The 288,358-nt window shown below is 39.2% G+C and overlaps 1 protein-coding gene, 1 long non-coding RNA gene and 1 pseudogene across 3 annotated transcripts; all 3 read left to right on the top strand.

The window, feature by feature from the left end:
* The first annotated feature begins 30,092 nt into the window (after positions 1 to 30,092).
* LOC114898544 lies at positions 30,093 to 31,106 on the top strand (annotated as a pseudogene).
* A 44,258-nt stretch (positions 31,107 to 75,364) lies between these two features.
* Positions 75,365 to 237,477, top strand: MAN1A2 (mannosidase alpha class 1A member 2). 2 transcript variants are annotated; one of them, XM_029228162.1, is made up of 14 exons: positions 111,823 to 111,828; positions 115,489 to 115,493; positions 126,152 to 126,407; positions 134,837 to 134,933; positions 152,292 to 152,410; positions 157,763 to 157,843; positions 174,080 to 174,174; positions 180,530 to 180,653; positions 184,069 to 184,162; positions 191,553 to 191,668; positions 195,511 to 195,730; positions 201,191 to 201,363; positions 204,762 to 204,877; positions 234,025 to 237,477. In XM_029228162.1, exons 3-14 carry the CDS (start codon positions 126,291 to 126,293, stop codon positions 234,155 to 234,157), a joined length of 1,485 nt encoding a protein of 494 aa, XP_029083995.1. In that variant the 5' UTR covers positions 111,823 to 111,828; positions 115,489 to 115,493; positions 126,152 to 126,290; the 3' UTR covers positions 234,158 to 237,477. The 2 variants fall into 2 exon arrangements, with proteins under 2 accessions (XP_029083994.1, XP_029083995.1); XM_029228161.1 differs by lacking the exons at positions 111,823 to 111,828; positions 115,489 to 115,493 and adding an exon at positions 75,365 to 76,365.
* Positions 237,478 to 272,154: 34,677 nt separating this feature from the next.
* On the top strand, positions 272,155 to 275,116 carry LOC114898289. The gene is made up of 3 exons (XR_003794320.1): positions 272,155 to 272,288; positions 272,745 to 272,851; positions 275,059 to 275,116. It is a non-coding gene; the product is annotated as an uncharacterized LOC114898289 (long non-coding RNA).
* Positions 275,117 to 288,358: the final 13,242 nt, after the last annotated feature.

Raw genomic sequence — 288,358 nt, 5'->3', positions numbered from 1 at the left:
AGTTATTTTGCTTAACACTGTCTGCGGAAACCACAGAGGTCACTGAAATTGTAAATAGCCCCCTATTGGGCAATAGGTAAGGCTATTTTCAAGATGCACTGTTCTGTGGACGCTACTGTCTTGAATATTTTATAAATTCCTGATGTATTTGAATATTGGGAAAATGCGTCTTATTCTATTTCCAGTTCTTTTCATGGACATGGAAGAAAATAGACCAAGAGGAAGGGTTTAATATTTATGAAGTACCTAGTATCCCTTTTTTTTTCTAGAAAATATATTCACCCTCCTTTTTTTCCAAATCCAATTCTCCTCTCAGCGCTACAAAAGAATTCATTGTTTACAGGAATTACAGGGAAGCATGCTGTAGCATAGTTCCAAGATGTGGTATTGTGTGGTTGTTCATTTGCCAGTTTTTTGGAGTCAGTCAGAATTGAGTTTCAGATCTTACCCAGCCACTTCCTAGATGTGGACTTGCGCAAATTACTGAAACTTTCCAAGCTTAGTTTCCCACAGCTATAAAATGAAGCTAATAGTAGTCTCTACCTCAGAAGACTGTTCCGAAAATCAAATGAGCTAATGGATGTAAAGCACTTAGAAGGATCTGATGCATATTAAGTGCTAAATTAATGGTAGCTATTGTTAAAATTTCCCTCCAAGTTAACTCTTTAAAAATCCACATCTTAAAAAATGGTTTTTCCTTCAAGTGAGGTATGCCTGTGTTGAGGATGTGCTTCAATTTCTGGAGAGAGAACACAGAAGAAGTAAATCATTCCCACTACTCTACATAGCTCATGTTGTAGGTGGGCTTCACCTAAAAGCCGTCTGGCTGAGTCATCACGGGGAAGGCCTCAGAAGACTCCCCAGGAGTTTCAGACCCAGACTGACCTTCAGGGTTTCCTGAGTTGGAGCAAAGTGACAAGAGCTTTATACTCACTACTGATCAGTCACTGGATGTGGGCCACCTGGACACAGGGGCTAACCTGGGTGGGGAGGCTCTCTGCAGGGGGGCAGCTGAAGGTCACCAGCCAACAGCATTGAAATGGAAGGGGCACCTGGTGGCAAATCCCAGTTTCCACTACAGCTCAGCTGTACTGTTTCTGTCTTTTATAAAAAAACTACATTTTTCTTCCAAAGAGCTCTCAGCACTTCACAGACTAGCATGTTTTTCTCACCCATTTGCAGAAAGCTCTTGAGAAGCGAGGAGCTCCCCGCCTTGCCCATGCCCAGTTTTCACATAAAGAAAAGTGAACATGGCAAGCCAGTAACACTGACAGGGCATCACACACAGGGCTCCTGCCATTCAGCCAGGGTTCTGCTACTGCATTATTGCTTGCTTCTTATTTTGCCACCATATCCGGGTGCTGTGAAGCCAAACCTGAATGTTGTTTTGGGTTTTGTTTCATGGCAATGATGACTTCACAAGGCTCTGCCCCATTTTAAGTGCATCATGACCTGTCTCAAGCATCTTGCACTCCCATACCTCAGTTCCAGGACTAGGATTAAGTGGGAATGGATGAGGATGTCTCAAACCTCTGCCACTCAAATGAGGCAAGGGAGCCTGAGGGAAACAGAACTTCTTGCCTGGACACCCAGGAGCCAGGCCTTCCTACACCTTAGCCCTCACCCTACTCCCTCAGCTATGTTAGGAACCTGTCCAGTTATCTCAAATCACAGTCAGCACAAGGGACAGCTTCCCAAGAGGGTCACTTACACAGTCCAGGGTGAATCCCAAGTGCACCCACTTGGGGAACAGTCTTGATGTTTGGACATTGTAGGAGATTTCTAAGTTGGCTGACAGATATGCAATTTCTGGCCCTAGAAAAATTGCAATTTCAGTATTCCTGGAGGAGTCACCAATATATCCTCTTTTTTTCCTACACAATAAGCATTTGAAACATACAGTGCATTAATTTCCCTTGGAGTTCAGCTGGTCCACAGGGCATTGTTTTTACCTCTTTTTGTACATCAGGAAAGGGGGACCTGGAGCCATCAGAGGTTCCCAGATTCTCTCTTCAGACAAACAGAAAGAGAGCAGGGGTGACTTATTTCAGACAAAAAGGATTCATGTCAAAAAGCATTAAATGAGTCAAAGGAAGGGGCCTCCCTGGTGGCGCAGTGGTTGAGAGTCTGCCTGCCGATGCAGGGGACACGGGTTCGTGCCCCAGTCCGGGAAGATCCCACATGCCGTGGAGCGGCTAGGCCCATGAGCCATGGCCGCTGAGCCTGCGCGTCCGGAGCCTGTGCTCCTCAACGGGACAGGCCACAACAGTGAGAGGCCCGCGAACCGCAAAAAAAAAAAATAAATAAAATAAAATCTATCTCTAAAAATGAAAAGTGAAAGGAAACAATCCTAACTTGTACCTAAATGGTGGCGTAACCACATGGAAAGAAACTAGTCAAAGTGACTTTAAGACATAGGAATTTAACTGTTTATCTCTAGTAGTATATGATCTAAGAACAAAACATTACATAAAAAATTTCAAACTATTTACAGTAATCAAATTATTAGCGGCAGCAATGGTGTTATTGTGTGTGCATTTTGGGATAAAGCAAATGAGTACTTACGGTACTGCATTAGTCTCCTAAGACAGCCATACCGACTGGGTGGCTTAACGGAAATTTATTTTCTCAAGGTTCTAGAGGCTAGTAGTCCAAAATCAAGGTGCCATTTAGGGTGGGTTCTGGCGAGGTCTCTCTTTCTGACTTGTAGACAGCTGTCATCTTGCTGTGTCCATGGTTTTTCCTCTGAGCACAGGCAGAGAAAGAGCTCTCTGTATCTCTTACTCTTCTTACAAGTGCCACTCTTATGACCTCATTTAACCTTAATTACCTCCCTAAAGGCCCTATCTCCAAATACAGTCTCATTGGGGTTAAGGCTTCAACATATCAATTTGGGAGGGACACAATTCAGTCCATAATAGGTATCCTTGAGAATTGAAATTTCTGATATGGGAGAAAGGGAATATGGATGTAAGATGAATAAGGCTAAATAAAAACTCCATAGTCCTGAATTCAAATGAAACTCTCAGTATCAGCCCATAATTTATTTTAATGAATAATTATTTATAATTGATATTAATTTTAATATAAATATGTTATAATTATATAATATATACAATATAACATATATTACATAAATATGTATACTACATCTATCCGTTGAAAAGACATAGAAACAAAGACCAATCCACTAACAATGAGACCCATAGTACCCCAGATTATAGCCTATAAATACCATTTCCCATTAAAATGAACCAGAGCTCCTTAGAGAATGTCTGATTCCGGGCTTGAGAAGGGAAATGTACAAGCTGGGCATAGAATATCTTGTCATCCAGGTAGCAGAGAAGTTATTAAAGTTATTTCAAAGGCCTCAGGAACTGACTTGAGTAGTCTTCTCCTAGACTAAGATGGGATAATTTGATCTAGAAATTGATTTTGACTACAGAATATCTGAGCCTGATTGCCCATTCTGACTAGCAATTTTATGAATCATCCGATGTGGCTTTAAGACAGTAATTTGACTGTGTATCTCTCATAGTATATACTCTAAGGACAAAAAAATTACAGAAAAATTCTTAATGATTTCCGCTTCAGCTTCAAAAAATCAGAATTGTTTTTGTTACTTGCAACTAAAGAAACCCAACAGATAGCCTGAGGAAAATTGCCTAGCACAAGGTAGGGCATAATAGATATTCAATAAATGTTGGCCTTCTTCCTAGGAGTCAAAAACCTACAATGACTTCTTTTCAGATGTTAAAATCTGTACAGGAAATTTCCTCTCTGTGCATGAGGGAAATTCTGCCTCTGTTCACACCCTCTGTAGCTCTCCCCAATTCCTCCAACTCAAGGCAAGAATATGTGTAAACTGATTTTCCATCCAAGGTTTTGATGCGGGAGGGTCACTATGTTGACCCGTCAGTACCCACACCCTGTTCTTTTGTACTTTCTACTTCCTATCTGTCTTTAATATGCAGCCATGAGATCTCTTACCTCTTCCTCAACATGGTGCTAGGAAGATAAGTGAATTTAGCACTCCTCTCTGGGCCTGGAGCTCTCTATCTACCAATATGCCTAAGATTTTGATTTGAAGAAGAGTAAAAGACCCCACATAGATTTTGAGGCTTAAGCCACGAACTCAAGCTCATCTTTTACCAGAAAACCCTGCATTGAGAACTATCAGGTGCTGGCTCAGCTATTGATTCTCATTTGCTGCTGTTCCTTGCTTTGCAGAGAACTCCCTTGGGAATCTAATGGCAAGAAGGAAGTCTGAAAGGGCAGAGCTCAGGTATTCCTGGGTTCCCTGGGTCAGGGGAGAAGAGAGGTAACACCATCAAGTAACACCAAAACCCCTCTCTCATTCTTACAGAGCCACTAAGAGGCAGGAAGCAGAAAGCACAAGAGAGAACAGAGCATGGGTGCTGACATTCAACACAGGACACTCAAGTTTGTAATTAAGGGCTCTGACAGCTGGGAATAGGGTAAACAGAAGGTGAGGAGGAAGCAGGTGGGAGGAGAAAGAAGGGGGAGTAAGAAAATAGTCTCCTTTATGTTCCCCACTCCATACTCCTTACCTCACTCCCCCCCACCATTAATTCCCACCCACACATCCAAGGAAGAGAGTGATAAAAAGGGTAATGAGGATGAGTCAAGTTCATAGGTATTTTATTGGCCCCATCATTCTCTCGAGTGTACATGCCTTAGGAATTTTTCTTTGGTACCCCTGTTGTGCTAGGAAGGCTTGTAGTAAGTGGCTTATGCTATCTCTGTTTCAGAGCTTTAGGAGAAACTTGTTTTGATCTCCTTTCCTTGACATGCTTTTCCTTGGATTCATCTTTTCTTGCCGTCAGAAAGCTAAAATATATAGAAACAGTACTGTTCTATACGAGTGACCGATTATGCTTTCTTCAGCTTACATTCTTTATTCTGCAGTGAAGTTGAGGCTTATAAGTCAAAACAAAGGAACTAACTTACTGTCCACCAGTTTATACAGAACTCACGGTATATATGAGTTTTTTAAACTAAGATCTGTTAAAAAGAAATCTGTTTCAACAGGTAACCGTGTACAATACCATGTGATGAAAATGAATTCAGACATATTAAATGATGACCTTGTTAAAAAAAAAAGTTAAAATATAGAAGCTCAAGGAAGAGGTATAAACGAAAGAAGTATAAACTGAGGGGAAAATGTGCCAAGAAGATCACTTGGCCTACTTTTAATATTGTATTTTGCCTTTAAATTAGGCAAGAAGAATCTTTTGGTGGTTACTCCTGGCTTCTCAATGGCCTAGAGTAGTGTTTGAGGCCTAAATACCCTAATAAAATGCATGCACTTGCCTGGCTCTGTCCTCTGAGCATGATATCTTCCTTGTGGATCCCATGGGCAAGGGCATAGCTCTGGCAAGAATGGATTTGGTTTTCAGAACCATGGGCCCAAGCCCAGCACTACCCCAAAAGCGTACCATGTCATCCAAAGCAAGCAGCACAGGTGGTGATAGATGTGCCATTCTAAGAAAGACCACTGTGGCTGATGCCTTGGCAGGTGACTCCTCTGATCTGAGCCCAGCTGAGCAGTGGCTGCTCATAGGGATCAGAGGGAGAAAACACACAGCTGTGAGGAGGACCTAGGGCCTGAGAATCGTTGCTGTGACCTCCAGGTCTGCTCTTTCCCTGGCTGTGCCTCCCTGTTTTCTGCTGTCTCAATCAGTCTCTTCCTGATGGATCTCCTGGTGCTCCCCAACTTTAAGGAAACCTATTCCCTATGGAAACTCTGAGAAATGCATCAAGGTGCAAGGTGATGGCCTCCAACAGCGGGACACATGCTCTGCCCATGATGTGGCTGAAATGGGAATGGATCACTCTGTTTGGGAGATGATCCTCTAGGACGGACTCCTGGACTGTTGCTGCCTTGTCTTAGGTTTGTTCCCAAGTCGCAGGTCCTCTGCTTCCCTCTTCTGGTCAATTGGAAGGACTCTTAATAGCCATTTATAGTTCAGGGAAAAGATTAATCTGTTGGTAACTAGTAATAAAACCAAATCATAATCTCCGAATAAACTTTGGACTTTCAACTCACAAAAAGCTACACCCAAGAATTGGGATAATTAAAGACAACATGATTGCAGTTCAAATACGGTCATGTTAGGCAGTCATGACATCTACTCTATTGAGTAGACCTAGAGGGAAGATGTGAGATCAGCAGTTCCCAAATGTGATGTGCAATGTGCATTTTTTCAAAAAGAGAAATGATCTGTGACCAAATAAGTTTGGAAAATCTTAGGGTAAAGAAAGTCACACAGGTTTCTGTACTAAAAAATTTCTCAGGGCCTTTAAATTAGAAATTGTGAATCCCTAAGGGAGATGGCACATACAGTTTTTGAATAATGACTCTCCTTCATTGAGGACCACTCCAAGGGCTAGTGTCCCATCGTGCAGATGACTCTAACATTGCAACACTAGACATTGAAGAGATGTACTAAGAAAGAGAGATCTCCCTCCACATTATAAAATGACAGGTATTATCTCACCCAAGCCAGTACCAGGACCAATAATACAAATGGCCACCAATACCTCACTAGTTAACATTAGGCTCAGTTTCAACCACCAAGCTCAGAGTTGGGAGGGACCCTAAGGTCCTAAATGTCTCTTGCAGCCTAATACCTTTATTTTGTAAATAAGGCTGGAGACTCAGAGAGCTATAAAGAAACTATAGTCTCAAAACCCAATGAAGAAATATAACCACAATATGCCTCTGTGGGAGTCCAGTACTCATGACCATTTTCCCCAGAGGAGCTATCCATTGCAAAGAGTACACATTTTGAAATCCTAGACCAGCAGGTAGAAAAAAAATGCTTAGTTCGAAAGAGTGTAAATCAGGCCATCCCCTTCACTGGAAAGATGAACACAAGACGTTGCAGCATTTGGCAAAACAAGACCAGACTTATTATTCATTTATAAACCCACAGAGGGCACTTTTATAAAAGTCATCATCCTCATTCATACATCAAATGGAAAGTCAGGAAATATAGTGTGTGTTAAACTGTATGTGTTAAACTGTAAAGTGCTTTGATGCTTTTTCGTAAACGTTAACACATTTGGGAGAGCATCACAGCCTTCTGTATTAGCTAAGACTATGCTGGTTGCTAGTGACAAGAACCAGATTGAACTAACTTATGCAGACTAAGAAGGAGTGAAGGGAATAACTTATTGGAAAGCTCTCATTCCAAAAGGAAGAGCTGGATGTGAGTGAAAGAGCCACCGGGATTCTCATTCTTTCTCTCTTACGTGCTTCTCTCTGTCAGTCAGTGTCACTCACTTCCTCTGTAGATGGGATCAGCCACCCCGTGGGGGTTATGGCTGTCATTGGCTCAGAGCCTCACAGGTCCCCCACCAGAAAGGAATGGACTCAAGTTCAAAAGTCCTTCAAAACAGAGAAGGGCTCTGATGGGCTTCACTTGTTGAGGTGTTTCTTTCTGAGACAAGGGATATAGGGTCTTAGGAGAGGCAGATAGCATGGTGGGTAAGAGGTCCAAATACTGACTCCTCTTCCCGCTAGCTATATAATCTTGGGAGAGTTCTTTAAGCTCTTTTACCTCAGTTTCCTTATCTGTAAAATGGTTTTAATAATAGTGTCTACTTTATTAAGTTTCATGTGATGATTAAAGGAGATGAAACATGTAGTAAAGAATATTATGTAGTACTTGCCACAGGGTAAGCGATCGATAATGATTAGCTATTATCATTACTGGTTTAGCTGGCAGGGTTAGGAAACCATGCTTAAATCACTCACTGTGGCAATTTAATGAAGAGATTAAAAGCGTAAACTCTGTGGTCTGATGATTTGGCTTCAAATTCCAACTCCCCCACTTACCAGCTATACTTTATGCAAGTTATTCAACTACTTTGTGCCTTTGGTTTCTTCATCTATAAAAAGAGGGGGAATAATGGTTCCTACCTTGTAAGGTGGTTTCAAGGAATAAATGGGATGATAAATGTCAATCGTTTGGCATCTGGCCTAGCACAGAGTAAGCATGCAGCAGAAGTTATCATTAGTGTTATCGTGAAGGCTGTGTAGGTGGTCTATGAAAAGATGACAGCTCTCATTTGAACCATGATATTAGGAGTATTTCAGCCATTCATTCAACGAGTATTTGCTGGGCTGCTTCTGCTGTGCTAGGTACTGTGCCAGATGTGGAGCTCAAGACGCTCAAGGCCTGGCCTCATGAGGCAAACATTCTAGCTAGGTCTTCAGAAGAGGCCTGTCACTCTGGCCAGGAAAAACAATAGGTGTCCACCACACCTACCAATTGTTAAGACTCCTAACTTCTCTGTCAATAGCCAGTCCTTCTGCCTTCTCAAAACATTGTCACCTTCACCATCATATCTTTCCATCTCCTTGTAAAGAGTACATCTTCCTATTCTTGATAGATAATTATCACTCTTATTTCTTGAATGTATGGGTGTACTGCATGTATAAATCCTATTATATATATACTTTTTTGGGGGTATTTTAAAGACCTGGTAGATCACTACTGTTGAGGGCTTGCCACCTTGATTAACCCTATATTTAGGGTATGTAGAACCAAGCATGCAGATGTTCAATGTCACCAAAAGAGAGCCGAATCCTCTAAAATCAGTGAATAAACCCTTACATCACACTGTATAAAGAAATCATTTCCAGGTAGATCACAGATCGACTGGGAAAAGCAAAACAATAAAGCTTCTAATAGATAATATAGGAGAATATCTTTATGAATTCTGTGTCAGGAAAAATTTCCTAAACAAGGCACCAAAGCACTTGCCAGTGGAAAAAAAAAAAAAAAAAAGAAAGTTGAAAAAGGTGACTACATTAAAATTAAGAACATCTGTTCATTAAAGCATCCTGCTGAAAGAGGGAAAAGACAAGCCTCAAAATGGGAACAACATTTTGCAATGAGTCTAACCAACAAGGAGTTCATATCCAGAATATATAAAGAATTCCTACAAATCTATAAATCAAAAAGAAAACAAAAATAAACAACACAATGAAAAATGAGCAGAAGATTTGAACAGGCTCTCCACAAAAGAGAAACCACATCAACCACATGCGCAAGAAAGATGCTCAACTTCATTAGCTGGCAGGGAAATGCACACTAAAACCACACTGATATACACTCACTACATAGCCATCACCAAGTGTTGCAAAGATATTGAACGTAAAGAACTCTGACACGCTGCTGGTGGAACTGTAAATTGGCATATTACCATGGAAAAGATTGACATCATCTAGTAAAACAGAAGATATGCATAATTTATGACCCAGCAATTCCCCTCTGAGGTATATGTTCCCATAAAACATATGCTTATGTGCACTAGTATACATATTTAAGAATGTTCATAACAGTACTGAATAATAGCTCCAAGCTGAAACCACCTAAATGTCTATCGAGAGTGGAATAAATAAAAATTATGGCATATTCATATTATGAAATGCTATAGAGTGAGAAACTGGGTTGGGGAATACAACTATATGGTGCATAGAAGATGAATCTTAAGGACATGATATCGAATGAAGACAGCCCAACAGTACAGGGCACATACTGTATGATATAATTTATATTAAAAATTTGTAAAGCAAGATTAAATAAATTTTAGGGACTTCCCTGGTGGCTCAGTGGTTAAGAATCCACCTGCCAATGCAGGGGACACGGGTTCGAGCTTGGGTGTGGGAAGATCCCACATGCTGTGGAGCAACTAAGCCCGTGCGCCACAGCTATTGAGCCTGTGCTCTAGAGCCATGAGCCACAACTACTGAGCCTGCGTGCCACAACTACTGAAGCCATGTGCCTAGAGCCTGTTCTCTGCAACAAGAGAAGTCAGCGCAATGAGAAGCCCGTGCTCCGCAACGAAGAGTAGCCCCTGCTCACTGCAACTAGAGAAAAGCCCCCGCGCAGCGACAAAGACCCAACGCAACCAAAAAAAAAAAAAGATTAAATAAATTTTAGGACAAACTATTAAAAAAATGTAAGGAAGTAAACGCTGTGAAAATCAAGAAAGTATTTACTTCTAGGGGGAGAAAGGGGTTATAATTAGGAAATGTTTTGGGGGTGTTAGCAACATTCTATATCTTGATACAGGTTACACAGGGATTTGTTTTACAAACTGTTAAATCATATTTTTATTTTTAAAACTCTTCTGTATGTTTGTTATATTACAATTACACGCACGAGTAAATATACTGCAGACATACTGAACAGAGATAGAAATTAATACAGCAGCATAAAGAATAGCACTGTTCAAGTTCAAAGTCACAGCTCTCTAAGAGGGGGCTGAAGGTCACCAGTTTAAGGATGATCACTATCCTAGAGCAAGCACTGATGCAACTTGCAGCTAAATGGGGCAAATGATGTCTTGCCCAACCACGTTACATATTCTACTGGTATAACTTATAGAAAGAGATTTAGTTATAGAGAAAATATACAGCAAACATTAAACCTATAGATTACAAATCATCAAGGCTAACAGCCTCCCAGAATCCCCATCTCAGAGTGGATGTGCAGCTCCATAAATTTACAGTTGGTGGAGGGGAACTCAAATGATGGATGGAGAGTGCCAGTCATCAGAGCCTCTGCTGCTGGGACACCCTCTACTCCTGGCATGCCACTTCTTTACTGGTCCCTAAGCAACTGACTGGCTTCCCAGCAGCAAAAGCTGCACCAGCAGGAACCGCAATCATTTCTGCCTTGCACCATCACCTTCCACACCCTTGTGATGCTGCCGTTTTGTATCCTCCAGGAGGGGGGAGGAGGAGGTTTTTTGGGTGGTTGGTTTGGTTTTCACTGGGAAGGCATAAGTTCCTATCATGATCATGCTCCCACATCTTCCCCATGATTTTTTGTCCATGGACTCTTCCTACATCACATTCCTACTGTCCTCACACTCTCTCAGTGCCAGAAGGAGGGCAGTTTCCAAAAGTTACTGGGCTTGTACTACTTTTAATCTTTATAATGACCTACAAGATTAATGCATTTTTATCCCCAGGTGGGTTAGTATCTCATTTTCACATCTCTGCTTCCTTGCCCCTACATGTCCAACAAATTTGAAAATCTCTATTTTTAATTCTCACTGAAATAATATCATAAAAATATTAAAGGTAATTTTGAAAGTAAATTTAACCTCTAATTTCATCATTCTAGGCCTTTTAAAATTTTTTCAAATTTTTGCTATGTATATAAATAATTATTCTAAATTAATCATAACATATATGCACATCTTTGTTTTGTTACATAACATCAGAAATATTTTTCTGGCACTCAAACAACATTAAATTTTCATTTGGGAATAATATTTAGTATTCTATTGAGAAGGTAAACAATAATTTACTGAACTGCGTCCATATTATTGGATATTTATTTTTCAGTTTTAACTGATATCATGTGCAATGATACATTTATTAAAGCTAAGTTTAAAATTTTACATTTAGAGATTGGTTCAAGATGGCAGAGTAGAAGGACATGCACTCACTCCCTCTTGTGAGAGCACCAGAATCACAACTAACTGCTGAACAATTGTTGACAGGAAGATATTGGAACTCACCAAAAAAGATACCCCACATCCAAAGACAAAGGAGAAGCCACAATGAAATGGTAGGAGGGGCACAATCACAATAAAATCAAATCCCATAACCGCTGGGTAGGTGACTCACAAACTGGAGAACACCTATACCACAGAAGTCCACCCACTGGAGTGAAGGTTCCCAACCTGGGGGTCCGGCAATGGTAGAAGGAATTCCTAGAGGATCAGACTGAAGGCTAGTGGGATTTGATTGCAGGACTTTGACAGGACTGCGGGAAACAGAGACTCCACTCTTGGAGGGCACACACAAAGTAGTGTGCACATCGGGACACAGGGGAAGGAGCAGTGACCCCAAAGGAGACTGAACCAGACCTACCTGCTAGTGTTGGAGGGTCTCCTGCAGAGGCAGGGGTGGCTGTGTCTCACCATGAGGACAAGGACACTGGCAGCAGAAGCTCTGGGAAGTACTCCTTGGTGTGAGCTCCACCAGAGTCTGCCATTAGCCCCACCAAAGAGCTGGGTAGGCTCCAGTGTTGGGTCGCCTCAGGACAAACAACCAACAGGGAGGGAACCCAGCCCCACCCATCAGCAGACAAGAGGATTAAAGCTTTACTGAACTCTGCCCAACAGAGCAACACCCAGCTCTACCCACCACCAGTCCCTCCCATCAGGAAACTTGCACAAGCCTCTTAGATAGCCTCATCCACCAGAGGGCAGACAGCAGAAGCAAAAAGAACTACAATCCTGCAGCCTGTGGAAGAAAAACCACATTCACAGAGAGATAGAAAGATGAAAAGGCAGAGGGCTATGTACCAGATGAAGGAACAAGATAAAACCCCAGAAAAACAACTAAATGAAGTGGAGATAGGAAACCTTCCAGAAAAGAAATCAGGATAATGATAGTGAAGAGATAGGAAACCTTCCAGAAAAGAAATCAGGATAATGATAGTGAAGATGATCCACGACCTCAGAAAAAGAATTCAGGCAAAGATCAAGAAGATGCAAGAAATGTTTAACAAAAACCTAGAAGAATTTAAGAACAAACACTTAGAAGAATTAAAGAACAAACAAAGAGAGATGAATAATACAATAACTGAAATGAAAAATACACTAGAAGGAATCAATAGCAGAATAACTGAGGCAGAATAACGTACAAGTGATCAGGAAGACAGAATGGTAGAATTCACTGTCACGGAACAGAATAAAGAAAAAAGAATGAAAAGAAATGAAGACAGCCTAAGAGACCTCTGGGACAACATTAAATGTACCAACATTCGCATTATCGGGGTCCCAGAAGGAGAAGAGAGAGAGAAAGGACCTGAGAAAATATTTGAAAAGATTATAGCCGAAAACTTCCCTAACATGGGAAAGGAAATAGCCACCCAAGTCCAGAAAGCACAGAGAGTCCCAGGCATGATAAACCCAAGGAGAAACACACTGAGACACACAGAAATCAAACTGACAAAAATTAAAGACAAGGAAAAATTATTGAAAGCAGCAAAGGAAAAAGGACAAATAACATAAAAGGGAACTCCCATAAGGTTAACAGCTGATTTCTCGGCAGAAACTCTACAAGCCAGAACGGAGTGGCATGATATATTTAAAGTGATGAAAGGGAAGAACCTACAACCAAGATTACTCTACCCGGCAAGGATCTCATTCAGATTCGATGGAGAAATCAAAAGCTTTACAGACAAGCAAAAGCTAAGAGACTTCAGTACCACCAAACCAGCTTTACAACAAATGCTAAAAGAACTTCTCTAGGCAGGAAACACAAGAGAAGGAAAGACCTACAATAACAAACACAAAACAATTAAGAAAATGGTAATAGGAACATACATATCAATAATTTGCTTAAACGTGAATAGACTAAATGCTCCAACCAAAAGACACAGGTTCGCTGAATGGATACAAAAACAAGACCCATATATATGCTGTCTACAAGAGACCCACTTCAGACCTAGGGACACATACAGACTGAAAATGAAGGGATAGAAGAAGATACTCCATGCAAATGGAAATCAAAAGAAAGCTGGAGTAGCAATACTCATATCAGATAAAATAGACTTTAAAACAAAGAATGTTACAACAGACAAGGAAGGACACTACATAATGATCAAGGGATCAATCCAAGAAGAAGATATAACAATTATAAATATATATGCACCCAACATAGGAGCAACTCAATACCTAAGGCAACTGCTAACAGCTATAAAAGAGGAGATTGACAGTAACACAATCATAGTGGGGAACTTTGACACCTCACTTACACCAGTGGAGAGATCATCCAAACAGAAAAGTAATAAGGAATAACAAGCTGCAAATGACACAATAGACCAGACAGATTTAATTGATATTTATAGGACATTCCATTCGAAAACAGAAGACTACACTTTCTTCTCAAGTGCACGTGGAACATTCTCCAGGACAGATCACATCTTGGGTCACAAATCAAGTCTCAGTAAATTTAAGAAAATTGAAATCATATCAAGCATCTTTTCTGACCACAACGCTATGAGATTAGAAATCAATTACAGGGAAAAGAACATAAAAAACACAAGCACATGGAGGCTAAACAATACGTTACTAAGTAACCAACAGATCACTGAAAAAAATCAATGAGGAAATCCAAAAATACCTAGAGACAAATGACAACAAAAACACAATGATCCAAAACCTATGGGATGCAGCAAAACCTGTTCTAAGGGGCAGTTTATAGCAATACAAGTCTACCTCAAGAAACAAGAAAAATCTCAAATAAACAATCTAACCTTATACCTAAAGGAACAAGAGAAAGAAGAACAAACAAAACCCAAAGTTAGAAGAAGGAAAGAAATCATAAAGATCAGGCAGAAATAAATGAAATAGAAACAAAGAAAACAATAGCAAAGATCAATAAAACTAAAAGCTGGTTCTTTGAGAAGATAAACAAAATTGATAAACCATTAGCCAGACTCACCAAGGAAAAGAGGGAGAGGACTCAAATCAATAAACTTAGAAATGAAAAAGGAGAAGTTACAACAGACACCGCAGAAATACAAAGCATCCTAAGAAACTACTGCAAGCAACTCCATGCCAACAAAATGGTCAACCTAGAAGACATGGACAAATTCTTAGAAAGGTAAAACCTTCCAAGACTGAACCAGGAGGAAATAGAAAATATGAACAGACCAATAACAAGCAGTGAAATTGAAACTGTGATTGAAAATCTTCCAACAAACAGAAGTCCAGGACCACATGGCTGTACAGGTGAATTCTATCAAACATTTATAGATATTTATAGCTAACACCCATCCTTCTCAAACTCATCCAAAAAATTGCAGAGGAAGAAACACTCCCAAACTCATTCTATGAGGCCACCATCACCCTGATACCAAAACCAGACAAAGATGCTATAAAAAAAGAAAAATACAGACCAATTTCACTGATGAATATAGATGTAAAAAACCTCAGCAAAATACTAGCAAACAGAATCCAACAACACATTAAAAGGATCATACACCATGATCAAGTGGGATTTATCCCAGGGATGCAAGGATTCTTCAATATACACAAATCAATCAATGTGATACACCATATTAACAAATTGAAGAATAAAAACCATATGATCATCTCAATAGATGCAGAAAAAGCTTTTGACAAAATTCAACACCCATTTATGATAAAAATTCTCCAGAAAGTGGGCATAGAGGGAACCTACCTCAACATAATAAAGGCCATATATGACAAACCCACAGCAAACATCATTCTCAATGGTGAAAACCTGAAAGTATTTCCTCTAAGATCAGGAACAAGACAAGGATGTCCACTGTCACCGCTATTATTCAACACAGTTTTGGAAGTCCTAGGCATGGCAATCAGAGAAGAAAAAGAAATAAATGGAATACAAATTGGAAAAGAAGAAGTAAAACTGTCACTGTTTGCAGATGACATGATACTATACATAGAGGATCCTAAAGGTGCCACCAGAAAACTACTAGAGCTAATCAATGAATTTGGTAAATTTGCAGGATACAAAATTAAGGCACAGAAATCTCTTGCATCCCTATACACTAATGATGAAAAATCTGAAAGAGCAATTAAGGAAACACTCCCATTTACCATTGCAAGAAAAAGAATAAAATACTTAGGAATAAACCTACCTAGGGAGACAAAAGAGCTGTATGCAGAAAACTATAAGACACTGATGAAAGAAATTAAAGATGATACCAACAGATGGAGAGATATACCATGTTCTTGGATTGGAAGAATCAATATTGTGAAAATGACTATACTACCCAAAGCCATCTACAGATTCAATGCAATCCCTATCAAATTACCAATGGCATTTTTTATGGAACTAGAACAAAAGATCTTAAAATTTATATGGATACACAAAAGACCCCGAATAGCCAAAGCAGTCTTGAGGGTGAAAAACTGGAGCTGGAGGAATCAGGCTCCCTGGATTCAGACTATACTACAAAGCTACAGTAATCAAGACAATATGGTACTGGCACAAAAACAGAAATATAGCTCAATGGAACAGGATAGAAAGCCCAGAGATAAACCCACACACCTATGGTCAATTAATCTATGACAAAGGAGGCAAGGATATACAATGGAGAAAAGACAGTCTCTTCAATAAGTTGTGCTGGGAAAACTGGACAGCTACATGCAAAAGAATGAAATTAGAACACTCCCTAACACCATACACAAAAATAAACTCAAAAAGGTTTAGAGACCTAAATGTAAGAGTGGACACTATAAAACTCAGAGAGGAAAACGTAGGAAGAACACTCTTTGACATAAATCACAGCAAGATCTTTTTTGATCCACCTCCTAGAGTAATGGAAATAAAAACAAAAATAAACAAATGGGACCTAATGAAACTTCAAAGCTTTTGCAAAACAAAGGAAACTACAGACAAGACGAAAAGACGACCCTCAGAATGGGAGAAAATATTTGCGAATGAATCAATGGACAAAGGATTAATCTCCAAAATATATAAACAGCTCATGCAGCTCAATATTAAAAAAAAAAAAACCCAATCCAAAAATGGGCAGAAGATCTAAATAGACATTTCTCCAAAGAAGACATGCAGATGGCCAAGAAGCACATGAAAAGCTGCTCAACATCACTAATTATTAGAGAAATGCAAATCAAAACTACAATGAGGTATCACCTCACACCGGTTAGAATGGGCATCATCAGAAAATCTACAAACAACAAATGCTGGAGAGGGTGCAGAGAGAAGGGAACCCTCTTGCACTGTTGGTGGGAATGTAAATTGATACAGCCACTATGGAGAACAGTATGGAGGTTCCTTAAAAAACTAAAAATGGAATTACCATATGACCCAGCAATCCCACTACTGGGCATATACCCAGAGAAAACCATAATTCAAAAAGACACATGCACCCCAATGTTCATTGCAGCACTATTTACAATAACCAGGTCATGAAAGCAACCTAAATGCCCATTGACAGATGAATGGATAAAGAAGATATGGTACATATATACAATGGAATATTACTCAGCCATAAAAAGGAATGAAATTGGGTCATTTGTGGAGACGTGGATGGATCTAGAGACTGTCATACAGAGTGAAGTAAGTCAGAAAGAGAAAAAAAATATCGTATATGAACGCATATATGTGAAATCTAGAAAAATGGTACAGATCAACTGGTTTGCAGGGCAGAAATAGAGGCACAGATGTAGAGAACAAACGTATGTACCTCAAGGGTGGAAAGTGATGGAGGGTGCTGTGATGAACTGGGAGATTGGGATTGCCATATATACACTAATATGTATAAAATGGATAACTAATAAGAACCTGCTGTATAAAAAAATAAAAATAAAATTCAAAAAAAGTTTTACATTTATGCCTGTTAAATTTAACTTCATTAGTTTTTGCCAATTACTACAACATATCAACAGATTTTTGAATTTTGACTTTCCTAAGGTACTGTGTGATTCATGGTTTTGATGTCATTAACTAAGGCATTGGAAATGACAGACCCAAGGACAAAAGCTTGAAGAGGTTTATGTGCCAAAAGGTATGCACTGGAATGTTCAAAATAGCATCATCCATGATATTTTCAAGCTGGTAACAGTCCAAATGTCCATTGGTTGTACAATGGACAAATTAGTTATGGTACACTTACAGATGGCATACTATACAGGAACAAACATGAATGAACTGCACTAGAGTGATTACTTGAATAAATCTTGCAAACACGGTGTTAAGTAGCCAGACACAAAAGAATACATACTCTATGTTTATAAAGTTAAAAACAGACAAAGCCGGGTTTGAGCCCTGGTCTGGGACGATCCCACGTGCCGCGGAGCAACTAAGCCCGTGAGCCACAACTACTGAAGCCTGCATGCCTAGAGACCATGCTCTGCAACAGGAGAAGCCACCGCAATGAGAAGCCCACGCACCGCAATGAAGAGTAGCCCACCCCCGCTCACCGCAACTAAGCAAGAGCAGTGGTAGGAAAACCAGGGGAGGAAGAAACTTTTCAGAGGAGAGAATGGCCAACAGGATCAAATGCCAGAGACAGAAAAGGGTAGATAGGGACCAAGAGGTCTCCATCGGGTGTAATAACTTGGTCAAAAATGACTTTGGTGAGAGTAGAATCAGTGGCATCCCCAGATCTGAGATGGGCTGTCTACAAGGTTTATCATCTAGGAAGATGGCAGAGTTTGGAGAAGAGAGGAAAAAATTAAATTAAGCTGGATGTCAAAGTATTCAGTGAAGGAAACATTCTATGAAGTGGTTGAGAGAGTCCTTTTATCATGAAGGTAGTTCTGCTTGAAACTGAAGAACAGACAACAGCTCTCTCCACTTGGCTGCCTAAGCTTTACCTCTTGCAGTCTGAATGGTTGTCTTTGTACCCAATTATCCCTGTGTCCTCGGGCAGTAGAGTACTCTCATCTCCCACTCTGTCTGACAACTTTCCCTGCCCCTTGTTTTGTCCAATAACTCTACATTCTGGCTATTCACAAGCTTTTCCTAAACTAAACATTTTCCTCCTCCAGCCCCAAACTTCAGATTCCTCTCGGACTTTCTGTTATATTCTAAAGCCAAATCCAGTTTCTCTCTCCTGGGGGAGATTAAGGTATTTTTTTTAAGGTATGTTTTATTGACTTATGAACATATCAACTACACAGCAGAAGTCTGAAGAGAGAGAAGCTGTCCCAGACTCATGGGAAAGTTGGGATTCTTGATTGGTCATTGAGGTCCTGACTCCAGACGTGCACTGTGTGCCCATAACCACCATGCTCAGAGGCTCCCGTGTTCATGGGACTTATCCTGTCACGTGAATAAAACGTGAATGGGTGGGTGCACAGAAGGAATGGGGATCAATGTTTTAGTCCTTTCCCCTAAGGCTCTGATTTTATCCTCCACCTTCTGAGCAAAAGAAGAACAATCCCCAAAACCACTTCTCACTTCCTCTTTTACTTGGTTACTGCGTTCTCTTTCCACTCCTCCTTTTGGGGTTCACTCCAGTAGATGGTACAAACTAGAATGAGAATTCAGTGAATCAGAGTGTGGGAAAAGCCTAGGACAATGTCTAACATGCCCCACGTGTTGGTTTCCTTTCTCCTGAAGTGGAAAATCTGGCCTTAGGTTCTGTCCAATCAGTTCCCATGGGCGTATCTTTCTAACTTTGGGGCTCATTCCAATAAATGTTTGACTTAATTAAAGAAGCATTTATAACCTGTCTATGAAACAGAAACAGAATCACGGACATGGACAATAGACTGGTGGTTGACAAGGGGGGAGGGAGGTGGGAGAGGGATGGAGTGGGAGTTTGGGGTTAGCAGATGCCAACTATTATATACAGAATAGATAAAACAACAAGGTCCTACTGTAGAGCACAGGGAACTATATTAATATCCTGTGATAAACCATAATGGAAAAGAAGATGAAAAAGAACATAGGTATAACTGAGTCACTTTGCTATACAGCAGTAATTAACACATTGTAAATTTTTTTTAAAAAGCAGCATTTATAAAGCACCTATTGTGTATACACAGCAACATGGGAAATATACAGAAGCAAGTATACTAGGCTGAATAATGTCCCCCAAAGATAACAGGAACCGCTAATATTACCTTATTTGGAAAAAGGGTCTTGGCAGATGTGGTTAAATTAAAGATCTTGAGAGGAGGAAATTATCTGCACTATCCGGGTGGATCCTAAATGCAATTACATGTATCTTTATATTAATACCTGTACATGCTTACACAGGGAGGATGAAGAAGGTTAGACACATACACACAGAGGATAAGGCAATGTGAAGATGTAGCAGAGAGATTTGAAGATACTGGTCTTGAAAACTGGATGATGCAACCGCAAGCCAAGGAACGCTGCCAACCACTGGAAGCTGGAAGAGGCAAGGAACAGATTCTTCCTGAGAGCCTGTGGAGGAAACACGGCCCTGCAAACACCTTGATTTTGGTCCAGTGCTACTTATTTCAGACTTCTGGCTCCAGAACTGTGAGAGAATAAATTTCTATTGCTTTAAGTCACCAAGTGTGTAATACTGTGTTACAGCAGCCACAGGAACTAATACATCTAATAACAGATTGGTAACAGCCCAACGATCTGGAACAGAGACAAGAATGGGGTGTGCTGATTTAAACACACACACAAATAAAACCAACAATACAGGGTGACAGGGTGAAATCTAATGTTGAAATGCATTAGTATCTTATGGTGTCGATGGCTTAGTTCCCGTGGAATCGCTGGTGGTTTTTCAATGCCTCTAACTCAGCACTAAAAGCTTACCTCACACATGACATCACTTGTAGTGACAAGAGCCAGCACAGGGCCAAGCAGAACTTCAAGCTTAACAAAGACAAGAGTTGTGTTGGGGCTCTGGGAAGGAAACCATTCTCAGAAATATTGCTGGGACTGGAACTCTTGTCAGGAGTGAACAGAAAAGGAGTAAAACTGACTTTTTGTTTGAAGTGCCCAGCTGGATAATGTGCAGGTTCAACGGCCTAGGGTAGAGCTGGAGGTTACCCAGCAACAGAGAGGCAAGTGGGCTCCGGTGGGGGTGACCTGGAGACTGAGGAATCCCACTGAATGCTGGCAGGTCGTAGCTCCCTAGTTAGCATCAGGGCCCTGAGGATAGTGATAATTTATTGCATCTTTAAAAGGTAAATATTATTTAATTGTAGAAAGGAAAGACTTGATTGAATTTCATTGGCACTATCAATAAGAACATGAGAAATGTTACCCTAGGTGATGAGAATGAATAAATCCTCTCAGCATCACCGACCAAGATGACCAACAGAGGTACCCATGGAGGTTTGTGGGTGGACACTCTCAAAAGGTTGGGGATACGTACTTCTCCCCCCTGACGCCTCTACCTCCCCTAAAGTATAATCCATTGTTAATACCATTAGCATCCATTCATCTTGTGATCCTTTGATTTGAGGATTTAGGACAAGGACTCTGGCTATTGAATTTTCCGCTTAGATGTTGGAAAAGGCAAAGTTCCATTCAGAACTCAGGAATGGTCCGTGGTACCTTCATAACGTACTTCAAGCAGTCCCAGATTGAGGTCCCTCTTAGCACAAGCCTTGTCTCCATGACAGCTTATTTCCTGTTGCCCTCTGCTATTGAGAGCAATGTGAGCTGTTCCAGTGACCAGTATATTATACCACCTCTGCTTGTGATTGCGTAGCCTGAATTAACCTTCCTGTGATTTAGAACCTGATGGGTCTGAATTTCATTATAGATATGACTTCCGCGCTCTTCTTCTCTGCTGCTTCACAGGCATTCACTTGGAGGGATGCTGTAATTACTATGTAGATTGCTTTCCTATCATTTGATTGAAACTTCAGGAAGAAGGAAGGTCATTATTGTAACTTCTTCAATTTCTCATTTTAGGAAATCTGGAAGCAGAGCCAGGTATAATTCAGAATAATTCAGCCCACTGAGCCACTCTCCTTGGAAAGCATAAATAGAGCACAGAAGTTAGTTCTGAAATGGATTGTAACCACGAGTCCGAGAAATTCTCAAAAGACCCATTTCTTGGAAATAAATTTGCCAAATAGAGCAGGATCCACAGCTGCTCTTTAAGGTCTGTATTCCCCAGGGACTGTGCTCACAACCCCACCTGCTTTGTCATCCAGCCAGGGGTGGCAAGTAGAGGGAGGCCTTTCTCTATCTCATGGCTGGTGTGATGGTGGGCACTGCGGAGGCGAGTTCATGGGTCACCCTGTGGTTCTCTTTAGAAAGACAGCTGCAGTTTGTGTCAGACCCACGAGGAGGAAAACATGCATTTCCAATGCACTGCCCATGTCCTTCTGTCCCCAAAGCCCACTCAGCGTCAGCCACTAACAGTAAGTCAAGTCTGTAGAAGGCAAGAGATTTGTCAGGCCAAATTCTCCACTGCAGCTTTTGGTCACAATACACTGAAGTGGGCATGGCACTGTGATTTCACTTCATTCTCCTCACCCAAGCAATATACCAAGGATGATATTAAGGACATTTACTGAAATATCAAGATAGAAAGAGATCAGAAAGAATTTAAATATCCAATAACAAAAACTGGTTAAATAGAGTGCATCTACGTAATGGGATACCATATAGCCAGTAAAAAAGAAAGAAGTTGGTTAACATACACTGATATTAAGTTACTTCAAAATACATTAAGTGGGGTTTCCCTGGTGGTGCAGTGGTTGAGAGTCCGCCTGCCGATGCAGGGGACACGGGTTTGTGCCCCCGTCCGGGAAGATCCCACATGCCGCGGAGCAGCTGGGCCCGTGAGCCATGGCCGCTGAGCCTGCGCGTCCGGAACCTGTACTCCGCAACGGGAGAGGCCACAGCAGTGAGAGGCCCGTGTACCGCAAAAAAAAAAAAAATACATTAAGTGAAAAGAGCAGGGTGCAGAAAGTATGTATAACAGGAATATTTTATGTAAATACTATACATCCGAGTACATTCATACAATTTTTTCTAGAATGTTCAAGAAAGTGTCAACACTGGTTTCTTTTGGTGAGATAGAGATTTTTACTTTTCTTTCTTTCTTTCTTTATTTTTTTTTGCGGTACGCGGGCCTCTCACTGTTGTGGCCTCTCCCGTTGCGGAGCACAGGCTCCGGACGCGCAGGCTCAGCAGCCATGGCTCACGGGCCCAGCTGCTCCGCGGCATGTGGGATCTTCCCGGACCGGGGCACGAACCCGTGTCCCATGCATCGGCAGGCAGACTCTGAACCACTGCGACACCAGGGAAGCCCTCTTTATATTTTTTAATACTAAGTGAATGTTGCTCTTAACTTTGTAACATTTTCCCCAAGTTTTCTTGGCCATCCTTCAGAGGATCTTCCCAGACTCTTCCTCTTGACTCCAGGGTGATCTTCTAGGGTTGTACATAAGCACCCAGCCCAGGGGACAAGTAGGGGCTGAAATTCAGCCTGAGGCGTCCTTGCCTGGCTGTGAATCCCGGCACCAGGTTGCGTATACACAGAGGCCCATCTTTTCCTAAGTCCCAACATGCTACCATACGGGCTGGTGGCAGCTCTGCACAGCTCTTCATTTTACCTTTCGCTGCTGGCAACTCTTTATTTGTAACATAGTTTGACTTGGTTATTGCTCCTAACCTGTCCCCCTCAACTTCAGCCCCTCCTTCACATCCTAGTCTCCTACCCCCTAGTCTAGGGCTCAGTCCAACTCCAGGCCCACCCACTGCTATGCCCAGCCCTGAACTCAAGCAGCATTCAGGGCTATAAAACTAGCTATGTACACAGAACTTTCTAGGGAGAAAGTTACCTCAAGCACAGGTGTGCCCAGGCACAGTGAGAATTGGGGGTCTGGAGCTCAGGTGGGACCGTGTGTGGCAGGCAGGTGTATGCATGTGAGGACAGCAGAAGAGCTTGGGAGTGGCAGAAACATGGCTGGGGCCATCTGCGGGCTTCGAGCAGCTTGGTTGGGTGGCCTCTTGACTCACCTGAAATAAAGTCAGGCGAACATATTCATGTTGCCCCAACTTCTGCATGTGACTGTGCCAACATTTATCACTCACAGAGAGTCAGCTCTTACCCACACCAATGGCAGTGAGCATTGGCACTAACCATTCAAAATGGCAGATGATCTCACAAAATTAGGGCTTTGGAGAGCTCTCCTTGGAATGTAATTGGTGATTCTTTTTAATGTAGATTTTATTCCAGCATAGATTTGCTTGAATTACAATTAACTTGTGTTCTCTGTTTCATATCTACTGAATATAGTAGGACTGAAGGAAGATAGAGCAAAACTACCAGAGATTAAATAAATTAACCAGAGATTAAAGATTTGTTTTGGATGATCGGCATGGAAGGGCTGAGTTCACTCTATTTAAAAACACAGTTAGGTTTCTCTCTCTGTTATAACATAGCAGCCTCTCTGCAAAACTAAATATTCAACCCAAGGCCAAAGAAGCATTTCTTCAAAATGTTTTCTTATCTTTTCTTTTTTTTTTTTTCCGGTACGCGGGCCTCTCACTGTTGTGGCCTCTCCCTTTGCGGAGCACAGGCTCCGGACGCGCAGGCTCAGTGGCCATGGCTCACGGGCCCAGCCGCTCCGCGGCATGTGGGATCCTCCCGGACCAGGGCACAAACCCGTGTCCCCTTCATCGGCAGGCGGACTCTCAACCACTGCGCCACCAGGGAAGCCCTGTTTTCTTTAATAAAATTCTTTTGTGTGTGTGGTATTAGCAAATTTGATTTAGAAAGCATCCAAAACCTTCTCTTATTTTAGTAGTAGTCACTTGAATCTCTAATAAGTCAGCTTCAATCCACTTTCTCTGGTCTAATCTTCAGAGGGAAGCATCGCTAGCTTATGAACTTTTAGGATGTTGGCACTAGATACCACTAAGTAAGGCTTGCTGCATTGTCATAACTACAAACATAAACGGAACTTCACATTTTGCCTGTAGATTTTCAGGCTTAAGGTATCAGGAGAATGGGGTTTTCCAATACATTGATTACGTGCTGTGTGTGTGTGTGTACTCATCTTTTGTGATAGTTATACCTGATAGAGAATATGGGCACATTTTATCAGGTAACATATCCACAGACCAATACTGTTCCTTACACGACAGAATTAAATTCACATATTAATGAATGGGACTGTCGATATGACCCGTCCTCTAAAAAGTATAAAATAGATCATTGCTTTCTACAATTATCAGAGTACTGAGAAGCAGTAAGTTTTCCTTCTTTCTCTTTCATATTTTCATGGGGTCTCTACTGCTCCACACCCAGCAGTCTATTTACTACAAGTGACCCCAGAGTTTATAACTCGGGAAGGGGTAAGCAGTGTCAGCCTAGCCCATATACAGGCTCGTGACTCAAATACAAGCAGCTTGGGGCTCACCAGATGAGTTTGTCAGGAGAGAAATGTCAATTTGAGCAGATGTGTTTTCTGTTTTTATAATACAGCTTAGAGAAATGGAATGGTTGTCATAGTGTAGGAGTTTTAGCGAGAGTTTTAAATTCAATAGAGAAGGAACCAAGAGGCACATAAACAAGAAAGGAATGAGAAAGGCATTGCAGAATTTAGCAAGAAACTGATGCTTCCCCCTCATCCTTTACTGAAAAGATTTTTAAGAAGCAGTGATAATAGCTCCAATTGCTACCAGCAAATGCCATGCAGAGGCAACCAGAGTTGTTTTTTTGATTAGAGGAGCCTGGCTTGTAACCAGCTTACTGTTTCATGCTTGAGAGTAAGAATGGCCAAGTCATGTTTGTCTGGGTTTACAGGCAGAATTGGCCACTTACTGGCTAGGTGACCTTGGACAAGAGGTCCATTTCCTTACCTATAAAACGGGGTTAATAATAGCACCTATCTAATAAGGTGTCTAAGAGGATTATGGCTAATAATACATGTAAAGGGTTTTGCATAGCACCTAAACACATAGAAAGTGCTCAACAGAAATTTACTCATCAATATTCGTAAGTATTTGAAGACAGTATGTTCTCTTAAGTAGGCTAATCCACCCTGAATCTTTTTCAACAAATGCTCTCTTCGTAGGATATATACAAGTAAATGTCAATCAAGCCCAGGTGAAATGATCATAAATTCCAAATTAGTGGTGGCTTACATAAATGTGGTGTCGCTGTTTTCCATTATCTGTGTTAATACTTCCCTCCATTTGTATAGCTAATTGAGAGCTGAATGTAGTCTCCATAAAATGTTAGCGCTGTAATGCCCAAGTGGAACTTATTTAAGGAACAATTATGGCTAGAAAATGGTCTGTAAAAATAGCTCCCGTCCTTGCATCACATTGCTTGTTCCCAGCGGTGCCTTCAAGCCTTTCTGACAAACAGGCCTGCCCTCCTGCAGACCCAGGAGTTTATTCTGCTTCACACGCCCCAACAAAACTGTCAGCTGAGGTCTAATTGCAGAACCTTCATTACCAGGGATGATTGATACTATAAAAAGAACCCAGCTGAATTTTTCACATCCTGCTGGGTGAGCACAAGGGCGGCTCTCCTGTTCCTGTGCCCCGCCCCCCCACCCGACCCCCACCAGCAGTTATCCTTGGTACCTGTGTGGTCTGGTCTCTGCAGGAAGCTCCTAGCAGTTGACAGATGTTACCTCCCTTCTGCTCGGATCCTCCCTCCGCAGTAGGCGGGCTGATGACCATGATAGATAGGGCTGGCCTTCCTTCACAGCTGCAGACAGGATCTTCATTTCTTAACCTCCCCACTTAAGTATCTTGCTTAAGGTCACCCGGAAGTGTGAGACCAGAGGAAGATGAGACATTTCTCCTGTCCCCGTAGGCCTTTGTGACAATGTATGGGTGACTCTATCTGTAAATCAGCCTTTTCCAGTTACATTCTTTCTGTTAGTCCATCAACAAGCATGTGTAAACCTCCTACTCAGTGTTCAGTACTGAGTTAATGACAGTGAAGGGAGATATTCAGAAGCAAGAGGACACTAAGGAATTTAAAACCTAGTTGGAAGGCAGAATTAGGCAGGACTGCTCCCGCTTCTATAGCTAATAACTTTAAGAAGAGAGTGATTTATGCAAATTTTATATGAAGCTTACGAAAAACCATTTTTCCATCTGTGTGTGTGTTTGTGTGTGTGTGTCTGAGAGAGAGAGAGAGTGGGAGGGAGAGAGAGGACAGAGCACATCTATCTGTATATCTCGAAACAGAAAGACAGAAAAAGAAACGTCTGGAAAGATGTTCACCAAATAAGTTAGGTTGCATCTCTAAGACCTGCGTAGCAAAATGCCTGAGAGCGTAGTCTCTGAAGACACAAGGTACATTTACATCCCAATTCTGCCACTGAGTGTGTTACCTTGTCCGTGTTATATTTAGCCACTCTGAGTTTCAGTTTTCTTAAAGCGGGATAGTAATTGTTGTATCTCATAGGGTTCTCATCAGGATTAACTAGAACATTGTGTAGTGCCAGGCACCTGGCATTTAAATATAAGTGCTCAATAAATGTAACTGTTTACAGTGATAAGCTATTGAAAGAGAAGAGGATGGGAGGGGAAGCCTCAGAAAAGGCAAGACTTGAACGGGTCTCTGGAGAACAATAAAGATTTGGCTAGCTAGAAGGGAAGGCTGGCAGTGGGGAGGCGGGTGTTTTCAGGGTTAGGGAAACATTCTGAGCAAAGGCAGAGGCAGGAAGGAGCCTTATTTGTTCTCCAAGAAAGAGAAGGCTTGTGGGAAGTGAGAAACAAGGTTGCATAAGAAGGGGACCCGAGGGCCTCAGGGATTTTGGGTGTTGTCCAATAGGGAAAATAAAGCTCTTGAATGTATTCGAGCCACAAAGAATCTCATCAGTTTAGTGTCAGAAAATCACCCTGTCATTGAGATGAAAAAGTGAAGTTAGAAGAGGAATAGAGGCAAGATGGTGTGATTTTTAATTTTCCTTACTCCCCCCAACAAAAATAGGGATGACCCCTAAGATAGCAAAATAGACAAGAAGAAAGCTACCAGACTGGAAGGCAGCAGAGGGAAGACAGTTCTAAGAGCCAGAAAGCCTAGAGATTACTATTAAGTACTCACCTTCACAAGGAGGGGATTTCATAAAGGTGTAAGTTTGACAGACCCAGCTGAGATTGTAAGGGGGGCTTTCAGTCTCCAAACGGTGGTATAGTTGGCATGTGGCCAACACCCCTTGAGAGGAAGGGTCAAAGTGAAGAACACTTTTCTACAAGATTTCAAAAGAGAAGTGCTCTGAATGGATCATTGCCCGCCCCAACATTACTGAGAGACAGGAAAATAAAATGTCAGGCCAGCAGAGGGTTGGTGCATTAATGTTATGTGAGTCTAGAAGCCTCGTGTGAGAAGGAGGGAATGGATGGCCATGGGAGCAAAGGTTAGACCAAGGTGTCCCTTCCTCCTGCCTTCCTGTCAAGTAAGTAAAACTCTTGATAAAAACAAAGAAACAAATAAACAAACAGAAACAGTGCCAAGGACAGAAGTATGGGGACTCAGACTATGCGGACAAGATCGTCTTATGAGGAGGCAGCAATGGGAGATGGTCAAACCCAGACTCCGATCTATTGATTCTCTTCCCTGGGGGGCCATCTCTGTCCTCCTTTAAATCAGCAGGAATGACACAAATAAGAGGCTGAGTTGAGGCTTCTCTTCACTAAGGGCACATAAACAGCCAAATAGCTGACACCTAGAAGGCAAAATGAAATTGCAGAGAAAAGTACCCTGATAGCTGAGGAATGCAGCCATTAATAAAAGAAAGATAATAAACTGAATTATTCATACTAGATGATAGGCAGATTTTAAAAATTGAAATAGGTATAATATATACAATCAAAGAGGGACAAATAGTATATTAACATGAATATAACAATTTTTTAAAAGATCAAGTAAAAATACTAGGTAGGAAAAATATAACAGTTTAATTAAGGAATTCAAAGAGACAAAAAACAGAATGGATACAAACAAATTTGAACCAGTGAACAAAAGATCAGGTTGAGGAACTATCTCACAAGGCATCAAGAAGAAATAAAGTGAGGAAAAATAAACTAGAAAAGGTAAGAATAATGAAAGCAAAAAGTAGGGATTTTAACAGGAGTTCCTGAAGGAAAGAAAAAAGTAAACAGAGGGAGATGTGGTAGACTGTAGCACTATGCGTTCCCCAATGAACCATACCTCTCACAATGTAGAGTTAGGCCCCCCTCTCACACTGATGCTGAACTTGATCATGGGCTTTACTTTGACCAATGGGATATCAATAAAGCAAGTAGAGATGTAAGTACCTATGCTGGGTGTGATCACGTGAATTACCCTGATTACTCTGACAAATGTAACATCAGTAAACTTGAAGCAAGCAGAGACTTAAGAAGCAGTTGTGTACACTGTCCTGACCATGTGAGGCAGCCTAGTCTAGCCTCCTTGAGGATGAAAGACCCCATGATGAGACATGCCTAGTCATCCCAGCTGTCCAGAGCAGCCTAGTTCCCTGGATTGCCTTCAGCTGAAAGCAGACACAGGAGTTCGCCCCGTGAAACCAATAGAACCTCCCAGACGACTCAGAACCTTAAGAAATCATTGTTGTTCTTTTAAGCCACTACGTTTTGGGGTAATTTATTATGCATGCAGCAATAGATAATTCATACAGGAGGTATAGCTAAATAATGACCAAAAATTCCCAGGGTAAAAGATTTTAGACTGAAATAAAAAATATTTGAGACTGAAAGGTTGATACAGTGCAAAAAGATAAGAAAAAAAATTACCTAATATTTATAGTGGAATGTAATAACTTCACATTCCAAAAGGCAATTCTAAGAGCATGTAGAAAGAGAATATATATCTTACAAAACAGCATGAATTCACTTGACATTAGATATCTAAATTGTGACCCTGAAATCAAGAAGTCAATGGAGTATTCTTTCCAAGGAGAAAAAAAGGACTTCTAACATAGAATTAAACTATCCCATTTAAACATGAGGATTCAATAAAGATATTCTTAGGTAAACAAGGCTCCAGGAACTTTAACACACAAGACACACTCCTAAAAATATTCCTGGACCAAAAACTAATGAATTAAGTTAACAACTCAAAAAGTTAAATATAATAAATAAAAACAAATATATTTAAACAAATATATATAATATATAAATATATATAATGAAGAAAAAAATCTTTTATTTGAAAAGATTTATAAGGTAGACAAACTTCTGGCAAGAGTAATGAGAAAAAAAAGTGAGATGATAAAATAAATAAAACAGAATAATAAGGAAAAAATACCTAAAGACACATCAAGGATCTTAAACATAATCAGAGTGTCATGAAGATCTATATGCTAATAAATTTGACAACATAGATGAAATGGCAGTTGGGGGACGCCTCAGGCAAAATTATTGAGGCAAGAAGAAATAGAAAATTGGGGGCAGCGGCAGAATAGGCCGGGGCAAGTCGCACTCGCTGCCTTCTACCCTGAAGAGAGACGCGGGGGGAGGCGGGTGTGGAGAGCGGCTCTGCGCTCTCCGCATCGCTCCACTCGCGCCCCAGTGTAATGAGGGTCACCCCCTCCCCCCAGCCGGCCCGGGATGGGGTGCGGGGCACGGTTGATGCTGGCCCAGGATGGATCAGACCTGTGAACTACCTAGAAGAAATTGTCTGCTGCCCTTTTCCAATCCAGTGAATTTAGATGCCTCTGAAGACAAGGACAGCCCTTTCGGTAATGGTGAATCCAATTATTCTGAGCCACTTAATAGATGTACTATGCAGTTACGTACTGCCAGTGAAAAATCCCCAAATGCTTATGGACAAGATTCTCCATCTTGTTACATTCCACTGCGGAGACTACGGGATTTGGCCTCCGTGATCAATGCAGAGTATTTAAATGGGTCTGCTGATGGATCAGAATCCTTTCAGACCCTGAAAAAAGTGATTCAAGAGCTCAGTCGCCAATTGTTTGCACTTCCCTGAGTCCTGGTGGTCCAACAGCACTTGCTATGAAACAGGAACCCTCTTGTAATAACTCCTCTGAACTCCAGGTAAAAGTAACAAAGACTATCAAGAATGGCTTTCTGCGCTTTGAGAATTTTACTTGTCTGCATGATGCACATGTAGATTCTGAAATGGACCCAGAACAGCCAGGCACAGAGGATGAGAGTATAGAGGAGATCTTTGAGGAAACTCAGACCAATGCCACCTGCAATTATGAGCCTAAATCAGAGAATGGTGTAGACGTGGCCAGGGGAAATGAACAAGACAGCACACCAGGCAGTAGACACGGTGCAGTCAAATCACCATTCTTGCCATTAGCTCCTCAAACTGAAACACAGAAAAGTAAGCAAAGAAATGAAGTGGACGGCAGCAATGAAAAAGCAGCCCTTCTCCCAGCCCCCCTTTCACTAGGAGATACAACCATAGAAGATGGTTGAGATACCATAGAGATACCATAGAAGAGCAATTAAACTCAATAAATTTATCTTTTCGGGATGATCCAGACTCCAGTACCAGTACATTAGGAAACATGCTAGAATTACCTGGAACTTCATCATCATCTACTTCACAGGAATTGCCATTTGTAAAAGCAGTTTTTGGTACAACTTAAATATATACATAAATGTATATATACAGGCAACTTAAAGGGAAGCTATAAAAACCAATTATAACTAATTGGTTTTTGGTTGTTTATCAGTTCACAGATGAAAGCCTACTGCTAATGATAAGCTCTTTGGGGAAATTTTACTTTGATTTAAAAAATTTTCCTCTATTGTATGAGTTTGGTTCTTTTTTGATTCTTCCCAGTTAACTCTCCATTGAGGACTGGCTAAGAGTTAAACTTTTAAGGGCATTTGATTGAGTTCAGATTTAAATGTTCAAGATGGAGGTATACATTTGTTTAGCTTTTTCTTTTTTAAGTGGGCTCGGCTTTGGTTTGCCGGTATTACGGGTACAGGTGAACCAGTTAATTACTTGGAGTCCTGTTTCTGCGTAAGGCATGGCTTATATTTTTAGTTGATGGGGTGACTTTTTGCTGCAGGTTGAAATGCATTTTGGGTAAACATTCAGAGTAGCTAAGATGAGAAGGCCTTCTTGGACATCAGTCAGAATTTAAATTAGGCTAATTTTCCTGAACTACCTATTGTACAGAATCCTATGCTTCAGGTAACTGCCACCATCAGAGTAGGCTCTTGAACCTTTCCTAGTTTTAAATTTTGAAGTGTATATAAATGTGTGGTATGGGTGTATGTGTATAGAAATGGAAAAAGATGTAATTTGAGTTACTCAATAGTGCTACATACTACTGTTAGATTGTGGTAAATGATAAAGTTTTTTAAAAGTTTGATCTTATGCAGAATTTTTTGACTATTCCTAGTTGGCTAAATGATCAGTTAACTTTTCTTAGCCTCAGGTTAATCACCTTTAAAATCTGATTGTTTTAACTTGATTGTTACAAGATTCCTTTCAGCTTTAAATATTTGATTCTGATTTTGTTTCTGTCCAGACACATTGTCATGGTCACCTGTAATGTCACGAAAGAGGATACCATTTCCTCCCAACATACCTCTGAAATATTATGTAAAGATTTAATCAGAGAAAATTTTATGGTGTGTGTTGATAGTTTTGAGTGCATTAAACATTCATTTTACTGTAAAAAAGGAAAAGAAGAAATAGAAAATTGGAATCAAACACTATAAATTAAAAGTCGTCAAAAGCTCTCTACCTAAACACACACATACACACACACACACACACACACACACACACACACACAAGTAAATTTTACCAAACTTTCAAGGAATGAATAGTCACTATCATCAAAGATGTTCCAGAAAAATTTTAAAGGTTAAAAACTCCCTAACTCATTTTATGAAGCATATAGGAACCAGGTTCCAAAACTGGATAAGAAATACAACAAAGCATCTTCTATACCAGTAAGATCCAGCTGAAAAAATAATATAAGATACTATTTACAATAGCCAAAAAGCAATAAGGGAATCTAAGAATTAACCTAAGAAAAAAGAACTTCACCAAGAAAAAATTTAAACTCTATTAAATAACAAATGAATTTGCATAAATGAAAAGATATGCCATGTTCATGGATGGGAAAATGCAAAATTATAAAGAAGTAATTCTCCCCCAAAACTATGTATCTAATATAATCTCAGTAGTACTTTCAAAATATTTTAAGATACTAAATGTTATATAGAATAAAGGTCTATAAGTAGTAAAGCAATTTTGAAAATAATGAATAAATGGCAAGAGGAAAGCATGAGAGGAGAGAAGTAGGAGAGGCCTCACTATATCAGATATTAAGTTTATAATATAAAGCTGTAACAACACTATCAACAGATGAATGGATAAAGATGATGTTGTATATATACATACAATGGAATATTAGCCATAAAAAAGAATGAAATAATGCCATTTGCAGCAACATGGATGGCCCTAGAGATTATCATACTAAGTGAAGTAGTCAGACAAAGACAAATATGATATGATATCACTTATATGTGGAATCTAAAAAAATGATACAAATGAACTTATTTACCCAACAGAAGCAGACTCACAGACATAGAAAACAAACTTAAGGTTACCAAAGAGGGAAGCAGGGGAGGGATAAATTGGGAGTTTGGGATTAACAGATACACACTACTATATATAAAATAGATAAGCAACAAGGACCTGCTGTATGGCACAGGGAACTATATTCAATATATTGTAACAACCCATAATGGAAAAGGATCTGAAAAAGAATAGATATATATGTGTGTGTGTGTGTGTGTGTGTGTGTATATATATATATATATATATATATATATATATATATATATATATTTAGTTATATATATAACTGAATCACTTTGCTGTATACCTGAAACTATCACAACATTGTAAATCAACTATACATCAATAAAAATAATAAAAAATAAAGCTGTAACAATAAATATATTGATACACTGAAAAACAAAACTCAGTGAAGGTAGACTGGAAACAGTGGGATCAGTTACAATCTTGGATGATTACAAAAGTGCAGGCAAAGAATGATGAGGCTTGGCATTATCCTGGTGGAAGAGCAGTGGGAACAGCACAGCAGGGGTGGCTATGAGGTATATGTCATAAAAATGTCAGGAGGGATTTCTGACTGGATGGATATGGGGGTTAAGGAAAAGAGAAGATCGGGTTGTGTGACAGGAGTTGAGCCTGGCTAGATAGACCAGGCATAGACTGTGTAGATCCTTTATAGGAAGTTAATCTCAGAAAGGTTAAGTTTAGGGGCAGCAGAGAGAATGATGAACCAGAATAGAGGGAGAACAGTTAGGCTAACTGGAGAAACACCCATTAAACTGTTTCAACAGTCAGGTTGAAGGACTGAACTAAGACAGTGGGAATTGGGAGGGGTAGGGGGAATTCGAGACAGGAGATATTTAAAATGTTGAATCTGAGTGACTTGGTAGATTAGCTGAAAGTGGATGGTGAGGGAAGGGGGTGGTTCAAGGAAACTGAGTTGTCTAGCTTTGTTAGGAGGTAAGTGGCAGCAGCATTAACCAAGATAGGAAATTCGAGGCGCACTGTTTTTGCTAGAAATTAATCTAATTTTGAACATGTAAGTATGGATGCTTCCAATTACACAGGTCCAGTGGGTAATTAGAAATGTAGGTTAGGGCTAAGGACATAGAATTGAGAACCACCAGAGTTTGGGAATGTAACTGAAGCCATGGATATGCCTAAGATTTCACAGAAAATCAATATAGAAGGTAAATGTCAGGTGGTCGAGTTCTCCAGGAGTCTGTGGTCTAAAGGCAGAAATTAGTTCTGCCTTTCAGAGGTGCAGGGAATGCTGGGAAAAGTGAGAGTCACATTTGGCGACTGTCAGATAACATCTGCTCTCTGTGGTGTGTTTTCCTCACTGACTGACAATCAGACACAAAAAATATATGCAACACATCAAACAGACAAATCCACTCTGCATGGATCTGCCTAAATATTTAGACACAGCCAGGAAGTGACAGAAATTATTAAGAAATTGAACTTCCAATCACTAAAGGTGATCAGTGAAAGAGAAAACATCTCTCGTTCCATCTCGACTGATGATCTCATTCATCATCGGACCAGTGGTTGATTTGTCACATCGAGAATGGGGAAAGGACAGTTCAACAAATGTGGAAGGTTCTCTATTTAACTGATTGTTTATACCTCATCCCTTAATTCTCCTTTGGTGAATTTTCTTCTTATGACGTCCCAACACGAAAGGGTAGACTGAGGAAGTGAGCAAAGGGCAGGGCATAGGTAGGGTTAAAAGGATACTAAATTTGGCATCAGAAGATTGAGCTCAAGTTCCAGCTCCGCTGGTTCCTACGTGTGAGACCCAGGCTCCCCGAGCCTGTTCTTATCTACGACGTAAGAATATTAATTCTTGACATACCTACCTCACAGGGCACATGAGAGTCAAGAGCTAATGGATGACAATTTTCGAATTGCATTCTTCTGGGTTCCAGGCTTCCTCAGTGGTCCCTCAGAAGCCACAACTCCAGGGCGGAGGGAGGGGAGGAATTATCCACATGGGCAGGGCTCTGATGTCTTCTGGTCTGGCTACACCACAGCAGCTCCACTTTTATCTGCTTTATATCATGAGGTGCCAAAGGAGATTTTGTTTGAGACTATGTATCTACTGCTAAAAACATCCTTGAAACTCACTCATACATATGAAAGGTCCACACATAAACATGAACTATTATCATTAGAGTGGAAATTCACTGCCCTGGATAAATGTTGGATGAAAAAGAACATGTATCTGAAATTAGCTTTTTGGATTATCTGTGCTCTGCAATTCTGGTATCCTCTCTTGAACTTCATTATCAGATAATTAAGAGTTCCCTGTGTGTGAATTTTTATTATAATAATTATAACTTGGCTCCTAGTACTACCCTGAATTACATCTCCTATAACAACCCTGACTTATTTATCTTGATTACATCTGTGGATGGGGTGCTGAGCAGCTGGGCGAGGACTGTTACCATCTTCCATTTTCCTGGTTTAATCACGATTCCCCTTCCTGCAGCCCAGGAACTGTTAGGAAGAGGCAGGGTCCCAACCTTTCCCCACTGCAGAGACACCATTCATGAGAGCAAACTGCCCCCCTCTGCCCAGAGTTCCTGCGAGAGAACTCAATTTCCCTCCAGGTTTCGGCACATTATTGCACACCATTATACAAGGCACTATCACAAGGGAGGGTACCAAGGTTGAGAAGCGGAGCTTAGGTTTTCTGCAGGCAGATCATTAATGACTTCCCTCTGGTGTGTCTTAATAGGACTCCCAGGAGCTCAGGCTCTGAATGGTCTGTAGTGCTGATCTGCTGAGGAAAGGGAAATGGGTTAACAAAGGAAAAATTTCAGAGCTGCTCTAGTTTTCAAAAGAGCGGCATAAATCCTGATCGGGTTAGTGACCATGGAAGCCGGAGGTAGTTAATTATTATTCATGGGTAAGAATATCAAGTTACCCATAAGTCCCTCCTTTTCAGCAATAACATCCAAGAAACGCCAGTCAGAAATAAAGGGAACATTTAATTTAAGAAAGCTCTTAAATTCTTAATTATCTTAGCCTCTGAAGACGGCAGGCCTTTCAATCAACATCTCTCGAGGCAGTAGCTTTTGTAGTCAACTTTTTAAAAAATCTGCTTCCACCTCCTCAGGGATGTGTCACACAGCAGCTTGTTCTCTTCAAGTGTTGCTTTCTCTAATGCCACCCGGACATCCAGCCAGGACACCAGGAGGAAGCATTGCAGGTTTTTTTCCATTTCTTCTCAACCAGAGAAAAGGGAGGATTGGAATAGTGTTTCCTAAAGTCATATTCAAGGCCTAGGTGGCCTCTGTCACAGTAGGAAAATGACAAAGTTTTGGGTCTCTAAATGGGAAGCAAGGAGATCTTATGGAGGCTGAAGGGAAATTCCAGAATCCTTCACTGGCCCCAAGCTGGAGTAGGAAAGAGACACAGAGCCCTGTTGGCCCCTAGAAGAGCCATAGGATCCCAGCTCCCATCAGCTTGTTTCATAGAGGTGAGAACAATGATAACTAAAGGGTAGGGAGCAAAGAATATGGTCTACATGTCGGAATTCACTTGGGAACTTCCAGAACCTTACCAGGAACCGCTGATTTCTTCCTCAGATAACAGAAGAACACAGGAATTGCCATATGAGCCCCAAACATGATCCACCCAGCCTAGAAGTTGCTTTATCATGAAAACTCCAGAGGTATATTAGGGGAAGACATGCTGGCCCCAAAGCCTCAAATCCCAAATGTTTTCAGTGTCCAGCATGAGCATCTCTAAGAGCAAAGTCTCCATAATTCAGAAGAGCTCTTCTGCAGTGTGGGCCGAGGAGAAGAAAAGGAAGCGGGGAAGAAAACCAGTCTTTGGGGAAAATCTATTTTGTACAAGGCTCTCTGATAGGTGTCTTTACACTGAGCACCTTTAAGGCTCCCAATAACCTTATGAATTAGGTATTACTAATCCCAATGTTTTAAATGAGGAAACTGAGAATTGGAAAGGTCAGGCGCTGTGTCCAAGGTCACATCAGTAATACAGGGTAGAACGGAGTTTCTCTCTCTCATCCATTTCATTCAATTAACTAACTGCTAAATCCTATTGGTTCTGCTGCTTAACTGAGTCTCAGATCAGTCTCTGGTCTGACTGACCGGTCTTATTACTATGAGTCTAGTTCAGTCTGGACCATTGCAATGACCACTTAACTGGTCTCCCTACTTGTCTCAATACCCCTGTCCCCACCTCTGCCTGTCCCCCTGTCCCCACCTCTAGGCTCCCACGTCACCCTCCACTAGCCATACTTTCCCTTCTAAAATACAGAGCTGATCCTATTACTCTATGCTTAGAAACCTTCCATGACTCTGACATCTACATGATAAAGACCAAACTCCTTTGTGTGACTTACGAGGCCCTCCATGGCCCAATCCTGCAAGCTCCTCCAGTCTCTTCTCTGGCCACACCTATTCTAACCTTAGACTCCACATATGTTAAATTCTCTTGCAATTCTCCAACATGCTGTTTCATGTCATGGTACGTGTCCCTGAACTAGGATACCCTTACCACCTACCCTAGACTGTCTTGGTAAAGTATATTTTCTCCTTTAAGTGCCAATTCGGAACATCACCTCCTTTGTGAAGCCCTGATACTCACAGGCTTAGATGCTCTTCCTCCAGGGCAGTAATTTATAAACAGGTCCTTTACAACAGTGATGACATTATATCATAATTGGCTTTTTAAGTATATGTCTGTATCCTCACTAGACTGAGCTTTTTGTGGACAGGGATTGTGTCTCTTCATCCATTTATCTCTTGTATTTAACAGTGTCTTGCCCCGAGTAGGCACTAAATAAGAACTTGTCAAATAAAATGAATTGATTGATTAATGAGGGGAATTTTTAAAAACTCAGAGTGAAAAAAATGAATAGATGAAATTAAAAAAAACAGGTTATCTGACTCAAAGCTGCACTATAAAGGGATTTTGAATCCTTACTAAAATGTTAGATTTCTTTTGTAAACACAGAAGGAACAAGAAAAATAACTATAGAATAAACTTGATATGTAAAATTTGAATTTAAAATAGACAAGGTAATATTATTATTCATTTCAATTTGCAAAGAGTATACACAGAACTGTGATAAATTATATCATGTAATATTTCATAGTTTTCAAAGGATATTTATATAGTCTGCTTCATTTGAACTTAATGGCAACCCATGGGGTAAAACAGAGGAGGTATTTACTAGCACCATTTTTCATGTGAGGAAACTAAGGATCAAAGAAGAACTAAGGACACACCCAAAGTCATACAGAGGCAGGGAGAGAACAGAACCCAAGAATTCTGAATGCAAGTTTAGAATTCCTCCCTCCCTACGGGTGACCTCTGATAGCAGGCTTCGATCATTTGACTGACAGTGAAAATGTACTATGATTTTCTAGTTTCCTGTTCTGACAGACTTCTTTAATCCCTTTCAGACAATACGCAGTTGGGTCCCATGCCCCCTCAAGACCCAAGGCAGGTAAATTCCTTCAGGGTCAAGATTCTACTCCCTTAATCTTCCTAGCAAACAATTGGCACTGTGATTGATTCGGTGGTCTCGTTGTCTCAAGCTTTAGAGTCACCTTTCTGAAGACTGTGGCCAGAGAGGGTATAGGCAGGGCAAGGACAGAGCAAGGGTGGGAACAGAGAGCAGAGATGTAGTGCAGGGATATAGAAGGAGGCAGACAGACCTAGGGCGTACAAATTCTGCCTCTACCTACTCACTTTTCCACATAGATGTCCAGTTATTCCAGCATCATCCAGCGAGAACACTTTTCTTTCCTCATTGGACTATTAATAGTGCCTTTGACTGTATAAATGGTCTATTCTTGGGTACTCTAGTTGGTTCTATTGATTTATTTTTCTTTCCTAATAGTACTCTGTCTTGATAGTATAACTTTACTGTAAGTATTGAAGCCAGTGTAAGTCCTTAAACGTTGTTCTTTTTTTTTCTGCAATTCTTTGGGCAATCTTTGTATATAGATGTGAGAGTTTGAGAATTTCTACAAAAAATCTTGGTGGTATTATGATTGGAATTGCTCTGAATTGATAGATCAATATGGGGAGAATTGACACCTTAACAATATTGAGTCTTCCAATCTTTAAACATGGTACAGCTATCGATTTTTTTAGGTCCTTTAAAATTTCTCTTTTGTAGTTTCCAGTGCAGAAATCTGACACATCTTTTGTTAAATTTACTCCTAAGTATTATATGTTTTTGCTCTTATCGAAAATGGAGTTAGAGGTTTTTAATTTTTTTCATTTTTCAGTTCTACCTACTGAGAGCAAATGTGAATTTACCTTGGGGTTAATAAAGCTTAAGCCTCAGAGTTCTCCCTTGCGAAGATCCTTTGCAAGATCTTTGGAAGTACCCTAGCAGTTTTATAATCATAATTTTGTATTGTTTTTCTTAAATAGGGCCCTTTCTTAAATTGTAAAAAATTCAGACCACACAAACTTAGATTCGTCCCTTGTATGACGGTAATGTCCTTGACTTCTCTTAGAGCCTCAGTCCTCTTATCTGTAACGTTGGGATAATGATACCTAACTCCTAGGATTATATTTCTTTATTGTGGTAAATGACATATAACACAATTTACAATTTAAACCACTTTAAAGTGTACAGTCCAGTGGCATTTAAGTACACAATGTTGTACAACCATTACCACTATCTGTTTCCAAGAATTTTTCATTACCCCAAAAGGAAACTCTGTATCCATTAAGCAATCACTCCCCATTCTTCCCTCCTCCTAGCCTCTGGCAACCACCAATCAGTTTTCCGTCTCTGTGGGTTTGCCTGGCTTCTTTCACTTAACATAATGTTTTCAAGGTTTCTCCATGTTGTAGCACGTATCAGTATTTTGTTCCTTTTTATGGCTGAGTGATATTCCATTGCAACATACCACATTTTGTTTCACTGTCCATCTGTTTATATACATTTGGGTTGTTTCCGCCTTTTGGCTACTATGAATAGTGTTGCTATGAACATTGGTGTATAAATTTTTGTTTAAGTACCTGTTCCCAATTTTGGGGGTATATACCCAGGAGTGGAATTGCTGGGTCATATGGTAATTCCGAGTTTAACTTGTTGAGGAAACACCAAACTGCTTTCCCTTGTAGGGTTGTTTTCAGGATCAAATTAACCAACACATTTGTACAGCTTTTAGTATAGTGCCTGGCACATAGGGCTCAATAAATCACTGCTGAAAGATAAAATTCAAATTGTTCACAAGTTATCGGCAATAGAGTACATCTGCTGTAAAATATGTTATGTGTTGGAGGGAACAATTAGTCGCTGCTCTTCATCTTTTTGTGTGGAGGGGCTGCCATTAGAATAACATTCCAAGCCTTTGTTCCATCCCTTTTCTTACCCCTTCCAGGAAAAGAGGAGTGACTCTCTATCTGGCAGACCAAACAGGGCGTGCTAATGTCAGCCCATTTCACTCTTCCCTAAGGATCTACATGCTTGTAGGGAGCAGGTACTCAGTCTCCCGTACTCTGCCATAAGTTTTAAGGGGCAGGCCCCTGTAACAGAGGTCTGAGGCTGTTCAATTCTAAGGCTGCCATAGCAGGGTGGTGGGTAAACTTAATCTGGGTCATAGTACCAGCAAGCACACTTGCTAACAGACCTAAGCACCTTCTCCAAACACCTTCCTCATGTGTAATAAAGATTTTATTGTTGACTACTCAATCATAAAAAAGAATGAAATAATGCCATTTGCAGCAACAGGATGAACCTAGAGATTATCACACTAAGTGAAGTAAGTCAGACAGAGAAAGACAAATATGATACCACTTATCTGTGGAATCTAAAAACAATGATACAAATGAACTTATTTACAAAACAGAAATAGACTCACAGATATAGTAAACAAACTTGTGGTTATCAAAGGGGGAAGGGGGGGAGGAGGGATAAATTAGGAGTTTGGGATTAGCAGATACAAACTACGATCTATAAAATAGATAAACAACAAGGGCCTACTATATAGCACAGGTAACTATATTCAATATCCTGTAATAAACCATAATGGAAAAGAATATGAAAAAGAATGTATATGTATAGCTGAATTACTTTGCTGTGCACCAGAAACCAACACAACATTGTGAATCAACTATACTTCAATGAAATAAAGAAAGATTTAATTTTTGATTTACATTTGCCTGACCCCCGTGTGTCTCACACAATTGGTTCTGACAGTGGAAAGGATAAGGATATTACATACTGCTCCCCCTGCCAAAAAAAACCTGAACATATCCAGAAAAATTAACAAGCCTATTTCTAATTCCCATGTTCTTCTACCTCAAATATAAGTAGGTTAAAAGACAAACTTTAAATTGAGATCAAATATAATGAGTGATTATTTGTGTTTTCTAGAGAGTTTTTTATTCTTTGATCTTGGAAAATTTGGAATTAAAATAGAAAGGCTTTGGACTATTGTGTGGTATTGTTATAGTAAACCTTGAGATAGAAAATGCTTTGCTTGCAATTCTTCATTGTGGAGAGACTTCATTTCAGAATCCCCATATTCTTAAATTAACAACCTTGAGATGATATTTGTTTTCATTTTTGCACTTAATAGGGCATAACATCACATTCATTCTTTTTTCTCCTGGGGTGAGTGTAGAACTGATAAGCAGTGAATGTTTTCTTTTTAATTCAATTCAATAAACATTTATTGAGCACCTGCTATGTGCCAGACACTGTGCCAGGCATTCTGAGGGAGGCCAAGATGAGTAACCTTCAGTTTCATATGCAAGGAGCTTTTAGTCTGGTGGCAGATGAAGGAAGATACTTACATAATCAAACACATGGTAAAATTTAGCTGATCTGGCTTTAATTGGGTTTCAGCCATTTGGTTTAGATGATTAAAATCAAATATGTGTCACCAAAGGAAATTGGATTCAAAATTCTTATTTTATTACCTATTCCCATGTTGGTTATCCTCCCTTCTGTCAGGCTAAATTCCTCTCTCCCTTTGGAAAATGACGTGTTTCCTATAGCTGCAAACATATCATGAACCATTCAACAAACAGTTTATTTTATCATTATGAACCATCCTTCAAGTAGCTTAATTGTTTAGTTTTTGCTGCTATTTCTCAAGTAGGTAGCAGGAAACATCAGGCTGATGAATGAACAAACTAATGAATAAATAGAATCCTGAACTAAGGCTCAAAAACCATGAATTTTAATTTCATCTCAGCTGTATCCCATACAAAATTCCTTTCTCCAAAGCCACTTCCCAGCTCACACTGTCTAAGTTCACACGACACGTAGATTTAAAGGAGTAGAAAACAAAGTTATCCAGGGCGTCTATATCTAGGCAAACCTAGGTATGAACATATCCTGAAGGACAAATATAGGTACAGTCAAGGCCCAAATGAGAAGCAGCTGTAGCTAAATGATTTAGGATGGGGCTTTGAAGGCAGACTGCTCAGGCTTGAACCTTGGCTCTTTTACCTATTAGCTGTGTGATCTTGGGAAGGTAAGGTGACTTGATTTTTTCATCTGTAAAATAAGGGTAATCACAGTGTCTGCTTAATAGATTTGCTGTGGGGAATAAAAGTGAGTTAATATTTGTATGCATGTGGACTGGGCCCTGGCACATGCTAAGGACCCAGGCATATCAGCTTAAACACAGTCATGTGTGGAGGGATGAAAACACAGTCACAGAAGGAGGGATGAAAACAGAGCCCCCAAAGGACATGAAGAGGGCAGAATGAAGTGGAATGAAGTGAAACAAAAGAATGGGCAGAATGAAGGGAAAGTTATAAGACGGAAAATAATATGAGGCAAATGCACAGCTCAGAGTGAGGTGATGATCCCATTGCAGAGTGGAGAAAGAAAGGAATGATGCCCTCCTGCTTCCTGTTCTATGTGATCTTGTGCAACTCACCTGACTTCCCTGCACCTCACACTTTTTCTCTGCGAAACAGATGGGAGGAAGTAGAGTATAGTGGTTAAATACCAGCATCACCACTGACCAGCTGTGTGACCTTGGGCAAGCCACTTAACCTCTCTGGGCCTTAGTTTCAACTGTTCCATGGGGATACTAATAGTTCTTACCTTGTAGGTACTATGGGATCGGGAAGTGTGTATTTAACTTGAGGTCTCAGGATATGTTTGTATATAAAGGCATTTTATAAACTTTGAAGGAACCCACCCCAATAAATACTAGGAATTATTATGGCCTTCAAATTTATTTACCATTTTTCATTTTGAGAGCACTATGGCCTAAATATTTTCTTTCTCTCATCATCCAACTGATTTTTGAAACTAATTGAGAATCTCAGTCAGTTAGAGAGATTTCATAGCTTCTATCTCTCCTGTCTGTGGACTGATTTCCTAGCTAATTCTCTCCCTCTGGATAGCTATAAAAGCAAGAAGTACTGCCAGGACAGCTCTTATCAAAATATTTTAGCACTTCTGCATCTGGTCCTGGCCATAAAATAGAAGTGAAGAAACACTTATGTAAAGCTTTCAGAGCTGTGAAGGAAAAAGAGAGCTCTTATTTTATTGGCTCTGGTTTGTATATCTCCAGGACAGGAAGGAAAAAAATAACTTAAAGATTTAAAGCAAAAAGGCATTCAGTGAAAGAAACTTAAAGATATGACATGAGCACCAGCAACTAAGATAAACAAGAGAGGAAAAAAGAGTGAATGTTGTTGAGTGAATTATCTTTCCCCTGGGCTCTGTTCAGCTTTGTGTACCAAGTAAACTAATGAGCTGGGCCTGTGGGAGAACTCAACGATCCATATGCTAACAAATCAGCTTTCCACACAATCCTTCCCACCCTTGCCCAACTGCTGCGCTGGCGGCTCACATCCATACCAGCCAGTCTCCCGGGCCCCAAACCTCTTCCTCCTATTTTCTTTTGCAGCTCAATTCTTTCTCTCCTAGCCCTTCTCATGATCAAATAGGAAGTGGGTAAGACAGCATTCATTTAATATTTTTGGAGCATCTACCATGTTCCAGACACTGAGCCAGGATCCGGGGTATGAAGATGAATAAGACAAAGCCCTGCACTCAAAGAGTTCCGTGAGTGATGGGAGAGACAAGTGCAATGCCCGTTGCAAGAACTAGCCCGGGGAGGGGGGGGATGTCCTGGGGGCACAGTTGGGATGTTATCACTCTCTCTGAAGGCCTTGGAAAGACAAAAGCTTTCACTTGACATTTCTCATAACAATTGTCTTAGATAGTCCTCATATCCATTATGGGGAGGTACTGTTTTTATCACTTTATACATTAGAGAACCAAGGCTCAATGTAATTAGGTAACTTGCTCAAGGTCACAAGTGACTGAATCTAAACATGACAGCAAGGCCTCTGTTCTTTCCAGTAACCTTATGTTGTTGGCATCAGACAGGATGATAATGCTGGTGAGACTCAGAGGAAAGGAGAACGGAAGGAAATCCTAGGTGAAATTGTGGGTAACACGTGGCAGAGAGGGAAGGCAATTGCACAAAACAGGGAAGAGTGAACAGGAGATTATATGAAGAAAGAGAGAGAAAAATGATGGTGTGCTGAAGCCTGCTCTTACCGACTCTCACATTCAGAAATTTTTCTAGCTGGGTTGCCATACCTTTGGTAGTTTAATCTCCCATAGTGGGAGGATCTGTAGAACAGAAATTGCCAAGTGTTACAAATCAGCTCTTTTTTTTCCCCAAAGAAAAAAAAGCACACCATTAGGAGGAAGCCATGAGAGAAAGAGTGAATGGTCATTGGAGAATTTACATGTACATGTCTTTGGCGGGGAAACTGAAGTCTCAAGTGATACACATCCCAACTGTTCACATACCTCTGTTTCTAGTGATAAAGAAGAGAAAGCATGGAGAGTGTGTGTAAATGTTAACAGACTTTGCTTTCCCCTCTTTAACACACTGCAACAGTCAGAATTATTTGGATTGTGACGGAAACCAAATTCAAACTACCTTGAGCAAAAAAGGGACATTTATTTGATGAGGCCCTCCAACCAGGAAGCCCAGGAAGGAGATGGCCTCTGGGATCCCTGAGAGTTAGGAAGTGTGTCAGTTGCCAGCTCTAGATCTTTTTCTCCCCCTCCATTTTCAGCTTTGTTCTGCATGTTCACCTAATTCTTTCCAATTACAGAGGGGGGTTCTATGCTGAGGAGGTGAGAGTAGGAGAAATCTAGAGTGGAAGAAGGAGGGACTGGTCACAGATATTGTCAAGCTGACATCACCCCTGCTTGGTGACCCCAGAGGATGGAGACAGTTTTTCCCATCCAGCATCCGACTCTGTTGGGAACAACTGTGATAGTCCTGGCTTAAGTCAGATACCCATGTCTGGGCCAGTCACTGTGGCCAGAGGAACGGGAGCCTGATTGGCTAGACCTAGGTAATGTGTGCATACCTGAGGCCAGAGAGAGTAAGGTTCTGTTTAGTAGACATACCTGGTTTGGGGTAGGTCATGTGGCTGCAGTTACCAGAAGAGATGGGAAAGGTTAGTTAAGTGGACCAAATAAAAATATGTCCCCTCTACCTGCTAATCTTATTTTCATAAACATTAGCATTTTGGATCTTTAGAGTACTTAAATGAGGCCCATATGCCACTTGGGGCAAGGACACAATCATTTGACTTCAGGATTATTTCTCTATCAAAGTTGATTTCCAGCTACACTTAGAACAAAACTCAAAATCTCGTATAAAATATGGCGACCTGCCTACATCTGCATCTCTAACCTTCTTAACCATCACCCCAGAGCCACCCCGATCTCTTCTTCATTTACGTCCCTCCAGTTACACGGGCTTTCTTCTGTTTCTAGAGAAAGTCAAGTTCATTCCCATCTCCCAGATTTCTAAGTGTTGTTCTTTCTGCCAAAAATGCTCATCCCCTATGGCTGGCCCTTTCTCAGACCTCATCTCAAATAGCACCTTTCAGAAGGACTTAACTATCATAGGTAAACTAGCTTTCCCCCCAACTCTAAACAATTTCTGCCTCTATTCTGTCTTATTTCACTTGCATCTATCACCACATCACAATTTCTTTTTCATTGATGATTTGTTTCCTTGTTAAGTGACTGTCTCTCTCTACTAGAACGTAAGCTTAATCAGAGCAGGAACCATGTTTGTCTTATTCACTGTTATGTCCCCCTGCCCTGGCACAGTTCTTCATACAGAATAGTGCTAAATAAATACCTGTGGAATGAGAAAATGAATGAAGTTGCATGTATTATGCTACTCTAACCAGCAGAATGAACTTAGGGCAAGAAAAGAGGTTCAGGCTTTGTGTGGTGTTAACTCAGTTTCCTTGATATAATCCCCTCCCATCCCCTGTCTTTTATCCTTATTTCTGCTCCACTTAAACTGCTCAATAGTAAAAGATGCTCACTTTCTGACCAAATCTAATGATGTCTCTTTGATTCATTTCATCTTGATCTTTCTGCTGCCTTTGGCACCATTGCCCAACGACTTACTTGATTTTTGTCTTTCTAATTTCAAGTTCCACAACTTGATGCTACTTTTCCTTCTACTCCTACATCTTGTGCCCTTCCTCGTCCCTCCTTTGCTGGATCCAAGTCTTCCCATTAATCCTGGACAGGCATCAAATCTCAGTCTGTTTTATTTGCATATTTATCATGTGAACACAGTTCGGTCCAAAAGAAACGTCCAGAAGCCAAAAGATTTACAGGAACCAAAGCTCAGTCAACCAAGTAAGAGCAGGAACCAGAATTCACCAGTGTTGTCGACATGAGCCTATAACAATTCTTCCAGGAACTTTAGTGTCGAAATCGTTTATATACTGACTAGAATAGATTTAGGAGCATTACTAGGAGAATATCAATCTAGTCACACAGTCTGATGTCAGAAGATATGACCTTAACACAAAGAAAAAAAAATCAGAGATGAGGACAAATATTTATGCCTAAAGTTCTACATCACAGTCTTATTGATAATAAGAAAACACTTGTAAGAAAAGCCAGTATTCAAAAAAAGGGGGAAAAAATAAAGATGTCTTTAAAATCAGATTTTTCAAAACATTTAATACATGGGAAAATAATCATGTTATATTACTGAGTGAAAATGGAGGACACAAAAAATTTAAATATGCATATACACATATATTTGGTATATGTATGTATACATCTATAGCTATAGATATAGATAGAGAAAACAAAGAAGGGTAGATTTATTTATGGGTGATTTTCAATTATGTTATTATATGTTTTTATACTTTTAAAATATTTTCTAAACTGTCTACAATAAGCAAGTATGATTTTATGATGCCATTAATTTTTAAAAGAACAAATGACTACTTTTCTGTAAATACCTTTATATATTTTTTGCATATATGATATATTTCACAATGTAATTTTTAAAAACTTGACTTTGGATCATTTGTGAGAACTGTTTCTTTCTTTTTTTTAGTTGTTTTTTTTTTTTTTGCGGTACGCGGGCCTCTCACTGCTGTGGCCTCTCCCGTTGCGGAGCACAGGCTCCGGACGCTCAGGCTCAGCGGCCGTGGCTCACGGGCCCAGCCGCTCCGCGGCACGCGGGATCCTCCCGGACCGGGGCACGAACCCGCGTCCTTTTCATCGGCAGGCGGACTCTCAACCACTGTGCCACCAGGGAAGCCCCCTTTTTAAAGTTTTTTTAAAAAATGAAATATACATAAAGTTCTGCAGGACTATGCCCAACACACAAGTCAGGGGGTTGTCAGTCCTCATATAAACAGGGCAGAGTAGCTATAACTACACTAAGGCACATGCATCAGATGTCCAGGGTGTAAGGAGGAAGTGGCAGGAGGAAATACAGAATGAACTTCCTAAGTTTCTGTCAGTGAAGCTTGGTCTTGTTTAACTAATGAAGGAACTTGTTGGACAATAGTGGTTTCCTGAGTTTTGTAGGCAAGCTTCATGATGAGAAAACAACTGAAATTACAGATGATGGGATGGATATTTAAAAGCCGAAAAGAGCTGATACGTAGAGAACGAGATGCTGATTCATAAGTTGAAATGCATAATTTAATTATTAGAGATAATCAGTAAATCTATATCCATTAATGGAATAAAATACAAATTACATAGCACAACTCAGTGCTTACAAGCTATGAGGCTAATTCAAAACAATAAAGAACAGCTGCTTAGTTAATTGACCATTTCCATTTTTATTAATTGAAGAACTCTATGGAGATCATTTAAATTGAAAAGAACTGTATTTGGTGGATAATACATTTAACCATTCCAGATACTTTCTTCAGTGAAATATTTATTTTCATTCTGTTATCAGATTATTTTTATTGTTGGGACTTTTCATGTTAAAAGCCCGAGCAGTACACAGCACCTCTGGGCCTCATTTTCTCATCAGAAAAATAAGGGTGTTGTAACGCTGGTTCTGATACTTCATTCCATGGCAGTGGGGCTACAGGACTTCACAAAGGCTTTACCCCGTTTCATGGAAGTGGCTGCTACGTAAAAGTGTGATTATCATCTGTATCTTTGGAGTTCCAATTTTTCTTAATCAAGCAGCCTTAGTGATCTTATTGATAAGCAAATATTGTACACTTGAACTTATGAAATAAATTTACTCTGATGTTCTAAAATTGTTTTATTTATTGGGTAGAGTTCCACATAAGATTCTGTTGGGGAACAACATGGCTTTACTGTTTTAACAACAACAAAAATTTGAAAACTTATGAGCTAGAGGAGCTCAGAGCTGTGCTCAGCTTAGACTCTGAGATTATATACAAGCAGCATCCCAACCTTCTGATCTCAAAAAGTATCAGATCTAGGCCTTGCTCTAACCTGGCTCATCACCTTGAACTAATACCCTTGCAGGACCAGGGTCCATTCCCTACACTACTTTTCACTTTAGAAAAATCACTCAAACAATCTAATGGTCTCTTTGCACTTTTAAAACTGTCACACAAGGGAAGAAGTTCATGTTATATCATTAGATAAAAAAAGCAGGCTACAAAGAAATATTAATACTTCCTTCCCACTTAATATAAATATATAGCTGAATCTAGGTAGATAAATGCTAGATAAATATAGGTAATATTATTTTTTACAGATCTTGCAACGCAACATCACTATTCAAAGCACTTTGTGTATATTAACTCATGTTTTGCCCTCACTCTGAGGTGAATCATATTACTATTACTACCTTCATTTTATGGATGAGGAAACTGACATACAGCAACTAATTACATTACCTACCCAAGGTTATACAAACGCATAGAAAGAAATTTCTGAAAGTATTTGTTCTAAAAATTGTAAGACTGGGGGTAATGTTTGCACTTTTGCCTGTGTATAATTTCTAAAAAAGAATTTGTATTACTTATGTAACCAAAGGAGAGGATGTCAGAGTTCCCATGCCCATTTTTCCTGGAGAAGCTCTCATGTGGAGTCTGAGTGATGGAAGAGGAACCCCTGGGATCACAGACCCTGCTCTATTTGGGAATGGGGCAATGATCCATTAGGATCTGCAGACAGCCCTTTGTTCTGCGTAATACAGGATGGTAGCAATTTTTATTTAGTTGGCAGGAAGTGGTTACGCTAAAATGTCCTTGGAGAGAAAACTTGCTCGTACAGGATGGCTCCCTTTTACTAAGAGTGAGTCTTCAGCCTGCCCTACCAGGCTGTCAGCGTCAGCCCCAGATAAGACAGGCTTGCAGAAATTATGTCTTCATCTACTTGGCTGCACGAGAATCGGGGATCTGGCGCCAGCTTGCGCCAGAATTGTGTTGAACTGCTTATTTTTAAATTGTACTTATCTGCTTTAAGTCTCTGTGTTTAATTTCTCCAATGAGACCGTGAACTCTTGGACGCCAGTGATGCTCTGGGACCTTATTTTTCCCAGAATGCATTGAGCAAAGAAGGTGTTTGATGAATGGTAGTTGAATGAAACAGAAGCATATATATATATTTACATGTGTATGTAGATTTTGGCAATTTGGAATATTTATTTTCTGTGTTAAACTAATGGGCAGCACATTGGTAAGTAAATTCATCACTTCAAGGTAATACCCTTTTAAAAAAAGACCACTTGGAAATGAGTTCTCTGACTGGGTTATGCCAGGTCACACTGTGGTGCTGTCAGCTACCTTAGAGGACCCAACTGCAAAGGTGGACCCCTCTGACGCATGCTCAATCACCAAAAAACAGAAGGGTCTTCTCCTCTTCCCGCCCTCTTCTTCCCTTCCCCTTTCTGAGTAATTCAGTCCTAAAGCCATCATACAGGGCAAAACAATGTAGACATCAGATGGGTGGCCTACTGTTGGGTGTCAGAACTCAAGTAGGGTGAGAAGGTAGCTATTCAGGGAAAGGAGCAGCCAGCATACTGGGGAGTTGATCAAATAAATAAATAGATTAAAATTAATGAGGGCCAAGTTTCTCACTGTCATATAAGAGACTTAAAAATAAAGTAAAGGAGAAAGAGAATAAGCACTGTGGTGTTGAAGTGATATCAGAGGTATCAGCGTAAGCTCATAGATTTCAGTAAATATATATAGATATGGAAATCAATTCAAATGTGTATATTCATATACATATATGTGTGTGTATATACTTATATACATACCTATTCCTTACCTAAATATTTCTCTGACTTTTTTATATTTTCAATTCCACATTTGCTTTGTCTGGGATTTATTTTTGAGTACAGTGTGAGATGGAGTGCCACATTTTTTTTGACCACATAACCAGCCAATTTCATCAACACTATTTATTGAATAATTCATCTTTCCTCATTGATCTGAGACACTTCCATTTCTATATTTTATGTTGACTGTAAACATCTCAGAAAAGCAACACTGATCGTCTCATTAATGACGGAGGAATGCTGATACAGCTCTACTACTGACATCTTCTTGGGTATCAGTGGCCTATTTCCAACTGAGTGTCTAGAAGACATCCTTAAATTCAACACTTCCCAGACTAAACTGACCCTGTTTGTCCTCTTGTATTCCTGACGTTACCTAACTGCCTGGCAGACTCTCAACTATCTCTGACCGTGCACTCCCCTCTCACTTTTTGTCTCTTCCTCCTTTTCCTTTCCTCAGCAACTCTCAAGTTCAGATCATCAGCACTTCTCTCCTGAGCTATTACAACAGTTTCTAAATGTTTACCGCTTCTAAGTCATCCTTTGCACTGATTTCTGAATAACGAATACAAATAATGAACAAGTAAAACACAATATTAATAATAATGTGATCCTGTCCCTATAACATGGCAACTCAAAAACCTTCAGTTTTGTGCACTGTCTTAATTAAACACCACAGTGGAACACTCAAAGCTGCTGTGATTGACATACCAGACACTCTTTCTTCTACCTGACTTGCACTCTCATTACTCATACTAAACTCTGGTCCTGGAATATGCCAAACACTTATCCCATTTTGTGTTGTTTCTTTTTCTCCCCCAGCCTGGAAAATCAAATCTCTTTAAAAAAAATCTATTCTCTTTTCAGGTCCGGCTTAAACACAGCCCTCTTCTGTGAAGTATTTCCCTAATCCTCCAGTTGAAATTCACTACTTCCCACTTGCCTCCAAAGCACTTTGTTTATGCTTATGTGATACTGCACATTTCTTTATGCCTCATAGGTAAGTACTATACACCTTAGTTTTCAGATACAGATTGTAACCCCTGAAGGCAGGACCACATTTTTGTCACCTCTGACCTCTGCTTATAGCTAACAGTTTTAGCCCACTTCCTTTGGCAACTTGCTAATTGCACTACCTCCCTTCCTTCCTCCGTTCCTTCCCTCCTTCCTTCAATACTGATTTAATAAGTGTTAATTTCACACAAAGCACTATTCTAGCACTGGGGATACTGTGATTAACAAGACAAAGTTCTTGTCCTCATGGAACTTGCATTACACAAGGATTTGTATTTTATCCAACCATGACCCTATAACATAGGGGCTATTATTCTCCCCCTTTAAATTATTCCTCAAGAATGGCCACGTACTTGGCAAGTGGCAGAACTGAAATTCAAACACAGGTCTGTGTGGTACCACTTGCCACTAGCACCATAACTTGATGAAATATTTGGGAAACCAAAAAGGTACCTCAAGAGGATTAAATAAGATACCTCTTTAGGCACTGACCAGAGAGGAAAACAATTATGTGTCACTGTTGAAAAAGCCATGACCCCCTTTGCCATCTCTACATGCTCAGGAAGTAAAGAGAAACTGAATTTTACACCCAAATTGGATCCTTGTTCTGAGGGCCCACATCACTTTACTGCAGAAAATTGAACAGAAAGAAATTCCCATTTATCTAAATACATACTTGACACTTAAAATCTTCATAAGAACGCTTCAAGGTAGATAGTGTTGTCTTAATTTTTATAGGTGAGGAAATAGACCAAGGAGGGAGCATTTAAACAACGGTCCACAGTCACATAACTGTTTCTGGCGTTATGTTTTAAATAAAACTTTTATAAGTAAGTATATATATAGAGCTTGTATAAATTGAATCATATTTAAAATGTACATGGAAAAGTTTGCGATTTTAAGGACTTCTTTAAAAGGAACATTATTCAATAAATGGTAACTGGATTTACTGATTTGCCAAAATAAGTTCCAGATGGATCAAAGATATACATGTAAAACACGAAATCACAGACATCCTATAAGAACACATGGATGCATATTTTTGTGCTTCTAGAATGGGCAAGACTTTAGAAAATATAACACAAAACCCAGAAGTTGTAAAGGAAAGACTGATAAATTTGATTACATAAAAATTAGAGTTTTATATAGCAAACTTCATTCCCTTAAAAAGAAGGCAAAACGTAGACCTCATCAAAGAACTACATAGGGGTTTGGAGCCCAAACCTGCTACTAATACAGGACTGCATGGCCTGGCATGTCTTCTGTACATCAGTCTTGCTTGACAACCTCAAGTGATAGTAGACAGACAATAAAACAGGACTAGAGTCAGTATTCTACATCCTGAACTATTTGTTTCCTCCCAGTCGCAAGTTGCAACTAACTCACAATTTACTACTTGGGGGACCTTAATGTAGGAAAGTATATGATGTGCTGTCTGAGGCTTTGAAAATGGAAAGAATAAATGTGAAAGTGAAAGATGTGGCCTGTTTGACAGTCAAGGCTGATTTGATGGATCTGAGTGACCAGATCCCTAGAGCTCCTTGTCACTCCTTCCTGAAGATGGGTCTCAGTCATAGAAGAGGGAAGAAAAGCAAGAATGAAAAAGCAGGTGAAGTCTATTTGATTCCTGGTGGAACTGGATTTTCTGCACAAGGTACTACTTTGATATTGTTTAAAATTGAAGTATAGTTGATTTACAAAGTTGTATTAGTTTTAGGTGTACAGCAAAGTGGTTCAGTTATATATATGTATATGTACATATATATGTATATATTCTTTTTCAGATTCTTTTCCATTAAAGGTTATTACAAGATATCGAGTGTAGTTCCCTGTGCTATACTGTAGGTCCTTGTGGGTTATCTATTCTATATATAGTAGTGTGTATATGTTAATCCCAAACTCCCAATTTATCCCTCCGCCTCCTTCCCCTTTGGTAACCGTAAGTTTGTTTTCTGTGTCTGTGAGTCTATTTCTGTTTATAAGTTCATCTGTACCATTTTTTTAGATTCCACATAAGTGATAACATATGATATTTTTAAAAGATATCTTGTTGAAGGGAAGCTGTAACTGAATTTGTGACTTTCCTTAGGAAAATTATGGAATTTATTAATTTAGAAAACTTTAGGAACTCAGAGGTTTATAGGGGAGTTTCTGTGTGTTTGTGTCCATTTGTATCGGCAAAATGCATATCCTCTATTAAGCTGTTTCTTCAGCATGACAAACCTGAGCTTACTGGGGATGAGCAGTAGACTTTTTTGGTATAGCTATGCTTTTATTCTTCATCATCATTGAAGTTATTTTCTAATGAGACTTTTAGAATCATGCTGAAGCTTTATGATAGGAAGATAGCTGTTTAGGGAGGCCATTGACCCATCCCAGTCTAGTCACTTTTCTTTGTGACAAAACCTCAGTGTTTGTGGTGTGTGTGTGTGTGTGTGTGTGTAAGAGAGTTTGAAGAGCAGCACGATCAAAGAGCACAATAACACTTTGGGGCTCGGGCAGCTTTGTAATGGTATATCCTTCACTGGGTGTTACCCTGGGAAGCTGGCTGAGGGAATCTTCTCCTTCCCACTTCAGAAAAGATTACTGAGCTGTCACAGAACCCTGAGAATGAGACACAAGACGAGGAGGAGACCAGAGTAAGGTGGATCATCACACCTGGAACCTTGAATAAGAAGGCAAGGGAGAGAGATTCTCTCTCTCCAAGCACGCATTATCAAGGTGGGCAGAGTCTGAGCACCAGCTTCATTAGTAAGCCAGAGAGCATGTGTACAAACACTCACAGGAATTAATGGAAACTGCTAAAGAATGAAAACCAGGGAAGACTGGACTTAGGGCAAATCAGCTAGGAGAGAGGCTGAGGGCAGGAAGAGTGTGCTCTGAGTCACTGCAGTTTGGGTATAAATGTCCATGAAGCCTCACAGGTTGACGAAGTCTGCATATTGTTACATTTTAGGGTTCCTTCCAGGGTTTTATGAATCCTAATGCTGTACACGCATATAACAAGGACTAATTGTTCCTTCTAAGACCTAGAGTGAATTGGGATTTGGAAATGGCAGCGATACTGCAGGAGGCCTAAATAGGTGTGGGTCTCAGTTTGTTTGTGAGTGCCAGTGAGTAGTGAGGAAGTTGAAATTACAAACACCTGACAGTCTTCTTGAAAGACCCTGGAAAAGCATAAAGTGCTTGGCAAGTTTTTCGGAAAGGAAGAGAAAGAAAATGCAGCCTTGCTAGAGCTTAATTATTTTGCATCCCTTAGAGAGATAAGTATTAGAAAGTAGTCTTTTAGCCCTGTCCTCTCTACCTTGAATACTGAGTTTCTGTAGAGACTGAATTTCTTCCTGGATCAAGACAGGCAGTAAATGTCAGATATGACCAGAGTCCTCGGATAAAAGATCACCCAATGGATTTAAAACCTAAGCAGGTTACCTGCTGCCATACGCACATATAAGCTCATGTTCTGGGACAGACAGGGGTAGAATCCATGGGAGGTGGGGGTGGGTGGAGGCAAAATGATGTGGTGTGTTCCTCAAGAGTATTACTACGGCATTGGGGGAAAAAAACATTACACTGCGGCTAGGGAAAACCACTTAGACACTGCAAAAATGGCAGGTGTCAGAAGTGAAATAGTAACAGCACCAAACACAGCTATGACAATAGCTCACATTTACTACTTACTTACTAAGTGTCAGGCATTGTGCGAAGCACTTTACAAGCATTACCTCATTTAGGAAATTGAGGAACGTTAACGGAGAGCGTTAGAAGCTTGACATTTGAGGTTATAGATATCCTAAGTCATGTGCTATTTCAGTAAGACTACCTGATGTTTGAGAAGTCTTGAGCAGGTATTTGGAAGTGTTATCAACTGTAGAGTTACACAGGCAAAATTGCTAAATCATTAGTGAGCCAGAAAAGACCAAAAAAGCTTACTTATTAAAATTGGAGACCCTATGATGGTAATGAAGAAGGTATAGATCAAGCTCTGTGTGAACAAGTAATTATTGGGGCTGCCTTGAGCAGAATATGTCAATCAAAACTCTGACTGGCAGTCTAAGAACAGGTTCCTAATTCCCTCCAGCTGCCAAGACTAAGGACAGGAAGCAAGGGGTCACCCAAACCAACTGGGACAGCCACTGAACTACCAGGAAGGTGAAGTCCTGACTAGATCTAGGGCTTCTGAGAAGACCTATAGGAGGCCTCTTGCCAGTCACAAGGCTCAGTCTTCCAAGAAATAACGTGGGGAGCAGTGCTCAGAAAACTGCAAAACAAAAGTGCCCTTTAGGGTGTCCCTGGTGGTGCGGTGGTTGAGAATCTGCCTGCCAATGCAGGGGACACGGGTTCGAGCCCTGGTCTGGGAAGATCCCACATGTCGCGGAGCAACTAAGCCCGTGCACCACAGCTACTGAGCCTGCGTGCCTGGAGCCTGTGCTCCACAACAAGAGAAGGCCGCGACAGTGAGAGGCCCGTGCACTGCGATGAAGAGTGGCCCCCACTCGCCGCAACTAGATAAAGCCCTCGCACAGAAACGAAGACCCAACACAGCCAAAAATAAATAAATTAATTAATTAAAAAAAAAAGTGCCCTTTAATGGGTTATTGGTGTAGGGAACGACGCTACACGCAAGAACACTGACCAGGTAGAAAACCCATCTTTAGTATTCACAAGGTAAAAGCATCACAGAGAGTCAGACCCAGCAAAGTGGCTAAGATATGAATTGGTCCTACCCCTCACAATAGCAGTCACTAGGCGTGCAGAGATTCAAGGGTATCAGAGTGGATGCAAAAGGAACAAGGGGGATTTGATGTCAAGTGGTGTGGAACAGCGGATCACAAGCAGTTATGACCTCTCAATCACTCCACGACCTATACCCGACTCGCCTCCTTTTACGAGAATTGGGTGGATTAGGATTATGTGGTTTTAGCATAAAGGTTTGACTTTACCCTCTTTGGAACTGTGAGTGCAAGGCTTGAATTTTTCTGAAGGAAAGGAAGAGGTAGGTGTGGGTGGCAGTGTCTCTGTGCCTAAAAGAAGGTGGGACAAGGAACATCCGCATGGACTCAAACCTGCTCCGGTTTGTTCAGAGGGCTTGCTCCACACTGGGCAGCAGGCTGGAACAGAGATCCAGAAGTTTTCCCCAACCCCTGCAGACTGAAGCCTACCGAGACAGACTCAGGAGGAGCGAAAGGCCTCTGCTCTTGAGGATGTTTCAACTGGTTCCCCAAGAATAAATTGAGAAATCTTAGAGAGTTTCGCTGCTGGGTGAAAAGTGAGGTTGAGGAGAATGTTACCCCATAAGAACAAAATTTTTCTTTCTATAAATGGGACTGAGTGGTCTTCAGGGAAAACAGCATAAAAGAGAGCAGCATGAACCTTTTCCCTTTAGAGAAAAGTTTGCAAAGATTGCATTACTTGGGATTAGTGAGATCATCTTGAAGAATTCTAAAGAAATGTCAAAGTCTTGAAGTCCTATGGCCTATATTCTTCCTCATGGCAGAAGAGGGAAGATGGGGTTAAAAAAAAAACCTATAGATTGTAGCAGACCACTGTCCAGAATACTTGCCCTAGACTGCCTACTGGAACATCAGTGATTTTCAGTGTCTATTTGAAGAGAAGCTTGTCAAAACCCTATGACTGAAGGGACCTAAAAGAGACCATGACATAATCGGTGTATAATTTCAATTGGAGAAATTCGGAAGTAGAATGACTTGCATCTAGACCTGGATGTTATTAACAAGGATGCTTTGAAAACTAACATATAATACCATAAAGCAATAAGAAAATAACAAATGTTTATGGAGTGATTCTAGGCTATTGTCTCCGGAACTTTAGCCATTCCCACGCTACCACCCTCAACATTTTTTGCCATCTCTTTGTGCTTAACTTCACTTAATGTGTTTCTTTAAACCAATATGCACTTTAAACTTACATATACTCTTTTAAAGAAGAGACTTTATAACATGACTGTAAAAAAAAAAAAGAAAACACTTGCCGTAAATAGGAGGTAACAATAAAAACAAGTACTTATGTAATAGAAACCAAAACAATGCAAACGAAACACCTCCAGCTAGATACTACTGCATGCCAGAGGCTCTCAGCCTGAGGCCTGCTCTCTCTTTCTAAAGGGTAAAAAAATAAATAAATAAATACACAGAGGAAAAAATAAATAAATAAATAAATTCTATCTTTAAAAAAAAGGGAGGTTAGGAAGTGATAGCTGTACAAGGACCAAATGGAAACTTTTCCCTTGAAGTAATCAGCAGGACTGAGAGAGCATTGGAAAGGGAATAACTTTCTCATTGTGTGATTCAATGTCATTTAATGTCAGCATCTGGGTACTACTGATAATCCTCTCCCGTGCCACTTAAGCCCAAATCACAGTTTGTGTGCTGTGTACTTTGGGAAACGCAGTTCTTGACCCTCCCAAGATGATGTAAACCTCATCCACCTTGAATGCAGTGGAAATACAGTGGGGAATCAGAGAAAGAAGGTATAAAAAAGTCTAGAAAACAGATTAGGAAAATTATGAAGCAGAAACAAAGCAGGAGCAAAAAATGAACAAGCATAAGGCAAAATGTAAAAGAAGTTGAGGGGATAAACTTATTTGAATGTAAACAAAGACGACTAACAAAAGGAAGAAGCAAAGCTCTTTTAAGACTGAAAGTGGCTACCAAGTGACATCACATCCAACCAACATCCAACCAAGATAAGCATGAGCAGAAATTATCCAAATAAGCATATGGACTAACTCTGTAGGCCATATTAACTGTCATTCATTGCCCTCTTTTCTTGAGGGGGAGTCGAGATGCTGTGGGCGAGATGGGCTACAGACCCTTCTGACTGCCCACTGGTTTGTTTTTTGTTTTTTGGCCACGCTGCATGACTTGTGGGAACTTAGTTCCCCGACCAGGGATTGAACCTGGGCCCCAGGGGTAAAAGCACTAGCCTAGCCACTGGACCGCCAGGGAATTCCCTCCCCACTGTTACATCACCACAGGGGGGAACTAGCTGGCTCAAGTAACAGGATGGACTGGCAAGTCAGGTTATTTCAGCTACTTCAAAACAAACACATTCTTCATCCCTCTTCCTCTCTTTCCCCCTCCCCCTGGGGAAAAACGGGGATTTGCCCAGCCAAATCTTACCTCTCAGATAGCTGTTTTGCATGTGGAATGTGAGTTGCTCATCACTTAATTTGTTTTTCTAGAAGGTAATAAAATATAATTTATAACTGGTAGGCTCAGTGGCCAGAGAGAGTAATAAAACTCCAAACCCAATGCATTGGTATTCAATACCCTTAGCCATTCCACTATATAATCTAGTTTACGGCACAGCAAAGATGGGTCACCTGGGGCTCCTATAGTTGACATTTATGCCTCGGAAAATAATTTCTAATGATTGGCGCAGGGTAAATAAATAGAAGACCAATAAACCTCAAGGTAAAAGATATTTTTGTATCATATCAGAAGCTACATGTATGCTAACTAACATAAAATTGTGTTTTGTTGCTTTAAAAATTCCACCATCTGGGTTATAACAGTGATTCAACATAATAACCATAAATATGTAATAATATGCTTAATATATACATAATATAAGAAGACGTAAATATATATACGTATTTTTTGAAAGCTTCAAAATGGTGTTTCTCAAATACTGTTCCAAATGTGATTTTCTGAATTTTCAAAGTTCCTTCCAATTTTGGTTCGTCCTCGCATTGACAGAATGAAGCAGAATGATAAGACTTCCTAGATTTTAATGTAAAATTAAAAAAATAATAGTTTACACTTGTGTAGTGCACTGCAGTCTATAGAGTGTATTCCCTACTGATCTTCACCATGATCCTGTGAGGTAGGTAGACTGTACAGGGGAGTTGACCTGTCCAGCAGGGTTGAGTGACTTAAGCCCACACAGCCAGTAAATGAAGCTGACATTCAAAATGAGCATGGGTTGGGGCAGGTGCATTGCCAGGGGAGGAGAAGCTGTCTGTCTCCTCAGAGACCTCACGGGTGTCCTTACTCCACTGAGTCAGCAAGTTGCAAGATCTGTCCTTAGCTTGTCAATGTCCCAGAATTTTGCTCTCAAAGTCAACTGAAGCACCTGGACCAAACCCAGAAGGGACCAAAGTCTACACCAAAAGGCTGGTCTAATTATTGTGAGAAACGTTACCACCATGTGAACCAAATAGCATGCAGGTGCTGGCGCACTGCAGTACCCTCTGCCTGTGGCAAATCATGTGGGATGACAAACTGCAATCATGGGGTTCAGTGATGGGTGTGAAGGGAGGGGAGGATGTTGAGAAACAGGCAAGGAGAAACATGTACTCACACAATGTGCCCATCCTGATTTCTAATTCCATTATTACCAGTATTTATTATCATCAACTGTCCCATTCTAGAAGGGAGGAAATTTAGACACAAAAACTTTAATTAGCTTCCCCAAAGTCACACAACTAGTATGAGAGACAGGATTCAAACCCAGGTCTATCTGCGTTCAAGACTCTTGAGCCTTCTAGAAGGGAATGTGGTAGTGATGATAAGGATGGTGGTGATGGTGGCAGAGCAGACGAGAAAGGAGAGGAGGTGAGGGAAGAATGAGAAAGGAGGAGAGGGGGAGGAAAACAGGGAGATGGGGGAGAGGCAGTAGGGAGAGGAGGAAGAGCGAGCGAGTGAGTGAGAGAATCAAGAAAAAAAGGAAGAGGGCTTCCCTGGTGGTGCAGTGGTTGGGAGTCCACCTGCCGATGCAGGGGACGCGGGTTCGTGCCCTGGTCCAGGAAGATACCACATGCCGCGGAGCGGCTAGGCCCGTGAGCCATGGCCGCTGGGCCTGTGCGTCCGGAGCCTGTGCTCCGCAACGGGAGAGGCCACAACAGTGAGAGGCCCGCGTACCGCAAAAAAAAAAAAAAAAAAAAAAAGGAAGAGGAAGAAAAAGAGGCAGAGGGGAAAGTGAGGGAGGGCCAGGATATAGCCTCTAATTGAAGTAAATCTCAACATTTTCAGGGACACCTTACCGTAACCCAAGTGTGAGCAATCAGCAGGACAGGATCTAGAGAGTACAGCTCTGCTCCATTTGGGGAGTAGGGCTGTTCTTCCGGGGGCAGAGGTAGGTGAGGGAGTCAGGGGGAGAGCCAGGCAAGCATTGCAGCATGCAGTGCCAGGGTGCACTTCCTCCCATTTGGAGAGGAGACTGGACTAATCAACCATTTGGGGATTTGTAGAACGACCGATTACAAGAAGCAAATTGTAGCCCATATCCCGTAGAAGTAATTTCACTGTAACACTAGACCGCTAATTTGGGATCCTGGCCTCACTGTTTATCTTCTACATTAAATATCTTAACCACTTAAACTCTCTGAACCTCAGTTTTCCCATCTGTAAAATGGAGCTAAAACTACTTGCCTGACTTTCCTTATTGTACCTAGCATTTCAGAAGCAATTACCAAGTGCGAGCACTATGCTCAGTGTTCTCTCGACAGGCACCACTGTTTTTAGTACTTAGAACAAGCTTGTGATTCATAAAATAAATTACGATTTACTTGTTTTATAAATGATAAAGGCTTAGCGAGGCTAAGTATCTTGACTGAGGTAGGATTACTGTAGCTTTGTTATAAAAATCTCAAAGATTTAGCCTAAAAGTTCTTTGATTCAAAGAGTAACTTAAAAAAAATTCTAGTCCATGAGACCACTGGAACCTCATGAGGAGTAAAGCATTTGTTTGATTTCACTTCTAGGTACTGCCTCTCCAGATGGTGTTCTCACACTGGAGCCGAAGCACCTGCTCTGAATTACGGCAGATAGAAGTGGGAAAAGAATTTCTCCTAGAGCAGGTTGAGGCCTACAAGCTTACAGGGAGTAGGTCTCTCTATGAGTAAAACCCCCGTGTTAAGGGTCAGGTTGATTTCCTTTAAGTCTAGGCTCCTCGAATGGTAGCATCAGTGAATTTTTTAGTAGGACTCTTCATACAAAGTGGAAGACATTTAAATGATACCCTTCAAGTTGTAGCCCTCTCTAGAGGTGCCCTTTGATAGTGGAGAATGTCTGCCAGACAAGAAGTGGCTCAGGATTTGGATTTAAAGAGTTCAAAAAAAACTTCTTGAAATTACTTTTTAAAGAATGACATCAATACCCTATTACAACATATAATTTGAAGGCCAGTAATAGGGAACACATCCCTTCTCCTTTTGTAATTTTATAGGTTCCACATTATTTTTTAGAGGTTTAAATATATCATCTCTTCAGGACCCTGTAGATTTTAATTATCAAAGCAGCTACATCCGTTTTTATACCAAAAGCAGAGTGACCTTATTTTATAATGGAAACAAAGCCCAAAGCTTGGTCCCAGCAGCAGGCAGTTAATAGGTCATTCCATAAAGATTTATATATACTTGGTGGACAGAGAAGAATTTCAAGTAGGGTAAGTCAAACTTACAGACTCACTTATCTTTAATCACTTTAGGCAAGTTAAGATTTACTTCAATTAGAGGCTTACAGCCTGGCTAAATGAGGTTTGTTTTTATGAGGACGCCCCAAAACACTGCCATTAAACAATTTAGGGAAGAGTAAATTCAGCAACTAATTTTAGTATACCTGCAGGGGAAACAAAAACAACAACCACATTTTCTTTCGTTTTAGGATGGAGGTAGCTTCACTGTGGGTTAGAGAAACAGGCAGTATTTCATAATTGCATTTAGATTCCTGCCATAAGAAAATACTCCTCCAAAGTGAAAGCAAAAACTTGGACAGAAATAGTTGGAGGGAGGTATGTGTGTAGGAGAGGATGAGGGCACTCTTTTATTATCTTTTGGATTCAGCAATAGTAATATCATCTATCTTTCTCACTTTAATGGTGTGAAATTCTGGAGAAAAAAAAATCTGCATTTCAAATCCTCAGTCTCCGCATCCCTATTCCCACACCTGCTATCCTCTTCCCTCAACAAAAAAAATCTGTCGCCAGTGCCTTTGCTATGACCCTTTCTTGTGTGGATTCTCTCTGGAATAACAGCTAAATCAGGAAAGGCCTTGGCCACAGCTCATTGCATTGGTGACCACCTTGAGGCCAGCTAGGGATAGACAGTCTCAGACTCTGGCCAGTTGCCACAGATGCAATTGCTTTGAAAAGCAGGTTCTCGTCACCACTAACCTCATGCAGAAAAATGAAAATGGGAAACGCGGTGATATTCTATTCAGTTTCCTCCTGCTCATTCTAGGAAATAGAACCAAGGCAACGTAGGATTGGACTGAAACGAGGTTTTTCTTAGCAAAGAAACATTCCACATGCAGAATCAGTACAAAATGTGGTTTAGAGAGTATTCTCAAAACTATTAAAGGACGATTCTTCATCTTCCTATCAGTGAGGGTGGGGGTAAGGTGCGGTGGGAGGTGGGGTGGGTCATAAATGGTTGACACAGAGACTAAGCCACATTATTCTTGTTTGTGAAAAGAGCATTCAAATGCATATAAGCTTTACAAATTATAATGTGGTCATAACAGATAGAAGTATCCTTTAAACATGTTTTGGATGAGATATGAGGAAACGAGGTTGTTATGATGTTTTGAAATCTCTTAATTAAGACTATTAGAATTTTCTGCAAAATAGGATATCATTCATCTGCCGTGTGAAGCCCAGAGCACCTATGCTCTGGGGGAGGGAGATCAGGAGTGGCTGGGCCTCAAAGTGAGAAAGACACTCAGTACAAGTGGAATGGGAGTGACAGCTTGCTACCAACTACAGTCCACATCATGTCCCTGACTCAGTGAATACATGTCCCTAATAACCTGCCTTATTCCTGGCTCTCTTTCTCCCTCAAAGCTCATGCTGTTGGTTAATCGTCTCTGTCATCTGCCTGAGTGGCTGTGTCCCCTCGGTGGGGGGAGCCTGCTGAGGACTGCATGCCTAAATAAATAGGCAGAGAGAGGAGTTACACCGGTGGAATCCTGCCATGAAATCACAGCATTCCCTTCACCATGGGAAGGGCAAGGGCCAGCCTCCCTACAGTTCAGATGTTATGCGAACTAGCAGTAAATATCACCCAGAATCGTCAGACTGAGAGAGATGCTGCTAAGCTCAGGGACCGGAAGAGCTCCGCCTCAGGAAACTGGACACCAGAATGAAATGGGAAACCAGGATGGGGACCAGACCTGCCCACCCAGTGGGGGAGAAGGTTAGCATCTGTTTTGTTTTGTTTTTTGACCTTGCTACGTGGCGTGCAGGATCTTAGTTCTCTGAGGGGTCAAACCCATGCCCCCTGCAGTGGAAGTGTGGAGTCTCAACTACTGGACCGCCAGGGAAATCCCAAGGCTAGCGTCTGACAAGGCGGTTCAGTGCAGTGGTTATGAGTCCAGGCTGTGGGGTCTGATAGTCTGGTTCCTACTAACCAACTGATCTTGGGCACATTTCTAAACCTTTACAGTTTCAACAGCAACCTTGAGTTCCTTAACTCTAACAAGGAAATAACTATGTTCCGAGAATTACAAGAGATGTACGCATTGTCTGTAGTAAGCACTCATTAAATGCTAGATATCATTATCATCAAAGGCAAAACAGATTTGCAATGCATGTAAGTCAAACCGTTATACCATACACCTTAAACTTCTACCGTGTTGCATGTCAATTATATCTCAATAAAAATGGGGAAAAACTGAATAAATAAATAATAATACATTATTAAAAAAAAAACAGACACGGATTTTTTCAAATGGCATCTGATGTGTGATTGGTGGTTCTTTTGTCCCTGACCCTGGGTTCTTGAATGGGGAAAAGGGGCACGTTTAGCTGGGCTTTAAGTTATGTCTTTTACTTCAGTTCTGAAAATGTTGACTTTGCGTTGGATTAATTTCTGTGCAGAGGAGCTGGTATGAAAGTAGGCCAAGCTCTCAGTTAGCCATTTTTCCTGTATGTGCTACCTGGTCTCTACAAGTTGTCTAATCAATATTAATGAGTCAGAATTCATAAATGTCTACCTGAGAGAATGGCAGAGCAGTAACCTCTGACCTTTCATCCTGTCTCCCCTGTTTTCTGGGGTTTTGATAGTGACAATTATGGTCGTAACATCCATTTTTATTAAATAAGGAAAGACAAAATCAGGAAAATGAGTCTTGGGTGCACTTGGCGGTGCTGCTTTTCTAAACGTGTATTAACCATTAATATTAACTTTGTTCTGGGCACTGTGCCAGCTGTTTTCCTCATGCTCTATCCTTTAGTCATTGCAAGAACCTACGAGGAAGTAATCTTTACAACTTTCCTGAGGATCAGAGAAGTCAAGTAGCCTGCTCCAAGTTTCACAGTGGCAGGTGGCAGAGTCCTAATCCATCAATAGCTAGATCTAACTATCTATTCGCTCCTCAGATATTTTGGAGTGCTTGCTGTATAAATTCTGGAAGATAAGCCATGAGTCCATTCTCCAGCAGTATATAGAATAAAACCATTGGAAGGCAACCTTTTGGATAAATCTACCACCCCCCCACCCCCCACCAGTGCTTTTGACTCATTTCCCCCTACACCTGCACCAAAGAATAGGATGTCTGTAACGCTTGTACCTTCAGAGAAGCGATAACTGCCTGAACCCTGGCTCTCCAGAAGTGGAGTGGCTGCCTGCAGGTGTATATGTTTTTCACCCAGGCTGGAATCCTGGCTCCTCCTCAGGGAGCTCCAGAAATCCTCAGCCTAAGGTCGATGGCAGGGACAACGTGGAAGCTTTCTGTTCTGGAGAAGCGTCTTAAGGTTCATTACATCACCACATCCTGCCCCAGGAGATTCTCACTTAGTGGCTCAGGGAAGGGACAAGGCCTTGCAAATTTAAAAAAAACCCCAAAACATAAAAACAACAACAACAAAAACACCTCCATAGGTGATTATGATCTACAGCTAGAAGTGAGAACCCCTGGAATTGGTTAATCAGATGGGAGTCATTAATCTCTCTGGTTAACAGAAAAAGGTAAAGAACGCCTGACACCAGTGATGGTGGGGGTGATGATAATAAATAAATTAGTTGAATGGATGAATAAATGAATGCCTCAGTGTAACTTTGGGATTTAAATGCTCCCAGACTATTTGGTATTTCATTAGAAATAAACATTTCCCTGCCTTTGTTGTGCCACAGTCATGTCAAGAGGCCCAGCTCTTTTGTGGAAAGTTACAACTTGGGTCCTCTGTGTCCCTTACCCATCATTGACTTGCAGCTCTGTGCCCCTTGGTCCATCTTCCCTCCAGGTTTTATTCATATTGCTTCTCGGTGTTCTTTTTTCTATATTTATGCAGTGCTTCATTTGATTGCTTACTTTGGGGTTAGTGGTTGCTCCCCAGCTCTGCTTTTATCTGTATAAGGAATTTCTGCTTCTTCTGTTACATCAGCCTAAATGAACCTGATACCCAGAAGAGGCTGTGACTATCATTTTCCCCACTGCCTATAAGAATCCCTGGTAGAGAAGTTAAGTCAGGAGAGAAGTTCAGTTTAGATGCAGAGAACAACTTTGTAAGAAAGAGCAAGACAGCCCGTTTGAGGGGTCTTCATTTCCCCCAGTTCATAAAAATAAGGGGACACTGTGGATATTTTGCTTATAAACAAGAGAAAGCACTAAAGACCTTTCCAAGTTTCTTGTTATTATTGATATATTAACATAATGATTAACATTGCTACTGTGAAAATGATACAATTAGTTTTTTTTTTTCTGCTGGGTGCTAATCCCATCTTCAAATCTTGATGTAGCTGCAGAGGTAGTAGTAATTTCTGTGTAGTGTGTGTAAATCTTCAGCATTATTCACATCTACTGGCACATCAATTCCTTCCTTCCTTCCTTCCTTGCATATATATTTCCAGGAAGCACAAAGATTTGAAGAAAAAAACTACCACCAACACAAAAACAAAAATGAAAACCCCCTTCAACTTTAATACATATCTGGCTCAACTAGAAATATAAAGAACTATAATTTTATTGATGTTGCCTAAATTTTTTCATGCTGTTTAAAACTAACATGTTACTATAATTTTGAAAAACATCAGAAAAATGTAATGCATCCGTTCTTTCAACTTCTGTTATAGGGAAGAACCCTACAACATCTTGATAGTGGAATCTCTGAGTTTAGCATTTCTGCATCAAGACAGAGATGTCTATATAGCATGATGGTAACCAAATCAGGTTTTAGGTAGGGTGATACAGCAACTGGCCCTAAAGGAGAAGAGCCCTCTTCACTATTTTGCTTGCACTGCCCTTGAATACAGAGGACTGCAATTGAAGGAGCAATGTTGTCTGAAGTGAACTTGAACATAATGGTTCATAATAAACAGCAGACTCCATGTATGAAATTTAGTGCAATATTAGCCCTCAAATAAGTGTTAACTTTAAAAATCAGACACAAAAAGAGTTTTGTCTTTTCAAAACACATCCTGGCCATCACTTGAGAGGCAGTGCTAGAGCCACACATCTCACTGTGGCTCCATTCCTACCAGAAACCTTTTAGTCTGCAGACTCCCAAACAGATTTCCCTTTAAGGCTTCAAAGGGTTTCTTGGCTGTTCAAGTAGTCCTGTTTCTGTATTATAGGCTCAAACTTCACTCCATGCATTAGAATATTAAATTGAAATTGCACAGCATGTTTGGAACTTTGAACCTCATTTGCATTTTGGAATGGCTGTAAAATAAATACAAAGCTTAAAATTATAATTGGAAATCTGTAAGTTCTTTAAACTGTTTTCATGCTTGAAGCTACTGAATAAAGTGTCTTTGGAAAAATAGCTCCTAATTTCCAGCATTTGTAAGTAACCTCAGTTTGGTTGTATAATTGGACACCCCTCCCAACTTCGGTCAATGCAGAGTCATTGTTCTCTGAAAGATAAACACACATTGTAAACTTGGAATTAGTTTAAGGTAATTAATAACAACCAGGAAAAGAAAGGGAGTTATGTGCCATGAAATCTATGACTCTGAAAATTCACAGGTCAACAGATTGGATTTCCTTGTTCTTAAGACCAGCTGTGCACTAAGGAAAGTCATGAGTACTTTATTACTGTAGTAGTTAGGCAAATAGTTATGTCTGAAAATCCATTATGTACAGAAAAGTATGAAAATCTACAATAAAAATAATCATAAAGGACTATTATTATTATATGGAAAATTATTATTTAGAATATACACACATTTTTCTGATATTGTTAAAGTGTAATTTTCCCCCAGATGATTGAAACATTCCCTAAGCACCAATAGTTTAAAACAGAATACTTTTTGGTAGACGTCTTTTTGGCTCCGGACGCGCAGGTTCAGCAGCCACGGCTCACAGGCCCAGCCGCTCTGCGGCATGTGGGATCCTCCTGGACCAGGGCACGAACCCGCGTCCCCTGCATCGGCAGGTGGACTCTCAACCACTGCGCCACCAGGGAAACCCTGATAAACATCTTTTAAAATTGATTTACATATTCCTTGTACATTGAATATAATTTAACTTTTTAATGAACCAGTTTGAATGTCAAAATTGAGGGGTTGAGAGTTAAGTGGTATCACCAGAAACAAGGAAACAATATCTCTACCTTTCCCTACCTCCACCCACACCCTGCTCCCCCCAACCTCCAGCAAAACCCTGCTCTTCCTCCTCATTGCTATGCATCAAGTCTTGTAGGGCACAGATATGGAGGCTATCTTTGATTCCCTCCCCTGCCATTCGATCAACAAGTTATCTGAATGTCCCTTGAAATGCCCACTCTTTTCCTTCACCAATGACCCTACTATAGTTCAGGTCATTAATATCTCTTAGCTAGAGGGAAGGAAGAGTTTTCTAAATGGTCTTCTTGTCTTTATGTGGTCTGACCACCCTGAAGTCCATTCTCCATTTTCTAGCCAGAGTGATCCTTATAAAAAAGGACATCTGATCTAATCATTACTTTGTTTAGAACCCTTTAATGGCTTCCTATTACTCTCAGAATAAAACCCAACTCCTTAACGTGGCCTTCTTAGAGGCCCTTCATGGTTCAGTCCTTATTACCTCTGTTTTTTTTTTTTTTTTGTTCTTCTTGATCTAGTCATGTCTGATAGATTGTTAAAATCTCTCACTCAGAGAATGAGTTTGTCAGTTTCTCTTTGTAATTTTTCTTTCTGTAATTGAAAGCTATGTTATTAGGTACATTTGACTTTTGGTACTGACCCTCTTTATTTTTATTAATACATTTGGTTTAAAAGAATTTTTTTGGTCTGATATTAATAATGCTTCATTGACTTTCTTTTTGACAGCGTTTTGATAATTTCTTTTTTATCCCTTTATATCCAATATTTCTGTGGTTTAGTTTTGTTTTTTGCTAGCATTACATAACTGAATATTATTTTAAACCAGTCTGATAATCTGTCTTTTAGTAACTAATTTAAATCTGTTTAGTTATTGTGCTTGCTGATATTAGAATTTAATTCTACTATTCTATTTAATTTGTGTGTTTTGTTTGACGCCTTTTTCTTCTCTTTTCTCCTTTCCTGCCTTCTATTGAAGGATCAGTTTTTCCATATCAAATATCCTCATCCCTTGCTACTCTTTTCTCTCTGAATGTTTAGAAGCTCTAGATCAGTTTTTTATTAATATAAAATATCTTATAGACAAAGTATTCAGACACAGTTATTTATATTCCTCTTCCAAACATGACAAAGACCTTAGCATGTTTTAACTACCCACTGTAACCATTTCTTTCCTTTTCTTTTAAACACTAAAGTAGCTATTATTATTTTTTATTGAAATATAGTTGATTTACAATATTGTGTTAGTTTCAGGCATACAGCAAAGTGATTCAGTTATATATATATGTATTTTTTCAGATTATTTTCCATTATAGGTTGTTATAAGATATTGAACATGGTTCCCTGTGTTATATAGTAAATCCTTGTTGCTTATCTATTTTATGTATGGTAGCTTGTATCTGTTAATCCCATACTCCTTAAGTAGCTATTTTTAATTCTACCATCACATTTTGTTAATTTCTTCCCTCACTAGTATCTTTTGTATCTTATGCTTTCCCTCTGGGCTTAATTTTCTCATTGGGGGAAGTACATTCTTTAATAGTTCTTCTGGTGTAGGTCTGTGGGTGGAAAACTCCCTTGCCTTTTATGATCGAAAATGTCTTTGTTTTGCCCTTTCCCTGAAATGGCAGTTTATCTGGAAATCAAATTCTTGGTTGATAGTGTTCCATTCAATACTTGGAGAAAACTCAATTGTTTTCTTGTTTCTGTGGTTGCTTTTGAGAACTCTAGTTATAGTTCCTTTGTAAATAATCAGTGGTTTCCCTTTGGTGACTTGAGATTTTATCTTTATCCGTATTACTCTGTTGTTTCACTATAGTGAGAAAAGTGTTCCTTTACTCTTATTTACCTTGCTCAGTACATATGGTGTTCTGATGTTTTGATTAGAAAATCTTCAGTCATTTCTTTCTTCTTTTTTAAAGTATAGCTTATCCACTCTTCCCTTCAGTTTTTCCTTCTGGAACTCCTATGAGACATATGTTGAAGCCACTCAATATAACCCCATGAATCTGAATTATTTTTCACATTTTGAAATCTCTTTATTTTTCTATATTATGTTCTGGGTGAATTCTTCTGAGTGAATTCTTCTATACTATGTTCTGGGCGAATTACTTTTTCTCTTCAACTTTGGCCAGCTCCAGGGTTAACCCCATGTATTGACTTTTTAAAAAATTTCAATGACCAGATTTTTATTTTCAAGATTTCTATCAGTTTTTTGCCATATTTACCTTATTTACCTGTTCTTTATTCAGCTTATCTGTTTCCTAATTTCTTTTCTTTTTAAAATGAGTGCTATGCCTTCATTTATCACTTTGAGAATGCAAAAATATTAATTAAAAAAATCTTTGTTACACAGTACCATAGAGTTAATTTTATCTGGAGTAAGTTCATATTCTGAGTGTTCATTTTGTTGGCAATCTTTCTTAGTATTAGACATCTGAATGTCTTTGGAATTTGCTGGTCAGGATCATTTTGAGTGGAAAGGTTCTATTTGTTTTTTTCTGTCTTATTTTAATTTAGTGTGCTTTTTTTTTTTTCCCCTCTCACCCTCTTTGTGCTCACCCCTCCAGGCTTAGTGATTTTTTTTTTTTTTCTCTTTTGCGGTACGCGGGCCTCTCACTGTTGTGGCCTCTCCCGTGGCGGAGCACAGGCTCCGGACGCACAGGCTCAGCGGCCATGGCTCATGGGCCCAGCCGCTCCGCGGCATGTGGGATCTTCCCGGACCGGGGCACGAACCTGCGTCCCCTGCATCGGCAGGCGGACTCTCAACCACTGCGCCACCAGGGAAGCCCATGTTCAATCCTTTCAATTTTAGGTCTTCTCCCCACTCTTGTTCCTGGCCCAAGCCTGTTGGTGGCCTGAAAGAGTGGGCTCCTTCTGGTTCCCGATCCTTTACACTTGTGAAACTACTGGTGCTTCACATACTACAGGCAGCCACAGCACCTCCATGCAAAGACACGCTGTGTATTAGTCAAGACTTTACATTGCAAGCCACAGAAACTAATTCTGACTGCAAAAGAAATTTATAGGCTTGTGTAACTGAGAGGTTCAAAGGATGAACTAGCCTTAGATATGGCTGGGTTCAGAGCAGAAGCAGATTTACTATGAGCCCAGGCAAGCTGAAGCTTCTGGCTTCCTCATTGCTTGGCCCTGTCTTAGGCACTGGGAGAGAGTAATGTGTTTCCATAGTCATATGTTTTTCTGAAATTTAAAAATTTCACTTTCCCCCTTCAAGAGTATTGGGGGTTTAGGGCCAGGCAAGCGATTTATTGGAAGAGTAAAGCAGGGAAGTTTCTGGATAAGTGGGAAGAACAAACAGTTGTGGATGCCTGTGCATGTTCTGCTCCCTATGTTGGAACACCACCCTTCTTTCCTGCTGGTTAATTAAAGGCTCAGCTCAGGTGGCACTTGATCTAGGAACCTTCCTTGACACATGCCCAATCTCCCTCCCCTCACTCTGGTGCCCTTTCAGTGAACACATGGGCCCCTGGGGCTTTAGTTTAACAGCATTCTTCCCTGTCAGGTAATTGTCAGTGCTCATTTACCACCCCACACAAGACTTTGAGTTCACTAAGATAGGGATTCTGACTTCTCCAAACTTCTAGCACCTAGTAGAGGCTGTATCACACAGTACCCTTCAACAAATGTGTCTTTTATAAGCAAATGAGCCTTAAATACTTTGGCTCAGAGAGACAGGTGAGGATTTTTGGCTCTCATGACTTACCATGGAGCTAAAGTGAGAGTTTCATAACATTGAACTTAGGTTATCCCTGACCTGTAGGAAAAAAGCTTTATAGAAGAATGCAAGAGTGGAAAGAGCAGGGCCAAAGCTTGGTTATTTTTCTACACATTTAGTGGTCATGTCTTTGGGATATTTGGGAACCAGTTGAAACTAAGAAGGAACAAGTCATGTAAGTAAATCAAAAGCCTCTTTTTGCATACCAGCTGTATTTTTTTTCTCTAGCATATGACTTCAGTTTCACTTAAAACAGAACTAGATGGTGTGTGTGTGTGTGTGTGTGTGTAATAGGTGTTAAATTGTTTCGATAATAGAAAAGTTAACGTATGATTGAACAAATACAAATAACTTTTGCATTGTAATACATAAGTGTATCCCAGTAATGGCCCTATAAATCTGAAATATGTCGGGGTAGATTTTGTTTTGTTAGGAATTGAACAATTCCTATTTCCTAAAATATTAATTAATTTACATGGATTTATAAAAGGGAAATTACCACTTTATCTGCCACTTTGGAATCTTGTCTATACCGTTGATCAAAGCACAGCTACTCCTTGAAAATGAAATATTCTCTTTGTACTGTCTAGAATGAGATACGTCCCTATTACACGTATATATGAAAAAAATATGTATATTTCATGTACTTTCTGATTTCTGTTGATTGTCCTCAGACGTGTTCATCTTGATACAACTGAGTCCACCTATTTGAAATCTGACCTTAACTTTCTCAAGTATCACTTCATTTAAAAATTATTTAATTATAAAAGTAACACAAACAGAACACATGGGGAAAAACTATATGTAATACCAACATCTTAACACAACAGCTATAATCTTTTTCAAATTTCAACTTGCTTTTAAAAACCAACAAAACAATACTCTTTTTTTTTTTTTTTTTTTGCGGTACGCGGGCCTCCTACTGTTGTGGCCTCTCCCGTTGCGGAGCACAGGCTCCTGACTCGCAGGCTCAGCGGCCATCGCTCACGGGCCCAGCCGCTCCACGACATGTGGGATCTTCCCGGACCAGGCCACAAACCCGTGTCCCCTGCATCGGCAGGCGGACTCTCAACCACTGCGCCACCATGGAAGCCCCTAATACTAATTCTTTTAAAACTCATTTGAGAGGGCCCTAGTCTCTAGAAGAGAATACACACACACACACACACACACTTTTTGATGCTTGTGTAGGATTAAAATAACTGATAGCATCATCAAGGGCCTTAGAATTGCAGACTGCATTTGGACATCTGCAATAACCTCTAATTTAAATAATATTTTTACTCTCCTGAAGGAAAAATGAATTTTGCAAAACAGGCAAGGGCAAGAAAGAGGAAAGGACACAGATAAGTCTTCTCCACTGGTTATGAGGTTGAGCCTGCTTAAGTCATGCTTGTCAACTAGGTTAAGGCAGGTTTCATGATCGATATTTCTGTGGTTAACGATTTGGTGTCAACCTAGATAACATTTACCTTTCAAGGCTTATGTAACTTGCTATTTCATTCAGATGTCAATATTTATTTCCCCTCACCTTTCCATGGAAATTAATGACTTCAGTAGTTGGAAACCCAAGTGTTTCTCTTCCTTTGGCTTACAGAGAGGCTCAGCATTAGAAACTTATTCATAAAATTGGCACACTTATAAAGACACATTGGGAAGGCAGGGAATTCCTTATACCTACTTTTCACAAGTGTCCAACAAAAATTTCATTTTGGACTGGGCTGCCAGCCTGACTGGGTGAGAGGTGGCACCTAACATTTTTATCTCTTTACTTGGTGAATCAATGACAATGACTTCTTTGGCATATGGTAGATAGTGAGATATGCAGAGCTTCTGGAAATACTGCAGACCGGAATTGTACTTCGAATTGTGCCAGTGAAGATGAGGATTTTTGCTTGATTTTTAACTAAGGCTGACCTTTTGTCCCTGCCGCTGAAGGGACTGCTCTCCAACTCCCAGTCATCACTAAGGATATGTAGAGGCACTGACATCTTAGTATCAAACAAGTGAGAATATTTGTGTATTACATAGAAATTTTTTGGACTTAATCACAACATGGTTCTTAAGATTATGGATAACAGAATCAACTCAGGGTGCTTTTAAGCCTGAATTTAAACAACATTGTTGTCTTTTTGGATTTTAGCACCTTCTCGTTCATACTTATTATGTCTTTTATGGGAGGAGTGGTGGTGAGAAGTGTGATGATGGGAGAACGTCTTCCAGAAACTGAACCACGAGGAAGCTGTTGTCCTGTAGGGTCATATGGGCTGCTGTCAGAGACACCTCAGCCAGGAAACCTAACCTGAAGGTCGCCATTTTATTCTTAACACAGAGCCTGGCACACGGTTGCTGCTCAGTAGAGATGACTCGAGCTTCGGGTGCCCAACGACGTGCACATGGGCTGTAAGGAAGAAGTTGGAGACTCAGTCATTGAGCCCTAGGGACCAATGGTCCATAATTGAAGACACGATCTCCACAAAGCAATATTAAACGTTAACCTTGGCCGTCAGATCCCTTTAGTTCTAGCAACCCTTGGATTGCAGCGAAGCCTTCGGGACCTGAGCCTCCCCGCCCTCCCCGCCCCCAACCTCCCAAACGCCGGGTCAGTCCCACGAACTGGCAATGCCGAAGCCTGGCACCGGTGAAGTTATCAGTGAAACGCGAACGGTCGACCTTCTCCCATCACGTGCCCAGACGCCGGCTGCAGGACGCTTCCGGGGGTCGCGCAGCCGACGGGCGGGAGGGCGGGCGCTGGAGCCCGCAGCAGCAGCGCGAGGCCTGAGCGCGGGCCGGGCCGGGTGGGGCGGGGAAGGGGCGGCGGCGGCGGCGGCGGCGGCGAGGCTGGGAGCGTGCGCGCGCACCTCACACTCCGCCGCTCGGGGACGCCCACTCGCGAGTTGGGGCCGGAGGCAGGCCCGAGCCATCCGCCCCACCCCCGCACGCCGGCTCCCCTCAGGAGTGTGCCCAACGGGTGTCGGTAGTTGGCTGCTCCGCGCCCTCCCGGCCTAGGGAGCCACGGGACGAGGACCGGGCCGCAGCCCCGCACCGCGTGGAAGCGCTGCCTCTCCCGCAGCCGTCGCCGCCACCACCAGTGCGAGCGGCTGCGAGCGACCGGAGGTTGCGCTGCGGAGGCCCCCACGGCGGCCAGGCAGTCCCCCACGGCGGCCAGGGAGGAAGGAGACGCAGCTGACCTCTGCCCGCCCAAGGCGCGACTGCTCTCGCGAGCCCGGGGCCGCCGCCGCCGCCCCCGGGCTGAGCGAGGAATGAGCAGGCGCCTGCCCCGGGTTCTCGGACAGGAGGGCCGCGGCTTTGCTTCTTCCCACGCCGCGGGGTCGCGGAGGCTCGGTCGCCGCGGCCGGGCACGGCGGGGTCAGAAGCGGCCTCGCTCTGGGAGCCGGCGCCTGGGTTAACTTAACCCGCTGCCGAGAGGAGGAGGAGGAGCCGAGCGGGGGCGGCCGCAGCGCCTCCCCTCCCCCCGCTCACGCCGGGGCTTCTCAGTGGCCGCGGAGGAGGAAGTTCCGCTCCCTGACAGATCCGAGCGGTAGCGACAGCGGCCGCGGCTGGGAGGGCGCAGGTATTTTGGACGCGGATGCCCTTCGCGCCAGCCGTCGAGGGAGCAGCGTCGGAGCCCGGGGACAGCGTCGGGAGGCGCGGGCGTCTGAGCCCTCCTTCCTGCTTTTCGCCCAGCGCCGCTGCTTCGGTTTCCCGGCGAGGCGGGTGACCCTCCTCCCGGTTGACTGACTTCCGAGGAGCCCCTTGTTTTCCACCACTGAGGTTCAGAGATTCTGCAATCGAAGCATCCGAGGAGCTCAAGTGAACCTTCTACAGCTCCTTGGATCACGTCAGGCTCCCTTTTGGGGCGGGAAACCACGTTGGAGCATCTCCCGGAGGTTCAGGAATGGAAGAACCCACCTTGCATCCTCAGTGTGGTGTTGCTTGTCTGATCTACCCTTAGGAATGAAGAGGAGACTTGTAATCACCCGGTGAGGTACTGAGAGCCAGATGGCAAAGAAAGTATCACAGGACTTAAACTAATGATCGTTTGGGGGCCACACTCATTTCTGCATGTAATTGGTTGAGCGTGAAAGAGGTACCCTATTGAAACGCACAGCAGTCCTTTGAGAGGAGGAAAATTGAGTTTCCCCATTTTTGCCAGGATTCTGAAGACTGTTCAATGTATCGTACATTTGATGTAAGATGAGAACTTTATAAAATATTCTGCCCAAGAGCGTAAACGATGACTACCCCAGCGCTGCTACCCCTCTCTGGACGGAGGATACCACCTCTGAACCTGGGGCCGCCTTCCTTCCCGCATCACAGGGCTACCTTGAGACTTTCTGAGAAGTTTATCCTCCTACTTATTCTAAGTGCCTTCATCACCCTGTGTTTTGGGGCATTCTTCTTCCTTCCAGACTCTTCAAAACACAAACGTTTTGATCTGGGTTTGGAAGATGTGTTAATTCCTCATGTAGATGCCGGCAAAGGGGCTAAAAACCCTGGAGTCTTCCTGATCCATGGACCAGATGAACATAGACACAGGTTTGTTTATTTCAGAAGTTCTGGTATTAACATTTGGCAGAGCAAGGTATGGTTTATTGCATCAAATCTGTCATTTTTTTGGCAGTAAAATGTAACTTTCCCTGAGTCGTGAGAGTTGTATTTTTACACAACTAGTTAAATAGAATCATAAACTGGAAGGACACCTAGAGCCCCATCCAAAGTCCAGCTCCTTCCTTTTATGTAGGAGGAGTGCTTGTGCTCAGGGTTGTTGTGTCTGATGTGAACAATTGGGAATGGAGGTATGAAGACTTAACCTGAAGAAATAGTGACATATGCTGCGCCTTCATTTATTAAGAATGTGTTGCATTCAATCATTGTGCCACCCTGTGAAATAGATCCATGGAATCCTGACATCTTCTCTGGGTTTGTTCTCTCCCAAAGGGCTCTCATCTCTGGCTGGTAGTTAAAGCTTAGTAGTGAATCTTAGCTTTTTAGAAAGACAAACACAGGCACAATAGATGTGTTTTGGTGCTCTGTGTGGAGTCAGTTAAGTTAAAGAGATCACTGAATCTTAAGTCACTCACTTTGTGACTCTTGTAGACAAGGTTTGGTTATGTTTTAAAATTTAATTTTGCTGTTTTTTTTTTTTCCCTAAATGTGAAAGATGGAGTGTATCGAATAACTCTTAGAATTTGCTTGATTAAAGGGTTCACATTCTTTAAAGTCAGTAAATCCGAAGTGAGCTCTTGGGAGAATATGGGCAAATTAGTATAAAAATGGGAGCTCTAGTTACAGTCTCTTTAAATCATTTATGTAATTTGTATCAAAAGAATCTGGGAAAGTAGTTTGCTTTCTTCAAACCTGAAGTATATATATTTTTTTAACCTGCTAAACCTTTCTCCTTTTTTCTCTATTTCTTAAAATAATTTTTGAGCATGTAAAAAAATCATGTTTTAGTTCTGTTCTCAACTGATGCTGTAAGTTTTCATCATGCACGAGGTTTTTGAAAAAGCTTGTGTTCAAATGTTATCCTAAGTTAAATACTTTAGAAAAATGCACTGTTGTAATGAGAGCTGGTTTTTCCTTTTTCTCAGTCTAGTTAATTTGTTCTTTGCTTGCTGTTTCTTTGACTTTGGGCTGAACCTTATGGAGTAATTACTTCTAAAATTGTTTCATATCATTCGTCTGTAACCAAATTAATTTGAAATTTTTGCCATCATTTTCAACTTCTGTACTCTTTTCATCTGTTTCTTTTATTTTGCCCTTTGCTCTTTGTGACTTCAAGAAAAATCTGATATAATCTGTGAAATAACATTGCTGAAAAATTAACACTGAAAGTACTGTTTTCCTTGAAAACCTTATTTCCCATGTTATTTATAATGATAAGTATTTTTTTTATAAAAAGATGTTAAGACTGACTTCAGAGCTCTTTGAAGTCATGAATTAACTTTATTTAACTCTTATAAGTTGTCTGTCATATACTTAACAATTTACTTTATATTTTGTGTGGTCTAAAGGTTAAAAAATATGGCACTTTCTAGTTTAAAAACATTCACATAGAAAAATTCTTCATTAAGTGGAATTTAAATTTCAAATTTGAATGAAAATACAGATATGTCCATTTTTTTCACATTAAAAAAATCTGCTTAAATCTCTTAAAACAAGAATTCTAAAATTTATATAGCCCTTGAATACATATGCTTCTGTTTCGCTGTACAAGACTGTTGGATACTGTTGGATCCCGGAGTTTGGAGTGAGAGATTGGTTATTGAGTTTTCTTAACAAGGGATGGTGAGTGAGCCAGATTCTGGGTTTTGGGTAGTAAGAGTCTGGATACATGTGAGAACTTACTCAAATCTATTTGGTTCCTGAGTTTTGGAAGGCAAGAATTCAGATAGAGTTCAGGTATTGAGGGATCCCTGTATTAACTTTGTGTATATTTTATGTGGTTATGTCAGTTTATTTTTTTTAAACATCTTCATTGGAGTATAATTGTTTTACAATGGTGTGTTAGTTTCTGCTGTATAAAAAAGTGAATCAGCTATACATATACGTAGAACCCCATATCTCCTCCCTCTTGCGTCTCCCTCCCTCCCTGCCTATCCCACTCCTCTAGGTGGACATGAAGCACCAGGCTGATCTCCCTGTGCTATGTGGCTGCTTCCCACTAGCTATCTATTTTACATTTGGTAGTGTATATATGTCCATGCCACTCTCTCACTTCGTCCCAGCTTACCTTTCTCCCTCCCGTGTCCTCTAGTCCATTCTCTTATGTCTGCGTCTTTATTCCTGTCCTGCTCCTAGGTTCTTCCGAACCATTTTTTTTTTTTAGATGCCATATATATGTGTTAGCATACAGTATTTGTTTTTCTTTTTCTGATTCACTTCACTCTGTACGACAGTCTCTAGGTCCATCCATCTCACTACAAATAACTCAGCTTCGTTTCTTTTTATGGCTGAGTAATATTCCATTGTACGTATGTGCCACATCTTCTTTATCCATTCATCTGTCGATGGACACTTAGGTTGCTTCCATGTCCTGGCTATTGTAAATAGAGCTGCAATGAACACTGTGGTACATGACTCTTTGAATTATGGTTTTCTCAGGGTATATGCCCAGTAGTGGGATTGCTGGGTTGTATGGTAGTTCTATTTTTAGTTTTTTAAGGAACCTCCATACTGTTTTCCATAGTGGCTGTATCAATTTACATTCCCACCAACAGTGCAAGAGGGTTCTCTTTTCTCCACACCATCTCCAGCATTTACTGTTTGTAGATTTTTTGATGATGGCCATTCTGACCGGTGTGAGGTGATACCTTACTGTAGTTTTGATTTGCATTTCTCTAATGATTAGTGATGTTAAACATCCTTTCATGTGTTTGTTGGCAATCTGTATATCTTCTTTGGAGAAATGTCTGTTTAGGTCTTCTGTCACTTTTGAATTGGGTTGTTTGTTTTTTTGATATTGAGCTGCATGAACTGCTTGCATATTTTGGAGATGAATCCTTTGTCAGTTGCTTCGTTTGCAAATATTTCCTCCCATTCTGAGGGTTATCTTTTGGTCTTGTTTATGGTTTCCTTTGCTGTGCAAAAGCTTTGAAGTTTCATTAGGTCCCATTTGTTTATTTTTGTTTTTATTTCCGTTTCTCCAGGAGGTGGGTCAAAAAGGATCTTGCTGTGATTTATGTCAAAGAGTGTTCTTTCTATGTTTTCCTTTAAGAGTTTTATAGTGTATGGCCTTACATTTAGGTCATTAATCCATTTTGAGTTTACTTTTATGTATGGTGTTCGGGAGTTTTCTAACTTCATTCTTTTACATGTAGCTGTCCAGTTTTCCCAGCACCACTTATTGAAGAGGCCATCTTTTCTCCATTGTATATTCTTGCCTCCTTTATCAAAGATAAGGTGACCACAGGTGCGTGGGTTTATCTCTGGGCTTTCTATCCTGTTCCATTGATCTATATTTCTGTTTTTGTGCCAGGACCATACTGTCTTGATTACTGTAGCTTTGTAGTACAGTTTGAAGTTGGGGAGCCTGATAACACCAGCTCCGTTTTACTTTCTCAAGATTGCTTTGGCTATTCGGGGTCTTTTGTGTTTCTATACAAATTGTGAAATTTTTTTGTTCTACTTCTGTGAAAAAATGCCATTGGTAGTTTGATAGGAATTGCATTGAATGTGTAGATTGCTTTGGGTAGTATAGTCATTTTCACAATGTTGAGTCTTCCAATACAAGAACATGGTATATCTCTCCATCTGTTGGTATCATCTTTAATTTCTTTCATCAGTGTCTTATAGTTTTCTGCATACAGGTCTTTTGTCTCCTTAGGTAGGTTTATTCCTAGGTATTTTATTCTTTTTATTGCAATGGTAAATGGGAGTATTTTCTTAATTTCTCTTTCAGATTTTTCATCATTAGTGTATAGGAATGCAAGAAATTTCTGTGCATTAATTTTGTATCCTGCTACATTACCAAATTTATTGATTAGCTCTAGTAGTTTTCTGGTAGCATCTTTAGGATTCTCTATGTATAGTATCATGTCATCTGCAAACTGTGACAGTTTTACTTCTTTTCCAAATTGGATTCCTTTTATATGTTTTTCTTCTCTGATTGCTTTGGCTAAAACTTCCAAGACTGTGTTGAATAATAGTGGTGAGCATGGGCAACCTTGTCTTGTTCCTGATCTTATTGGAAATGGTTTCAGTTTTTCACCATTGAGAATGATGTTGGCTGTGGGTTTGTCGTATATGGCCTTTATTATGTTGAGGTAGGTTCCCTCTATGCCTACTTTCTGGAGGGTTTTTATCATAAGTGGGTGTTGAATTTTGTCAGAAGATTTTTCTGCATTTATTGAGATGGTCATATGGTTTTTCTTCTTCAGTTTGTTAATATGGTTTATCACATTGATTGATTTGCATATATTGAAGAATCCTTGCATTCCTGGAATAAACCCCACTTGATCATGGTGTATGATCCTTTTAATGTGCTGTTGGATTCTGTTTGCTAGTATTTTGTTGAGGATTTTTGCATCTGTGTTCATCAGTGATGTTGGCCTGTAGTTTTTTCTTTTTTTGTGACATCTTTGTCTGGTTTTGATATCAGGGTGATGGTGGCCTCGTAGAATGAGTTTGGGAGTGTTCCTCCCTCTGCTGTATTTTGGAAGAGTTTGAGAAGGATGGATGTTAGCTCTTCTCTAAATGTTTGATAAAGTTTGCCTGTGAATCCATCTGGTCCTGGGCTTTTGTTCGTTGGAAGATTTTTAATCACAGTTTCAATTGCAGTGCTTGTGATTGGTCTGTTTATATTTTCTGTTTCTTCCTGGTTCAGTCGCAGAAGGTTGTGCTTTTCTAAGAATTTGTCCATTTCTTCCAGGTTGTCCATTTTATTCACATATAGTTGCTTGCAGTAATCTCTCATGATCCTTTATATTTCTGTGGTGTCAGTTGTTACTTCTCCTTTTTCATTTCTAATTCTATTGATTTGAGTCTTCTCATTTTTTTTCTTGATGATTCTGGCTAATGGTTTATCAATTTTGTTTATCTTCTCAAAGAACCAGCTTTTAGTTTTATTCATCTTTGCTGTCGTTTCCTTCATTTCTTTTTCATTTATTTCTGATCTGATCTTTATGATTTCTTTCCTTCTGCTAACTTTGAGGTTTTTTTTTTTTTTTTGCTGTATGCGGGCCTCTCACTGTTGTGGCCTCTCCCGTTGCGGAGTACAGGCTCCGGACACACAGGCTCAGCAGCCATGGCTCATGGGCCCAGCCTCTCCGCGGCATGTGGGATCTTCCCGGACCAGGGCACGAACCCGTGTCCCCTGCATCGGCAGGCCGACTCTCAACCACTGTGCTACCAGGGGAGCCCTTTTGAGGTTTTTTTGTTTTTTTTCCTCTAATTGCTTTAGGTGTAAGGTTAGGTTATTTGAGATGTTTCTTGTTTCTTGAGGTAGGATTGTATTGCTATAAACTTCCTTCTTAGAACTGCTTTTGCTGCATCCCATAGGTTTTGGGTCGTCATGTTTTCATTGTCATTTGTTTCTAGGTATTTTTTTATTTCCTCTTAGATTTCTTTGGTGATCTCTTGGTTATTTAGTAGTGTATTGTTTAACCTCCCTGTGTTTGTATTTTTTACAGATTTTTTCTTGTAATTGATATCTAGTGTCATAGGACTGTGGTCAGAAAAGATACTTGATACAATTTCAATTTTCTTAAATTTACCAAGGCTTGATTTGTGTCCCAAGGTATGATCTATTCTGGGGAATGTTCCATGAGCACTTGAGAAAAATGTGTGTTCTGTTGTTTTTGGCTGGAATGTCCTATAAATATCAACTAAGTCCATTTTGTTTAATGTATCATTTAAAGCTTGTGTTTCCTTATTTATTTTCATTTTGGATGATCTGCCCATTGGTGAAAGTGGGGTGTTAAAGTCCCCTACTATGATTGTGTTACTGTCGATTTCCCCTTTTATGGCTGTTAGCATTTGCCTTATGTATTGAGGTGCTCCTATGTTGGGTGCATAAATATTTACAATTGTTGTATCTTCTTCTTGGATTGATCCCTTGATCATTATGTAGTGTCTTTTTTTGTCTCTTGTAATTGTTTTTATTTTAAAGTCTATTTTGTCAGATATGAGAATTGCTACGCCAGCTTTCTTTTGGTTTCCATTTGCATGGAATATCTTTTTCCATCCCCTCACTTTCAGTCTGCATGTGTCCCTAGGTCTGAAGTGGGTCTCTTGTAGACAGCATATATATGGGTCTTGTTTTTGTATGCATTCAGCCAGTCTGTGTATTTTGGTGGGAGCATTTAATCCATTTACAGTTAAGGTAGTTATCAATATGTATGTTCCTATTACCATTTTCTTAATTGGTTTGGGTTTGTTATTGCAGGTCTTTTCCTCCTCTTGTGTTTCCTGCCTAGAGAAGTTCCTTTAGCATTTGTTGTAAAGCTGGTTTGGTGGTGCTGAATTCTCTTAGCTTTCGCTTGTCTGTAAAGGTTTTAGTTTCTCCATGAAATCTGAATGGGATCCTTGCTGGGTAGAGTAATCTTGGTTGTAGGTTTTTCCCTTTCATCCCTTTAAATATATCCTGCCACTCCCTTCTGGCTTGCGGAGTTTCTGCTGAAAGATCAGCTGTTAACCTTATGGGGATTCCCTTGTATGTTATTTGTTGCTTTTCCCTTGCTGCTTTTAATATTTTTTCTTTGAATTTAGATTTTGATAGTTTGATTAATATGTTTCTTGACATGTTTCTCCTTGGATTTATCCTGTATGGGACTCTCTGTGCTTCCTGGACTTGATTGACTATTTCCCTTCCCATTTTAGGGATGTTTTCAACTACAAACTCTTCAAATATTTTCTCAGTTCTTTTCTTTTTCTCTTCTTTTTATGAGACCCTATAATTCATATGTTGGTGCATGTACTGTTGTCCCAGAGGTCTCTGAGACTGTCCTTAGTTCTTTTCATTCTGTTTTTTTCATTCTGCTCTGTGGTAGTTATTTCCACTATTTTACCTTCCAGATCACTTATCCTTTCTTCTGCCTCAGTTATTCTCGATTGATTTCTATTTTTTATTTATTTATTTATTTTTTTGCTGTACGCGGGCCTCTCACTGTTGCGGCCCCTCCCGTTGCGGAGCACAGGCCCTGGACGCGCATGCTCAGCGGCCATGGCTCATGGGCCCAGCCGCTCCACGGCATGTGGGATCTTCCCGGACTGGGACATGAACCCGTGTCCCCTGCATTGGCAGGTGGACTCTCAACCTGTGCGCCACCAGGGAAGCCCTCGATTGATTTCTTCTAGAGAATTTTTAGTTTCATTTATTGTGCTGTTCATCATTGTTTGTGTGCTCTTTAGTTCTAGGTCCTTGTTAAACATTTCTTGTATTTTCTCTGTTCTATTTCCAAGATTTTGGATCATCTTTACTATCATTACTCTGAATTCTTTTTCAGGTAAACTGCCTGTTTCTTCTTCATTTGTTTGGTCTGTTGGGTTTTTACCTTGCTCTTTTCATCCGCTGCATATTTCTGTGTCTTTTCCTTTTGCTTAACTTACTGTGTTTGGGGTGTCCTTTTTTCAGGCAGCAGGTTCGTAGTTCCCGTTGTTTTTGCTATCTGCCCCCAGTGGGTAAGGTTGGTTCAGTGGGTTGTGTAGGCTTCCTGGTGGAGGGGACTGGTGCCTGTGTTCTGGTGGATGAGGCTGGATCTTGTCTTTGTGGTGGGCAGGACCACATCCAGTGGTGTGTTTTGCGGTGTCTGTGAACTTATTACGATTTTAGGCAGCGTCTGTGCTAATGGGTGGGATTGTGTTCCTGTCTTGCTAATCGTTTGGCATAGGGGGTCCAGCATTGTAGCTTGCTGGTCGTTGAGTAGAGCTGCGTCAGCATTGAGATAGAGATCTCTGGTAGAGCTTTCGCCATTTGATACTCTGTGGGGCTGGGAGTTCTCTGGTGGACCAGTGTCCTGAACTTGGGTCTCCCACCTCAGAGGCTCAGGCCTGACACCTGGCCGGAGCACCAAGACCCTGTCAGCCACACAGCTCAGAAGAAAGGGGAGGGAAAAAATTAAATTAAAAAAAATTAATAAAATAAAGTTATTAAAATAAGAAATATTATTTAAAATAAAACAGTAATTAAAAAAAAGAAGAGAGCAACCAAAGCAAAAAATAAAACCACCAACGTTAGCAAGCACTAAAAACTGTACTAAAAAAAGAAAAAAAATAAAGGAGAGAATCCTAGAACACATGGTAAAAGCAAAGCTATACAGACAAAATCACACGAAGAAGCATACACATACACATTCACAAAAAGAGATAAAGGATAAAAATATATATAAAAAAGAAAAAGAGAGCAACGAAATCAATAAACAAATCTACCAATGATAATAAGCTCTAAATACTAAACTAAGATAAACATAAAGCCAGAAACAAATTAGTTGCCAAAAGCAAACCCGAAGTCTACAGTTGCTCCCAAAGTCCACCTTCTCAATTTGGGTTGATTCGTTGTCTATTCAGGTATTCCACAGCTGCAGGGTACATCAAGTTGATTGTGGAGATTTAATCTGCTGCTCCTGAGGCTGCTGCGAGAAATTTCCCTTTCTCTTCTTTGTTCGCCCGGCTCCTGAGGTTCAGCTTTGGATCTGGCCGCACCTCTGCATGTAGTTCGCCTGAGGGCGTCTGTTCCCACCCAGACAGGATGAGGTTAAAGTAGCAGCTGATTCGGGGGCTCTGGCTCAGTCAGGCGGGGGGAGGGGTACAGGCTGGGGTGAGCCTGCGGCGCCAGAGGCTGGCGTGACCTTGCAGCAGCCTGAGGCGTGCCGTGTGTTCTCCTGGGGAAGTTGTCCCTGCATCACGGGACCCTGGCAGTGGCGGGCTGCACAGGCTCCCCGGAGGGGATGTGTGGATAGTGACCTGTGCCTGTACACGGGCTTCTTGGTGGCTGCAGCAGCAGCGTTAGTGTTTCATGCCTGTCTCTGGAGTCAGTGCTGATAGTTGTGGCTCGCGCCTGTCTCTGGAACTCGTTTAGGCGGTGCTCTGAATCCCCTCTCCTCGCGCACCCCAAAACGATGGTTTCTTGCTTCTTAGGCAGGTCCAGACTTTTTCCCGGACTCTGTCCAGGCTAGCTGTGGTGCACTAGCCCCCTTCAGGCTGTGTTCACGCCGCCAACCCCAGTCCTCTCCCTGGGATCTGACCTCCGAATCCCGAGCCTCAGCTCCCAGCCCTCACCCGCCCCAGCGGGTGAGCAGACAAGCCTCTCAGGCTGGTGAGCCCTGGTTGGCACTGATCCTGTGTGCGGGAATCTCTCCGCTTTGCTCTCTGCACCCCTGTTGCTGCGCTCTTCTCCGTGGTTCTGAAGGCCCCCCCGCCCCACGCCCACCTCCCGTCTTTGCTAGTGAAGGGGCTTCCTAGTGTGTGGAAACTTTTTCTCCTTCACAGCTGCCTCCCAGAGGTGCAGGTCCCTATTCTTTTGCCTCTGTTTTTCCTTTTTTCTTTTGCCCTATCCAGGTACGTGGGGAGTTTCTTGCCTTTTGGGAGTTCTGAGGTCTTTTTCCAGCGCTCAGTAGGTGTTCTATGGGAGTTGTTCCACATGTAGATGTATTTTTGATATATTTGTGTGGAGGAAGGTGATCTTCAAGTCTTACTTCTCCGCCATCTTGAAGGTCCCCCCCTCAGTTTATTTTTATATCGATTGTCACCGTATCTGAAAACACAGTCTGTAGTCATAAGAACTCTTCTAATTTGATCAATGAAATACATTTCAAATTAGAGATCATTCCAATAATAAGACTACAATGTAAAACATTAATATATAAACATTAACATATTTAAAAATAATTCGGAAAGATAGCATTTTAACAGGTATAGTTGGTACTAAGATCATGCTTATTTTGGATGTGGGTCAAAGAACCATCTTTCTTAATTTGGAAAATAAAACTTGATGATTTAATTTTATATGTGTGGAGAGGAGTGCAGGTTAGAGGGATGAGGAACCTTACTTTAACGGAGAAGTAATGAAAAATAAATCATGGCCATTATTTCTTTCTTACAGTATTTAACAGATACTTGTTGAATTGGCTTTTCTTAATTAGTGTAGTTAGGTGCTTAAGCTCTGGAGTCAGACTGCGTGGATTCGTACCCTAGTTTGTCACTGATTAGATGTGTGATTTTGAGCACATTTTTAAACTCTATGCATAAGTTGCTTCCTTTGGATGATAGTGGCATCACTTTATAGATTGTTACATTGAATGAGATAGTACACGTGAAGTGCTCAACATAGCTCTTAGCATTTAGTAAATGCTCAATAAATATTAGTTATTATTATCATTAATTATAGTTTTAATTGAATATTTTAATTCTGAGTCTACTTACCTTAAAATATTGTACATGTTCCTGAAAAGTTGGGTAGAGATTAATTAATATTTTAAAAGTACACCAGACCCTTATTGTCTAAAGGAATATTTTATAACCAAACTATTTAGCAACAAATGTGTATTGCATGTCTGCTGTGTATCAGGCCCAACTTTTATGGAGCTTCGCATCTTGGGGGAGGGGTGAGAGGGGATGACAGGCATTAAATAAACAAATTTATTTTTTAGGTGTGATGAGTGTTATGAAGGTGTACCCAGTGTTATCAGAGCACATAATGTGTTTTAGCCTGTGGAGTGGGGGTCGCGGGGACAGGCAGTGGGAGTAGGGAAGGCTTCTTGAGGAAACAACTGCTGAGAAGCTTACAAGTAGGAGATTGCTAGGTCAGGTAGAGTTGTGGGAAAAAAAAGTGGTCAAAGCAGAGGACACAACATGTGTGAGAGCCCTAAGTAGTACTGTCGTTGAACCCAAGTTATGTGCCTGCTGCGCAGTGAGGCCAAACAAACCAAAACGTCAGAGTTTGGAGTGGAGAAAGGTTTATTGCAAGGGCCAATCAAGGAGAATCGTGACTCATGCTCAAAAGACCCGAGCTCCCCAAAAATTTTGGGGGAAGAGTTTTTATAGGCAAAATTTCAGGGGAGAGCTGCAGGGTGTGTGACCTACTTCTGACTGGTTGGTGGTGAGGTAACAGGGTGGTATTCTAGGAATTTCAATCATCAGCCTTCTGGTTCCAACGAGTCAGAGGTCCACATGCTTGTGCTTAGCCTGAAAATACCACCCTCCACCTGGATGCGGGCCCTAGTTTCTGTAGAAGAACTCAGAGATATGTATGAGATTGTTATGCACAGCCCTGAGGAAGAACTAGGCCCCTGCCCCGTCACTGCACTATTGTTTCTTTCTGCTGTTCCCTCATTCCCCTAATTAGTAACTGAATCTGCCCTGTGGAACTTAGGAAAGGTCTTGGAGGTGGAAAGCCTTTTTCCTACAAACAAGAAACCAGAAGCAGAAAGGGTTTTGTGCCCTGGAGGCCCCCACGGGGTCCTGCTCGGTTTCAGTATCATTGAGGCTCTGAGAAATATTCAGTTTCAGTATGGCTGGTGTAGAGATTAGTGGTGTGTGGTTAGGTGAAGAGACTAGATGACAGGTCAGATTTGGCCTCCTTATTGATTGGAAAGTTTTGGATGAGTTGCCAGCATTGACATATCAGGAAAATTTCACACAAAAGTCTGGATTTCTGGCTTCTCTTGAAAAATGAGAGGATATAACAACATCCAAGTCTGTATTTTCAGATGGCAACGCTCAGCTGGATCCAGGCAGCTGCTACTCCCTCTAGTGGGGCATGGACTCTTCATTTTATGCCACTCAATTAAGTTGCCCGATAAGTAAATTTAATGAATCAATGTTTAACCTGGTTGTTGTTGAGTTTGGAATCCCTAGGCAGGATCCTGGAGAGTTTTTAGTCAAGTATTTTGATCTTTATGTTAAGTACTATGGGAAGGCATTGAAGAGTTTTCATTAAAGCAAGGGAATGTCATAATCATTTAATATTTTTTAAAAATTTAAATAATTACTTTGGTTGCAGTGTAAACAGTGGATTGGAGAGGAACAGGAGGAAATGTAGTGAAATCAGTTAGGAGAGCCTAGGTCACAGAGGATACTGGCTTAGACCAGAGTGATGAAAGTGGAGAAGGAGAGAAATTAGTGGAGAAAAGTAGTTGATTCAAGAGATGTTAATCTATTAAGTTTCACAGAAGTTGGTGGTTGATTGAATATGGGGGCTGAGGTAGGAGGAGGAGGTAGTCCCAGTTTCTGGCTGACATGATTATGGATTACTAAGAAATATACACTGTATTTTTTAAAAAAATATTTATTTTATTTATTTACCTTATTTTTTTTGGCAGCGTTGGGTCTTAGTTGCAGCACACGGGATCTTTTTGTTGAGGCACGTGGGATCTTTTCGTTATGGCTCGCGGTCTGCTCGGGTTTCTCTCTAGTTGTGACATGTGGGTTTTCTCTCTCTAGTTGCGACGCGCAGGCTCCAGAGTGTGGGCTCTGTAGTTTGCGGCATGTGGGCTGTCTCGTTGAGGCGCGCGAGCCAACAGTTGTAGCACACAGGCTTAGTTGCCCCATGGCATGTGGGATCTTAGTTCCCCAACCAGGGCTCGAACCCATGTCCCCTGCATTGGCAGGCGGATTCTTTACCACTGGACCATCAGGAAAGTCCCAGAAATATCTGCTATATTTAACTAATACTTTAATTTATGTAATTGTTACTACATGAATTTAAGATAAAGTATTTTCATGAGAAAACCTGTATGTTTCCTTCTGTTAAGTGGTTCATAAATAATCCAGAGTTTTCAAACAATATATATCTTCCAGATGATGACATAAAATGTATAGTTTGATGTTCATGACAGTCATGTTTATTAGCATCTGTGATTTTGAAGTAACCAAAACAGGTATTGGTTATAGTATACATGAATATTGTTATAAATATACAGTGATACACATAAAGTATCATGTTCATAATTTGTGTACATAATAGACTTATCTAATAAGAATTTTATTTTTTTCTTCCTGAAACAGGCCTGATAGTAACCCTTTATTCACAATAGTTTTATACATATATATATAAAATACATGCGTACAATATATTGTCAGCGTGTTATTTACATTTTCCTATTTCTGTGCCTACATTTAGTTTTCATTTATTACATTCATTTTATTTAAACCTTTCTAATTTGTAAAATGTAACTATTATACAAAAATACATAAAAGAATAATCCACACTATAATAGATAGTATTTATATATAAATACTCATGCAACCACCTCCCAGATTGAGAAAACAAACATTGTCAGCACCCCAAAAGCCTCCAGATCATCACTTCCCAAACCATCCCTCAGTATTTCCTGGCCCCATTCGTGTGTTTGACTTTTATGGTAATTACAACCGTGTGTTTCCCTACGGTTTTACCACTAGGTAAACATCACTAAACAATATAGCTAAGATTTTCCTGCTTTAACTTTTACGTAAGTATATAAATGATGTATGTACTGTGTCTTGCCTTTTTTTGTGTGAAGGGGCCCAATATTATCTTGCTAAGATTCCATCATGTTGAAGTTTGTGGTGGTAGTTTATTTTCATCACTATGTAGCATTCTATTATATGAAAATATTACAGTTTACTTAATTCAGTCTCTTATTAATGGCCATTTGTGTTATTTTAAGTTGAGGATAATATAAACAATGTTTTATAATAAGAATTTCATTAATTTTCACTTTGAAATTGACATTTGCTTTATATATTGGCATTATATAAATGGGCTTTGTGGTTTTGTTTTGTTTTTAAAATATTTAGTTGAACTGCCAGTAAGTTTCATCCTCCAGTCAGGATTTTGCAAGTATGAATTGAATACTTGCGGGTTGGGTGTATGTTAACTTCTGATAGTTTCCTCAGACGTAAAGAGCATAGGCTTTGGAGTTAGAAAGACTTAAAGTTGCATCTTGGTTCTACTAACTAGCTGTGTGACATTTTACTAGACATAATCACTCTAAACCTGTGCTGGATATATGGTAGTCACTAATGTCATGTGGCTTTTGAACTTGACACCAGATTGTAGCACGCTTTGGTGAGAGTTTCTCAAGTTTTTCATGTCATGATTTGTATTTTTTGCTTGATTCATTTTTGCTTTCTGTTGCAAGAGTAGAGATTTTATATCTCACTATTGTGATTTTAGCTTTCTTATCATCTTTCCTCATTTCATCTCTCTTCCATGCCTCCCCCACCCCCACCCCCACCCTCATCCTGTTCTTTACTTAGGGCTTACTGCTCCTGTTTTAGGGAGGTCACACATTTTATCCTCTAAGTCTGTGGGGCTTTCCTTTGTTCTACTTGCATATTGATCTACTTGCATATTGAGTGAATACCCTTTTCAATTCCATAGTTGGAGTACAAATTGATTTGTATAGCTCTCAGTCTGTTTTCCTCTGTTCTAATATCTTTAAGTCGTTTCAACTGTGGCGCTAGAATAGATTTCACAATTCCGAGTACAATTGGCATCATGGACAACTACTGAGATTCTTCTTGTTCTGCTTCATACCACTTAGAATACAGTTTTTTATTCTACTTCCCCCATCCTCCAGGAGTTGTTCTCTGACATAGACTAGCTAATTAAATAATAAGGAAACAATTGGGAAGAGACTGTGGGGAAAGGAAAGTTGAACAGTGCTCTGACTATATAAAGGTTTCTGTCCCATTTTATCATTGGGTCTCTGAGATAAGTTACAGTTGGGGTTGTGTAGTAGTTTGGATATTTTTTGTTTCATGAGTTAAATATGGTTATAAGTTACTGAAGAATTCTTCCAGATTCTGACATGATGGCTCTTATTTCTTTGATAGTCTGAGTTTTTATTATTTTCTGCATCTTTCATAAGTATTAATAGTAATTTGGTAGAAGCTGTGTTTTGGGCCTGCTCATCAGATGAAATTTTGTATACCCTTATTTAAAGTCTAATTTTGATCCTAAGCAAAGTGATAGTGACTTTGCTTTTATTAGTTCAGCATTATAAAATCACTGTTATAAAATCAGAATGTTTTTCATTCTTCTCAGAAATGAATAAAGTATTAGTATGGTGTGGTTAAATTGCAGAATGCCAAGGTATGTCCTGATTTTCGTGTTGGTCAGGAAGTGTTGGAAATTGCAGGAGATGACATACTGTTCAGTGCCCCAGAAGTTGAATGCTAATAGGTAAACATTATTTATTGGATGAAGTTAAATGTTTTAAGGAAATAAAATTTGTTCAAACATATTGATGGTTTATTTGCTTTAAAGCTATAATAGCCTTTCCAAAATTTCTCTTGGGTTTCATAGCAAGTGTTCTAGGGCTGTGAAATGTTTATTTTTATTTATTAATATTTCTTTTGACTTTTCTTCCTATTAAAGTATCAAACATACAATCTCAGAATATTCCTTCTATATTACTAATGTAGACTTATGTAGATTATGAAGCCTCTGTAATATGTAGTCTAAGATTAGGTTTCATTTTTTATCATCATTTAGTATTATAAATCTGTGCTTGAATTACCTTGACTTGCTTTTAATCTTATTTAATAATAGTGTTCTTTGATCTACAGCAGTCTTGTTAATATTAATTTACCCATTAACAGCTGAGATTGCCCACATCCACAGATAGATTTATTCCCTTACTTTCCCTGCCTTTACGTAGTCTTTTTCCCATGTACTTTTATCTTTCTCATGTATTGTCTGTGACTGCATATTTATAATCATCTGCTTACTTATCTGTTGTTCCCAGTAGAACATGGGCTCTTTGAGGACAAATGACTGTTCTTTTAATTATTTTTGTATTTCCAATGCTTGAGGTACATTTGACCCTTAATGAAAGTATATATTTTTTTATTTTAAATTGAAGTATAGTTGATTTATAGTGTTGTGTTAGTTTCTGGTATACAGCAAAGTGATTCAGTTATATATACATATGTTCTTCATCTAATTTTCTGTTGTGGTTTATTGCAGGATATATAACACAGGTCCCTGTGTTATACAGTAGGACTGTGTTGTTTATCTACTTTACATATAGTAGTTTGTATCTGCTAATCCCAAACTCCTTATTTATCCCTCCCTCACCCCCTTTCCACTTTGGTAACCATGTTTATTTTCTATGTCTGTGAATCTGTTTCTGTTTCGTAAATAAGTTCATCTGTGTTGTATTTTAGGTTCCACATATAAGTGGTATCATACGATATTTGTCTTTCTCTTTCTGACTTTATTTGGTATGATAATCTCTAGGTTCATCCATGTTGCTGCAAATGGCATTATTTCACTGTTTTTATGGTTGAGTAAATACTCCATTGTGTAAATATACCACACCTTCTTTATCCATTCATCTTTTGATGGACATTTAGGTTGTTTCCATGTCTTGGCTATTGTAAATAGTGCTGCCATGAGTATGGGGGTGCATGTATCTTTTCAAATTAGAGTTTTGTCAGGTTCTATTGCCAGGAGTGGGATTGCTGAATCATATGGCAGCTCTGTTTTTAAGCTCTATTTTTTAAGGAACCTCCATACTGTTTTTCATAGTGGCTGCACCAATTTATATTCCCACCAGCAGGGTAGGAAGGGTCCCTTTTCTCCACACCCTCTCCATCCTTTGTTATTTGTAGACCTTTTAATGATGGCCATTCTGACCAGTATGAGGTGGTACCTCATTGTAGTTTTGATTTACATTTCTCTAATAATTAGTGATATTGAGCATTTTTTCATATGCCTGTTGGCCATTTGTATGTCTTCTTTGGAGAAATGTCTGTTTAGGTAATCTACCCATTTTTTGATTGGGTTCTTTGTTTTTTTGTTACTGAGTTGTATGAGCTGTTTGTATATTTTGGAAATTAAGCCTTTGTCAGTCGCATCATGTGCAAATATTTTCTCCTAGTCCGTAGGTTGTCTTTTGTTTTGTTGGAGGTTTCCTTAGTTGTGCAAAAGCTTATAAGTTTGATTGGGTCCCATTTGTTTATTTTTGCTTTTATTTCTGTTCCTTGGGAGACTGCCTTAAGAAAACATTGGTATGATTTATGTCAGAGAATGTTTTGCCTGTGTTCTCTTGTAGGAGTTTTATGGAGTCATGTTTTATATTTGTCTTTAAGCTATTTTGAGTTTATTTTTGTGTATGGTGTGAGGGTGTGTTCTAACATTGATTGGCATGCGGCTGTCCAGCTTTCCCAACACTACTTGCTGAAGAGGCTGTCTTCTCCATTGTATATTCTTGCCTCCTTTGTTGCAAATTAATTGACCGTAGGTGTGTGGGTTTATTTCTGGGCTTTCTATTCTGTACGATTGATCCATATGTCTGTTTTTGTGCCAGTACCATGTTGTTTTGTTTTTCCTTTTTGACCGTGCTGCATGGCTTGTGTATTTCCCCAACCAGGGATTGAACCTGGGCCCTGGCAGTGAAAGCACCAAGTCCTAACCACTGGACCACCAGGGAATTCCCAATACCATGCTGTTTTGATTGCTGTAGCTTTGTAGTATTGTCTGAAGTTTGGGAGGGTTATGCCTCGAGCTTTGTTATTTTTCCTGCAGGATTGCTTTGGCAATTCTGGGTCTTTTATGGTTCCATATAGATTTTAGAATTATTTGTTCTAGTTCTGTGAAAAATATCATGGGTAATTTGACAGGGATCATAGTAACTCTGTAGATTGCTTTAGGTAGTATGGCCATTTTAACAGTATTAATTCTTCTAATCCAAAAGCATGGGGTATTTTTCCATTTCTTTGAATCATCTTCAGTTTCCTTTATCAGTGTTTTATAGTTCTCAGCATATAAGTCTCTTATCTCCTTGGTCAGGTTTATTCCTAAGTATTTTTTTTTTTTTGATGCGATTTTAAAAGGGATTGGATTTTTAACTTTCCCTTTATGATATTTCATTGTGAGCATAAATGCAACCGATTTCTGTATGTTAATCTTGTATCCTCCTCCCTTGCTGAATTTGTTTATCAGTTCTAGTAGATTTTTGTGGAGTCTTTAGGATTTTCTATATATAGTAGCATGTCATCTGCATATAATGTCAATTTTACCTCTTCTCTTCCAATTTGGATACCCTTTATTTCTTTTTACTGTCTGATTGCTGTGGCTAGGATTTCTAATACTATGTTGAATATAAGTGGTGAACACAGGCATTCTTGTCTTATTCTGGATTTTAGCAGGAAGACTTTCAGCTTTTCACCATTGAGTATTATGTTAACTGTAGGCTTGTCATAAATAGCTTTTATTATGTTGAGATATGTTCCCTCTCTACTCACTTTGGTAAGAGCTTTTATCATGATTGGATGTTGAATTTTATTAAATGCTTTTTCTGTGTGTATTGAGATGATCATGTGATTTTTGTCTTTTCTTTTGTTGATGTGGTGTATCACATTGATTGATTTGCATATGTTGAACCATCCGTGTGAGTCTGGGATGAATCCAACTTGATTGTGGTGTATGATCTTTCTTATGTCTTGTTGGATTTGGTTTGCTAATATTTTGTGGAAAATTTTTGCATCTCTATTCATCAGAGATATTGGCCTTTAGTTTTCTTTTTTGGTATTGTCTTTGTCTGGTTTAGGTAACAGGGTGATGGTGGCTTCATAGAATGACTTTGGGAGTGTTCCCTCCTCTTCAGTCTTTTGGAAGAGTTTAAGAAGGATCAGTATAAGTTCTTCTTTGTATGTTTGGTAGAATTCCCCATTGAAGCCATCTGGAAAAGTATATATCTTGAATAAACGATGTCCATGGCAAGGTGACAAATTCCACAAGAGAAGATATAAACAAAATGCTAGGAGGCATTGAGAGATAAGATGCAAAAGTAGGACGAATGATGTCTTAAAGTGAGAAGGATACAGTCTTTAATAAAGGCTCTTTATTAAAAATAATTTTAAAAACTCAGGAATTATTCATATTTGCCCTTTCTAGAAAAAACTTTTTCATACACATGTATCTAAGGTATTTTGCATGTCCTCACATTGAATTTTTCCTTCTTTAGGAAAAAAAATAACAGTAGAGAGTATGTGATGAGTGTTTTCACATGTTTAACCTTTAGTCTTTACATCAGACCTGTAAGTTAGGTATTACTAATCTTATTTTTACAAGTATGAACACTTTAAAATCTAGATCATGCCATAGTTGGAAAGTTGGCACCACAGAAGCTAAGCATCTACTTAAAATCTGTAGTATGTGGTAAACATTAATTTAATTGATTAACTGGGCAAATGTTATGTTTACTATTGTTTGAAGGTTATAAAAATATTTAACTTATGGTTTAGGCTGACTACATATTCTTGGCTAGGAAAATGTTTGCTACTTTCTTTTTCCATAATTGTGCAAATTCTGTCAGAAAACTTTGTTTTGATTGTCATTAAATTTTTGCTGGATTTTTTTCCCTTTTAGAACATGGTTGTAATGAAGCATGGATGGAGATTTATTTACAGATTGGCTTTTAGGATTTATTATAAAGCAACATCCACTTTAAAAGGCATTGATTCCAATGATTTATCTTGGAATTTTATGTAGTCCAGAAGGAAGGCATCATTGTATATTTAAAAGGGCATTGGGCTCAGTGTTAAGAGATAGGGGCTCTAGTTTCAGTGTTGTCCTTACTTGCTGGATGCATTTCATCAAGCTATTCAACTTCCTTTGTGCCTTATTTATGAAATGAAGGAATTGAATGAACCTTTAAAGATTCCTTCCAGCTCATGCATATGAAATACCAGTAATTTTATGAAGTGGGGACTGAAGAATGTGTAGTAATTTAGTTCAAGGCATTACAGATACTTTGAAAATAAAGTGCATACTAAATAGGAATTAGTGTCATTTCTATATATAAAAATTAAGATTAAAAAATCATTTTATAAATGACTAATTTATATCATATTATGATTATTTATATAATGAAATGTGTACCAATTTAAAGAGTAAATGACTGAAATGCTGTTTTTATACATTCTTATTTCTCATAAGTTTAAAAGTATAACTTACTGGACATATTTTATACCAGCCTGAAAGTAATAGGTATATTTACAAAAGTATTTCCAGGTGTCATTTTTGAGCTCAGTTAACAATTACATCTCTCATATAAAACTTTAGGATAGATTCTATGGAAAAACAAGAGTGCTTGAGTAATTCAGGCCTCAGACCCTGTGAAGGCTCTTATTACCCCGATGCCAAATTTTCTTTAAGATTATAATTTCCTAACCTCAGTATTGAAAGATGCCATGTTCTTTTGTTCTCCATATCTTAATAAGAGCTTTAGAGATAAGTTATATAAATAGTTTTAAAAAAAAGGATGTGAAGTAATCTGGAGACTACAAAAAACAATGTGTGTATTGTTTTTCCTTTTACATTTTTGACATTTACATATTTATAATATCAACCTCTGTTACTTGTGTAGATCTCTTGGTCTCTCCTTAGTGATATCACATTCACTTATTAAGAAAGTGTTTTTGAGTATGATGTACCAAGCATTATACTAAGTATTGGGGTTATTGGAGAATATTACAGAGGATTAATTTTCAGTTGGACACTACTGAGAAAGTTAAACCTTAGATTCAGATCTTAACATTGTCTTAAAGCATATAGTATTATCTTTGGAGTCAGATTCTGAGGGTCTTAGAGATGTCTTTTCACCTAGGTGAGGCTCAAGTATATATATTTAGTTCTTTGGTAATTTTTGAGAGTTCAGATAAGTTGTTACCTTACCTTTCTTCCTTTCTTTTTTTCCTAATATGCATTTATGTCATTAATTTATGCATTTCTGACGTATGGACAGGGTTATCAGGAAGTGAGATGCAATGTTCTGAAGCTTTCTTTAATAAGGAGCCAGACCCTGGCATCTAAAAGATGATGTCAATCATTGTGCTAAATTGAGATTTGGTACAATTATATGTATTTGTGTATCTAAAACTATTTATGTTTAGCTCTATAGGGTTATATTGTAAGTTTATTTATAAAATTACATGTGTGTACATGACTTCTTTAATTACTTTGCAGTAAGGTGGCATCTGATATAAAGTTTATATCTTTTTGGTGTGTATAATAAATGTGAATTATTTTTTCTGTTAATTTGTGATGCCATTAATAAACATTTACCTTTTCATGACCTAGATTTTTTTCCTCTACTTCAAAAGATTGGTTATATCTAGGGTGCAGTGAACATTGATTGGATGGCTCCTCTTGCACTTTTACTGTTGGTGTAAGTGTAAATTAATAGAATTTTTGTGATGAACAATTTAGTAATCAACTATTTTAGTAAATATCAACTACTTTAAAGTACATATTCTTTAATTTAGAAATTCTTCTAAGAACTTATTCTTGGAAAATCTTTACATCATTGCACAAAGAGATGTTTAAGAATGTCCCCTGAAGCTATAACATGATATATTGTGAATGATCCAAATGTCTGTTATCAGAGAATTGGTTAAATAAAAGATAATATATCCCAGATTATAGAGAGTTCTTTTTTTCTTTAAACCCCCATGGATCCTTCCAATTACTCCCTAAAATAACACACTATTTTAATAGTTTTATAATAGTGTACAATAGTATGTTTTGATAGCTGGTGTAAGTCCTCTTTATCATTATTTTTTTTTAAAGTTATAAGCATACATAAAAGTCTTAACAGCTGATATTGTCACTGTATCCACTATTTTAAATCTTAACATTTTTCTATTTTAGCTGAAGATTACCCTTCTTGAGGTAAACCTCTAGCCTGAGTTTGACATTGTCTTTCTCAGTACATGGTTTTGTACTTCTACTACATATATATCAATATAAATTATATATACCAATAAATATAAAAATATATAATTGTATTGTTCTGCACGTTCTTAAACATTGTATATCTCATTCAGCAAGTTTTTTTTTAATTCAACATTTTAAAAATGATTTATGTATATTAACATATCAGGCTCTGGCTTAGTTATTTTATTCACTTACATATTCTATTGTATGATTAAACTTCAAATTATTTATATATGCCCCTGTTGATAGATTTTGTTTTTTAGGTTAATTCCATATTTTTTGCTGCAAAAACATTCTTGTACATGTGTTCTTGGGCACATGTGTTTTTTCTTCAAGGTAAAAGCTTAGCAATAGAATTATTGAGTTGTAAAGTATATGCATCATTGTCTCCATAGTTTGTTGCTAAGTTAGTCTCTAAAGGGGTACCAGTTTACACTCCCGTTTGCATCTTTGCAAACCATGGCATTGTTAAATTTTAAAAATCTTTAGCAATCTGATGCCAATTTTAGTTTTTAGTTCTCTGATTACTAGTGAGGTGGAATATTTTTTATTTATTGGTTGTTTGGGTTTCCTCATCTTTGAGTTGCTTGTTCATTTTTTTTGCCAATTTTTGTTGAGATTGTTTTTCTTATTCATTTGTAGGAATTATCTGTACATTCTAGATGAATTCTTCATTAGTTATATGCATTACACATATCTTCTTGCAATGGTCTCTTTAGTTTTATAGAGGTTTAAGTGTGATTGAAGTTCATTATATTTTCCTTTATGGTATTTTGGTTTTTGGATTTTTACATAGGGAATGCTTTTATACCCTGAAGTTACAGTCTTCGATATTTTCAATTTTGGTGGTTTTAAAGTTTTGTTTTTCACATCTAGGGATTTAATCTACTTGGTTTTGATTTTTGTGTATGATGAGGTAGGGACTGAATTTATGTTTATCCATATGGGTGTCCACTTTGTCCCTGTGCTACTTACTGAAGAGTCTTTCCTTTCCTATGGGTGTGTAATGCCATTTCTGCCATATAACAGTTTTTCATATTTCCATAGGTTTGTTTCTGGATTCTCTATGTTCTTTTGTATATTTGTTGAACTAGCATAACATACTGTTTTAATAATGGTAAGCATAGGGGCTTCCCTGGTGGCGCAGTGGTTAAGAATCCGCCTGCCAGTGCAGGGGACATGGCTTCGAGCCCTGGTCCGGGAAGATCCCACATGCTGTGGAGCAACTAAGCCCGTGTGCCACAACTACTGAGCCTGCGCTCTAGAGCCCACAAGGCACCACTACTGAGGCCCGCAATCCACAATTACTGAAGCCTGCGCGCCTAGAGCCCATGCTCCGCAACAAGAGAAGCCATTGCAATGAGGAGCCTGCGCATTGCAGGAAAGAGTAGCCCCTGCTTGCCACAACTAGAGAAAGCCCACGCACAGCAACGAAGACCCAACACAGGCAATAAATACATAAATAAATAAGTAGAATAAATCTTAAAAAAAAATAAGTGTAGCTTTAGAAAGTCTTGATATTAGGAATTGCTTTGGACTGAATGTCTGTGTCCTCCCCAAATTCTTTTGTTGAAATCCTGGTCTCCAATATGATGGTATTAGGAGATGGGGCCTTTGGGAAGTAATTAGGTCATGAGGATTAAACCCTCATGAATGGGATTAATGCCCTTATAAAAAGACACAAGAGAGCTTGTTTTCTCTCTCTCTGCTCTTACTACCATTTGAGAAGTTGGCAGTCTGCAGCCTGGAAGAGGATTCTCACCAGAACCTGACCATGTTGGCACACTGATCTTGGACTTCCAGCCTTCAGGAACTGTGAGAAATAAATTGTTGTGGTTTATAAGCCACTCAGTCTATAGTACTTTGTTATAGCAGCACAAACTGACTAAGACAGGTAGGGTGGGTTCTACCTCATTCTTTAAAATTGTGTTTGCCTTCTTGATTCTAAGCTGTTCCACAAGTATTTAGTTTTTTAATTGAGGTAAATTTTGCAAAACATAAAATTAACCGTTTTAAAGTGAACAATTTAGTGGCATTTAATACATTTCACAGTGTTGTGCAGCCACCACCTCTGTCTAGTTCCAGAACATTTTCATATCCCAAAAGGTTACTCTAAACCCATTAAGGAGTTACTCCCCATTCCTTCCTCTCCACCATTCCCTGGCAAACCACCAATCTGCTTTCTGTTTCTAAGGATTTACTTATTCTGGTAAGTATTATTACCTATGTGGTAAGTATTTCACATAAATGGAATCATGCTATGTAAGACCTTTTGTATCTAGCTTTTGCTTTTTTCACTTAGCATGATGTTTTTGAGACTCAGCCACACTGTAGCATGTATCAGTTCTTCATTCCTTATCTGTTATAGGTCTCTGCAGATATTCTGTTTCTTCTTGAGTCAGTTTTGGTAATTTGTGCCATTCTAGGATTGTATCTGGTTTATCCAGGTTATCTAATTTGTTGGTGTACAGTTGTTAATAGTACTCTCTTTTATTTATTTATTTTTATTTTTTTAAAGATTTAAGTTTTTAAAATATATTTTTGGCTGCATTGGGTCTTCGTTGCTAAGCGCGGGCTTTCTCTAGTTGTGGCAGGCGGGGGCTGCTCTTAGTTGCAGTGCACGGACTTCTCCTTGTGGTGGCTTCTCTTGTTGCAGAGCAAGGGCTCTAGGCACGAGGGCTTCAGTAGTTGGTGGCTCATGGGCTCTAGAGCGCAGGTTCAGTAGTTGTGGTGCACGGGCTTAGTTGCTCCGTGGCATGTGGGATCCTCCCAGACGAGGGATCGAACCTGTGTCCCCTGAACTGGCAGGTGGACTCCTAATCACTGCGCCACCTATAGTACTCTGTTTTAATCTTTTTTATTTTCGTAAAGTTGGTAGTGAGGTCCCCATTTTTATTTCTGATTTTATTTGCTTCCCTTTTTTTGCTTTGTCATTTAGCTAAAGTTTTGTCAAATTTGTTGATCTTTTCAAAGAACCATCATCTGTCTCTTCTTTTAAATTATTCTCTATTTTGTTTATTCTTATCTTTATTGTTTTTTCCTTTTGCTAGCTTTGGGTTTAGTTTGCTCTTGTTCTTTTAGCTACTTAGATGTAAAGTTACATTACTAATTTGATACCTTCTTTTTAAACGGAGGTATTTACTGCTATGAATTTCCCTCTGAGCACTGCTTTTGTTGCATTCCATAATTCTTGGTATGTTGTGATTTTGTTTTCATTCTTCTTGTATTTCCTAATTTGCCACGTGATTTCTTTTTTGACCCATTGTTTGTTTAAGAGTGTGTTGTTTAATTTCTACATATTTTGAATTTTTATTTTTTTCTGCTATTGATTTCTAATTTCATTTTATTGTAATCAGTGATACTTTGTATGATTTAATCTCATTACATTTATTGATAATTAATTTGTGCCCTAATAATGGGCTATCTTAGAGAACATTGCATGTGCATTTGAGAAGAATGTGGATTCTACTGTTGTTGGGTAGAGTGTTCTATACATGCTTTTTAGGTCTAGTGGGTTTTTATATTGTTCAAGTCTTCTCTTTCCATATTACTCTTCTGTCTATTTAAAGTGGGGTTATTGAAATTGGGGTATTGAAATCTCCAACTATTATTGTGGAATTGTCTGTTTTATTCCTACATTCCTATCAGTGCTTGCTTCATATGTTTTGGAGTTCTGTTGTTTAGTGTATATATTAAAAAAAATTTTTTTTTTATTGGGGTATAGTTGCTTTACAATATTGTGTTAATTTCTGCTGTACAGCAAAGTGAATCAGCAATACATATACATATATCCCCTCCTTTTTGGATTTCCTTCCAATTTAAGTCACCACAGAGCACTGAGTAGAGTTCCCTGAGCTACACAGCAGGTTCTCATTAGTTATCCGTTTTATACATAGTAGTGTATATACTACTCCCAGTTCGCCCCACCCCCCTCCCCCCTTGGTGTCCATACATTTGTTCTCTATGTCTGTGTGTTTATTTCTGCTTTGCAAATAGGTTCATCTGTGCCATTTTTCTAGATTCCACATATATGCATTAATACATGGTATTTGTTTTTCTCTTTCTGACTTACTTCACTCCATATGACAGTCTCTAGGTCTATCCACATCTCTGCAGATGGCACAATTTTGTTCCTTCTCATGGCTGAGTAATATTCTATTGTATATATGTACCACATCTTTATCCATTCCTTTGTTAATGGACGTTTTGGTTGCTTCCATGTCCTGGCTATTGTAAATAGTGCTGTAGTGAACATTGGGGTGCATATATCTTTTGGAATTATGGTTTTCTCTGGGTATATACCCAGGAGTGGGATTGCTGGGTCATATGATAATTCTATTTTTAGTTTTTTAAGGAACCTCCATACTGTTCTCCATAGTGGCTATATCAATTTACATTCCCACCAACAGTGCAAGAGGGTTCCCTTTTCTCCACACCCTCTCTAGCATTTACTATTTGTAGATTTTTTGATGGCCATTCTGATCAGTGTAGTTTTGATTTGTATTTCTCTAATAATTAGTGATGTTGAGAATCTCTTCATGTGCCTGTTGGTCATCTGTATGTCTTCTTTGGAGAAATGTCTATTTAGGTCTTCTGACTATTTTTTGATTGTGTTGTTTGTTTTTTTGGTATTGAGCTGCATGAGCTGTTTGTATATTTTGGAGCTTAATCCCTTGTCAGTTGGTTCATTTGCAAATATTTTCTCCCATTATGAGGGCTGTCTTTTCGTCTTGTTTATGGTTTCCTTTGCTGCGCAGAAGCTTTTAAGTTTCTTTAGGTCTTATTTATTTATTTTTGTTTTTACTTTCATTACTCTAGGAGGTGGGTCAAAAAACATCTTGCTGTGGTTTATGTCAAAGAGTGCTCTGCCTGTGTTTTCCTCTTAAGAGTTTTATAGTGTCCAGCTTTACATTTAGGTCTTTAATCCACTTCAAGTTTATTTTTGTGTATGGTGTTAGGGATTGTCCTAATTTCATACTTTTACATGTAGCTGTCCAGTTTTCCTAGCACCACTTATTGAAGAGGCTGTCTTTTCTCCATTGTATATTATTGCCTCGTTTGTCATAGATTAGGTGACCATAGGTGTGTGGGTGTATCTCTGGGCTTTTTATCCTGTTCCACTGATCTATATTTCTGGTTTTGTGCCAGTACCATACTGTCTTGATTACTGTAGCTTTGTAACATAGTCTGATGTCAGGGAGCAGGATTCTTCCAGCTCCATTTTTCTTATTCAAGATTGCTCCGGCTATTCAGGGTCTTTAGTGTTTCCATACAGATTGTAAAATTTTTCTTCTCTAATTCTGTGAAGAATGCCATTGGTCATTTGATAAGGATTGCACTGAATCTGTAGATTGCTTTGGGTAGTATAGTCATTTTCACAGTATTGGTTCTTCCACTCCAAGAAAATGGTATATCTCTCCACCTGTTTGTGTCATCTTTGATTTCTTTCATTGGAATCTCATAGTTTTCTGAGTACAGATCTTTTACCTCCTTAGGTAGGTTTATTCCTAGGTATTTTATTCTTTTTGTTGTAGTGGTAAATGGAATTGTTTCCTTAATTTCTTTTTCTGATCTTTTTTTGTTAGTGTATAGGAATGCAAGAGATTTCTGTGCATTAATTTTGTATCCTGCAGCTTTACCAAATTCATTGATTAGCTCTAGTAGTTTTCTGGTGGCATCTTTAGGATTTTCTACATATAGTATCATGTCATCTGCAAACAGTGACAGTTTTACTTCTTCTTCTCCAATTTGTATTCCTTTTATTTCTTTTTCTTCTCTGATTGCTGTGGATAGGACTTCCAAAACTCTGTTGAATAAGAGTGGCAAGAGTGTACATCCTTGTCTTGTTCCTGATTTTAGAGGAAATGCTTTCAGTTTTTCACCATTGAGAATGATGTTTGCTGTGGGTTTGTCATATATGGCCTTTATTATGTTGAGGTATGTTCCCTCTGTGCCCACTTTCTGGAGAGTTTTTATCATAAATGTGTGTTGAATTTTTGTCAAAAGCTTTTTCTGCATCTATTGAGATGATCATATGGTTTTTATTCTTCAGTGTGTTAATATGGTGTCTCACATCGACTGATTTGTGTATATTGAAGAATCCTTGCATCCTTTGGATAAATCCCACTTGATTATAGTGTGTGACCCTTTTAATGTGTTGTTGGATTCTGTTTGCTAGTATTGCGTTAAGGATTTTTGCGTCTGTGTTCATCAGTGATATTGCTCTGTAATTTTCCTTTTTATGTGATATCTTTGTTTGATTTTGGTATCAAAGTGATGGTGGCCTTGTAGAAGGAGCTTGGGAGTGCTCATCCCTCTAATTTTTCCAAGAGTTTGAGGAAGTATCGTGTTACCTCTTCTCTAAATGATAGAATTCGCCTTTGAAGCCACCTGGTCCTGGACTTCGGTTTTTTGGAAGGTTTTTAATCACAATGTCAATTTCACTACTTGTGATTGGTCTGTTTATATTTTTTATTTCTTCCTGGTTCAGTCTTGGAAGGTTGTACCTTTCTAAGAATTTGTCCATTTTTTCCAGGTTGTCCATTTTATTGGCATATAGCTGCTTGTAGTAACATCTTATGATCCTTTGTATTTCTGCAGTTTCAGTTGTAATCTCCCCTTCTTCATTTCTAATTTTATTGATTTGAGTCCTCTCCCTTTTTTATGAGTCTGGCTAAAGGTTTATCGATTTTGTTTATCTTTTCAAAGAACCAGCTTTTAGTTTCATTGATCTTTGCTATTGTTTTCTTCGTTTCTGTTTCATTATTTCTGCACTGATTTTTGTGATTTCTTTTTTTCTACTAACGTTGGATTTTGTGTGTTTTTCTTTTTCGAGTTGCTTTAGGTGTAAGGTTAGGTTGTTTATTTGAGATTTTTCTTGTTCCTTGAGGTATGATTGTATTGCTATAAACTTCCCTCTTAGAACTGCTTTTGCTGCATCCCATAGGTTTTGGGTCATCGTGTTTTCATTGTCATTTGTTTTTTGGTACTTTTTGATTTTCTCTGATTCCTTTAGTGATCTCTTGGTTATTTAGTAGCATATTGTTTAGCCTCCATGTCTTTGTGTTTTTTTACTGTTTTTTTTTTTCCTGTAATCGATTTCTAATCTCAGCATTGTGGTCAGAAAAGATGCTTGATACCATTTCAGTTTTTTTACGTTTACCAAGGCTTGATTTGTGACCCAAGATGTGATCTCTCCTGGAGAATGTTCTGTGTGCACTTGAGAAGAAAGTGTATTCGGCTGCTTTTGGATGGAATGTCCTATGAATATCAGTTAAGTCTGTCTGGTCTAATGTGTCATTTAAAGCTTGTGTTTCCTTATTAATTTTCTGTCTGGGTTATCTGTCCTTTGGTGTAAGTAGGGTGTTAAAGTCCCCCACTATTATTGTGTTACTGTCGATTTCCCCTTTTATGGTTGTTAGCCATTGCCTTATGTATTGAGTTGCTCCTGTGTTGGGTGCATAAATATTTACAGTTGTTACATCTTCTTGGATTGATCCCTCAGTCAGTATGTAGTGTCCTTTCTTTTCTCTTATAATAGTCTTTGTTTTAAAGTTTATTTTGTTTGATATGATTATTGCTACTCCAGCTTTCTTTTACTTCCATTTGCATGGAATATGTTTTTCCACCCTGTCACTTTCAGTCTGTATGTGTCCTCATGTTTGAAGTAGGTCTCTTGTAGACAGCATATATATCAGTCTTGTGTTCGTATCCATTCCGCCAGTCTATGTCTTTTGGCTGAAGCACTTCATCCATTTACATTTAAGGTAATTATTGATATGTATGTTCCTATTACCGTTTTTAAAAATTGTTTTGGATTTGTTTTTTTTGTGTTTCCCCCCTAGAAAAGTTCCTTTAGCATTTGTTCTAAAGCTGGTTTGGTGGTGCTGAATACTTTTAACTTTTGCTTGTCTGTAAAGCTTTTGATTTTGCCATCGAATCTGAATGCTATCTTTGCTGGGTGGATTAATCTTGGTTGTAGGTTTTTCCCTTTCACCACTTTAAATATATCCTGCCACTCCCTTCTGGCCTGCAGACATTTTGCTGAAAAATCAGCAGATAACCTTATGGGGATTCCCTTGTGCTTTTCCTTTGCTTCTTTTAATAGTTTTTCTTTGAATTTAATTTTTGTTAGTTTGATTAATATGTGTCTTGTCGTGTTTTTCCTTGGGTTTATCCTGTATGGGCCTCTGCATTTCTTGGACTTGGGTGGCTATTTCCTTTACCATGTTAGGGAAATTTTTGACTATAATCTCTTCAAATATTTTCTCAGACCTTACCTCTTTCTCTTCTTCTTCAGGGCCCCCTATAATTTGAATGTTGGTGCCTTTAATGTTGTCCCAGAGGTCTCTGAGACTGTCCTCATTTCTTTTCATTCTTTTTTCTTTATTCTGTTCCTCAGCAGTTATTTCAGCCATTCTATCTTGCAGCTCACTTATTCGTTCTTCTGGCTCATTTTTTCTGCTATTGATTCCTTCTAGTGTATTTCTCATTTCATTTATTGTGTTGTTCATCACTGTTTGTTAGTTCTTCAGTTCTTCTATGTTCCTTAAAACATTTCTTGTATTTTCTCGATTCTTGCTTCCATTGTATTTCCAAGATTTTGTATTTACTATCATTACTCTGATTTCTTTTTCAGGTAAATTGCCCAGTCCCTCTTCATTTATTTGGCCTTGTAGGTTTTTACCTTGCTCCTTCATCTGTTTCATGTTTCTCTGTCGTCTTATTCTTGTTGATGGGTGGGGCTGTGTTCCTTTCTTGCTGATTGTTTGGCCTGAGGCGTCTAGCACTGGAGCTTGTGGGCAGTTGAGTGGAGCTGGGTCTTGGTGCTGAGATGAGGACCCTGGGAGAGCTCACAGCAATTAATATTCCCTTGGGCCTGAAGTGTTCTGGTAGTCCAGTGGCTCGGATTTGGGGCTCCCACCACACAGGGGCTCAGGCCCGACCTCTGGCCTGGGAACGAAGACCCTGCAAGCTGCAAGAAAAAAAAACAGCCAAACAAAGCCCAAGGCAAATAATAAAAACAAAACCGAGCAAACAAAAAGAAAAACAAGCACACACACACAAAAGAAAACAAACAGACAAATAAAACCCAAGATAAGTAACAAAAACAAATCCAAACAAACAAAAAACGAATCAACAAGCAAACAACAACATCAAAAGAGACAACATGGAAAGCAGGAAACAAGAAGACACCCAAACAAACAAGAGAGCCCCAAAACGAATACCAATAATAAAAATTAAAACTAACTTAAACAGAAGACAAAAAACAAAACAAGATAAAAAAAAAAACAGAATAAAAGAAAAGCTGCTGTTTCATTGCACTGTTGCTTCCAGCACATGGTTGGCAAATGCTGCGTTCAGTCAGGTTACAGGCTGGCAGAACAGAGTCTTTTGCACAGCAGGCAACCTTTCAATTACTGTTTCCTGATATTATATTCTTCTTGTGTGCCATCACTTGCTCATCTCTATTTTGCCAATGCTTGAAAAATAGCTGATGCTTCTTAAATGTCTTGGAAAGGATGTCATAGAGACTTGAGGTGTAGGTCTGCCTCCTCAGTTCATGGCTGGCCAGTTAGCTGTGCCTTCCCTATTCTCAGTTTGTCAAGTCAGAGAGTCTGGATAAGATAGTAAATGCACAAAATAATCCATCTTTCTCTCAGTATATATATTTCTATACTGTTGTGTCTTCTTGATGACTGGCCTCCATAAGTATCTTAGAATTAGGTATCAAGATTTGATCCTTCTACTTTCCAGTCTCCCTTTGGTATTGCCTGTTGGTTGAACCTAATAGGAAACCAGCTGACAAAAGGGAGAGGGGTAGTTTACAAAGTCTAAGACCCAGCATCAAGAAGGAGAGCACAGAAGAGTGAATTTGGAATTGAGGATTTGGGTTTACTTACTGATGCTACCTGGCTTCCTTGTTTTTAGTGTGTGGACTTTATTTAGGTCTAGATGAACAGTCAGTGAAGCAGTCTATGAAGGGCCGCTTTATAGAATTGGAGTTGAATAGCTAGCACCTCACCTCAGGCAAATTTTTTTTTCCCCCCTCCCTCCCCAGCCTCAGGCAAAATTTAATGCCTGTTGGGATCGGCCTTTTCTCTGGAGAGCCTTGCAGTTTCCTTCAGGTGGTGGTTTTGAACTGGGTAGATGATCAAAAGGACCTCTCCCCAGGAGCAACTGAGGTGGGTTCTCTCAGCTTGTGCTAGAAGTTATGGAAGTTACAGCAGTTCTCAACTCAGGTGAATAGCCTTGCAGGAGAGCAGGCTGTATAGGTTAGACCCTTGCTAGGTCACAGGTCTCTTCCCAGATTCCTGAAAAATACCTTCTATATGAGTGAGTAGTAGTAAATAATAATTATGGGCTGGTTGACTACCTTCTTGCATTTTATCTTGTTCTCATGCCATTTTCAAAATAACTTGGAGTTTTAAACATGTAGGTGAGACTTCTCTATTTTTCAGTGGTATTGATGGGTCAGAATTTTCCATTGTACATTGGTTTAATTGCCTTAGCAAGAATTGAGAGGGAATGAGTCAAAGCTATGTGCTTAAGTCATAGTCCCAGAATACCTCTTCCATTTACATTAAAAAGAATTATAGGAGAGGAATCTTGGATACAAATAGTAGAAACCAACTGTAACGCATGCAGAAAAAGGTATTTATTGGAAGGATATTGGCTTTCAGAATTGACCTAAAGTCTGGAGAACTAAGTTGAGTGTAGTCAAGCATTAAAGGAAGTCACATATGCAGAACTGTAGTGAAGGTTAAGGAACAGTTAGTGTACCACTGTCAGTACTGCTGGTCTCTGAACACTAGTTATGGCTTTGCTACCTCTGCATGGAATTCCTTTCCTGAGTGATTTGTAAAATTGAGTTCTCGTTTCTTTATATCACTTACCCTGGATCTGTAGTCCCGGCCAGAGCATATGATTGCCTAAGTGTAGTCATAGGCGCTTGCCTTGCTGTTAGGTGATAGAAAGATAGAAAGATCTTGAATCTTCTGGCTTCTGTAGGAAGGGAAGGAATTTTGCTACCAATATACTGGTGAATTCCTGAATTTAAGTAGGGAATAACATGTAAACAGCTTAAGAAACATAAAGTAAACTGAAAAGAACCCTAAGTTTTATTACAGTGACTTGTTTTATAGTTAGGGATGAATTTCTTATCTGCATTGTGCTATTTAGAGATGTAGATATAAATAGTCTTTCTGGACTCTACCTTTTCAGACCTTCTGTGCAGGGGTTTAAAACAGGAGCCGGTAATGCTCCCCTTCAAGGATTCTTGGAAACATGGGGGCATTTTTTGGTTGTCACGAGGGGAAAGGTGGCTCTATTGGTATTTAGTGTATGGGGGCCAAGAATGCTAACCATTCCATAGTGTCCTGGTGGTTGCACACAAAAAAGGTTTGAATTGTCTTGCCCCAAATGTCCATATTGCCTTTGAGAAATACTAGGTTATATGGATTATTTTAATGAAGGGCTAAAAATTATTAGTGGCTTCCTTTGCTGCATTCTCTTATACTGTAACTTGAGCATTATTTCTTGCTTCTTTGCTTTGCTTCTTGGTCCATTTCCTTACTTCAGGGGGCTTAATTCCTTAAAAAATTTTTTTAAATCTGGCTGTAACACTGTATAAAAAATTAACTCAAAGTGGGTCAGAGACATAATGTAAGAGCTAAAACTATAAAACCCTTAAAAGTTAAGGGAAAAGCTTCATGACATTGGATTTGGCAATGATTACTTGGATATGACATCAGCAGCACAGGCAACAAAAGGAAAAAGTACATAAGTTGGACTTTATTAAAATTAAAAATTGTTGTGCCACTGTTAGTTTGTGGGCCGCAGGGCTTGAGCTGAGTGTCAGGGGCTGTCTTAGTCTGCTCAGACTGCCATAACAGAATACCATAGACAGGATGGCTTAAATAACAACTTTCTACAGTTTTGGAGCCTGGGAAGTCCAAAATCAAGGCCCAGCAAGATTTGGTTTCTGGTGAATACCCTCTTCCTGGCTTGCCGGTGGCTGCCTTCTTGCTGTGCCCTCAAATTGCTTTTCCTTTGTGCTTGTGGTGGTGTGGGAGGGCGGCAGAGAAAGATCTATTTCTATCTTCCTCTTTTTATAAAGCCACTACCCATCATGAGGGTCTCACCCTTATGACCTAATCTAACCCTAATCACTTCCTAAAGGCCCATCTCCAAATACTATGTTGGGGGTTAGAGTTTCAACATATGAATTTCTAGGGACACAAACATTTTGTTAGTATGAATTTTGAAGGACATGTTTAGTTTAAGAGATAGTGTCTTAGGGAGAAAACAAATAAACCTAGGTAGACCACAGAAACAAAATGTTAGTTTGAAGGGGGTCAGTTTGTCAGAGAAGGAGGGTGTGAGCCAATAAGACGAAAATTAGAGAAAGAAGAAGAAAATAAAGGTTCAAAACCAGAAAATGGGAAGGCAGAGCTTAGAGAAATTCCCTGGAACAAGGAGAGGTGGCTTCAGCATTTGTTGTTGAGTCTCACTGCCTTAGGTGTAGGCAGAGGTTACTTGGTAAGGATACTTAAATTGAAATAGCTGCTTTGGGCCAGGAGCTGCACTGAAGCCTGAGTGGATAATACTTTATTCCATAAGCAAATAATGAATAACTTAACAAAACCATTTTATAAAGAATATTTTAAATAAACTCTTTTTGTGTCTTGACAGATGACCTGTAGTGATGTTATTTTGTACTGATGATTTTTTATAATCAGTAGTCTAATGCATTAGTGTTGTCTTTGGCATCTCTGCATTTAATGGTAACTTTTTGATGATCATAAATGATTTGGGGGGAGAGGATCTTGATTATAATCAGAAAACCATTCAACTTTCATCCTTTATACTTTTTTAGTCAATCAGAGGGACTACTTAAAATACCAAATTACCTTCTAAGACCAAAAAACAGTGAAAGTCTTATAAAATATTGAAGCTGAAAGGAAGAAGGTGGGGAGGAGTTAGTATGCATGATAATTTCCTTTTCCTTTGAACTTTATACCCATTTTCAGTCCTGATTCATTGCAGAAAGGCCAGGCTTTGTTTTATATAGAATGTGCATACTGGGGTAGTGATTTTACTGTTTTTTTTATTATGTATTTTTAAACTCCAGCAAAACAACTTGAAGGTCTTATAAAGTTTATGATGAGTTTTTACATATATTGTTTAGTTATCTGTGTGTCTGCATTTCCCTATGCTGAGATTTTTTTAAAAATTGAAGTATAGTTGATTTACAATATTGTGTTAGTTACAGGTGTACAGCAAAGTGATTCAGAAACATACACATGCATATTTCAGGTTCTTTTCCATTGTAGGTTATTACAAGATGTTGAATATAGTTCTTTGTGCTATATAGTAAATCCTTGTCTATTATCTATTTTATATATAGTAGTGTGTATCTGTTAATCCCACACTCCTAATTTATCTCCCCCCATTCACTTTGGTAATCATAAGTTTGTTTTCTATGACTGGATGTGCTTAGATTTTAATCTCAGGCTATAGGTGATACCTGAGTGTGGAGAGAAGTGAATTGACAAAATGTGTTTTTGTTTTGTTTTTTTTGCCTTGAAAATATATTATAAAAATTGGCTTGGTTAAAAAAAATACATGAGAGAAACAACAATCAAAATGATCACATGAAGGAAACAGAAACTTGTTATACAGCATTATATTTATTTTGGGGGTTGAAATAGTATGGTCAACATAGATGATCAGCTTGAAATAATATAGGGTCTGAGATACATAAAGAGAATTAAGGTGGTTCTCCATGTGATCATTCATTCATCAAATATTTATTGAGTACTGTGTTTTACAGTAAGGATTAACATAGAGTAAGACAATGCTCTAAACTCAAAGAGCTTAAGAAGCTCACAGGAAAATAATAAATATGAAAATTTATAAGATTTATAAATAAAGGACTAAGGGAAGAGTGACCTCAGCATCATGGCTGCATCAGACATACATCATCCCTCCTCACCACCCCCCAACAAAATTCTGGCATCCATTCACGTACAAAAATGCCTTTATGGGTACTGTGGTACCCAACACCATACACCAAGGGACCCAGGAAGAGTCTCACCCATCCATGCATTGGATAATAGACAGACCTTGGTCCCAGCTGTGGACCATGCAGCTGTGAACCAGCTCCAGCCTTTCTTGGCTGTGGTCTGGAACCTCTGGAGTTAGACAATCTGACTTAGACAATCATCCATGGATTAGAGAGCCTTAGTGGACATCTGGATTTCCAGAGGGGAAGTTCTAACACTCTGTTAGAGCAAAAAAAAAAAAGAAAAAGAAAAAGAAAAAAGAGTTTGGATTCATTGGAGTGGGTGAAAGGAACAGCTTGACTTTACCTGAATCACGCTTCCCCCAGTATGGCACAGCTTAGGGCCAAGAGAGCCTATTTCAACCTGTGGTTTCTCCCTCTGGGGAAAGGGAGAGCAGGTGAGTGAGCAACCAGCTTCCCTAGTTGTGCAGGATGCTGTCAAAGAGGCTCATTTCTCTCAGCCTATCCAGAGTGTTAAATTGTGAGCTCTATGACGGGGGGTGGGAAAAGAGTGGGATAGTGCAGATAGGACTCTTGGAGAACATTAAAGGGACGTGGATCCTATTAAGTGCTTCATGGACTCCATCAAGAAGCCTGCCCATGAGTTGCTGGGGAAGCCTCACCTGTGGATTCCTCCAACTGGCCCATGGGCATCCCTAGCATCCCACATGCATCATTCACATACCCTCCCACTCTGCAGCCAGCTCTCTGTGTTCCTGAAGGTAGTGGTGAGAGCAAGCTTTGGAATTCTCCAATCTGTGTGCCAGGGAGAGAACACAAACTTGAACCGTAGTGCCACCTTTGGCAAGACAAAAGAGAGGCTGTCAGCACTCGGTCTGGTGCATTGCAGGATTGAGAGAAAGCATACAAGCTTAAGAATTCTGCCACAAGAGGGAACAAGAAGCATGGATCAAGTGTATCCATAGAAGGTCTGAGAAAGCCCCAGAATCTCTAACAGGGCTGATGGAAGATATTTCTCCCCAGAAGGCAGTTAGTAAAGTCTGGAGGAGCTAACTGATATTTCAAATGTGAAGACAGCAACACAAAATTCTAAGGAACATGAAAAACCAAGGAAACATGACACCACCGAAGGATCACAGACTTTTAGTAACTGAACTCAACGACATGATGAAGAATTAAAAAATAGCTGTATTGGGGCTTCCCTCGTGGCACATTGGTTGAGAGTCCACCTGCCGATGCAGGGCACACGGGTTCGTGCCCCTGTCCGGGAGGATCCCACATGCCGTGGAGCGGCTGGGCCCATGAGCCATGGCTGCTGGGCCTGTGCGTCCGGAGCCTGTGCTCTGCAATGGGAGAGGCCGCAACAGTGAGAGGCCGCAACAGTGAGAGGCCCGCGTACCGCAAAACCAAACCAAAACAAAACAAAAAAAATAGCTGTTTTAAGGAAACTTCAGAAAATACAGACAATTCAACAAAATCAAGAACACAATACAAACAAAATGTGAAGTTTAACAAAGAGCTAGAAATCATCAAAAAGAACCAAACAGAAATTCTGGAGCTGAAGAATTTAATAAATGAAAAGAAAAAGAAAAAATGAAGTGGAGGGCATAAACAGTAGAATGAACCAAGCAGAATAAAGAATCTGTGAAAGAGAAGACAGGAACTTTGAAATTATAGTCAGAGGAAAGCAAATAAGAAATAATGAAAAAGAGTTAAGAAAGCCTATGTGATCTAGGGGATGTGTTCAAAACCAATTAATGAATTTTAATATTCCAGAAGAAGTGAGGGAGAAGGGGAAAGAAAGCAGAAAGCTTATTTAATGAAATAGTGATTGGGGAGAGATTTGGATATTCAAGTTCGTGAACCTCACAGATCACCAAACAAACCAAACCTAAGGAGATCTTCTCTAAGACATATTACAATAAAACTGCCAAAAGTCAAAGACAAAGAGAAACTGGAAATCTATAACAGGAGGAAAGCTTGGAAATTCACAAATATGTTGAAATTAACAACACATTCTTGAACAATCAGTGGGTTAAAGAAGAAATACAAAGAGAAATTTAAAAAATATCTAGAAACAAATGAAAATGGAAACACAACATACCAAAACCTATGGGATTCTGTAAAAGCAGTTCTAGCATGGAAGATCTAGCAAAAAGCAGTTCTAGCAATGTAGTTTTCTACATTAAGAAAAAAGAGCACTCTTAAATAAACAACCTAACTTTATACGTCAAGGGACTAAGAAAAAGAACAAACTAAGTTCAAAGTTAGCAGAAAGAAGGAAATATCAAAGATCAGAGCAGAAATAGAGAACAGAAGAACAATAGAAAAGTAGAAAAGATCAACAAAACTAAGAGCTGTTTTTTTTTTTTTTTAAATAAACAAAATTGACAAATCTTTAGCTAGGCTAAGAAAAAAGAGAACTCAAAATCAGAAATGAAAGCGGAGACATTGCAACCGATACTGCAGAGATACAGAGGATCATAAAGGAGTACTGTGAGCAGTTATACACTAACAAATTGGATAATCTATAAGATATGGACACATTCCTGGAAACATAAAACTTACCAAGTCTGAATCATGAAGAAAGAGAAAATCTGAACAGTTCAATAATGAGTAAGGTGATTGAATCAGTAATAAAAAACCTCCCAATAAGAAAAAGCCCAGGACCAGATGGTTTCACGTATGAACTCTAGCAAACAGTTAAGAATGAATTAAGGCCAGTCCTTCTCAAACTCTTCAAAAAGTTTAAGAGGAGACAATAATCCTAAACTCATTTAATGAGGCAAGCATTACCCTGATATCAAAGCCAGATAAGGATACTAAAAGTAAAGAAAACTATAGGGTATCTGATGAATATAGGTGCAGAAATTCTCAAGAAAGCATTAGCAAACAGAATTCAACATCACATTAAAAGGATCATACACCATGATGAAGCAGGATTTATCCCTGGGTTGCAAGAATGCCTCAAATACACCAATCAACATGTTAATAGAATGAAGCATAAGAAATCATATGATCATCTTTGTAGATGCAGAAAAAGCATTTGACAAAATACAACATCCTTTTATGGTAACTCAGTAAGTTGGATATAGAAGAAACATACCTCAACTTAAAGGCCGTATATAATAAAATAACAGCCAACATCATACTAAGTGGTGAAAGGTTGAGAGCTTTTTCTCTAAAATCACAAACAAGACAGGTACGCGCACTTTGACCATTCCTATTCAACATAGTACTGACAGTTGTAGCCAGAGCAGTGAGGCAAGATAAAGAAATAAAAGACATCCAAATTGGAAAGGAAGAAGTAAAATGTCTTTGTTTGCAGATAGACTCCACCAAAAAACTGTTAAACTAATAAATGAATTCAGTAAAGTTGCAGGGTGTAAAATCAACATATAGAAATCTGTTATGTTTTTTTTTTTGTTTTTGTTTTTTTGCGGTACGCGGGCCTCTCACTGTTGTGGCCTCTCCTGTTGTGGAGCACAGGCTCCGGACGCGCAGGCTCAGTGGCCATGGCTCACAGGCCTAGCCGCTCTGCGGCATGGGGATCTTCCCGGACTGGGGCACGAACCGTGTCCCCTGCATGGGCAGGTGGACTCTCAACCACTGTGCCACGAGGGAAGCCCCTGTTATGTTTTTATACAGCAACAACAAAACTATTTGAAAAAGAAATAAAGCAGTCACATTCACAAGTAGCATCAAAGACAATAAGATGTTTAGGAATAAATTTAACCAAGGAGGTATAAAATATGTACACTGAAAGCAATAAGACTTTGATGAAGGAAGTTGGAGAAGATGCAAATAAATGGAAGATATCCCATGTTCTTGGATTGGAAGAATTAATATTGTTAAAATTTCCATACACCCCCCAAACCATCTATAGATTCAGTGCAACCTCTATCAAAATTCCAATGGCATTTTCCACAAAACTAGAAAAAACAATTCTGAAATTAGTATGGAACCACAAAAGATCTTGAATAAACACAGCAATCCTGAGGAAGAATAACAAAGCTAGATGCATCACACTTCTTGCTTCAAACTATACTACCAGGCTATACTAATTAAAACAATATGGTCCTGACATAAAAATAGATACATAGACCAGTGGAACAGAATTGAGAGCCCAGCTAATATTTGACAAGGGAGCCAAGAATGTTCAGTGCGGAAAGAATAGTGTCTTCAATAAATGGTGTTGGGAAAACACTATTTCTGTTTTTTTTTTTTTGTACACGGGCCTCTCACTGCTGTGGCCTCTCCCGTCATGGAGCACAGGCTCCGGGTGCGCAGGCTCAGTGGCCATGGCTCATGGGACCAGCTGCTCCGCGGCATGTGGGATCTTCCCGGACTGGGGCACGAACCCGTGTCCCCTGCATTGGCAGGTGGACTCCCAACCACTGTGCCACCAGGGAAGCCCCCATTTCTGTTTTTTCTTAATTTATTATTTTTTTTGTCTGGTTCTGATATCAGAGTAATGTTGCCCTTATGAGGTGAGTTGAAAGTATTCCCTCTTCAATTTTCTGAGTTTCTGTAAAACTGATACTAATTCTTCCCTAAATATTTGGTAGAATTCACCAGTGAAACCGTCTGAACTGGAATTTTCTTTGTGGAAAAGTTTTTGACTACACATTCTGTTTCTTTAATAGATATAGGCTATTTAGTTAATCTAGGTCTTCTTAAATTTACTTGAGTAATTTTTTATTTCTAACAAGGTGTATAAATTGTTGAAATTTTGGTGTAACGTTGTTAGTGATACTCATTTACTATCATTTTAATATTTGTAGGATTGTGGTTATGCTTCTTTCATTGTGTTATTGTGATTTGTGGCTTTTCTCCCCCTCCCCCTCTTATTAGTATTGTCAGAATTAATCAATTTTTTTAATCTCAAAGAACCAGCTTTTTTATTGCTTTTTCTCAATCTTCTGTTTTCTATTTTTTCACTTCTATCTTTATTATTTCCTTTATTCTGCTTATTTTAGGTTTAATTTTCTCTTTTTCTGTTTTCTTAGGTTAGAACTTGAGGTCCTTCATGTGAGATCTTTTTTTCTTTCCTAATATAGATTGGTTAATACTATGACTTTCCTTCTAACCGTTCTTTTTTTTTTTTTTTTTTTTACGGTATGCGGGCCTCTCACTGTTGTGGCCTCTCCCATTGTGGAGCACAGGCTCCGGACGCGCAGGCTCAGTGCCCATGGCTCACGGGCCCAGCCGCTCCGCGGCATGTGGGATCTTCCCGGACTGGGGCACAAACCCGTGTCCCCTGCATCGGCAGGCGGACTCTCAACCACTGTGCCACCAGGGAAGCCCCTGCTCCCGCTTTTTAATAAACATCTTTATTGAAGTTTTCTTTACATACCATAAAATTCACCCATATAACTGAACAGTTAGGTTGGAGCATTAGCTGCCTCCAGTAGGTTGATGATTTCCAAATCCAAGTCTTCAGACCTGGACGTCTTAACCTGTGTGCTTTGCTGACCTTTTAAACTTAGTGTGTCTAAAAACCGTACTTAATAATTCTTTCTTACTCTTTCCCTTTATTCCAAGTCACCTGTCCTCTAGGCTCTGTCTAGTTAATGGTACTCCTCTCTATTTAGTCACTATAGTGAAAACCTATCATCCTTAACTTCTTTTCCCTTTCATGTTTAATCATTTACCTAAACTTACTGTTCTTGACTTTCTAAGGTCGCTGATATTTGGTCCTTCTCCATATCTACGCTAGATGGATTTTATTAGTTTTTGGTCATTTTTTGCCTGGGTGGCTGCTATGATCACCTAACTCCCTTTCGTACTGCCAACCTTGTATCTCCCTTTCTACCTCCTCTCCCAGGTCCATCCTGAGGAGGTGTTTTTCTGAAGATTTAAGTACAGGTATGCCATTTTCAATTAGAAGTACTTTAATGGTTTGCTTTTGTCCTCAGGTTGCAACACAAGCTCTGTTCATGATTGAGCTTTTGTCTTCCTTATTATGCCCAGTCTATTCTATGCTACTGCACCCTTCTCCACCCTGCATACTATACCCTAGCGGCCATACCAACTTATTTCCTAACTGGTGTATTGTATCGCGTCTTCCATATCTTTGTACACTATTCCTTCTCTACTTAGTATGCCCTTATTTTCTTGATCTTCCTGGCAAACTCGTTTTTTTCTTTTTTTTTTCCTTTTAATTTCTATTTGAAGATCATGCCTTTCTAATGCTCTTTCCTATGTAAATCTGTTTTCAGGTTGTACTCGTGTGCATATTAGAATATGCCTATGCTGTTAGACATCTCTTCTATCTAACCTATGGTCCCCTGGTACCTCACCTGTAGTTATTTACTTCCTCTGCTGTGATCTTCCTGTTTGGTGCTTATTTTGTTTACATATTTATTAAATTGTGAACTCCTGTGGGCAAATAATGTGTCTTATTTTTCTTATATTCCCTGCCTCTAGCTCAATGCCACTCACATTTGGTAAATATTTGTTGATTATCATTGAGTTAGGCTGAAGTTACTTCAGTGACTGATAACTAACCTGAAATTACCATTAATTCAAACTAAAATCCCCTAAAACCCAAGTTAGATTAATCTGTAACAGCTCTTTATGTAAATAAAATCTGTTAATAGCCACATAAATGACCTGTATCTAACTAAATTTAAGATGGAGACAGTGAGTTTGTGTTGATGGTTCATCAACTGCTTTATTAAAGTGGGAACACTAAAGAAGTTGGTGTTTTGTGGGAGCTACATGACCAGAGTAATTGGATTTGGTGTAGAAGCTGAGGGTCAGTGAATTTCTCTGTGCTTCACCTTGAATTGCTTTCATCCTCTTTCAGGTAGCTGACAATTACTCATATTGAGAAACAGTTGGACTTTTCTATTAACATGTTTTCTTAAGAATGGGATTCACTCTTACAGAATTTGTGAGCCCAAGTGTGATAGAATTTGTGTTGTTTGGTTCTTAACTATAAATCAGTACACCAGAAGAATACATGATTTTGCTTAAAAGGGTAACATTCAGAAAGGTCTTTGTTATTTATATGACAGTGTTATTCTGTGCAAATGGGATATATTAATTTGCTATTGCAAATCATCTTAGACTGTATTTGTGAACAACTCCCTTATAATGGTTGATACCTCTTGGTTACTTTGAGTTTAAAGAGTTACTCATGACATTGAAGGAGTGACATTTCTCTTTGGAAGGGCTTAATTCCTTTAGGCACTTGCCACTGAGCTCTGTAGAATACTGTTATTTGAGTATTTTCTGTACTGGTTGCTCACTCTCCTATAGTTGTTTCCTAAAACCATTCTTGGCCTATACTTGTACATAAGTAGCTATTTACATAACTGTTTCAACTATTTTTGTTGTGCTTTCCTGGATCCTCTGAAATATCTTTAGGGTGTTATTAAAATTTAGGGTGTTTGAAAGGTTATTTAGTATCTAACATTGTTATTAAAAACAAGGACCATTGTATGGGCATTGTCTTTTATCTTTTAAAAGATAGAATTACATTGCTGATTTATTCAGCACTTTTTAAAAAGTCACTTCATAGGGGCTTTGGTGAGTTTTCATAGAATTTGGAGATTAGTAAGAGTCAATTTAGTAAAATTCCCTTATAATGGTTGAGGGTAGTTAATATATGCCAAAGTCTTTAAGGGCTCTCATGTTTCTTAAATCTAGGTCAAAGAACAGGGCCTGGAAATCTTAGCAATGAAATAATGGATGTGAATGAAAGCTGATGTAAAAAGTGTTTCTATCAATATGAGGAAAGAATGTTATCAAAGGAAGTTTAAATGCTTGGAGTCTAGAAAGATGAGACCCAATGAGTAGGAAGAGAAGGAAATTACTGAGTACCTTCTGTCTGTTAGATAGTTTCTTTCCCTTCCTTGTTGTACTTTTATTTATAATAATTTGTAGATTCTTTGGATTTTCTATATAAAAAGCATGTTATCTGTCATAGAAGGCATTATTTTTTGGAACTTTAATTTTTTTCTTATATTTTAATCTTACTTTTGTCTCTTGTTTTACTTTGCTGACTAGAAGTACAATCAAACAGAAGTGTGATAGTGAGGATCCTTATTTGTTTCTCTCATTTTGAAGGAAATGCTTCTAAAGTTTCACTATGAAGAATGATATTTGCTGTAGGTATTGGAAGATATCTTTTATTAGATTGAAGTTCTCTTTTTCTCCTTTGCTGTAGAGTTTTAAGAATGGGTGTTGAGGGCTTCCCTGGTGGCGCAGTGGTTGAGAGTCCGCCTGCCGATGCAGGGGACACGGGTTCGTGCCCCGGTCCGGGAAGATCCCACATGCCACGGAGCGGCTGGGCCCGTGAGCCATGGCCGCTGAGCCTGTACGTCCGGATCCTGTGCTCTGCAACGGGAGAGGCCACAACAGTGCGAGGCCCGCGTACTGCAAAAAAAAAAAAAAAAAAAATGGGTGTTGAATTTTGTCACTTTTCTGTTTTTACTTTGTACAATTTTTCTTTAATAATAGGTAGATTACGTGGATAGAATTTTCTGATGTTAAACTATTCTCACTTCTGGGATAAGTCCAATTAGTTATGATGAATTTTTTTTCTATTTTTTAAATGTTACTGATAACTTTGCTAATATTAAAAAAAAAAATCTGTGTTCATGAATGAGCTTAGCCTGTGATTGTCCTTTTTCCATGGTAATCATTCAGTTCTGTTTTGGGCATGTTAAATTAGAGGGGTTTGGCAAGTGTCTTACATGATATTAGAAATTTGGATCTGGAGTACTTAGTAACGTGGAAAAGGCTGACTATAAATATTTTGATATAATAGTTGAGAAAATACAGCTGGATGATGTTGAATAGGAAGGTATATAGAGTAAGAACAGAAGTGAGGATGGAATACATTTTGGGGGTTCATCGATGATGGTAAAGCCAATAATTAGAGGCTTGTTGGAAAGGCAGGTGTGAGAAACAGGGAATTTAAAGGAAGGAAAAACTTAGCTATCAGTTTTTAACTGTGGTGGGTAGAAGAGATGTGAGGTTAGAGAAAGTGGAAACAGCAAATGTAGTACTCTGAAAAAGTATGGTGGTAAAAGGAAGGAGGGGGGACACCAGTGAAGGTGGAACTGGAGGCAGTTTTGAAGGAAGTTTTTATTTAATTTTTTAAGGGTGGATGAGACTTCATGTTTGTAGGTGAAGAGTAAAACTCTAGTAAAGAAGGATGTAGTGAATATAAAAGGGAAATGTATATTCACCTAAATCTTTGCCAAACAAGATTTCAATGTAATTTTATCTGTTCTTCTGTAATCTAGGGTTGTATTTGTCTTTCAGAATGTTTCCAAACATGATTTATTTAAACACTCTAATTGGAGAAGGAAATCTATTACTTGGTTAGTTTATTTCTGGCAGATCAGCCCTTAGATACTAACGAGAGTCTCAGGGAAAGAGGACATCTAGGGTGGAGAGTGGCTCAGTAAAGACTAGGTCATTCACCAGCCATAAAAATCACAAAATAATAGTGGCTTAAGCTGAAGCAAAGTAGAAGCCTGTTTCTGATCTATAGGGCAGTTTCTATTAGGGAAGCTGAAAAATAGAATTTTTATTTTGCAGGAGCATATGCTTAGCTAAAAATTGATGGCTCTAAGACTAAGGAGGAAGGGAGCAAGATATTGAGAGAATGGTATCAGTGTCTACACAGTAGAGACAATCTCTTAAATAAAATTCATCTTTTGTGTGAAAGGCAGTATTTGCATAGTTTAAGAAGTCAAAATACACGTGTTTGTACCTAGGCTCTCTACTTACTAGCTCTGTGACCCTGAGCAAATTCCTTTTTCTCTTTGTGCTTTAGTGTTTTCCTAATAAGATGGAGAACAGTGTTAAATATAAGGTGCCTCATAAATTGGTATGAGGATTAAATAAGATAATCTAAGTAGTTGACTAAGTCTGTGCCTGGTATATCTAACCCAAAAACAATTATTAGTTTTGTCATTTGCCTCTGATTTTCAAGGATCAAGGGTGTGTGGAAGGAAAAAACAAAAACAAAACAAAACGAGACAACAACAACAACTAAAAAAAAACCCAAACCTAATATTACTTATGGGATATCAAAAAGTGATTTAACTATTACACATACGATATAATTGAAAAAGTAATTTCAAATCTCATGAGAACCTGTAGATTTAAGATTAGATTTTTTTTTGGAAGCCTTGGATGGTACCCAGAGTTAGCCAGACTGCAAAGTTTGAGGGCACAGTCCTCCACAAGACCACCCTTACTTCGGATACCACCTGAAATTTCAGGGGACTCCCAAAGCCACCCTCAGGTTTGATAATTTGCTAGGACTCACAAAACTCACTGAAAGTTATCACACTCATGAAAGGATTATAGATTACAGAGAAAGGATGGAGTTTAAAATCAGCCAAGGGAAAGAAGCACATAGGATAAATTCCAGGAAGGTTCCAAATGTGGAGCTTTTGGTGTCCTCTTCTTTTAAAGTCAGGACATTACTCTCCCAGCATCAATGTGTGACAGTATGTGTTGCCACCCACCTAAGCTCACATGAGCTTTGGCGTCCAGAGTTTTCAAGGCATGATTAATTGATTTCCCATGTAGTTGAACTCAGTCTCCCTGTTGGCTCATACTTTGTGACCCAAAACCCTTACCCTAAGTGGTATTGTTGGATTTTTTTAGCATGGCCAGCCCCCACCCTAGGACTATTGGATGTGGCCAACCCCATCCTAAAATCTGGTGTGGCCAGCACCCACCATAAACAAGGACACTTCTATGAAGTTTGACAGATTACCTCCCAGAAGCTGAGGACAAGGCCAGACTTCTCTTTGGGCAAGGCCAAATTCTTTACTACATAGAAAGATATAAGGCACTGATGAAAAGCAAGAGACATTTGCAAATGGAAGTTCAACATGATTATCTGTTGAAGATATCAAAGTTAAAAAAAAATCTTAAAAACACATAAGTAAAACAAAGATCATTCAGGTGAAAATAAACATCCAGAACATTTGATCCAGCTGGTGTAATTTAAAATCTAGAAATTTGGGCACTAAAGCAAAATTTGAGGAGCTCCTTGAAAAGAGATCAAAATAAAAATTTGAGATATATAGGGGAAAAAATGAGAAAGAAAACTCATGGTGCTACTAAATGATTATTGTGGAAAGATGTTCTTAAGGAAGAAAGGAAAAGCAGGAATAAAGTGCATTTGTGGGGATTACTGCATTCACTTGTATTTTGAAACAGAGATTGGAGGATTTGATATAATTAATGGTTTATGTTTGTATAGAAAATTACAGTTTTGTTAAATACTTGTACTTACCTTGGATAAGTGTAGCCAAGTGTATTAGGAGAGTATTATTTGTTTTCCTATTTTTATTGAAGAAAGTACTGATGTTAGAGGTTTTTGAGTGATTTGTGCCAGGTTGCTGGGTGAGTTTGGAGCAGAGCTGGAACTGGAATCCTTGTCTCCTAACTTTTTGCTTAAGTACTTCTACTTCAAGTACTTTTTTCCCAACTACAAAATGATTCTTCTTGGATCTATTCTCTAGGCCTAGGCACAATGTTTTCTGTTGGTAAGGAGGGGGAGGGGGATTGGAAGGCAATTGGGTGGTACCTGCCTGTATTTACTTTGGTTATCTTATCTAAGACTTTATTCAGCACCTGTCTCCTGCTGCTGCCCTCATCTGCCTGAGTCTCCTGAATAGATCAGCCCAGGATTACCCTTGGATGCAGACTGGGGCCAACCTTGGCTCCTCTGTGCCATACTTTTTTCATATCCAGTCTGTCTGCAGGCCCTATGGACTTTTTCTTGCTACCCGAATGACCTTGTTTGTCCCTGACTCTCTGCTCTGCTGTGATTCCTCCTCTTTTCTCTGTTTTCCTCATCAGCCCCTTTTCACAGCAAGGTATCCAATTTTCTTTTTCTCTAAACATTTAACATTTTATTTTAAATACTAGGCTGTGAATTGATTTTTTTCTCTCTTGATATACAGTTCTGTGGTTTTCAGCACATGTTCACATTTGTGTAACCACTGAAATAGGATATATAACAATGCTATAATCCAGAAAAACTGTCCTGTATTATTCTCTTATAGTTAACCTCTCCCCTTATCCATAACTTGTGTCATCCACTAATATAGTCATCATCCTTCTATTTTTGTCTTTTTGAGAATGTCAAGTAAAATGTAACTTTTGAGACTGTCTCCTTTCACTGACATAATACCTTTGAAATGCATTCAAGTTGTGTTTACAAATAGTTTCTTTTTATTGCTGAGTAGTATTCCCATAGTGTGGCTATACCACAGTATAAACAGTGGTTTACTTAACCATTTACTTGTTGAAAGACATAAGGGTTGCTTCCAGTTTTTGCCTGTTATGAGTAAAGCTGCTATAAACATTTTTGTATAGGATCCCCCCCCAGTTTTTGAAATTGTGGTAAAATATGCATAACATAAAATTTACCATCTTAACTATTTTTACTTGTACAGTGCAATGGTATTAAATACATTTATATTGTTGTGCAACCGTCACCACTATCCATCTCCAGAACTCTTTTCATCTTGCTAAACTGAAACTCTGCACCCATTTAACAATAACTTCCTATTTTTTCTTTTCCCCCAGCCTCTTGCAACCACCATTCTACTTTCTGTCTCCATGATTTTGACTACCCTAAGAATCTCATATAATTGGAATCATATAGTATTTGTCTTTTTGTAACTGGCTTGTGTATAGGTTTTTGTGTGAATATAAGCCTTAATTTCTCTGGGATAAATGTCCAGGGCAATCGCAGGATTCTGTGATAGTTACGTTTAGTTTTTAAAGAAACTGCTAAACTTTTCCAAAGTAGCTGTACTGTTTTACAATCTCACCAGCAATGTTGTAAGTCCAGAGTTTGAATTCAATTTCTAGAGAGGTAACTTTGGTGACCCCCTTAGAGTAGTCATCACTGGATGATTTGGAAAATAGTAACTACCACTCCTGTATTCATTCACGTGGATTGGGGTGGAGGTGGAGAAAAGATTCAGCGCTGGGTAGAAACCCAGTAGGTATCTACTGCAGTAGTGGTTTCCAAACCTGTATGCACACCAGAATCATCAAAGGAGCTCTTAATAATACAAATTCATGGGTCTCATACAGACCTGCTAAATTGGAATCTGTGTTTTTAACAAGGGTTCAAGAGAATTTTAAGTGGTCATGCTCACATCAGTTGGACCATTGTGTTGTAAGATCGATGGAATTTCCAAAATTTTAGAAGTGTATGATGTATATTTAACAAATAAAAAATTTCCCATCCTCTTATCTTTCCTGCTTCTCTCTCTTTCTTTGACCCTATGTTTATATTTTGTCCCCTCTTCACATCAGTTTATGAAATGCTCTTATTTATTTATTTACTTAAGCTTTTTTCTTTATTTTTAATTGAAGTGTAGTTGATTTACAATGTTGTGTTAGTTTCTGGTTTACAGCAAAGTGATTCACTTATACATATATATATTCTTCATATTGTTTTCCATTACGGTTTATTATAGGATATTGAATATAGTCCCTGTGCTATACTGTAGGACCTTGTTGTTTATTATTTGGTCCCCTCTTGATACTTACTTCTATTTTTTATTTTCTCTCCCCCATCTAGTTTTTCACTGGTCTCTCTTTTCTCTCTCTCTCTCTTTTTTTTTTCCTCATGTGTCTACACACATGAGGTTATTGATTGCTATTTTCTGTTTTTACTTGGCCCTTAAATTGTAACTTTCTAGGTTCCCTTTTTCTCCACTGTGTGAGGTGGTTGCTCTTCAGCATCTAGAGCTCATTTTCTTTCTCATACTAAGATATATTTATCCTCTTCTTCAGGCAGGTAGATCCAAGTCTCTCTCACAGATCGATCATTTTTTTTTTTTTTTTTTTTTTGCGGTACACGGACCTCTCACTGCTGCGGCCTCTCCTGTTGCGGAGCACAGGCTCCGGACGCGCAGGCCCAGCGGCCATGGCTCACGGGCCCAGCCACTCCGCGGCATGTGGGACCCTCCCAGACCGGGGCACGAACCCGTGTCCCCTGCATCGGCAGGCAGACCCCCAATCACTGCGCCACCAGGGAAGCCCATGGATCATTCTTTTTAACGGCAGGAGCAGAAAACAACTATCAGGGTTTGGTGGAGGAAACTTTAAGTTTTATGTTTATTTTTCTCCTCTTCTTATAGGGAAGAAGAAGAACGTTTGAGAAATAAAATTCGAGCTGATCACGAGAAGGCCCTGGAAGAAGCAAAAGAAAAATTAAAAAAGTCAAGAGAGGAAATCCGAGCAGAAATACAGACAGAGAAAAATAAGGTAGTCCAAGAAATGAAGACAAAAGAGAAAAAGCCACTGCCAGCAGTTCCTATACCAAACCTTATAGGAACACATGGTGGAGACCCAGAAGATAATGACCTAAGAGAGAAAAGGGAAAAAATTAAAGAGGTAATAAGCTGAGATTTGTGATACGGGGTGTTATGGATATGGATATGTCTGTCTATCTATCTATCTATCTATCTATATCGGGCTGGCCAAAGGTTCCTTTGGTTTTTAAGGAAAAAAAAAAGACACATTTTTCATTTTCACCAAGAACTTTATTGAACAACGTATTCACCATTTTGTTCCACTACCTTCTGCCATTTTTCAGGCAACTTCATAATTCCATCTTCCCAAAGCTTTTTATCTTTTTGAGCAAAGAACTGTTCTAGGTGCCTTTTACAGTCTTACAGGGAATTGAAAATTTTTCCATTAAGAGAATTGTGTAAAGACTTAAATACATGGAAATCGGAAGGTGCGATGTCTGGTGAATACAGCGGATGAATCAGAACTTCCCAGCCAAGCTGTAACAGTTTTTGCCTGGTCATCAAAGAAGCATGTGGTCTTGGGTTATCCTGATTGAAGACTATGCATTTTCTGTTGACTAATTCTGGATGCTTTTCGTCGAGTGCTGCTTTCAGTTGGTCAAACTGGGAGCAGTACTTGTTGGAATTAATCGTTTGGTTTTCCGGAGGGAGCTCATAATAGAGGACTCTCTTCGAATCCCACCATATACACAACATCACATTCTTTGGATGAAGACCGGCCTTTGGTGTGGTTGGTGGTGGTTCATTTTGCTTGTCCCGTGATCTCTTCCATTCCACGTTACTGTACAGTATCCACTTTTCATCGCCCATCACAATTTGTTTTCAAAACAGAACATTTTCATTATGTTTAAGTAGAGAATTACTATGCGGAAATATGGTCAAGAAGTTTTATTTTTGCTTAACTTATGTGGAACCCAGACATCAAAGTGATGAACATGACCAAGCTGGTGCAAATGATTTTCAATGCCTGATTTGGATATTTTGAGTATGTCGGCTATCTCCTGTGTGGTATAACATTGATTGTTCTCAATGTCTCGATTTAATTGCCATTAACTTCAACTGGTCTACCTGACCATGGAGCATCATCCAGCGAGAAATCTCCATGAAACTTCACAAACCACTTTTGACATGTTTGGTCAGTCACAGCACCTTCTCCATACACTGCACAAATCTTTTTTTGTGTTTCAGTTGCGTTTTTACTTTTCTTGAAATAATAAAGCATAATATGCCCCAAATGTTGCTTTATTTCTTCCATCTTCAATATTAAAATGGCTGCACAAAAATTCACCAGTTTTGGTTTGTTTTTTTAATGCACACTGATATGAGGTCTGTCACAATACAATCTAATAAAATTGTTTGGAATGAAGTTAAAGACAACTAAGCGCTACTAGAGCCATCTTACAGAAAAAACTGAATGAATCTTTTGGCCACCCAACCCAATATCTATCTGTATTTGTACCATCTATGGTGTCATACTTTGATCTTGTTTGTTTTGAGGTCAAAATTGTAGTTCAGTTTGCAAGTTGGCAGTAAGAGCTAAAACTCTCTTAATATCGATTATAATTATAGAATACTTAAAATTTTTGATGTAATGTTTGGATAGTTACATTACTCACCCTGTGTTCAGAGATCTTTTGATGTTCAGTATTTTATAAATAATGTAGAGTATATCCTAACAATTTATCATTTAATAAGAAATTTCTTAAGTGTTTAGTTACTCGGAACTCTGCTAGATATTATGTAAATCTTCTCATAAACATGTTTCTGAAGAGTTAGCATTATGTCTGCCATGTTTCAAGGAACCCGTTGTGATACCACTTAACTATACTGCAGATTAAGAACACATCCTTCCAAAGAGTCTCAATGGATTGAAGAGTAGGGAAGGATTGATTTCAACTTTTTTGAAATTTCTTTTGGTCTCAGAAGTCTGTCAATTTGTTATTCTAGGAGTTATTTGGAGATAAAGAGAGTACCAGAGGGAGAGGAAATCTAGTGAATATTTTAGTAGAACTTTGTTAATTAGAACTCCTAATTCTGGGTGGAGTTTGTAGTTGTACTGCTTATGAAGAAAAAGACTTCGTTAGAGTGTAATAGCATCAACAATATTTCAAATCTATTGTTCATCATAAAATAAGACAATAAGTTTAGTTCAAATAGATATCTATTTGGATATATTCTAGTAATGAATATGGAAGATTTGCCGGTATTTTAAGCGTGGCCTTATGAATTGGTATAAAATATGTCCTCTGATTTTACCTCACCTTTGGATTCTGTGTTTTATACTCAGGCTGCTTGAGGCACTTTCTTTGGACAGTGTTGAGGACTTTGATACATTTCTTTTCAGATGCCTGACCTTTTTTTTAGATGTCATTAGAATTTATTGAAATACTGTCTGATATACATAATAATTCAGATAGGTAACAGTGTGTGTTGAGAGGACCCAAGACCACCCACAGGCTCGGTGATTCACTGGGAGTACTCACAGAACTTAGCAAAACTGTTGCATTCATGGTTTTGGTGTATTCAGCTGAAAATGTATAGATTAAAATCAATAGAAAAGGCACATAGAACGAAGTCCAGTAGAGACCAGGTACAAACTCCTAGTTGTCCTCTCCCAGTGGAATGATACGGGCAGCGCTTAATTCTTCCAGAAATGATTTGTGGCAATGTGCACAATGTATTGCCAGCCAAGGAAGTTCACCCCAGCCTTGGTGTCCAGATTGTTTATCAAGAGTTCATTATGTAGGGTTGGCTAATGTTATTTCTTCAGCCCCTCCAGAGGTCATGCTGATACCGTGTGGTTCAAGGTCCCCACTGTAAATCACGTTTTAGCATGAACTATCTGACATGGCCCAAGACTTCAGGTAAACAAAGATACTCTTAACAGGCAGGATAATAAAGGTTTAGAGGTTATTTTCCAGGAGCCTGGTACAGGCCAGACCTTTTTTGAGGATGTGCAGGGTTTGGACAACTCAGACCTGCTAAGTGAATCCTATAGAGCATACAATATTATCCAGGGTTCTTGTAAATTAACATAAAACATATTAAGAATCCCTGTGTAGGCTCCTGTTAAACATTATGGTAACTGACTTAGTAAGCAGAGAAAGTTGGAATCTAAGCCTGTAGGGGAAGAAGCTAACAAGAGGCAAGGTGATGTGAATACCTGCAGAATATCTGAAAGTATCAAGAATTAGAAACACCATTTACCTCTGAAGGCAGGGGTATAAAATAGAGTGGGAAAAGGATTATTTGAAAGTTTTTAAAGGAGCTCTTAACCCTTAGATCCCTAATTCTCTAGCCTAAGCATCCTAGTTGCTGTCCTCCCTTCCCCAAAAGAAGACCAAAAGTTTACTTTTGGATGGATGAATTAGGGAAGATCTAGATTTTGGGAATACCAAGTATGGCTGAGGGGAAAGGGCAGAGGTCATTCTAAAAAGTGAAGCGGCCATAAAAAGAAAAACGAAATTGAGTTATTTGTAGTGAGGTGGATGGACCTAGAATCTGACATACAAAGTGAAGTAAGTCAGAAAGAGAAAAACAAATACCGTATGCTAACACATATATATGGAATCTAACAACAACAACAACAAAAGTGGTCATGAAGAGCCTAGAGGCAAGACGGGAGTAAAGACACAGACCTACTAGAGAATGGACTTGAGGTTACAGGGAAGGGGAAGGGTAAGCTGGGACAAAGTGAGAGAGTGGCATGGACATATATACACTACCAAACGTAAAATAGGTAACTAGTGGGAAGCAGCCGCATAGCACAGGGAGATCAGCTCGGTGCTTTATGACCACCTAGAGGGGTGGGATAGGGAGGGTGGGAGGGAGACGCAAGAGGGAAGAGATATGGGGACATATGTATACGTATAACTGATTCACTTTGTTATAAAGCAGAAACTAACACACCATTGTAAAGCAATTATACTCCAATAAAGATGTTTAAAAAAAAAAAAGTGAAGCGAGTAGTGGGGATGGAGGGAATTAAGTGAAAAATGGATTCTGAATATTGAGACAACTTTATCCTGCTCAACTCTTTGAATTCTGGCAGCCAGGTGTATTTTCAATTAGCAGGAAAATGAAGGACTTCTGTCTGGAGAGACTTGACTGGCCCAAGAGGAAAGACCTAGTCTATTTCTCAGTGAAACACCCCTGGGTTTCATCTGAGCTCCCTAAGATGAGGCTCAGTCAATAAGTCTTGCCTCTTCACTGACAGCCTTTGATTGTCTTGTAAGTGCTTCACTCATATGTGAAGAGCAAACCACGGATCACCAGACATGTAAGGAAAGTTTCTCACATGAGACAAATGGAAGAAAGGAATTTAGAGGATACAGAAGCCATACAGGGAGCAGAATACATATATCAAAAAGGAATATCTTTAGGATGCCAAAAAATTAAATTCATGAAATGAGAATAAGTTATAAAAAGGAACATTTACAGAATAAGGAAGAGTTCTTAGAAATTAAAGATATTGATACATTAAAAAATTCAGTAGAAGAGTTGGAAGATAAAATTGAGCAAATCTCTTGGAAGGACAAAAGATTAAGGAAACAAGAAAAATGATAAGATCAATCTGGAACATCTAACAAGTGATTAATTAGGAGTTTTGGAAAAAGAACAGGGAAAATAGAGGGGAAGAAGTCAAAGAAACAATTCAAAGACTCCTACTGAAATTTTAGAAAAAGAGGCATAAAAAACAGATCCTAAAAGTTTACAGAGAAAAAAATAGTTTCACCCAAAAGATTTGGATTGTACATAATGGCACATTAGATTCCTCAACAATAATATTAGAAAGTGGAAGAGAATGGAGCTAAGGCTTAGGAAGAATTATGTATTCAGCCAAATTATGAATCAAATCTGAGGGTAAAGATATTTTTAGATGTTTTCTCAGATTGCTACTGCAAAATATGCTTCAGCATAAAAATAGGAAGATGAACGATTTTGGAAACAGGATCTGTCACTAGAGAGAGAAAGGAAGGTCAGTCTCAGGACTGTGAAAAAGGGGATCAGATGATGGCTGTGCTTCAGGTTGAGAGAATGGAAGTCCAGGTTAGAGTTAGGAGGATAGAGAGCCTCAGGAAGGATTTATCAGAGAATAAAATGGAACTAATGGTTTATCTGATGTGTTTAATTATATTGAGACAAATTTTGAAACTCAAGTATAATTTGGAAGTAAATTAATAATTGTTACATTTAAAACTACATCAACAAAAATACCCACCAAACTTCAGACCAGTAGTTAACATCAGGGAAAACAAAAGTTGAACAAAATAATACAGTAATTGTAAGAAAAACATGTTGTTAACTACATTGGAAGGATGTGAGCCAGGGAATATATGTGGGGAAGTTTATGTGGAGGTGAGCTGATAGTGTATACGAAAGCTAAATTATCTTAACTATAGGGGAATATAGTAAATAGCTAAAACTTTTTTTAAAATCAAGAAATAGCAGTAAAAAATGTACTTAGAAATACAGTGGTAAATAGAAAAGCAGGTCAAAGAGTTTAAGTGATTGGCTCAGGAAAGTGGAAGGAAAGGAAAGTGGGGAAGATAGGACAGGCTATTAGATTTTTTTAAAAATTCAACTTTATTGAGACATAATTTATGTACAATAAAATGTATTTATTTTAAGAGTATAGCTTGATGAGTTTTGACAGATGTATATACTTGAGTAACAACAGTGTCGATCAAGCTGTGAATAGGTCCATAATCTCAGAATGGTTTATTTGTGCCCCTCTTCAGTCTACCCCATTCCTTGGCCCCAGGCAACTGCTGGTCCGCTTTTAATCATTATAGATTAGATTTGTCTTTTCTAGAGTTTCAGTGAAATGGAGTCATAAGGTATGTGATATTTTGTTTCTGGGCTTTGGCTCAGCATGTTTTTGAGATTCATCTATGTATATTACAATAAAGGTAATTTTTTTTTCTTCGTAGTATTCCATTGTATGGCTATACGATGATTTGTTTTATTCATTCACCTGTTGAACATTTGTTCAACCTTTGGTCCAGTTTTTGGCTATTATGAATAAAGTTGCTATGTACATTTGTGTACAAGTCTTTTTGTGGACATATGTTTGTTTTAGTTTGACATTTCAGTCTGTGATCTGTTGTGAGTTATTTTTTTTTTTGTTTATTGTGTGAAGTAAAGGTTGTGCTTCATTTTCTCCCCATAGGGCTTTTTAGTGTTCCAGAATTATTTGTTGAAAATATTATCCTTTCTTGATTGAATTACCTTGGCACTTTTGTTCAAAATCAATTGATAAAATCAACAGATGTTGAGTCTCTTTCTGGACTCATATCTGTTTCATTAATCTATATTCCTGTCCTTAATGAGAGTACGACACTGTTGATTGACTTTTATAGTTAAGTTTTGAAATCAGTTAAGTCCTCCAACTTTGTTCTTTTAAAAATAGTTTTGGCCATTCTAAGTCCTTTGACTTTATTGAATTAGCTTTTCTGTGAAAATAAAAGGTTGCTGGGATTTTGATTGGGTTTTCATTGAATCTGTAGATGATTTGGGAAGAATTGTCATCTTAACAGTATTGACTTTTTCATTCCCTGAGCATATCTGTCCACTTATTTAGGTTTTCTTTAATTTACCTCAGCAGTGTTTTGTAGTTCTTAGTGTATAGTTCTTGCACATGTTCTATTTCATGTTTTTTGATGCTAGTATAAATGGAATTGTTTTTGAATTTCCATTTCATGTTCATTACTAGCATATAGAAATATAATTTATTTTAGTTTGCAGAACGTGTATCTTATTTACTGAAGTCATCTTCTAGTTTTAGTGGCTTTTTATTTTAAGATTGCTTAGGATTTCCCTTGTACATAGTCATGTCGTCTGTGAATAGAGGTACTTTTCCTTTTTCCTTTTTGATTTTTATGCCTATTATTTCTTCTTCTTATTGCCATGGCTAGGACTTTCAGTACATTGTTGAAAAGAAGTGATGAGAATAGATGTACTTGATTTGTTCTCAACTTTAGGAGTAGGGTCTTTTACCATTAAGTATGATGTTAGCTGTAGGTTTTTTTTGAAGATGCCCTTAATTAAGTTGAGGATGTTGCCTTGTAGTTGTAGTTTACTGAAAGTTTTTTTCATGAATTGGTGTTGAATTTTGTCAAATGTTTTCTCTACATCTAAAAAGATGCTTGTATGATTTTTTTCTTTTTATTCCGTTAACATGGTGAATTATAGTGATGTGTTTTTGAATGTTAAATTAGACTTATATTCCTGGGTTAAACTGCACTTGGTCATTGTGTAGTATCCTCTTTATATATTGTCACTTTTTGTTAAGGAATTGTTAAGGAATTTTGAGATATGTTGGTTTTTAATTCCCTTGTAATGTCTTTGCCTAGTTTTGGTGTCTGAGTAATGCTGGCTGCAAAAAACAAGTTGATAAATGTTTTAATGAATATTATGTTTGATATACCACAGGCTACTATTACATAATTCAACTAATATATAATTAAATACTCTGCTGTTGTGTAGCTTAGTACTCCCTGGCTTGTAAGAAACTCAGTTCAAACTAATTGATATAAAAATATTTTTTAGCTTAGGGGCTCTGAACTAGAGCTTCAAGTTTGGCTGAATCCAAGTCTGTAGATGTTATTGTCAATAATATGCATGTCTCTTTCTGTTTTCTTTTTTTATTTAGTTTCTACATGTTGGGAGAGAGACCCCATCAGCTCCAGGATTATATATTACATAGATCTTGAGATTGCAAAATGAGAGTCCCTCTGTCTGCTGGTGTCTATAACAATATGTATGAAAGGACTTGATTGCCTTTACTTGAGTCACATGTACTCAATCACTTTGTGTAGGTCAGGAGTTGGCAAACTACAACCTGCTGGCCAAATTCTGATTGCTGCCTATTTTTTAAAAATACAGTTTAATTGGAACCCAGTCATGCTCATTTGTTTATGTATTGTCTAGGGCTGCTTTTATTTTTTTAAAATACAGTTTAATTAGAACCCAGTCATGCCCATTTGTTTATGTATTGTCTAGGGCTGCTTTAAACTTGCTTGCAATAGCCAAGTTTAGTAGTTGCTATACATACTTACGGACTGCAGAGCCTAAAATATTTACTTTATAGGAAGAGTTTGCTGATCTTTGGTCTAAAGGTTATGGATACTCTAGCTAGGCTGTGTTAATTGGTTGTGGAATCAGAGCCGCTTTTTGACAGCTTTGTCATAATCACAGTGAGGGAAGGAGAGCTGTTTCCAAAAGGATTGGCAGTTCCTAAAAGGAAAGAATGCCAAATAGACACCTTTCTCCCCAATAAAAACAGTTTTTCTATTACAACTCATTTTTTGTTCTGTTGTATAGACTTAAGGTAAACATGATTATGTGTGTTTTCACACTGATACAGGTGTTAATAGAATAATATACTAAAGTAGGAGATACAGGAGAATGTGTAAGGATATAGTAATAGAATCTCTAAATTATGTGAAATATAAAGATAACAGTCTGTGAAAAATATAAATTGATGGGTTATAATTTTTCCTTTCTCAGATGATGAAACATGCATGGGATAATTACAGGATATATGGATGGGGACATAATGAACTGAGACCTATTGCAAGGAAAGGACACTCCACTAATATATTTGGTAAGTTTACTTTTTTAAAAAAATTTTATTTATTTTTTTATACAGCAGGTTCTCATTAGTTACCCATTTTATACACATCAGTGTATATATGTCAATCCCAATCTCCCAATTCATCACACCACCACCCCGCCCCCGCCACTTTCCCCACTTGGTGTCCATACGTTTGTTCTCTACATCTGTGTCTCAATTGCTGCCCTGCAAACCGGTTCATCTGTACCATTTTTCTAGGTTCCATATACATGCATTAGTATACGGTATTTGTTTCTCTCTTTCTGACTTACTTCACTCTGTATGACAGTTTCTAGATCTATCCACGTCTCTACAGATGACCCAATTTCATTCCTCTTTATGCCTGAGTAATATTCCATTCTATATATATGCCACATCTTCTTTATCCATTCGTCTGTCAGTGGGCATTTAGGTTGCTTCCATGTACTAGCTGTTGTACATAGTGCTGCAGTGAACATTGGGGTGCACGTGTCTTTTTGAATTATGGTTTTCTCTGGGTATATGCTCAGTAGTGGGATTGCTGGGTCATATGGTAATTCTGTTTTTAGTTTTTTAAGGAACCTCCATACTGTTCTCCATAGTGGCTGTATCAATTTATATTCCCACCAACAGTGCAAGAGGGCTTCCTTTTCTCCACACCCTCTCCAGCATTTGTTGTTTGTAGATTTTCTGATGATGCCCATTATAACTGGTGTGAGGTGATACCTCATTGTAGTTTTGATTTGCATTTCTCTAATAATTAGTGATGTTGAGCGGCTTTTCATGTGCTTCTTGGCCATCTGCATGCCTTCTTCGGAGAAATGTCTATTTAGGTCTTCTGCCTATCTTTGAATTGGGTTGTTTGTCTTTTCAATATTGAGCTGCATGAGCTGTTTGTATATTTTGGAGATTAATCCTTTGTCCATTGATTCGTTTGCAAATATTTTCCCCCATTCTGAGGGTTGTCTTTTCATCTTGTTTGTAGTTTCCTTTGCTTTGCAAAAGCTTTGAAGTTTCATTAGGTCCCATTTGTTTATTTTTGTTTTTATTTCCATTACTCTAGGAGGTGGATCAAAAAAGATCTTGCTGTGATTTATGTCAAAGAGTGTTCTTCCTATGTTTTCCTCTAAGAGTTTTATAGTGTCAGGTCTTACATTTAGGTCTCTAATCCATTTTGAGTTTATTTTTGTGTATGGTGTTAGGGAGTGTTCTAATGTCATTCTTTTGCATGTAGCTGTCCAGTTCTCCCAGCACCACTTATTGAAAAGGCTGTCTTTTCTCCATTGTATATCCTTGCCTCCTTTGTCATAGATTAGTTGACCATAGGTGCGTGGGTTTATCTCTGAGCTTTCTATCCTGTTCCATTGATCTATATTTCTGTTTTTGTGCCAGTACCATATTGTCTTGATTACTGTAGCTTTGTAGTATAGTCTGAAGTCTGGAAGCCTGTTTCCTCCAGCTCCATTTTCTTCCCTCAAGACTGCTTTGGCTATTCGGGGTCTTTTGTGTCTCCATACAAATTTTAAGATTTTTTGTTCTAGTTCTATAAAAAAATGCCATTGGTAATTGGATAGGGATTGAATTGAATCTGTAGATTGCTTTGGGTAGTGTAGTCATTTTCACAATGTTGATTCTTCCAATCCAAGAATATGGTATATCTCTGCATCTGTTTGTTTCATCTTTAATTTCTTTCATCAGTGTCTTATAGTTTTCTGCATACAGGTGTTTTGTCTCCCTAGGTAGGTTTACTTCTAGGTATTTTATTCTTTTTGTTGTAATTGTAAATGGGAGTGTTTCCTTAATTTCTCTTTCAGATTTTTCATCATTATTGTATAGGAATGCAAGAGATTTCTGTGCATTAATTTTGTATCCTGCAACTTTACCAAATTCATTGATTAGCTCTAGTAGTTTTCTGGTGGCATCCTTAGGATTCTCTGCAAACAGTGACAGTTTTGCTTCTTCTTTTCCAATTTGTCATGTCATCTGCAAACAGTGACAGTTTTACTTCTTCTTTTCCAATTGTATTCCTTTTATTTCTTTTTCTTCTCTGATTGCTGTGGCTAGGACTTCGAAAACTATGTTGACTAATAGTGGTGAGAGAGGACATCTTTGTCCTGTTCCTGATCTTAGAGGAAATGCTTTCAGTTTTTCACCATTGAGAATGATATTTGCTGTGGTTTTGTCATAATGGCCTTTATTATGTTGAGATAGGTTCCCTCTATGCTCAGTTTCTGGAGAGTTTTTATCATAAATGGGTGTTGAATTTTGTCAGAAGCTTTTTCTGCACCTATTGAGATGATCATATAGTTTTTCTGCTTCAGTTTGTTAATATGGTGTATCACATTGATTGATTTGCATACATGGAAGAATCCTTGCATTCCTGGAATAAATTTCACTTGATCATGGAGTATGATCCTTTTAACGTGTTGTTGGATTCTGTTTACTAGTGTTTGTCGAGGATTTTGGCATCTATATTCATCAGTGATATTGGTCTGTAATTTTCTTTTTTTTTTTTAGCATCTTTGTCTGGTTTTGGTATCAGGGTGTTGGTGGCCTCATAGAATGAGTTTGGGAGTGTTCCTCCCTCTGCTATTTTTTGGAAAAGTTTGAGGAGGATGGGTGTTCCCTCGTCTATAAATGTTTGATAGAATTTACCTGTGAAGCCATGTGGTCTTGGACTTTTGTTTGTTGGAAGACTTTTAATCGCAGTTTGAATTTCATTAGTTGTTATTGGTCTGTTCATATTTTCTATTTCTTCCTGGTTCAGTCTTGGAAGGTTATACCTTTCTAAGAATTTGTCCTTTTCTTCCAGGTTGTCCATTTTATTGGCATACAGTTGCTTGTAGTAGTCTCTTAGGATGCTTCGTATTTCTGTGGTGTCTGTTGTAACTTCTCCTTTTTCATTTCTAATTTTATTGATTTGAGTCCTCTCCCTCTTTTTCTTGATGAGTCTGGCTAACGGTTTATCAATTTTGTTTGTCTTCTCAAAGAACCAGCTTTTAGTTTTATTGATCTTTGCTCTTGTTTTCTTTGTTTCTATTTCATTTATTTCTGCTCTGATCTTTATGATTTCTTTCCTTCTGCTAACTTTGGGTTTTGTTTGTTCTTCTTTCTCTAGTTCCTTTAGGTATAAGCTTAGATTGTTTATTTGAGATTTTTCTTCTTTCTTGCGGTAGGCTTGTATTGCTATAAACTTCCCTCTTAGAACTGCTTTTGCTGCATCCCATAGGTTTTGGATCATCGTGTTTTCATTGTCATTTGTCTCTAGGTATTTTTTGATTTCCTCTTTGATTTCTTCAGTGATCCGTTGGTTATTTAGTAATGTATTGTTTAACCTCCAGGTGTTTGTGTTTTTTATGTTTTTTTCCCTGTAATTGATTTCTAATCTCATAGCATTGTGGTCAGAAAAGATGCTTGATATGATTTCAATTTTCTTAAATTTACTGAGCCTTGATTTGTGACCCAAGATGTGATCTATCCTGGAGAAGGTTCCATATGCACTTGAGAAGAAAGTGTTATCTGCTGTTTTTGGATGGAATGTCCTATAAATATCAATTAAATCTATCTAGTCTATTGTGTAATTTAAAGCTTGTGTTTCCTTATTAATTTTCTGTTTGGATGATGTGTCCATTGGTGTAAGTGAGGTTTTAAATTCCCCCACTATTGTGTTACTGTTGATTTCCTCTTTTATAGCTGTTAGCAGTTGCCTTAGGTCTTGAGGTGCTCCTATGTTGGTTGCATATATATTTATAATTCTCATATCTTCTTCTTGGATTGATCCTTGATCATTATGTAGTGTCCTTCCTTGTCTCTTGTAACATTCTTTATTTTAAAGTCTATTTTATCTGATATGAGTATTGCTACTCCAGCTTTCTTTTGAATTCCATTTGCATGGAATATCTTTTTCCATCCCCTCACTTTTAGTCTGTATGTGTCCCTAGGTCTGAAGTGGGTCCTTTGTAGACAGTATATATAAGGGTCTTGTTTTTGTATCCATTCAGTGAGTCTGTGTCTTTTGGCTGGAGCATTTAATCCATTGACGTTTAGGGTAATTATCGATATGTATGTTCCTCTTACCATTTTCTTAATTGTTTTGGGTTTGTTATTGTAGGTCTTTCCTTCTCTTTGTGTTTCCTGCCTAGAGAAGTTCCTTTAGCATTTGTTGTATAGCTGGTTTGGTGGTGCTGAATTCAGTTAGCTTTTGCTTGTCTGTAAAGCTTTTGATTTCTCCATCGAATCTGAATGAGATCCTTGCCGGGTAGAGTCATCTTGGTTGTAGGTTCTTCCCTTTCATCACTTTAAATATGTCCTGCCACTCCCTTCTGGCTTGTAGAGTTTCTGCCGAGAAATCAGCTGTTGACCTTATTGGGGTTCCCTTGTATGTTATTTGTCCTTTTTCCCTTGCTGCTTTCAATAATTTTCCATTATCTTTAATTTTTGTCAGTTTGATTACTATGTGTCACGGCATGTTTCTCCTTGGGTTTATCCTATATGAGACTTGCTGTACTTCCTGGACTTGGGTGGCTATTTCCTTTCCCATGTTTGGGAAGTTTTCAACTATAATCTCTTCAAATATTTTCTTGGGTCCTTTCTCTCTCTCTTCTCCTTCTGGGACCCCTATAATGCAAATGTTGTTGTGTTTAGTGTTGTCCCAGAGGTCTTTTAGGCTGTCTTCGTTTCTTTTCATTCTTTTTTCTTTATTCTGTTCCTCAGTAGTGAATTCCACCATTCTGTCTTCCAGGTCACTTATCCGTTCTTCTGCCTCAGTTATTCTGCTATTGATTCCTTCTAGTGTATTTTTCATTTCGGTTACTATATTGTTTATCTCTGTTTGTTTGTTCTTTAATTCTTCTACGTCTTTGTTAAACATTTCTGGCATCTTCTTGATCTTTGCCTACATTCTTTTTCCGAGGTCGTGGACTTTCTTCACTGTCATTATTCTGAATTCTTTTTCTGGAAGGTTGCCTATCTCCACTTCATTTAGTTGTTTTTCTGGGGTTTTATCTTGTTCCTTCATCTGGTACATAGCCCTCTGCCTTTTCATCTTGTCTATCTTTCTGTGAATGTGGTTTTTGTTCCACCAGCTGCAGGATTGTAGTTCTTCTTGCTTCTGCTGTCTGCCCTCTGGTGGATGAGGCTGTCTAAGAGGATTGTCCAAGTTTCCTGATGGGAGGGACTGGTGGTGGGTAGAGCTGGCTGTTGCTCTCTTGTTTACTTTTTCTAATTACTGTTTTCATTTTCTACCTTCATTTTAAAAGTAGGATCTAACTTTTTAGGTACTTTCTAAAACCTGAGTACTGTAGTCCCCTCTTATCTAAGGTTTTGTTTTCCCTCTGCAAAACCTTATCTAAGGTTTTGTTTCAATAGTAAACTTTGGTGTGAAAATATTAAATGGAAAATTGCAGAAATAATTCATAAATTTTAAGTTGTGTGTCTTTCTGAGTAGCGTGATGAATCTTGCACCATCCTGCTCCCTCCAGGCTAGGGTGTGAACCATCCCTTTGTCCTGCTTGTTAGTTACTTATTAGCCCTGTGGATTATGAGATCAGCCGTGGAGATGTTGCAGTTCTTCTGTTCACGTGACCCTTATTTTACTTAATAATAGCCCCAAACCACAAGAGTAGTGATGCCAGCAATTTGGATTTGCTAAAGAGAAGCTGTAAGTGCTTCTTTTAAGTCAGGTGTCCCCAACCCCTGGGCTGAATACCAGTACTGGTCTGTGGCCTGTTAGGGACCAGGCCGCACAGCAGGAGTGAGTGGTGGGCAAGCGAGTGAAGCTTCATCTGCCGCTCCCCATTGCTCACATTACTGCCTGAACCATCCCCCCCTCACCTGCCGCTCCCCATGGAAGAATTGTCTTCCATGAAACTGGTCCCTGGTGCTAAAAAGGTTGGGGACCGCTGCTTTAAGTGAAAAGATGAAAGTTCTTGACTTAATAAGGAAAGGAAAAAAAAATCGTTTGCTGATGGATCTAAGGTAAGCACGAATATTTTATTTGTGAAATTGTGAGGAAGGAAATACTGTGCTAGTTTTGCTGTTATACCTTAAACTGTACAAGTTATGGCCACAGTGCAATAAGTGCTTAGTTAAGATGGAGAAGGCATTAAATTTGTACAATAATATCTTTTAAGGAAGAGAGAGAGAAAGAGACCACATTCACATGACTTTTGTTACAGTAAATTATTATAATTGTTCTGTTTTATTATTAGTTACTGTTGTTAATCTCATACTGTGCCTCATTTATAAATTAAACTTTAACATACGTGTGTGTGTATAGGAGAAAAAACATAGTATATATAGAGTTCAGTACTATGCAGGCTTTCAAGCATCCACTGGACATCTTGGGATGAATTCCCTGTGGATGAGGGGGAACTGTTGTATTTCTGTGGAACTATAATTTGAAGCAACATGTATTTTTTGGCAAGTTTCAGTCAAGATTTAGTTATAGTTGCTTTTGAAAACACAGATGTGATAGATTTTCTATTTACATACAGATGTTTTAGTCATTTATTTGAGTATTTTGAAGCTTTTTCTGCATTGTTTTACTTTAAGCAAGGTAGGTACCAATTTGTAATTTTTTATCTTCAACACAATACCAATTGTGATACTTGTACATTTTAGAGGAGGAGAAAAAGGATGGGAAATTCCAGTAGTGCTATCTATGTATGTTAAAAAAAAAAAAAAAAGTAACATGGCCAAGGTGACTCATTCGGTAAATTGAGTGAATTATATTTTACATTCATTGTTCCAAGGGAAAAATTAACAGTGTGTGTGTCTGGATGGAGGTCTGGGGAAGAGGTTTTTTTTTTGGCTGCGTTGGGTCTTCTTTGCTGTGCACAGTCTTTCTCTGGTTGCGGCGAGCAGTGGCTACTCTTTGTTGCAGTGTGGGGGCTTCTCTTGTTGTGGAGCACGGGCTCTAGGCGTGTGGGCTTCAGTAGTTGAAGTATGCAGGCTTAGTAGTTGTGGCACGCAGGCTCTAGGGTGTGTGGGCTTCAATAGTTGTGGTGCGTGGGCTTGGTAGTTATGGCTTGTTGGCTCTAGAGCTCAGGCTCAGTAGTTGTGGTGTACAGGCTTAGTTGCTCTGTGGCATGTGGAATCTTCCCGGACCAGGGATTGAACCTGTGTCCCCTGCATTGGCAGGTGGATTCTTAACCACTGCGCCACCAGGGAAGCCCCTGGGGAAGAGCTTTGTTTAACTTGGATTTGCTCTTTCTACCTCTCTTGAGTTCAGTTCTCTTGTTAAACTTATCAGTTGAAAAGAGTAAGTTAACTTACTTAACTTTTACTTAATCCAAGGATAAGTCTTGAGAATTACCAAGTTGTTCTTTATAGTCTTCACTTCTTTCCCCCATTTTAGATGCTTCTTGATGTGATGGATATCTTTTAAATAACAGTAGGTGAAAGCAAGAAAATATTAATGGGGCAGAAAGCACATATATTAGTCATATGCAGGGCAATCATCTTTAGTAATTGTAATGCAACACCACAGTAATCCAAATAACATTTTTAAAAAATGTGACTCTGGAAGAATTTTTCTAGCACTATGATTTCTCTTATAATTTGTTTGATGCTTGATTGTTTTCTGTCAAAAAAGAAAATGACTGAAAAGATCATTTCTCCTGGGTTTGAGAGATGTTGGGATGGAGGAATAATGGAAAAAAATTTTCCTTTAGGTAATCAAAGACACCAGAGGTCTCATATATGACATTTAATTTAGCGGCTGTCACTTAATGAAATAGAGTTTTTTTCTTCAGCAGAGGTTATAGAGTGATCTGAAGAGTTCCTGTTCCTTTGTGGATGCCACATGAGACATTAATGGACTAAAAGTCATTATATTTAGTGATTAATTAAAATTAGATCCTCTCTGCAAGTAACCATCCCTTTATATTAAACTCAGTGGTAAACTCTGAGCCCTTTTAAAAAATTGGAATATGAACATGTATCAAACATGAGTTGGATGTTAATTTTCTGCTTGGTTTTTTAAACCTTATTTCTCAGAACATCTAATGTAGTAACACTTATCAGATAGATCGTCCTAGGCAAGGTAGTAGGTAGATAATATACATTTATTTTATTTAATCATTGCAATAACTGTGTAAGGAAAGACTGTTTGCTGAATTTAAACCCAGGTAACTTCTTAAAATTTTATTCCTTATAAGTCAATATAAATCATTTCTTTTAGGGAGCAAAAGGAATGTTTCTTAAATGAATGTGATTCTGTTAAAATCGTAATGAGTAAGTTTTGACTTAATGTTTTTCTTTTTAAAAATAATTGCATTTATTTTTTTAGGAAAGGTGGTTTTAAGTTGTGGCACTTTTGTCAGACTTCTTCAGAAGTGACCTTTGTAGACCACTATTTAGTTAGGCTGTTAAATGATGACCAGGGCAGTGGCAGCTTCAGATTATTGTCAGGTGAGTTATTGTCAGCTGCTCATTAGGATCATTAAGCTGATTTACTGGGTAAACAAAGTTATTTGTGAGGTCATAGAAATTAAAGGAGCTTAAAGATGGAAAGGGTGACTTTACAAAATGAGCCTTTTAACTCATTAAAAGTGCAGAAGCAATATTTTGTCAGTTTTGGTCCACCATTTCTGAGGGATCATCTTGTAATGAGTAGCAATTAAGTATTTTCCAATAAAAAGTTGTACCTTTTTATTGAGTCATGAGGTCAGTTATTTGCTTTAGAGATTCTGTGATTGGGTTTCTGAATAAACTGTATTTTCCTTTGGAACAATAGTCACATACACGTTATTAGTAGCAACATCTGTAGTATTTATACAATGCATATTGTGGTGGACTGAGCCTTGTCCCCCATCAATTCACATGTTGAAGCTCTACTTTCCAATGTGACTGTATTTGGAGATAGAGCCTTTAAGAGGTAATTAAGATTGAACGAGGGGCCCTAATCAGATAGGGCTGGTACCCTTAAAAGAAGAGGAAGAAACACCCAAGTTCTCTCTCCCCCTGCACATGCACCAAGGAAAGGCCATGTGGGTATGATATAGTGAGAAGGTGGACATCTGCAAGCCAAGAGGAAGGTGCTCCTCTAAAAACTGGAAGCATGATCTTGGTCTTCAAACCTCCAGCACTGTGAGAAAATAAATTTTTGTTGTTTAAGCATCCTAGTCGTTGGTGTTTTGTTATGGCAGCCTGAGCAGACTAATAAACGTGCTGTATGCCAAGGACTGATTTAAGTGATTTATGTGCACTAGGAGACAGGTACTATTATTATTGTTCCCATTTTACAGATGAGGAAACTGAAGCACAGTTAGGGTTAACTAACTTATTCAAGGTTGCACAGCTAGTAAATAATGTAGCCAGAATTTGGTTACAGGCAGCTTAGTGCTAAGGTTCATGCTTCTAATTGATATTTTGTTCTGCTTCAGTAAACTTTAAAGATAGAAGAAAATTAATACCCGCACATGGGAAAAATCCATTATGACAAAATTACAGTGAAATGGTAGAAAAGTGAAAATGCAATCTGTATTATTTTCAGTAGTCAAAATTAGTTGCTTATACTTTTAGAAAAACTTTTGAGTGGTTACATTTTTTTCTCAGCCAAATAAGCTAAGTGGGAATGGATCCTTTATTGTTTATTTTGTCTTATATTTTTAGACATGTAGTTAGTTTATTAAAGGATTAATAAAAAAGAGTTTGACTCTGTTTCCTACTTGCTCTGTTCCTTTTCTGCATCTCATATTCTTGCTAGTGAGTATGATTTGAGATTTTTTTTAAAAAATCTGTTTTTAATCTTTTTATTTAAATAGAAGAAGTCTAAGGGAGGAGTCATAGTTCTGAGTGTCTCATTTGACCTCCCAAATCAGTATGCCTTTACAGAATCAGAATCTTAAGAGTTGGGAGGAACTTTAAAAGTCTAGTCTATTACTATAGGAACATATAGGCAGGTATTGAACTCTTACAATATTCTAGATTATAAGGAAAACAATTTAAAATGTGTTCATTTCCTGTCTCTTAGCCTTGACTATTAAAACATTCTTTTATATGGTAACTGAAATCATATTGCTCTGACTTTTGTCTAGTTTGTCCTTGGCATCAGAGGATTCTTTATGTACAGATAACAGAAGATCCATTTCAAAATGGCTTAAACTAAAAAAGAAATTTAATCGGCTCAATGTTGTTCTAGAGTGGATCTGGTACCAGCTAAGCTTTTTTCTTTATCTCTTTCCTCTATTTTCCTCTTTGTGTTTGTATCTTCAGGCTGGCTTCATAGAGGGATGGCTGCAGCAACTTGAAGCTTCATATCTTCCTACTAACACATCTATAGAAAAGAGAACACTGTAGAGAAGACAGCGCTTGGTTTTCTCAGAAACCACCTTGTTTCTTGTTTATCTGGGTCTTGTGTCCAGCCTTGACCTGAAAGCTATACCCAGAGGGTTGGGATAGATTCCTTTGGTTTTGCCTAGTTAGGGCTCAGCCCTGGAGCTTGTGAGTGGGAAGAAGAAAATGTTGATGGACATAAGTTATCACTGGTAATAACTTTTCCAGCAGTGATTAATAGTCACAATTAATTATTTTTAGTTAGATATCCTGGAGAATTGAAAGATTTTTGTTAGGAATAGATTTTTTTGCATTTAAAAGAATTTTGATTTGGAACAGAATGTTACTTGATCTTACAATGCTTTTTGAAGTGCACCTTTTATTTTCAGTGTATGTGTGTATGTATAAATTCTTCTTGATATTTATAACTTGCTAATGAATTCTAATATTTTGAGGATTTTGCATTCATATTTTGGGAAGGATATTGTTTTGTATTTTTCTTGAACTATTGTCTTGTTTCAGTATCAGTGTAATTTTGGCCTAATAAAATGAGTTTGGAAGTGTTCTCTGCTCTTCATTTTTCTGGAAAAGATTGTGTACTGTTGGTTTTATATTTTTCTCAAGTTTTTGATATAATTTGCCAGTGAAACCATCTGCATCTGGAGCTTCTTTTTCTGGGAGGTTTTTTTTTTGCAGTACGCGGGCCTCTCACTGTTGTGGCCTCTCCCATTGCGGAGCACAGGCTCCGGACGCGCAGGCTCAGTGGCCATGGCTCACGGGCCTAGCCGCTCCGCGGCATGTGGGATCTTCCCGGACCGGGGCACGAACCCATGTCCCCTCCATCGGCAGGCGGACTCTCAACCACTGCGCCACCAGGGAAGCCCTCTGGGAGGTTTTTAAACTACAACTTCAGTTTATTTCACATCCTCTATAAGGGCCATTCGGTTTATCTGTTTTACCTTGGGTTAGTTTTGGTAGTTGATGATTTTGAGGAATTGGTCTATTTCATCTAAGCTACTGATTTTGTGTGCATAGAGTTGTTTGGAGTATTATCTTGTTACCTTTTGAATATCTGTGGCAGCTGTAGTTATAACCCTCTTTCATTCCTAATACTGGTAATTTTTCTTTGTTTGTCCTGCTAGAAGTTTATCAAATTTATTGATATTTTCAAAGAAGCAACTTTTGGTTTCATTGATCTTCTGTATATTTTCTTTATGTTTTCAATTCTTTGATTTCTGCTCTTCGTTATTTCCACTCTTCTGCATGATTTGGGTTTCTTTTGTTCTTGCTTTTCTAGTTTCTTGAAATAGAAGCCTAGATTATAGGTTCATAATCCCCTTTTCCAGTGTAAGCATTTAGTGCCATAAATTTTCTGCCAAGTGGTGCTTTAGCTGCATCTGAAAGATTTTGATGTGCTGTGTTTTCATTTTTATTCAATTCAGTATGTTTTAAAACTTCCCTTGAGTAAGTTGTTTAATTGCTAAATGCTTAGAGATTTTTCTTTTCTCTTTCTGTGACTGATTTCTAATTTAGTTCCATTATGGTCAAAGAATATACTTTGTGCGATTATAATTCTTCTAAATTATTTAAGGTTTACTTTTTGACCCAGAATATGGCCTGTCTTGGTGAATGTTCCATTGGTGCTTGAAAAGAATGTTTATGTATGTAGTGACTGTTATTGGGTGTAGAATGTTCTGCTAATGTCAGTTAGATCTCATTGGTTTATGGGGTTGTTCAGGCTTCTTCTGTTCTTGCTGATTTTCTATCTAGTAGTTCTGTCAATTACTGAGAGAGGGGTGTTGAAGTTCCCAACTGAAATATTGGATTTCTTTCTTACTCCTTTCAATTCTGTCAGCTTTTGCTTTATATATTTTGAGGTACTCTTGTTAGGTGCTTACACATTTAGGATAATTATATCTCCTTGGTAGGACCACCAAAGCCCTAATACCCAAACCAAACAATGATATTACAATAAAAGGGAACTATCGACCAATGTTCCTCATGAACATGGACACAAAAATCTTTGACCAAATTAGATTTATCTTAGTAAATGTAATTCAGCAATATGTAAAAAGAATAATACCTCATGACCAAGTGGGGTTTATCCAAGGAATGTGTGGTTGGTTTAACATTTGGAAATTAGTCTATATAACTGAAGATATTAAGGGACGAAAAGAGGAAAATGTTGTGAGCATCTCAGATGCTGAAAAATCATTTAACAATACTCAATATCTATCCATAATAAAAACTCTCAGCAAACTTGGACTGGAAGGGAACTTTTTTAGCCTGATAAAGAGTATTAAAACACACCCACTCACCCACACACACAAGAAAATTCTAGGGAATCTACCAAACAACAATAAAAAAGTACTAGAATGAAAACAAATTTAGTAATGAGGCCATATGATACAAGTTTGATATACAAAATAAATTACATTTCTAGATACTAGCAATAAACAGTTGTAAGTACAATTTTAAAATAATACCATTTGCAGTAGCATAAAAATATGAAGTGTATGTGGATGAATTTAACAAACTATGTGCAAAGTCTGTACACTGAAAACTGTGATTATTGAAAGAAATTTAAAAGGACTTAAAGGAGAGAGATGCCTGTATGAGTTGGAATACTCAGTATTGTTGTTAGTTCTCTTGAAATCCATATTTAGATTTAAAGCAATCTAAGTAAAAATGACCTTTCCACATAAATTGATAGGCTGATTCTAAAATCTGTATGAAAACACAAAGTATGTACAATAATAAAAATAATTTTTAAAAAAGAACAAAGTTGAAGGATTTACACTACTTGATTCTACGATTTACTGTAAATCTTCAGTAATGAGGACAGTATGGTTTTAGCATAAAGATAGACATAGAGATCACTGGAAAAGAATAGAAATAGAACTGCACATACATTTTTAATTGATTTTCAACAAGGGTCCTTTCAGTGGGTTATAGGTAAGTCTTTCTAATAAGTGGTGTTGGGTCAGTTATATATTCATGTAGAAAAATAAAAACCTTAACTCTTCAACATTGTATAGAAAAATGAACTTGAAATGAATCATAGATCTAAACATAAAAACTTAAAGTATAAAACTTCCAGTAAAAAATATTTGAGGGCTTCCCTGGTGGCGCAGTGGTTGAGAGTCCGCCTGCCGATGCAGGGGACACGGGTTCGTGCCCCGGTCCGGGAAGATCCCACATGCCGCGGAGTGGCTGGGCCCGTGAGCCATGGCCGCTGAGCCTGCGCGTCTGGAGCCTGTGCTCCGCAACGGGAGAGGCCACAACAGTGAGAGGCCCGTGTAACGCAAAAAAAAAAAAAAAAAAAAAATTTGAGAAAATCTTTGTGACCTTGAGGTGAGCAAAGAACTTTTAGAATACAAAAGGAATAAACCATTAAGGAAAAAAAAATTGCTAAATTGGAGTTCATGAAAATAAAAAATTTCTGCTTTCCAGAAGACATTAAGGAAATGAAAAAGCAAGCCCCAGAATTGGAGAAAATATCTGTGATACATGTATAAGGATGTATTCAGAATATATAAATAATTCACCAATAATTCACCAAAGAAAGTAAATGAGTAGCCAATAAGCACATCAGTCACCAGGGAAATTAAAATTCAAACCACAATGCAAAATCCTGCATACCCAGTAGAATGAATAAAATTAAAAAGACCAACAATGTCAAATACTGAGAAGGATGATGGAACAACTAGACCTCTCATACATTGCTGCTGGGAGTATACAGTGGTACACTCTGGAGAGCAGTTTGTCAGTCTCTCATAAACACAAACTTACTATACCCCCCAGCAAGCCTGTTCCTAAATATTTCCAGGATGCTCATGAGTGAGATCAGATAATAGTTTTATTTTTCTTACTAAATTATATTTTTGCATCAGTGGTATGCAGAATTCATTAAGTTGAATTTTAAGCTTTCTTTTCCTATGTTCTATCAAAATTTATGTCAAAGTTATCATCCTTAAAATTAAAGTAGAATTTATTCTATGAAACTTCTAGAGTGTGATACTTTTATAGTGTGTAGCTCTTTGAAAATTTCTCAATTTCCTGTTTCTTGGTCTGCTTATCTAGATTTTCTATTTCCTTTTTCATAAGTCAAAATAATACCTATTTTCTTAGAAAATTGTCAACTCCACTCATTTTCAAATTTATTGGGATGATACGGCTAAATTAGGCTTTTTTAAAAATAGTTTTCTTAATTTCCTTTGTATCTGCCTTTTAATATACTCTCAATTCCTTTTTTTGTGTTTTTATATTCACATGACTACTTTTAAAAAATCAGTTGGTCCTAGATTTATTGTATAGTTCTTTTCATAGAACCATCTCTTGAATTTATTATTTTGACAGTTTTCTTTATTCCTAATTCATTTATTTCGTTAGCTTTTCTGATTCTTCTACTTCGTTGCTCAAGTTTATCATTCTTTTTCTTATTTTCTTAGTAGAACATTTTCATTTGTTCTCATTAAATAGTATACAATTTTTAAGTTATGAGTTTTTCTCAGAGAACTGGTTCAGTTGACTCCTATGTTCTTGTAATAAATCTTTATTAATGCTTTATATATTCTTTTGTGTCATATTTTAATTCTTATTTGACCCAAGTGTAGTTTTAGACCCTTTAATGTTTTCCAGTTGAAACCTTGAGTTGTCTAGATAAGCACTCACAGTGATAGCCAGTAATTTCAGTTTTGCCTTTTTCTTCGTTGTGCTGTTTAGCTCGTGGCACAAACCTCTCCTTGTGGAACCAACTAGAATTGGTATAAATATGTGGGTCAGGCCTTTTTCCATTTCAGAGTAGTCAGCACCTTAGAGGAGCATGCACTTATAGAGCTAAATAAATAACTAGAGAACTGAGCATAACTACCTATAAAAATTGAAATAAGAACAAAAACAGGGACTCCTAAGGATTTAAAATAAGGATGATATTGTGGACAAAATACAAAAATAAAAAGAGGTACATATTTAATTCAGATGATTATGCAAGAGATAGGGATATATGGGTGACTAAATGGCTTGATAAAATTTTTATTATCTTAATTAAAAGCTGAGGAACAAGAAAAGAAAAGGGAAAGTATGTCTGTAATAACCCAGCTAATATCAACATGAAGGGAACTGAGTGGAGAGAAGACCAAGGGATTTATCAGAGTGTGGTGTAGTACGTGTTTTATTAGTGGGAAGATATACTTCTTGATAAGTTGAAGAAATTATTAGGAGCACATGAATAAGAAAATGTGATGTAGGTTGAGGACAGTCATTATAAGAACAAATTTGTATAGCCTTAAACCATCACAAGAAAACACTATTTATTTAGGAGAAAAAGGAACGGAATTAAAAAGGAAAGAAAAGAAGGAATACTAAATGGAAAATGTGAACCTAAGTAGTGTCGAATGCTGACTCCTAAAATATCACCAAGATAACTTGTTGATAAGACAAAGCTGAGTTTAATGCTTACCATGGTAAGGGAGATCACTACCTCACCAGAGCCATAGTAAGCCTGTCAGACGAGGAAGGACAAAGTTGAGATATATATTGAGATTTTAAGTCTTGTTTAACAAGGGCCTTTCAGTTGGAGAGTTATGGTTGATTATGGCTTGGTTATGATTAGGTAAGGATCATGATATAATAGTTTTGGATTGGTGAGTGGAGAATTTGGAGGTAAGAGGTTTAGAGTTTTAGAGTGTTAACCATCATTTGATACTTTCTGTTAAAGAGTTGATGGATCTTTCAAGAAGTTCCTGGAATCAACAATAACTTATTTTGCAGCTTCTCTCTTTCTGAGCAAGAGTTTTCTGGAACAGTAAACTCATGTTGATGAAGACAGTGTAACAGTAAAGTCATGTTAATGTAGACAATAAGCTGTGTGGGTGATTTTCATTCTCAGAAGGTAGAAATAATAGTTGAATTCCTGGGGTTAGGGAGGACCCAGCTGCTCCATGTTATTTGTTCTTTTACTACACTACTAGATTTGTCTTGCCAGTATCTTATTCAGGATATTTGCAGTTATATTCATTAGTAGGATTGGCCTGTTCTGTTTTCTTGTGTTTACAGTATCTGTTTTTGGTATCAGTTAGGCTAGCTTTGTTGAATTAGTTCCTCCCTCCCTGAAACATTTTCTTTTAAGATCAAGATGATCTCTTTCTTGAAGATGGGTAGATCTTACTATTTTGATTTTCTCTACTCACATTTTATTTTATGACTTCTTTTTAAATATGTTCTACCTGCTTTTTGATTGTTAAGGACTATTATAGTTTATATTCCATCACGGTTTTATAGCCTTGTTATACTTTTATTATTATTTTAAGTATATTTTTTGACCTTCCTATGAATTTGTACCAAAAGAGCATGGTTCCTGGTTGTCTTATGACTTAGCTTATCATCTTGAACCACCATCCCCATTTCTTAAATTAATCCTCTTTATTTTTTTCCCCCAATCTATCTCAGTTAAGTAGATAGATCTCATTTTCTGACCAGGAAGAAAATTAAGGAGAATTATAATTTTAGTTTTCCTTTATCTTCCTATTAGTTATCAATGTGTCATCTTTAGGAAAATGTTTTAAACAATGTATATTATCTATTCTTATGGAAAAGTGAACCATGTTGAGTATTTTTTTCATCCTTATATTTCTACTTTGATTTACTTTTTTAAAAAACAATTTATTTATTTATTTATTTATATTTTTGGCTGCATTGGATCTTCGTTGCTGTGTGGGGCTTTCTCTAGTTGCAGCGAGTGGGGGCTACTCTTGGTTGTGGTGTATGGGCTTCTCATTGCTGTGGCTTCTCTTGTTGCAGAGCACAGGCTTTAGGCTCATAGGTTTCAGTAGTTGTGGCACACGGGCCCAGTAGTTGTGGCTAACGGACTCTAGAGTGCAGGCTCAGTAGTTGTGGCGCACAGGCTTAGTTGCTCCACGGCATGTGGAATCTTCCCAGACCAGGGCTTGAACCCGTGTCCCCTGCATTGGCAGGCAGATTCTTAACCACTATGCCACCAGGGAAGTCCTGATTTACTTTTTAACTATAAAAAATTAAAATAGACCTTGTATGAAGGGCATCTTTTTAATGACATTTTCCCCCCATATATAGGAAGTTCACAAATGGGTGCTACTATAGTAGATGCTTTGGATACCCTTTATATTATGGGACTTCATGATGAATTCCGAGATGGGCAAAAATGGATCGAAAACAACCTTGATTTCAGCGTGGTGAGTATACAATTCATAATTTATTCCATTGACTATGAAAAGACACTGTAACAATAGTTTTGAGTGTTATACTAGCAGTTTAAGGAAATCCTAAGTCCCCCTTCTTCTTTTGCGATTGTCAGTTGTTCAATTTTTGCGTAAAATAAACACCCTTTCTCACCATTTCCCTTTTCCTTTTCTTACCCTTATCATTTAAGGTAATGTGTTGCATGTGTTAAGGCAAGAGTTAGGGAGAAAAAGCACATTGAATTAGAAACATCAGGAAACCATAAATTACTTTATAAATATTAAGTGTTTTATTATTTTTTAAAGAAATAATGATTGGCACAGTTTTTTAAACATTTTTTAAAAAATCTATTTTATTTTTTAAATTGAAGTATAGTTGATTTACAGTGTTGTGGATTTGGCACAGTTTTGAAGCGCCTTCATAGTTAGGTACATGCTCATCCTTCCAGCATTTTGGCATAGTTGTTAAGTAGTGCTGCTTAGGTTTGAAGCCCAGCACAGTCACAATTCTAGTGATATTTGGGAAACCTACCTATAAGTAAGTGCTACTTATTCTTTCTAAACCTGTCATAAAATTGCTATCCTATTGCAATATTGTGAGGATTATTTGAAATAATCTGGTACATATTCAGTGTTCAGTAAATGTTAGCAGTTATTTTCTTTGTTACCAGTCTTCACCTAAAAGATGTGTGGACTATTTTGTCATATTCATTTTCATCTTTCATGATATTTTTACTTGCTGTTCCTTCTGACTGTAGTGAGAAGCCACTCCTTATCTGTTTTTCTCTTTGGCAAACTCTGTATCATTCAAACTCTGTATCATTAGCCTTTCCTGATGGTAATTAGACAAAAACTGATTACTTTCTTTTATATTATTTTAGCATTTTGGACATAGCTCAGAACAGTTTTTATTATCAGGTTTAGATTTGGCTGTGAATGACAGAAAATCTAGTATAAAATAGCTTAAGCAAGATACATGTTCATTTCTCTTTCATGCAAGTCAAGTACAAAGATAAACAGTTTAGGGCTGGTTTGGGTAGCTCCTCGATGACCAAGGACCTAGGATCCTTTGTCTTATTATTCTGTCAACTTCAGTATAAAGCTTCAACCTCATGGTACAAGATGATTCCTCAAGATAGGGTAGATAAACCTTCCAGTGGCATAAAGGAGGAAGGGGTAGAGAAAAGATATGTGACTGCTCAGAAGTTGGTTACCCCATTTTTGCTTGTGTATTATTGAGTGAATCTAACTCATGTGGCCCCACCTTACTGTAAAAGGGGATTGAGAAATGCAGGGCTTTTTCCCCTGTATAGTTATGTAGCTCTTAGAGATTATGTACTTCAAGGTCATGAAGATATATTCTTGTATTTAATTCTAAATGTTCTAAAGTTCTGCTTTTGCATTTAGGTTTTTAGTCCTTACATAGTTGAGTTTGTGGGTAGGTTAAGATAGGTAACTATCAATTGATCCTAGCACATTTATTTCTCTCCTATTTATACATGCCACATTAGTCATGTATTATATTACTCTATTCTTTTCTACTGGCTTTTCTCTTTATCCCTACATCAATATTTTAGTAGTCTAAATATTTATTATATTCTTAACTAGTTTTATAAGAAAAGCTTAATATCTATAGCTGAATCTTGATATCTGATCTTATTCTACTAGGAAATTATCTTAGCAATTCTCAGTTCTTCTTTTAAGCTCTGGAAAAACTGTGTTGAAATTTTGCTGAGGATTGCATTCAATTTATAGATTAATTTGGCGAGAATTGGCATTTGTGAATCTCAAATACTCCTGTTTGTTAATATGGCAGCTTTATTATGCCTCATAATTTGTTGGTATATCATTGTGTCAGTTGGCTCAATCAAGAACCAGAACTGTACAGTTTTTTAAATTAGAGAATTTAGTGTTTAGAATTGTTAACCAAGTAATGGGGCACTGAAAAGACAGAAAGGGGACACTGTGGTATTACAAGAGGTAGTAACTACAATAAATGGCTGCTGTGCCTGGAACTGTGAGAACAGTGGGGAGAGGTTGAGATCATTAAAATTTACTAGCTTGGGACTCTGTTTTTGATACCTTAGGAGTTCTTAAAAGGGGCTTCTCAGACCTGGGGCTCAGACCTCTGAGGAGGGGGTACCTAGTTAGAGCTTGGTATCTCTAAAGGGCACAAGGAGGCTGATTTGGGGAATGTGTCTCTGGCAGGGGAACTGTAACCTGGAACCACCTACCACTGCCAGGGTGAAGAACCATGGCTGGTTTGACACTGTCAGAAACTAGAAGTAGACTGGAAGGAATAAGTTCGTTTTTCTTCCTTCAGCTTTGCATGACCTTTGTAGAACCTTCTATCATCAGCAGGGCTTATAAGGAAGCCAGATGCATTTGAAGAGTTCTAGTTTCAGTATACTGAAGTAGAGTGTAGAAGGATGGATTTGAAGCTGAGAAAAAATAGCTTAATAATCAGCACAGTCATTTTCCATTCTTTCACTTTTACCCTTTCTGTGTCATACGTTTTAGCTCTATATTTTACATATAGTGCGTATTTAGATTTTGTTATTTTTGCCCAGTCTTGGAGTCTTTTAACTGTTAAGCTTGAAATATTTACATTTAGTATAACATATTTTTAGAGTTGAATCTTCAATCATTGTTTTGCTACCTATATCATTATTATACTTCTCATTTGCCTTTATTTTCTGTCTATCTTATTTGGATTAAATTACTTCATGTCTCTTTTTCCCTCTACTAGTTTGACTTTATACTTTCCATTTCCATTCATTTTGGGGTTACCCTTAAAATTTTAATAGGTATACTTACCAAAGTTTAAAATTAATAATTTTCTCTATCCTTCTTCTGAAAAACATAAGGATCTTAGAATGCTTTAATTTAGCTCATCTCCCTCTTGTCTTATGTGTAATTGTTGTCTAGTTGGTCCCAACTTGTATTTGAAACTTCCAAATTAAGTAATGAATAAATAAATAAATATATTTATTGAGTGCCTTCTCTGTGACAGACACTGTTCTAAATCTGTGGATACAGGAATTAACAAAACAGAGTCTTATCTCTAGTTTATACTAGTTTCTATTCTAGTTTGAGGAGAAAAGCAGTAAATACATATTCAAGATATATTGAATATAGCACGTCAGATAGTGATAAGTGCTTACTCTTAAAGAAGAGTAAGTAGGATTGGCGTAAGTGGTGGTGAGGGGTTGCTATTTTATATCCATTGGATATTGAAGGTGACGTTTCTGAGAAGAGACCCAAGGGAAGCCGTGTGGATATGAGAGATCCAAGCTTTCTCCTAATAGATATTATAGCTGAGTATAGGATTAGAGGTTGATGACTATTTTCTCTTAACCTTTTAAAGATACAGTTCTATTGTCTTCCTGTTTCTGTTATGCTATTGAAAAGTATGCTATCAGTTTAATATTTAAAAGGTAATCTGTCTTTTTTCCCCTTGTTTTGACATTTTCTTTTTTTTGCTTTGTTGTTCTGTAATTCCATTACCGTTCTGTATTTAGACTATTCCTTAAAGGACTCATGTTTTATCAGTCTGAGGACTTTTGTTTTCATCAATTTAGAAAGATTCTCAGTCATTTCTCCTGTGAATAATGCCTCTCCCTCAGTCTCTCCCTTCTCTCCCTCTAGAAACTTTTCTTATCTTCTGTTTCTTGTGAGGGAAGGTATGAATTTTACACATGAGAATTATATAATATTCAGATGATAATAAGTGTTAACTGGGGAAATAGTACAGAGTAAGGAATATTAGTGATGAGGAATTACTTCACAATTTTATATTGTGTGGTCAGAAAAACTTTCTAAGTGAAATTTGCTCAGAGATCTGCAGGTAAAGTATAAAGACTGACACAGAAGTGAGTTTGACAGTTCTCAAACAGCAGGTAGACCCGCTGGGTAATAAAAAAGTGAGTCAGAGGGACATTGGTAGGAGATGATGTCAGAGAGGTTGTGGGGAATCAGATTATGTTGGGTCTAGTAAGTCATTTTACTGAGTGTAACCAGAAGTCATTGTAAGGTTTTGCACAGAGTAGTAACCTATGCTAACTTTAGATTTAAAAGGTTCACCACTGTAACTATATGGTGCTGAATAAGTAGAGTGCTGAGAAGAGGGTAAGGATGGTATTATTGTTCTAGGGAGTGGAGAGAGGCCCTCTCTCCCTCTTTTCCTTCCTCTCTATATTTAGTGAATGTCTACTATGTACCCTGCAGTATGCTATATATTGGGAATATATGAAGTAGTATAAACCACTTTGCTTTTGAGGATGGGGTAGGATAACAGTTATGTTATTAAAAAATTACATTATATTGTGAAAATTCTATATTAGAGAATTATTCTTGTGTTAGCAAATGATGTCTTCTGCCTATGAATGTTGGAAAGACTTCAGGGTAATATATATTTCCTTTTAATTTTTACTTAAAAATTAATTATGAGTGTTATTTTTCTGTTAGTCAGTTTTGTATATTCTGTGGATTCTTTGGTTTTTTTCTTTGCCACTTCTAATTTCTTTCCATGCATTAGAATGTTCTTCAGCAATATCTTTATCCATATCTAAATACAAACCTATAGACTCTATGTGGTAGGGTTATTAATACTGCTATACTTGTGGCAAATTTCGTTCCGTTTGTCGTTTGCCTTTTAATTTTGTTCATGATTTTTTTTCTTATAGGTAATTTTCATTATGGGGAAATTCAAGTCCTTCTATCATCATTTGTTATCAATGCTATCGATTTTATGCTTACAAAGTACCTGCTTTCTCAAGGAAGTATAGATATATTGTCACATTTTTTCTACTTTTTTATTTCAGTTTTTACCTAGGAGTCAGTTTTTTCAACATTATTAATTGAAAAATCTATCATCTTGCCATTATATTTTGGTACCTCCTTTAACATTGATTAAGTTACATATACTAGAAAAACATTTAAAATTCATGAGGAGAGATAGAAGTAAAAATGGACGTTATAGTGTAGTGATTAGAACAGAAAGGGACCAGTAGAGAGAACACTTCCAAAATTCAAGAAGTAGAGGCTTTCATGAGGGAGAATAGTCAATAGCATCAAATATCTTGATAATTTCACAATAATATGTTAGGCACATGAAAATGGCCCATTGGTTATGGCAATTAGGAAGCTGTGCTGACAGCAGTAGAGGAGTTTCAGTAACATTAACAAATGGGAGGTGAGATTGCAGTTGCATGAGAAACGAAGACATAGAAAGTGGAAAAAAACATTCTCCCCAGCATGTTTGTGAGAAACATATGAAGGATTGAAGATATTTTGAAACCTTTACAGCTTTATGTATATGTGAATATTTTCAATATGTTTTCACAGAATTCAGAGGTGTCTGTGTTTGAAGTCAACATTCGATTTATTGGAGGCCTACTTGCAGCATATTACCTTTCAGGAGAGGAGGTGAGCAAAATCAAGTGATACGTTGTTTGGGGGGAAAGGGTTGTGAATGGAATTTAGTAAAATGAAAGATTTCATGTCGTCTTTTTATTTTTTTTATGAATTTATTTTATTTATTTTTATTTTGGCTGTGTTGGGTCTTCGTTGCTGCGCACAGGCTTTCTCTAGTTGCATTGAGCAGGGGCTCCTCTTCGTTGCTGTGCGCGGGCTCCCCATTGTGGTGGCTTCTCTTGTTGCGGAGCATGGGCTCTAGGCGTGCGGGCTTCAGTAGTTGCAGCACTTGGGCTCAGTAGTTGTGACTTGCGAGCTCTAGAGCGCAGGCTCAGTAGCTGTGGCGCACAGGCTTAGTTGCTCCATGGCATGTAGGATCTTCCCGGACAAGGGCTCGAACCCGTGTCCCCTGCATTGGCAGGCGGATTCTTAACCACTGTGCCACCAGGGAAGCCCCATGTCATCTTTTTAAATTGTCCAGTATTGGACTAATCTACAGGTTTGCTGAAATAACTAGATCTTCAGGTAGAGCTCTGTTTCTTGGGAATAATGATTTTTCCATTTTGAGAATCTCAGTGAAACAAATTCATCACAGATCCTAGCACTATATACACTATGTCTCCTCTGTAAGAGTTATCCTTCCCCAGGATTTACCATTGCAATTAATTACATGGTTGAAACAAAAGTAGAAAATATATTAATAAGATTAGAATTAAGGAATGAATCAGTAAGAATGAATATGGATCCTCCTAAGTCCAAAAATTAATTAATATAACTGCCTATTTAGAAATTGAATGCAATTTATTGCTGTAAATTAAGACAAAACAAAACAACAGCTCTGAATTCTCTTTTATGGAAGTCTTGGTGTAATACACACAGACACGCTTGAGACTTACGGTGATGGGGAAGTGGGTGTAGGAAATTGCTTTTTACTACTCAGATGGGTTAAAGAGTGGGCTTGGAGAGTGCGAGAAAGAGAAGCTAAAGGAAGAGGTTATAGTCATTTCTGTTTTGTTTTCTGAGAAACTTCTTGGCACATAGATTTAATTGATTTGTTGGCCTAAATGATTGTAAGATAGCTTTGTAAATTTAAGAAAACTCACTTTTTATTATACGTATTGTAAAGATGGATTTTTATATTGTCTTCAGTTTTTATTTTTTGTGTTTAACTTTAAAGTGGTCATTTTTAGGATTGTTTTTCCCCTTATGGCTTCTAGATTTTGGTCTTTAGAAAGCCTTCCCTATGGCTGTATCATTATAAAACAAATATTTCTACTTTTCTTCTGGATTTTTGTGATTTTATATGCTTATATTTAATTATTTCATCTATCTTTGTGTGCTTTTGTGTGTAAAGAGTGAGATACCCATGTACAACTTTTTCTGTAGAAGAAATATGTTTGAAGATGATGGTATTTAATATATAATATTAGATAAATAACACTTATCTTAATATATGATTTTACTGTCAACCTTTACTATGTAATTTGATTATACCTCCAACCTATGTTTCAATTGTCAGAACACTTCAGTTCCCATTTAATAAAATAAAAGGTTTATACTCTGGCAAAGAGGTTTTCAAACTTCAGTGTGTTTCAGGGTCACATAGCGTGCTTTATAAAAATGAAGATTCCAAGCCCTGCTCACAGGACTGAAATTCAGTTGGTTTGAGGTGGAAACCATTATTTATGGTTTTAATAAAGTACTCCGTGTTAAAGGTGATTTTGGAAATGCTGATTCTATACTTTGAGAAACTCTGACCTAGCTTACATGAATAAAATCATTGTAAATTAATTGATAGGATTTTTTGGTCAGGTTTATTGATGTATTATTATATAGAGTAAAATTCACCCACTTTAGTGTATACTTCTTTGAGTTTTGAGAATGCATACAATCTAGTAAGCACCAGCACAAGTAAGATATAGAAGAATTCTATCATCCCAGAAAATTCCCTTCTACCATTTTATAGTTACCCCGCATGCTACCACCAGCCTCTGGTAATGACTGATCTGTTTTCTGTTCATACAGTAAGGAGTACTGGCTTCTTTCATGTAGCACAATGCATTTGAGATTTATTCATGTATTTAGTAATTCATTCCTTTTTACTGCTGTATGGTATTCCATTGTGTGGCTCTAACAGTTTATCCATTCACCAATGGATTGGTTTTTAGTTTTGGAGATTCTGAATAAAGCTGCTATAAATATTTGTATTAGGATTCTGTGGGATCATAAATTTTTATTTCTCTTGGGTAACTGTCTAGAAGTGGGATTGCTGGATCAAATGGTAAGTAAACTTTGGAAGAACTCCCCAGACTTTTTCAAATAGTTGCCTTCCATCATGACCAGTAATTGGTATTGAGAGTTTCTTTATTATTTTTAGCTATTCTAATAGGTGTGTATTAGTATCTCATTGTGGTTTTAGTTTACTTTTCTCTAATGACAAACTATGTTGAGCACCTTTTCATGTGCTTATTTGCCATTCATATATCTTCTTTAATTGTTCACTCTTTGGCCATCAAATTTTTTTTGTTTTCTCATTATTGAATGTTGAGAGTTTTTTGTATATTCTGTATATTCTGGACATAGGACTTTTATAACCTATGTGCAAATATTTTCTCTCTGTCTTTGGCTTTTCAGTGACTTAACAGTATCTTTTGAAGGACTGATGTTGTTACATCTTGAAGTAGTCCAGTTTATCAGTTTCATCTTTTATGGTTCATGTGTTTGGCATTTTATTTACAAAGTGTTGCCTAATCCAAGGTCACAAAGATTTTCTCTTGTTTTCTTCTAAATATATTATAGTTTTACTTTACTATACTTTTAAATCTATAATCCATTTTGAGTTAAATTCTATGTGCTGTGAGGTAGAGGTTGAGATTCATTTCTTGCCATATGGATATCCAAAAATTCTAGCACCATTCGTTGAAAAGACTAGTCTTTCTCTATTTAATTGACTTTGCACCTTTGTTGAAAGCAATTGACCATATATGAAATCAACTGACCAAATGTGGGTATATTTCTAGACTCTGTTGTTGATCTGTGTATCCATCCTTTTGCTATTACCACATTGTGTTCATAATTATGGCTTTATGGAATTGAAATCATGGTCTTTATGGTCTCATAATCAGGTTATGTGTGAGTCCTCCAACTTTGTTCCCCTTGAAAATTGTTTTGGCTATTCTAGTTTTATTTTCTATATAAATTATAGAATCAGTTTCCTGATTTCTACAAAATATCTTACTGGGATTTTGATTAGGATTATATTAAGTCTATCAGGAAGTTTAGGGAAAATTGATATCTTCCAATCCATGAACATAGCATATCTCTTCCTTTATTTAGTTCTTTAATTTTGTTCATTGATGTTTCTAGTTTTTACAGATCTTATACATATTTTGATGGATCTGTACCTATTTCATATTTTTTGATGCTATTAAAAGTGGTACTGTACTGGTGGCGCAGTGGTTGAGAGTCCGCCTGCCGATGCAGGGGACACGGGTTTGTGCCCCAGTCCGGGAAGATCCCACATGCCATAGAGTGGCTAAGCCTGTGAGCCATGGCCGCTGAGCCTGCGCATCCAGAGCCTGTGCTCTGCAACGGGAGAGGCCACAACAGTGAGAGGCCTGCGTACTGCCAAAAAAAAAAAAAAAAAAAAAAGTGGTAAAATGTACATAACATAAAATAATAGCATTCACATTGTTGTGCACTATGCAGTTGATTTTTATATTGACCTTGTGGCCTGAGATTATCATAAATTTACTAGTTAATTCTAGTCACTTTTAAATGGATTTTAATAGATTCTTTGGGAATTTCTTTGTAACTAATCATGTCGTCAGTGAACAGAGATGTTTTATTTCTCTATATAGAGAACAGTTTTATTTGTATAGTTCTTTTATTTCTTTTTCTTGCCTTATCACATTGCCCAGAACCTTCACTAAATACAGAGTTAAATGGGAGTGGTGAGAGTGGCATTCTTGCCTGGTTCTTGATATTAGGGGAAGAGCATTTAGTTTTTCACCATTAAGCATAATGTTAGACATAAGGTTTTATTTTTTGTTGTTTGTTTGTTTTTGTAGATGCCCTTTATCATCTTGAAGAAGTTCCCTGCTATTCCTATTTGCTGAGGTTTTTAAAATCATGAATGGATGTTGAATGTTGTCAAATGTTTTTATGGCATTTAATTAGATGATTATATGGTGTTTCTTCTTTATCTGTTGATAATGTGAATTATGCTGGTTGATTTTTGACCATGAAACCAACCTTGCATTTTTGGGAAGAAACCCCACTTGGTCATGGTGTATTATCCTTTTTAAATATTGCTGGGATTGATTTGATAATGTATTGTTGAGAATTTTTTTGTATCTGTGTTCATATGGGATATTGATCTACAGTTTTAATATCTTTTTGTGTATGTGTGTTTTGTAGAAGAGTAATACTGACCTTGTAAAATGAGTTTGGAAGTGTTTCTTCTTTTTTTCCATTGGAGAAGTTTGTGTATAATTGGTATTATTTCTTCCTTAAATGTTTGGTAGAATTTCCCAGTGAAGCCACATGGGGTTGGAGTTTTTTGTTTTTGTTTTTCCCACTAAGTTTTAAAATGTATGTATTCAATTTCTTTGGTAGATATAACACTGTTCAGGTTATTTATTCATGAGTGGCTTTTGTAGTTTGTGTGGCTTTTGTTGTTTGTGTATTTCAGGGAATTTGTTTCCTCTGAATTGTGGACATAAAGTTGTTTGTATTACTTTGTTATTATCCTTTTTATATCTGTAGGGTCTTTAGTAATGTTCCCCATCTCATCTTCTCTTTTGTTGTCAGTCTGGCTACAAGTGTATTAATATTTTTATTTCAAAGAACTAGATTTTGTTTCATTGAGTTTTCTCTATTTTTGTGTATTCAGTTTTATTAATTTTTTGCTTTTATCTTTACTTACTTCTTGCTTTGGGGTTAAGTTGCACCTCTCTCCCCATTTCTTTTCCTGTTTTTTTCCAGTTCCTTATGGTTGGAGCTTGTTAGTTCATTAATATGACACCTTCTCTTATTTTATTTTATTGATTTATTTTTATCTTATTTTTTACTGAAGTATAGTTGACTTAACAATATTCTATTAGTTTCAGATGTATACATAGTAATACAGTATTTTCATAGCATATACTCCATACAGAGTTATTTTAAGATATTGACTGTATTCCCTGTGCTGTACATTACATCTTTGTAACTTATTTTTTCCCAGTAGTTTGTAAGCATTAATATCATAGATTTGCTTCTCAGTCTTTCTTTAACTGCATCCTATGAATTTTGATATGTTATGTTTTTATTTTCCTTTAATTCAAAATATTTTCTGATTTCTCTTCTTCCTTTTTGATTGCTGAGTTATTTAGAAGTATGCTGTTTAATTTCCAAATATTTGAGGATTTTCCAGATAGCATTCTGTTATTGGTTTCTAGTTTAATTGTTTAATTGGCAGTGAATAATGAGCAAATTTATTGAATTTTTTGATATTTGTTTCATGGGCTAGAATATGGTCTATCAAAAAGAATGTATGCTTGAAAATATGTGTATTCTGCCGTGGTTGGGTTAAAATGTCAATTAGGTCAAGCTAGATGATAGTGTTGCTTGATCTTCTGTAGTTTTACTAATTTTCTGTCTACTTGTTCTGTCAAATACTAAGTTGAGGAGTCTTGAAGCCTCCAACTATAATTATGGATTTGTCTGTTTCTCCTTTCAGTCCTATCAGTTTTTACTTTATGTATTTTGGAGATCTCTTCTTAGGTGTGTACATATTTAGGATTGTTATGTCTTCTTGGTGAATTTGGTTTTTTATTGTTTTAAAATTTTTCTCTTTATCTCTGTTCATATTCTCTGTTCTTTAGTTTGTCTGATACTGTTATAGTCACTCTGGCTTTCTTTCAGGTGGTATCGCATGGTATATCTTTTAATGTATGTGATCTACTTTTGAGCCTGTTGAAGGCTTTTTTCTTTTTTAATTGGGGTATAATTGCTTTACAGTGTTGTGTTAGTTTCTGCTGTACAGCAAAGTGAATCAGTTATATGTATACATATATCCCCTTTTTTGGATTTCCTTCCCATTTAGGTCACCACAGAACATTGAGTAGAGTTCCCTGTGCTATATAGCAGGTTCTCATTAGTTATCTGTTTTATACATAGTAGTGTATATATGTCAATCCCAATCTCCCAGTTCATCCCACCCCATTCCCCCCTTGGTGTCCATACGTTTGTTCTCAATGTCTGTGTCTCTATTTTTGCCTTGCAAACAGGTTCATTTGTACCATTTTTCTAGATTCCATATATGCGTTGATATACGATATTTGTTTTCCTCTGACTTCACTCTGTATGACAGTCTCTCGGTCCATCCTCATCTCTACAAATGATGCAATTTCATTCTTTTTTATGGCTGAGTAATATTCCATTTAATATATGTACTACATCTTCTTTATCCATTCATCTGGCGATGGACATTTATTTAGGTTGCTTCCATGACCTGGCTGTTGTAAATAGTGCTGCAGTGAACATTGGGGTGCATGTGTCTTTTTGAATTATGGTTTTCTCAGGGTATATTCCCAGTAGTGGGATTGCTGGATCATTGTTGAAGGCATTTTGCATCTCTGTTTTACCTTGATTTTTAAAGTTATTATTTCTAATACTTCATTTGACCTTTACAGTTTTCATTTCTCTGCTAAAATTCCTCATTGTCTTCATGTATGTTTTCCACCTTATCCATTAGGTCTTTTATAATAGTAATTATAGTCATTTAAAATTCTTTATGATTATTTCAACTTCATTAAGTCTGATTTGTCACTTGCTTTGTCTGTAGAAAGTGGATTAATTTTTCTTGCTTTCTTAAGTATTTAATAATTTTTTATTTAATGCAAAATATCATGTATGGATGAGACAGTAAAGACAGAGTTTAATAATATTTATGCCTGGAATAGCATGACTGTGCTATTAGTGTTAGGAGCTCAGTCAGTTTAGTCTGAGTTGAACCAGGTTTGGGTTTTTTATTGCTAAGGTTACCTACAAAGTACCACTGGCTTCAAATTCCTCTAACACTACCTTGTAATTAGAGTGGGCCTGTTTTGCAGGCAAGTTTTTCTTAATGCTCTTGCTCCACTGTCCACTTTAGGCATTCCCTGTATGCCTGTGCCTCAGAGAGGGTCTGCCTCTACACCCTGTTTCTCTCCCAGCCATGAACTCCTGTTACTTGCTACTCCATGCTTCCTAATATTTACCAGGTTAAACATTATATGATGTCTTTGAGATAGAGTATTTTTTTCTTACTTTCATGCCTGACTATGTAGAGGAAATACTAAATTGTTTGTGTATAGTTGACTAATTTGCATACCAAAAAGCATATGATTCAAAATTACCTATGAACAGCTTATGAAAGAGAAGTGTCAGCCTCTGCCATTTCATTAGGCTCCTTATCTGTAGGTTGAAGCAAAATGTTGAAATTTTGGTTGCTGTTGTAATAGGAAAACACTAAAATGCTGAAAAAGTATACGTTACCAGTATTTCCATTTTTGCAGTTTTAACTCCTCAGACTTCAGGGAGAAACATTGTGAAGTGGAGGGAAGCACAAGTACTTTGGAGCTAGAGGTTTGAGGCTCTGTTCTGCCTCTGCCTCCGTTTCATAAAAATATTTGTCAAGCTATTTACCTTCTGTAATTTAAGTTTCCTCATTTATAAAAGAACGAGAGTTCACCTGAGAGTTGTTGGGGGGATTAAATTATGTGAAGGTGCCTGACAATATCACCTGACTCAATAGATACTACTTTACTTTTCTTTCCTCTTCCTTTGACTTTTTTCCCGTGTGGTAAGTATACTGTTTGTAACAGCTGGGAAATCCTTCTACTTATTTAAAAATAGATAAGTTAATTTCTTAGGATAGAGTCTACTAAAAGGTAGAGAGAACGTTTTACTTTTCTGACTTTCTCATACAATCAGATTTCACTGACCATTTTACTTTCGTACTTGATTGTTTTACATTGAAAGCTCTGATCCATATCTATTCCAGGAAACCAAAAATAAATCCCTGAAATCTGCTAAAAATAAATAAAACACTGACTATAAGATTATTCTAATACTGGATAGCCAATAAATTCCTATGTCTCACATAAGACAGAAAATTAACTATAATTTATAACATGGCAAAGCACCTTATATTTAGATAGAGTGTAACTAGAATAAACATTTTACATGCATTCAGTGTTCTGGTATGGGGAACCAAATGAGGGTTATATGCCATCCTAACACAGCGTTCCTCTGTCCTGTGATTTATTAATATTATAAATGTGAATCTTTATAATATTTTCTCAGAACAAGGTTATTTATTTTAAATATTCACAAGTTTAAAAATATTGATGATTTATTATGTTTACTTGAGCCTCAGATATATGACATTTCTTTTACAGTATTTTCTCATTTTTTAACGGCTATCAAAGTGGCATCCCTTCCTGAGTAAGATAACAATGTAATTTATGTGGATAAATGCATCTGAAATCTGTCAGATAAAATAGAGAAATGGTTATGTAGAGTTTAATACGTTTCACAGAATATAAACACAAAATAAAAGAAACAACAAAAGCAAACTTTTTCTTTACTAAAACACAATTGTGTACTTCATTGCCAGTAGGTAAGATCGTTTCTGAGTAAGTTCAGGGATATTTTCTTTTTTACTTTTGGCTGCATTGGATCTTCGTTGCTCCGCATGGGCTTTTTCTAGTTGTGGCGAACGGGAGCTACTCTTTGTTGCAGTGCGCGACCATCTCATTGCAGTGGCTTCTCTTGTTGCGGAGCACGGGCTCTAGGCATGTGGGCTTCAGTAGTTGTGGCGTGTGGGCTCAGTAGTTGTGGTGCACGGGCTTAGTTGCTCCACGGCATGTGGGATCCTCCTGGATCAGGGATCGAACCCATGTCCCCTGCATTGGCAGGCAGATTCCTATCCAGTGCGCCACCAGGCGAGTCCCAGGGGTATTTTCTAAGGCAAATAGAGTGTGCCTTTTTTGCCCTAAAGTTCTGAATAAAAAAAGAGAAATGTTACAGTGTTAATTTTTCCTGATTTAAATATTAGCCATTATTGTCCTTATTGAACTAATTTTCATTATATTTTTGCTTCAGAAGTTACTGCAATTTCCATTGACCTCTGCATTTTCTGTAGATGTGTTCGTAATTGGATAAAACATTCCACTAAGCTTTGCTGACCTAGATACCATTTTAAATGTACTCTCCAACATTTCGTCTTAAATATGTGAGTTCATCTACATATTTGTATACATTCATACATGTTTAAAGTCACAGTACTAATACAAATTCACAGTTGATTATGATTATGACTACTGGTTTGATCAGAAGTTAGAGTTTACCACATGATCATCCCAGTAGATGCAGAAAAAGCATTTGATAAAATTCAACATCCATTCATGATAAAAACTCTCACCAAAATGAGTATAGAGGGAACATATCTCTACATAATAAAAGCCATTTATGACAAAGCCACAGTCAACATAATTCTCAATGGCAAAAAGCTGAAAGCCTTCCTGCTAAATGCTGGAACAAGACAAGGATGCCCACTCTCACCACTTCTATTCAACATAGTATTGGAAGTCCTAGCCACAGCAGTCAGACAAGAAAAAGAAACAAAAGGTATCCAATTGGAAGGAAAGAGGTAAAATTGTCATTATATGCAGGTGACATGATACTCTATAGAGAACCCTAAAGTATCCACACAAAAACTATTATAACTAATAAATGAATTCAGCAAGGTAACAGGATACAAGATTAATATACAGAAATCTGTTGCATTTCTTTACACTAACAGTGAAATATCAGAAAGAGAAGGTAAAAAAATCCTGTTTAAAATCATGTCAGAAGACAGTTTAGGGCTACCACAGGTGCTAGAAATTTAGGGGTAAAATCCAAGACAGGAGAGAGCCACAGGAGAAGCCCCAAATTCGCATGCATGAAACTGTGTATTTAGACCACTTTGTTTTATTTCCCTGTGTTTATCAAGCTATACCATAATTTTCTGCCTGAAATAGACTCTCACCCTTCCACATTCTCTGCCTGGTAAAGAACTTAAAGCTTCAAAGTTTGTTTATTTTAAGCAACTCTACTGAATGAAGTTAATTTATATACAATAAAATGTACCCACTTTAAATGTGTAGTATCTAATTAAATACATTTAAATTTTAACACATGTTTGATATGCTGTTGGAGAGAATACAAACAATACAGACTTTTTGGAAAATTATTTCGATTGTGTCAAGTAAGCATTTAAAATTTAAAATTCTCTGACCCACTAATGCACTTCTAGGAATGTATTATCTAAAAGTAACAATGGGGATACATAAGGTATACTCAGAAGGATTTTTTTCATTGCATTAGTGTTTGTAGTATCCAATGTTTGAAAACATGTAGTAGGCCAGTGTTTGCAAAGACCTGAATATTCATCTGGGGGCATGGTTAAATAAATTGATACATCTACTACTATAGAATATTGTACAACTATGAACATAAGTTTGATATATTTCAACCAGTAAACATAGGCTTGATATATTTAGTAATGAAAGCAAGTTATAGACCAATAGCTTGTGTGTGTGTGTGTGTGTGTGTGTGTGTTTCCATTCATCCAGTCAGTTAGCCATTGCAGTATTTGGGGCAAATAATAATAGCAGCTTGGACTAAGATGGGTTGTAGAGATGAGAGAGATAAATGATATCAAGGAAGATAAATTCAAAAGGATTGGGTGATATTTTGCAGGGGGAAATGAGGCAGAAGGAGGAGTTGGTCCCGCCTCCAGTTTTCTGGGTTTTGGTACTAGACCGATGGTGGGGCAGTTACTAGATATTGAAAACTTTAAGAATACTGGATTGGGAGGGGAATCTCATCAGTTTGTTTCTGGTGTTTTGAATTTGAGGGGATTTTGCTATATTTAAGTAGAAATAAGTAGTAGACAGATGTAATGGATCTGGTACTCACTGGAGAGGTGTTGACTGGTGATATAAATTTGGGAGTCAGTTGCTTTGCTGATAACAGGCACACATGAACTTGCTCAGGGAGACAATTTAGAAAAGGAAGAGGAGACCTAGAATCAACCCTCAAGAAGCACCACATTAAAGGTCAAGTATGAGGAGGATGAGTCAATGAAGGAGGCAGGGAGATTGTAGTATTATTAAATACAAGGGAAGTATTTTAAGGAGGAACTGGTCAATAATGTCTGAAAATGCTCTTTGCTCAAATGTGTGGCTAATCCTTAGCAAGATCCCTTTAAGTAAAATGATGGGAGCAGAAACTAGGTTGAAATAGGTGGAGTAGTGAGTGGTAGGAGAGGAAACGGATACAGTAAATTAGGCAGTTTTGCAAAAATTGGAAAGGTACTTATGATACTACGTTAGTAGCAGGAAATGAAAAAAAAAGCACAGTATAAAATATGTCTATGTCTGTATCTGTATTTATATCTAATATAGTGAAATAGTAAAGCAAGTACATGAACTTGAGCTGCACTGCCTGGGTTTAAATTCAGACTTACCACTGTATGACCTTGGGCAAGTTAACTTCTCTGTTTTATACCTCAGTTTCAACCCTGTAAAATGGGAGTAACAATAGTACTTACCTCATTGGGTTGTTGTGGGGATGAAATGGATTAATATATATGCTTGCCATTATCATCATCATCAACCCAACATTTTTGTAGAATATTGTAAAGAGGCCTTAAAACTTTTACATGTTAACATTGAATATCTCAGGGAGATGGGGTTGGTATGGAGGAGAGAGAAGATAATTTACTTGTTTACTTTAAATCTCTGTACACTTTGTTTTGCGGTACGCGGGCCTCTCACTGTCGTGGCCTCTCGCGTTGCGGAGCACAGGCTCCGGACGCGCAGGCCTAGCGGCCATGGCTCACGGGCCCAGCCGCTCTGCGGCATGTGGGATCTTCCCTGACCGGGGCACGAACCCGTGTCACCTGCATTGGCAGGCGGACTCTCAACCACTGCGCCACCAGGGAAGCCCCACTTTGGCTTCTTAAATCAATTCATTCAGCACTTGTTGAGCATGTTGAATACATTAGGCACTCTTTTAGGTCCTAAGAATACAACAGTGAATACAAGAAAAAAATTCCTGTTCAACCGTGGCTTACATTCTGCTGTGAGGGTAAAAGGCAATAAACAAAGTATATATGGGAGAGAGAGTGTGTGTATACATACACTTACATACACATATATACACTGTTAGTGATAAGTGCTCAGGAGAAAAATAAAGCATGGAAAGGGATAAGGGGTTTTTAATTTCAAATAGGATGATCAGGGAGTGCATGTGAAGATAACATTTGTGTAAAGAGCTGCAGGTGATACGAGAGAGCCTTGAGGATTTCGTTTGTAAGAGCATTTAGTTGAAAGGAACAGCAAATGAAAGTTAAAGTTAGTGAAGAAAAAGCATAACTGGCATTCTCAGAGAATAATAAAAGAGGTTAGTGGGGCTGAAGAAGGTTACTGGAGCGGGGAGAAAGGGAGTGAGGCCACAGAAGTAATAGATTTATTTGGAAAAAACATATTCTGTAGCCTTTTAAAGAGCTGTGGCTTTTACTCTGAATGAGGTGGGAAGTCATTTGAGTGTTACGAACTCTTGACTTCTATTTTACATTCTAACTCTACTAGGTTGAAAACAGATTTTTACTTTAGTAAATACTCCAATTAGAAAAGAACAACTAAAAGTGTACATGGATTCTAATATCACTTCCCTCCTCAAGAATCTACAGTGCTTCTGTGTTATCTGTTGTGTTACCCTAAGTTTCATTGCTTATGTTTTAAAGCTCTTCATAGTCTTGCCACATTTTACCTGTTTAATCCCATTTCCTCCAATTCTTCCAGACCTAGGTAATTCTTCTAGTCCTAATTTTTCTAAACCTAGGACCAGTTTTAGCATAGTTCCGTTACTTACAATTTGTTCTGGTAAAAATAACTGGGAGATTTTACATCATGGACAATGAATACATAAAAGTTTTTTTTCTATAAATAAATATCTTGGAAATCTTCATTTAAGTGTTGTTGAAGCTCTTAAACATGTAAATAATTGATTCACTTTCATCATCTCATTAGTCAAGAGTCCCAGTTGCAGAAAACAATCTGTTTTATCTAGTGATTTATTAGAAGGTACTGGCCAGCTAACAGAATCTTTGGGAAGGCCATGAAATCAGATATTTTTGTTATATAGCTTGGAAACATGCAGGCAGGAGAAATGCTCAAGCATACCATGTGGCTTTCATGGTATGATCCAACTCCATTCCCTCTGTTGCCCACATGTTATCTTTGAAGCTAGGCACCAGTCACTGGAACTTCTGTCAGAGCTACCACAGAAGAATCAGACATTGTCACCACTGTGCTTGAAAGATCACTGCTTCAGATCATTTACTTCTTCCTTCCAAACATTGCATATTTATGTATACTCAGCAATGCCTAGGCCTTGTCTCGAGCTTTAGCTGGAGTGGAGTCTGGAAAATGTTATGCATAGTTATCCATCCTCTGCAATGTATGAAGGTATGCTTGAAAGATTTGAGTGAGTGTTGAGTATCTACCACATTCATAATAAAAAAAATGAAAATAAAAACGACAATGGAGTATCCTTTTTCAATTATCAGACTAGCAGCAATCAAAAGTTTGACAACTTTTATGTTAACAAAAATACAGGGAAACAGCTGGTCATAAATTCTGGTAGAAATATAAATTTGTGAAATGTGTAGAGAACAAATTGGCATTAACTATTAAAATTACAAATAAATGTACCCATAGATTCAGTAATTCCACTCTTGGAATTTATCATACAGAGTCACATAGTTTGGAAACATACGTCTAGCAATAGGAGACTGACTAAATAAATTACAGTATGATCTATACAGGGGAAATTCTGCAGCCACTAAAGAGAAGGATGTGGAATGATTTGGAAAGATCTCCAAGGTACAATAAATGAAAGAAGCAAGTTGAGCCTAGAGTATATGATATTCTGTGTTTGAAAGACAAAGACAAAGACATGTGTGTATAAACTGTAATAGAATTTCTATTTCTGAGAAATGGAAAATGAGGATTTGATGTGACATGCTAGGAGCCATGTATACCATAGAACTGATTTAGCACAAAATATTTACTAGACATTTGAGGAATCAATAGCTGTTTGCATTGTATCAATAGAAGGAACTGTGTGGTCAAGGAATAGGAATGGAAAAGGGACTTAGGTTTTACTTTGATACTTTTTGGATTTTATATTATTTGCCTGCATTGCATACTAACTAATTTGTTTTAAATTAGCTACTGCTGTTGTCTGCCAAACTATGTTTCTGCAAATAAGGAGTGTAAGGCTGTGGTATATTTATCATTAAAGATTTTGTATATTCCTGAATAAATTAAGAATTCTATATAAGGAATTTTTTCTCAATGACATAAGGGTGGTGTTTTTTTGCATCGTGTAGTATAATTGGTTACTATATATGTTAACTGACATAAGAAGTTGAAAATTAGAAAATGTGTCACTAATTACTTCTGGAAGTGAAATGAGAATGCTTTCTGTTTAGAAAAAGCTTATGTTTATAAGTTAATTTACTATTTTGAATATTAGTTTTATATGTAAAAGATGTGTAATATGTGATTAACAAATACATAGCATTAATATTAGTTCTTAGATAAGAACTTAGTCCCTTTGTCCTCATGGTAAAGCATGAGGTAAAGAAGCAATACTCCTTACTGTATAATGTAATTTCTCTTTACTAACATATAAATGTTAATACAGAGAGAACTGAGTTTTCCATTTGCTTTTCTGAGTTAATGGAATGAATATGAGAAAATTATTAAAACTTTTACCTTTTTACATTTTTTTTACATTGTTACATTTTTCACTGGTATTTTTGTGTTAAAGTAAGTATTCAAGGAAATGGTAAATTGTAGATATATGAGAATATCTAATTAAAAGTTCTGCTGAGCTTTTCCTTATTTAAGGAACCTTGAAAAATATCTTAACATCATATTGCTTTTCTACTTGCACATACTCCTCTCTAATTTATACCCCCAATAATGTTGGTATGCTTTGTTAATATAATGTCACTTTAGAACTTTGGTCTAGTCCTGGCTTTCAACTACTTACTTATTTGAAAAATCTAATAATATTTTAACAAAAATACTTGACTGCAATGAAAAGATGGAACCTTAAATGTCCAATGAATTTGAAATTAATTTGAGAGAGGACAGATTTGGGGCATATAGAAGAACACGCCACTTTTCCTAGTAGGATATTATGACCTAATCTCAGTTTTGAGTCTCTATTAAGTCAGTAGTCTTCAAAATGAGGTACACAAATCTGTTGGTATATGCTAAGAATATTAGAAATCTTATTATATACGTCTTGGTAATAGTACATGGTTTTGAAAGTTTGAGAGCCATTGATATTTAGGCCATTTATTGGTTTTTTTGTTTGTTTGTTTATTTTTTGCGGTACGCGGGCCTCTCACTGTTGTGGCCTCTCCCGTTGCGGAGCACAGGCTCCGGACGCGCAGGCTCAGCGGCCATGGCTTACAGGCCCAGCCACTCTGCGGCATGTGGGATCTTCCCGGACCGGGGCATGAACCCGTGTCCCCTGCATCGGCAGGCAGACTCCCAACCACTGCACCACCAGGGAAGCCCAATTTATTGTTTTTTGTACCAAAAAAAGCAGCAGCTGGGACCAAGGGGTGAAGCATTTATAACTCATAAAATAAACTTGGAATGTGAACATAAACATTTTCTTTTCTTTTAATAAATGTGGCTGAACCTTAATGGAGAATGTTGAGGTATTAACAAGCTTATGGTAATTCAAGGGCATTTATCCAAATTGGGTTGCATCTCTTTCTTTTGTTTTAATATTTGTACTAAGCTTGTATACCATGGATGAAGATTTCATAGCCTAGTGTTTTCTCTCAGATTTTTTTCCCAGTTGAAAATAAAGATAATATCAACACCAAAACCATGTCCTTCCCTTTCAATTAATTGCAGTTTCTGGCCATTTCACGTTGGGTAGCTTTTTCCTCAGTATCCATCCACTTTACAACCATTTTCTCTGATTGCTGTATGCTCTGTGGTACCAAAAGAGATGCCATTTATTTCCCTCGTACTTTCATGTATCCAGTACATTGTGGTGTGCATCCTATAAGAGACCAGGAAATATTATTGACAACAGTAATTTCATAATTTATGAATGTTCATGTTTTTATCTCAGATATTCAAGATTAAAGCAGTCCAATTGGCTGAGAAACTCCTTCCTGCCTTTAACACACCTACGGGGATTCCTTGGGCAATGGTGAATCTGAAAAGGTAAATTCTATTTTTATGTGGTTATTCCTGTTCTAAAGAAATTAGATTAACTGATTTTTTGACCCTTTAAAAAGGTATTAGAAATTTCTAATGATCAGCCCCCACCGTACTTTTTAAGACTTAAACTGTTTTTCTCTTCATATGTACAGAAGCAAACTGTTTTTCTCTTCATATGTACAGAAGCATATTTCTTTAAAACATTGTCTGATTTTTAAAATATGTTCTTTACTTTGAAACAGTTCGCTTGCCGTAACTGTATTCCAGTTTCTACTGCTTGTTTCTCTAAGTCTAGATTTCTGTCTCTTACAAAATAGTTGGTTCTTTATGATTTGCTTATTCATTTCCATTTAGTGCTGTAATGGATTCAAAGTGCTTTCCCTCTTTTGTTTTATGTACACGGCATGTTGATCTTCTTCTAAGTCAAAATGGAACACAGTATACCTTAAAATCAGGACTTCCTATTGCTGAATGTCTTACTGATGATAAAGGAAGACATAATTCCTGACGTTGACTATAGGGTCCTTTTTATGGTATTTACACTGTTGAAGTTCAAAGTGAGGCATGATTCTGTGACAGCTTTATTTGGGAAAACTAATCTGTTTTAGTCATTTCTAATGGAGAACTTTATAAAGTTTTAATTTTCACTGAGAAATCAGTATTTAATACTGAACATGACATCTAGCTTTACTATTCTTTGATGTCATGCAATATATATAATGTAAACTCCCTGTTTGTGAGGAAAAAGCTAGCTAGAGTTCCAGACCAACCTCCACAAAAGGATGTGGTCACATACCTGTTCTCTGTCCTTAGTTTCATGATAGGTTTTCTGATGTTTCCTTCAGTAGCATTGTCAGAGTCATATATAACTTTCTTAGATAATAAGAATTTTAACTTAATTAGCTTACAACTTAAGTCTGAGATGAAGAAAGACTGCAGGATGTTATTATTATTATTATTTGTCTATATAGAAAATAACGGAAAAATCCAGCATTGCGGAACTTCAAACTTAGATTGAGATGAAAATAGAAGGGTTTTCAAGGACCATGTCTTGAACATAAGTTTAATTTTCATGTTGTTTCTTTGTATATATTCATACACATACGTATTTTACTTGGGTTTACCGACCACAGATGTAATTATTTACCTATTTTTTAAAGGTTTTTGTTTTTGATTGAGTTCTACATGTGTCTCACAAACAGACTTTCTTCCAATTTTGCTGTCTGAAAGCCAACTCATGTTAATAATTTAACATTATTTATCTCCTACAATATGATATGCAGCATATAGAAGCACAAACATAGATACCGGTGGAGCTTTTAAAATTTTTTATGGTTTGTTTGGATACTTGCTTTTCTACTTCTTATTTTTCTCACTCAACAAAATCTCATGGAAATACTCTTCCAGGTAATGCCACAGAAGTTTAAATCAATCTCTGTGATGACTACCTAGTGGAATATAGGATGTATTATAACACATAGGTTATACCATAATTTGTTTAATCATTCCATATCAGTGGTATTTGTTTATTTCCATTATTTTGCTACTGTAAACATTGTTACAATGGCATCCTGTTATATGTGTCCTTGTGTAGTGGGGAATTTTCTCTGAAAATGATTCTTAGGAATGTGATTGCTGTATCAAAGGGCATATGTCTCTTTTATCTTTGTGGGATAGATTCCCAAGTGTGGAATTGCTGGATCAAAGCATATATGTATTTTTAAATTTAGTAGTTACTCCGCAGATGTTTTCCAAAAGGCTGTAGGTCATCATATTTCCATCAACAGTGTGTGAGAGTACCAAAATGTCTACAAGTATATGTTCTGTTTCATTTTCAAGAGACTGATGGCTATAAAGTGTTACTGTTGTTATTTTCATTTGTATTTTCTGCTTAGTGAATTTGAGCATCTTTTCATAAATTTGTTGGACATCTAGATTTGTTTTTTGTGAATTGTCTGTTCCTAGCGTTGATTGGATTGTTTGTCTTTTTCTAGTTAGTTTATAAAAGAGCCTTGTAGATTATAGAATTATTTCTTTTTTCCCTGTTCTACTACTTGTTTGTTATCTTTAGTTATAATAATTTTTCATTCCTAAGTCTTAGATGTTTATATATTCAAATATATCTTTTATAACTTCGGGGTTTTCAGTCTTGGTTAAAAAGATTGTCTTCACCTATATATTATAGTCTTCTGGATTTCCATAAAATGTTTTTATAATACTGCTTTTTTAAAAAAAATCATCAAATATGATGTTGGCTGTAGATTTTTTAATCAATTGCCTTTATCAGATTGAGGAAGTTTTTTTCTCTAGGTAAACTGTTAAAATAACTTAGAATAAAATTATTCAAAAACTCATTAGATAACTATTCTTACTAGGCTCTTTGTGAGGTGTTTTCACAATCTTAAATGTCATTTAATTTCCTAACAACCATGTGAACTAGGTATCATGAATTCTCACATTATGGATAAGGAAACTGAGTCTCACAGAAAGCAAATATCTTTTTTTTTATTGTGGTAAAAGTCACATAATAAAAAACATAACTATTTTAACCATATTTAACTATATAGTTCAGTGGCACTAAGTACATTCATATTGTGCAACTCTCTCTATCATCCATCTCCCGAATTTTTCACCTTCCTAAACTGAAACTCTGTCCCTCTTAAACACTAACTCCCCATTCCCCCTCCCCAATCCCCACCCCCCGCCCCTGACATCTACCAGTGTACTTTCTGACTCTATGAATTTGACTATTCTAGGTACCTCATATAAGTGGAATCAAACAGTATTTGTCTGCACCTAATGTATATTGGAATGCATTTTTAAGGTTAACTTAATATATGTCCTGCAAACATGGTACCTTCTTTTTTATTCTTCCCCTGCGCTATACAGTAGGTACTCACCAGCCATCTACTTCATACATAGTAGTGTACATACGTCGGTCCCAATCTCCCAGTCCATCCCACCCTCCCCCACTTGGTGTCCATACATTTGTTCTCTACATCTGTGTCTCTGTTTCTGCTTTGCAAATAGGTTCATTTTTCTCAATTACACATATGTGCGTTAATATATGATACTTGTTTTTCTCTTTCTGACTTACTTCACTCTGTATGACAGTCTCTAGGTCCATCCATGTCTCTGCCAATGGCACAATTTTGTTCCTTTTTAAGGCTAATATTCCATTGTATATGTGCCATATCTTCTTTATCCATTCATCTGTTGATGGACACTTAGGTTGCTCCCATGTCCTGGCTGTTGTAAATAGTGCTGCAATGAACACTGGGGTGCATGTAACTTTTGGAATTATGGTTTTCTCTAGGTATATGCCCAGGAGTGGGACTCCTGGGTCAGAGAAGGCAAATATCTTGCTCAAGGTCCTACAGTTAATTAATGGCAGGGCTAGGAGCCTATGTGCTACATCAGTAGTTAAGATTATTATCCTTATCTTCTACATCTATTTCAGCTCCTCTACCAAATCATGTATTACTTACTCTATTCTGCTTACACTTTAGTGGTAATTATAAGATATGGTTCTTGTGTCTAAAAAAAGCTCATAATTATTCCATACTTGTCATTTGACTTACCTAATTTAATATTTATCTAGGTGATACAGAGTTTAAAAAGTCAGCTAGTGCTAAAAGATAGAAAACCAATAACATCAATCCTTCTATGAGAGAGTTATATTTTTTACTTCCTCCTAAAAGTAGAAAAGACCTTAGAGAATGGTTTAGAGTTCTAGTAGGAATAACCTGTGAACTCTGCTACTTGAATAATTAATCTAGACTTCCAGTTCCAGCCATGGAGTAGCTTATATCAGGTTAACTCTCCCACGGAAAACAGTCATAAAAGGTCAGCAAGATGGTTTGAAGGGATTAGAGAGCAACTAACTAAGGGAGGACACAAGGGGCTGTGATCCTAAGAGAAGGTCATCTCCGTAGAAACACTGGCTTTACCCCCTGAGGGCATATTCTTAATTATGGTGCAGGGCAATTGAAGCCAAGCCTAATGTAGCGGGTCATTTAGGGCAAAGAAGACTATGGTCAGGTCTTGGAGCTGCCAGAATGGCTGAGATACGAGGGACAGTGTCTCAAGACAGGAAGGAATTGCAGAGGAAAAGCCCCAAAATTTATGTACAAATTTTCCTCAAATTGTTGGCTGATTCTATACCTGCCCATGCAGGGGGACTCAAAAGAACTAGATAACAGCATTTGGAAGCTAATTTAACAGCTACATGGTACTGGCGAGACAGAGGTTAGTGTTTAAGCCTGCCAAGGTGGAGGGCCCTGTGAGGCTGTCTGTAAAATAAAAAGTGAAAAATCTTGTTTAGAATTTAGTATTTTGAGACGTTTAAATGCACTATGAATGAAACTTTCATTTACATGGAAATGGGATTTTGTGTTTATACTTGACTTTGCTATAATCCATTCGCCATGCTGACACCTAGGTAATCTTTCTAAATGGTATGCTTTATTCTTTAAATATTATGTTACATTCCTTAAAATTCTCCATGATGTTCCATCATACTTAAAATAAAAAAAGCTTTAAATTTCACCATAGCCTACAGAATTGCTGCACAGTCTGGATTTTACCTAGCTTTCTAACCTCATTCTGTATCATTCACTTCCCCTTCCTGAACTCCAGCCACACTAGCCAACTTTTTCCTCAGGGCCATTGCGTTTGCTATTTCCTCTGCTGGGAATTCTCTTTTTCCGTATCTGTTCATCACTAGCTCCTTCTCGTCATTCAGGTCTCAGTTTAAATTGTGTCATTTTAGAAACTCTTTGAACATTATGCATAAAGTCTTCGAACTCATTTTCCATCGCTAGTACTCAGTATTCTATCACTCTATTTAATTTTCTTCATAACAATTATCACTATTAAAATGGTCTTACTTATTATGGGAACAGGAATGTTATATGTCAGGTTCACTACTATATGTCCCAGATAATAGTAGGCACTTAATATTTGTGAAATGAATGACTGTCCTACATAGTTACTGCATCCATATTTCTTCCTTGATTCTCATGTCTGGCTTCAAAAAAATACATTACTGGCATTTGCCTATCATAATTTCAAAAACAATATAAAAATAGCACCAAAAAATTAACGAACTTTCAGCAAGGTAATGATATACCCTGATATCTATTTTAATGTTTTCTCAACACATAAGTAAAACATATCAAATTGAATTGCCAGTATACAAGTAGATATAAAGGGGAAAGTTTAACAAGTACATGGTACTGGGAAGACAGAGGTTAGTGTTTAAAGCTTCCAAGGTGAAGGGCCCTTGATAAACACCCCAGGCTTTCTGCTGAGATCCCAGAGGGCCACTTCCTAGAGGGAGAGGTAAAACTGAAATAGACTACCCTTAACAAAGCCTAAAACCAAGGTAATCAGCCTATACTCAACCTATGTTTGAGAGGAAACTTAACCTTCTGAGAAAGAAGATAACATCCAAAAAGTCTACAGTTTTTCATTTATATAGTTTGGCTTCCAAAAAAATTTATAAGGCAGGCTAAAAAAAAAAGAAAAAAAAAAAGAAGATATCCTAGACATATATCTGCACAAATGAAATGTACACAAGATTATTCACTATAAAAGTTTTCATAATAGCAAAATATTAGAAATTTGCCAAAGGACCACCATAGAGGATTGATTAAATAAGTTATGTCTATTCATATAACATAGTAGTTTTCATACAGGCACTATGAGCATTTGAGGCAGGACAGTTCTTTATCAGGATACTGTCATGTTACATCTTTGGCCCCAGCACAGTAACTGTAAGTTGCACCTTCAAGGTTTGAAACAACTCAGAATGCTCTCACACATTTTCATATGCCTCTGGGGTGAGACATTTCAATTGAAAATCATTAATGTCATGGAATTCTGTGCATCTATTAAAAAAATAAAATGAGAAAGTTGTTTAGGAACTGATATGGAATGCCTACTGAGGTGCATCTTAATAGCAAGATCCGACATACAGAGCAGTAAGTATACTTTGCTATGTTTTGTTTAAGAAAGGAGGAAAATAAGAATATATATTTGGATTGCTTATATATGCATAGAAATTTCTGTACTTATACATAAGCTAATGAATGATTATATTTGGAGCCTGTAAGGGGAAGAGAGATGAGAATGGGGTGAAATATATTTAATGTGTACTTTTCTACATTGTTTTGATTTTTAGAACATGTGGATATTCTATTAACAATAATTTAAAAATAATAAAATTTTAGATATAAGTAATCTATTGTTTGAGATAATAATTTCTAAGAGATATATTTGAAATTTATGTATTCATTAAAAAAAGTGTTTCATTTTTTTCCCAATCCTGTCTCCTTTTACCTTTTCTTTCATTCAGTGGAGTAGGGCGAAACTGGGGCTGGGCATCTGCAGGTAGCAGCATTCTTGCTGAATTTGGTACACTGCATATGGAGTTTGTCCACCTCAGCTACCTGACAGGAAACCCGATTTACTACAAAAAGGTTAGTTTTCTTGCCTTCTTTTCTTTGTTATAAAAGAATCCTTTAGGATTCTACCCCAAAGATTTGATTAAAGCTTAGGAAATGTTTGCCTTTTTAAAAATTATGTAAAGAAATGTCCCTTCTATTTAGAACATATTTAACATATTTACTGTTATTTGAGAAGGTATAACCACTAGTAAGTTTTTTTAAAATTCCATTACTATCTCTATTTAGCATTGTGCTGAAGTTTCTAGTCAGCATGGCAAGATGAGACAAACAAAATGAACAAAAAGGTAAAGAATTGAAAAGGAAGAAAGAAAACAGTAACTGTTCACAGATTAGATGATTACCTAAAATATTAAGACAATCTACATATAAATTATTAGAAATAAGAGCTTAATTTATATTTTGAATAAAAGGTCAATATAAATATTAAAAATCAGTAGAATTTCTCTGTACCAGGTACAGCAGGCAAGAAAGTATCATTTATAAAAACGTATCTTATGTGGTAGGATAAAAGTATAAGTTTCCCACAAATAAATCTAACAAAAGATAAACAAAGTTCAAAACTATTAAGTGACATTAAAGATGACCTAAATAAATCGAGAGATGTATTATGTTCATGTATAGGAAAACAATATCATAAAAATTTCAGTCATCTCCAGATTGATCTATAGCATCAATTCAATGCCAATCAATTCCCCACTGCCTTTTTTTTTTTTAATGGAACTTGACTATACACTTCTAGCATTTAAATAGAAGAGAAACATTCAAAATATTCCTGAAGAAAAACATGTTGGGTGGGTTTGTATTACCCAGTTATCAACACTAACAGTATAGTGTTGGTGTATAGAGACAGGTAAGACTGATGAACAGAATAGATAGCCCTTAAACAGACCCACATATTTGTGGAAATGTTGTAACAGCGGTAGCATTGTAGATTGTAACAATTCTAGGAGCATTAAAGGTTTAAATTTAAAAGACAAAATCTAATAAAGTTGAAAATACAAATACTCTATAACCCAGCAATTCCACTCTTTGATATGTACATTTATATCATATACATAAAAACATTGTTTATATTAGCAATTTATATGATAAGATTTAATACAGCAGTGAAAATAAATTAATTATGGTCACATTCATCAATCAAAAGAGTATAATACAACTTTCATAAAGTTTAAAGAAGCAGAGCTGATTCAAAAGTGATTTTAATAGAATCAGGATGGTGATGAACATAAAATTCAGAGCTGTGATGATATCTAGGACAAGGGCAGTGGTATGTGAATGGGTAGCAGTAAACAGAACAGCAAAGGTTATATAGTGTTGTATTTCTTAAATTGAGGTGTGAGTAGAATCTATATATATTCCTTTCTGTGTATGAAATATTTCATCAACTGAGAAGAATTTTCAGTTAAAGATAGCAAAATGGAGCCAGATCACAGAATTTTCCCTTTCCTGATTAAATGAACAATAACAGTGAAAATAATAAAGACCAGCAAAAATTCATCAATAACAATGTAAGAAGGAAAGGCTGTAGCCTCATGTCATAAACATGTGATGGCAAAAAAAAAAAAAAAAAAAGAAAGCTAATAGAGCAGTTCTCTAGAATAAGTGGTACATCTTGAGGTACAAAACCAAATCCTCATTAGCAGCAATGAGAACAGGATCACAGACCGATGGTGGATGCTTCTTTGGACCCCACTAAATATGATGTGTTGAGAAGCTAGAAAAACAGAATTCAGTTAGGAATCTCACTGACAAGCTGTATTTGTGCCCATACACTTTGGTGAGGGAAGAGAACGAATGACAGATTCTCTATTATGCATAGTGCTGCATTGCTAGTTTCAGTTGCCTGAGGAGAAGCAAAGGCTTAAAAAAACACATTCACATTTGGACTCTACTTATCCTTTTATGTCACAACTCATGTGAATTGCTGGTTCAGGAAAAATAGTAATGAGTAAGTCATCAAAAAAGAACATGTATAGAATTTATACAAAAATATTACCAGAAAAAAAAAAGAAGGAAAAAATGTGAAAAATGAATGATGGCCAAAAAATGCTTATCAGAAAATAGCAATTGAAGACCTGGACCAAACATCACCATGAGAGAGAAGATAATGAAGCGCTCATCTCTGTGAAACAAGAATATAAGATGTGATATCATTAATAAAGTGTAAGAAAAAATTAAGTTATCGTCAAAATGAAGGGCAAAATGGAAGCAATACAAAGAAAGCATTCAAAATACGGTAAGAGACTTAGAAGACAAAATTGAGACAGGCTAGTAAAAGTATGGAAATGAAAAGATAGATAAAAAGATTTAGAAAGGAAATAATAGATGTAGAAGAGAAGCAGAGAGGATTCAATGTATGCATAATTTTCAGGAGTCAAAAGAACGCTAATTTTTTCGTCTTTCATAACAACATCATCCTGAACTGACTAAACCTGGTTCATGGAATTATTCAGATTGAGATTGTTGTACATAGAGTTGGTCTCAAACATGAAAGAACACAGGTAATAAGCATCCCTGAGCCCATTCCTGAAACTGCGTGATGACAGATTCCAGCTGAGTGAAAGATGATTGGGAACTTTGTGTTAAAAGGATTAATGTTATAATGCTCAAGTCCAGAAAATAGTGAAGTACATATAAGGTCCTGTGAAAAAGAAAATGTTTCCCCAAGTCATTTATATCAATTAAGTTATCCTTCAGATGAGAAGATAACATTCTCAAATAAGAATATAAGAAATGGTATACCTTTGTGCTTTTTTTTTTTTTTTAAGCACTTAAAAAATCCATCATCCAATCTAGAGATGAATCAAAACAAAGTCCCTGGGAAAGTCTCTAGCTTCTTAATATGTTTCATGATTTTTCCCCCCTTAACTTCAGGATGTCTTTTAGGAATTGGAAGCTTAGGAATTTTAGAAATATAGGGATATCTATTATGGGATCAATATTTAAAGTTCAGCAATTTAGTTTTACTTTATTTACTTTTTCATCTATTAACTTCAGCGTGGTTTCATACTTTTTTATTACAAATGTCCTATTATGATTATATTTCTATGAAATTATTTCTGATTTTATGTTTAGTTATGCATACATTGAATATGTCTGGAATGATGTTTATCACCAATGTTTCTGATGGCTATTTCTGGATAGTACAATGTTGGAATTTAAATTGGTTTCCGTCTGTGCTCTTTTCTTTGTATTTTTATTTGTTGACTTTTAAATAATGCTCATATTTCATCTTATAAAAATAATGAGTCATTAGAAGCCTTTCCTTACCGTCTTTCCCCCGCCGCCCCCACACACACACAAGATTGGGGGTGGGATGGCAGTGTAGGCTCTGAGTGAGGAGAAAAACAAAGCCCAGATTAATATAAAACCTTAATGATTTTATTTTCAATAATTGCATTCTTAATTTCATTTTGCTTATTAGGTCATGCACATTCGGAAACTACTTCAGAAAATGGATCGTCCAAATGGTCTTTATCCAAATTATTTGAATCCACGAACAGGTCGCTGGGGTCAGTGTAAGTATTTCTATTACAACTGAGGCTTTGTTGAAAGATTGAAACTTGTGCTTGATGTATTGATAAATATACTACATGTAGCGTTAGAAACCTCAGTTTATAACCCTGTGATCTGCTAGTGCTGTTACCTTTGGCAAGTTTCTAATCTCTTGTAGCTTCAGGTTTTCTACTTGTAAAATGGAAACATGAATTTCCCCTCTCACAAGAGTATTTTATTTCGGGTATGTGTAAGTACTTTGCTAAAATATAGTGTGGCATTTGCGCAGGGTTGTACTTTTAAGCCCTTATTTGTAAACTCTGTCTTCATGTAAATAAGAGCATTGCTTGATATAAGTATGTAGTAGCGGAATATGAAGAACAGTTGAGCACGTCAAATGACTAGAAAATGGGGTGATTGCTCTTGGACAGGCCATGTCTGGTCATTCATTTTAAAAGAAGGTATCAGTGTCTGTTATTCACCAGGCTCTTGAATGAGACTGGAGATAGGGAAAGAATATATAGGACTTGGTCTGAATTCAGGCAACTCTCAGGCTAGCAGGCAGGGTAGGCAGACACACTTAGAAGTAGTTGAAATATAATGTGATAGATGTATTGATAGTAGAGGAATGTACCAATTATTAGGTGAGACTGTGGTAGAAGTGATTTCCTGTCTCAGGAGACAGTGTTTTGTTTGGGGAGGGGGTGATTTTCTTATTAGAGTTTTAGAATTGATCTTTGAAGGAATTGATTTTTTAAAAACAATAAATAATAAATGTTTTCTGTTCATGAAAAAAACAAAACACAAATGGACAATATACAGATGTTCATATTTAATCCTAAAAGTGGTGCTAATGAGGACGATACGTGGAGACAACGTAGTGTAACAGTACACTCTTTCTGTACAGACTGGTGCTACTTTACTAGAATGTACAAAAGACTGCCACCTGTAGTACCATATTTGTAGCATCTCCAGAGACTGGTCATCAGAGACCTTTGTCCCTCTGTCTTCCCACTTCACCAAGTCCCTAATCAAATCAATGAAGCTTTTAAACAGAAGACACTGTTCTTTATCTATTAAATCTATAAAGGAAGTGGACACATCCCTGTATCCAGTGTTTCAAAAAGTATTAGGGCTTCCCTGGTGGCGCAGTGGTTGAGAATCTGCCTGCTAATGCAGGAGACACGGGTTCGAGCCCTGGTCTGGGAGGATCCCACATGCCGCAGAGCAACTAGGCCCATGAGCCACAACTACCGAGCCTGTGCGTCTGGAGCCTGTGCTCCGCAACAAGAGAGGCAGCGATAGTGAGAGGCCCGCGCACCACGATGAAGAGTGGCCCCCACTTGCCACAACTAGAGAAAGCCCTTGCACAGAAACAAAGACCTAATACAGCAAAAATAAATTAATAAACTCCTATCCCCAATATCTTCTTAAAAAAAAAAGTATTAAAATTTGTATGACCTTTGAACTAGTGACTCATTTCTAAGCATTTATTCCGAGGAAATTTTCAGATATATAGATAGATAGATAGATAGATAGATAGATATACACAAACGCACACACACACACCCAGCACATATATATGTATATATAGAGAGGGTAATTTACAATTTTGGAGTTATTTATAATAGGGATAATTTGGAAACATTCTAAAGCACTCCATAGAAAGTCCAATGGAACTTTCTATGATGATGAAAATGTTCTATTTCTGTCCTGTCTAATATAGTAGTGGTTATTAGCATGTGGTTATCGAGCACTGGAAATGTTAGTATGGTTGTGGAACTGCATTTTAAATCTTATTTACTTTAAATTAATTTAAATTTAATTAGATATTTGTGACTACAGCCTACCACATTGGACAGTGCAGTTTTTAAACATCCTATGAAAGAAATTTGGTTAAATTATAATCCCTCCAGATCTGATATACAATATAGTCATTAAAAGTTATGTTATAGAATACTTGACATAGGTAAATATGAAATATCTAGAAAGATATTGAGAAAAAGAGAGAAAACAAATACCACAAGGATAGAAACCAAAGTGTTACCTGTGGTTTTTTACTGAATGTTTGTTTTGTTTACCCCTATTAATCTAAATTTGATAATGGACATGTATTACTTTTGAAGTAAGATTAAAAACATTTTTAAATAAGAAGATGCTATTTTCCACACCAAAATCTTAGAATACTGGAAAAAATAAATCACTGTTTGAGAATTGCCAGCCTTTGAAATGACCAGCAGTGTCTCACTGATGGCATCTTAATTATTAAAGTTATAACTCTTTCTCTTCATCATATGGTGTTGTGAAAACTAGATAGCCACATGAAAAAGAATGAAGTTGGGCCCTTACCTTTATTAGATACAAAACTTAACTCACAATGCACCCAAGACCCTAAATTTAAGGACCAAAACTATAAAACTCTTAGAAGAGGGACAAATCTTCATGACCTTGGATTTGGGAGTGACTTCTTCAAAAGCATAGGCAACAATAGAAAAAATAGATCAATTGGATTTCATTAAAATTAGAAACTTTTGTGTATCAAAGGATATTGTCATGAGATTGAAAGACAACCCACAGAACAAGAGTTTATTTGCAAATAAATGAGAGTTAATATTTGCAAATCATATATCTGATAAGGGCTTAATATCCAGAATATATAAAGACCTTCTAAAACTCAACAGCAAAAAGACCAGACACTCAATTAAAAAATGGGTAAAGGACTTGAATAGATATTTCTCCAAAGAAAATATTCAAATGGAAAATAAACACATGAAAAAAATGCTCAGCATCGTTAGTTATTAGGGGAATGCAATTAAAAGCATAATGAGATGTTGCTTCACACCTACCAGGATGACTGTAATCAAAAGGACAGATAATGAGTGTTGGTGAGGATGTGTGGATAAATTGGAACCCTCTCACACCACTAGTGGGAATGTAAAATGGTGTAGCCACTGTGAAAAACAGTTTGGTGTTTCACAATAAGTTGAACATAGAATTCCACATGATCCAGCAGTTCAACTCCTAGGTATCTACCCAAAAGATTTGAAAGCAAGGACTCAAACAGATACTTGTATGCCAGTGTTCACAGCAACATTATTTGCAATACCCAAATGTAGAAGCAACCAAAGTGTCCAAGAGATGGATAAACAAAATGTGGTATATACATTCAATGGAATATTATTTAGCTATAAAAAGGAATAAAGTTCTGATACAACATCGATGAACCTTGAAAATATTATGCTAAAATGAAAAACGCCAGTTGCAAAAGGACAAATATTGTATAATTCCAGTTACATCAGATATCTAGAGTAGTCAAATTTACAGAGACAGAAAGTGGATTGGAGGTTACCAGGGGCTTGGGTGGGAGGAGAATGGAGAGTTATTGCTTAATAGGTACAGAGTTTCTATTTGGGGTGATGAAAAGGTTTTGGAAGTAATGACAGTGTTTGTACCACATTATGAATGTAATTAATGCCACTGAATAGTACACTTAAAAATGGTAAAAATAGTAATGTTCATGTTATATGTATATATTTTACCACAATAAAAAACTGCAGTGAAATACAATTCTTTCATTCATACTTGTTTTTTCCCACAAAACAAATCCAGATGACTTCTTTAGAGTATGTCCACTCTCAGCATTTATTAATTTTGAGAATGTTATAAAAAGAGCTATTCGCTGGTTGTTTTGACAAGAGGTCTTTAAACTTCTGGGGGAGCTATCCTGATATCCCTTTAGCAGCTGCAGTCCTTTTAAATTGTCCAATTTATTCCTTTTAGTATTTTTGTATATTTCGTATCAGTTTCTGAAAAGTGTATCAAATTCCATTATTATCTTTGAGCAGTATACATCTGTCATAACTATAAATAGTCTGCAAAACAAACAGTGAATTGAACTGAAATTTAACAATTCAGCTTTGGCTAACTGTATTATAATTAGAGTAATGATAATGTCTGTGACATGAACACAGCAATCACAGAGAATAGTTATGGTAATTACCTTCAGGAAAAGTACTTGGCAACAGATATAAAAGAATATAGTAAGCAACCTAGATTTAAAGGCACATCATTAATATCTTTTTTTTTACTCTATTTTTTCACTAGTTTTCTAAGTACAATACTTAGCCTATGCCGTTTAATGACTTAAGTGAAGAAAATATAGGAAATTTATCATTACTGATTCACTAAATTTTATACTACTGATTTAAAAACTGTGAAAGAAAAGCAAGAATGGGTATAATATTTGGAGTTAGAAGACTAATCCAGGCTTTCCTGCTTAATAATTTAGATAAGTTATTTAACCTCATGCCTTTGTTTCTTCATCTGTTCTAATTGTACTTATTTTAATAAGACAGTTGTGTGGGTCATATTTATGAGATAATAAATATATTTGAAAATGCTTCATAAACTATAACACATGATACAAATATTTTTATTCTAGAATTTCTTGTAAGAACACTTCAAGAATTAACTTCTTAGAAACCTGCCGTTAACTTCATGACATGCTAAGACAGATAATATGAACCATTGGTATTTAGTAATACTTTATAATATGTTATCAATTTCTGAATTTCAAAAGGACCTTGGAGTGACATGGTTCATCAGATTTGACATCTAGGCAGGCATGGTTCAGTGGTTCAAATAAGAAAGTCAGACTGCTGGGTGATAAATTCCGTAGTTGACCAAGGATTGCAGGCATCTGCTGTGTATTTATTTATTAAGCATATAAACTTCCACTGGAACAAGAGTCTAGAAGAGCTGGAGAGAGCCTGTCAGGCAGGACTGAGACTACATCCTATAACCTAAGTAACCTGTAACTAAATCTGTAATCCCTAGCAATAATTAACATATCTAAAAATCATTTCCCCTAAACCGTGATGCCAAAGACTTTTGCCTTTTCCATCTTTTTCTCGTTATTTCACCTACTTTAATTCTGTTATGTTTTCTTTTCCTGCTCATTTATTAATCCTTAGATCTACGACATATCCAGAAATATATGTTTGAGACCAAAGTTGAGACCAAATATATGTTTGAGACCATGCTCCTAAGTACCATCTGTGTCCTTTGATCATTTCATACATTCTCTCTGAGTAAACTCCATTATGGCTCAAATACATTTTTATAAATCCCAATTTTATGACTCCCAAAGTTATACCCCCAACTTATCTCTCTCTGGATTTCCACATGTTTGTTATCTCCATTTAGCTATCCAGCTAGTCCCTCAAATTCAGCATGCCCAAGATTCACACTCCTTCCACTTTAAGCCATTTCCCCCTCTAGTATTCCCAGTTTTAGTGAAGAGCACCACTGTTCACTCATTTGCCCCAGCAAGAAATCTAGACATCATCCATGATTTCTCTTTCTCCATTCTTTCAGTAAACACCTGATAGATATCAAACCAAAAGAGTGTGGTAGAGTCAAGAAAAATTAGATTATTTTAAGATGTTAATAATAAGAGGTAGTTTCAGTTGAAGGGTAGAAGTTGATAAACCAAGAGGGGGATTCCTGGAAAGGAAGCAGAAGTGGTTAGTGTCCAGAGCTAGATGGAGTGCATAGAGTAGAGAAGGAACATTTCTTCCTCTTTAACAGGCAAAGGGAATAGATAAATTGATAGATGGGGTATAGGAAGTTGAAAGATACATTTTTGGGGTGAATGATCTGTATTTTTTATGTGAATTTGAAGGCTTGGTTGTCTGCTGAGAGTAAGGAAGAAGGTAGAGCTGTAGAGGCCTTTTGAAGAAGAGATTTCAAAAATCTGCTTTAGGAAATGGGAAAGAGCACTAATCAAGGGGTCATAGAAAAGTTGGCAAGCAATGCTGAGGTTCTCATTGGCGGTGAAAATTGTGAATTTGGGGATAATAGTAGAGTAGACTGACAGGTGGGCCGATGTTTTACTGGTTGCATGCAATAGGTGAACAGTGGAGCGAGGATCCTGAATGGTTGGACAAGAGGATCACCTGTTGCTTCCTTTCCTAACCAGCCTAGACTGCATAGGATCCAAAATAGTGTGGGAATACGCGAGTACGTTTAGTCTTCTGTGTTACCTGTCCTACAAGTCCCAATACTTGTATCAGTGTAGCCATGTACCTTTTGCATTCATCTACAGAGTCAGTGAGGATTGCTGATGAAAATCATCAGCAATACAGGGTAAAGTCACTATAAATTTATAATTTCCAGTTCTAACTGGATCACCAGTACCCCTCACAACTCTAACTTTGATCAGTTTACTTTCTTATTCTTTACTCTCCTTAAGTCTTACGTATAAACCTCCTATCCACCCTCATCTCTCTTTTGACTGTTTCTTTATTTTCAATTTCCTGGGCAGTTTTAGTTTAGGTGTGTCTTTAGTAAAAAGTATTTATATAGATTAATAAAATAAAACTTAAAAAAATTCCTGTGTGAGAGTCTCAGTTTATTTTAAAAGATGAGTTTAATTTGATTTGTTGATGTTACTGATAGGTTTGGGCTGATTCCAAATATCCTTTTTATTTTGTTTACTTGCTTTTGTAAAAACAGTTTTATTAAGGTAAAATTGACATAAACTGTACATAATAAAGTATACAATTTGATGAGCTTTAAAGTAAGTATACACTTATGAAAACCATCACCACAATCAAAATAATTAACATATCACCCCAAAAGATTTCCTCATACCCCTTTATGATATTTTCCTCATTCCCTTTCTCACTCCTTCCTCGAGCAACCACTGATCTGCTTTCTATCATTACAGATAGGTTTGTATCCTCTACAATTTTATATAAATGCAATCCTTTATATGTACTTTTAATTTTTGTCTGGCTTCTTTCACTCAGCAGTATTATTTTGAGATTCATCCATGTTGTGTATATCTGTAGTTCCGAGTACAATTCCACTTTGTGGAATACCACAGTTTGTTTATTCATTCACCTGTTGATGGACATCTGGGTTATTTTCACTTTTGGGCTGTTACAAATAAAGTGCTTTGAACATTCACACACAAGCCTTCGAGTGGACATGTGTTCTTCTTTCTCAGGAGTAAATATCCAAGAACGGAATGTTTGTATCGTATGGTAGGTGTGTATATTTATCTTTTTAAGAAACTGCCAAGTTGTTTTCCAAAGTGGATGTACCATTTTACATTCCCATCAATAGTGTTCTTCCACATAATCACCGATACATGAAAAAGACTACTAAATATGTGAAATACCACATCCAGGAGAAAAAGATATCCTAGAAAACTGGATACATATTTGAGGAGAGTGATTATGGTATACTCCTACTGGACTAAATTTGAAGTATGTTGGAAATACGGCTGTCACTATAATGTTTAAATTATTGGTCTTAATATAGTCATTGTAATTAAAAAACATTATTTTTTATCCTCTGTCTTCTCTTTCTTCCACCTCCATCCTTCTCTTTTCTCTTTTGTTGCAGATCATACATCAGTTGGCGGGCTAGGAGACAGTTTTTATGAGTACTTACTAAAAGCATGGTTGATGTCAGATAAAACAGATCATGAGGCCAGAAAAATGTATGATGATGCTATTGAGGTAATTATTATCAGAACCTTTACCTAATTAACATATCGAATATATGATGTATTTGATAGAAATTGATGAGCATCTGTACATATTATATACATTCCTTAGAGTTTGTTAGTATTTTAATAGTCATATATTAAGTTTTTCTTTATTGTGGCACTTTAAAGAAATTGTTGAGGAATTTAGTGTAACATATTTATGTATGAAAATTTATCTTAATTACTTGTAGCTATTTTCTACAGAGACTGGAAAAGCTAACTTCACATACTTTTCCATAAACATTCCTTTTTTGAAATGACCCATTAAACCTACATGTTGAGAGCCTTATGGGTAAATAAATAATAAGGACAAAACACTTTTATAGTACTTTTTACATGCCAGGAACTGTTCTGACCCCTGTTCTGACCCCTTTTACATATGTGAAATCATTTAATCTTCTCTACCATTTTGTACATGAGGACCTTAAGGTGCAGAGAGGTTAAGTAATTTGGTAAAGGTCGCATAGCTTAGTTAGTGATGGAGCCTGGAACTCGAGTCTAGATCCAAAGCCTATGCTCTTAACCCCTATTCTGTATTGTTTTATATTTATGTAACCCCGTATCACAGTGTAAAAGTTTAAAATTGGAACAAGTTTCATTCTTGGAAACACTTATATGTGATACCTCCAAGTGGAAACTATGAAATAGAAAAGTGATTTAATTACTTTGTAAATTATTTGCTTTCTGATCTAGTATAAACCCCTATCCCTGTAATAATTTAATCACTTTTAAAAATTGTGTATTTTTTATGTAACACCATTTCTGACTCTAGTCAATCATCCATACTCAAAGTTACAGTTGTTTTGTATTTAAGTTAAACCAAGGATCTTATTACCCATTTATATCCTTACTTTTTGAGGAACTAATCTCTATAGTTGTTTATAAAAATGCACAGGAGTTGAACTAATATGTGGCATTATAGTGCTTCGCCCACTGTAGGCATTCAATAAATGTTTCTTGAAGGAGTGTGTTGACTAAGAAATTGAACTAAATTGATGGGTAATCAGGAATCTCCACTTTAGTATGTGACTTCTAAAATTCTTTATGAAGACCTGTATTTTGAAAAGTTGTAGAATTTTATTCTGTTATTAAACTTTAAACCTAGAAATGTTTATGATGCAAGAAAAGTCATTATCTAGGAAGAATGTAATAATTTTAGAATTGCAATGTTGAAAACAGCCACCCTTAGTCATTCCCACTAGTCTGTGGGTTCCTTGAAGACAGACTAATTTGTTTATTATTGTCTAGTATGACCTGAAACAATAGGTATTCAGTAAGTATTTGATAAATGAATGTCTGTGTTTACTATTTTTATTTTTGAGAAAGTGTGACATGTCATATACCACGTAATCATTTTTTCTTCGTAGTTTGCTGCTTGTAATATTTTGAATCTAAAACCATTTTCTCTTGTTTTGCATAATGTTTCCTAAAGGAACAAGAACATGATATTTGCCATTGCTTTTTAAAAATTTATTTATTTTTTCTTATTATCTATTTTATACATATTAGTGTATATATATCAATCCCAATCTCCCAATTCATCCCACTCCCACCCCCCTGCCGCTTTCCCCCCTTGGTGTCCATACGTTTGTTCTCTACATCTGTGTCTCGATTTCTGCCTTGCAAACTGGTTCATCTGTACTGTCATTGCTTTTTAAATCATATATACTTTGAAAAGCATGATACCTGTTTTGAAAGTTAATCTCATAAATAAAAATTATTTTCCATGAATCATCTGCTATATATGTGTCCTAAAAATCTTTCTATATTTGTATTCTGTGTCCTGTTTTTATTAGTTCTTAAGTCTAAAATGAGCACCTACTAAGTGTGTTTAAATAACCAGTTGGCTAACTTTCATTTTGAGACATGTATGCAGTTTTTGCCATGTTAATTATCTTCGATGACTGTTAATTCTGTTAGGAGACAGAGTATATACAAATTGTAAAATAAATGACATGTGGTATGCACAGAAGAGATAGGAATGATTATGAATTTTAAGATCCATTCTAGTTTGAGATAAGTCATTTTTTAAATTTGTCTTTCTGAACTAATATATTTAAATTATTCCATCCTCATCTTACCTTCCTCTACACTTATGGCTACCCATATCCCTGGTTCCTGCATCTTAGCTTTCTTTTTAAAAATTATGTAGTTATGGGTTTTATATTCTGATCAAGTTTATATTTAGTCTTTATTTAAAATAATGAAGAAAAATTATACCTTTTTAAAGGTCCCTTTGGAGCAAGAAATTAATGCCACTATTTATGAAGATTTGTTTAACAATTTTTAATAGAAGAGCAATAATATTACTCTTAACTGCCATTCAAAAATTTTTACATAAGTTGAACTCTTAGACATTTGTCTTAATTTTACTGAGAGAAGGGAGCCATACAAGAAATTTCAGGGGTCTGTAAGTGAATTGTTGGTAAAAAGTTTACCCACATGTTAGATGTAGGGAGGTCCACAAAGATGAAAAACATTGTCCCTTTACTCAAAAAATGAATGTTTTCATTTGTGCTTCATAGTACTATGGTTAAAATAAAACAACAGTAAACATTTATAATCCAATGGTAGTCCCTTATTATTTTACTTATCAGCTTACCCCTTCTTCCTCTAACAGGCCAAATACAATTATCAAAGAGTACCATTTATTTATAAAATGACTTATTAATTGAACAACTGTTGAATGCATACTACACTTATAGGGTTTGTGGAGTGTAAGATGATGAATAAGGCATAGTCCTTGTGTTTCTGTAGAACAAACATTATTGTGATAAAGAACATAGAATAAATTGTTCAAAAGCTGATTGTTATTGAGCTTGTCAGAAAACAGCCCACAATAAAAATGTGAGTTGAGTCTTATTACTTTTTATTGTCAGAAAAGTATAGTATTTAATTATGTATAATAATTTCTACCAAAGAGAACTGAATTAATGCAATTCCTTATACTTTTACAAAGAAGTACCTCTAAAGGTAGAGAATTATTCTTTAGCCCCTCTCAGCAAAGTCTAAGGACATGGTCCAAAGTTCTTAAACTTTTTCATTTTTAAAATGAAATGTGATTGTTGGACTCTACTTCGTGTTATATTCAGGTTTAATGTAAAATATTTATCTTTCCATTCCCACTGCTTTAAGGAAAGTTGACATTTCAGAAGAAGTAAAATTGACATTGTCCCATGGCCTCTCTTAACCCTGGCACAGCATCCAAAACAAATGCCTAAGTCTGTGAAGTAAGGGACTAAGGAGTTAAGTTTGAACTTTCAACTGTTTTTCTAAGTTTTATAACATATGATGTATCTCACCTAATATGCCTTTTTAAAACACTTTGACAACATGTATAGTTACATGAAAAAGAAACCATTTTAACTGATTATCAAAATCACATTTTTCTGATTAACTTGGGTGTTTTCTTCCTATTCATTTTTTGTTGTTTGAAATAGAAAATAAACCGGTAGAGCCTCTGGGTTTTAACTTGTCATCCTGACCTCAGTTCACTGATTATTATGAATTTCATTTAGAGCAAGAAGAAAAAACCTGTAATATGGGTAGTGTTGTGTTGAAAGGTAATCTTGAGGCCAGTCTCCTCTCTCCCACCTTGTCTCATTATACTTGTGATTTGGATATTTGTTCAAGATTATGTGTAACTTGATTGCTCACTCCCAAACTTAATTATTGTAAATTAAGTCTTCCAGTTTGGGAAAGTTACAGCTTTGTAGAATTTCATATTACCAAGGTTTTGTGTGAGAAGGATGTAGTAAGTTTGAATACTAACACTTTTCCTCTAAAACTTGGAATATCTACTCTTTCTTATAGGCTATAGAAAAACATCTTATTAGGAAGTCTCGGGGAGGTCTTACCTTTATTGGAGAATGGAAGAACGGGCACTTGGAAAAGAAGATGGGGCATTTGGCCTGCTTTGCTGGGGGAATGTTTGTGCTAGGAGCAGATGGTTCTAGAATGGATCAAGCTGGACATTATTTAGAGCTAGGAGCGGAAATTGCACGTACATGTCATGAGTCATATGACAGAACTGGTAAGAATATTAATAATGCTAATTACTTAGTCTAAAATAATTTCTAAGATAAAAATATGTCCAGGAATTAGAAGGGAAATAAATAGGCAGTTTTTACTTCAAAATAATTTATTCTAACACAGTAAATTTTCTTTAAAACATGAATTTTAATTCTGAAAATAATGTTCCTGCATCTTTCTAAATTATTATTCTGAATTCTGTTTTTGTTAATAAAGATTTTGAAGAAGTTGTTTTAAAGACAATAGGTAGGGCTTTTAGGGATGTATGGGCTAACGTTGTTTATTTTAATATAGAAGAATCCATTTCATCCATTTATTTCAGCTTCTGTAAAATCAGTTGCTTAAAAGAATACAGAGTTGATTTAGGTTACACGCCTTGCCAATAAAGATATTAGTTATATTGAGTATGTATATAACTGTATGTTATATGTATAATTGGTATGTAGATAACTAGTAGTTTGTCTCTTGGTCAGTTCACCAATAATTTTAAGTTGTTTGTGCCTTTAAAAAGAACCTGTTACGTTGCTTTAGGCAAGTATGTGATATTTCTGGGCTTCAGTGTCCTCACCTAAAAAAATGAGACGATTCTCAGTTTTACAGGTGACAAAAATTGGTTCCTGGGGGCAAAAAATATCTTTAAATATAAAGCATACACACACACACACACACATAGTCATAGATAGATAAACAGTATATATTTGTTAATAATATTTCATGGAAGGAGAAGGCAATTAGGTTTAAATAAAAGCCTGGAGAATAGGGTTGAGAAACACTGGACTAGGTCTTCCAGGTTTTTCTCTGGCTTTAAAAATGTATTTAAAAAAATTACTATTATTATTGTTATTTTATTTATTTATTTTTGGCTGTGTTGGGTCTTCGTTGCTGCGCTTGGGCTTAGTTGCTCCGCGGCATATGGGATCTTCCCGGACCAGAGCTTGAACCTGTATCCCCTGCATTGGCAGGCGGATTCTTAACCACTGCTCCACCAGGGAAATCCCAAAAATGTATGTTTCTATATGAAATAATGGAAAATGAGTTCCCTGAAAAACTAAAAACTAGGAATTTCTGATTGTGATTTCAGAAGTTGAATTGTTGTTTTAGTTAAATAACTGAATTTATGTTTTAGGGTTAATTTATCATCAGGTACCATGAAACAAATATGGTTGGCTTAAAAGTTATCCTAGTTCATAAATCTGTCAAGTTATTTTTATATAATAAAGAATTGAATTTGTGGTGAAATTGACCCTTCAGCTCTCTCAGTAACCAAATCAAGGATTCCATTTCGTGACAAAATATAACTAAGTCAAAGGGACCTTGAAGCAGATGTTATTTTGTGGTGGTTTAAGTTAGTATATAATACATCTAAAGTCTGTTATCTGAGTTACAAATAGAAGTTAAAATATATTGTCATGATGTCGGTATAGAATATCAAATATATACTTAAAGCTGAAATTAGTAAAACATTGAGGACCAGAGTGGATATTAAGTGTTTGTACTAGGACCCATGATAATAAGACTTGTTGTTATGCAGCTTTTGACCACAAATCAAATACTAGATCTAAAATAGTAGCATTTCACGCAACAGACGTATTAAAATATGGTATATTATGGTTATTATATTAATCATTCACTCCATTAAACATGGAGCACATATTATGTGCCAGACGTTAATGCTGGATTCTTACAGGTTGAAGTGTGAACAAGATATCTTCCCTGCCTTTGAGAAATTCATAGAATACCAGAGTTACGAAAGGATGCCCTATATTTCTGACTTTCACATTTCATACTGATATGAAACACTGATATTATGAAAAGAACATGTGAACTAGGATGCAAAAAGCCCCTGTTTCACTATTTATTATCTATGAGCTTTAGGCAAATCATTTAGCCTTCCTAAAGCCTCAGTTGCTCCATCTGCAAAAAGTTGGGGCAATAATACCTACGCTGTCTTCCTCAGAATGTTGTGAGTACAAATGAAAATTTTTTAAATGCAGTCTCTGGTTGTTGCTGTCATGCTTGTTCTGACGTCATTTTCACATTGCCAGTCAATGAACCTGTGACCCTCTTTGCCATCGTATGCCCCAAAAGATTACTATTCGGTTTGTATCCTATATTTTAACATCTTTCACTGTTTTTACTTATCTTTAATCTCACCTTAGATCCTTTAATTAAGAAGTACAATTGTAGTTTTGCTTACTTCCTACCATTACATCTTCTGCTGTATTTTCTTATAGCTAGGCTATAATTTTTGGCAACCTTGTTTAAAAATATATTCACTTCTTAGCAGTTATTTGGGCTAAATTCATACAATAATTACTGCCTTGGGATTTCACTTCAGTTTGTTGGACTTATAATTAACATTATTTCAAAATCTGGTATTCTTCATATATTCCACTTACTGATAAACATGGCCTGCTGCTTAATACTTAGCTGGGTTTGTAGGAAATGTTGCTGAATCTTTTCATGAGACTGAGCAGTAACTTACTGGTAGTTAAACATTATTATGTCTACATGGGAAGCTAGTTTGATACATTGTTTTAGTTTATTCTGAGGTAAAATGCAAAATTAATGCCAAACCAGATCTTAGACTTCCAAAATATAGTACCTTCTTGATCTGGGTTTCTAGATTAAAAAAAAAAATTGCTAAACATCATTAAAATAATGACTATTATATAACTTAATGTATTTCATATTGAAATTGGATAACACCTTTCTTAGACTATGTGCTATCGCATTTTGGGGGGAAATTTAATCTCTTTAGATACATATAACATGTCCAATGGACAAAACATCCATTGAACATGGAGTAATGGACATATTTTAAGAGTTTCTACAACTATTTTTTCCTTAAGAGAAGTTAATAGGAGGGAAGGATACAGGAAAATAGTTTAAGTTCTTCCCTTACTATTAGCCCATTCAAACTGTATTCAGATTGCCTGTCCCAGATATTCCTCATGCTTTTTAGCTTTTGCTGAATTTCTTTTGTTGACTTAAGTGTACTTATTTTTCCATCTCTACAGATTCTGCCTGTCTTGGAGGACTCATGAATATTTTTTTTCCCATGACTTTACGAACTAATCTGTACCTTCTTTAAAATTATCTTTTATTTTCTTACAACTGACTTTTAGCACATTTGATATTTTACTTCAATTGTTTTCTTTGTGCATGTCTCTTTCCTTTACCTACATTATATGATTTTTGCATCCTCTAGAGTTCTTTTTACCTAGACACTAAATTATTTATGATTTTGACTCAATTTTTACTTGTTGGATTAGTTATTTTCCTTTTAGAAATGATATATCAAATATAAGTGGGAAATTTAAGACAGGGAGTAGAAATTAAGTGCAAGGTAGAATGTTATGAAATTATTTTTTTATAGCATTGCATAGACAAAAGAGCACCTAAGAAATAATGCCCTCAGAAACATGAAAGCAATGATTTGACAAAAATAATGGATGTGGTATGTAATATATTACATATCACATACCAATGGTATGCGGTATGTATATGTTACATACCGCATACCAATGGATGTGGCTTGTATATTTTTTACTCACCAGCTCCTCACAGAACAAATATGTTATCTTTCTGGTGTGTTTTATTTGTGAAGTTATGAATGACTGATCAGTGAAATAAAATCTTTAGTAAGAAGTCTAAAATATTAGTTCCATGCAGCCAATTTCTACTTCAATTCAGGTGATAATATCATTATAATTACAGAAGTTATTGTCTAATTTAAAGTTAGCCTTAATAGTATCATTTGAAAACTCTGTATGATCAATTAACACTCATAGTCTTTGAGAAAAGAAAAACAAGAAATCCAGACAAAATGACTTATCTTACTATTTATTGGATTACCATCATCTCAGTGCTTATGATGTTTGACTTTTATTATTTTTAAAACATTTATTAAATGACAAATAATATTTGATTGTATGCCAGACCTTGTCAATAAGCTGAGTAGAAGTTTTCTTACAAAACATTGATAATTTCTTAGTTAGTCCTAACCTCAAATCCCATTGAGGAGGTGGTCAGAGCTGTATGAGCACACATAAAGTTTAGCATGTAATTTCAGAGGCTTCTTTGGCACACATTAATCTCCCTCTTCCAAAGCCTACCGTAGAGTTCATGATCCTCAGGTTAAAAACACCTGCTTAAGTTCTGCTTTAGTTCTCCAAGACTTGGCAGTAAACAAACTGTGAGTATTAACTCTTCTGGATCACACGCCTTGCTTTTAATAGAGCTATCTACCATCACTATAGTGTTTCTGGTTTTGTGTTTTTTCTTGGGGGTGGGGAGTGGTACGAAATGCTTTATTTTCACCTCCTTTGAATTGTGGTTATTTGGAGTTTATGGCGTCACCCTTGTAATGCTAAAATTTGGCTGCTGCAACACCTGTCATGCCAACAACTATGGCATGATTTTGTTTATGGTATAGTTCTTACTCTCCCTTTTCTGAGAAAATATAAAAGTGTCCAGCATTTCTTGAAAGAGGCAAGAGACTTTGAAACTGTTTGCCACTGGTACAAACTAGTAAAAAGAAAGAAAGATGGCAGCTGAGAGTGGTAATTGTGTGTGACTCCAGCACCCCAGTGGAGGATGGTTTTATATTGCCAGGTTTAGGGTGCTGGGTGTGATTAGAAAGAGGTTCTTAAAAAGCCTTTCACGTAGTGCTGTATTCCAGCCTGAATGGAAGTCATATCATTTAAGGAGTATTATTTAATGTTGAAATATATGTGTTATGGTCATGTTTTAAAAAATTTTTTTATTTTTATTTAACTATAGTTGATATACAATATTGTGTTAGTTTCAGGTGTTTATTCAAACTGATAAATAGGCAATTTACTGATGAAATTCTTAGTGGCTGGCGTTTTGAACCTCTTCCTAGCTGTATATACAGAAGCTATAGGCAAAGAGAGATGATTTTTAAAACTGGTTTAAGTTTTAAAAATGTATTGTTTCTTACTGTGGTATGCTTTAAAAGATTAGGGACTAACTAAATCTAATTCAAAATCTGAGCTCTAAAATGTTTTCTTATATGTATGTGTTATATTAAAAGGACTTTTAAATTGTCTTGACTTTTAAAAAAATTATTGTGCACAATACGGTTACCTGTCTCATTTGATTTTGGACCAAAACAGAATATGTAATGTGTTTATGTCTAGCTTGGCATTTGTTTCCAAAGGATTACTAGACTTTTGTCAGTTTAGTTAGATATAGCAGTATGTTGATGTACATTATTTACGAGAAATATTTCACGTTAGAATAATAGGAATATTTATAAGAAAATCAAATGCAGATCTTTTAAAATCACTGATTTTGCAAAACAGCAACAATAAAAATAAGACAAACAACAAAACAACTTTACTTCATGCTGCATTCTTACAGGGGGAGGAAAAAACTCTGGCAAACAAACACAAATGGTTTATTCTGTTCATTTATTTCTTTTGTCATGTTACAGCATTAAAGCTAGGTCCCGAATCATTCAAGTTTGATGGTGCAGTAGAGGCTGTGGCAGTTCGGCAGGCTGAAAAGTATTACATCCTACGTCCAGAAGTAATTGAAACCTATTGGTACCTGTGGCGATTCACTCACGATCCAAGATATAGGGAGTGGGGCTGGGAAGCAGCACTGGTAAATAAGCCGATATTTCATTTAATGTGCAAGTGTTCAATTAAGCCTCCTGTAGTGCCATGTATCCTCATCCATGTTACCTCATGTTCAGTAACTATAGGGCTACTTCCATTTTTTTTTTGATGGAAAAACTGTTAGTTTGTTTCTTAAGCAGTAGAAGTAAACCTTAAAATCCAGTTTAGTTTTCTATTAGAACTATTTTCCTCCTAAGTATTCACTCATTATTCTTACTAAATAACTAAAGGAGTCATTTAAATGGCAGTTTTTCACTATGATTATAAAATTTCTATACTTGCCTATTAATGCTTAACCTCTGGGGGAAAAATAAAATCATTGTGAAATTGCCCAGATTCACAGCCTGGGTAGATTAACCCCCATTCACTTCAGCTTGTGTTCAGAGTAATTCCTTAGTGGCACCATAAGAAGGACTAGTGAATTGTTAAAAATTTTCTACATTGAAAGACAAACCCCAACACACTCTCTCTCTTTCTCTCTCCATATATATATACACACACATGTGTGTGTGTGTGTGTATTTGTAATGAGGAATTTTTAATGGTTAGTAAAGTAAGCAAATTGTTTACTCATGAAATGCTAGCCTTTCAGAGAATTCCATTGTCATCAGTACCTGGGAGGAAGAGAAATCATTAGAGTTTTCATGAAAGTATAGCTTATCACTGGGAGTGAGGAGGTGTTTTATTCTCTAAGACATACTAATTATGATAAATAGTACTAATTATGATGGATATTCATAGTCGAATTGTTTAGCTTAAACTTGCAATCTAGATAGAATGAGGACATTCTAGGTGAGGTAAGTAGTGTTAGTAAATTGCTCAGACAAGAATGTGCATGATGTGTTTTAGGGCAGAATATAGACCAATTTGTGTAAAAAGGTTTCACAGGGGCAACTCCAGAGAGAGAAGTTTGGAGCCATTATGTAGATGGTCTTACATGCCAGATCAAGGCATGAATACTTTACTCAGTGCTTCAGGAATAACACACACATACTTAGTTTTCTCAGTTCCTATATAAGTGTTTCTTATTTGGCAGGTGGGGATTAAAAGTCCTTTGCCTGTCTAAAAAGCCCCTCAGATCTTCTTTTTCTTCACCGTCTCCTACCCACCAGAGCTCCCTGACTTTAAGAATCCGTTATGGGACTACTAAAGGTTTTTGAAGGGGGAAGGAACTACTGAAGACTTTTTAGTGGGGAGTAACAAAACAAAAGGATCTGATTATAATCTGCAAATTGGTGGGTTTTGGAGACCACTGCGATAATCTAGGAATAATGTGATAAAGACGAACTAAGGTGAGGGCACTTATGTGTTGTCATTCAGACATAGTTGGTCCTTATGGAGTTTAACAATAAGAGAATATTAATGGAAACAAGGCAGTTATGAATACAGAGCAGGAACAGATGAAGCATTTATTGTTGCTGCTTTTCTCTGACTACCTGTGTCCAAAATTGGAAACACAGCTGCTAGTGAAACTCTCTGTGCAGGAGGATCCTGCTGCAGTTGAGAGACAGACAAAATGTTGGCACAGTGGTTTGGGAATAAGACATACACACATACACACACACACACTTCTGTTGTGTAGCAATGGCTTTTACTAATGCTTACATATATCAAGCAATATTTTATATAGGGGAAATAGGTAAAGTAATCCTGCAATGAATATGACTTGAAAGTCCACTAATATTTAATGCTTCTTATTTAGAGGAATATGGGAGATGTATCTGAATCATGTGGGGCAGGGAGGTGAGGGATGGTGGCAGAAATGCATCTTTTCATTGAGAAACACTAAAGGATAATTTATCCTTTTCCTAAGGTTCTTTTTTTTCCTGTGTGCCTTCTTAAAGGTTTGACAAGCTCAAACTTTAACCCATATCTGTCCATATTTGAATTACAGAGTTAAAATTTTGCTTCTATAGCCTATATGGACACACACAAACTCTGAAGAACAAGAACTGAAATAATTATACTTAAAATTCAAGTTTCAAAAGTATGACATGAGAAGGGGGTGCAGTGTGGAGACAAAAGAGAACTCACATCTTAAATAGAATTTTCCTTCTTGCCCACTACTGGCTCCCATGTTGGGTTTAAAGAAAGAAAAGGGAAGACAAGCTGGAATAGAATAGTGGTATCTCATGCCTTCTGTAGCTTTAACTATTCCAATTTACATCTTCAAATTTCCAAACTTGAATATGTTATGCATGAAAACGTGCCTTTAAGAAATGTCTCCAAATGGCTTAAAGATTAGTCATGCCTCCCTGATACTTTCACAGTATCCTTAAACTGCTCCGATGTTCTACAGTGGTAAAGATGCATGATCATTGTGAAGAATATGTGTTTAAAAACGTGTTCATGTAAATTGATACAGCCACTGTGGAGAACAGTAAGGAGGTACCTTAAAAACTAAAAATAGAACTACCATATGACCCAGCAATCCCATTACTGAGCACATACCCTGAGAAAACCATAATTCAAAAGGAGACATGTACCACAATGTTCATCGCAGCACTGTTTACAATAGCCAGGACGTGGAAGCAACCTAAGTGTCCATTGACAGATGAATGGATAAAGAAGATGTGGCACATATATACAATGGAATATTACTCAGCCATAAAAAGAAATGAAATTGAGTTATTTGTAGTAAGGTGGATGGACCTAGAGTCTGTCACACAGAGTGAAGTAAGTCAGAAAGAGAAAAACAAATACCGTATGCTAACACATATATATGGAATCTAAAAAAAAAAAAAAAAGTTTCTGAAGAACCTAAGGGCAGGACAGGAATAAAGACACAGACGTAGAGAATGGACTTGAGGATACGGGGAGGGGGATGGGTAAGCTGGGACGAAGTGACAGAGTGGCATGGACATATATACACTACCAAACGTAAAATAGATAGCTAGTGGGAAGCAGCCACATAGCGCAGGGAGATCAACTCGGTGCTTTGTGACCACCTAGAGGGGTGGGATAGGGAGGGTGGAGGGAGATGCAAGAGGGAGGGGATATGGGATGTAGGTATACATATAGCTGGTTCACTTTGTTATAAAGCAGAAACTAACACACCATTGTAAAGCAACTCCAATAAAGATGTAAAAAATAAAAATGTTTAAAATACTTAGAGAAAAGTACCAACCCTTTGGTAAGGAGACTTTATAAACCAAGCTGTAATCAAAATGGAACTATATAAAAATTAACAATTTGATTAAATAAACACTTTTAGTGTTAATTAGCTTTTCATTAGAAAGGAGGAAGACCAGACAAGTAAAATCTTATTCTGAAACTGTCAAATTCTCACAGAGATCTCTGTAAACTTTTGACTGTGGTTCCTTAACTTGTCCTTCCAAGTTTGAAACTCTATGGAATTGACTCTTTTGTCTCATCTCTTTTACAGGCTATTGAAAAGTATTGCCGAGTCACTGGTGGATTTTCTGGCGTGAAGGATGTATATTCCTCTACTCCTACGCATGATGATGTACAGCAGAGCTTCTTTCTTGCTGAAACATTAAAGTAAGTAGATGCCTTAAAAAATTTTTTTTAATTGTAGGCGGGTTTTGCTCTGTGGTCACTACATGATGAATTATGACTATGTGATGTTACACTATATTTTATTACAAAAATCTTTCTATGTAATTGTGTCTTCAATTTTTAGCTACATCTCATGAAGGCATTTTGTCAAATAAGAGTACCTTTATTTTGTATTTAGCTCTTTACTATGCATTAGAATCACCTAGAAGACTTCGTAAAATACAGATTACCGGGCCATGCCCAGTTTCTGATTCAGTAGGTCTAGGGTGGACCCTAAGAATTTACATTCTGACAAACTCCCAGGTGGTACGGATGATGCTGGTCCTGGGATCACACCTCAACTCCCTGTTCTAGCTAATGAAATCTGTTAGGAACAATCATAAGAGTTTTGATGGTTACTAGAGGGTGTATGACCATAGCCACCCATCCTCCCAATGAGGTTTCCTGTAAAGAAATCTGTATAAAGGGAATAATTGAAAAGAAAAAAGACAGCTTTATTATTTGGGCTTATAATCAGAATCCCAGGCAGAATTATACAAACTTCCCTGGAAGAAGGTGGAGACCTTAAACCCCTGCAAAGTAAGGTCCTTAATACCTTCTTTTAAATTTCACATTTCTATTTCCAGTCAGTCTCTCCTTGAATACCTCATAAACTGTCGCTACATTTGTCCCAAAAAATATTATTTCCAGACATTGTTCAGGTTATTTGAGGATATATCAGTAGGCAAAAGGGAAAAAAATTCTCAGTCTCTTGGACTTTACATTCTAGTATACTTCTAGCTTACATTCTGGTGTATTATGGTTTAAATGTACATGTCTCAAACTACGTTTCTTATCCTAAACGGCAATCTTACTCCAATTTTTCTTTTATTATCCCTCATATTTTTATTTTCCTATCTTCTCAGCTTGTATGTTATGGTTATTTTTTTTTCTCATTCTAATATATCACTTTCTTGTTATATCATTTCTTTATTTTGCCCCCTCGTTTCCATATCTGTAGTTGACCCTAGACCAAACCCTTATTTTGCTGAGATGGTTTAGTCAGTTCCCTACCTCCAGTCATTTCTTGTATTTGTTTATCCTGTGTGATTAGGCTTGAGACCGTACTAGATAGTTGAAAGAGCACTGGACTGGAAGATAAAACTGCAGGAGCTTTAGTTATACACTTGCTACGTACAACCTAGCTGAAGGAACATGTCAAAATAAAACTTCCTTGCTTTCAGTTTTCATAGTTGTCAACTGTAGAATTTGACCCAAATTATGTAAGAGCTCTCTCTTTTAAAATTTTTTTTTACTGTTTTTTAAGCCCAGAAAAATGGTAAGAATAGTACAATGATTGTATCTTTCACCTAGAGTTACCTTTTGTTAATTTTTGCTGCATCCCCATACCCCCATGTATATATATACATAGACACAGTTCTACTTGTTTGCTTATTTATTTATTTGCTTTATAATTTGAGAGTTACCAGCATTCTGTTATTTACCCAGGAATTTTTAGGAAAAGGGCATAATCGTACACAATCACAATACGGTTATCACGCTTGTGAATCTTAACATTTGTACAGTACTGCTGCTTAGTATGTAGTCCATTTTCAAATTTCTCAATTGTTCTAATAATGTACTTTATAATTTTTTTTTAACCCCAACCCAGGGTCCAATAAAGGATCAATTGTTGCATTTGCTTCTCATGTTTCTTAGTCTACTTTAACCTAGAACAAAGTTTCCTTATTCTTCTTTTGTCTTTTATGACATTGACATTAAGTATTCAGGCTAGTTGTTTTGAAGAATGTCCTTCAATTTAGATATTTGTGATTGTTTCCTTATGATCAGATTTAGGCTAAACATTTTTGGCATGAATATTATATAGATGATGTGGCCTCATTTCATCTCATAAAGAGGCACATGATAACGGTTTAACTCATTGATGATTTTAAATTTGATCATAAGGTTAGATTTGATTATAAGGTCATGTAAAGAATCTTTTTTCTTTTTGTAATAAGTGATCTGTGGAGTGATAACTTTGAGACTGTGTGAATATCCTTTTTCCAACAGTCTTTCTCACTCAGTGTTATTAGCATCTTTCCTGAGCATCTTGCCTGAATTGAATATTACTACAGTAGTGGTAAAATGCTGATTTTGAGGCCTCCTCTAGTCTTAGAAATTACTTGATTTTCAACATTCATATACCATTTTCTTCATGTCACTCTTCTCCTGCTCAAAAACTCCAATGGCTCATTCATCTCTAGCTTCATTTCTCACTTCTTTTCTTTATATATTCTATCCTTAAACCAAGTTAATCTATCTGTTTATATATCTACCCATCTATAATTTGTTCTTTTGAATTTCATTATCTATTTCATATTTCTTTGGCTCTGGCAGGAATGTCTTTATTCTTTCTATCAGTTAATGCCCCTCTTTAAATAAAGTTCAGATCTTACCTCTTGCAGGTTGGCTTTCATAATTAATTCTCAAATGCCTCCTCAGTACACACCTTGAGCACTTTAGCACATGGGGTAGGGCTGCAAATACACATGTGCCGTGCTGCTTTTCCCCTTGTAGTATATGGGATATCACCAGTTGACCTTGGTACTTTTCCCTGCCAAGTTCAAGTTCAGGAAGAATCCTTCTCAACGCAGTACTCTAGGTAACCAGTTATATATATACACACACACAAATACATTTGGATCAATAAAAGTAGAAAAAGTCAAAGGAGGAATCATACAGGTATTTATAACAAAACCTAGGCTAAGAAAATTATCACAGTTGAGCACTACATTCATTTCACCTCAGCTCAATTGTTGCATGTTTATTTGAAGGTCTGATAAATTGAGAAAAGTGTGCATGTTGAGGATACATTTCAGTCAGTTTTTCTTGAGTTCATATATGTCAGGTATTAAATGGCTAAGAAAAATTACAGGTTAGTTGGAAACATAGTCTTCTTAATGAATTTATTATTAAAAGAAAAGAGAAATACATAAAATTAAGACCAAGTTTACCACCATGGTGTGTCTGCTTTCAGTGGTATCAGAATCTCCAGGGCAGAAGTTGTTTTGCATGTGTGCACCTGTCTGTGTATCTTGCTTGTGTGCTTTTTCCCCTTTCCTATCTTAAAATTCAAACTTTGAATATAATGGCAAAATTCTGGAAAACTATATATATAAGAATATGTCAATACTTTTATATAGTGAAAGCTATGGAAAAAGATGTACATGGATGTTTATTGAAGTTATAAAAATAAAGAGTTACTATATGTTCAATATTAGTTGAAAGGTTAAATAAATTATGGCATATCCACAACGGGTATTATGGAACCAATAGCAATTATAGACTCGTCACAGTATAATGTTAAGTGAGCTATTAAGTGCACATATACATATATAGATGCACATCTTAATATTATTTCAATAACATCAAAATGTATACTGTGATTTAGCTTAATTGGTGGTATTCTTTTAAATCCATTTCTGGTTTTGCTTTTGTAATCAGGTAAAACATTTTTTTAAATAAGTTAAACTGCAGTCACATTTTCCTGTCTCAAATTCATTTGCTGTCTTTGTGCCTAGAATCAAAAGACATTTTTTGAGCTGCAAAAAAATTTAGAGATACAACATACACCACTGCAATCCATTCCTCCCCTCTACACATAGACATTCCCAATGCTAAAAAATCTCTTTGCAACATACAGAATATTTTGTCATAAAGTCTTTTGTTAATCTCTAGTTTTTTGTTAATCTCTAGTTAACAGGCAGCTCACTGCCTCATAAGGCTAGCTCATTACATTGTTCAGAAGCTTTCATTGTTAGAAATATCTTTCTTATATTGAGTTAAAATCTGCTTCACTGTGCGTTCCATTCAGTGATCCATACTCTACCATTTGGAAATACGGAGTCTTCTACATGGATGTTAACTAAAAATACTTGTATTTATCAGGCTAAAGGTGACAAGTTTCTGTACTATTTCTTTCTGATACCAGTCTGGTTGACTTCTCTAGAGATGATTCCATGGTTTTCTAGACTGAATACTGCATTTAAGATGTGAATAAACCAGTGCAGAGTACCAATTGCTAATTTGGTCTTTATACCTTCATCAAAGCAAGATACTATTGTATTCTGTTTTCTGGTAGCCCTGTCAATATAGCTTGAAATTTTGATATAGGTCTTTTTTTTTTTTTTTAACATAAACTCAGATAATTATTTTCTATCTTACATTGGTATGATTAGCTTTTATGAAATTTATTACATTTTACCTTTATCCATTATTAAATCTTATTTTGTTAGATTTAACATATTCTAATTTATTGAAATTTTTTTGAACTCTTGAGTTTTTCGTTTAATGTATTAGCTATTCTACCTTTGTGTCATTTACAGATTTAATAGGTATGCCTTTTCTGTATATACCCAAGTTAATCAAACATTAAAGACATCTAACCTATGTATTCTTAACCAGTTCATACTTATCTATCTTTTCCCAACTCTTTCCCTTAATAGCTGTGTGACATTGGACAAGTTACTTAATTTCTCTACCTCAGTTTCATCATCCGTAAAAGAGGAATTACTAATAGTATCATCTCAAGGGCTTGTTATGGGGATTAATATAGCGAAGCCCTTAGAATTATACCTGGCACAAAATACAAGATAGCAGGTATAAAGTCACTATAGGACAGTAGGGCTGGGAGATGGGGAAAAAAGGTAGACGTGAAGCAATGGAGGACAAGGACAAACTAGAACTCACAAGGACCAACGATCCCACATATGTGTCTCACTGCCTCTAGCGTTGATAAACAGGTGACTTGCAGAAGTAGCTGGCACCTTCTGCCACAGGGCTATACATGCCTGGCCTGGGAACTGGAGAAATTGATGAGGAGCTCCAACAGGAACTGCAGAAATTGCAGGTCTGGCAGCTGCCCCACACCTCCGAGGTGAGCCAGGTAATCACTGACAACATGCATAACTTTAACAGCATGTGGCAACCCTGCACCGTCCCTCAGAGCATTATGGCTCCTGCTTTACTTCAGCCTCCACATCACATGCGTATGTTTTTGTAGCCAATCCTAACCCAGAATCATACAGAGAAAGTAATTCTGACAAATACAGTTCCAGCTTAGCTATGCTGACAAAGTATACAATCACCACAGGAGACAGGTCCCTCCAGATAGTGAAAAATATTATAACCTACTTTATATCATATGGTATACAGTATTTGTATATAAAAGAGATCATTTTAAAAGTATTATAAAGCTATACTAATTAAAAGGCTTTAGTAGTAGTACAAGAATAAATGGAACAGTGGAACAGGATAGTTTGGAAATAGGCCCACTTATATGTAGAAATGTTATCTTTGAAAAATGGCAGTTCGGATCATTGAGGAAAAATTAAATAATTTAATAAAGGAAGTTAGAAAAATTATCCATTAGAAAAAAAAAAAAAATGGTATTCCTGTAAATAATAAAACTGATCTTATAGAACATAGCTTTAAATATTAAACATGAAATAAAATCCTGAAAAAATTTGGAAGTTTTTTTTCTCCCAACTCTGGGGGTGAAGATGGCATGACACAAAACCCAGAAACCATAGAAGAAAAAGATATAAATTTTTAACTACAGAAAAATGGACATCTGTAAGAAAAAAAAAAAGAACCTTAAACAAAGTAAGACAGATGACACACTGGGAAAATATATTTGCAATACATTTGATAGTCAACGGGTAAATTTTCTTAAAATGTGAAATTATTAAGGAATAAGTATTAAGTTAAAATAAGTAAAGGCAGTTCACTGCAAAATACAGATGGAAAATACCATAAATACATGAAAAATAAATATTTGACCCACTCATGAAGAAATGAAATAAAACTAATAATCAAATACCATGTTTCACTATCAGATTACTTAAGATTTTAAAAGTTTGCAATCTGGTGTTAATAAGGATGTATGGATCCAGTCACTTATAAACGCTGGAAGTGAGAATGTATGTTGTTTGATGTGAGTGATTTCAGTGAAATCTGAAAAAGAACCTGTCGAAATATTAAGAGCACATTAATTTTGCTTCAGTAATCCTACTTCTAGAAGTTGTCCTACAGGTATACTTCCCCAAGTGAGAAAGATGGATAAAAAAGATTGCTCCTTACTTCCATATTGTTTATATTCTTTGCTCTTATACTGAATAATTAAGATTAAGTGCTGCATGTACCTTTTTAGGCACATCTCCTGTTACACCACTTTCCCCATGCATTTATTTGATCCATACCTACCCACTGTACATTTTCACTTATGTGTTTTTACTCTTGCTTTCCCTTCTGCGTGAAATTTATCGTTCCTTTTTTTAATCCCTTACAAAATCCTATTACTTTGTCAAGGTCTAGCTCGAATATTACTATCTCTGTGAACCCTCTTCAACACTAAGACAGAATTAAGCCATTTTTAGGTATACTTAAAATACTTCCTTTGTTCTGATAGTCTATGTGAAATATTAATATCCTCACTGCTTACTTTCATGTTTGGGATAGAGTATACATACATTCAACAGATGTTTGTTGAACTGTACAGAAATAACAGCATAGCACTTGTCATGTTAAAATTAGTCAGATAAACATCTGTCTCCTCTGTCTTGTGTAGGTCCTCAGAAATCAAGGCTAATGTGGTTTGTTTTTAATACAGATATTTTTTAAAGTGTAAAAACAGTATGTGGATATAGCAAAATGAATTAAGTAGTATGAAACAGAAAAAATGAAAAAAGTTTCTCTGTATTCCACATGTAGTTTCACTTCCCAAAGATAACTACAGTTTACCCTTGAATAACAGAGGTTCAACCTTGCAGATCCACTTATATACAGATTATTTTCAATAAATATACTGGAAAGTTTTTGGAGATTTGTGACAATTTGAAAAAATATGCAGGTGAACTGAGTGGTCTAGAAATATTGAAAAATTAAGGAAAAAGTCAGGTACATCATGAATTCATAAAATATATGTACATACTGGTCCATTATACCATTTACTGCCATAAAATATACACAAATCTATTATTAAAAGTTAAAATTTCTCAAAACTTACACAAACACTTAGGCTATAGATGGCGACATTTGCATCCAGTGATTCGAGTATATGCTTAAAATGCCTAGTGATGAACCAATCCCTCCCATCAGGAAACTTACACAAGCCTCTTAGATAGCCTTATCCACCAGAGGGCAGACAGCAGAAGCAAGAAGAACTACAGTCCTGCAGACTGTGGAACAAAAACCACATTCACAGAAAGATAGACAAGATGAAAGGGAAGAGGGCTATGTACCAGATGAAGGAACAAGATAAAACCCCAGGAAAACAACAAAATGATGTGGAGATAGGCAGCCTTCCAGAAAAAGAATTCAGAATAATGATGGTGAAGATGACCCAGGACCTCGGAAAAAGAATGGCGGCAATGATCGAGAAAATGCAAGAAAGGTTTAAGAAAGACCTAGGAGAATTAAAGAACAAACAAACAGACATGAACAATACAATAACTGAAATGAAAACTACACTAGAAGGACTCAATAGCAGAATAACTGAGGCAGAATGGATAAGTGACCTGGAAGACAGAATGGTGGAATTCACTGCTGCAGAACAGAATAAAGAAAAAATAATGAAAAGAAATGAAGACAGCCTAAGAGACCTCTGGGACAACATTAAATGCAGCAACATTCGCATTATAGGGGTCCCAGAAAGAGAAGAGAGAGAGAAAGGACCAGAGAAAATATTTGAAGAGACTATAGTTGAAAACTTCCCTAACATGGGAAAGGAAATAGCCACCCAAGTCCAGGAAGTGCAGAGAGCCCCATACAGGATAAACCCAAGGAGAAACATGCCAAGACATATAGTAATCAAACTGGCAAAAATTAAAGACAAAAATTACTGAAAGCAGCAAGGGGAAAACGACAAATAACATACAAGGGAACTCCCATAAGGTTAACAGCTGACTTCTCAGCATAAACTCTACAAGCCAGAAGGGAGTGGCATGATATACTTAAAGTGATGAAAGGGAAGAACCTACAACCAAGATTACTCTAACTTGCAAGGATCTCATTCAGATTCGATGGAGAAATCAAAAGCTTTACAGACAAGCAAAAGCTAAGAGAATTCAGCACCACCAAACCAGCTATACAACAAATACTAAAGGAACTTCTATAAGTGGGAAACACGAGAAGAAAAGGACCTATGAAAAGAAACCCAAAACAATTAAGAAAATAAATGGTCATAGGAACATACATATCGATAATTACCTTAAACGTGAATGGATTAAATGCTCCAACCAAAAGACACAGGCTTTCTGAGTGGATACGAAAACAAGACCCATATATATGCTGTCTACAAGAGACCCACTTCAGACCTAGGGACACATACAGACTGAAAGTGAGGGGATGGAAAAAGATCTTCCATGCAAGTAGAAATCAAAAGAGAGCTGGAGTAGCAATGCTCATATCAGATAAAATGGACTCCAAAATAAAGAATGTTACAAGAGACAAGGAAGGACACTACATAATGATCAAGGGATCGATCCAAGAAGAAGATGTAACAACTATAAATATATATGCACCCCACATAGGAGAACCTCAATACATAAGGCAACTGCTAACAGCTATAAGAGAGGAAATCGACTGTAACACAATAATAGTGGGGGACTTTAACACCTCACTTACACAAATGGACAGATCATCCAAAATGAAAATAAGGAAACGGAAGCTTTAAATGACACAATAGACCAGATAGATTTAATTGATATTTATAGGACATTCCATCCAAAAACAGCAGATTACATTTTCTTCTCAGCTGCGCACGGAACATTCTCCAGGATAGATCACATCTTGGGTCACAAATCAAGCCTCATTAAATTTAAGAAAATTGAAATCATATCAAGCATCTTTTCTGATCACAATGGTATGAGATTAGAAATGAATCACAGTGGAAAAAAACACCAACACATGGAGGCTAAACAATAAGTTACTAAATAACCTTAGAGATCACTGAAGAAATCAAAGAGGAAATCAAAAAATACCTAGAGACAAATGACAGTGAAAACACGACGATCCAAAACCTATGGGATGCAGCAAAAGCAGTTCTCAGAAGGAAGTCTATAGCTATACAAGCCTACCACAAGAAACAAGAAAAATCTCAGATAAACTATCTAACCTTACACCTAAAGGAACCGGAGAAAGAAGTACAAACAAAACCCAAAGTTAGCAGAAGGAAAGAAATCATAAAGATCAGATCAGAAATGAATGAAATAGAAACAAAGAAAGCAATAGCAAAGATCAATAAAACTAAAAGTTGCGTCTTTGAGAAGATAAACAAAATTGATAAACCATTAGCCAGACTCATCAAGAGGGAGAGGACTCAAATCAATAAAATTAGAAATGAAAAAGAAGAAGTTACAACAGACACCGCAGAAAATACAAAGCATCCTAAGAGACTACTACCAGCAACGCTATGCCAATAAATTGGAAAACCTGGAAGAAATGGACAAATTCTTAGAAAGGTATAACCTTCCAAGACTGAACCAGGAAGAAATAGAAAATATGAACAGACCAATCACAAGTAACAAAATTGAAGCTGTGATTTAAAAATCTTCCAACAAACAAAAGTCCAGGACCAGATGGCTTCACAGGGGAATTCTATCAAACATTTAGAGGAGAGCTAACATCCATCCTCCTAAAACTCTTCCAAAAACTTGCAGAGGAAGGAACACTCCCAAACTCATTCTATGAGGCCACCATCACCCTGATAACCAAAACCAGACAGAGATACTACAAGAAAAGAAAATTACAGACCAATATCACTGATGAATATAGATGCAAAAATCCTCAACAAAATACTAGCAAACAGAATCCAACCACAGATTAAAAGGATCATACACCATGATCAAGTGGAATTTATCCCAGGGATGTGAGAATTCTTCAATGTACGCAAATCAATCAATGTGATACACCACATTAACAAATTGAAGAATAAAAACCATATGCTCATCTCAATAGATGCAGTAAAAGCTTTTGACAAAATTCAACACCCATTTATGATAAAAACTCTCCAGAAAGTGGGTATAGAGGGAACCTACCTCAACATAATAAAGGCCATGTATGACAAACCCACAGCAAACATCATTCTCAATGGTGAAAAACAGAAAGCATTTCCTCTAAGATCAGGAAAAAGACAAAGCTGTCCACTCTCACCACTATTATTCAGCATAGTTTTGGAAGTCCTAGCCATAGTAATCAGAGAAGAAAAAGAAATAAAAGGAATACAAATTGGAAAAGAAGTAAAACTGTCACTCTTTGCAGGTGACATGATACTATACATAGAGGATCCTAAAGATGCCACCAGAAAACTACTAGAGCTAATCGATGAATTTGGTAAAGTTGCAGGATACAAAATTAATGTACAGAAATCTCTTGCATCCCTATATACTAACGATGAAAAATCTGAAAGAGAATTTAAGGAAACACTCCCATTTACCACTGCAACAAAAAGAAAAAAATATCTAGGAATAAACCTACCTAGGGAGACAAAAGAGCTGTATGCAGAAAACTATAAGACACTGATGAAGGAAATTAAAGATGATGCCAACAGATGGAGAGATATACCATGTTCTTGGATTGGAAGAATAAATATTGTGAAAATGACTATACTACCCAAAGCAATCTACGGATTCAGTGCAATCCCTATCAAATTACCAATGGCATTTTTTACGGAACTAGAACAAAAAATCTTAAAATTTGTATGGAGACACAGAAGACCCCGAATAGCCAAAGCAGTCTTGAGGGAAAAAAACGGAGCTGGAGGAATCAGGCTCCCTGATTTCAGACTATACTACAAAGCTACAGTAATCAAGACAATATGGTACTGGCACAAAAGCAGAAACATAGATCAATGAAACAAGATAGAAAGCCCAGAGATAAGCCAACACGCCTATGGTCAACTAATCTATGACAAAGGAGGCAAGGATATACAATGGAGAAAAGACAGTCTCTTCAATAAGTGGTGCTGGGAAAACTGGACAGCTACGTGTAAAAGAATGAAATTAGAACACTCCCTAACACCAAATACAAAAATACACTCAAAATGGATTAGAGACCTAAATGTAAGACCAGACACTATAAAACTCTTAGAGGAGAACATAGGCAGAACACTCTTTGACATAAGTCACAGCAAGATCTTTTTTGATCCACCTCCTAGAGTAATGGAAATAAAAACAAAAATAAACAAATGGGACCTAATGAAACTTCAAAGCTTTTGCACAGCAAAGGAAACCATAAACAAGACGAAAAGACAACCCTCAGAATGGGAGAAAACATTTGCAAATGAATCAATGGACAAAGGATTAATCTCCAAAATGTATAAACAGCTTATGCAGCTCCATATTAAAGAAACAGACAACCCAATCCAAAAATGGGCAGAAGACCTAAACAGACATTTCTCCAAAGAAGACATACAGATGGCCAAGAAGCACATGAAAAGTTGCTCAACATCACTAATTATTAGAGAAATGCAAATCAAAACTACAATGAGGTATCACCTCACACCAGTTAGAATGGGCATCATCAGAAAATCTACAAACAACAAATGCTGGAGAGGGTGTGGAGAAAAGGGAACCTCTTGCACTGTTGGTGGGAGTGTAAATTGATATAGCCACTATGGAGAACAGTATGGAGTTTCCTTAAAAAACTAAAAATAGAATTACCATATGATCCAGCAATCCCACTACTGGGCATATACCCAGAGAAAACCATAATTCAAAAAGACACATGCACCCCAATGTTCATTGCAGCACTATTTACAGTAGCCAGGTCATGGAAGCAACCTAAATGCCCATGGACAGACGAATGGATAAAGAAGATGTGGTACATATATACAATGGAATATTACTCAGCCATAAAAAGGAATGAAATTGGGTCATTTGTTGAGACGTGGTTGGATCTAGAGACTGTAAGTAAGAGTGAAGTAAGTCAGAAAGAGAAAAACAAATATCGTATATTAACGCATGTATGTGGAACCTAGAAAAATGGTACAGGTGAACCAGTTTGCAGGGCAGAAATTGAGACACAGATGTAGAGAACAAACCTATGGACACCAAGGGGGGAAAGCTGCAGTGGGGTGGGGATGGTGGTGTGATGAATTGGGCAATTGGGATTGACACACTGATGTTTGTAAAATTGAGGACTAATAAGAACCCACTGTATAAAAAAGTAAAATAAAATCCAAAAATTAAAAAAAGATGCCTAGTGATGCTAATCATCTCCATGTGAGCAGTTCATCTCTCTAGTAAATTGTGTATCAAGAAAAAAGCGATCTCTCCCTGTTTTTAAGTATATTTTTCATCATGTTTAGTGTAATGCTGTAAATCTTGGATAGCACCATGGGACCCCTACAAAGTGCCACTAGTGATGCTGGACATGTTCCTAAGAAGCAGAGAAAAGTCATGACATTGACATTTCAAGAAAAAGTTGAATTGCTTGATATGTACCGTAGATTGAGGTCTGTAGCTGTGTTTTCTCACGACTGCATGATAGATGAATCCAGTGTAAGGATGAGTGTGAAAAAAAAAAAGAAAAATTCATTAAGCCATCACTGCAGCTACACCAGCAGGCACAAAAACCTTGCACTTTTTGCAAAATACCTTTTTATCTTGTATTGAAAATGCAGCTTTTTTTTTTTTTTTTTTTTTTGCGGTACACGGGCCTCTCATTGTTGTGGCCTCTCCCGCCACGGAGCACAGGCTCCGGATGCGCAGGCTCAGTGGTCACGGACCACGGGCCCAGCTGCTCCACGGCATGTGGGATCCTTCCGGACCGGGGCACGAACCCGTGTCCCCTGCATCGGCAGGCGTACCCCCAACCACTGCGCCACCAGGGAAGCCCCGAAAATGCAGCTTTTTATGTGGGTGCAGGATTGCGAGGTATTCCTATAGACTCTAATATGATTTGAGAAAAAGCAAAGTCATTATATGACAACTTAAAGCAAAAGGAAGGTGCAGGATTTGATGCCTGTAAAGAATGGTTTGCTAATTTTAGAAAGAGCTTTGGCTTAAAAAATGTCACTATAACACAACAGGAGAAACAGCTTCTGCTGACCAAGAGGCAGCAGAGGATTTCCCAGACACCATTAAGAAAATCATTGAGGAAAAAGAATATCTGCCTAAACAGGTTTTAATGCAGACAAAAGTGCCCTCTTCTGGAAAAGAAAAATGCTAGAGAGGACATTTTTTAGTAAAGAAGAGAAGTAAGCACCAGGATTTAAGGCAGGAAGGGATAGGCTAACTCTACTGTTTTGTGCAAATGCAGTTGGGTTTATCGTAAGAACTGCCCTTATCTCCAAAGCTGCTAATTAACCCTTGAGCCTTGAGGGGCAAAGACAAACACCAGCAGCACGTCTTTTGTTTGTGTTATACTGTAAGAAGGCCTGAAGGAGAACCCTTTTTCTGAATGTGTTCCATCGTTGCTTTGTCCCTGAAGTCAGGAAGTACCTTGCCAGTAAGAGACTGCCTTTTAGGAAAGCAGCGGGGGGACGGGGGTGGTGGTGTGAAGAATTGGGAGATTGGGATTGACATATGTACACTAATATGTATAAAATGGGTAACTAATAAGAACCTGCTGTATAAAAAAATAAATAAAATTCAAAAAAAAAAAAAAAGACTGCCTTTTAGAGTTCTTTCGTTATTAGACAATGACCCTGGCCCCCTAGAACCCCAGAGTTCACCACCAAAGGCATCAAAGTGGCCTACTTGCCTCCAAACACAACATCTGTAATTCAGCCTCTAGATCAGGGGGTCATAAGAACCTTTAAGGCTCATTTCACACAGTACTCTATGGAAAAGGCTGTCAGCGCTGTGGAAGAGAACCACAACAGAGAAAACATCATGAAAGTCTGGAAGGATTACACCACTGAATATGCCATCATTATTAAAGAAAAAGCCATTAAATTCTTGTTGGAGGAAACTGTGTCCAGATGTTGTGCATAACTTCACAGGATTTACCACAGAGCCAGTCAAGGAAATCATGAAAGAGATTGTGGATATGGCAAAACAGGGAGGAGGCGAAGGGTTTCAAGATACAGATCTTGGAGGAATTTAAGAGCTATTAGACACCACACCAGAGGAATTAACAAAAGATGAGCGCTTCCAAACCAGTGGCAGGTGATGAGGAAGAAGACATGGGAGAAGCAGTGCAGAAAACAGATGGACCTTAGACAATTTGGCAGGAGGGTTCCGATTATTCAAGACTGCTTTTGACTTCTTTTATGACATGGACCTTCTATGATATGGGCACTGAAACTAAAGCAAACAGTGGAGGAAGGATTGGAACCACATAGAAACATTTTTGGAGAAATGAAAAAGCAAAAAAGTCAGAATTTATGATGTGTTTCCATAAAGCTATACTGAATGCGCCTTCCTCTCCTACCTCCCCTTCCACGTCTGAGACAGCAAGGCCAACCTCCTCTCTTCCACTTCCTCCTCAGCCTACTCAACATGAAGATGACGAGGATGGAGACCTTTCTGATGGTGGTCCACTTACTGATTAGAGCATCGTGTTGTACAGTTAATAAACTTACCTGTTGTGCATGTGTGTGAGTGTCTCCATGTGAAAATCTAATAACTGTACGGCAAGAACTGTATGGAATGAGATGCTTTTGTGTCATCATCATCGCTTAAGTATTCATCGTGCACGTGCAGAACATCGTGTGCAAGACTTGTACTGCATTCCCACCAACAGTACACAAGGGTTTCCTTTTCTCCACATCTTCACCAACACTTGTTATCTCTTGTCTTTTTGATAATAGTCTTTGAAACAGGTGTGAGGTGGTATCTCATTGTGCCCTTGATTTGCATTTCCCTGATGGTTAGTAATGTTGAACATCTTTACGTGTATCAGCTGTTGGCCATTTGTGTGTCTTTTTGGGAAAATGTTCAATTTCTCTGCCCATTTTTTAATTGGGTTGTTTGGTTTTTAGCTATTGAGTTGTGTTAGTTCTTTATATATTTTGGATATTAACCCCTGTCAGATATATGATTTGCAGCTATTTTCTCCCATTCTATAGGTTGCCTGTTCATTTTTTGGATTGTTTCTTTGGCTGTGCAGAAGCTTTTTAGTTTGATGTAGTTCCACTTATTTATTTTTGCCTTTGTTGCTTGTGCTTTTGGTGTCATATCCAAAAAATCATTGCCAAGAACCATGTCAAGGAGCTCTTTCTCTGTTTTCTTCTAGGAGTTTTACAGTTTCAGGTCTTAAGTAGCTTCTGATTGTATCACTTTATCATTTCTAATTGTATTTTTTAAAGCATTCCTGATTATCCTATATAAAATTTCAGTTTGTCCCCTTATTCCCTCATTTTCTCTTACTTTAATTTTTGCCATAGCACCTGTCTTCTAACATACTGTATAATTTCCTTAGGCATATAAGAATATATACCTTAGAATATGAACTCCACGAGGGCGGTGATATTTGTATATTTTAGTTATTGTTTTATCCCCAGCATCAGTGGTGGAGCCACACATAGTTGTTTCAGTATTAAATATTTGTGGAGTAAAGGATTGAATCATTTGATTCTGAGAGAGAGCTGAAAAACAGCAATTTTATAAGATCTTACAAAAACGGGAGTGGGAAGGAGAAGAGAATAATAGAACTATTTTATTTCCTGCTTGAGGCTCAGGGCTTGAACTCAGAATTCAGTTAGTGCTAGAATATAGCTAATAATGAGCGGGTCAAGAAATTAATAAAGCAAGAAGGAAAGGCACAAGGCAAGATGTGAAAAGTGGAGGAGTCAGGGCAGTTGATCTGTTTTCAGTAGAGAGTCAAAGGTTCAGATGCCCACGTGAAGGAGAAAAGCAGAAACAGTACAAACTGGTGATAGAAGTTACAAAATTGGTAAACCCAGGGCAGTGGTTCTTAAACTTGAGCATGCATCAGAATCATCTGGAAAGCTTCTTAAAACAGATTGCTGAGCTCCATTGCCAAAGTTTCTGATTAGAAGGTCTAGAGTGGGATCTGAGAATTTTCATTTGTAACAAGTTCCCAAGTGATGCTGATGCTGCTGGTCTGGAGGATCACACTTTGAGACCACTGACACCTATGACTCAGTAAACCACTTATGGAAGCAATTAGGGATCAAGGAACTACCTATACTGACAAGGAATAGCTAGTATACCATGAGGTCATGTGGACAAATCATGGCTATATTTATGTGGTCCAGTCTCCTCAAATGGCATACTGAAGGTATACCATATATTTTAATCCCTCTTAGGACTTACCACAGTGTCACTGCAATCCACATATTAGACACTAGGGGACACACACACAGAGTGAATTTCACTTGCGCTGTTTAATATAAGCATTTTTTTCAGTTTGCAAGCTGTGTACTTTGAAATATCCTTGCCAGTTTTCTTTTGCTGCAGTAGAGGGAGCTACAATTCAAATTATACTTATGTAGCAGTAACACATAATACGATTATTTTCCTTTTCCATCATTCTTTTTTTCTTAACTTTAAAAATTGACTTATATACACTATCGATACTAGGTATGAAATAGATAACTAATGAGAACCTACTGTATAACACAGGGAAATCTACTCAGTGTTCTGTGGTGACCTAAATGAGAAGGAAATCCAAAAAAGGGGGGATATACGTATACGTACAGCTGATTCACTTTGCTGTACAGCAGAAACGAACACAACATTGTAAAGCAACTATATGCCAATACAAAATAAATGAATAAAAAATAAGTAAAATAAAAATTGGCTTTATTAAAGTTTTCTAAGTGTACAGTTCATTGTATTTTGGCAAATATATAAGCTTGAGTAACTACAGCCACAGGTAATATGGAATATTTCCATCCTCATCTTGCAGTGAGTTCCACCCCAACCCTGAACACATAGCTGCTTTGTGTTACTATAGGTTGCCTGTTCTAGAATTCCATATAATTATGCACTTTTTTTTGTTTGGCATTCTTTTCAGCATAATTTTTTTAGATCAGTCAGTGTTGTTGCATGTATCAGTAGTTCATTCCTTTCTCTTGGTAGTATTCTGCTGTATGGCTATGCCACATATTCTTTATTCATTCACTTTTTGGTGGTTCATTAGTCATATGCTTTTGAAAGGAATTATGTTTGTTTACCATTTGGCTACACATCAGTGTCTTGCTCTTAGTTTTTTCTATCTAGGAATTTTTAAATTTCTCCCTTAAAAGTAACTAATGCCACCTATTTTGCTGTTACCAAATAATTACTATCAAATAATTTGCTATTAAATAATATTCTAAATGTTTTTAATCTTGGGGCTTCTTAAAGCAGAGACGGCAAATATAGAACGGTAGGAGCTAAAATTTGTGGCAACAGTCTTCCTCTCAAAACTCAAGTAAATATTGCTGACTGAAGTTTTTTGTTCTAAGCTTGTCCTGGTTTTCAAAAAATTCCAGTGAGACTTCTCTTTCTCCCTTTGCAAGCAATTTTATGCGTGTTTTTCCTGATATTTACCTAAGTTGGCTAATTAGGTGCTTTTTCTAGGGGAATATTTTAGTATTATAAGAAAGCTAGTAATATACAAATAGAGTAACAGATTTGTGGTAAATTACCAAAAATGTTAATTGTAGTATCTAGAAAATGAGTGTATATGGGTTTCACTGTAAAATTCTTTCCAAGTTTTTGTAGGTTTGAAAGTTTTATAATAAAATATTGAGGTGGGAGGAAGGAGGAAAAGAGCCAGTAAATTGTTATCCAGGAGACAGATATTATTGCTGATGTTGTTATCATATCCTATAGTAGTTCTAATTCTTCTTTTTATAGCTACTGTTATCTTCCTTTGCCTGTAAAGTTATTCTCAATATAAGCAAATGAATGTACAGTTAGCCAGCTACCAGACTGTTAAAGCTAACTCCCTAGTGAACAAGGTTTTGAAGTAGGTTCAAAGACAGTTGTGATAATGGTTTTGTCAACAAAGCATCAAGAGTAGTATGATTCAAGTTTGTCATCAAAAGTGTCTAAGTAATACATTTGTGAGAGAGGAAGAATCAATGAGATAGATTATTGGGGTAAGGATTCTTAGACAGGAAAAAATAGTTCAAGAGGGAAGACTCAAAAAAACAAAGCCACTATTCTCTTCCATTTATCTTTTTTTAAAATCTTTTATCCTATCTGTAATTGTATCCTAAAGTTAACTTTCTACCATGAGAAGACTATTTTTCCAGCTGGATGAGAAAAGAGCATTAAATCTCCTGTTCTCTGCTATTCTCTGCTCACTTAGCCCTGAAGCTTGGTTTATAGACTAAGTCAAGTCAAAAGTATTTATTAAGGAGTTGTTCTCATCTCAGAATTGTGCTATTTGAGAATTAAAGTGTATGAAACATATACTCTACTCATGAGCTTGCAGTGTAGTTAAGAAGGCTCTTACTTCTGGTCATGGGCAAACTCAATAAAAGTACAAAGTATATATACAGTGCTAAATAGAATATAAATGTTTTGGAAATTCAGAGAAAGGAACTTTGGTGTGAGCTAGAGTAGTTATGAAAAAAGATTGAAATGATGCTAAGTGATACATAAGATGTTAATAGGTGATATAAAGCAGAAAGTCACTTCATGAAAAGAGGGATCCAGCTTGAGAAAATAAATGCTACCTTTCTTTAAAAATACAGTAAGAAAATTATCCTGACTAAAGAATATTCAGTAGAAGTAATGGGAGATAGGATTCTAGAATCAAAATCAGGGAAGCAACAATATGGATGAACATTGAGGACATTATGTGAAGTGAAATAAGCCAGTCACAAAAAGACAAATACTGTTATGATTCCACTTACATGAAGTATCTATAATCAGATTCGTAGAAAAAGAAAGTAAAAAAGGTGGTTATCAGGGGCTGGGGGAGGAGAAAAAGGGAAGTTGTTGTTTACAGGGTGCAGAGTTTCTCAGTTTTGCAAGATGAAAAAGTTTTGGAGATAATGTTTCACAGTAATGTGAATATACATAACACCACTGAATTTTAAAACGGTTAAGATGGTAAATTTTATGTTCTGTGTTTTTACCACAATAAAAAACTAGAGAATCAATGTCATGCTACAAAGGGAATTGTAAGATAAAATGCCAAAACATCTGTACTTTAACTCTAACCCCTATAGCTTACCCTGGAATGTAGTGAAAGGAAAACAAATATGACTGAGAGAGCCCCAAAGGGAGAAAAGTAACCTGTTATTTTAAATGATTGCAAGGATCCAAAGAAATTACACATCAAGATACTACAACAAATGTGATTTTGTAATCAATATTAATGTTCTTTCAGGAATGATGGAAAGAAACACAACAGAATAGATATATAATTTTAAAGAAGGGAAGAGTTGGATTGAGAAAAATAAAGATAGATGAACTTAATGTCCATTTTCACAAGATTCTAGAAAGTCATGGTATGAAGTCTTTAGAGAAGAATCAGTGATCATGAAGAGCCGGAAAGGGTTCCTAAGAGCAAGTTCTTGGTGGATAAACTCTAATGATCTTTTTGGATCGGGTTAATAATAGAGGGTAAGAGATTCCATGAACATAGTTACATAGTGTTCAGCAAATCATTTGACAAAGTATTTCAAAATGGAAGAGTAGGTCTTTTGCTTTCTCCAAGCTGGAATACCAGGGATCATATTTACCATTCCTCTTGAAACAAACAGATAGACTGTGTTTGAAACAATGGTTTTCAGAACACTGGACAAGAGGCAATGAAGGACTGTAATCTCTGAGAGATGGGACACAAGCCAGGTGAACCCTGTGTTTGCCCCAGCTTGCTGTCTTGATAGAGTTTCCAGTCCACTGCACAGGAAGGGGACCTGAGGCAGAGTGCAACAGATTCCTTGAGGAGATGGAGCTGTGATTCCAAGGAAACTAAGATAGCTAGTGTTCACAGGAGAGTACTAGAGAGGAGAGAGCTGCACAGGGATCCCAGGAAAACCCCCTGGAGTGTTCAGCAGAATGAAGGAACTACCTGAATTGAGGGAAGGACTCATCTGTGAGGGATTAAAGGGAACAGTTTATGGTAATCACATAGGACCAGGAATAGTGTCTGGTTTCAGTAGCCTGACTGGAAAAACTCCTAATTTATTCTGCACCAAGTAGAGTACTCAGGAAAGTCCTGCCTCAGTAGAGGTGGATAATCTACAAAAATATCTAGCAACCAACAAGGTAAAATTCATAATGTCTGGCATCCACTCAAAGATACCGTGTATGCAAAGAAGCAGGAGAACATGACCTATCATGAAAATAATCAATTGAAACTAACTTTGAACTCACAGATGTTAGAATTAGCAGACAACATTAAAACAGTTATTATAACTATATTCTATACATTCAAAATGTTAAGTAGAGACATGGAAGATATAAAAACCCAAATAAAACTTCTAGAAATGAAAACTGCAGTGTCTGAATTGGAAAATAAATATACCAAATAGGATTAATAGCAGATTAGACATTGCAGAAGAAAAGATTACTGAACTAGAAGATATAGCAATAGAAATCCAAATGAAACAACAGAAAAAGAATCTTATAAAAATGAAAAGAGCATCAGTGAACTGTGTAACAACTGCACGTAGCTTAAAATATATGAAATTGGAGTCTCTGAAGGAGAGGACAGAAATATGGATGAAAAAAAAAATTGGCCACACTCTTTCCAAGCTTGATGTAAACACCATACTCACAGATCCAAGAAGCTGAATAAACTTCAAGGACAAGAAACGTGAAGAATACTTCCCCCAAGGCACATTGTACTCAAATTGCTCAAAGATAGTGATAAAGAAAAAAATCTTAAAAGCAACCAGAGGGAAAACACAAGTTAGCCAAAAAGGAGCAAATATAAGAATGACATCAGAGTTCTCATTGGAAACAAGACTAATATCCCTCTGAACATAACTATAAAATAGCTAAACAAGTTTTTTTCAAATCAGATCTACAGCATATTAGTTAATACATCATGACCCAAATGGGTTTATTCCATGTATGGAGGCTTGATTTAACATTGGAAAAATCAATCAGTGAACTGTTAAAGAAAAAGCATATGATCACCTCAATAGACAGAAAAATCATTTGACAAAATCCAACATCCGTTCCTGGTAAAACTCTTAGCAAACAAAAAACAGAAAGGAACTTCCTTAACCTGAAAAAGGGCATGTATGAAGAACATATATCTAGCATCACACTGAAAAACTAAAATCCTCCTAAGTTCCTCTAAGGTCAGAAACAAGACACGGATGCCTGTTCGCTTCACTTCTATTTAGCCTTGTATTGGAGGTTCTCCAGTGCAGCCATACAAGAAAAAGAAATAAAAGACATCCAGATTAGAAAGAAAGAAGTAAGCTACCTTTTTTTTTTTTTTTTGTAGAGGATAATTGTTCCCTATGAAAATCCTATGGAGTTTCTCAAAAATTAGTTACTAGAACTAATAAGTGAATTTAGCAGGGTTACAGATAGAAGATTAATATATTAGAGTCAATTGTATATACTAGCGGTGAACAATCAGAAATTGAAACTGAAAAAATTGCCGCTTATAAATATTGAAATATTTAGGGATAAATCTTGCCAAAACACATAAAAGACCTGTACACTGAAAACTAAAAATCATTGCTGAGAGAAATTAAAGACCTAAATAAATGGAGAGACTCACTTTATTTATGGTTCTGAGAATTCAGTATTGTTAATTCTCCCTCAATTGTCCTATAGTTACGCAATCCCAGTCAAAATCCCTGGAGGCTTTTTTGGGTAGAAATTAATAAGCTCTTTCTAAATTTCATATGAGAATGCTAAGAACCTGGAATGACCAAAACAAGTTTGAAAAAGAACAAAGTTGAAAGCCTAATACTATGTGATTTCAAGACTCATTATAAAGCTATCATAATCAAAACACTGTGGTATTGGTGTAATAGATAATAATGATTGATAGCCAAATATATGAAAAAAATGGGGGGGAATTGATTTTTGACAAAGGTACAAAGAGATGCAATGCAATGCAATGCAATGAGAAAAGATAGGCTTTTCAACAAAAGGTGCTAGAATAATTGGATTTCTGTATGCATATACAAAAATCAACTCAAAATGGATTATAGACCTAAATATACAACTTTTAATAGAAAACATAGGAGAAAATCTTTGTGACCTTTGGCTAGGCAAAAATTTCTTAGATATTATACCAAGCATAATCCATAAAAAAACAAATTGATCAATTGGTCTAAAATTTAAAAACATAAGCTCTTTGGAACAAACGTATGGACACCAAGGGGGGAAAGCGGTGGGGGGTGGGGGTGGTGTGATGAATTGGGAGATTGGGATCGACGTGTATACACTGATGTGTATAAAATTGATGACTAATAAGAAAATAAATAAACATTAAAAAATATAAAAACATAAGCTCTTTGAGAAACATTTGAAAGGAAATGAAGTAAAATGATGAAAAGTCAAGTCACAGACTGGAATCTTTGCAAAGTATATATCTGATAAAGGACTTGTGTCTAGGTTATATAATACTCAAAACTCAAGAATAAGATAATATACAACCAGTTTAAAACTAGGCAAAAGAGTTAACAGACACGTCACTTATATCTTCAGAGAAGAGGGGAGGATGACAAATAAGCTCATGAAAAAGTGCTCAACATCATTAGCATAAATTAAAGCTACAGTGCAATACCACTACACACCTATTAGAATGTCAGAATTTACCCACACCTGAAGATGTCTCTTTAATTTCTGGAGTTTGGACTTTTTGTGTAGAGATACAATGCTTGGAGCATCTTATAATTCTGAGGAGAAAGTCAAGAAAATCATGGAGATTCTGATTACTGGGGAAAAAATTAGAAACAAAATCTCCTGCCTTTACAAATGTAGCAGAGAAAGAAAACATTTTATTGTTGAATAAGCATTAAACCAGACTACAGTTTCCATCACAGGCAGATTGCAAAGACAGAAAGAAATCTTACCTTTCTATATAACCAGGCAGATATATCAGTTACATACATGTTCTGAAGATAAATGATAATTTATTCTTCTGTAAAAGTACAGTTGACCCTTTTTGTTTTTTCTTTCTTTCTTTATTATTTATTTATTTATTTTTGGCTGTGTTGGGTCTTTGTTGCTGCATGCGGGCTTTCTCTAGTTGCGGCAAACAGGGGCTACTCTTCACTGCAGTGCGTGGGCTACTCATTGTGGTGGCTTGTTGCGGAGCATGGGCTCTAGGCGCATAGGCTTCGGTAGTTATGGCTCACGGGCTCTAGAGAACAGGCTCAGTAGTTGTGGCACACGGGCTTAGTTGTTCTGCAGCATGTGGGATCTTCCCAGACCAGGGCTCGAACCCGTGTCCCCTGCATTGGCAGGTGGATTCTTAACCACTGTGCCACTAGGGAAGCCCTACAGTTGACTCTTGAGCGACACAGGTTTGAACTGCATGAGTTCACTTATACGTGGATATTTATCAATAGTAAATATTGGGCTGGCCAAAAAGTTCCTTCGGTTTTTAAGTAAAAATAAAAGTTTTCATTTTCACCAAGAACTTTATTGAACAACGTATTCACTCTTTTGTTCCACTACCTTGTGCCATTTTTCAGGCAGCTTCATAATTCCATCTTCCCCAAACTTTTTATCTTTTTGAGCAAAGAACTGTTCCAGGTGCCTTTTACAGTCTTCCAGGGAATTGAAAATTTTTTCATTAAGAGAATTTGTAAAGACCAAAATAAATGGACATTGGAAGGTGCAATGTCTGGTGAATATGACGGATGAATCAGAACTTCCCAGCCAAGCTGTAACAGTTTTTGCCTGGTCATCAAAGAAACATGCAGTCTTGGGTTATCATGATAGAAGATTATGCGTTTTCTGTTGACTAATTCTGGATGCTTTTCATCAAGTGCTGCTCTCAGTTGGTCTAATTGGGAGCAGTACTTGTTGGAATTAATCGTTTGGTTTTCCGGAGGGAGCTCATAATAGAGCTCCCTTCCAATCCCACCATATACACAACATCACCTTCTTTGGATGAAGGCTGGCCTTTGGTGTGGTTGGTGGTGGTTCATTTCGCTTGTCCCACGATCTCTTCCATTCCACATTATTGTACACTATCCACTTTTCATCGCTCATCACAATTTGTTTTAAAAACGGAACATTTTCATGATGTTTAAGTAGAGAATCAAATGTGGAAATGTGGTCAAGAAGTTTTTTTTCGCTTAACTTATGTGGAACCCAGACGTCAAAGTGATTAACATAACAAAGCTGGTGTAAATGATTTTCAACACTTGATTTGGCTATTTTGAGTATGTTGGCTATCTTCTGCGTGGTATAACATTGATTGTTATATCTCAATTAATGTCTCGATTTGATCGCTATCAACTTCAACTGGTCTACCCAACCATGGAGCATCATCCAGCAAGAAATCTCCAACATGAAACTTCACAAACCGTTTTTGACATGTTTGATCAGTCACAGCACCTTCTCCATACACTGCACAAATCTTTTTCTGCATTTCAGTTGCGTTTTTACCTTTCTTGAAATGATAAAGCATATGCCGAAAATGTTGCTTTTTTCTTCAATCTTCAATATAAAAATGGCTACACAATATTCACCAATTTTGATGTTTTTTTTTTAAATGCATGCTGATATGACAGCTGTCACAATACAATCTAACAAAATTCTTTTGAATGAAGTTAGACAACTAAGCGCTCCTAGAGCCATATTATGGAAAAACCTGAACAACCTTTTTGGCCAATCCAGTACTACCATAGTACGCAGTCCGAGGTTGGTTGAATCCATGGATGTGGAGGAACTAGGAATACAGAGGACTCAGGGATACTGTACTCGAATTAACCCCCACTTAGTTTAGGGATCAGAGGTACTTTCTTGACAACACCATTTGCTATACATAGTACCTTCTAAATTCACATGGTGATTGGGGTGGCCATCTGTGTTAATTGCCTTTATCCAGTGGAAAAGTAATACTTCTGTATTTATGACAAAGGGGTAATCAGAGCTTGGAGAAAGGTACCTAAGCTAACCTCCCACAATGACAGAGAGATTGGGGTGCTATCTTCCTTGATGTTTATATTTCAAAGTCATGGCTCCCAGGCCTTTTAAGAAAAACATTCCTGGATTGTAAAGCTGGCAAGAGGTTTACGAAACTTTTAAAAAGATTTTACATACATATCAAAGGGACTCAAGGCAGTGACCTAAGAATAGGGAAAAAGGGATAAGGTCTTTTGGCACCAGGAAAAATTTAATATTTTTTCATTAATCTTTAAAAACCCAGAGATCTGACAATGTTTTACCACTGAATTAACCAACCTTTGTTACCATCTACCTCTGGGCTTTTTGTTATGTGAGATAACCCCAACTGTTTATGTATTGATAGTAGAGGTATCCTCTATCCTATAGGAAAGTCATCCTAAATTATTTGACCCCTAAAGGCAGAGGAAGATGAATTTTCCCCAGCCCCCTTATGTTTCACGACAAAGCCTAAACCATTGAAGCATACCAGAAATGTTCTGCCTCCTTCCGTTTATCTTTTAAAAAATGCATTTGAATCCACAATACACCCACATTTGTTTCAATATTTTTTCTTCCCCACCCTTTCCCACCAAAAAACAACTTTTAAGATTTGAGAAAAGATGTGGGGAAAGGCAGAGAGGGGCAGATCTTTTGGAGAGGTTAATAATTGTATATTTTAATGTATCATCTTTTAGAACATAATTTCCACTGAGTGTCTTTAATTTGATTTCTAACCAGTCTATTCTAAGACATCATTTAAACATTAGGAGTGTAAATGAAATGGAAGGTTTAAGTAAATTATTTTTCAAGCAATCTGAGGTTTTATTATGAGTTACTTGTAGTAGTCCCTAATGCAAGCCTTTAGCATTGTAACATCTATCCGTAGCACCCTGGACACTGCCACTGCTAGTTGTGAAAAAGAATAGACAAGTCGGCAAGTCTCATTTGGTAAACATAAAGGATTAAATAAAGAACATATTAGCTTGGTAGTTTGTTCTTTTAGCCTTACCATTTCTCCATAGATACTTAAATGTTTCTCCTCAGATTTTGTTGACTGTTCTTTCTGTAAAACTTTCCTATTTGGTGGTTACCGCCAACACTTATGTTGAGATGACTTCTGGCACCATCACCTCCTCTGAATGTCTTGTCTTTGTAGATAAGAGAAAGATAAAAGAGATGTATGTGAGCAGCATTTAAAAATAGCCCTAAAAAGTCAGCAAGACATCCAGTAAAACTGAAGCACTAAATAGTACCTTTTTATATACTTACAGGCCTCTGTCAATGCCATTTGTCATCTATTATCTCTAACTTTGAACTATAGTTTTAAAAAATCCTTATTAGGGCTTCCCTAGTGGCGCAGTGGTTGAGAGTCCGCCTGCCAATGCAGGGGACGCGGGTTTGTACCCCGGTCCGGGAAGATCCCACATGACGCAGAAAGGCTGGGCCTGTGAGCCATGGCTGCTGAGCCTGCGCGTCCGGAGCCTGTGCTCCTCAGCGGGAGAGGCCACAGCAGTGAGAGGCCCGTGTACCGCAAAAACAAAACAAAACAAAACAAAACACTAAAAAAAAAATCCTTATTAGAGGAAAAAACATCTAGTAGTCTGATAGCTAATTTAGATTAGACTTTCCTCAACTTTTGCAGCAAAGATCACACTTCTCCAATTGTTCTATTTTTAAAATCCAAGTTAAAAATCTTAAATTTAAGTCAGTAGTAGTGTACCATGTCCTTGACATGAATTGTTTAGCTATATTACTGTACTTTTAAACATTTGTTATAAATTTTAAATATATCTGTATATCTATAGTCTAGCCTCTGCTCCCTAGGGATTATTTGACTTTCCAAGAAGTAGTTAGTCTTATTCCAAACCCCTACTTAAGGTCCAGAGGTGTCCTAAGGAGAGTAGACATGGAAGTTGTATTAGTTTCCTAGGGCTGCCATTAACAAATTACCACAAACTTGGTGGCATTACAGAAATTCTATTCTCTCACAGCTCTGGTGGCCAGAAGTCTGAAATCGTTTTCTTCCGAAGGTGTTCCTTGGGTGATGGGAGCTTAACTTCAGTCTTCGCCTCTGCCTTCACATGACTTTCGTCCCTATATGTCTCTGGGTCCAAATCTCTCTCTCCTTTCTCTTGTAAAGGTAGAAGTCGTTGGATTTAGGGCCCATCCTAAACCCAGGATGATTTCCTCTTGAGATCCTTGACTAATTATATCCCCAAAGACCCTATTTCCAAATAAAGACACATTCTGAGGCTCCAGATGGACATGAATTGGGGGGTGTGGGGACTGTTCAACCCACTACAGTAGTATTAAGATTATTTTTTAAATGATTGTTTAAAAATAATAATACCACTTTCTGTTATCTAAAACTTCCACAATCACTATCTTATTGATTTTTATAACTTGTGTGTTTATGTGAGGTACTTCTATAGCATCCCCAATGGAAAGGAATCATTTTGCAGGAAACTGCATTTTCTGTCTATTCCTTCACTTACTCCTCTCCCAGGTAGTGAGAAGATTAGAATGAGCCTGATACATTTGCCCACATTTAACCAAGAGACATGGAACTGCACAGAACATAGCTCTCCTGGACATATTTGTGCCCAGAACACAAAGAGCTTGTGCTTCTGATCTCCATACAGTAAGCTGACCCAGCAGAGTCTCTTGCTATGTCCATCCAACTCTTTTTTCAGTTCTACCTTCTCTGCCTGTAACCTGGTGAATAAATCAGTCAAGCAGATCTCAAGGTCTAGGATCAAAGTGAAATTAGAAGCACTGTCACTCTCCATTCTAGCTTTATCAGTTATAAAGTTGATAAGCAACCCTCCTTTACCCCAGTGCTGTGTTTTTACTCTGTCATCCAGAACTATAACAATAAGCAGAAAAGATACTAATGTGCCTATTTTTGAAGTAAGTTTAGCTAGAATATTGTAAAGGGATTCTTCACCAAAGCCTAGTAAGGCCCAGCCATTGCTAAGATCAAGAGTTAGAACCCAGATTTCCTGACTCTGTATAGCTGTTTCTTTAAGCTTACTTTGATGACCCCCTAATAGAATTCAGATTAGAATTTGCCCAATTATAGTATATAATATTCTTACCTATAGTGGTAAGAATCATTTTTTAAACTATCATTTTTAATTTCTAAGTTACCACTGTGGCCTGCAGTGTTTATGCAAAGGTGTAAACATATGCCTTCATATAAACAATGCTATTACCTATTGGACTTCTCTGGTGGCGCAGTGGTTAAGAATTTGCCTGCCAATGAGGGGGACATGGGTTCGGGCCCTGGCCCAGGGAGATCCCATATGCCACAGAGCAACTGAGCCTGCGCTCTAGAGCCCGCAAGCCACAACTACTGGAGCCCGCATGCCCTAGAGCCCATGCACTGCAACTACTGAGCACGCGTGCTGCAACTACTGAAGCCCGCACACCTAGAGCCCGTGCTCCACAAAAAGAGAAGCCACTGCAATGAGAAGCCCACACACTGCAACAAAGAGAAAGCCCGTGCACAGCAACAAAGACCCAATGCAGCCGAAAAAACAACGCTATTACCTATTAAGAGAGACTAATTATTAAACCTCCTGTAAATCCATAATGTTTCTGAAACCTTTATTTAAATTTGCGGTACCTGCTCTAAGAACTGCAAAAACTAATGTATTAGGAGTATGTGAAAGTCCTTGCTGTGTCCAAATAATGTGCTTTACTTGTTCCTTCAGTGTTTATTAATAAATATAGATTAATTAATTTCTAATTATACTATGAGGTCTCCAAGCTGCCAAAACATATGATTGATATTATATCTGATTTTTAAAAGAAGGTCTCTAAAAAATTCTGAATTGGTTTGTTTTATGCCATTTTACAGTTTGTTGTTTTATGTGTTTCAGGCAGGTATATGGGATTTGCTTTTTAACTGCCTTATTTCAGAGGTCTAGTTGTTCATCTTACTGGATTTTCTTATGCACTCTTCTGGAATATTTTGTGTTTCTAATCATTTGAATGGATGAGGTTCATTTTCTGGTGTGTTTTTCATCAAACCTGCTCAAAATAGGTCATGGGTGTCCTCTGCCATTATAACTGAGATCACTTGATCTTCTTGTTGAATTCTAATTGAAACTCATTTTCCCCTTTTATTTTCAGATACTTGTATCTTCTGTTCTCCAGTGATGACCTTTTACCTTTAGACCACTGGGTATTTAATACAGAGGCTCACCCTCTGCCTGTGTTACATTTAGCCAACACCACACTTTCAAGAAACCCTGCTGTTCGATGAAAGCAGCTCCAGAAAGACCATTCTCACCTGTGTTTTGTTTACATGGACCACTACAGAAATTAGTCTGGAGAGGGGCCTTTTGAAAACCTGGACCTCTTAAGTCAACATGGCAGGGTGAAACGTGACTATTCCCTGCAAGACTTTTCAACTTGTAGAATTTTCAACTTTGAAATGATTCCATTTTATACCTGACCAAAACATATTCTGGTGTGTGTAGGACAGAGACCTGATGTGCTTTGATTCTTAACAAGATGGTCACGTGAGAAATTATGCCTGTTACTGCTTATTGCTTTTAGAGTCCTGGAATCTGGAGGCTAGATTTCCTGAGAATAAGCCAAGAATGTGGAACACCTTGCAGGAGTTGGAGATGGCCTTTGGAACCAATTATATATTTGTTTCCTCCCAGAGTGGAGCAGCTCTCAAGTCAAAATATTTACACAGTGTTTATCCCTTTTTTCTCCATTTTAAATAATGGAATGAATTAAAATAAATAAGAACAAAAGAACGGTGTAACTGCATCAGCAGCAAGAAGACTCAAAAAGGAAACAGAATACCTATCCCTGTCCGAATTTTCAAGTTTCGTATTAGATGACCAGACTGGCAACCATTTCAAATCTCAGTCTATCTATTCCATTGAAATTCCTTGGTTAAATTTGTTTTCTCTGGAGGCATGATCTCACAAAGAATACTCTTCAAGTCTTTGTCTCCATATAGAATCATTGAAACTGCTATTTATCATAACCACTACTTACGAGCCTGGGTTTGGGATTTTGTGCATGTTGTTCAGTCTAGTGTTGGTAGCATGACAAAAAGTGGGGAAAATGCTGCAGTTTGTTGCCTTGAAACCTGTCCTAAGAGAAAGCCTTGGTTTTGTTGGCAGGAGATTATTTTTCCAAAGCAGCAAATCTACCAAGTAAATTTTATCTACTTTAACCTCATTATAAACTTAGTAGAATCCCTCGATTTACAACTCTCTTTATGTAGCTTGGCAAAATTCACTGTACTGCCATGCAGCTCTGAATTTACCTTGATGAGGCCAATTACTTTTACAACTTGCTAAATCAAAAACAAAACATAGTGAAACTTCCTTAACTATTTTTGGGACAGGGGATCCTTTATTATCCCATTAGATGAGGGAGCTTTTCACAAATATTTTATGTAAAAAATAAATTCAACTTTTTTTTCTCCAAGCGTATTTACAGAAATGCAAAGAATCAGAATAGCTTCAAAATAATTTTTAGCGATTAAATGTGGTATAATTAATTATATTATGCTAAACATGGGATATATCTAAGGGGCTTTCTCTTACCATCAATAGATTTTGCAATGATATTTCTTTTTAAAGAAATTATGATTTCTCTATATTGGGAGGGGAATAACTTAAATTTTATCAAGAACTGTAAGATAAATACCTGACTTAATAAATTTTCTGTCCCTTGAATTTATGTCGCAGTGCAAGACACTTTTTCTTCCTTACCTTTAATACAGACAGCTTCCATTGACAGTAATAGTTGGGAGTAGTATTATGTCTAGTATTTACTCTGAATTTGAAGATTTCATGAAACAGTGTGCAGGAAGCCCACCTTAGAGTTCTGAAGGCTTATTTTCTTATTTTGTTTACTCTTTTATTAGCATGTGGTAGATTTAAATTGGAAAAAGGTTTAATATATTAATATAATTAAATATGTTTTAAGGGTGATCATCTTATATCACACATAGTCAAGCAGTCCTCACAGTTCAGCAAATGATCCATAAATGATAACCCTCTCAAGATTTTCAGTATACATAGAAAGTAAGGATGTAGAGCCAGTTGCATTATTTAAATCTTTAGGAGAGTTCAATTTTAGTACATATTTTGAGACTATAATACCTTTTACTAGTTGAAAAATTAAAATTTTTAAATGAAAAGTGTAGATGACTAACTTTAGAAGAGAAAGGGGAAAGTGTTTGGTTCTCAAAACATGTTAGCTTTCCTCCTGAAAATAGCAGAAGCCCACTTATGGGTCACTAAAAAGAATGAAAAACTTGACTTGGCAAAAGACCCAGAACAGCTGTAGAGATGGCAGTGAACCCTCCCTTGCTTCGTTTAGAAGAATGCTGAGTAAAGGGGCCTTCTTGGTTCCCCAAGAACTTCTCAAGGAATGAAAAGACGGAAGCCCCGCCCCAATTGCTCTGTTTGTGTTTCTCGGATGACTGGAGCTCGGGAGAAGGCAGAGAAGTGTACAGGCATGGCCAGTTCTGGTACAAGCAAAAAGCTTGAGGGGGACAAAGGAAGAGTCTTCTTCATCATCTCCTTACCTTCCTTGTGAGAAGACTAGCGCTTATGAGTGTGCTTCCTTTTTTTGTTGTTTTTTCTTCTCTGAATACCAAAGGCAATTAAATTTAAGTCAGCTACATACGACTTGCCAGTGTCATGTTTTATTTTTGTTATAGATTAAAAAAATTATTTTCTCCAAGATCCATCCTTATTCCATAGTATCCCATATTCTGCTAGTTTCCAAGAACATACTTTACTTTGTTCTGTCCTTTACAGTCCTTTGCATTTTGTAGACCTTATTACTCAGGTTAAATACTCATTACATTTATAAGACCTTCTGCAGAGAGCCCAGAAATGCTCCTTTCCAGGTGCCTCCTCAAAAGCAGACACATTACTTCGTGCCTTTGGCACAGATGTGCAGAGTAGATAGATCATTTGGTATATAAGGAAAAAGAATAGAGATGCTGAACACCCCCTCTACCTTCTATATTTATTTTTCTTTCAGAATTTTAAGATCATACTTTTTGGTTCAAACCAGTATAAAGTTGTTAAAACCAAGAGAATGTGGTCCCAATCAAAAAGAAGTCTTGGTGCAGAAAAGTAAGTACCCAGTCACAGGGTTCTTACTTTCTCGTGGGTTGCACAGATGTGCTCTTTTATGTCTCTCTGACACCAACTTATTCTTGTCTTTGAGCAGATGTTTATATGTAAAAGCAAAACCTGGATATTGAAGGAATATATTCCTTCTGTGGAATATTGACCCTGATTCTCTATGATGTCCTCTAGGACAACCCAGGGCTTCACTTGGTAGATTTTAACCAAGCAGTTTAAAATTTGATCATTAACTTCTCATCTCCATTCTCCATTGCCAAAGTCTTTGTCAAAACTACAAATTTGTTGCTAAAAGGTTGTGCTCGCCATTCTCATCATGGAGTTTCTCCTTAGGCCTGGATTTCTTTGAATGAATGAGTGAGTGAATGAGAGGGTGAGTGAATAAACACAGGGTACCTAATATGTGCCAAGCGTTGTGCTAGCTACTTTCAAGTATTAGAACTTTTTGTGATTCCAGTGGCATTTTCTGTATAAGAGTTGTTCATATCATTTTAAGTGTTTTCCAGTATGATTCATGTTACAAAATCCTTAATTTTGTATTTCATTTAAATTAAATAAGGAAAGAAATGGTTTATAATATATTTTAAACAATGTATTACTATATAATACTAACAGCTATAATTGTAGTTAATAACTAAAGTCTCTTGGAAAATGTCAAAGAAATACTTGATTTCTGATGCAACTTTAACTAAAATATCTACTTTAGAAATAAAAACATTCTTATTTTGCTATTATCACTTTAATTACATAATTAAAAGTTAATGTTTTATAGAAATGCTGATTATTTTATATTCAAAAATTTTGTCACATAATTCATGGGTAAAATTTGCAGTTGTGAATTGTTCATGCTCTGCTATGGTTCCTAGTAATGGTCCCATGCTGTTAAATATAAAGAAAAGTATACTGAAATATTTCTAAGTTGCTAATAACAGTTCCTAGTAATGGTATCTTGAGTTCTTATTTTTCTTTAGGTCTCCTTACCCTCAAATTGGCTAGTTCATATCTTATCCACTCTTTACGTAGATACATACATAAATACAGTTGTACACAGAGATTTTTAATACTGTCTCTGTCTGCTAATTAACAAACACGGTTGTTAACGTGTTTTTGGCTGCACAAATTCTAAGCAGAATATTTGAGGAACCAAATATGATCTGGAGATATTTTAATGCACTTACTTGGTTCAGGAACATTGGTGAAGATGAGTTTTTGTTCCTTCAGCTCATTCAGATCACACTCTTTGTGATCTATAATGGATCAGCAAGCTTCCTCCAGAGGGCTAGATGATAAATATTTTAGGCTTTGTGAGCCATGCACTCTCTATCTTTACTACTCAGTTCTGTTGAACTGTGAAAACAAGTATAGACAATATATAAAGGAAGGGGTGTGGCTGTGTTCCAATAAAACTTTATTTACAAAAACATGGAGGGCTAGATTTGGCCCCTGGATCGTAGTTTTTAACCCTTGATCCCAATTTAAATTTGTATAAGACCCTATAATCTTTGACCTGCATCTTTTATCTGTGTTTTGAGTACATAATTCATTTTTAGAGCAAAAAAAAGATGTGTGTATGTATGATTGTATGTATTTGTGTAACCTAAAGCTATATATTTTGTTGTCTTGAAAACAGCTATACTCTACTGGAGTCTGTTCAGGTTTCAATATGGTACAACTATCTTGAAAGAGGCATTTTTTTGTTCATGGGGTATGCTGTCAGTCCTTATCCTTGCCTTGTCATTTAATGCCACAATTTCAGAGTCTCTGTGTAAAAGGAAGGGTCTCTGTGGTGTCAAAATAGTATATTTGCTCCAAGTTCTGCCTGCTCATTGACCTTTGGACCAACGACTCTGGATTGCTGGAGCTGCAAAAATTCCTCCACTTGAATACTCGTAGAGTCCTATGACAAGAATATGATAGAATTTCTGACCTTTGTGCTAAAGAAACCAATCTCTTGGAAAAATTTTAAGCAACAGGAGAAATGGGTTATGTGCCTCAGTTGCCATTTGGCAACCACTATTTTTTAGAGTGCAGAAAGGTACTGCCCTTATTACCTCTACAACAGCCTAAATCTGAGGAGTGCAGAGAAAAGATGTATCCAAAAGAAGAGTTCCCCTTCCTCTTCTTGCACTTGCCTCAAATTCTTTTCAAGTCAATAGCATTATTTCAGAATGTCAGTGTGCATCATGTTTAAATTAAAGCATCCTCAACCTTAGCCTTTTAACTGTTTAACAACTAATCCATTTTAAACTTTGAGCACAGCAGAACTCATGAAATTACACAACACCATATTGCTAGTATGTGTGTATGTACATTGCAATGCACCAGTCATCCTGAGAACAGCTTTTTCACGAAGAAGTTTATCAAATATTTCACTGTATTTGGAAATTCTAGAGGAGGGGAAGCCTGTACTCAGAGTGATAGGGGAGCACATGTTATAAATGAGCTACCTTTCTAGGTCCAGCATACTATACAGATGGCTTCAGCTCGGTGTGAACGTTAAGTGTGAGTACACAAACACACCCACATACATACATGTTAATGTGCAGAGGATTTTAAACAATTTGGATGCTACAGAATTCTGCAAATTGCATACCAGAAAACTCCATGGAGATAAGCTCAGCTCTTCTTGGGAAAAGTTATTTTTTAGAAAACTTAGAAATTAGTTTTTGTTTGGATTAACTGAATAAAGCATCCCCAATTTTAATACTGGATTTGGAAGTTGAAATGCCGTTCCTCAGTCTTACTGGTCTCAAATTCAGTGGTATAATTTTTCCCTAAACTAATAAGAGGGGCAAGTATGACCTCCTAAATCGGTACCCACTGGCCGCTCCTGAACTGATTTCCAGTTATGTCCTCCATATGTAATTTTTATAAATTAAAGGTAATATTGTATATTAAAGATTAAATAAAGATGTTCTTTAAGTGAAAAGTCTGTTTAGCTTTCATTTGTACCCAGGATGACAATACAGTTCAATCTTCCTATTTTCAGAACAACTTTGGCATTTACAGTAACTGGTAATCTTCAGTCTCCCACGTTCGGAGAGTATTTCTTTTGGTCCAGCTAATCTTCACATTTCCTTGATGTTATAGAAAGATGAAGAGATTACTTAAAGGGTAATTTTCATGCCATCTAATTTTAAGAAAACAAACTATAGGCCTGTGCGACAATCTTATAGTATGACTGTGCCTGTTATCTCCAAGACCTAGTCTAATCCAACCTCTGAGACCATCAAGCTTAAAAATTGCCTTGGGACTTCCCTGGTAGCACAGTGGATAGGACTCCGTACTCCCAATGCAGGGGACCCAGGTTCGATCCCTGGTCAGGGAACTAGATCCCACGTGCATGCCGCAATTAAGAGTTCACATAGAGATATGGGAACATATGTGTATGTATAACTGATTCACTTTGTTATAAGGCAGAAACTAACACACCATTGTAAAGCAATTATACTCCAATAAAGATGTAAAAAAAAAAAAAAGTTCACATGCTGCAACTAAGGAGCCTGAGTGCCGCAAATAAGACCCGGCGCAACCAAATAAATAATAGGTAAATAAATATTTTTTTTAAATTGCCTTAATCACTGGATCTCATTCTGTCACATTAAAATCTGACCTGACCCTAAGAATTCTTAAGTGATTCTTGAGCAAAAATAGGCCTAAGGGGCTTTAGGAATAGGATCAGCTAAACTATAGATACTGGCTTAATCTATTGATACTGTAAAGCACAGTATATTTAAAACTCTGTACCCATGGAGCGTCACATGAGGTCGTAGTAAAGCCCAAAATAACAACCAATTTACATCATTGAGGTCTACTTCCTGGCACAGTAGATTTTAACTTGATCAAAATTTTAAACTAGGAAATTTAAATTATAGATGTATCAAAATTAATTATGGACTTATCTTTTCAGAAGCAACTAAAACAGGACCAGATAAAAGAGTAAGATCTCTGAGTGACTGTAATGTGATAAAATCTGGGCCTCTGTCTGCCAGTTATCTGAAATTTTCGTCATTATTTATTGGGTTACAAAACACTGTCAACATGCAAATAGCAATCATGTTAAGAGTATGGGTTCATAGAAACAGTAGATTGGTGATTGCCAGGGGCTGGTGAGTGGGGAAGATGGGGAGATGTTGGTCAAAGGGTACAAACTTCCATTTGTAAGATAAACAAGTTCTAGGGATGCGATGTGCAGCATGATGGCTATAGTTAACACTATCGTATACTAGAAAGTTGCTAAGAGAGTAGGTATTAAATGTTCTCACTCCAAAAAATGTATGTGAGGTGATGAATGTGTTAACTAAGCTTATTGTAATCATTGTACAATACATACATATATCAAACCATATACACCTTCAATTTACATCATGTTATGACAATTGTATCTCAGTCAGGCTGTAAAAAAAAAAAAAAAAGATTGTGGGTTCAGATGGTGAGAGACTGTACCTTGTTAGTAGACCTAACAAATTTCTTCAATTTCTTTTTGTGATAAAATATAACTTAAAATTTGCTATTTTAACCATATTTGTGTACAACCCAGTGGCATTAATAATTACATTAACAATGTTGTGCAACCATCACCACTATTTCCAAAACTTTTTCATCACTGCAAACAATCTCTGTAACCATTAAGCAATAATTCTCCATTCTCTCCTTCCCTCAAGAAAATTTCAATTTCTTAACCCGAAGAAAATCTTAATTTTTTGTCTGTAAAAGGAAGATAATACCGATTTTTTAGGAGAACTAAATAAGAAAAAAATCCATGTACCTGGACTGAAATAAGCTCACAAACAGCAAAGAGTTGCTGTTTTTAAATTATTTTCATTAGCAGCAGATTGGAGTAAAAATTCCAAAAGAAATAGAAAAGAATTAATAAAGAGGGGAAAGGCAGTAAAGAACCAAGAAAACTATAGTTCTACCTCCTGTTTTATACGTAAGGAAATTGAAACAAAAGGGCATAAAGTGAAGGCATTAGATGATCTCTAAAGTGGTTTTGCAATTTCATCATTCATGATTTCATGAAGTGTCTCATGCAGTTTTGTTATTTAAAAAAATTTTTTTTATTATTTTTTAGAAGATGTTGGGGGTAGGAGTTTATTAATTAATTTATTTAGTTTTGCTGTGTTGGGTCTTCGTTTCTGTGCGAGAGCTTTCTCTGGTTGTGGCAAGCGGGGGCCACTCTTCATCGTGGTGCGCGGGCCTCTCACTATCGCGGCCTCTCTTGTTGTGGAGCACAGGCTCCAGATGCGCAGGCTCAGTAGTTGCGGCTCACGGACCTAGTTGCTCCGCGGCATGTGGGATCCTCCCAGACCAGGACACGAACCCGTGTCCCCTGCATTAGCAGGCAGATTCTCAACCACTGCGCCACAAGGGAAGCCCCAGTTTTGTTATTGTTATTAGTCACATACAAATATATTAATATATATGAACTAATCAGTTTAAAAACTGCACAGTAGAAGTTAACTTTTTGTTAAAACACATACACAACACCAACAAATAAATACACCAAAAGTTAACAGCAATTATCTTTCTTTGGCAAGGATATAAGAGAATTACTTCTTGCCATTTGCTTTTTAAAATTAACTTTATTGAGGTATGATTTACATAAAATAAAACTTTCCCATTGTAAGTGGGAATATCGGTGATGTTTAGTAAGCTTATAGAGCTGCACAACCCTCCCACAATCCACAAAGATCCTGCATGCCCATTGGCAGATGGTTTCTGTTCCTGTCCCAGCCCTTGGCAACCACTAATCTGCCTTTTGTCTTACAGATTTGCCTTTTCTGGACATTTCATACAAATGGCATCCTATGTATACCGTCTTTTGCATCTGGCTTCTTTAACCTAACATAGGGTTTTCAAGCTGTATCTGTGCTGTAGCAAGTATCAAGAGTGTGTTCCTTTTTATTGCTGAAAATATTTCATTTCTATGGATATAACATATTTTGTTTATCCATTCATCAATTAATAGACATTTTGGTTTCCACTTTTTGGCTATTGTGAGCAATGCTGTTATGAACCTTTCATACAAGTCTTTGTGTTGACATATGTTTTCATTTATCTTGTGTATGTACCTACCTAGGGGTTGGAAATGCTGGATAATATGGCAAAGTTATGTGTAACTTTTAAAGAAATTTCCATACTGTCTTTCAAAATGACTGATTTTACATACGCACCAGGAATGTACAAGGGTGAGAGTACCAGCTTCTCCACATCCCCACCAACATTTGTTACTGTCTTTTCTATAGCCATTCTAGTGGGTGTGAAGTTGTATCTGAATACGGCTTTCATCTGCATTTCCCTAATGACTGATGATGTTGAGTCTATGCTATTAGCTGTGCATATGTCTTTGGTAAAATGTCTATTCAAATATTTTGCCCATTTAAAAAAAAAGTGGACTGTCTTACTGAGTTGTAAGAGTTCTTTATATATTCTGTATTTATTTTCTCTAAGATTGTGGGTTTGTCGTCTTACAATTTTTTTTTTTTTTTTTTTTTTTTTTGCGGTACGCGGGCCTCTCACTGTTGTGGCCTCTCCCGTTGCGGAGCACAGGCTCCGGACGCACAGGCTCCGGACGCGCAGGCTCAGCGGCCACGGCTCACGGGCCCAGCCGCTCCGCGGCATGTGGGATCTTCCCGGACTGGGGCACGAACCCGTGTCCCCTGCATCGGCAGGCGGACTCTCAACCGCTGCGCCACCAGGGAAGCCCTTACAATATTTTTTAATGCTCTATTTTGAATGCAAAATACTCTGATTTTGATAATTTAACAATATTTTCTTTTATGGATTTTCCTTTCTTTGCCTAATCCAGAGTCACAAAGACTTTAGACCTATGTTTTCTTCTAAAAGTTTTATAGTTTTAGCTCTTACATTTAGGTGTATGATTCATTTTGAATTAATTTCTCATGTATGATAAATGTCTAAAGTCATTTTTGCATGTAGGTATCTAATTATCCCAGTACTATTGATATTTGTTGAAAAGGCTGTCCTTTCCCTATCAAATTGCTTTGGCACATTTGCAAAATATCAATTGATCATAAATGTAAGGTTTTATTTCTGGATTCTTAATTTTGTTCCTTGATCTATGTCTTTCCTTATGCCAATACCATATTATGTTGATTACTGTTGCTTTAGAGCAGTGGTTCTCAATAAAGGGATATTTTTGCCCTGCATCCCCCAATGTCTGAAGACATGTTTGATTGTCGTGACCTGGGGAGGGGGGTAGGAGGGATGGTGCTATTGGCATCTAGTGGGTGGAGGTCATGGACAAGAGACAGTATTTATTAGCTACTTTTTTTCCCCCGGAAAATAGGTCACTCTCCTGTTTCTTTGCATATCTTATATTTTTTTAAATTGAAAACTGGACATTTTAGGTAATATTGTAGCAACTCTGGATTCTGATCTGATCTCCTCCACCCAGGGAGGTGGTGATTGTTGCTACTGCCATTTCTCTGTTTTTTTGTTTAGTGATTTCCCTGGTCTAATTCTATAGAGATCACCTTTCCTGGGGTGTATGACCACTGATATCTCTGCTCAGTGTTGTATGTTTTAAATCTTATTTATATTTTTAAATACGTCTTCCTAGGAGTAAGCCCTGCATCAGCATAGCTTAGTGATCAGCCAGTGATTTGTCAGAAGTTGTGCTCAAATATCTTTAGCCAGTAAGGGCTTCCACCCTTTGCCAGTGGATCTGTGTGCAGGTTGTGGAACACATTCAAACTGTGTGCATCTTACAAGTTCATGTAGCTTTTACTTTACATTGGGCCCTCACTAGTGATAACTGCCTGGGTCCAAGGCCTCACATTCAGCCAGGAATGTATACAGATAGCTAGGGCTCTCTCTAGTCTCCCCTGAATATATATTCTGCCTTGCTCTTGCTTGCAGCCTTCCAAACCACCAGGGACATGTGGCAAGGTGCACCATGTTTGTGTCATTCCATGGACCTATCTCCCTGTTAAATTTCTGGCCAGTCTACCAACTGTTGCTGGTCCCAACCAGAACCAAAACCTCAGGCTAGCTGCATTGATCTTTCCAGTTCTTTTGCCACTGAGATTGCTATTTCTAACAATGCCCAGGAGAATGGAATTTTTCTGCCCTCGCTCCACTCCAGCTTGTCCTGCCTGGGAGAACTGCCATGCTGATGGAGCTGGAAGGACATGGGAGCAGGCCTAGGCTGAAATACTGCAGACACACTGTTCTTACCCAAAGGTCAGTAATTTTTCTTGAATAAATGCTTCTTGATTTGTTGTATGCCTTTGCTCAATTTCTAGAAAGTTTGTCTATGTTATTCCTTTGGGGAAAGAGATTTGCTCCTCACTCTGCCATTTGCCATTCCAGGAATAAGTAGAAGATGGATGGATGGATATTTTTATTGACATTCTTTGTAAATTCCTCTAGAAATTTTAGCTTTAAAGCCTTGCTCTTCCCACCTAAAAGGCCTTTATCCACTTCTATCAAAATTCTACTTATTTTTTTGTGTTCTCACACAATGAAACTTTTACAGAACCTTCCCTGACTTCCCTAACTTCCTTAACTTCGAGGGATTTCTTCCACGTTTGTACATCCATTGTTCTTATTCTTAACTTTCTTACGATTTATCACATATTACCTTATATTTATGTGTGAACATGCCTTTACATCCCCTACTAGCTTGTCCAACGTTTAAGGACATAGTATGGTAGTCATCTTTTAACCCACTTAACAACTTATATATCTGTCAAATAAGCACCCATTTCTCAGACCTCAGTACTCTCCACCAGATCAGGCTACCCCATTTAAGGGTCCATTTCTCTTGATTTGGAGTTTTCTTGCAGCAAAAACTTTATCAAAGCCTATACACTAAGAAAAGTCTAAACATTAGAAAAGGGATATGTCATGTATTGTGTCCTTTTTATGCAAATGTGGGAAATACACAGTGCAGCTGGTGCACAGAATATCAGAAAGGCCTAGTGGGAGGAACAGGGATCTTCGATTAGTCAGGAGTCCAAAACTGTAGTCTATTGTCTTCCTCTGAATGATTGTAGGGCCTTAGTCAAGTTATTCAACTTCTCTGGACCTCCGTGTATTTTCTATAAAATGAGGAACCTGGACTAGAAAATTTGCATGTGATTCATGAGATAATTAATATGGTTATTATATAGCACACACATTTATTGAACTTTTACCTGCTGTTTCCAGAAGCTCTAGTAAGCTTCAAGTATACAGAAATCAAAATAAAATCTCCATCACCAAACAGGGATTGGCCTGCTTAATATTGTGACAAATGCTCTAAGAGAGGAATGCACTCCATATCATAGGGGCCGAGTAGGAGGAGCATCTCATCAAGCTTAGGGTAGGTTTGGGAGGGGAGAAGATAATCCAGAAAGATTCTTCAAGAACCAGACATTCGAATTGAATTTCACAAGGAAGTAGAGTTTGAAGGTAAGGGGGAAAGGAGCTATTTGATAAGGCAGAGATACCTGAAGAAGGAAGGGATATGAGATCCAAAGCACAGGTAGGAAGACTAGCCTTGAACTTGAAAAAGTACACCCATTTCACTGAGACCCATAAAACAGTCCTCTCATGCAGTCCTTTTCAGGCCCTGAGATCGCATTGTCCATGAGCCAGGGTGGGCCAACAGGGGCACCCACCAAGATCCCAGGAGTGGCTGTTCCTTCTGAAAGTCTAGTTTCAGTCATCCACCAATATCAAGGAGCCCATGAAATACACAAAATGAATGTTATTTAGGGAGAGGTTAAGGGAGTCCCCTGGAAATATCTTTCAAAAATACTCATCAAAACTTTGGATGGGGCTTCCCTGGTGGCACAGTGGTTGCGAGTCTGCCTGCCGATGCAGGGGACACGGGTTTGTGCCCCGGTCCAGGAAGATCCCACATGCCGTGGAGCGGCTGGGCCCATGAGCCATGGCCGCTGAGCCTGCGCGTCCAGAGCCTGTGCTCCGCAACGAGAGAGGCCACGACAGTGAGAGGCCCGCGTACCGCAAAAAAAAGACAGACAAACAAAAAAAAAAAAAACAAACTTTGGATGACTCCAAAACAGATTAGCATGGGCACAGTATTTTGAAACAGTTCAGCAGTAAGTAGCCAGAAATGTATGCCACCACAGGGTGATAATCTCAAAAAAAATTTTTTTTTTTAATCTTCAGCTGTTTGAAGCCTGGGAGGCTTGAGATGCAGTGAAACCTCTTGCTTAAGTTTTTCAAAACACCCTGACGTTGATTAACGGACAGATGCCACAGCTCTTGGCTGCTCGGAAAAGCCTGTTACTAAGAAATTGCTGGGACCTACAGCAGCCTCAGCACAGGGTTCCGCCCACCCCTCGGCTCATGCCCCACCGAAACCAAGTCAGTGATGAAACGTTTGCCAAACAGAAGACAAATATTGCCTAAAAAAGACTTCCATTTCTTTCCTAATATGACCTCCCTTCCTTTAAAGGCTTTGAACTAATAGGTAAGACTTATTAGAAGATGAAAAACATCTCATACCAGAAGATAGACCTAGAAAAATTCTAATTCGAACCCTACGAATGATTTTAGCTCACATAGACAATCGATATGTTGTGAAATAGTGTATTTAATGACACTTTATAAGTCAAATTCTAATGCTCGCAGTTATTTATACAACTCTGCTTAAGTCCTTTTGGAATTATTTTTTCTTTAAACATTTGTTGAACATCTATGTGTCAAGAATCGTGCAAGACACTGAGGATACAGAGCCAACTTTGACACTTAACTTGTGGATCTGCTGGGCTAGAAGAAGATAGATTGGCAAGCCAAAAATTATGTTTTGCAGTAAAGGTGTGTACCAAATGCTCCCGGAGTTTAGAAAAGAGAAACTGCTGGTGGTGGGGAGGCAGGAGGATGTGACAGCAACACGATTACCGATAACCAGCCCTGATCAAGTCTTCCCCGTCTGTGAAGCAGGGGAAGTGAGTTTCCTAAGCAAAGACTAGGTTTGAGGGCTGGGTTTGTACCTTTTGGAGCAGGCAGAGCTACTTGGTGGTGAAGAAAGAGTGCCGAGGAACCAAACCATCCTCACTCGAGCTTTCAGAGAGGAAGCATTTGACTGAACTTTGGGGAATGAGAAGTGTGTTGGACGTGGTAGGAGTCCAGTTGCAACACACAAGGGAAAGTCATTCTAGGAAAAGGAATATGATCTTCAATATGATCATATTTAAGATGCTGAGGGAAGAAGGGATTACACTTTAGAGCAACCAGTCCTTCCAGGCAGGGCTGCATGACATGTTTGCATGAGCTGGGGGGAGTAGAAGGGGAGGGGACCCAAGACGTGACAGGGGCCCAGTCACCTGAGACCTTGTGTCTGCTGTAGAGAGTTTGGCTTTTACGCTGAGTGAGATAGAAGCCCTTGGAAGACTGAGCGAGGTGCAACGTGATCAGCTCTGTGCCTGTAAAGGGTCCTCTGGCTTCTGTGTGGAGAACAGATTGTTGGGGGACAGTTTAGAGGCTACCGAAATAATCTAGGTGAGGAATGGTGGTGACTCAGACCAGTGGCGAGGATGAGGATCGGGTCTATAATTTGAAGGTAAAGCTGACGTGATCTGTTCGTGGGTGGGGGTGAATGTGAAAGAGAGGGGTCAAGGTTGACTGCCGAGTTTCTGACCTGAGCACCCGGCAGGATGGAGTTACCACTTACAGAATGAGAATGATTAATATTTAGGAAGGGTGAAATTAGAAATTTGTTCTTGAACATGTGAATTTTGCAATTCCTATTAGGGCAAAGCTGCAGAAAGCTCGAGGCACAGGCTTGGAGACTGGGTGGGAACCAGGGACTCAGGAAGCCAGGATACAGAAACCCCTGGGCAGGAGGCCACTGTCAGACACAACCTCCATCGTGGGACTATCACAGACCTGTTCTTAGTGGCCCCTTGCTTTGTAGCCTCATGTGAGGTTGGAAGTTTGTGTTTGGTGAACAGTGGAGAAGGGTCCAATTGCCTACTCTGGCTGGCGGGGGCAAGGAGCTTTCTGCCCATTGAGAATCATGTAGTAAGGGATTCCCTAAAATTTGGAAGTTCTAAGTGCTGGCAAGAAACAACAACAGAAAAGACAGATATTCTATAAAGTCAAACACTAGGGATTCAAATCCCAGGTCTGGTGCATATCCACTTGGTGACCACGAGCCACAAATCCAACATGTCTAAGTCTCAATCTTCTCATCTGAAAAATGGGATAATACATGCCTCTCACAGGGTGGTTGGGAGGCTTAAATAGCTTGTCTCACATTGCCCCACTAGGCCAGACCAGCTGAGGCTCAGACCAGCCTTGCTTCCTGAACAGCTGTCCTGCTGGATGGGAGCCCAGGCCAAGGAGTCAGGACTTCACTCACAGACCGACCACCTGGCTCGAGCCTTGCCCAACAACTCCCAGTCTACCACTGCTTTTATAGGTAGAGGGTGGTTGCCGTACATCCTGTGATGACTATAAATCCCTCTATAATTCAGGCTCTCCTCATTCAAATGAACAATAATGCCCTTGTATCCCAAGCCCCTCTAAAATGTCAGGCACCCTGCTAATCGCACTGCAAACATCATCTTATATAATCCTCCTAACAGCATGAGGTAGGTACTATGATCACTCCCACTTTCAGATGAGGAAACAGAGCCTCAGAGAGGCTAAGTAGCTTCCCCACGGTCATTTGAAATGAGCATATACTCCTAACCGCTAGCCATACCACCTCTGACACGGGCTGATGGAGTCCACCTGTGGGCCCAGCGTTGGCCACTTTAGCTTAAGCATGAAGCCAACCTTCCCTGAGAGCCTGCTGGAAAAGGTAGAGGGATCCTGCAGTTCCCTTCAGAGCTGGGTGGGCCGCTTCTTCCCCATCCTGGCCCAGGGGTGTTGCCAGGCCTGGGTGAGTCTAGCTGGAGCACTGGGCTGCCCACGGGGATCTGCACCTAACAGATCTCAGAAGCCTGGCCAGCCTCCGCCCTCAGGGTCTCATTGGGGTGCCCGTGTGGCCCTGAGGTTCCTCCCTGCTCGGGCTGTGGCTTACAGGAGCTGTGCTGCCCGGGGTGCAGTCCCTGAAGAGCTCGGGAATGAGGAGAGCATTAGGCACTGCTGGAAGCTTCCAGGCTCGTCAAAGATACTCTCTTGAAGAGGGCACCCGTGTGTGATGCAGTGTGTGCCATTGCCTTTCGGCATTCGGGGCCCAGCACACTTCAGACCAAATACTGGGAAACACAGCCCTATTTGTGGAGGACAGAGGGAAGCAACTCACACCTGGCTCCAGTGGAGATGGCACGTTACATTTGACCCCTTTCATGAAACAAGAAGCACAAAATGAAACATTCTGAGGGTTGGGTGTTTTTTCCACTTGGCAAACATCTATGATTTATAGGGCAGATGTTACTCGTCGCTCACTCCAGTCCTTTCCTTCTTCCTCCACCCATACTCCCTGTCAGCCCAGCTCAGGCTGAGGGCCTAGATAAGCTGTGAACACTCAGCTCACAAGGCCTTGCGCCCTTGGTGGAGGAACCAAGGGAGACCGCTTGGAGAGGAGAACCCCCGACTTCACCCAGAGCCTGCCCCTATGCTCCTAGGCCAGCAAAGTTTCTTAAAACGTAAGAACAGGGCTTCCCTGGTGGCCCAGTGGTTGACAGTCCGCCTGCCGATTCAGGGGACGCGGGTTCGTGCCCCGGTCCGGGAGGATCCCACGTGCCGCGGAGCGGCTGCGCCCGTGAGCCATGGCCGCTGAGCCTGCGCTTCCGGAGCCTGGGCTCCGCAGCGGGAGAGGCCATAGCAGTGAGAGGCCCAAGTACCGCCAAAAAAAAAAAAAAAAAAGTAAGAACCGAGAGGCAGGGTCCTCCTTGGCCTCTCCAGGACCCAGGAGATGCCAGAAGGGACCTCAGTTGACATGCTTCCTGGTTTCCCAGCAATATCAGGAGAGCAGAGGATGCAAAGGGCAAAACCACCCTGCACACGTTAGCCGCAGACTGAGCTTCCCATAGCTTTCTCCTTCTTGGGCTTGAGAACCACCAGCCTCCTCCTAAAATAAGCTAGAATATTTTTTTTAATCTAGCTTTAATGGGTCCTAGATACTGTCCTTGAAGATAATTTGCAAATTAGGAAACCAAAAAAAGAAAGAAAATGGGAGAGGGAGGAGGGCTCTTTTAAAAATTCATTCATGCAATTTTTGTTTATTTACAAAGCACATTCAGTAATCATTAGTGCCAAGTTACTGGAGTGTTTACAAAGATTCGTTATATTTAGTCCCTACCCTTAAGGACCTATCACTATATTGTCATTTCAACTTTGTTCTCAGGTTGCTTTGAATCAGGAAAATTGCCCTGGAAAGGGCTTCATTCCTGCTAGGCTTTTTGTCAGTAAAATTTAAATCTGGGTTTTTAGGCAAAAGTGACTCAGCTAACAATTAGGCTAAAGACTGTTTTAATTAGAGTTAGCTGAGTCAATATGGGTTTAATTCAACTGAGCAAACATTGAGTGAGCATCTGTTATATGGCAGGTACTAGGCTAGGCACCAGGGGTGTGGAGGTGAATAAGATACAGTCCCTGTTCTCAAGAAGGTCACAGTCTAAATATATCCGAACTACAAGGTGAATTACATGCCATAAAAAGGCATGACATGCTGTGGGCAGAGAGAGTAAAACCACGTGGCTGGAAATTCTGAAGAAGTTGGCCTTAGACAGTTAAAACAGCCCTCCTCAATTCTGCACACTCTTCTATCTGTCCTATCCTCTTTTTCTCTTCCCAGCCAAGTCCATTCATTTAATCATTCATCCAGGGATTCACCAAATATTTATGTCCCAGGCACCATTCTAGACCAGGGATTTAGCAATGAGTAACACAGATAAAGGCCTAACAAGTTGTGTACATTCCAGTAGGGAAGGGATGGGTAACAGATACTAATAAGTGAATAAATAAATATATCATAATGTCAGTGACGATGAGTGTTGTAAATTAAAACAGGGTGGAGGAGACAAATAGTACAAATGGGAAAGGCATGTGTATTCCATCTCAAATACAGTGTTAGAGAAGGCTTTTCTGAGGTGGGGACTTTTGAGCAAAGACCTGAATGAAGTGGCAGACAAGCCTGGGAGCGCTGGGGAAGGAGTACTCCAGGCAGAGCGAACGGCAGAGGTAGAAACATGTTTGAGTGCCAGATGGCAGGAGCATCATGAATGAGCAGAAGAATAGCAAGGGAATGAGGATGGAGAGGCAAGCAGGGACCAGGTCTGGAAGGGCCAACACCAGGAGTTTGGATCATGTTCTAAGGGTGATGGGAAGCCACTGGAGGATTTGGATAGGCACTCAGATGATCTGATTTGTGTTTTTAAGAGATGCTTATGACTATGGGGTTGAGAATAAACTGTAAAATGTCAAAAGGGGAAGCCAGGAGGACTTGTGAAGTCTTTTCAATTTGAGAAACAAAAATAGAGTTGACCTTTCTGATATAGGGAAATAGCAAGAGGAGTAATGCCGGGGCAGGGGACTTCCGGGGCTTAAGTTTGGTCGTGGCAAGTGTAAAATGCTGTTAGATAGCTGAGTGGAGATACAGAGCAGGCAGTTGGGATACTTGTATCTGAACTTCAGGGAGCAGGATAAATAAAAAGAGATCCATGTCTAGACATACTGTAGTGAAATGACAAAGCATCCAAGATGGGGAGAAGACCTTGAAAGCAGCCAGAAAGAGAAGACAGATCACTTGAAAAGGCCAGTTAGAATGACGCTAGCTTCTCAACAGAACAATAGAAGCCAGAACTTGGACCATGAAGGGTTGAGTGAAAATAGCTGTCAACTTGGATTTATGTACTACTCGAAAAGTATTGTTCAAGAATAAGGGCAGGGCTTCCCTGGTGGTGCAGTGGTTGAGAGTCCGCCTGCCGATGCAGGGGACACGGGTTCGTGCCCCGGTCCGGGAAGATCCCACATACCGCGGAGTGGCTAGGCCCGTGAGCCATGGCTGCTGAACCTGCGCGTCTGGAGCCTGTGCTCCGCAACGGGAGAGGCCACAGCAGTGAGAGGCCCGCGTACTGCAAAAAAAAAAAAAAAAAAAGAATAAGGGCAAATTATATATAGGAAACAAAATTGAGAGTGTTTACCACCAGGAGAACTATTCTAAAGAGTAAAATTCAAGGAAGAAAGTGATGTCAACAGGATGGTATGATGTACCAGGCAAAATGGGAAGCAAATAAGTGACAACTATATCAATAAACTCAAAAATGTCTTTGCTGAGTTAAAAAATATTCTAAACAGCACGGTGTGAGTTCGGAGAGGGAGGAAGAGAGGTGAATTCTAGGAGAGGAAGGAAGATGTAGTTCAACCTTAAGACTTTAGGTTAAATATGTGTGGTAAACTTTGAAGGTAACCACTGAAAGACCAGAAATAGCACACAAACATTCCAAATGTGTAAAGAGAGAGAAAAAAAGAAACAAAGGAAATAACTTGATGCATTTTTTTTTTAAATTTATTTAGTTTTTTAATGCGTCGGGTCTTCGTTGCTGTGTGTGGGCTTTCCCTAGTTGCGGCGAGCAGGGGCTACTCTTCACTGTGGTGGCTACTCTTCATTGCGGTGGCTACTCTTCATTGCGGTGGCTACTCTTGCTACAGAGCACGGGCTCTAGAGCGCAGGCTCAGCAGTTGTGGCACACGGGCCCAGCTGCTCCGCGGCATGTGGGATCCTCCAGGACCAGGGCTCGAACCCGTGTCCCCTGCATTGGCAGGCGGATTCCTAACCACTGCGCCACCAGGGAAGCCCGATGAATTTTTTTTAAAGGCAAAAATGGAGAAAACCAGAAATTGTCAGGTTAAAATAAAACCGTGATAGGCTATTAATGCCAGGCAAGACTAAATGATTAAGGACATGGAAAAGTTAAGTGCCCCCATTGAGGGGTTGAACATAAGAGAGTGACTCATCAGACTTGTGCTTTAGAAAGATGAGACTGCCTGGACCATGGAGTGTGGACTAAGGGGCGAGACAGGAAGCAGAAATGACCATCAGGAAGCTTCACCATCATCTAGGCTGGGAATGATGAGGGCCCGAGCTGAGGCTCTGGCAGCGACAGCAGGGATAGGCAGGGTGGGCGGGGGAGATGAAAAAGACATGTCAGTTATCCTAAGATAAAGCCCCAAATGGCCATGCCCTTAAAGTCAGAATGACAGCCTCGGGCCTCTGATCTCAAACAGGGACACATAAGCCCTTGTGCCGAAACCAGACCTGAATTCTGAGCTCAACGTCAAGGCCTCCGGAACTGTGAGAAGCTGACCCTTTTTCACTTACAAGTGACATCGTTAGTGCTCTAGGCAGCCTGGGCCTTCTAATCCTGCTGTTGAGGGAGGAGGTTGTCAAATTGTCACATTGAAACCCTGTCTCTGGAATGGTCATCTGAGACTCTGCTCTCTCAGAAACTAGAAAAACACTGGAGGAGAGAGAAACACACACGCACACACAGTATCTTAAAACTACCAGCTCTAATGTTATCGCAGTAAGATTTCCTCCCTCTTGAACAAAGCTTGGATGACATCAAAAACCCTGCTTTCACAAGTCCTTCACACTTCACCATGTGAGGAGATATTATTTTATTAGGCTGGACGCGTTATTATTTCCCACATTTCCTCTTACTGGTGAGGAGACACCAACATTGAAATTGATATGGCTTGCCCAGGATCACTCAATGGTAAGTGGCAAAGCTGAGAATGGAAACCAGCTTGTCTGGTGTGGAACCAACTCTTTCTGCCGTCAGGTGTGAGAGCTTGTTTTGGTGGGAAGAGGGAGCAGTGGAAGGGAAACTGGCCAACTCCAGCCGATATTTCCAGCCAGCCCCACCCACTAGTCTTTCTTCTTCGGTTTGTGTGTTTTTCCAACAAAGAAGGAACATTTTTAGATAAATATAAAACCTGGCATTTAGGTTTTAACAGATTTCTCAGTTCAAGAGGCAGAAGGCAATTCCTGCAGGGTGGGGGTGGGGGTGGGGCACAACATCCAACTAATAGCAGTTCCTGAGAGAGGAAATAGAGGAGAAAAATCATCAAAGAAATAACGATAATTTCTTCAAACTAAAAAACATAAACTTATGCATTGAAAGGATTCTGAATGCCCATCACAAAAGATGAAAATAGACTACATATGTGAAACTGTGACATTTCTGAACACTGTGAACAAAGAAAAATCTGAAGAGCTTCTAAAGAGGGTCAGTTGGATAAAAGTCAGATAAAAAGGATCAGAAACAGAATAGGTTTAGATTTCTCAGTAGTAACCCCAGAAACAAGAACATATAGAACATTACTTTCAATATTCTGTGAGAAAATTATTTCCAACCCAGAATTTTATATTTGGTTAAACTATCAAGCAAGAGGCTTAAAATAAAGACATTTTCAGACAAGCAAGGTCTTACAAATTTACCACCTAATAAGAGATGCTGAAGAATAGCAAGCTAAAATTGGTAATTGGCTGAAGTCAAAAATCCCCATTATTGAATGAACTCCTGAGACACATGACTAAGCCAGAAATTTTATTTTTAGAGTTTACTTAGTAATATAATTTTATTATTAAACGTTTTAGAGGTCAAGTTTTAAAGTTTTGCTTTATAATGCAGGAACGATATTTTGTCAGCATATCAAGATGCTAGATTACTCCTATGATCATTATATATGTCATACAAACAGATGCTCACTTTCAACTGAGGTTTCTTAGAAGAGCAGCTATTTTTATTGTCTCCTCGCCAGCACAAGGTACCCCTGATGGTAATGATGCCCCTCCCAACATATTAAGCTTTTCTTTTCGCTGTTGTAACTAAGGTACTGCTTATTTCAAGTCCTACTTGAAAATCTGGTTGCTGATGAAATGTCATTTGATTGAAGCAGTCCTGCAAACTGAAGTTTTGTACTGTTGGGATATTTTCATAAGGAAACTTCAGATTTTTGTTCTCACTTAAATTTGTATTTCTTTAAACCTGGGATAATCAACTATGGAAATGAAGGAGCATAACTGGGTTTCAGAATCTTCTATAACTTTTCATCTGGGGAATTCCCTGGCAGTCCAGTGGTTAGGACTCGATGCTCTCACTGCCAGAGCCCAGGGTTTGATCCCTGGTCAGGGAACTAAGATCCCACAAGCTGCGTGACATGGCCAAAAAATAAAAAATAATAATAAAATAAAGGTAAACAAAGATGATGGAGTTTTGAAGTTGTTAAAATTTTTTTTCATCTGGATCTAAGATTTTATTGCATGCACATCAATTTCAGCATCTTTCTAGAGAAGGATGAAAAGAGGATTTCAACAGATATAATTTAAGAAAAGGCTGCCCTCTCAAGGTCCATTATTTTGATTATTTTCCGGCAGATTCCAGCAAATGAATTATTTCTTTGCAACTAACCTTTGGGTGTTAGCAAATCCCACCAACTTAGTATTATTACCTGACACACAATATTAAGCCATTTTAAAAAGTCAAGTCATTTTTAATATGTAATAGCTGCAGTTCCAACTTGTTTGACCATCTCGTATCAGTAAATGGCAGATCAATTTCAAAGTCACGTAGTTTCTCTTTTACAGAAGAAGAATGATGAAAATGGCCCACTATCTTTTTGCTTCAGCCTGGAACTCTGTTCAAACATACTGTTATAACTCTTAATACACAACTTAAGGATGTACACGACATTTTTTGCTTGTAGTTTCTTCACTTTGATTTTTCTATTGTCAGTCTAAAGATTGGTTTTCTGTTCTGTGAATAAGTCTTCTATCAGTTTCACCATTCTCTTGGTGAGACTGCCCTTTCCTACCCCCACTCCCTGGTTTTACTCCTTGGCAAGCATTCATCATTAATCCATTGTGGTGACAATCTCTAAAAAACAAATTCTTCTGCTCGGTTCTGCTTATCTAAATGACTGAAGTACAGGTTACAGAAGTAGCACACTGAATAACATTATGAAAATTTATACTTCCAGTAATGGTGGGGTGGTTTGTTGCAGATCAACTCTCCCACCAAGGAAAAGTATAAAAGCTAGACAAAATACAAAAATGCATCTCTTTGAAGGCATCAGAGAGCTAGATACAAGGTACCACTTGAGTGGCCATATTTCTGAGAGAAGAAAGATGCATTGAGATGAAGCCTGTATTCTGCAGTGCTTTTCTTTGGAGACATTTGCGCATTTGCCAATTTAGGAGCAGCACAGAACTGAGAAGCTAGGGAGCTGAACAGAGCTTTCCGTAGTCTAAAACAGCTGAGGAAAAGAAGGTGTGAGTCCTGGGATTACCAAGAACAGGCCCTAATAAACACCCCAGATTTCCCATTAGGACCCCCAAGAGCCTGACTCTGGGAGCCAGGGTAAACCAGAAATAGATGGTACTCACAGAAGACTGAAACCCAACCTTGAAGCAGTATAACCCCACACTGGATTAATATAACCTGTCCTTCCTCTAACTCTATCAGAAACCAAAATTAACTCCCCTCCAGAGGAATATAACATCATCCAGAGCCTCAAATCTGCTCTACAGTTTTTTACACATAACAGTCACCATTCAATACCAGGCAAGATAGAAAATAGAACCACGTAACTAAAATCCAAGAGAAAAAAAAACTTACAATATAAACAGTCTCACAGATGATCCAGGTATTGGAGTTTATCAGACATGATTTTTAAAATAATTGATTAATATTTTTAAGAAAAGATGACAATATGGAGAATTTTACCAGAGAACTGGAACCTATAAAAACAGTCAAATGGATGGTGCTCTGTGGTGACCTAAATGGGAAGGAAATCCAAAAAAGAGGGGATATATATTTACGTATAGCTGATTGACTTTGCTGTACAGCAGAAACTGACACAGCAGTGTAAAGTACCTATATTCCAATAAAAAAATAAAGAGTCAAATGGAAGTTACAGGAGTAAAAAATAAAATAATTGAAACTAAGCATTACACAGATTAACTGCAGATTAAATACAGCAGAAGAGAGAAGTCATGACTAGGAAGACAGGTTAATAGAAAAGATCCATAGTGAAGTGCAAAGAGTGAGGGAAAAAAAGATGGAAAACATAAAGAAGAGTGTGAGATATATGTGAAATAGTGAAAGTTCTAATATAAATGCAACTAGAGTCTCAGAAGGAGAGGAGAAAGAGAATGGAACAGAAGCAATATTTTAAGAGCCACTAGCCAAGAATTTTCTAAAATTCAGACAACAGATTTAAAAGGTCTATGAAATCCAAGTAGCATAGATACAAAGAATAGATACATCAGAATGAAAATTCCAAAAATCAAAGACAAAAGCAGTCAGAGGAAAAAAAAATACATCTTCAAAGGAGCAACAAAAATACCAATAGCCGACTTTTCAACAAAAGCCGTGGAAGACAGGAGATACTGGCATGATATTGGTAAAGTGTTGAAGAGAAAATAACTGGAAACCTAGAGTATCCTTCACAAATGAATATGAGATAAAGACATTTTCTGGGGGACAAAGCCTGGGAGAATTTGCCGCTGTACTAAAACAAATGTTTCTTTAGGAAAAAGAAAAATTATCCCATATGGAAGCCTGGGAATGCAGGAGGAATGGAGAGTAATGGTCAGGGTACATAAATGGGTAAATCTGAATGAATATTGACTGTATGAAACAGCAGTCATTTCTTGTTGGGCTGGAAATACATGTATATTTAAACTACAAAAAGCAAGAGGAGGTAGAGGGAATTAAAATGTTTAAGTCCTTATCTTATGAAAAGGAAAAAAACACCAGTTTCCTTTTACTACTACTCCTCACACCAATACTGCAGGTCACCAAACGTGTGGATTTTTTTTCACACCAACCAATTCTCCAATGCCAGCTGGGTGTCCTACAACTTGATTCTGTTCTCATTCTATCTACATGGAGTTAGCATCAGACTCCACAGGTTAAGGGCTCAGCCCCACAAGACTGTCCCCACTGCATATGCCAATCACAACTGTGGGTCCCCAGGTTACCCACATGTCTGTCTGACTTGGCCACAAATGAAGAGTTCCCAAGACCCTGTCCTCAGGTTCAATAATTTGCTATAAGAGCTCACAGAACTCAGGAGGACACTTATGTTTACCTGTTTATTACATAATAAAGGATATGACAAAGGATACAGATGAATAGCCAGATGAAGAGATACATGAAGAGGTCCAGAAGGGCCCTGAGAGCAGGAGCTTCTGTCTCTGTGGAAATTCCAAGGGGTTTAGGAAATCTCTGTCAGGAACCAAAATCAAAGACCAAATATTAGGACAAAAGATGTTCCTAGCACCTTTATCACTTAGGAAATTATAAAGAGTTTTAGGAGCACCGACCAGGAGCTGGGGATGAAGACCAAAATTTATCTCTCTTATTATATCACAATATTATACCATATGTGGGAATTAGTAAAGTACTAATTTATGGTAGACTTTAATAAGTCAAAGACACCTGTTGTAAATTCAAAGGGTAATCATGAAAAGAAAAATAAAAGCTAATGGAGTGGAAGAAAGAAATAATGAATAAAAAATCTTTATTAACTTAATAGAAGACAGGAGAGGAAAAGCCACATAGATCAGGTGAGACAAAACACAAATGATGAGATATTTAAATCCAAATGCCTCAACAATTACATTAAATATAAATGAACTAAATGCTGCAAGTAAAAGCAAATATTGTCAGCAAGGAGTAAAAAACAAAAAACTAAGTTATATGATGCTGTCAAGGGATTCAGTTGAAATATAAGGATAAGAAATGTTAAAAACAATAAAATGGATTCAGGTACACCATGGAAATACTAATCAAAAGCAAGCGTATATCAGAAATATTACTGATAATATTGCCTTTTCTGCACAGCAGATATTAGGAGTAAGTTTTCTAATATCATAGTTGTTTTTTTTTTTGACCTGGAATTCATAGCTTGAACAAATCTCAAAAATACATCATCTTTAATTACTGAAAATTAATGGCATTCTATTCAGTTCTTTTATCGAGTATATTGTTTACGTTTTTAACCTCCTAGGACTCAAAACTATGAAAAACTATCTTAAAGCACTCTTGTGATGTCTATTACTTTGAAATCTGATCAGTGAGAAGAAAATATGTTTTGTTTACCTCATTTTTTTCCTGAAAACTTTCTTTTTTATACATTATTTATATACTGTATTTAGACAGATGATGGTTTATCATAGATGATGTTGTACATGGTTTTGGAGTTTTTCTCTTTCTTATGGAATGTTGAGGGGACAAATTACATCCTCACAAGCTGTGACAAATTTTACTGAAATATCTTTGGCCTAAATGGAATTAAGTGACACAAAGCTGAAAATAGTTCTTGAAATTTGTTAGTTTTGTGAATGCTAGTATATCAAACCATTCTATAATCATTCGAGTCATGCTATAATGTAAACTCTATTATTCTTTTCTATAGTATTTAGCTTTTTATTAGCATTTTTGGTTCAGAAATTTCTCCCTATAGTTATTTTTCTAACCCACTCTTTCTTACACTTCATATCAATTGACAATCTGTTTCCTATATCTTTAACTATTTGAATTTTTTTTTTGGCCATGCCGCACACAGCTTGCAGGATCTTAGTTCCCCCACCATTGAACCTGGGCCCTCGGCAGTGAAAATGCAGAGTCCTAACCACTGGACCGCCAGGGAATTCCCTATTTGAATTTTTAAAATAATTGTTATTGTACGCAAAATTATTCATTAATTATGGTAGTATTTCAATTTTGCAATAATATTTATATTCAACTAATGTGTAGAATTAACACACAAGGAGGTTCTCTCTCCAAAATACATCAAAAATGATTACTTATATTTGAAGGTGGATATTCTAATATTAACAGTAATTTGGGTGGCATGACTTATCATATTGCTGACATTTTTGCACTAATTATATATGGTAGTTACTCTCAAGGTCGCATGATTATTGATTATTACAAACTCATGAATGCAAGAAATTATGCTGAAGTATGCATTTGGCTCTTTGGCCTTTTTTTTTTTTTTAACATCATTATTGGAGTATAATTGCTTTACAGTGGTGTGTTAGTTTCTGCTGTATAACAAAGTGAATCAGCTATACTGATATAGCTGATTATATATAATATATATATATATATATATATATATACATATATCCCCATATCCCCTCCCTCTTGCATCTCCCTCCCACCCACCCTATCCCACCCCTCTAGATGGTCACAAAACACCGAGCTGATCTCCCTGTGCTATGCGGCTGCTTCCCACTAGCTATCTTATTTTACATTCGGTAGTGTATATATGTCCATGCCACTCTCTCACTTTGTCCCAGCTTACCCTTCCCCCTCCCCGTGTCCTCAAGTCCATTCTCTACGTCTGTGTCTCTATTCCTGTCTTTGGCCTTTTTAAGGCTGAGGCTTCACAGCAAGGCCAAAATTGAACTAGTAGGCACCGTATGCATACTATGCCCCGTTTCTTAGGCAGCCCTCTACCAAAACAAAGGTGTAAACCAAGAAAGAAGAAAACCTGAGATTCAGGAAACAGGAGTTCCAACTTGAGAAAGGGAGGAAGAAAGTCTCCAGATTATGGTGAAAGGAGATTTTAGGACAATAGTTGTGCAACAGGTATAGCTAGCAGCCAGTCCCAGACAGGTCAGGAGGATCCAGAGGCAGAGCTCCAGGAAGTGGAAATTGACAGAAACCCTGATGGGTTTGGCTGTTCAAGGGACTTTTAGATGGACAGATGAGAGCTGGGCTTGCATTTAGTAATAAGTATATGGGAAACTGTATCAGACACAAACTCTGTGAGCCTCTTCTGGCTATTCCCGCCACTGGGCCAACTAGCCAGTTCCCAGAGTTCGTCTCCTTCCATCACTTCCAGTGATGAAACACTACACCACAGGGTGTGGGATCTGGTATCCCAAGTGGGCAGCCCACTACGGAACTGCATAATGCAATCTGGAAGTACAAGGGAATAAATTCACAGGGGGTGAATTTTACCAAATGAGAAACCAGAGAGAAGAAGGAGCCAGACAGATAAATTCTCTCTTCTTCTTTTCCATAGCGTCACTGGGCATGGCTCATCTGGAGAAATGGCAGGTGCAAGTGAACATACCTGCTGAGCAACCTGCTCTGTCTCTTAGTGGCTCTTTTGTTGCCAAGCCTGACAGCATACCACTTTGCATTGCTTCCCATCTTTCCTTGCCTCCCTTCCTTTCCCCTTATCCTCACCCACCTGGATTTGCATCTCCCAAAGGAGGCTTATGCACTTTAATCCCTAGTGCAGACTCTGCTTTTTGGAGGACCTAGCCTAAGATTAAAACTGAACAAATGACTCAACAAGAAACTTCAACAAAAACTAAAAGTAGTACAAGGAAGGGAAAATAATACTCGTATAGCACATGGCTCAGTCATAGCATTATGAACACTAAATATCCAACAAAATTTGAGATATAGCTGCACCGGAAGGATGGTGGGGGAAGAGATACCAGTATGTGTAGTAGTGGTGGTTAAAGAGACCTAAATTCTCATCTCCTGATGAGAAACAATTAGCCTGAAAAGTCTGAAAACCTGAAAAAAAGAAAACTAAAAGAAACAACTAATAGAATTGAAAAATGATAACCCTCTTGGTAAAGGGAAATGGGGAATTGAAGACAATTCGTTTTTATCATGCTGAATTATTTGACTCTTCAACCATTTACCTTTATAACTTCAATTTTAAAAGATACATTTAAAAATACGTCCCAAATGCAGGAGTGTGGTTTTGTTGTTGTTCCCTATAAAATCAAATTAGGGTAAATATGTGTTTAACTTTTAAAGAAACTTCCAGTTTTCTGGAGTAATGGTACAATTTTTTATTCCCTCTAGCACATGAGACTTTTCCCCATGATGCCTCCTCAAAGGTATGGCCATCTCGTCAGAACTTCATGGCAAACGGCGGTAGGTACGGAGAGTCTGGGGGGCCCTGCGTCCATCTGCAGTGATGCTTATGAGCCCCAGACTGGTGCTGTGTGGCCCTCACCCCGAGGCCACCCTTGGCATCAAACACCAGGCTTCCACCTGCCCTTGTGCCTTGAGGGTATCAAGCTGCTTGCCAACTCTGGCAGCCAAGCCAATTCAGAAGCTAAACAAAGGCAGGGGACAGAGGAACTTGGAAGCAGTCTGTATAATGAGAGCTTACGTGCCTGCTAAGAAGCCTCACAGTTTCTCAGGATGGTGTTGTTCAGGCTGATGTCCGGGACAGTGTTTTCCAGTACAAATTCCATGTGCGAGGGGAGAATTGTGTTAGACTGGGAGACGCCAACTGTGGAACAGGAGAATGATGCACCCACTAGGTGCCAGGTGCCCTGCTGGGTATTTTTATGTGCACTGTCTCTGAGCCCCACTTAACTCTGCCGGGTAAGCTTTGTTCCACCTTGCAGAGGAGGACCTGAGATTCAGAGAGGTTAAGTAACTGGCCAAAAGGCACACAGCACTAAGTGGGGAATCAGGATCCATCTACCTTCAGAGTCCCATGTTTCTCCACCAACATTCCTCTGGCCCCTTACCAGAAAGAGACCTCAAGTGGGCAGCTGCGGGAGGTTGAGAACTACCAGTTGGTGTGGAGGTTCCCAAGGAAAAGTGTCCCAGAATCTGTTTGCTCTCAGATCACTGCCACAAGACTGGGCTACAGGATAACTTGCCCCACAGTAACACCTGGAAAGCTTCAGCGGGTGGCTTTCCCCATCGTCGTCATCATCATCGTCGTCGTCATTACGGTTGTTGTGCTGCCCAGCTTGACAACTGATGAAACCCTTGCACATCCCTTCTTTGATTCGAACTTACGGCACCCCGGGCAGGAGGAGTCATTATTCTGCCCATTTTTCAGATGAACGAAATGAAACTCAGAAATCCTTTCTCCTGGAACCCTCCTTTCTAGGGAGCTACCTTTTGGCCACAGAGCTCTCAGGGCAGCCCCTCTGAGGGATGGGGTGGGAAGGCAGGGAACAGGCTCCCCATCCTGGGCAGTAAGGGGCCCTGCCAAATATTTGTGGCTGAGTCCTCACCCAGGTGAGGGAGGAAGAAGGCAAGCCGAGTGGATTACTGAGCATTTGAACTCAGCCTCAGAACAGCAAATATTGATTCAAGAAGCTGCCCAAAGGAGCTGACATTTTTATAGTCAACAAATAAAGCCGAGCCTCTCCCAGCCCCCCTTCATCAAAGGCCCTTTCTCCCCACAGCTGTCAGGGCACGTTTCTGTCATCGGCGCCTGGGAAGAGGAGGAAGAACCAGTGGGAGATGTTCACAGGGCCCTGGCTGATGTCACCACTTCACCTTTAGAGAGAACGGGGCACCCCAGGCCCCAGGGCTGAGACCTCAGGGAACCAGCCAGCCAGCTGGCCCCACAGGTGCCAGAGTCCCTTTGGGTAGAGAGAACCTGGCACTAGAGCCCCCAGAGACAAAAGACACGCCTCCCACGTGCAGCTTCCTCCTGTGGCGGCTTGGGGCCCTCATTCACAAGGAAGGACCTGAGGCCCAGAGAGATAACTGGGTCTCCAAGGTAAACAGCGAGGTCTGCCCAGGTCTTCCGCTTCAAGGCAGCAGGGAGGGTCAGCTCTCACCAGGCTGGAAATGAGAGGTGATCAGCCCTCTTTGCTCTGCCTATGGGACCCAGAGCCTGGCATTCACGCGCCTGCCCTCCTGCTTCGCCTCCCTTCCCGAACCCTTATGGACCACCCATCATTCAGGGCCTTGCTCACCTGTCACCGCTTCAGGATGTCCTCCCAGCTCCCTCCCCCTCCCCTCACCTCCAGGCGGCAGAAGTCACTGCTCTTTCCTCAGTGCCCCTGAAGCACAGGCTTGCTTCCTGTCTTATCCCGCTTAGGCTGTTTCACCCTGGGCGGTTCCTTCCTCGGAACCGTCTCTTAGTCCTTCCAGGCCAAGAGGAGCAGGGGCTGTGCTTGATCCATTCCCGTTGCCCCAGAAGAGCCCAGAAAAGGGCCGGGCATTTGAAAGATGCTCCATCAGTGCCTGTGGAATTGAATCATATCAGTCTAATACTCAGGCACCACTAAGAAACCCTAGGAGCAAATTTAGCTGCATCTGGACTCAGGAAGGAAGCAGACAAGCCCCAGGTAGGCCCACCGTAGGAGGGAGGCTTAAGCCCTTTGTTCCTTTACTTGTCACCTTGCCACTCAGCCTCCTTTCATCCATCCATCCATCACCTGAGTTGAGCGTCTGCTCTGGGTCAGGCCCTGGTTGGGTGCTGGGAAGGCGTGGGGAGGAGGGGTGATGGTACACAGCTCTGCGCTCATCTGGAGCTTCTGGGCACGCTAGGGTACATGGCCCAGGGAACACAGGAGGCCTTTCCTCTCCCACGCTGGTCTGTGGGCCAGTCTGTGAGCCGTGGCTCTAGACACTGTGGCTTTTGGACTTCATGGAGTCAAGGGCAGCCCTTCTCAGAACCAGCCCAGGCAGAGCTGTAGAGTAGGCCGTGGTCCTCACTACTGCTACTCTCCAAAGGCTCTCCGCCTTCTAGGCACGTGGTAGGATTAGATTTCCAGGTCTCCTGTGGTTGAGTTGAGGCAGGGAGCTAGTTCAGGGCAGAAGTGGCACAGACCCCTTCCGAGATGCATATCTCATCACCTGCATGAGACCCTCAAGGACTCTCTTTTCTCCTGAGTAGGCCCAGAGGCCATCCAGGGACCAGTAGTGGGGCAGCCCTGCTACACTCCACACCTGATGTGTCCAAGGCAACTGCCCCATGTGTCACCATTTCTCCAGACAGCAGGAAGGGGACAGAGGGCGTGCAGCTGGTCTTTAGGGAAGTGACTTAGAGTTGTTTTTGTTGACATCTCGCAGCCTAAGCTGTCACGTGGTCACGCATCCCACAGTGGCTCCTGGGAAATGTAGTTTCTAGTGCAGCAGCCTCGTGCCCTGCTGAAATGCAGCGAGGTTTATTATTCAAATGGAAAAGGAGGCATGGATGCTTGGGGCAGTTAGTGGTCTTTGACTCACTGTCCCACTCTAAATAGCGCCTGGCTCTCCTCCACAGGCCCTGGCTGCCCACAGCCCACCCTCGAGCTGGCTGGACATGGGGACCTTCCTCATCCTTCCGGCTCTGAATGACCTGGCACAAAACACGTCTCTTCCAGGCCTTCCTTTTCCTCATTTGTAAAAGAAGGGCTTTCAACCAGTGATCACTGAGGTTCCTCCCAGCACTGACATTTGATGACTTGCGGTTTTGGGCAAGTTGTTTAACCTCTCCAGATTTCCATTTCCTCATCTAGAAAATAGAGATAAAAATAGTTCTTACCTCAGAGGGTTGCCGTGAAATCATCTAGGGTTATGCCTGACATATAAGAAATAATCCATAAGCGTCTGCTATAATCAAAATAATCTGAGTTCCGCTTGTCAGCTCCTTAGAAAGAATCTGATGAACTTGCTCGTGCTGAGGCCTAATACAGGGTCAGTGAGTATTTGGCACAAGCGCTGCCATTATTCTCTCTCCGTAACAGACATCACCAATCAACCAAGATATTCTCTGGATGAGCCAGGGTGCAGCCTCACAGTCCACAGCGCCGCCCTTGCACAGCCCCCATTCGATCCAAGGCTCCGTCCCCTCCTTTGGGAAGCCTTCCTGCTTCAACCCCACGCGTGTTCCCAAAGCAGCCTACACATACCCTGTCGTGGCTTTTTTTAGGCTGAGTTTGTGATTTTTCCTTTTGCTTGTCGGTGCCCCGACTAGACTGTGAGTTCCATGAGGCAGGGACTGCAATTGGTCTCCCAAAGGTCTAGCCTGATGCCTGGAACATTGTATATGTTAAAAAATGAATCCTCGATCCTGTGGCTGGCGAGTGGGGGAGAATTTTGGGGGACGGGCAGTGGGCTGTAGGACTGCCTCACTGACGACCATATTCCCTGCCTCTGGAAGCCCCTGCAGGAGCTGTGGGTCAGGTCTCCCCAGCCAGATCTCCCCTGCAGGGCTGGCCGGACACTTCTGAGTGAGCTGGGCTAGCCAGCACACATGGGGCTGGGAGGAGGCCAACAAACAAGCAGGCCTCCAAGACCGCTCCGAGGAAGCTGCCCTCCCCAGGGTGCACAGGTGTCTGCTTGCACCTCAGGCTCCAGGCTCCAGGGCACTTCCAACTTAACGACTAATGGACCTGCGGGAGCTCAGACACCTGCTTTCTGCTTTCACAGACCACTGCCCAGCATCACCTTGGTGACAGAACGGAGAATGGGCGGGGGAGGTCGGGGGCAGGAGAGGGCCAGGGAGAGGGCCAGCCATCTGCCTGGTTAGCCCGGAAGGGTGCTGACTGCAGGGCTCAGGCAGGCCGGGATGGGACAGCAGCCACAGCTGTGCTGGGGGGAGCCCACCTTGCTGCATGGAGAGCTCATAGACAGGCAGAGGTATGGTGGCTCAGCATCCACCGGTTCCCAGTCCTGGCACAGAACTGCGCGGCGCCATCTGACTTCAGGACATGGGTCCCAGGGGAAACAGTATGTGATCCGAGGGACTGGGAAGGCCTGTGTGTAACCACGTATCTACCCTCTGACCTGTGACAGGCCCTGAAATGCAAGAATCAGGAGGAAGCCAGGGTGCCTTACGAAGAATACCTCTTGGCCACCCAATCTATCATTGCAGCCATTTTATAGATAAGGAACCTGAGGCTTGGGAAGGCTGACTTCCAGAGGTCACATAATTTGGAAACAAGGTCACATATCTCCGGGCATAGGGCTTGCCTCTCCGTCCGCAGGCCTCTGCAGTGAGGACCCGTTCCTCAGGCAGTCCTTGATGCCACTGTCCTGCAGCAGAACAGATCTGATGGGCAAGAGTCACCAAAGGATAACTAACAATTATTAAATATTTAACATTTTCTTTCCTTGATCTCAGGTGATCCAAACAGCACCTGGGCCAGGGGCTGGGGATCAAGATAGGAGCAAACCACGGACCCTGACCTCCAGAACTCTGGAGCGGGCAGTGGACTCAGAACTGCCGTGTAGTGGTGCCTGTGGAGTGTTCAGTGATGAGCTGGTGGCTTCTCCACTGGCAGCCTTGGGCAAATAAGAATAATCATACATACATACATATGCCTGGTATACGGGAAGAAATGTGTTAAACTCCATCTGTGGGCTCTCCCTTCACCCCCACCCCTGCCATGCCTGCCACCAGCCCTCTCAGGGCTCAGCCAGTGCCGTCCATTGCTTCTGGGAGGGTTAGGATTGTTCCAACAGGAACCGTACACGGCCCCTGGAAGAGAGGTGCCAGCCATACCCCTAGGCTTGGCTCAGGGCTTCTGACCCTGCATGGCAACCCCTCAACTTCAATGACCCAAGATACCTCGGCAAATTACTCATCTTCCTGAGCCCCTATTTTCTCATTTTGTGAAATGGGGTCAGGATCCCACTTTGCCTGGAACGTCCTGTGTCCTCACCTGTACTTATTCCTCAGAACAGATTGCTAGAAGTGGGAGTCCTGGATCAAAGGGCATCAGCACTTTTAAGGCTGGTGCTGCATATTGCCAAATGGTTATCCAGAGAGATTGTGTCAGTTGAGAATTCTGCCAGCAGTAGGTGAAAGCGCTTCTTTCCCTGCATCCTCTTCAACATGGAGAGTTAGCTTTTCCAGAGTGTTTCCAGTTTGATGGGTAAAAAAGGCATCCACCCTGTGATTAAGCATGCTGTGATGGTTTAAGTTCAGGTTCTAGGGGCAGACTGATGGGTGTAGTCCCGGCCCTGCCCCTATGGCCCTGTTCACACTAGGCCACACTCCTTGGCCTCGGTTTCTTCATCTGTAGGATGGGGTTACATTGTGGAATTGTTGTGAGAATTAACTACCTTAATGTAAGCTATGTGGAGCACGGTAGGTACTTAATAAATGTATCATCTCTACTTCACGTTCATCTTTCTTTTCCTTTATGATTTCTTCAGTATCTTTCATGTTTAAGGGGTTCCTCCTGTTTCTCCTGGTTTGCCTTTCCCATGCAGATGGTCACGTGTTTCTTCTGTTTCTGCGGTGGCTGCGCTTCTCACTTCCTGTGTGATCTTGGCAGGGTGCTGGACCCTCCTGGGCTTCTGTTTCCCCAAAATGAGGGGGGTTGGGCTAAATCAGACTTTGCCAAAGGCATCTGAGATGCTTTGTGGAAAAAAGGTTTCCTGGCCAAGTAAGTTTGGAAAATGCACATTATGTCAAAAGTTCTGAGAAACAGCACAGAAAAGCAGGGTGACCCAGCAGTTTCTCTCCTGGGTATATGCCCAAGAAAATTGAAAACATGTCCACACAGAACTTGTACACAAATGTTCGTAGTGGCATTGTTCATAATAGTTAAGCAGTGAATACAATCCGATGTCCAGGAACTGATGAATGAATAACCAAACTAGCCACACAATGGAATATTATTCAGTCATAAAAAGGAATGAAGTGCTGATTCATGCTCAGCATAAACAAACCTTGCAAACATGCCAAATGAAAGAAGCCAGTCCTGAAAGACCGTGTAGTATAATTCCAGTTATACGAAATGCCCAGGTTAGGCAGATCTATAGAGACAGAAAGTAGATTAGTGGCTGCCCTGGGCAGAGGGACTTGGGGGGAAATGGGGAATGACTGCTGATGGGCACAGGGTTTTTCTGGCGGGTGAGAAGAATGTTCTAAAGTTAGATTGTATCGATGGGGTACAACTCTGTGAATACACTAAAAACCAGTGAACTGTACAGTTTAAAGGAATAAGTTTTATGGCATGGGGATTATGTTGCATAAAGCTGTTAAAAAAGAAAGGAAAGGAAAGAAAAAGAAAGGAAGAGAAGAGAAAAGAAAAGGAAGGTTAGGACTTTGGAAGAGCTGGGTGCTTCCCAACTTTGTGTCCACCTATTCCCAGGACCTGGAGCAAGATTTTTTTTAAGCCTTTTCAACCCTTAGTTTCCTCCTCCGAAGAGCACAACTCAGAGCACGACTCTGCATTGTGCAGATGAAAAGGATACTTCCACATCTGCTCCTTGCAGCGTCTCCAGGAAGAGGCGGAAGCCAGAGAAACGAAATCGGAGGCCCCGCGAGGCTGGCTTGCCTAGGTTCACATAGCCACGAAGTGGTGTGGTGTCGGGATTTGAATTTGTTTCTCTCAGGCTGGGCACTTGGAATGACGCTGGCCCAGCTGGACTCATGGGTTGCAGAGAGGTCTGCAGCAATAATGCAGAGTGTGCTCTGAGAGTCGAAAGGGGCTCTACAGATGGGGTGCGTGCTAGCCAGTGAGGATGGGAGAGGTGTGTCGGGGAGAGCCACACCTGTACCCACTTCCTCTGAGGCTGGAACAGCCTTGTCCCAACCTGCAGGCCCTGAGCTTTGTGTTTCTTCTTGTTGAAATGGGAGGCTAGGCCTTACCTCATGGCAGCTGGTGGGAGCTCCCAGTAATGGCAGCCCCCCCTTTGAGTGTTTACCAGGTGGCCTGCGCTCTGCTGGACTCAGGGCCTCGCTGGGCTAAGGCTCGGGAGAGCCTGTGAGTTCAGTGTGGTCACCCTCTTTCACAGAGGAGCAAACCAGCCATCGTGCCACTGTTACATAGTCCTTGAAGAGATTATTAAAGGCCATATAGTATTCTGTCTTAGGCATGTACCTCCTTTCACTGTTTCTCTAGTATTTGACATTTGTTCCTATTTTATTTTAAAATGCAAACAACGCTGTGATGGACAAACTTACATATACATTTTTGTGCACCTCTCTGCTTATTTCCTTGAGGTCGATGCCTGGAAGAGGAATTACCAGGTGAAAGGGTATGAACTCATTTACTGTTCTTCGTGTGTTGCCAGGCGGCTTTCCAGAAAAGAAAGGCTGAGACATCCACATTCCCACGAGCAGCATTGGCCACGCCAGTGGAGGTAGATTAGTAACCAGCTTGGGCGTCTGTTCTCTCTCGTCCATTGGGATGATCCCCTGAAAACTGACCTGATCTCACACTTGTTAAAACTTATCTTAACTAGTAACTGGAAATACTCAATTCCATGAATCTATTCTATGGGTTTATGGAAATCCCCAGGGCACCTTCCCAGGGAAGCCTAATTGGTAAAGTAGATAATACATCAAGAGGGAGTTGATTTATTATCTCCCCCTCCTGCTGACAGTCTCCTATCAGAAACTTTGTGCTGAGATCTCAGGTACCATCTGCTGCTTGAAAATGCCAGTCCTTGTGAGAAGTACGGGCCTTTGAGTCTGTCGTCTTCCAACCAGTCAATCATGGCAATTCCTAACGTGTATTGAGTATTTACTCAGTAAGCTGTGTGTATTAAGTAATTAATCCTGATAGCAATCCTCTGAGATAGACCTTATTATTATGCCCGTGTTAACAGGGGGATGAGGAAATGAAGGCTCAGAAAGGTCGAGTAACGTGTCTGAGGTCACACAGTGAGTAAATAGGTGGTAGATTAGGGATTTGATTCCAGACAGCCTGACTCTACAGACCATACCCTCACCCAGCACAATGTACCACTGCAGTACTGTCTGGTGATGGACAACAGGTACTCTTGGTCAACCAGTCTTGAATTGGCGGGAGGGTACAGAGACCTGAGACCCCATGGCTGGGGCCAGCTTCTGGTCGGCCCCTGTGAGAACAGCACTGACAGGGAGATTCAGCAACACCTGAGACGACCTAGTGAGGTGTTGGTGTCCATCAGAGGAGGCAAAGTACAAAAAACAGATGGAAAATGGTTTTTATCCATTTTCCTTTGCGTTCAGTGGAAGGGGATGTTTCCTTGTACCTCTTCCTTGGCTACCAAGAGTGACCAGTACTAAGGATCGATGTAGCCACCAAGATTCTCCAGGGTCCTGCCTAGCCGTGCCCACTGCATTCTGCCCCCGTCCCAGCAGGGCTGAGGAGTGTGGTGTGTGTGGGCACGGGTGTGCCAGTGTGTGTCACTCGTGCTCACCTCCGGTTTGCTGAAGCAGTGTTGAGCCCTGGGCCTGGCCCGGGGAGGAGGCGCTGTGCTGGCCTGGCGTGGCACTGGGCATGGCATGTGCTCAGAGAGGTGACAAAGCCGGGAGGGGCCTGATGGGTGCCTGGAGAGTGAAGAGATGGCTTAGTAAAGGCCTCAGCCCACCTCTTCCATGAGTTCCCACTGCACTGTCAGCTCTGTGAGAGCTGGGGCCCTGCTGCTTGTCGGCTGCCACGTCCCCCGTGGTAAATAGTTGACAAATGTTGGGTGGAGGCAGGTGCGCTATGAACAGAGGCTTCAATTTTTTGGTGTTAGGAAAACAGACGTAAAGCCCAGGAAGGGAAAGTCGGACGTGGAAGAAAAGAGCCGTGAAGGGAAGTGACGTGAGATGCTGTGTGTCGGATCTGGGATGACGAAGGGTAACCTGGAGACTGCTTGCCAGGAAGAGGTAAGCGGACGTGCCGGCTGAAGGAGGGGGTGTGAGCGCCGCAGGAGGGCTGTGCGAGGGTGTGGGCTGTGGTGAGAGAAGAGGCTGGAAACAGGGATGGGGGCCGTCTGGGAATCGCCCGTTGCGGGGTGCATCTCAATCGCCGGGAGGGCTTGTTAAAACACAGGCTGCCCGGCTGCACCCCCAGGATCTCTGATTCAGTAGATCTGGGTTTGGGCCGACAGTCTGCATGTCTAGCCGTTCCTACTGACGGCTGCACAGCGCTGAGCTCCACCTTCCTGCTGCCTTGGGTCACCCTGGCCCTGCATCGCAGGCTGAGCCTGGAGCTCAGGAGCATCACCGCCAGGGAGCTTCCCCCGTCAGCACATGGGGCTGCCTCGAGTGATGGGGACGGATGAGGCAGGAGGCCGCCCTGTGGTTTCCTGCCCACACGCAGTCACATCTGTTTTCCTCCAGAAGCGAGGTCCTTGCGTGAGCACACGGTGGAAACGAGACGTCAAGAGCAGCACGAAGTAGTGCCCCAGCGAGCCGTCGTCCCACCACGCTGCCTCACCCGAAACAAGGTGGGCTTTTCTCGCCTGTCTCCATGTCGCCTGCAGATGGCTGCGGATGCCCGCGGCGGGCTGGGGTGGGAGGAAGGCCAGGAGGGGAGGCTTCAGAACGAGAGACTCCTTCCAGAAGGAGACTCCTGAGAGATGCTGGACAAAGCGTACACATTCACATGCTCCGGGATGAGAAAACCAAGTCAAATGCCCGTCCCTGAAAGGGAACCCACTGGCCACTGAGATGCCAGTCTGCACCCCCCGAGCTGAGGGGACGGGGAGCAGGTCCTCAGAGTGAAGACTTAGGGAATCAGAGGTGAGGCTAGAAGAAGCAGTGCACGTGTAGAACGGGTTCAAGACCCACCTCCGCAGCTTAGGAGTGAGTGGCATCAACCAAGTTACTGAACTCTGAAACTATGAAACCCGCATCTGTACAGCCAGTGTACTGAGAGCCTTCAATTCAGTAGGTTGGGGTGGAGATAACAGGGGATGAAATGTATGTGGAGAACTCCTGGTGCCCTGCTGGGTCTTGTTCGGGGCCAGCCAAGTCCCCGCAGGGGAGGCTGTGCCTGGCCCAGGCCTCCTCCTGGGCGGCAGGTCTCGGGAGGGCCCGAGGCCCGGGGAGCCAGGCTGCAAACACGGCAGCTGCTGCCTTTCATCTGTCGGGCTTCCCTGCAGGAGAGGGCACGCCTCACAGACTCTAACCACTCAGGCTTCCTGTGCTCCTGCGTGGGTTTCTCGAGAGCCCAGCCCTGCAGGCCCCGCCTGCCCTGATCCAGCCGCGGCCTGGGATGCTGGGGGGAAGGAGAGTCAGGGATTCCTTTCGGCCAGAGTTTGTCAAACTTGAGTGTGCCTCTGAATCACCTGGGGGCTTGTTAGCGGACTATGGGGCCCACTCCCAGAGGTTCTGACTCAGTGGGTCTGGAGTGGGGCGTGAGAGTCTGCATTTCTAACCAGTTCCGGGGTGATTCACACTTCGAGGACCACTGTGTTCGGCTTATCTCTGCCAGGCCTTCTCCCGATTCCACCCAACACGGTGCTGGGGCCTGGCACCGTTCGCACCCGATGTCACCGGCGAGGGGCTCACAGGAACCTGTGCTGGCTGGTGACTGCTGTGTGGCTCGGTGTGCAGGCCCCCAATACCTACTGTCATAGCAGAGGCTGATTTCTGCTCCTGGTCTGGCCCACAGGCCTCTGCCCTTCTGCCGTCCCTCCCCAAACCAGCTCTACGTCCTTAGCCCTTGGCTCCAGAAGGGTACCCAAACCTGGACTGAGTTCGGGGGCTCCTTGCCCCTTGGAGAGAAGGAACTCTTTCGTTCCTCTTCCCTTTGCCTTTTCCCTAGGACACAGCTCCGTCAGCCTTTCAGGCCTCTCCCTGGGCCCCTCCCCACGTTCACCCCAGGATGGCCTCGGTCCTCTCAGGGCCACCCTCTCACGTCTCTGAAGCCCCAGCCCTTCCCCCACATCCCCTTCACCACGCACGTACCTCACTGGCCGTAGGCTTGATCTTGCTTGGCTCTGTGGTTGGCCAGGGCCCCCGGTCCGGAGCTTTCCTTCAGCCCCACGAAGGGGGCAGTAAGGGAAGGGCCGAAGGCTCAGGATTGTGTTGGTCCTGGTGGGAAATGCTTGCCTCCTGTGGATCCACCTGCAAAGTACGTATGAAGCAATTACTTAACAAAGGGAAAGGCAATTAAGGAGCTCGATAAATATGTTTTGAATAAGGGAACACAAATCTCCTCTCCATGCTGCACACTCAAAAACGCCTCTGATGAAAAAGCACTTTGATTCTGGGAGCCCCGCAGGTGTACGTGCGAAGCCCTTGAGTGCTGACCCAGAATGGGAAACGGGAGCTTCTAGGCAGGAAATTTCTCTGGCACAGTGATTTCCAGTGAGTCCCGTGGCAACTGGTGTGCCAGGCTAAAAACTTCTACACACCCCAAAAAGGGACCTGGGGATGATACGCTTGGGAAGCACTGAGTGACAAAGTGTCAGCTGGTCCCTGTACTAGGGAGACTTCTCCGAGCCTGGATCAGGGAGGGGCTTGCTCAGGCCTTGAGGACAATATGCCAAGCTTATTGGCTCCGAGGTCCGTCTGCTGGAGACCTGTCTGGGAACCTGGGGGAACATAAATATGAGGACCAGAATGAAGGCAGTTTTTATTTCCCAACAGAGCTCCATAGGCACCAGCATTTGTGCCCAATGAAGGACAGGGTTTCCTTTCCTTCCAGGCTCCCACCAGCAAGGCCAGAGGGAGGCACTACCCTCACCCCTGACTCCCAAAGAGGTAAGTGCTGAGGACCATGAATAACCTGATGACCTGGGGTCAGAGGTCTCCTCATATAGGCATGCACACACCTGAGCTCTGGTTGTTGGCTGGCTGGCTGGCAAAATGAATGGATGGATGGTTTTCAGTCTCTGCATGTTTGACAGCCCCAGTGCTGAAACAGATATTTCCTTGGCAGTCCCCAAACCAAAAGCCCATTGACCCAACTTGCTTTGGCCAGCTCAGCCCTGAGCCCTATAGGGAGCATGGACAGGGAGGGTGATACTATTCCTCCAGAGGCTAAGATCTTGGCATCCTTGGCCTGGTTTAACTCTGTTCAGGCTGCTATAACAAAAATATCACAGACTGTGTGGCTTAACCAGCAAACATTTATTTCTCACGGTTCTGGAGGCAGGGAAGTCCAAGAGGAAGGTGCTGGCTGACTCTGCCTGGTGGAGCCCACTTCCTGGCTCCTAGTCAGCTCTTTTCTCGCTGTGGCCTCACGTGGTGCAAGCAGTGAGGGAGCTCTCCAGAGTTTCTTTCACAGGAGCCCTAATTCCGTTCCTGAGCGCTATACCCTCAGGACCCAATCACCTCCCAACACCATCTCCTTGGGGGTTAGGTTTTAACATATGAATTTGGGGGCACACAAACATTTAGTCTCTAGCACTCTACCAGCTCCATCCAGGGCCACCGTTCAGTCTGGTCATACAGGCCTTCCAGAAGCACACAGATAGATGGACAGACAGGGTATCAGCATTGCCATTTATGGGGGTCGCTCAAGCCTTGATTTGCCATTTACCCCTGTGTGACCTCGGCGGCCGCTTAAGCCCTCCAGCCCTCGTTGCCTCACCTCCCTGCCACCCTCAGGGGGCTGCTAGTGAGACGGAACGTGGTCATGTGTGGACACTTGCAAGGTCCGTGGAGAGTGCCACACGCCATGCAGATGTCAGGGGCTGTGACTGTGGTCATGGCAGCTGGTGAATCACAGTCACAGGGATCTGTCATCTTCAGGCTGGAAGTGAGGCCTCCTGGACTCCCTTGTGCTCTGGTCGCCCTTGGCTCAGAGCCCTGCTGCGGCCACTGTCCTTTCCTTGGGCTGACCCTACTTCCACCCCAGGCCCCTACCAGACTTACTCACCTTGGCCTGGGGGAAACAGCACCTTTTCTGCCTGGAATCCCGGGCCATCCCTTGGCTTCTGGACAAAGCAGCCCATTTTCAGCCGCTGCCACTCCACTCACCCCATCCCCTTCCCAGCTCCTCTCAACCAGTGACCTTCCTCACAGCAGCCCCCTCCTTCCTTCGCCTCTGAGGTGGCACTGACCCTGGGAACAGAAAGACCTCGGTTCTGCCACGCTTGCATTGGACAATGACTCAACCGCTCTGTGACCCATTTTCCCTGCCTGTAAACAAGGACCCTGGCACCCTGCAGGTTGCAGTGAAGATAAAGCAATGACATGTGTGATGTGCTGGCTTAGTGCCCAAAACATGGCATTTGCTCAAGAAATGTGAGGTTTCCTCTCCTCTCCAAGTGCACCGCAGGCTCTGCTCTCAGAGTCTCTGAAGTGAGGCTCCGCGAGCCCCCACCAGAGGCGCACACAGATAAAGCCTGCAGGGCCTCTGCCACTCAAGCTCATTCAAGGAAGCTGAGCCTGAGCTGAGGAGGAGAGGAGTCTGAGTTGCTCATCAGCCTTTTTCTGCCGTCTTTTCTTGCCCCTGAAGACAGAGGCGGCTGACAGTGTCCAGGCTTAGGGCTGCTGGCCCACACCCCACCCGGAGCCCTCGGAGTCAGGTAGAGGGGGAGAGAGTCTGGAATCCACACGACGAACAGCGGGCCTTGACTGGCCCCTCCTTACACATCATCTTGGGACAGGTGAACCCCAGAGACAGGGTTGTCCCAGCCCAAATCCACAGTGAAATTGACTGGGCCCTGCCCCTCCAGCACGGGGGATGTCCACTGCTGCAGACAGCTTCAGATTCCTTGGACGTGGTTCAGTGGGAATCAGCTCCATTTAATCTCCATGCACCATGCACCGAGCACCTCCTCAGTACCTCCTAGGGATGCAGGGATGAGTAGAGCACAATTCCTGCCCTCCGGGGGCTGCCAGCACAGGTAATGAGGAAGATGCTGAGAAGCAGAACCTACACCAGCGGTGCGCCACCTGCAGACATCTGTAAGGAGACTGATGCCTGGGCCCACCCAGAACACGGAACGCAGGCACACGCACGCACGCACTGGACATCACCTCTGCCCTGTCCACAGTGCCTGGCCTGTGGCTCCTCCAACCCTGTACCAGTTCTTCTGGGCATGCTCCTGCCTCTAGGTTTCTGTTGTCTGGGACACTCTTTTATGATGTCAGATTTATTGAGGTATATAATTTATACAAGTAGGATCCACAGGTTTTAAGCATACAGTTCGGTGAGTTTGGACAAATGTATACAACTGCATAGCCTCCTGCCACAGCCAAGATACAGAACATTTCCCCACCGCACGAAGTTCCCTCAGTTATCCAACAGCTGGCTCCCTGCCTTCTCGGATCCTGTTTAAATCGCCACCAGCATTTATTCCCTCTGTCCTGCTTAAAACTTCTCCCCAGCACCAGACATCTTGTGTACGTATATACTTATGTATGCATCTTATGTACTCTCCATCCCGTACGTGATTTTTCTGTTTGGTTTGCTGTTGTATTCCCGGTGCTCAGGAATTAGAGCTCAGAATCCCCAGTCCAGAGAGAGAGAGATAACAGAGATGGGGGGGGCATTATGGGGACAGTGGGGGTGCCTCCCTCAGCTGGGGGGACAGACCTGGAGGGCGGCAGGTGGAAAAAGGAGGAAAGGATATTGTCATCTGAGCATCAGAGGTCGTATGGTGGGAATGATGAGAAGTGGCTGGAGAGGTGAGCAGAGGGCATCAGTTCTGCTGGACAGGGAGTTTCTCACGCATTTGACCCCCTACCTTATTCCCCAAAGCAGCCTCCTCCAGAGGAGGATCGATAAGGGAGACTTTTAAACAGGGTCTGATCCACATGTTAACGGGGACTGTCCAGGTGCATCTCAAGGGCAAGGCTGGAAGAGCGACAGCCCCACAGGCTGGCCCCTAGGAGCTGGGAGAGAGGTGATGGTGGCTGAGATTGGGCCTGGGCGGTGGGTGGGAGAGGAGAGAATTCAGTGAGGACAGCCGTTGGCGGCAGCGGTGTGGGGGTGGTCAGTTGTGCCGGGGGCCGGGAGGCAGACTTGGAGCTTGGACTTGACGCCCCTGGCAGTACGGTCCCGATGGAGTCAGGCCTGGGACTGGAGCAGTGTGGAGTGTTCTTAGGAGATGGGGTTTCAGTGCCCACAATATTCCTATAGCTTGAGAGGGACATCAGTGGGCTGTTCTTCTGCCTGGAACCCCCCGGGCTAGGGGTCACGCCTGGCTCAGTTTCTCCCCCAGGGCCGCTCCTCCTCGGTTCCTAGCCTGCAAGTGCCAACCTCTCAGCTCTGGCCACACTCTGCCTTTTCATTCTTCATGCTGCTGGTGCTTCAGATCGCCGCCGGCCAGGGTGGCTTTCTCACTGCAGGACACCAGTGGGTGATTTCTGAGCCCCTCTGGAAGCTTCCTTCTGGCTCACCCTTCCAGAGGCCGGGCATGTCCTGATACTTCCATGAGGCTGTGTGATGTCTGGGACTTTGTCTTGGTGTCCCTCTTAGACATTCAGCCCCTCAGAGGGCTTGAGCTAGGACGTTAGATTTGCTTTGCCAGGGAGGTGTGAAGGAGTAGTCAAAAGATGTTGTTTTGTTGTTGTTGCTTTCCATGTCAGCAAATTTTAGCTGAGGCTTCACTCCGTGCTTAGCTCTGTGACAGGAGCTGGGGATGTGGAGATGGATAAGACACACTCTTTGCCCCGAGCAGAGCAAGGGAAGATGACATATGAGCCAATAAACCACAACAAAGAGAGGTACATAGATGTAGAGCACACTGTGGGGCATCTCAAGAGGCTGTGGTTGAATATGGGAGGGAGTGTTCAGGGAAAGCCTCCTAGAGTAGGTGATGTTTGAGCTGGGTTTTGAAGGATAAATAGGAGTTCACTCGTGGTGCATACTAGGGAAGGCTGGCAGGTATTCCAGCAGAAAGAAAAGTTTCTGCAGGGCCTGGAGGACTGAAGTTCCATGATGGGTACAGAGCTAGGATCATTGATAAAGTCCTTGCTGGGTTGCTGGGGTGACCAAGCGTGACTGCGGGAGGAAGACGTTCATCTTGGAGAGCAGTGTGGGCAATCCTTCACTGACTGCTTTCAGCCTCAAATTATGTCTGATTGGCATTTGCTTGCATTCTGCCCCTGCCAATCTTTCCCCGTGGCCTTCTCTTGTCTTTCCTCTAACTAACTCCCCTGTCTCCCTCTGGGTTTGCCCCTTCTATGATAGTCTGGGACTGGGTGTGAGGCACTGCGGGACCCTCCCAGCCACACAGCGGGGTCTAGAGCTGCTCCAGCAGCTCGTGGAGAGGCGAGAAGCAGGGCAGGGACTCCTGCAGGCAGCTGATGCCCAGGAAACTAGTGGGGATCTGTCTGTGGGTGACAGGACCCCAGCTTTGAAGGGCAATCTCCCCACCTGCTCACTGATCACCACGTGGGGCTCACAGCAGGGCTCTACCTCGGAGGGCACCTGGGACCCCAGTAGGAGGGCTGCTCAGAACCAGGCATAGGAACCAGGGCAGAGAAGATGAAGCCAAGCCCATGGGGTAGGGCAGAGGCAGTTAGGGATGCCTGCTCTGGGCAGCAGCATGGGGGCTCAGAGGGCTACATGGGAGCCCGGAGCTGCCAGGTGGGGCTGAGCCCGTTGCTAGAAGACCTTCCTCTGATGTAGACACCTTTGTCAGGCTGGAGCCAATAGGTAGGAAGGAAAACCAGCTCCATTACCTTGGGAAGGGAGGTGCTTCACATTTTTGACTGTTTTCCTTCACAGAATCTTGAAGGCTTGGCAGGTGTGAGAAGCTAATGTTTCACATTGATCCCTAGTATTTATCTGGGGCTTTCCATGTGCCAGGAACTGTGCTATGTGTTTTGAAAACCCTGCCTCATTTAATCTTCATATTCGCTCCGCTCCGCGTGGGACGTGCTGTTATCATCCCTACTTAGAGACGAGAAACCACAGCTCAGGGCGGTTAGACGTGGCCAGGGCCGAGAAACTAAGTGCTGGTGAGACTGGCAGCTGTGCCCCGGACCACCAGACGGTGCCTCCTTACCCCGCCCCCACCCCCCCACCCGCGGCACAGAGCCGTGCCCGCACTGTGTGCCTGCCCCGCCCCACTCTGCTCCCCGCTCTCCCCGAAGGGTGTGCTTTGGGGGATGGGCTGGATGGGTCCCTGCCGTGGGTGGGAGAGCAGGGCTGCTCTGAGCTCGGCAAGCCCTCCTGTGCCGCCTCTCCCCTCCCCCAGCTCAGCGGAGGCCCAGCCTGGGCGTCTGTGCATTGGGCTGGCCCTCCTGGGGCTGAGAAGCCGCCCGAGGCTGAGTCACGGAGACTTCCTTGAGATTAACGCTCCTCTGAGGTCCACGGTACCTGGTTGTGGCAGAGGCAGTTGGCCCTTCCAGCCAAGCACTAATCCTAGTAAAATACTTGGTATTTCCAGTCATTCCGGCTGGAATTAAACTTAAATCAAGCCCCAGAAAGCACAGCCAGGAGAATGTGAGTTGAGTTGCCAAAGAAACCAGGCATCCGGCCTGCTCAGACACTGGGCTCCCGTCTCAGGGCAGGCGGGCCATTCATGCCCCGAGAGCAGGAGGGGCAGAGACCACAGCAGCACACATGGCACTGCCCGCCCAGGCACCTCCCTCCCTCGGCCCGCCTGTCTGGCGCGTCCTCGTGTCCCTGAAAATTACCACGTGGTCAGACGACAGCCTCTCAGCCAGGCTGCCTGAGGCAGCAGGGGTCGGAAGCTGGGTCTGACCTGACTCGGCAGCGATCACGGTCCCTCTGCCCAGTGTCACACGATCAGCGATGGCAGCAGAGGGGCAGCCCAGGTTGCCCGTGAGGAGCTGCTGCCTGAGCCTGACTCCACTGCCCACTGAGTGACCACTAACGCGTGACCCTCTGGGCCTGAGTTCTCCTGTTTGGAAAAACGAGACAGTGGGTCCCTCAGCGGGTGACTGTGAGTGTTCAGTGGGTTAGTACAGATGAAGAGCTTGGAACTGTGCCTGGCGTATTGGAGCGCTGTGTGCTTCCGTTATCCTCTGGGCCTCGGTTTCCTCACCTGCAAGACGCAGCTGAAGGAGGGGCTTGACCCCCACGGGCCCTCATGTTCTGTTGCGTTCTCTGGCTGTGACCAAGGCCCCACCCCCAGAAGAGCACTTACCCTCCAGGGGAGGAATTGGCTGGACAGACAGCATTATATGCCCCACAAGCCACACCCTGTCCAGTGGCTGTGCCTGCATGGAGTGTATGTATGTGTGCATATTTGTGTGTATGTGTGTTTATTTGTGGACATGTGCATGTGTGTGTTTGTGGGTATGTGTGTACACGCATACACAGGTATATTGTGTAGGTGCGTATATGTATGTGTGTGTTTGTGTGGATACGTATGTGTGTCTCTGTATATGTGTACAGGTGTCTGTGTGTATATGTGTGTACATGTGTGCATGCAGGTACATGGGTATGTGTGTATTTGTGTACAGGTATGTAAGTGTTTTGCGTATTGTATACATGAGCATGTGATGTGGGCGTGTGATATATACATGTGGGCATGTCTATGCACACGTGTATACGTGTATCCAGGTGGGGAGCACAGAGAGCCAGCCCATTGGGTTCTTTGTTGAAGCTCAGGTGGGACTGTGGCCCCCACCTCATCTCACGCCTCCTCTCAAACCTGTCTGAGTGCGCAGTGGAGGTGACACGAACCCAAGAAGGATGGATGGAGGGGTGGGGTAGGAAGTGAAGGTGGGGTGGAGGGCAAGAGTGTCTTAATCAAAGAAATCCAGCAGGATTTAGAGTGGAGGAGCTGAAGAGTGAAAGTGAGGCCAGTTACTCTGGTTGGCATTATGCTCTAAGCTCTGTGGCTCTCATGTTGTAGACCAGGAAGGTAAAGCTCAGAGAGGTCGAGGAACCTGCCTGAGGTCGTCAGTGGTCGAGCCAGCACTGGGCTACTTCACCACCCTGGGCTGACCGGTAGGAAAAGGCCGACAGACAGGCACCATCACTGGACCCTCCCTCTGCACGGCTCCAGGCCAGGGTGGCAGTCAGTGTCCCCAAAGTGCTAGACGACAACGTCCCCAGCTTGGTGTAGGGGAGGGATTGCTGAGGAGGAGAAGACACCAGGGCATTTCTATTTTAGTTCTGTTTACAGGGTGTATCTTTGGTCAGGTCAAGTCAACTTTCTGGGCCTCAGTTTGCACATCTGTCATATGGGGCCGCTACCCCACCCTGGCCTCATAGGAAGAAGCCGTGTAGTTGCTGGGGTTGAAAGTACAGCCTTTGGCGCCCTCGGAGTGAATCCCAGACCTGACCCTTAGCAGCTGTGTGACTTTGGGCCAGTCAACCTCTCAGCCTCAGTTTTCTTACACGTACAATGGGGATAACAGTGGTCGCTACATCAAGGGGCTGCCGTGAGCGTTAACTCAAAGAACGCCTGTAAAGCACTTAGAAGAACACCTGGCACAAAGAAAGAGGCAGTAAAAGTTAGTTACTTTTGCCATTGCGATTATTTCTTAAGGTTGTTAGGAGAACAAAAGAGGCTTGCTCAGAGGAGACTGCTGAGCTGTGGAGAGACCTGCTGGAAGGGAGGTAGACAATATTGACATACAATATGAAATAACATGGTGGTTTGCACTCATTCGCACCCTCCTTCCCCTTGGGAGAAATGTTCATTCTCACCCCACTGACTTTGGACTTGACCATGTAATACAATTCAGCCCACGGAATGTGAATAAATATGGTGATGTATTCCAGGTCTCAGCAGAAGTTTAGCGAGAGTTTCCATCATCGCACTTGCTTGAGAAGTGTGTCAGAAGAATGCACTGACCAGCTGGGGAAGCTCCTACAGCCTGGGCCCTGGGATGAGGAGTTGTGGGGTGGAGCCAGTGGAGCCATAGCCGACAGCCTCCCACAGGTGATGTGAGTGCGAAGGAGATGTGCGTGGTTGTGAGCCCCCGAGACACTGGGTTTGCTTGTTACTGCAGCCAAACTGACACAGTATTGAGAAGAAGAGGGGTTGGAATATTACTCAGCCATAAAAAGGAATGAAATCTTGCCATCAGCAACAACACAGATGGACCTAGAGGGTATTATTCCAAGTGAAGTGAGACAGAGAAAGACAAATACTGTATGATTTCACTCACATGTGGAATCTAAACAAAACAGATGAACAAACATAACCAAACAGAAACAAGAGTCATAGACACAGAGAACAAACAGGTGCTTGCCAGAGGGGCGGGGCGTGGGGAGGAGGAGAGAAATAGGTGATGGAGATTAAGAGGTACAGACCTGCAGTTACAAAATAAATGAGTCACAGGGCTGAAATGTACAGTGCGGGGAATATACTCAATTATTATGTAATATCTTTGTATGGTGACATCTTGTAACTAGGCTTACCGTGGTGATCATTTTGAAATGTATATAAATATCAAATCACTATGTTGTACACCAGGAACTAACATAGTGTTGTAGGTCAATGACACTTCAAAAACAAACAAACAAACCCATAGAAAATGAGATCAGGTTTGTGGCTACCAGAGACAGGTAGGGGGCTTGGGGGAAGGGAATAAGATGAAGGTGGTCAAAGGTACATACTTCCAGTTATAAGATAAATAAGTACTAGGGATGTAACGCACAACATAATAAGGATCATTAACACTGCTGTATGTTTTAAATAAAAGCTGCTGTCGAGTAAATCCTAAGAGTTCTCATCACAAAGAAAACACTTTTTTTTTTCTATTTCTTTAATGTTGTATCTGTATAAGAGGGATGATCACCAAACCTACTGTGGTAATCGTTTCATGATCTATGTAAGTCAAAGCATTCTGTTGTGCACCTTAAACTCATACAGTGCTGTACGTCAATTATATCTCAATAAAACTGGGGGAAAAAGGAGGAGGTGGGAGGGGAGGGTGAAGGGGGAGGGGCTCTAAGGAGGTGTCCCACTGCCTCGAGAGAGGAGAGGTGCCAGGTCTTGGAGGCTGAAGTCAAGGAGGGGGTTGAAGTAGACAAGACACATGCACACGCAGGTGTGCACGGGCATACACACACGTGAAACACAAGGCAACCCTCCACATCGTCTGCCCTTTATTTCCATGAGACCCTGTGCTAGTCAGCAGGTCCCTGGAGCCGGCTAGCTTTCCCACAGGGTCTTCTCGCCCCCCACCCTCCCCCGGGGGCTCCTCCGTTGCTCCTGCCCTTGGTTCCTGGATCGTTCTCATCAGAAAGCCCAAGAACCCTTTGCATTGGCTGCTGTTTTGTTTGCCTTCGTTCAGGCCATCCTGTTGTGGACGAGAAGGGAGCAGGCCAACACCAGCTGCTGCCGCAGACCAAGGGAAACATTTCCCGGCCTCCGGTTGGATGTGGTTCCCTTCCCGTGGGTCTTCCTTCCAGAGCCAGGTATGTAAACTTGGGGAGCAAATGGTGTGTTGCCACACTCTGTCCGGTCCACAAGTGGTCTTTCTCAGAGAGGACCAGAGAGGGAAGGGGCTGAGGTCTCCACCGTGCTGCCTGCCCTCCGGCCACAGCAGTCCTCCTGAGAGGCACAGAGGGGCTGGCAGACACCACCATCTTGCTTTTTGGAAGAGGGGCTGCTCATACATTCTGACCTCACTGGTACGGGAAAATTTTCCATTTGGAGTGCTTTCCATCCAGGAGGCAAAGCAAACATCTGGTCACATAGTTCCCTTTCTCCGTGCCAGCCTTTCCACTCAGGGATTCCAGACATTTGTTCCATCATTTCTTTATTTTCCTCCATACCATCTAGCTGAGCGTTCTATCTCCCCTCCCATCCAGGGAGCCATTCATAGCCCCTCTCCCCTTGTGTCTGCTCCTGGCCCTGACGGGAATTTTCCTGTGGCTTTCTGTGGTCTCCAATCCTGCAATTTGCCACCCAGTGCTTGCAGGCTCTCCCTGCACTTTGGACTTTCCGAGCAAATCTTGGTCTGGTGTGGCTGCTCTGGGTAATCATCACAGGAGGGCTTAAAGAAGCCGCCTCTGTAGGCTGGTGGCCGCCCAGCCCATGGCAGCTCATGGCAGCTTTGTCCTGCGTTTGGTGCTTTTGGGATGCAAGGACCAGGCGCATGCTTGGGCAGCCTCCTGCACTGCTGGCAGAGCAGTGAGCAGGGATGAAGCTCGGGCTGCCTCAGCAGGGCTTCAGCACAGTGGCCTGTGATCCCTCCGATGCTGCATCATCTCTTCTCTGCTCCTGTGTCTTCATCATCCTTGCAGCTCGGCTTGTCTCGGCTGCTGCCTCCATGGCTCCTACCCGCCATCTTTCTTTCCTCTCCTCCCCATCTCATACGCTTCTGATTGCTCACGCCGTCTAGTGCTTTGTGGCATCTGCTTACTGCCATCCCTCGTGGGGGCGCTCAGCTCTGCTGCCCCCTACTGGCTGGAGCCACCTCGGTGTGACTGCTGTCAAACTTCCTGAGAGGCCCCCAGCCCACCTTGCACCACAACCCTGGCTTCTCAGCTCCTCAGAGACACCCAACTCTGTGTCCTCTGCGAATCTACAAGCGCCGTGCGACAGGAGCTGGCCATTTGGGCCCCCACGGTGCCTGAATGATGCTCAGCACGTGTAGGCATTCAATGGACATTTCTGAGCGGCTAAGTGAGCAATCCAGTCACACAATCGATGTGACCAGAGGGAGAAATCGTAGGTACCCGTGAGGAGCAGGGGAGGAGGCAGGCATGGCTGGACTGAAGGCGGTGGGGCGGGAGAGAGGCTGAAGGGGGTTCAGGTCAGACTCTGAGGCCTTGGATGCCAGGCTTCAAGTCTGGGCCTGACTCTGTCACCTGCAGCTGGGGCAGGAGCGTCTTGCTGAGGAAGGAGCATGAATGATTCAGGAGGAGGCCTTTGGCAGCCACCAGAGGATGGATTGAAGCATGAGAAACCTGGAAGCTGGGAGACAGGTTGGGACGCTTTGGAAATACGCCGGGCCTCGCTAAGGGCTGGGCAGGGCCCGTGAGGATGGACGGTGCAGAGGCCTGGTGGAGTGGGGAAGGAGTCAAGCCCGGGAAGATGGGGGCTCAGGGTCCCAGGGTCTCTGCACGGGTCCCACGCCCTGACCTCTAGGAGGGCAGAGGAGCGGCAGCGTCTGGATGGGGGCAGATGATCAGACCGGGAGCAAGGACAGTGGCCATGCCAGTGTGGCCTGGGGGCCCAACAGCCCGCTCACTCCCCCCTCTGTCTCTCACTAGCCTGCTGAGCACGGCTAATCACTTCCGATCTCTGCACCTCAGTTTCCCGATCTGTTCCATGGGAATAACAGCGTCCTAGCTGGGATGATTCCCTAAGATAATGCAGGCAGAGGGCACAGCACAACGCCCTATAGGAGGACGTATATAATAGTAACAACTCCTTTGTAGCTAACGTTATTGTAAGAGAATAATATGTTAGTTACACAAACCGGGACCTGGAAGGACTCACGCTTAAAGATTTAGGCACAAGAGCTCAGCTGCAGAACGGGGTTCCCAAGAGAGTGCGAACACCTGTGTCTGGGGTCTCAGGGAGGTCGCTGAAGCCTGCCCCTCGGGCCAGCGTGGCTGAAAGACTGGGGGTGCAGAAGCCTGCTGGCGGTGAACTAGACTCGGCAGTGGGGGTGGTGATGCCTTCCGATCCAACGTCTCCCTGCTCCTTGGCTACGCCTCCGAGAAAGCATGCGATGGAGGCGGCAGGTGAAGCCATTGCCCAGAGCATGGAATTGGGGCTGGCTTGAAGATGCTTGCCACCTGGTGTCCCTGTCCGCAGGCGGAGCAGTGACACAGCCGCGCCCAGTGACCGAAGCGGCAGGTTCTGTCGGCAGGAGATGTTTCTAAGGCTCGCTTTGGAGTGGAACGGCTCCCACACTTCTGCAGAGCATCTCCGCTCCGCCCTGGTTTCTGCAACACCGGGCTCACCTCGCAGTGGGTCCCGAATCAGCATCACAGTTGCATCTGTATGACACCGGGGCTTGGGGAGGGAGGGGACAGCTGTGACTCAGGTGAGTCAAGAGCAAGCATGGACCTGCTGCTCCTAAGCAGGGTGCTGGGCCGTTCGTGAACTGCTCTGAACTTCCTTTCGTGCATCTAAACAAGATGAAGTTGCTGCTTGTCAAGTTTGAAAGTTCGGTCAAGGTGAGCTGGTTATGAAAATTCATGAAAAACCTGTCACATCGATGACCGCATTGCACCCTCACGGTAAAGCTGGAGTAGGTACGAGGCAGCCATCACTACCTGTATTTTCAGAGGAAACAGAGTTTCAGAGGGTTATGGATGGCACATTAGCCCAGGTCTTTCCACCTCAAAGCTGGAGCACAGTGCCCCAGGCTAGGGGGCCCCAGAGAGGCCCTCTGGCTGCTTAAGGTTCTGACGGTGTGAGGTAGGTGAGAGGTGGTGTCCCCCCAGACAGTGGCCTGAGAAGCGTTTATAAAGCTGGGCCTAGGAGGGCGGAGGCCATGCCCCCTGCCCGCAGCTTCTAAGGGAGGCCGCCGCACTCGCGTCCCTCAGGAGCAAAGGAGCAAAGCAGCTCACCCTGGGTGAATAGTGGAAACTTCTCAGGGGGGGAGTCTGCTTCCCTCCAGGCCACAGCATTAAGCTCCAAGAAAGGAGGTGGAAAGGGGATGTGCCCAGAGCTGCCCAGGAGGTGTCTGGAGGACACCCCACCCTTGAAAATTCTAGAAAGGCATTGCTCTTCAGTAGTGGCCAGCTCCGGAGCTGGATGGCCTAGATTCGAATCCTTTCTCCCGGTTTACCAGCCCTGTAGCCTTGACACATCATTCAATCTCTCACATCAGTTTTTCCATGTGGAACAAAAGATCCTCCCTCTAGGAAACAGCCCTTGGTACAGCTGCAGGCGCATTAAACAAATGTGTGAGCTACTGTTAGGAATATCGTTACCATCAACTCCGGCAGCCTCTCCTCCTCTTCAGCTGCTACTTCTCCACAGCTTAGAGCCAGACCCAGCCAGGAACAAACAGGCACAAGGGTGAGTATGGAGAAGGGGCAAATCTAACAAAAGAGTCATGCCAGCTTCGCTCCAAAGCTCTGTAATCCGCCCTCTCCCCAACCCTGCAGAGCCTCTCCTTTCATCAGTGTGACCCATGGAAAGCTGGCCAGA

The sequence above is a fragment of the Monodon monoceros genome, unplaced genomic scaffold, assembly GCF_005190385.1.
Source record: "Monodon monoceros isolate NGI ecotype Baffin Bay Population unplaced genomic scaffold, NGI_Narwhal_1 Super_Scaffold_18, whole genome shotgun sequence".
Classification (NCBI taxonomy): domain Eukaryota; kingdom Metazoa; phylum Chordata; class Mammalia; order Artiodactyla; family Monodontidae; genus Monodon; species Monodon monoceros.
Note: the sequence above shows the minus strand (reverse complement) of the source record. Positions and strands in the feature narration are given on the sequence as shown.

Coding starts and splice junctions, on each gene's coding strand:
- MAN1A2 (XM_029228161.1), top strand. CDS start 76,064: ATGACTACCCCAGCGCTGCTACCCCTCTCTGGACGGAGGATACCACCT. Junction 184,163..191,552: donor AACAGGTCGCTGGGGTCAGT/GTAAGTATTTCT, acceptor CTTTTGTTGCAG/ATCATACATCAGTTGGCGGG. Junction 195,731..201,190: donor TGAGTCATATGACAGAACTG/GTAAGAATATTA, acceptor GTCATGTTACAG/CATTAAAGCTAGGTCCCGAA.